At 50.7% G+C, this 269,902-nt stretch overlaps 13 protein-coding genes and 1 long non-coding RNA gene across 49 annotated transcripts; 7 read left to right on the forward strand and 7 right to left on the reverse strand.

Annotated features, from left to right (window-relative positions):
• Window positions 1-4,653: 4,653 nt before the first annotated feature.
• Window positions 4,654-13,067, reverse strand: LOC122381211 (ATP synthase subunit gamma, mitochondrial-like). The gene is made up of 6 exons (XM_043365128.1): window positions 12,951-13,067; window positions 12,094-12,274; window positions 10,280-10,479; window positions 9,127-9,270; window positions 6,120-6,340; window positions 4,654-4,876 (listed from the first exon to the last, which is right to left on the reverse strand). The coding sequence occupies exons 1-6, from the start codon at window positions 12,983-12,985 to the stop codon at window positions 4,773-4,775; spliced, it is 885 nt and encodes a 294-aa protein (XP_043221063.1). The 5' UTR covers window positions 12,986-13,067; the 3' UTR covers window positions 4,654-4,772.
• Window positions 13,068-13,821: 754 nt separating this feature from the next.
• On the forward strand, window positions 13,822-19,300 carry LOC122381209 (ubiquitin carboxyl-terminal hydrolase MINDY-2-like). 5 transcript variants are annotated; one of them, XM_043365118.1, is made up of 8 exons: window positions 13,822-13,989; window positions 15,163-16,043; window positions 16,709-16,899; window positions 17,163-17,305; window positions 17,688-17,854; window positions 18,138-18,251; window positions 18,492-18,693; window positions 18,965-19,300. In XM_043365118.1, exons 2-8 carry the CDS (start codon window positions 15,166-15,168, stop codon window positions 18,977-18,979), a joined length of 1,710 nt encoding a protein of 569 aa, XP_043221053.1. In that variant the 5' UTR covers window positions 13,822-13,989; window positions 15,163-15,165; the 3' UTR covers window positions 18,980-19,300. The 5 variants fall into 5 exon arrangements, with proteins under 5 accessions (XP_043221053.1, XP_043221054.1, XP_043221055.1 ...); XM_043365119.1 differs by having other exon boundaries at window positions 13,903-13,947; XM_043365120.1 differs by having other exon boundaries at window positions 13,906-14,140.
• A 112-nt stretch (window positions 19,301-19,412) lies between these two features.
• LOC122381210 (protein wntless-like) lies at window positions 19,413-24,391 on the reverse strand. 5 transcript variants are annotated; one of them, XM_043365122.1, is made up of 2 exons: window positions 24,218-24,391; window positions 19,413-22,233 (listed from the first exon to the last, which is right to left on the reverse strand). In XM_043365122.1, the coding sequence occupies exon 2, from the start codon at window positions 22,198-22,200 to the stop codon at window positions 20,545-20,547; it is 1,656 nt and encodes a 551-aa protein (XP_043221057.1). In that variant the 5' UTR covers window positions 22,201-22,233; window positions 24,218-24,391; the 3' UTR covers window positions 19,413-20,544. The 5 variants fall into 5 exon arrangements, with proteins under 5 accessions (XP_043221057.1, XP_043221058.1, XP_043221061.1 ...); XM_043365123.1 differs by lacking the exon at window positions 24,218-24,391 and adding an exon at window positions 23,964-23,982; XM_043365126.1 differs by lacking the exon at window positions 24,218-24,391 and adding an exon at window positions 23,765-23,963.
• A 449-nt stretch (window positions 24,392-24,840) lies between these two features.
• On the reverse strand, window positions 24,841-49,255 carry LOC122381212 (SET and MYND domain-containing protein 5-like). The gene is made up of 10 exons (XM_043365129.1): window positions 48,963-49,255; window positions 34,848-34,935; window positions 32,353-32,480; window positions 30,032-30,152; window positions 29,549-29,670; window positions 28,958-29,066; window positions 28,514-28,642; window positions 27,492-27,669; window positions 27,068-27,290; window positions 24,841-26,039 (listed from the first exon to the last, which is right to left on the reverse strand). The coding sequence occupies exons 2-10, from the start codon at window positions 34,932-34,934 to the stop codon at window positions 25,916-25,918; spliced, it is 1,221 nt and encodes a 406-aa protein (XP_043221064.1). The 5' UTR covers window position 34,935; window positions 48,963-49,255; the 3' UTR covers window positions 24,841-25,915.
• Window positions 49,256-50,139: 884 nt separating this feature from the next.
• On the forward strand, window positions 50,140-79,998 carry LOC122381213 (mucin-2-like). 2 transcript variants are annotated; one of them, XM_043365131.1, is made up of 9 exons: window positions 50,353-50,465; window positions 52,046-52,235; window positions 56,661-56,970; window positions 58,037-58,221; window positions 68,954-70,400; window positions 70,905-71,131; window positions 74,333-75,424; window positions 75,494-77,505; window positions 79,391-79,998. In XM_043365131.1, the coding sequence occupies exons 2-9, from the start codon at window positions 52,065-52,067 to the stop codon at window positions 79,410-79,412; spliced, it is 5,466 nt and encodes a 1,821-aa protein (XP_043221066.1). In that variant the 5' UTR covers window positions 50,353-50,465; window positions 52,046-52,064; the 3' UTR covers window positions 79,413-79,998. The 2 variants fall into 2 exon arrangements, with proteins under 2 accessions (XP_043221065.1, XP_043221066.1); XM_043365130.1 differs by having other exon boundaries at window positions 50,140-50,465; window positions 74,333-77,505.
• Window positions 79,999-80,155: 157 nt separating this feature from the next.
• Window positions 80,156-121,543, reverse strand: LOC122381214 (RING finger protein 44-like). Its single transcript, XM_043365132.1, has 10 exons — window positions 121,296-121,543; window positions 117,173-117,358; window positions 115,412-115,529; window positions 105,262-105,371; window positions 96,588-96,799; window positions 95,493-95,658; window positions 85,892-86,038; window positions 85,307-85,435; window positions 83,158-83,880; window positions 80,156-81,930 (listed from the first exon to the last, which is right to left on the reverse strand). The coding sequence occupies exons 2-10, from the start codon at window positions 117,329-117,331 to the stop codon at window positions 81,871-81,873; spliced, it is 1,824 nt and encodes a 607-aa protein (XP_043221067.1). The 5' UTR covers window positions 117,332-117,358; window positions 121,296-121,543; the 3' UTR covers window positions 80,156-81,870.
• LOC122381215 lies at window positions 118,764-125,398 on the forward strand. The gene is made up of 3 exons (XR_006256492.1): window positions 118,764-118,927; window positions 121,856-121,992; window positions 123,776-125,398. It is a non-coding gene; the product is annotated as an uncharacterized LOC122381215 (long non-coding RNA).
• An 18,176-nt stretch (window positions 125,399-143,574) lies between these two features.
• On the forward strand, window positions 143,575-156,230 carry LOC122381216 (squamous cell carcinoma antigen recognized by T-cells 3-like). Of its 4 annotated transcripts, none has more exons than XM_043365136.1 (16): window positions 143,575-143,628; window positions 144,660-144,779; window positions 144,982-145,108; window positions 146,763-147,052; window positions 147,314-147,529; window positions 147,808-148,111; window positions 148,617-148,793; window positions 149,128-149,293; window positions 149,685-149,831; window positions 150,089-150,290; window positions 153,097-153,316; window positions 153,852-154,048; window positions 154,348-154,492; window positions 154,856-154,989; window positions 155,373-155,557; window positions 156,021-156,230. In XM_043365136.1, the coding sequence occupies exons 2-16, from the start codon at window positions 144,672-144,674 to the stop codon at window positions 156,154-156,156; spliced, it is 2,754 nt and encodes a 917-aa protein (XP_043221071.1). In that variant the 5' UTR covers window positions 143,575-143,628; window positions 144,660-144,671; the 3' UTR covers window positions 156,157-156,230. The 4 variants fall into 4 exon arrangements, with proteins under 4 accessions (XP_043221071.1, XP_043221068.1, XP_043221070.1 ...); XM_043365133.1 differs by lacking the exon at window positions 143,575-143,628 and adding an exon at window positions 143,795-143,819; XM_043365135.1 differs by lacking the exon at window positions 143,575-143,628 and adding an exon at window positions 143,834-143,870.
• A 755-nt stretch (window positions 156,231-156,985) lies between these two features.
• On the forward strand, window positions 156,986-163,123 carry LOC122381218. The gene is made up of 5 exons (XM_043365137.1): window positions 156,986-157,013; window positions 157,628-157,877; window positions 158,250-158,402; window positions 158,683-158,797; window positions 159,227-163,123. The coding sequence occupies exon 5, from the start codon at window positions 161,309-161,311 to the stop codon at window positions 162,764-162,766; it is 1,458 nt and encodes a 485-aa protein (XP_043221072.1). The 5' UTR covers window positions 156,986-157,013; window positions 157,628-157,877; window positions 158,250-158,402; window positions 158,683-158,797; window positions 159,227-161,308; the 3' UTR covers window positions 162,767-163,123.
• Window positions 158,236-159,364, forward strand: LOC122381249 (28S ribosomal protein S26, mitochondrial-like). The gene is made up of 3 exons (XM_043365211.1): window positions 158,236-158,402; window positions 158,683-158,797; window positions 159,227-159,364. Exons 1-3 carry the CDS (start codon window positions 158,236-158,238, stop codon window positions 159,362-159,364), a joined length of 420 nt encoding a protein of 139 aa, XP_043221146.1.
• A 97-nt stretch (window positions 163,124-163,220) lies between the features above and the next one.
• Window positions 163,221-188,346, reverse strand: LOC122381220 (leptin receptor overlapping transcript-like 1). Of its 12 annotated transcripts, none has more exons than XM_043365144.1 (2): window positions 188,326-188,346; window positions 163,221-164,646 (listed from the first exon to the last, which is right to left on the reverse strand). In XM_043365144.1, the coding sequence occupies exon 2, from the start codon at window positions 164,581-164,583 to the stop codon at window positions 164,179-164,181; it is 405 nt and encodes a 134-aa protein (XP_043221079.1). In that variant the 5' UTR covers window positions 164,584-164,646; window positions 188,326-188,346; the 3' UTR covers window positions 163,221-164,178. The 12 variants fall into 12 exon arrangements, with proteins under 12 accessions (XP_043221079.1, XP_043221076.1, XP_043221085.1 ...); XM_043365141.1 differs by lacking the exon at window positions 188,326-188,346 and adding an exon at window positions 169,287-169,312; XM_043365150.1 differs by lacking the exon at window positions 188,326-188,346 and adding an exon at window positions 169,281-169,298.
• Window positions 172,300-178,139, reverse strand: LOC122381219 (protein RFT1 homolog). Its single transcript, XM_043365138.1, has 9 exons — window positions 178,114-178,139; window positions 177,303-177,388; window positions 176,863-176,979; window positions 176,192-176,381; window positions 175,669-175,896; window positions 175,075-175,314; window positions 174,044-174,294; window positions 173,662-173,790; window positions 172,300-173,280 (listed from the first exon to the last, which is right to left on the reverse strand). The coding sequence occupies exons 4-9, from the start codon at window positions 176,261-176,263 to the stop codon at window positions 173,007-173,009; spliced, it is 1,194 nt and encodes a 397-aa protein (XP_043221073.1). The 5' UTR covers window positions 176,264-176,381; window positions 176,863-176,979; window positions 177,303-177,388; window positions 178,114-178,139; the 3' UTR covers window positions 172,300-173,006.
• Window positions 188,347-197,240: 8,894 nt separating the features above from the next.
• LOC122381221 (abhydrolase domain-containing protein 2-like) lies at window positions 197,241-242,490 on the forward strand. Of its 13 annotated transcripts, none has more exons than XM_043365156.1 (8): window positions 197,241-197,264; window positions 199,470-199,718; window positions 200,207-200,382; window positions 204,629-204,796; window positions 218,772-218,958; window positions 226,532-226,726; window positions 232,858-233,012; window positions 241,576-242,490. In XM_043365156.1, the coding sequence occupies exons 2-8, from the start codon at window positions 199,561-199,563 to the stop codon at window positions 241,719-241,721; spliced, it is 1,185 nt and encodes a 394-aa protein (XP_043221091.1). In that variant the 5' UTR covers window positions 197,241-197,264; window positions 199,470-199,560; the 3' UTR covers window positions 241,722-242,490. The 13 variants fall into 13 exon arrangements, with proteins under 13 accessions (XP_043221091.1, XP_043221090.1, XP_043221099.1 ...); XM_043365155.1 differs by lacking the exon at window positions 197,241-197,264 and adding an exon at window positions 197,988-198,016; XM_043365164.1 differs by lacking the exon at window positions 197,241-197,264 and adding an exon at window positions 198,078-198,135.
• Window positions 242,491-248,876: 6,386 nt separating this feature from the next.
• Window positions 248,877-259,972, reverse strand: LOC122381223 (U-scoloptoxin(11)-Sm5a-like). The gene is made up of 4 exons (XM_043365166.1): window positions 259,782-259,972; window positions 252,627-252,797; window positions 250,624-250,839; window positions 248,877-249,793 (listed from the first exon to the last, which is right to left on the reverse strand). The coding sequence occupies exons 1-4, from the start codon at window positions 259,926-259,928 to the stop codon at window positions 249,602-249,604; spliced, it is 726 nt and encodes a 241-aa protein (XP_043221101.1). The 5' UTR covers window positions 259,929-259,972; the 3' UTR covers window positions 248,877-249,601.
• Between the last annotated feature and the right edge of the window lie 9,930 nt (window positions 259,973-269,902).

A 269,902-nucleotide genomic window follows, 5' to 3' on the forward strand; every position in this document is an offset into this window, starting at 1 on the left:
CGATCTCTTTTATTGACCTGTGCATGAATCGGCGGCGCGAAGCGCCGCAATTTTGTGTGTGGAAAAAACGTTTGTCAAAACACAGCTCTAAAACACAAACATTAGGTACAACCCTTATAGCATGCTAGTACAAGCCGGAGTTCCTTCACAGTACACATATGAATTCCGATTCAATTTGACAAGGTTGATGTTATTACAGTCACGATCTCTCTGATTGATTGGTGTATGAATCGGCGCAAAGCGCCGAGAAAATTTGCAAAAGCATTTGTCAAAACACGGCTCCAAAACACAAATATTACCACCCTTTGAGCATGGCAGTACAAGCCGGAGTTCCTTCACAGTTACACATATGAGTTCTAATTCAATTTGTCCCGGTTGGTTGGTGTAATTACAGTCACGATTTCGTATTGAACTGTACGTACATGAATCGGCGGCGCGAAGCGCCGCCAAAAATTTGCAAAAAGATTTGTCAAAACACAGAGGGGGCCTCCTCTCTACAGAGGACCACCTCTCTACTGCGGGCTCCTCTTTTCGCAAGGCCTCTTAACTACAGAAGGCCTCCTCTCTACAGAGGTCTCCCTCTCTACTGAGGGTCTCTCCCTTTCAGAGGGCCTCCTTTACAGAGGGCCTCCTCTCTTCAAAGAACCTCCTCTCTACAGAGGACCTCATCTCTGCAAAGGGCCTCCTCTCTTCAGAGGGCCTCCTCTCTACTGAGGCGCGAGTCCTCCTCTCTACAGAGGGCCTCCTCTCTACTGAGGAAGTCCTCCTCTTTACAGAGGGCCTCCTCTCTACAGCGGGTTTCCTCTCTACAGCGGGTCTCCTCTCTTCAGAGGGCCTTCTGCTTTCAGGCGGTCTCCTTTCCACAGAGGGCCTCCTCTCTATACAGGGTCTCCTCTCTACATAGAGCCTTCTCTATACAGAGGGCCTCCTCTCTACGGGGGCCTCATCTCTATAGAGGGCCTCCTACCTACAGAGGGCCTCCTCTCTACTGAGGAGTCAGAAGGGCCCTAGCGGTCAGACACAGTCACTAGCGGGCGGTTATTCAGGAAGTAAGAAGGAAGGAGAAGGAGGCCTCAGGAAGTAAGAAGGACCCTAGCTGTCAGGCTGGTCAGAGGGCCCTGAATGTCCTGACGTGATTTTTTGGATTTCCGTGAATTTCTTACGCCTCCGACGTGATTTTGGCCCCGTGGGCCTTCGGCGCCCCACGGGAGCCTCCTGAAACCCCAATGGGGGGCGCCCCGTCCCCCCTTGGGTACGTCCCTGGGGCCCACGCCGGTCTCCGAAGGTCCAAATTGCCTCTTGAGTCTCATACTGTCCAGTGACCCGATGGTCTTATGATGGCCTATGAGGACCCCGCGTTGGCCTCCGAGGGCGCAAAATGTAAGAAGGTAAGTATGCCGCGTAAGTAATGCATAAGTATTCCGGCATCTGAGGGACTCCGACTGCTTTTTGGGTGCCTACCGCCTCATAACGGTGAAATGAGGGTCCCTGACTCCCTACCTGTCTCTGAAGGTCCCACTCCCATCCATTTCGACATTCGAGATCATTATTTTGGGTTACAGCAGAGGCCCATGCATGAGTTCCCTTAAGGCCCAATGCCGACGGTCATACTTAGCCGCTTCTGATGGCCCCACGTCCTCTTTTGAAGGCACCTCAGGGGTCACCAGAGGCCTGCCAGGGGCACCACCGGCCTCGCAGGGGCACCTTGGGCTGTCAGGGGCACCACAGTCCTGTCAGGGCCCGGGGGCCCCAGCGACCTAGCAGGGGCACCACAGGCCCGCCAGGGTTACCACAGTCCGGCCAGGGGCACCACAGGCCTGCCAGGGCCCAGGGGCACTAAAAATAAAATAAACAATATAAAAAACAAAAATGGAAACACGGCATCACCAAAATTAAGTGGCCGAAATCCGTTGAGTTTTTAATTTTGGGTATAGGTAGGGGCACCACAAATTAAATTCATGACCATCCCCTTGGAGTTTTCCTGTACCATCCCCTGGTGCTCGCACGGTGGAGACAAAACGAGTAAGATTCTGGCCTTCAATACGCCTATTCACGCAACACGATCCAGACAAAAACAATGGTATTAGCTCAGATGTGTTTGACAGGTGATTTTGAGCATGCAAGACGGCGTCTATAACGCATTTAGGTCTTCGGCTTTTGGAGGGGGTCAACTGACCCTCTCAGACCATTTGGGGGTCATGACCCCGTGCCCCCCCCCAGGATCCGCCACTGCATTATTCATGCGTTGCTGTACATAGGAGGTATGTGAAAGGAAAGTATGCCTAGCAAACACCTTTCTGTCAAACTTTCAAGAGGTCCACTACTGGACCTGGACCACATAGACTCAATGAGGGCCCATGGCTCTCTGATGGTTCACGGTCATCACGGAACCATTAAGGGCCCACTAGCTTGTGGTGGACTACGACTCATTGAGATCTCACTGATATAGGGCTCCGATGCTTGGAATGTGATATTTAAAACACTAATACAGGCCAAAATGGCTGATTACTTTTTTAAACATAAGTCAGAAGGGCCCACTTTCGTTATATATTAGGTCCCCCCAGGTCCCCCCCAGGAAATGGAATTAATGGGGCCCGGGGGGGACGGTCCCCCCCGGTCCCCCCCGGTTTCTCCAGCCCTGTTTGCAACATGTTACGAAGACACCAAAACTACTTAATGAATATTCAAATGGTTGCTTAATTCGAATTCACCTCCAAAAACTAGCCTAGAAATATGTAATACTAAAAAAGTGAACCGAGGTCATCAAAAGTCAATGACCTGACCTGACCTTCAGGTGATCTTGACACCCATCCTAATGCATGGGACCAACATCAAATCACATATTTGAATGCTTGAAACCATGAAAAGACTGCAAACGCGCGGCAACTGCGAGCCGACATACGCCGAATCGCGATTCCGGCCAAACATGGTCTCGAAAAGTACGTCACAGGTCAACGGTCATTTGGGTCAGGGACTAAGGGCCATGAAATTCTTATGTTAGGTGTAAAATTGATTAACTCGAGGGTACTGAAAGTTGCGTCCCGATCGGCCGCTTTTTACGAGATTTATTTGCGAAAAACCGAGGGGGTGGGTCCGTTCGACCGCCCCCCCCCCCCTCTATACGGGCGAGAGTTAATATGGAAAGAGTAATAAATATCAAAACATACGTTTCAACGACTTTTTGGGTACTATTGCGTGACGTCAATTTCACAGCATCGTATTTCTTACAAGCAGGGATGCGGAGCCGGAGCCGGAGTCGGAGCCGGAGCCGCCGGAGCCGGCATATTTTGCCCGGAGCCGGAGCCGGAGCCGGAGCCGTGAAACAATATAACCCGGAGCCGGAGCCGGAGCCGGAGCCGCCAAAAAAGGGGGCGACTCCGGCTCCTTTTTATTTTTTGAAGAGGAAAAAATAATTGACCTAGTTCGGTTTGACAGTACAAGGCAGTAAAACATATGGTACTGTCATGGGCCATCAAGTGAATGAAAAAAGCCGAATATCCCCAGTATCCCACAATCAACTTCCTGTCTGCTCCTCCCCCCCCCCCCCACACGTCTACTGCATCCCCAGAACATGAGGACCGGTCATCAGGTGACGGCCATTGTTTTGAAGCCAGTGCAGTGGACTGCGACTCCCAGCACCGTCTCTTCCGACCCCACCTCACCCCCCCCCCCCCACCCCTCAATGCAGCCGAGACGGGTGTCAGCTTACGATGCAGGTTCAGTGAACTCCGATTCGCGGCGACTGCGTTTCCAATGCCATCGCTTCCTAGTCCTTTGTTCTACCAGTTCTCTCCGAGGTGCGTTTGCGCGGGGACGCGGTGAGCCGGTCATGGCCAAGAGTAACGCGTATAACCAATCCAATTTTTCTTCCACCCGCATTTAATTGATTGCATAGGGGATGTACTGAGTCGGAGCCGGAGCCGCCGGAGCCGGACCATTTTACTCGGAGCCGGAGCCGGAGCCGATTTTTTCTCCGGAGCCGGAGCCGTAGCCGGAGCCGTCTGAAATATCCACGGCTCCGCATCCCTGCTTACAAGTAATAGACGCGTAGAATGATAACACGGCGTTAAAAATCAATTTCTAAACGTAATATCTGGTCAAGGATATGACCTTAACGAGGCCATGTTGCCGATGAGTCGATCGTATTGCCGAAATGAACAGAATTCATATCGGTAACGGTGTTCATTGAACATACCTAAAGCACATTCATCGTTTTATCAGGCCATGAAAGTACCGTAGGTCAATCAAGTTACTGCCGAAAAACTGCTGACGTTTGCACTTGGCATGAACCCACATGAATTCAAAGGTATAATGCGGATTCAAGCGTGTAATTTCAGCAATCAATAGACCTAGTAAACGATGTCCATCGTTAAGAAAGAGCATGATGACGACTGTCAAAGCGGCAGGGCTTATATGTTCGCGAAAAGTCGACTGGGAGTTGGGACTTGGGAGAGATAATGAGAGCGCCCCTTCCCGGTACGGCGTCAAACAGCGGGCCAATGCCGACACTCAACCTTACCTCTGACAGACAACACTAACTGTACACACTACAGTCCGCACTCGTCCATTTGAGCGCGAGCATTCTGAGCAAAATTCGGGGCCCTGGAATTCGTAGACCGTATATCCGTTAGTGTATCCCCGAAAACAGACGTAGAGTCCCGTCCTGTCTATATTTCCAGCTCCAGTGTTCTGTGCGGCGCCGCGGCCGCGTTCCCGCTCGGTTTCTCCATATATTCTTACACGCACACTGTGATTAGGCGGCTTGGGTCAGCCTACTTGAGCGCGGCCGCTCCCGAGATGATTTCGATCAGCTCGCGGGTGATGACCGCCTGGCGCGTCCGGTTGAATGTCAGAGTCAGCTTGTCGATCATCTCGCCTGGGAAGGGTGGGGAAACGGCCGGTCAGAGCGTGGGGAAACGGCCGGTCAGAGCGTGGGGAAATGGCCGGTCAGAGCGTGGGGAAACGGCCGGTCAGAGAGTGGGGAAACGGCCGGTCAGAGCGTGGGGAAACGGCCGGTCAGAGCGTGGGGAAACGGCCGGTCAGAACGTGGGGAAACGGCCGGTCAGACAGGGGTAGGATACCGGCGAACCAGTCGGCCGACTGCGAGCGGTGAAACCACGGCGGACGGTAAGCACCAGCGACTGAGTGGGCGGCTCGACCGACCACGGCGCTAGGAGAAGGCAGCGGAGGAGCACGAAAAAAGCGTCCGCAAAATTACAGACACCTGCAGCCTGCACACAGAGAGAGCGCCTCACCCTAGGGAAACGATTTACCACAAATAGTAATAACATTGCGGGTCTGAGGCAAGGTAATTAGCTGAATGGACATCCGACCGACACCAAAGTTACATTGTTTTGGCAAGACATGCAGCAAACAGCATCCCTAACTAGCAGCTAATTGCCTCTGATAATAAACATAAAACTACAAACTTCATAACTTTACTAAAACAACGAGCGCTAATGCAGACGTCACAACAGTAATTTCGCATCCGCAATATAAAAGTAAACAATGAATAATCGCACAAAGTGCAAAGCTATCCACCTTTTAACCGGCGCGGCATACCAATTAAAGGGAAAGGACTAAAAAAGGTTTCGGTAATTGTTGATTAGAATAGTTTTCGTTTGGAATGTCTCCAGCGACTGCTTAGCCTCCAAAATATCTGCCTTCAACCTCATAACGGCATGTGACGTTGAAAATCCAGTCGATAATCATAAGAAATTACTAGTAATCAAGTAAGCACCAATTACTAACTCAACAGTTGAGATTGTTATATAACTCAATCAATGAGGTCGCCATGATGTATGAGATCAACAAAAAGTTACCAATTCGACATTGTCCATCACGCACCAATCATACGTGATGAAACGGATAAGAAGCTTGTGAATGGGATCGAAGCCAGAATCAATTCAAAAGCTGATACATTCATGGCAATCATGATATAAATGATGCACGCATGTAACACAACTGTATGTAACAGTAACATTGAGCCCCCCCCCCCCTCACCCCGCCAGTGAGGGTAACAGAAACAGTAACAGTGAGCCCCCCCTCACCCCGCCAGTGAGAGTAACAGAAACAGTAACAGTGAGTCAAGAGTGGCTGGGCCCGCTGGCAGCACTGACCGGCGTTCTTGCTGGCGTTGTCCATGGCAGTCATTCGGCTGCTCTGCTCACTGCAGGCGCCCTCCTTCATCGCGTAGTAGAGCATGGAGGCCAGCGAGAACTCGAGGTAGCTCTGCGTCACCTCGGCATCGAGCGAGTCATAGACGGCCAGGTTGGGCGACTTGGTGACCGCGTCCAGCGAGTAGAGCGGCAGCTCGGACGTGTCGTACGACACCACGGACCTGGCCGACAGAGGGGCGTGTTACACACCCAGTGTTACACACCCACGTCCAGCGAGTAGAGCGGCAGCTCGGACGTGTCGTACGACACCACGGACCTGGCCGACAGAGGGGCGTGTTACACACCCAGTGTTACACGACCACGTCCAGCGAGTAGAGCGGCAGCTCGGACGTGTCGTACGACACCACGGACCTGGCCGACAGAGGGGCGTGTTACACACCCAGTGTTACACACCCACGTCCAGCGAGTAGAGCGGCAGCTCGGACGTGTCGTACGACACCACAGACCTGACCGACAGAGGGGCGTGTTACACACCCAGTGTTACACACCCACGTCCAGCGAGTAGAGCGGCAGCTCGGACGTGTCGTGCGACACCACAGACCTGGCCGACAGAGGGGCGTGTTACACACCCAGTGTTACACACCCACGTCCAGCGAGTAGAGCGGCAGCTCGGACGTGTCGTACGACACCACAGACCTGGCCGACAGAGGGGCGTGTTACACACCCAGCACTGTCCGCCCGGCAGCTCGGACGTGTCGTACGACACCACAGACCTGGCCGACAGAGGGGCGTGTTACACACCCACCACTGGCCGCCCGGCAGCTCGGATGTGTCGTACGACACCACAGACCTGGCCGACAGAGGGGCGTGTTACACACCCAGTGTTACACACCCACGTCCAGCGAGTAGAGCGGCAGCTCGGACGTGTCGTACGACACCACAGACCTGGCCGACAGAGGGGCGTGTTACACACCCAGTGTTACACACCCACGTCCAGCGAGTAGAGCGGCAGCTCGGACGTGTCGTACGACACCACAGACCTGGCCGACAGAGGGGCGTGTTACACACCCAGTGTTACACACCCACGTCCAGCGAGTAGAGCGGCAGCTCGGACGTGTCGTACGACACCACAGACCTGGCCGACAGAGGGGCGTGTTACACACCCAGTGTTACACACCCACGTCCAGCGAGTAGAGCGGCAGCTCGGACGTGTCGTACGACACCACAGACCTGGCCGACAGAGGGGCGTGTTACACACCCAGTGTTACACACCCACGTCCAGCGAGTAGAGCGGCAGCTCGGACGTGTCGTACGACACCACGGACCTGGCCGACAGAGGGGCGTGTTACACACCCAGTGTTACACACCCACGTCCAGCGAGTAGAGCGGCAGCTCGGACGTGTCGTACGACACCACGGACCTGGCCGACAGAGGGGCGTGTTACACACCCACGTCCAGCGAGTACAGCGGCAGCTCGGACGTGTCGTACGACACCACAGACCTGGCCGACAGAGGGGCGTGTTACACACCCAGCACTGTCCGCCCGGCAGCTGCGCCAGGTGACGCCACACAGCACAAACGTAGGTTCGAACTACGATCTAGGCGGCGCCACATTATCTCAAATGATGGGTACACTGCGCACGAGCTGGAGTAAGATGTCTGAAAACGAAAAAAATGTAGGCATACGAGTGTATCTATACACCACAACACGCGATACAACGTACTAATGAATACCGTTAGTTAATTCGCAGGGTGATAAGTTATCAGCGTTCAACATGCACGGCGAAATCGCGCCGGTTGGCTCAAACACAAACTAGTTTTTGGTGCATCGAGGAACTCGCTTAACCCTCGCCGGCACAGGCCATTTTGAGTCCTTCGACAGCACAAGGGGGGTACGGCCCCCCTCGCGTTTGGCCCCTGATGGAGCTAGAGCTTCGCGGAAAAAACGAGCGTGTTGCCCGTCACGAGAGAAAGCCAATGATACCCAATTTTAAGGTCCTAGGTCACCGGTTGACCTTCCAGGTCAGGTCAATGACAAAAAATCGGGAATATCGGGACCTGTTAGAAAGTCGTAAAGTGTGACTGCTAAGGGGTTTTCCGGGGTGCTGATCACGAATATCGTGTTAGTTTTGATCACAGATGCTGTCGTTAAGCGTTTAGACCAGGTCGGGTGAGGTCAGGTCAGGTCAACCGGTAGGGGTCGTGACGGGTATTCGTAGTACCTGTCATCCGCCTCTGACAGCTTGGTAACATGTTACGAAGGCACCAAAACTACTTCGTAAATGTTCAAATGGTTGCTAAATTCGAATTCAGCTCCAAAAACTAGCCTAGAAACATGTAAAACTCGAAAAAGTGAACCGAGGTCACCAAAGGTCAATGACCTGACCTGATCTTCAGGTGACCTTGACACCCACCCTAATGCATGGGAGCAACATCAAATCACATGTTTGAACGTTTGAAACCACGAAAAGCTTGGAAACGCGCGGCTAATGCGAGCCGACATACGCCGAATCGCGATTTCGGCCAAACATGGTCACGGAAAAAAGGTCACAGGTCAAAGGTCATTGGGGTCAGGGTCATGAAATTTTTCGGGTAGGTGTAAAATTGACCAATGCGAGGGTACTGAAAGTTTCGTCGCGATCGGCCGCTTTTTACGCGAGTTATTCGCGAAAAACCTTAGAAGGTTGCATCAACCCCCTCCCCCTGTGCCGGCGAGGGTTAACGCTCTGCTCTTGTTAGTAACAAGAGCTTGAAAACAATGCAACAACTTCTCGTGTACTTTTCCCTTATGCACCTTTTTGGTACGTGTGATGGCATCAACATTAAATAAATGCAACACATTTTTAAAAGTGCTTGGAGAAAAAGCAATCCCTTATCAAAACGATGTTAGAAGCGACGGTCGATAACGCCAAGCGTAGCAAGAATGTCTATGATAAAACCTGAAACTAGTGCGCAGCATACCCCCTAACGATCAAAATATAACATTAAATTGATATTTTGAACTCACCTGAAGATGTTGAAGAAGATATTGCCCGTGTTGAACTCGTATCCAGAGGCGAGGATCTCCTGAGCGACGGCCGTGGCGTCCGAGAAGGACGGCGCCTTCTTGCCCACTTCACTGACGTGGAACAGAATGTTCTGGTTGTGGGTCCTGCCAATGGAAGCGGCACCCCGTCACACTGCTGACGAAACTGGACCCTAACACAGAGCGGAGCAACACCATACATCATGCAAATCCACGCTCTACTGAAAAAGACAAAGCCAATTCGTACTCAGAGGTTTTCAGTACTAGTGCCTAACCTTTTTGTAATGATGGACCTGATTACGGAGCGAGCGAAGCGAGCGTAGTCTTTCCTTAGATTAACGGAAATTTCTGAGTATGAGCGGCCGGCCGGCCGGCCGGCCGGCCGGCCGTGGTCACGCTTTTGCGAGGCTTATATCTCAGCAACCACTTGACCGATTTACACGCGGTAATTTTTGTAGGGTAGCTTCATTCCTTCTACCAAGTATTGGACTATTCCCGATGCATGTGGGTGACCCCTTATGCACGTGCCACGTGCAAAACGAAGAGGTGTCAGTTTTGTAATTGTTGCAATATCTCGGTAACTACTTGGCCGATTGCGCTGAAAGTTGGCATGCAGGTAGGCACCCACTAGGCACTGCATATACATGTGCCAGAGTTGGGGTGCTGCTGCACGTGCGCACGTGCAGGGGTCGTTTCCAGATCTCGGGAACGGCTGGACCGATTGCGCTCAAATTTGGTACACGGTTAGGGACCGGTTAGTAGGGTGCCGTGCACAAGTCAGTTGGGACCCATTTTGCACGTGCGCACGTGCAGGGTGCCGCTTCCAGATCTCGAGAACGGCTGGGCCGATTGTGCCCAAATTTGGCACATCGCTAGAGACCAGTTAGTAGGGTGCCGTGCACAAGTCAGTTGGAGGTACCCCCTCGCAATTTCGCACGTGCAAGGCCCACCCTCTCGCTCGCTCCGTTAGTCGCCCCAAAAGGCGTTATACTGGTTATACGGTAACGACGAGTTTTCTTTTTATGCTATCTGTACACACTCAAAGATACATCGCACGTTGTTACCGATCAATTTCTTCATTTTTTTCCCTGAATTAGTTGCTTTTTCCCAGCCGAGTTCCGCACCAGCCACGCACCGCTGCAGGATGGTGCGCGACTTGTCGCCGATGCAGACGATCTTGTAGTTCCCCTCGGGCGTGTAGTTGGCCCGGATGCGTTTGGCGATGCTCGAGTGGACGGCGCCGCAGAGTCCGCGGTCCGAGGTGACGGCCACCAGCAGCTGGCTGGCGTCCGGCGCCGGCTCCTCGGCGCCGATCTCGGCCGCCTCGTAGAACGTCTGCGTAAGGAGTGGAGTGATCAGGTCACTACTCAGGCGCCCAGGCCGTATCGACTGTCATGGTATTAGCGCCCAATACCTACAACGACCAATGTGGTGCGACCACGAGGGGCGACAGAAAGCATCCAATGACTCATCTTTTTTCAAGGGGAGAGAACAAAGCTTTACATGATGACCAACAGATAGTCTGAGTCTCCCACTCTACAAACAGACAGTCTGAATCTCTCTTTACTTCTAGTCCTCCTTGCACAGTACTCTAAAACAGACATATTTTACCTACCTATTTTATCCACAACTCGATACCATTTAGGGCCCAGGTCACCAGTTAGGTAAAGTTACATTAAAAGGACATCACCTGAATGAAAGTAAAGTTGGACATCACCTGAATGAAAGTAAATTTTCTCTTGACTAGATCTACTGAAGGATTTTTTTTTTTTGATTTAACAATACTAATCTTTCAGCAATTATCATGGCAGGATGTGTGAAACACTAACATAAAATTTTCAACATTGGTAACACTGGGTGAGGTCATTCTTGCAACCTTTGTTGCTATATAAGGATGATTATTTCATTAGGAGGTATAAAGGAAATTGAGCCTGAGCATCTTTGTTTGGGCCATCTTTAACACTTTTCCCCATAAACATACATCTAACTATCATTGAAATATTCAGGTATATTTTTTATTTTATTTTCCCCTCAAAACCTAACATTTTCTCTTAAGTCATGCTCAAAGGATACAACCACCGAATAGATTTGAATGCATTTGTAATAATTTGGTTTATTATTTACATCATCATCCAACCTGTCATGAATACTTACTCAACATATACAGCTTTACTAAAACACTGACTATTTATATTTATGGTCAAATAACTGATAAGGTATGGCCACTGACTACTAAGTTTACCTTTAGAGATTAAATTATCAGAAAATCCATCACTTTTATGATTTATCTAAAAAAGAAGAAAAACAACAATGCTGGTATAATTAAGTTCATTCAAGGTATGCACCAAAAGTACTTTTATATAGCAACCATTTTGACAAAATGTTGCTTAACTTTGCTCTTTCTAAGCAAACCTGCTTGAAAGAGGTCTAATCTGAGGGGATATGAGTGAAATAGCATTTAATGGACTAGTAAGTATCTGTTTCTGTGATGGTGTAGCTAAATTAGTCCACGGCACATGTTATCAGCTGATGTGTTAAAAAATGCTGATTGTGAAAAATATGAGTTAGAGAACATCTGATAATCTTTAATATAACATTTAGACTCACTTAAAAACACTGTATTACTTTCCCAATAATACACCTCATAAACCTTAGTCTAAAAATATCTCACTGATTTTTGCTACTTGGACTATGAGATAAGTTAGGCAGAGGGGCTGTAAAAATGCCCCTCAACATTGTCTTGATTCATAACAAGCAGATCTAAGACTTGGTGCAGGTTGACAAACAAAAAAGCATGCTTCAAAGTTCAAGCATTAGCTAGCACCTCTATTCAAAACTATAGACTACCTTTATTTTATCAGGTAATGTTAGTTGGGTTTCACCTGAGCTAATTTTATTGTTTATACAAAGAGGAAAAGCAGTTGCCTCAGAGAGAAGAGTTTAACTTACTTTTGCACCAATGCCATATGCCCTAGCTGGTTTCAGCTCGCGCTCAGCACGTGCATATTTGGCAGCTGACACCATCTTCATTGACTTGGTGATCTTTTGGATGTTCTTAACTGATCGCAACCTCATAGAGATTGCTTTCAGGGTAGACATTGCCCTCTGCTGCTGCTGCTGCTGTGGGCCGCTGTAAAATGAAAAGGATATTGTCAGTATCAGTGCCAAATTCTTGATAAGTACAATGGGATAAAATGACTATTCATTTGATGTACAATACCTTTGGATGATTTATTTCTTAAGGCACAGTGTACAAACCATTTACAGGTAATTAGGTACCTACCTACGCATAATTTGGGAAGATAATTATGCCATAGTTCGCATTAAGATCACTTGTGATCTTGACTGCTACATGCATACTGAAGCTGAAGAATAAGCAATATCAATATTTCACTAAGTAGACTTCAAAAAATAATATTGTTACACTTATACACTTCATGATCTTCTCATGCTTGAGCATCTATTGTAACAACAAGCCTGCTCAAGAGCTTGACCTCTTCAGTAAGTGGAAACATCTCCCTGAGAACCTTTTAAAGACAAAACCAAATATAAGAAATGTATTTAATGCATGTTAATAATTAAAAATTTATTTTCAGGCATCTATCCACCGAAAATTTATTATAATACCTATTCAATGGTGGCTAAAATGAAAATGTGGCTAAAATGACGCACCTGTGCCAAAATATGTGCAAGAAAACCCAGCAATTTATGAAGCTCCGGAGCTGTTTCATAGTTGAAAAACGCGTACAAATACAAGAAACTATTCGAAAATAGGACAAGCTCTTTGGTCATTCAAATTAACTTACCATAGCGGCAGCAGGAAGGTGGACCGGCTCAGCATCTTCACGGCCAGAGATATCCCACCGCGAGAGGTCTTTTGGGCTGCGAGTACTTCCAAATACTTCTGTAGCGAAAGGAGAGCCATCACTACGACGCAAAAATTGATATAAATAAATACGATTCGTCAGTCACATAGAAAAACTACTTTGTTTCAAATCTGAATTTCTGTAAAGCATACATTTAAGTTACATTTAGGAACAATAATTACAAGCATTCCCTTTTATTAGGCTTCAGTACTTGTGTACTTGATTGCGCTGCGAAAAACCTGCTCTTTTCAGTATCAGGAGAGGCAGACAACTTTTCTGAGAGAAAAGCATGCATTTACTATTTATATACACTGTGGCATTTACATAGACAGAATATATTCATTCGATGGTGAATGAAACAGCTTTACGCTTTTTAAACATGGGACTTATCAGCCATATTTTGATAATGATATAAGCGGTGATCGTAGCGGATCCATCGTCGTCGCAAGACGCTTTGAGACATCTTGGTAGCGGAGGAGAGGGGGCGGGAGTTAGGAATTATAGGGCCATTTATACTGCGGGAACGGGGACAGAGATAGGTATTCAAGTTGACGTTTACATGAAAGTGGTAAAAAATTGTGATTGCATTTGTCAACACTCAACTACCGTACGGAACAAAACATATGAACATTGAACAGGTAGATTTCCCACCCACTTTGAGGCATTAGGACCTTTCCGCATGGTTTATTTTGTTTTTACATTGGTTAGGAGTTAGGTATATAAACGTAGCAACAGCTGGTAAAATTGGCTATTTTCAATATACTATATTTAGCTCCATAGATTCATAGAGAACTGAGATTCTAACGTAATCACAAAGTTAGCGTTTAAATAGCATTATCCATTTCGACCATCCTTGGCGATGATAAAGTTTGTTTTGATACATTTATGACGTGGTGGTTGCAAAACAGTGGAGGCTGTTGTCTCGCGCGGGTCTGTGGTGCGTTTCTCTGAGTATCTAATTTTATTTAATCATTTAGAGGTAGGTCGATAAATTCGATAAATATTGTTCAGATATTTTAATTGCTGTAGACATTATACTTATCTTGCGCGCATACAGCAGAAAGGTATTGGTGTGAGTTGCACTTGCACGGCCCGACTTCTTAACAAGTCACGTAAAAATGAAAATTAAAGTGAGTTGGAGTGTGCTCAAATGGGTGCTGACATGCCATTAAGTGCAAAGAATACAAAAGTCACGGTGACTATAAATAACAAAAGTCATACCCATTATGTTCATACCCTTGGTTCATACCTGATACCTGTCTCACCATTATTGATCCTGCAATGGTAATTCAAAGTTTTTTGGGAACCCTTTTTTTACAGCACCCTGCCAGAGGCCACTAGCTTTATTGGCACTTTTGGTTTTATGGAATCATCAACAAACTGGGATGTTTGGTGGAAACATGTAAAATTCCAACTGTGTTTTTTTGCAGTTCTAACACCGTTTTATGATAATATATCACAAAGTAGCCATAGAAATCATCACAAATGCTAACATGTCAAAAACAAAGCAGCAAAAATTAACAAATGAAAGGAAATGATCCACTTTTAACATAGGGTTTTGAACTGGAATAGCAGTTTCGTAGCTTGAGCTGAGACAAGCACAAATCAGAACCTTTTACGGCTCAAAGATCAACCCAGGCAAAGATATTCCATTTCTCGTCCAGAAAAGTGTCTTGCTGAGGAGTGCTTGTTATGCTGAGGAATGCAGCCACGTCATCATCAGCCAAGCAGCATGCTGCTTTCAGCCGATGGGTTTGAAGTGACTGAACTACACACTATGATTTGTCAATGCTTAAAAAGCTTCTGCATCGAACAATATTTTCATAGAGTAGGTATAGTTCTTCCTATATAAAAATGTAGAAAAGGATGTTTTTTATAAAATGGTTTTAGTTTCTTTGCTGATCATTTTGAGCATAAAAATCTGAAATTTACTGCAAAAAAAACTAATTTTGGGAAAGTGAACTATCCTCTTTAAAATCATTCTCTGATGGTCATCATCTCATCGTGACTCCTGCTCTTCCTTCTCACTACTGGACTACTGGAGCCTTCTTTCTTTTTTTCTTTTTTCTTATACTGCTGAAGTGCTGAGAGCATTGGTTGTGTCAACTCAGGATCACAAATTGTTTCTAATATTGCATTGTTTATTTTTCAGAGCATGGCAAGCAGCAGTTCTAACAATGAAGGCAAAGGATTAAGTGGCAATGATAAAGGCGATGACATAAGAAATGAATTTATTGAACATCAAAATCCTGGGCAAGACTGTCAATCACACTCCACTTTACCAAATGTTGTGGAGGAGAGCACCACAATGGGCCATGGAGATCCATCTCCCAGCCACTCTGTAGCTGGATCGGAAGATGCTCTGATGATACGTGCTGCAGCATCCTCCCCACCGTCTTATGAGGCTTCTGGCCACGAACAGCCTCCTGGTAGGGACTCAAGTCCTTCCACATCGGTAGCGTCGCCAGACGTGACAAAGTCGACCGCGACCCTCCCTGAAGTGCCCGCCGATGCCGTGGAGCCGACCCTTGTCGCGCTGCCAGAGGAGCCAGCTGGCTCCGCGGAGCCGGCCCGTGTCGCTCTGTCGGAGGAAGAGCCAGTAGGCTCCGCGGAGCCCGCTCGCGTGGCGCTGCCGGAGGAGCCGGCCGCCTGTGCCGCGGGGGCGGAGCGCGTGGCGCTGCCAGAGGAGCCCGCCAGTGCCGCGGGGGCGGAGCGACACGTGTCGGATACGGCGCACCACATCAAGTGGGTGCAGTTCCACGGGGCCCGCTCGCCGATCATCACACAGAACGTGAACGGACCGTGTCCGCTGCTGGCGCTGATCAATGTGATGCTGCTGAAGGGCAAGGTGCAGCTGCCCTCTGCGCTGGAGGTGATCACCATCGGCCAGCTGATGGACTACATCGGGGACACCATGCTCGATTCGGCGCCGGCCGAGGCGCAGCAGCCAGATTTTCAGCAGAACATGCAGGACGCCGTGGCCATCCTGCCCAAACTGCAGACCGGCCTCGACGTCAACGTCAAGTTCTCCGGGTAAGTCGTGTTGCGCCTATCTATGTCGCCCTGGTTCATCGAAAATACACGGTCATATGACCAGCTGTGCCGCAGTAAAAGTCAAAATCAAAACACCAGATGCTAGGTCAGATACGATTCTAAAACCTTCCTTCGTAATTTGACGCCTAAAGGACCTACCAATGAAGTTCATGATTAAGGCTTCTGGCGACTAATTAAACAACGTGGGATCTGTTTTGGACGGTGAGCAGTCGTTTTTTTTTTTGTGTTGAGGAGTGGCCCTGCTACTGGTTGGTGGGTATTCTTTATCCGCGTATTTTTCCAGCTATTGAATTCAATATGAGTATTTTCGTTCACCACGACCAACATACGGATTATAGCTATCCACATACCAATTTTTAGCACTTTTAGCGCAGAACAGATTAAACATGTTAATTTGAAGTCAGCAGAGGTCCTAAATATTGCGCTGTTATCATTATCCGGTTTAAAAGGTTACTACACCCTGACGTCATCGATCAGTCGTTCAGCTTGATATGTTACGTTACGATGTCGTTGAAATCGATGCCATGAAGCAGCTGATATCCGAAATGCTACGTCCTAATGATATAATAATAACCCCGCTCAAAACGTTTTGACACGACCAGCCCTTGGTGATTAGCCTGTCACATTCTGTTACACTGCTGCAGTGTGCAGGAGTTCGAGTACACGCCCGAGTGCTGTATATTCGACCTGCTGCACGTGCGGCTGTACCACGGCTGGCTGGTGGATCCGCGTGAGCCGGACGTACACCGGGTGGTGGCCCAGTGCGGATACAACCAGCTGGCCGACAAAATCATCACCAACAAAGACTCGGACGACCCGGAACTTCTGCACGAGGGTGAGCTCAGTACCCAGGACTCGGTCCACAGGATGCTGTTTTCTCACGCCGCAGTTAATTTGAAATGTTAATGGACATTATGCAATGTACACTAGGCGCTCGGCAGATGCCGGTAACCCGCGGACATGTTTGCACAGCCCAACGGTCACGGTATGCTCGTGTGTCCCATTTCTGATGTCCGTGTCACGTGTGTGTCGGTGGATTCGGGGGCTGGTGACTGCGGCCCTGCTGACGGCGGACTGTCGCTCTCTTTCTGCGTATAGTGCTGCTGGCCGAGAACTTCCTGGACACGACGGCCTCGCAGCTGACCGCCCACGGCCTCAGTCAGCTGAGGGAGACCATGCGGGACGGCGAGCTGGCCGTCTTTTTCAGAAACAACCACTTCAGTACCATATACAGATACCAGGTCTGTGCTGTCTGCAGCTGCATACTTTCTTTGATTTTACGGTGTAACTGTACGAATTGTAGGCTCAATTTACGGCTTTGCTTGCTGCCTGTAATTCTATGGCAATTTTTACACATTATATTTGTTATGAATGGATCAACATTCAATGCTACGCTTTGATGCACTCTGGGTACGCTTTGGTGGCTTTTGGGCTGGGTACTTTTTGGTGCGATCTGATTTCAGATTAGTACCCTGTATTTTTTTATGCTGCATTATTGCCGGCATACGGCAGTAGCTGTGGATCGCCGCCCGTGGCTCGGAGTGGTCTGCCGTGGACCTCTCGTTTAACACACCTGCTGACTGCAGCTGAGCTGACATGACCATGATCCTCCGCACTCCCCAGGACCAGCTTTACCTGCTGGTGACCGACCAGGGCTTCCTGCGCGAGCCGCGGGTGGTCTGGGAGACGCTCAGCTCCACTGACGGCGCCGGACAGTTCGTCAACGGAAACTTTGAGCCGCTGAGCCCTGAGCGGCCGCCGGCCTCCGGCCCCGAGCAGGTGGACCACGAGTGAGTGGGTACCGGCCGGTGTTGGTACACTTGTGCAACACCCCATCCCCCGTCTGCCGCCTACGCTGGTACACAGTCCCTGGCTGCTGTGTACACTGGTATTCTTGTGCAGCTCTCTCGGCTGACTGGCGGTTTGGTATCACTGTCGTGCCAGTGTGCTCTCTGACTTTCTGGTACAAAATCGGACCAGTCACCCTGGAGTAATTGAACTCAACAGCCCACTCAGATGAGCGATGACCGACATCAGCCCGGCCGCTGACCGTCGCCGACCGTTCTTTTCCAGCTACATGGTGGCGCTGTCTCTACAAGAGGAGAGCTCTCGGCAGCAGGCGCAGGATATGCAGTGGCAGGAGTACAAGGAGGCAGAGTTCGGCACCAGTGCCGAGCTACTCTCGGAGTGAGTCCCAGGTCCATTTGCACACGGCTCTGGTCGGTAATTGCTGTGCTACGTTCGGCTATTGTAGGATGTTTCTTATGTATCGGTGGTGTCTGTACGAGGGTGCGCTGATGGAACAGAGTGCAGTGTAAGCGCCCACACAATATTGACGCCTGCGGAGGGTGTAGTCAGCTGTCAGTCGGGCTCGCTGGTCGGCGCACCACCGGCGCTGTTCTGACGCCAGTTGTCCGTGTTTGGCAGCGCGGAGCTGGCCCGGCGGTTACAGGAGGAGGAGGACAGGAGTGCGGCGTCCGAGCAGCAGCAACAACAGCAACAGCAGCCGCAGCAGCAGCGGCAACGGCGGCGGCACTCTCAGCCGCCGGCAGCACCGCCGCAGCAGCCGGCGACAGGGCACCAGCGGGTCAGCAGCACCGGAGGATCTGAGGGAAAATCAAAGGGGAAGGTGAGCCAGCCATCAGGACATTCTGCATTCGGTCGCACATTCTTGCTGAGCAACGCCGTGCGGTCGATTGCAAAACGATGTTCCCCGGTCATCACATGACGCTACGAACTATACAATTACTAAAATATTGATTTTCATGGAATGTACTTGAATACTTCTTTCATCATGCTCAGAGCAGAGCGAGGACTATTCGGCTCACTCACTCTGCTCGCCAAGAGGCCGCTGAACTTGACACCGCCAATGAACGCTGACGCTCGCCTCTCCGTTTCAGTGTGCCATTATGTAGCGGAGGGCCGCCGCGCCCGGCGCTGTGACCTTATCTGTACGGCGCGGCTGCGCCCCGGGTCGGCGGTCGGCGGCCGACCGGAGCGCCGCGCGCGTCCTCTCCCGGTGCCTTGCCACGGCAGCACAGCGGCTGGCGTGTGGCCGCGCGCTGTGACCGATTCCATGTGATATACGGGCCCTGTGGCCGCGGCACGCTGCCGCCGCACCGCGCGCCTGACCCTCTGCCCGCACCGCGCGCGGGACGGAGAGCGAGCCGAGCAGCCCACGACAGCTGTCAATGCCTGACTGACTGACACAATATATGTATACACTGGCGTCTGTATTACTTCTTTCTCTAAATGTGCCCGGTATTGAACCGGTCAGTCGCTGGCTGGGCTTGGGTGCTTGGCCCCGCCTTTCGTCACCCAATCGCTGTTCCTTAACGGATGGTAGAGTTAAACGATACAAAGTTTATTGAAAAACTGCCCATCGAGGTGGTACAAGAAGCAAAAGTACACCAAACATCACAATTATACATCGAAGATGCTTAGACGATACGAGCTAAAGCGCACAGCGACGCACAATTACTGAACAGCGATTCAGAGACTACCGACGCAAAACAGCGCGATACCAAAATGTAAGATACAGCTGTGCCGCTGGCGTTTCTGGCACGGGTCTGCCGTGGCCACGACCGCTACCCAGCATCAGATGGGAGATTCCACAAATACACAGCTTGTGTCCTGCTGGCAAGACGTACACACAGCTTTGAACAGATATTTGGCACTAGCTAACACGCGCTATGTGTAGCATTTCTAGCAAACTCCGAATCAACAGTAACACAGGACACGATGATCTTTCAATAACAGCTCTTAGAAAACATTAATAAAAATGTGACGGCAAGGAAAAGCATCTACAGACGAAGGCATGAGTGCCAACGCACATGCAACACAGACAATGAGGAGATCGATGAACGACGTTGGTAAAGGGGCTCCGTCGCGGATTTGACACCAGTTCAACACACAGTGGATGGGCAGAACACAGCTGGAAAAATGGTCTGGGACGTCATTGCTGCCTCCTTGTTCCTCCCGGCGAGCTAGTCATAAATGAAAGGCAAGCAAAGAGAAAACTGCAATTAACAATGCCCAATCTTGCAGACCATTGATGAACTGAGACACAGGATACAATTAATGTGAAAAATCACTATCTACACATAAATCGACGTCATAAACCGATAAGTAGCGATCCTTGCCTTGAAAAATGTACCATTTGCACTTCTTAGCTATTATTGTCTTAGCGAGATTCTGGTGAAATTATTGAGATAACAAAGTTGTTTAACGGCTGCCAGTTCTAATGTTATAATGTGAGATTGCATGCAATGGGCAACATCTGTGGCCGGACCTTTCGGAGTGTGATGGCAAGATCCATCATTATCATATACGGGGACATACAAATCAAGAACGTTGGAGCAAAGCTGCCTTCCTCGGCTAAAGCCATAGACAACGCACCGTGTCAGCCAGACAGCATGGCGGGACAGAGGTGCTCATGGCGCGCCAGCTCAGCGGCGTGCCACAGCCGGGCAGGGGGCCGCTAGTCGGTGGCCGCCTTGCGCACGAACTGGGTGAGCGAGGTGAGGTCGCTGGGCTCGTCGTTGGCCGGGGCCAGACGCGAGAACTCGATTTCCTCCGACTGGCTGTCGAGCTGCGCCACGCCGCCGGCAGCCGCCGCCGTCGGCCAGCGCTTGTGCGACGGCGCGTACAGGCAGATGACGGCCATCGTGTAGACGTTCCACATGCCGTACACCCCCGTCAGGATCGCAGACGTGTAGTTGAGCGAGATCTCGTCGTCCCACTTCCACTGGCCTTCGGCTACTTGGCCCAGGATAAATCCGATCACGGTCATGGCGGCGCAGGTCAGCGTGGCCAGCATCAGAAACTTGAACCGGTAGATGATGCCCTCGTAGTGCAGACGGCGGACCGACGACATGGCCGGCAGTGAGTGCCGCTTCACGTTGATGTTGCAGAAGACGCGCCAGATCATCCAGGAGAGGAAGCAGAAGTAAAGGCTGGCCGACACGCCCGCCATGATGATGAAGCTCAGAGCCAGGTTTGTGCCGACGCGCGTGCCCCAGATGGAGTAGAACGGGTTTGTCAGCTGCACGCCGCGCTCGCACATGTCGAAAATAAAGAGCGAGATACAGCCGCAGGCAACCGCAGACAGGTGCTTCCAGTAAGCGGCCAGCCGGTTGCGGTCACAATCCTCCGAAACCATGAGGTGTTCGCCGGCGAACACCAGCCAAAACGACAGCAGAACCGCGTAAAAGACGCCCTGGCGAATGTCCGTGATCAGCAGCATGTACGGCATGTCGAAGCGCAGAGTCAGGAACTCGAGCGGCAGGTTCAGCACGCTCAGGCAGATGCCGAGCGAGAACAGCATGCATTCGATGAGAGCCGGCTCGCGCTGGAGCGCCTGCACGCGCCGCCAGAACCAGACGAGCAGCACCACCACCAGCGGGAAGAAGATGGTCTTCAGCGACACCCACACCTTGGTGAAGCCGCCGTTCTGGAAGATGGCCACCAGGTTGATGTCGACGAGCTTGCCGATGCCGACATTGCGCTGGTTCTCCATGTTCGGCGGCAGACGCAAGTTAAGCAAATAATAGTCGTGGTGGAGCGAGCCCAGCTCGAACAGTGGAATCAGGTCGCAGTTATAGCGGTAGCTCTGCTCAGAGTCCAAGTCGCAGATGAGATGGCGCTCCTCAACTGAGGCGGCCAGCAGCGTCCAGTCCTCTGTCTTGTCTTCTTTGTTCTTGTAGCCGAGTCGCACGTCCAGCGCCAACGTGGCGTTGGGCACCATCTCATATTGCGAGTCATGGTCAATGTCCAGCTGAAGTACACCGATCAGATTTTGCTGCCAGCGGGTAAAGTCCAGCACGGCACCTCTGCGCAGAGGCATCTGGAAGGCGAACACCACCTGTTCAGATGAAATGCCAGTGTCCATCAGGTCGTCCACTTTGTCCGCCTTGTCGCACATCTTTTCACTGCCGATGACGCTCCACACCTGGAACCATCGGTCTGGCTCACGCTCGTGGTCCAGACATATGGTCCCAAGGATGTTTTGCGAACTGCTCGGCTCAGGGGCCACCAGACCGCCCAGCAGGAAGCAGACCAACAATGCCACCAGCAGTACCGAGCACAGACAGGCCAGCTTGCGGCCGCTCAGATTCTCTATCACAGCGCCGGCCATGGCCGCTGCCCAACAGATGTATCGGGTCAAATGCTGAAAGGAAGGGAAAACAAATGTGTTACTAGAATCAGCAAAATAGCAGCTGAAGGTCAAGCAATGTGTGCACTTACACGGTGCACAATGCACATTACATTATACCTATAACCAGGGATGCGGAGCCGTGGAAATTTCAGACGGCTCCGGCTCCGGCTCCGGCTCCGGAGAAAAAAATCGGCTCCGGCTCCGGCTCCGGCTCCGGGTGAAATGTTGTGGCGGCTCCGGCTCCGGCTCCGGCTCCGAGTAAAATGGTACGGCTCCGGCGGCTCCGGCTCCGGCGGCTCCGGCTCCGACTCAGTACATCCTCTATGCAATCAGTTAGATACGGGTGGAAGAAAAATGGGATTGGTTATACGCGTTACTCTTTGCCATGACCGGCTCACCGCAACCCCGCGCAAACGCACCTCGGAGAGAACTGGCAGAACAAAGGACTAGGAAGCGATGGCATTGGAAACGCAGTCGCCGCGAATTGGAGTTCACTGAACCATCGTAAGCTGACACCAGTCTCGGCTGCATTGGGGGGTGGGAGTGGGGGTGGGGGGTGGTGGGGGGGGGGGAGGGGAAGAGACGGTGCTGGGAGTCGCAGTCCACTGCACTGGCTTGAAAACAATGGCCGTCACCTGATGACCGGTCCTCATGTTCTGGGCATGCAGTAGACGTGGGGGGGGGGGGGAGGAGCAGACAAGAAGTTGATTGCGTAATGCGTACTGTGGGATACTGGGGATATTCGGCTTTTTTCATTCACTTGATGGCCCATGACGTAAGTAAAGTACCATATGTTTTACTGCCTTGTACTGTCAAACCGAACTAGGTCAATTATTTTTTTTCCTCTTCAAAAAATAAAAAGGAGCCGGAGTCGCCCCCTTTTTTGGCGGCTCCGGCTCCGGCTCCGGCTCCGGCTCCGGGCTATATTGTTTCACGGCTCCGGCTCCGGCTCCGGCTCCGGGCAAAATATGCCGGCTCCTGCGGCTCCGGCTCCGACTCCGGCTCCGGCTCCGCATCCCTGCCTATAACGACCTCACTTTACTACAATACAACAGGTCCAGATTTTACAGACTTTTGGGTCATTGACTTGACCTGGAAGGTCAATCAATGACCTTGGACCTTCAAATTGGGTGTCATCAGGTTGCTCTAATCACAGGCAGCACACTCTTTTTTTCTGCGAAGCTCTAGCTCCATCAGGAGCCGAACAACAAGAGGGGTCCAACAGACGCTCGACTACGAACATCCATTCTGGTTCCTACAGCAGGCAAAACACTGATACGGGCAATGGCTAGGTCAGGCAGAAAAATGAGAGATAAAGTGTTAAACAAGACAGCAATGCAAAAGGTCTGAATTGGAAATAGTAGGTAAGCAGTGCACAAAGGGAAGCTTTGAATGAGGACATCCACCCGAGCTTAGGAACGTCTGGAAGGAACACCCTTATTCATGGCAACATTAATATCTCAAAATAGTAGCCATGCATTATATCAACTGCTGAATACTTGGAAATAACATAATTATCAATCATAAGTAAATTACTACATACCAGCTACATCCACACGAAAATCTACTTTGTGATTACTGTCCATGCAAAATCCGAGGGCTGTTCACGGGCCCCTGTGTGCGGTCGGACCGCACACAGCCTCCAAGCTCCGCCCACTGCGTCCCTACGTCAGCCTTCCGTCACCGCACACAGCGATCGCTGTGGCCGGTCGGGACTGGCCACAGCGGACCGTCCACCGCACGCAGCCGTGACGTCAGAACCGCCTACCCATCCCCTACCCCCACGCCTGCTGGACGCACCGCACACAGCGCACGCAGCAGTGTGCGGTGCCCGTGAACACCCCTCCGCTCTGTGCCTTTTCGAAACTAACGCGCCATAAATGTATCAAAATAATCTAACAAAGGTACCTAAAATGCTGCAAACTGTTTATTTCAAAATGACGTCGTTCCTGGAACAAAAACCTATTTATATATTTATACACTGTGCAAAACCTACCTATTATGCTGTAACTTGTAACACTGTAAAGAGAATAGTCGATCGTTGAATATGAGAGCTAGCTGATTACGTGTAAGCACAGATAAAGCTGAACTCTTCGGCGTATCGTTTGAAGGGATCTGTGTGAATCCCGTCGCACCGACTGGCGACGATCGCCAAAGTTCGAGCGAGGTCAACTCTGAATGGGCTTCCGAGGAAGGACCAGGGCCAACAAAATGGCCCATGGTGGAAGGCAGGGTCTCATCCCATAAGCTTGTTAGAGGGAGCGCATTCGGCGAATACCAGCCTCGCATGCAGCTTTTCCTACCGCCAGGTAATTCAGTCACATGGTCAAATCGAATGCACTGCTAACTGTCTGTGCATTTGGAGGCAGTGGAAACTTTGAATTGCGCAAACACTCGGGTAAAATGGTTCATTAGAAATGAGTGAGACTTCGTGCGGACAGTCCGCCAATGTTTTTTCTTTTACAACATATTGACGAATGCATGAAAGATCGATCGGTGTCATGATGTTGGCGACCAGTGACCACCCACTTGAAGGGTCGTGGTTGGGCCTTGGAGGGTCGTACATACAACGCGTATTTCAAACGGAGCTGATAGTGAATTTCATGAATAAAGAAAATGTTACAGGCGGTACATACACGCAAACATATATTGCGAGCAGAAGTATCCCGGTGCCAGACGACCGACCCGGCGGTCAGGACAGCCACATTCGCCGTCTATCCGCGCTGTGTTTCGGCCCAAATCAGCCTGTTGGCGCCGCGCGGCACCGGTCGTCTTACATCCGTCCGCCTCTCACAGGTAACCACGGCAACATGGGACCGCAGCGGCTGCGCCAGCGTAACGCGAGCTCTCACATACACGACTATGCGAGAATGAGTTAGCTATCGGCGCTGGGTCGAAATGGTGCTTGCACATCCCATATGCCTACACATCATACAAATCTTCAAAACCACTCGTATTCGCATTCACATGCATTCACAAACATAACAATGCATATCGCCCTGGGAGACAAGCCCTTCCCACTTTATAAGACGGAGCGGCATTACAGGATCCGCAGTCTGGATTAAGCAAACTCCACTTTGTCGCTTTAGCAGTTCATACCCCTTCGCAACCCCCCCCCCCCAAACAGCACCATGAATCAACACGCGAGAACATGGGGAACAACACATCGTTGGGTTCCCCCAGTCGAGAAATACGCATTAGGCCGGTATCTCGCCTCACTGCACAGTACACCCCACACACGGCTGACGGCACAACCATCCTCCCTGCCGTGTGCTCGCAACACGCCGACTCTTCAGGCCTAGGCAGCCGTGAAGTTCATTGGGCAGCCCCGAGCCGTGCGGCTGCACAGCGGAGCGTCAACCGCCTATCGCCCCGCTCCGTCCCGCCTGCATGGTCAGTTCAGAACAGCTGGTGGTCGGGTAGTGACAGCAGTGTCGTGGCAGTCCGGTTGTGACATTCCTCAGTCCTCTCCTGACAATCCTGTCAGAAGTCGACTATGGAGGCAGTGACAGCCGGCCGCTGTAACACTGGCAGTACCCACACCCAGCCAGGCGGCTCGGCACTCAGGCTGCGGCTGCCGAGTCTCGGCTGCGGTGGCGTTGCCCGGTCAGGCTAGTGTGGTGCTATTCCCAGCGCCCGGTCAGGCGGCCCGGCCGTGGTGGCAGTGCCGTCGGCCACCGCCGCTCGCGTGTCGTCAGCACTCCTGACCGTCGTCCTCGTCCTCCTCCTCATCATCCATTTCCTCCTCGCTGGTGACGTCCGGCTGGTCGGCCTCGGACCGACACCGGGCGCACTGGCAGTTGAACAGGTAGTTGCCCCTGCGGAGAGGAGACGGGCGCCACCCGTCACCAGACGCGTTCACCGCAGGCGTGGTATAGGTAAGCTAGTGTGGGAGTGTGTCAGGGAGGTTCACGGCCAACACTCAGGACAGCCGAATCGCATGATCGGAGATGGGCCGGGAATTACCACAGCTGTGAATGAATAGGAGGAGACACTGCCTTAGACGGACTACAACTTACAAGAAAGGAAATATGTACAGCCCACCGCTAAAGTAATGTAGGGTTTTACCAATCTCAACGGTTGGCTTTTTTTTCCGTTCCGTTCCGTTTATTGATTATAATTTGGGATCACACATTGAACAATTCATAATTTATGGCACTGTCAAACGGGATTGGTCGGAAAGGATTCACATGTTAGTTTTGTTAGAATACGGACAGTTAGAGTTAAAGGTTATATTGGGGAGTTTGACAGTGCCTAACCAGACGGTAACACAAAGACGAGATCAAAAAGACGAGTCAGCGGTCATTCCAGAGAGCGGCGACCCAGCACCGCCGCCGAGCGCAGCGGCCATCCGGCACCCGGCGCCAAGCACCAGCCGGGCCTTGGTCGATGGGGATGGTGCCCGGAGAGGGTGCCCAGCTTTGACTGGCGATTGTTTAATGCGGAGTGATCGAAAAGAAGACGTCAATAGCTAAAGTTGCAGCTGCAAGGGTGACGATACATATAAGCTACATGCAAAGTTTCATTGTAGTCTGGCTAATCGTTCCTAAGCTTCAGAAGCAGAACATACCCATGACTGAAACCACACATTACTTCTGGTGTGGACTGTACACTTCGAAGCGGAACGCTTGATAATATGAGAACGTTATTTATGTATTATCAGAATACATTTTGAATCTAGATTAATGTCAAAGACAAATCCGAGAAAAGACGAGCCCGAAACACACTAAAACTGAATTTATCAATCGGGATAGGCACTGCCTATTTCTATAGATCCCTCCCCGATTCCAGCGAGCATTCACCGGCGGCGCGCGACTCAAGCGTTCACCGGCGGCGCGCGGCTCACCTGAGTATCTTGTTGCGGCTGTGCCGGCTGCGCTCCAGGGCGCACTCGTCCAGGTAGCTAACGCAAATCTGCTCGCCGGCAGCGATGTCTTGTGTGGCCGACATGACCAGGTCGAAGTTGTCGCACGGGAAGCCGGGCATGGCGTTGGGCGTACAGCTGTGGTTGCAGGAAGACTGCAGCGGGTACAGCGCCGAGCCCTCGTTGTTCAGAAAACAGCCCGCCTCTAGAGCAAACGACACCTGGTTAGAGGCGATAATGCAGCGGAGATCTCGCCAGGGGTCATCACAAATGGCAGGTATCACAGAGCCTTGAGTGCCTGACTCCGAATGAGTGAATAAGTTTGCACTTGAGACGATAACACGTTGGGCTACGATTTGAATGGTTATGCTGGTCAGCTCACAGGGACAGTGACCTCTCAGCTCACCCTTCTCAAGGTCGTCGTAGAGCTGGTTGATGACCTGGTCGAGCTTCTCGTGCTCCTCGGCCGGCAGGTCGAGGTTGGTGCAGTTGCGAACCCACACAGAGATGGCGCTGGTACCCACTCCCTGGCCGTTCGTCCCCACCAGCGCTATCAGACTCCGGAACCCCTCGGGCGTCAGCCACTGAGGTGCAGCACACGTCCAGCCGAAAACAGAGGCACATCACAGTTAGAGACGAAAACAGACACACGACGATGAAAATAAAAAATATCACATATGTTGTAATATATACACGTGAAGCAGCCCAACTATTTCAAACGATCAGTCATAGGGTTCCTTCGTCACCGAAAAATACAGGCAACAAGCATATAAACAATCAACACCTATCCGTGCTTCTATCCTCAGGATACTGAAATCCTTCTCCTCCACGCCACAACCCCCTTCCGGGCTGGACAGGCAACTTTATCTCATGCGGGCTGCTCCCTTGGAGCGGCACCGCTGCTCCCGAGGGAGCTGCACCCCGTAGCCGGGTGCAGAGAGTGCTTGGGGGGCTGGTCGGCCTGTCCTATGGACGGGCTCAGCCCCGGCGACTCTCTAGGGTGCCTGCCCAGACCAATGTCTCCCCCTAATTCCTATCATCCTTCCGGCTCTGCAATGGTCTTGTCGACCGAAAGGGCCTAACCCAACAAAAAAAAAAAAAAAAAAAAAAAATATAAACAATGTCTTCACATATCTGCATTAGATACCAGTAGCGGCGGAACACCTTCAATTAAGGGGGGGGGAGGCACTGTCGACTTTTGGTCCCATTCTTTCCATGCAACGCCCATGTATTCTTTCCATGTAGGGCTAATGTTAAAATGCCAAAATCAAAGGGGGCACTGTGCCCCGGTGCCCTCCCCGTTCCGCTGCCTATGTTAGATACCTGAAGCTCACTCAGCACACCAATACCAGAATCCTCAAATCAAAGGGTTCCAATGCCAGCCGCGACGTTGCACTCTCACTTCCTGTCCTCGAGTTGTCTACACACCTGGTGAACGTCGGGTGTATAGAGCGCGTCCGACATGAGCTTCCGCAGCACCTCCAGCTGCTCGTAGAACTGGACGCCCAGCATCTTGTGCGCTATCTCTTCTTCCTCGTTCACCGTCCGGTGGCAGAACTGAGGGGGAGATGGCGGAACTAGTGACTACGCAGTAACTGTGCCGTGGAAAACGAATGGAAAAACAGTGGCGAGGGACATCAATGGCGGACAATTATAGCCATACATCCAGTCCCAGCATTGGTACATCATTAAAAGAAGCCACCACAATTACTCGCACGAATAGACGAGACACTGATACGATATTCACCCCGGAAATCATCACGGTTACAAATAGCGGCGAGCTATACTCGCCTCCCTCTACCAATTTACTGGTAATGACTCAGTTGCTAAAGATGCCGTGCGGCGCCTAATAGCGTGCCGCGCGGTTCCTACCTGCATGAAGAGATTCATGGCGCCCTCCTTGTCCTCCGCCTGGCGTACGGTGGCCAGCATTCGAGCCACGAGCATGATACAGGCTGTCTCCGGCGGATAGTGCATCTTCCTGGGGCACGCACACACGCTCAGTCACCGTCAATGGCCGTAACTGACACCGCGCTGGGTGAAAAATTACCGGCGAGCGTAGCGGAGACGAGAATAATCGTCTCATTAAATGAGCTGGGAAAACCGGACGCTACTTTTGACCACCAATCTTTAACGACTGATAGTACCTAATGTGGCGAGCCCATTCATAGCTGTAATTTGACCTCTCGGACTGACTTAAGCGCTGGATCTCCCCCGGGCGCTAGAGACACCGCCGAGTTCCGACAGTGGGACATAACCGAAGAACCACCCACTCATTTTCGATGCCGGGTACTCTGCAGTCATTTCCGACCTCGCAGGCCCAACGCAGCGCTGAACTCTGTCCCAGGAAAAGCGAATGACGCTGAATTCCGACCACAGGCCACCGCAAACTCATTAACGTATTCTGATTGTGACGGGCCTCTGCTCTGTCTGGATAGGAGCACGGGCCGAAAAACCACTCACTTCCAGGTCTCCTGCAGGTTGACCAGCGGGTGCGACTCGTCCCTGGTGAAGGAGCGCGTGCACAGCGTCTTGTGGTACTGGCGCCAGGCGGCGTCTCTGCACGGCTCTCCGCAGTAACTCGCCTGCGGCCCGCCGCCCGACATACAGTCCGTTACTCACTTGGTGCGATATGAGAACACGGGGCGACGCGGCACACGCACCGAATCCTCCTATACAGTACACAAACGCACATAAAAAATGAGCGGAGTATCTGGCCTGTCCAGGACACTCCATTCCATAAAAGCGGTGTCAAAGGCGCCCAGCTACTCAGTATCCATTGTAAAGTGAGAAATGACGATTGACTGCATAAGTCCAAATCCACCTGTAAGCTCAGCAGTCAGTTATCTCAGTCACCTGTAAGCCCACTGCTCGTTCAGCCACCGGACGGCGCAGCCAAGGCACTCCGTCTCCTCAGTCCAACTCGTGTCAGTTGACAGCACTTACGTCACAGGTGGGGCACTCGACCACCTGGGCTTTCTTGGTCTCGCAGCACTCCGGGTGGGGCAGCGTCAGCGCGGCGTTCCCCGTCAGCCGGCGAGCGTTCTCCTCCGCCGTCTCCAGCGGCCTGCGGGCGGCGCCACGGCGCTCAGGGGCAGCCACACTCCGAACGGGGAGGCAACACTGGCGCACTTTGTCCTGTTTTGATGATGCTAGGAACATCTCTCAGCTATGTGAGCGGAAGGCGGTCGGACATTGCAGCATTCAGCTTAAGCAAGGACGGGCGGATTCAGGATTGGAAGGGGCAGGAGCATGTATTTACGAACTAAGGCATGACGTTCCTTGGCCGGAACGGAAAGAAGCAACAGTGCGACCCCGTAGACAGGATGGGGCAGTATTCGCTGATTTTTCGTGGAAAACTCACAACCTGGTTAAAACTGAACCACTATTCTAATTCATGCCAAGTAAAAACATTCCTTTCTGTTTGCAAAACACAAATTAGGTACGTACATTTATTATTCAATTTGCCAGTGAGTTCAACGGCACGATTAGTGCTTTCCCTAATCCCAGCAATACCAACGGCAGATTACGCCTTATATCTGTGATCCGACTTCTGACATCACCATAGCAAATACCGAGTCCATTTAGCCTGGTGATTCGCAAAACAACTCATCGGTTTCAAGTGAGAAACTCAAGCAGAGTGGGTCCTAACTGGGGATGGGAAGAAGATTGTATGTAGTATGAACCGTATAAATTGGAAAGGCTCAGTAGGGGATTCCACAGTTCCCCAGCTCAGACATCCACTCAGTGTTCCCCACGCCGCATTGTAGAGCGGATAGTGTTGTGAACGTTCTACAAACAACGTAAGCTACTAAAAAAAGGCCGCTGCATTATGCCTGAAGTCAATGGAAAAGCAATAAAGGAGAAGAGGAAAGTCAGGTTTCAAATTACCAAAAAATCGTGGCAGCCACTCGAATAGAAGTCAAATTTTCAAACGCAAGGACACCACGGATTCGGACGGTCTTCGTCTTAACCCTCGCCCGTATTGGTGTTTTTCCAGCCGCGAACGTATAAGGGGGGGGGGGGGGGGTCCGTTGGACCCCCCCCCTTGCCGTTTCGCCCCTGATCGAGCTAGAGCTTCGCGGAAAAAACGAGCGTGTTGCCCGTGACGAGAGGAAGCCGATGGTACCCAATTTTAAGGTCCTAGGTCATTGGTTGACCTTGCAGGTCAGGTCAATGACCCCAAAGGCGGGAAAATCGGGACCTGTTAGAACGTCGTAAAGTGTGGCTGCTATGGGGTTTTTCGGGGTGCTGATCACGAATATCATGTTAGTTTTGATCACAGATGATGTCTTCATGTATTTAGGCCAGGTCGGGTCAGGTCAGGTCAGGTCAACCAGTAAGGGTATTCGTAGTAGGTGGCAACCGCCTCTGACAGCTTCGTAACATGTTACGAAGGCACCAAAACTACTTCGTAAATGTTCATATGGTTGCTAAATTCGAATTCAGCTCCAAAAACTGGCCTAGAAACATGTAAAACTCGAAAAAGTGAACCGAGGTCATCAAAGGTCAATGACCTGACCTGACCTTCAGGTGACCTTGACACCCACCCTAATGCATGAGAGCAACATCATATCACATGTTTGAACGCTTGAAACCACGAAAAGACTGCAAACGCGCGGCTAAAGCGAGCCGACATACGCCGAATCGCGATTCCAGCCAAACATGGTCTCGAAAAGTCACAGGTCAAAGGTCATTTGGGTCAGGGTCATGAAATTTTCAGGGTAGGTGTGAAATTGATGAACGCGAGGGTACTGAAAGTTTCGTCGCGATCAGTCGCTTTTTACGCGAGTTATTCGCGAAAAACCATGGGGGGGGGGGGTCCGTTCGACCCCCCCCCCCTATACGGGCGAGGGTTAAATACAGCTCCTTCTTTTGAATATTGGCCCAAAGTAAGACTAGGATGTTAGTCTGGGAATCTCCAATCCCGCCTCTGATGCGATACACCCTGATACACCTGTCCAATGTGTAAGCTTACAATATCGCTCTTAAAAGTATAAGCTCTATGTTTTTGGCCCAGGTAAGACGGGTCTTTTCGGTGTTCGGCATGCGTACTGCACTGCAGAGCTGTGAGGAACAGCAAAGGTCGGGATTGTACCACTGTAGCTTGGCACTGATTACGGCTACCCAGAGGTTATCCACAAATGTTGCTGAAACAGCTTTGTCAGGTAATTCATTCGAGGGCCTGGGCTGGGCACACACCAATGTGGGCCTGTGGGTTACCCATGTTTCAATCCCGTATTACACTGTATGTTACTTGTGCTCACCTCATGCAAAAGTCGCACGCCAGATAGCCATAGGCCGCATTCCAGAGGAACTGGCAGCAAACCAATGGTCGCTCCTCGAAGATGACGTCACCCGCCTTGAAATCACGGGTGGCAAACAGGCCCTTCCCCTGGAGGCAGAAAAGCGGATGGAGACATACACGCAGCACAAACAAGATATAAATGAGAAAAAAATTGAACAAAGAAAGGCCGACGGAGAGAGAGAGAGAGAGTGAGAGAGAGTGAGAGAGAGTGAGAGAGACTGAGAGAGAGAGTGAGTGAGAGTGAGAGAGTGAGGGGGAGAGAGAGAGAGAGAGAGAGAGAGAGAGAGAGAGAGAGAGAGAGAGAGAGAGAGAGAGAGAGAGAGAGAGAGAGAGAGAGAGAGAGAGAGAAAGAGAGAGAGAGAGAGAGAGAGAGAGAGAGAGAGAGAGAGAGAGAGAGAGAGAGAGAGAGAGAGAGAGAGAGAGAGAGAGAGAGAGCCTAAAACGCCCCCGTACCCAGCACGGCGCGGGTTAATAACACTGGGGGACAGTAGTGATGCTTTTCTGGGTGGCGGATGCTTTTCCCGCAAAGCGTAACATCACCTGTTGAGTTTCTGCCCCACAGGACCCCCCCCCCCCCCCCTGGGGGATACAGAAGTCGCCGGCCACAATGAAGGACATCATGGGGGAATTTGCCGGCCAACTCTGTGGAAGCGACTGCTTTGAGAGAGCGCGGGAAAACGATGCGGAGCCGCCTTGTGCTGCCCGGGACGGAGCGGAGACTGCGATCATCTGCCGGTCATTTGTCCCAGTCCGCCGGTTCAGGGGCATGTCACTGTCTCCGCACACCGGTCGCTCATTTCAACCAGCTGTTCCCTCGTCTCAACACTCAGTCCCCTGTCCCAGCCTGCTGGTAAGTGGTACTGGTCACTCGTCCCAACAGCTTGCTATCAGTCTCAACCAGTTGGTCCCTCGTCCCCGCCCGACAGTCCATCGCCACAGCGCAATGGGCGCTGGGGCTTTACTTAGCAGCTCCCTGCAGTGCCACTGAACTCACCAAAACAGTCTGTCTTTGTGGGTTTGGTTGGCAGCACACCTTCTCAATGGAATTAGGGGGCAGCTGGCCGTCTCAGTGGGTTTCGTTGGTGTCTGGGCCATGACTGTCAGAGCAGGTCTAGTGGACTGCTGGGAAATTGCCTATTCCAGTCTAGTCAGAGACGTGTAAGATACACGCCACTTAACCCGCGCCCTGCTGGGGGGGGGGGGGGGTGTGTGTTTGAACACCCCCCCTTGTGGTTTTTCGCGAATATCTCAAAAACGGGATGTTGTGAAAATTTCAGACCAAGGTCATTCAAGGTCAGGTCACCAGGTCACTTGAAGTGACCTCACCTCATAAAAAGTTTCAATGTCTGTCATAGCTACACCGAGTGACCGATCGCTTTGAAACTTTCAGCGATTGCTAAGAGCAATAGCATGTACAAAATGTATATCTCAGAATTTTGATATCGATGACCTAAGGTCAGGTCAACTTTGCGACCTCCCCATTATAAGTCAATGGGAGAAAATTGAAATGCGCCTCTTTTGGATGAAAGACATAATAAACACTCCCAAACACCGAATTACAAGTGGTTTAGACACACTGAACATGAAAATGGTGTCCGTGACCCTTGTTTATGCCCTGAGGTCATCTTAGGTCACGAATGGCATCTAACAGTTTTTCGCAAATAACTTTTGATAGAGGCATGCTAGAGCGATGAAAACGCCTTAGATGTGTTCAGCTCGACGATACGGATCGACTGATATGCAACATGACCCTTTCCGGTCAGGTCATGACCTTGACCTGAGGTCAAATTTTCAAGTTGACCTTTCAAGGTCAAGTTATAGTTCATTCGATGCGTCTTGACGAGAGGAACACGATGCCGGTAAAAGTAAGCTCGTACAGGGCTTGGGTCAAAAGTTATTGAAGAAAAACTGTTTCCGAAAAAATCGGCTATTTTTGCAGTTTTTGCCCCCTGCAGGCAAAACCGTTGACGTTAGGTCAAATCTGAGAGAATTACTCAGAAAGGGCGTTAATAGGGCTATCGAATGCGCTTTTCCGCGGCGCTGTAGCTCTATTGGTTCCCGAGTTATGCGTTGGCTTCTTGGAAATTTTCGCCATTCGACCTGGAAATCGGCGAAATTTTGCCTTCAATGACCTCTGGTGACCTGACCTTTGACCTGACCAAAAAATTGACCGAAGTGATTTCGTCATTATTTTTGACGCTCTTTCGAACGCCGCCTTCCGCGTATCGCTACGTGGCCCAGGAGCCGAGTTACAAGGGGGGGGGGTGTTCAAACACCCCCCCCCCCTAGCAGGGCGTGGAAATCCAGGACCCCCAGCCGGGCGCGGGTTAAAATAGGATATTTTGTGGTAAGGTAGCAAGGAGCTTATAAACTACTGTAACATTTAATGTGCAGAAAAGCAGAAGAATGAAGCAACAAGGAACTATGCAAGGAACTATGTCCAACAACACTTACAATGCTGTCATCAATGTTGCGGACCTCCACACCGCTGATAGCAGATTCTTCATTTTGATTTCCTGCTATGTTCATAGATGATGCCATTCTGGAAAAAAAATGTTTGCATCACTAAGGTTCACTTGTTGACACATACATAAGTGCTAAAAAAAAGTTTGAAGCTATGAAGATATAGAAAAACGTTTGGGACATGAAAGGTGTAGAATTACCAGGGCTAAAAAACTGATATCTCGGAATTTTGATTTTTTTTTAAATTCTAACCCCCAAAATCATTTAAAAAAATATATTTGCCAAAAAATGCAAAAAAAGTCCCATGTTAAAAAAACCCGGAACATATGTGATAGCCCTTACCGACTTCTATTCACATACCAAATTTTAGATCAATAGGTACCTCTTTTTTTGGCCAAGTTATAACGAAAAAAAAACTTCAAAATTGATGACATCATCAGATTTTCAAAATCAATTTTTAGCAATAATAGACCACGTAGCGCAAAACAAAGACCACCATTAGACTTGCCGTGACGAGCTGCATCGAATTAATACCCATGTTATGCAAAAATATCAACTTTGAAATTTGACCTTTTTTGACCTGTCATTGACCTGACCTTCACCAGAAAGTGACCTAAACCGTTCCTGATGGTCTTATAACCAACACCATTGAGTTTGAAATGAAAAATTGGCCATAAAACATGCATCACACAGCCCTAGTAAAATTGGTTTCATGTGCTGACCCTTGGTGACCTGACCTGTGACGGCTGTGACCTGACCTGTGACCTGACCTGGCATTATCAGTGACCTCTAAGAGCAACATATGTACAAGGCAACTGAAGCCATATCGCTGATTTTCGATAACATGCGTTTTACTCGATGTTATAGCGCATTTCCTAGAAGACTCGTGACCGGCAAAACATTTTATCTTTGACCTGATCTGTGACGTCATCGGTGACCCCGAGGTCAATGAAAGTGATTTTTTCAACGAATTTAACCGGGTTTTCGAACGCCGTTCGAATTTTGCGGATCCGTGCAGTAGTGTCGGAGATACGAGGGGGGGGGGCAAAAAATAGTCCCCCCCCAACAGGTCGCGTTATGAACAGACCCCACTGCGCGGGTTAAAACTTAAAACATGGTCATTGGTCATCCCATTCCACCACTGGCGGTCGCAGCCGCTCGCAAAAGGGGGGGCCAAAGTCACACTCGCGGGACATAACATTGATCAGTCACCGGGGGGGGGGGGGGTGATCGGCTACTTTTTTACGTCCACAAGGCGCCGCGCAGTTGGCATTACTTATGCTTCATCCACCTCATTCTTGCGTGAAATCTTTAAGCTTAATTTAAGGCAAAAGCACCAGTTCCATTTCCCGTCCCACGGTGTTTCCACCGGTCGGGCCACTGCACCATGGCGACGGATCGGTGTAGCATATACTGGAAGGTCGGGCACGCGGATTCATGACCTTACCACAATAAAACAATTCGGAAAAGTACGGATACCTCTTGCTTTGAACAAGCATGTGAAACCCAGAGATCATTTTCAGACTATGACATTTACCCATATAGCTGTTTGGCGGCGGGAGAGAATAGGTACACCGACCTCTGGAGACCCCCGGCCCCACAGGTTCCTACTTCCTGGTTTCCAAAATTGGCATCTGAGGGCCGCGCACGACTCGCGCGGGGCCTCGCAACGGCTCTATTGGGGCTCACTCAACCTGCCTTATAGTCCTACTGCTAAAAAGAATGGCCCTGAGCGGAGCCCTAAGGACTTCATCAGTCTCTGCCAGCCCCACGACCCACACCGGCTCATGGGGTCCCGACGTCGAAATATGAGGGAATCTGCGTGGGACCATCAGGACGTAAAGTAATCTCGATCAGGACCAACGTACGGCTGTGCAGGAGTCTGCGTGAGCCCTGTGATCTTCAGAAGCCCACCCATGTATGTTTTTAGAGGCCAGTTTAGGGCCCTCGGAGACCAGTACAGGGCCTGCAAACTGCAAAGGCCAGTAGTTTGAGACCATCAGAGACCGAGTTGGGCTCTCGGAGGCTTATGTGGGTCCTACTCATTACAGGCCAACATGGGGCCCTCAGAGGTCAGCGTGGGGCCCTAAAAGACCGGAACGAGCCGTCGTTGGAACCCAGAGGCAGAGGCCAGCAGAGGGCCCTCAAAGGCCAAGATGAGCCCTCCTCAGAGGCCAATGCAGGCCCTTAGAGGCCAGCATCGGGTCTTCAGCAGCCAATGCGGGGCCCTCATTGGCACCTAAATGTTCGTCTTGGGACACCAGAGACAGCAATAAGGCCACTAGAGACCGGTGTGAGACCCTCAGACGCCGGTTGGGGCCCCTGAGGCCGGTAAGGGGTCCTCATAGGTCAGATGTGGGGCCTCAGAGGTCGATGTGGGCTCTTAGCGGTCAACGTGGGCGCTTGACCGCCACTGAAGTTCCCTCAGAGGTCAGTGTTGGACGCTCAAAGACCGGTGTGGGCGTGTTTTTTTTAGCCTCGTGACGATCGAATCAGGGCCAGGGTCCCATACACCTATGGGGGCCCATCGGTTGCTTGAGGGGGGGGGGGGGCAAATGATATGATGGCCCCCTTTATGTGCCTGGGGGGGGGCATGGCCCTGATGCCCCCGCGACCGCCACTGTGTACACATTACATACAGGCCTCTGGAATTACATACTAGCTAATGCAAACTCTATGCAGGCCCCGGAGATCCCACGCTAATCCTTAAGAAACCAAGCCGGCATACGGCGTCACCACCGGGCTTCTGAGGTGCACAGCACCAACCCATGAGGTCTTACTTTAGTGTCTTAGAGCCACGCTCCTTTGGCAGGGCCACCCGCCACTGCCGAAGAGGTCTCATGCCAGCCATTGCTGGGCCTACGAGAGCCTCAAGTAAACCCACGCTGATATTCCATGTAAGATGCGGCCATACTCGTGAACCGGTGCCAGCGACGCTGACTACCAAATTGACAGAATACGAAACTGAGCCCACTCATGAGTGAAATTTACGTCCTTTGATGGCACAAGAAAGAAAATGAAACATACAAAAAGTTTTTCTAGGACTTGTGTTCGATCTGAAAGGTGGGGCCAAAAGATAGTATGGCCCCACCTTTCAGCACCAAAGGGGGGGCCATGGCCCCCGTGGCCCCCCCCCCTGGGACCGCCAGTGCATTCCACAAGTGAGTTTTGAACCTGCAATCTAAAAAAATAATCCGAAAATCGGTAAAACACACGGCAATTTCTTGCCATTAGTGGGATTAAAACCTGCGATCAATGTCCCAGCACAGGGCACAAAAGTTGGTGTCACATACCACCATCCTGTTCTGTCAGGCTTATCTCTCTCATTGAACCGAAGTGCCAGCCTAGAAAACATCCAAACACTACGCCGGACGCCCGTGAGACCCTGATGCGCCGAAATTCAGCGTAAGCAATTTTTCGTTGAAATTTCTCTATAATTTGCGCCAAAGGTTGGGTGCATATTTGCGCCAAAATTAAGTTGTTTTTTACATTAATCACACGTGTAAATCTAACGAACAAGGCTATATCAACCTGACAGAGCGTTCCGGGGCCTTGACGCTCTCCCACGCAGGGTATACTAGATATATTGCTCCCACGTTTGAGCGTCCGAGTTAGATGATGTTTCCACGGAAACCCAACACCACAATATGCGTAGCGCACTGCAGCGTCGTGCCGTGAAACAAGGCCCGGGCCGGAAGTTTTGGAGTCTCAAAAATCGGCGGAGCGGAATGTTCGAGGCAGGCGAGCGCCAGTGAGGGCCGCGCAGCAGAGCATCACCTGCTCCGGCACATCAGCCTCTTCTTAGCACACGGCGCAGAGCGCCACGGAGCACCGTTTGTCTGGGCACTGCTGACACGCCGCGGAGGGGTAACGGCCGATTCGGTGCAGGTACTGAAGCGAGCGGCCCCAGTGGCCCGCCCTCATTGGTGCACCGACACGGCGCCCTCTCGGTCCTCAACGGGGATGGGGAGCGGCAGTGTGCTGCCGAAGCACTGCCGAAGAGTGGCTTGAATAGTGACTCGGACCAGTTGTACGTACACTCGGGGGCAGTTTGATGTTCCACCACTCCCTACCTATCGGGCTCCCATGGCTCATCACTGGCTGAGCGCCATTGGCAGCACTGGCAGCACTGGCACTGGCAGGCAGTGCTGAGGGCAGGGAACACTGGCAGCAGCCAGTGCTGAGCCATGGGATCGCCCGATGGGTAGGGAGTGGTGGAACATCAATCTGCCCCCGATTGTACCTATTGACGCAAGGCAGCACAATGAACCACCCGGGTCAGCGAGCAGGCGTCCGAGCCCCGAGGGCAGGGCGACTGCTTGTTTCGCCAGGTGGTTCGCGCTCTCATGCCCCCCGATCCCGCAATGGGCAGGAAATCACTGCAGGGATTACTTCGTGACGCCCGTCAATGTTCAACAAGCTCTCATACCAGGGATGCAGATTGCAGAGCCGGAGCCGGAGCCGCCAGAGCCGGCATATTTTGCCCGGAGCCGGAGCCGGAGCCGTGAAACAATATAGCCCGGAGCCGGAGCCGGAGCCGGAGCCGTCAAAAAAGGGGGCGACTCCGACTTCTTTTCTTAAGAGGAAACAATTATTTACCTAGTTCGGTTTGACAGTACAAGGCGTAAAACAATCTGGTATTCAAAAAAGCCTTGTTATACAAATACAGAAGCAACGTGTACCAATCCCATCGCCTTTTTTCTTCCACCCGTATTTAATTGATCGCATAGGGGATGTACTGAGTAGAAGCCGGAGCCGCCGGAGCCGGATTATTTTACTTGGAGCCGGAGCCGCCATGACATTTCACCCGGAGCCGGAGCCGGAGCCGGAGCCGATTTTTTTCTCAGGAGCCGGAGCCGGAGCCGTCAGAAATTTCCACGGCTCCGCATCCCTGTCCCATACCCATCTCCATGCCGAGGGTGAAGGCCTCGCTTGGGCGGCCGCTCCTCCGCCCAGTAGATTCACAGCGGCTCGTGAGTCCGAGCATGCGACGACAGGGGCAGGGGACGGCTCATCCTGTGCCTCTCCAGAGCCATCCGCAGGACGAATCTGCTGCTAGATTGGCCAGCGTGTCCATGCGCTGAATTCGGGACGTGCGAAGTTATGCCAGACAAGCAAAGTAATTTTCAGCGCAATCCTACCATTACGCCGGACATGTTCGGCATAACGTGCGTTTTTCTAGTCTGGCAAAAGCGCTGCAACGATAGCTTGTCTCCGAAATAGGCACCTACCTGATGTAGCATGATATATCATTGGTGCTCATCTCAAGCCAGACTGGAAAAACACATGTTATGCCGAATATGTCCGGCATAGTGGCGGGACTGCGCCCAAAATTTCAGCGCACGTCCGGCGTAACTTCGCATGCGCCGAATTCAGCGCATGTCGGTGGCGGAATTTTTCGGCACAGGGCGGCGCCGGCCACATTTTTTTTTTTTGGGCCAAGGACGGTCACCGAATTTTGTCAGCACACTTGTTAAAGGAAATAGTTCACTTTTTAACATGGGTTTTGAACTGGAATAGCAGTTCCGTAGCTTGGGCTGAGACGAGCATAGATCAGGAGCTTTTACAGCCCAACGATCACCCTAGGCAAAGATATTCTATTTCTCGTCCCGAAAAAGGTGTCTTGCGTTGAGGATGTGTGCCTTGCATATATTTCCATCCAGTATGAAAAGAGCATGGGTCCCGAAAATTCTTCAGAAACTAGAGAAATTATCTACGAGAACTGTAGATTTTTTGTTGTTTATTGGGGCTTTAGGGCGCGTCGACTGCAAAGGTCATTTTGCGCCCATAACGTCGCGCTAGTAAAACAAGTGTTTCAAAAGAAGAAACTTTCTAGATATCAAGACTAGAAAGTAGAAGACTTTATAAAAAAAGACAGGGTAAAATAAAACAACGCAAAAGCGTCGTAATAGACAACTGACTAGACAAGGAGACTAGAGAGGATTTGGGTCAGGTCGAGTAAATCGCTTGGAATTTGACTGCACGGATAAAGGAAAAGATGTTGCCAGATAAAACCCAGGGTGACTCGTCACCCAGCAGGTGGCGGACAGTGGTACCCGGAGCGATGCGGCCGAGGTAGCGCGTCCGGTCTGGTTCTAAAAGTGGACAAGATAAGAGCACGTGAGCGACGGTAAGAGGCGCGGAACAACCGTTGCAAATGGCCTGCTCGTCTCCGCGGAGGAGGTGGCCATGCGTGGCATATGTATGGCCGATTCGGAGCCTGCACAAGATCACCTCGTTGGACCGGTTGTCTTGCAAGCAAGACCTCCATGGCTCCAAAGTCGGCTTCACCTCACGGAGCTTTCCGCCTCCACGTAGGCTCCACTCTGCCTGCCACTCAGAGAGAATGAAAGATCGCACAGCCGAATAAAGGTCACGCGCCGGCAATGGCAGACGTCGAGTGCAGGAGGCTGCGGCCGCGCGCCTCGCGGCCGCATCTGCCAGCTCGTTGCCGTGTATGCCGACGTGGCTGGGAATCCAGCAGAACTGAACAAATTTTCCCGATTGTTCCACTGACTGAAGTCGAGCTAAAATGTCTTGAACGATCGGGTCAACTGGATTAAAACTCCGTAACGCCAAAAGGCTACTTAGGGAGTCCGATAAAATCAAGTAAGAAAGGCCGTCCGACACCTCGATAAAACACAGAGCCTTCTCGATGGCGACTAGCTCAGATGAAAACACCGAGGCAAAAGAAGGTAGAGAGAATGAGCGGGTATCGCGACCTGCGATAAAAGCACATCCCACTCCCTCAGGTGTTTTTGATCCGTCTGTAAAAACGGTGTTAAAACCATCGTACGAGACGATGTGTTGCAAGGCCCTGACTCGCGCCTCACAAGGCAGCAAGTCATCCTTCTTAACTTCGGAGAGTGAGAGATCTACTTGAGGTTTTGCGTGTTTCCAAGGCGGAGAGGACGTACCCCAGCTACGTCGTACGACACGTAAACCTATGTTGGCTGCGGAGAAGAGACCTCTCATGCGCGCTCCAAAGCAGAGCGATTGTCGCGCTCTGTCAAGTCGAGTATAGTAGGTGGAGAAGACGTACGGATACGTCGGATGCGTCGGGAACTGACGCAGTTTCAGCGCATAGCGCATGCCAAGCATCTGGCGGCGTAGGGATAGAGGCGGCTCGTGCGCCTCAGCAAGAAGGCTGCTGCTGGGCGAGGTGCGGAATGCTCCGGTGGCGACACGGATTGCAGCATGATGGACTGCGTCGAGGACCTTTTTGCTGGATTGGCTCGCTGAATCGTACACAAAAGAAGCGTAATCCAGCTTCGACCGAACTATCGATCGGTACAGGAGAAGAAGGGTCCTGCGGTCCGCCCCATAAGATGTGCGAGCAACACATTTTAAAACGTTCAGGGATTTAAAACACCGTTCCCGAAGCGTTCTAAAATGTTCCTTATACGTCAAGCGACTGTCAAAATAAATCCCAAGAAACTTCGCCACCGGCCGAGTGGGAATCACCTGTCCGTAGAGCTTGATTCCCAAAGCTAGGTCGTCACAACGTCGGCGGCAAAAGTGCATTGCCACGGTCTTCGCTGTGGAAAAACGAAGACCATTCTTACCGCTCCACCTCTCCAAACGTGTTACGGCGAGCTGCAGCTGTCTAGCCGCGTGTCGAGCGCTTGAAGCAGCAAACCAGATGGCAAAATCGTCGACAAAAAGCGATCTCCCGATGGAAACCGGGAGGTCGTCGACGATGTCATTGATTGCCACCGCGAACAACGCCACACTAAGCACCCCACCCTGGGGAACTCCGTTCTCCTGGGTAAAACTGCTCGAGAAATCACTGCCAACTCGGACTTTAAACCGACGACCCGATAAAAAATTATTGATAAAGAGGCCCATCCGGCCGCGTATGCCGTACTTATATACTTTGGAAAGTATGCTGTGTCGTAAGACTGTATCATAGGCCGCCTCAATATCAAAGAACAGTGCTCCAAGGTGCTTCTTTTCAGTAAAACAGGTGCGTATCTCGGTGTCAAGGGCTAAAATGTGGTCAACAGGGCTGCGGTGCTTTCTAAAACCGCACTGGGCGTTTGTAAAAACACCGTGATGTTCCAAAAACCAGCTAAGACGCACATTGACCATCTTCTCCATCAGCTTTGAAAGCGATGATGTGAGAGAGATGGGCCGATAGTGGAGAGGGTCATGTCCCGACTTGCCAGCCTTCAAGATAGGAATGATAGTGGCTTCCCGCCAGGTCTCAGGGAAAGTGCCAGTCTCCCAAAGCGAATTGAAAGTTGCTAGCAGCGCCTCGAGGGCAACTGCTGGGAGATGACGGAGCATGTCGTTGTGGACAGCATCCGGACCTTCTGAGACGCTGCGCAACGAGCTGATGGCAGACGTGAGCTCAGCCATAGAGAAAGGCTCATTGTACATCAAATTTTCAGCTGTGCTGAAGTCCACGGCGGCTGGTGCAGGTCGTGAGGACGGCTCTCCTCGGCAGCGCTGATAGAGTGCACGGCCTATCGTCTCTGCGACGTCTAAAGGGTGGGATATGTCCGTGTTGTTCACTCTTAAAACCGGAAGCGGAACAGAGCTGAACCGGCCTTCAATGCGCTTCATGCGTGCCCATATCTGGGTCGTAGGAGTAAAACGGTTTAAGGAACTCACGTACGTGCGCCATGAAACAGCCTTTGCCTCTTTTAAAACGCGACGGGCAAAAGCCCGCGCTTTCTTAAAAGCGATGAGGTTCTCAGTAGTACTACTCCGGTCAAACTTTCTAAAAGCGCGCTTCCTGGCACGAATCGCATCTCCGCATTCCTTGGTCCACCACGGGACCGGAGGACGACGAGGCTGACTCGACGTCTTGGGTATGCACCCGTTTGCGGAGTCAATGAGTAAACATGTAAAATCATCTGTAGACATCACAGAGGCGTCGGCTCTGGATAAAACCGTGGCCTCTACGGCGGCCTGGAATTCGCCCCAGTCGGCCTTCCGAACATTCCACCTAGGTGGACGGTTGCCTGACACTGGGGACTCCTGGTGCTCCAGCCACACTGGGAAGTGGTCGCTCCCGAGTGGGTCGTCATGGACGGACCAGGTAAAAAGCTGAGCTAGCCGCGGACTGACTAAGCTCAGGTCCAGAGCCGATGTTTGACCGGAGGGTGTTGTAAAATGGGTGCGCTGTCCTGTATTTAAAATACACAGCGCCTCATCGCGGATAAAAGATTCTAAAAGTCGACCACGAGTGCCAGTCGTGTCGCATCCCCACGCCAGGCTATGGGCATTAAAATCGCCGACTACCAGGACCGGAGGTGGAAGCTCATCGACAAGTCGATGCAGCTCAACCACCGGGAGCGCTATACCTGGTGGTAGGTATAAAGAGCACACTGTCAGTTCCCGGTGGTTGAAATCAACTCTGGCGGCCACCGCCTGCAGGGGAGTCTGCAGCGGCACCTGGCGAGCAGGTACGCTGTGGTGAACCGCCAGAAGCACACCTCCATGGGCAATGGTAGGGGTGTCCAGGTCTCTTCTAAAAACAGAGTAGCCCTTGATGGCAAAGGTAACGTTTGGCGCTAGCTTGGTCTCCTGGAGACCTAAAATAAGGGGTGTGCGCCAACGGATAAGAGACTGTAGGTCCTGGTAGTTGGCCCGGAGGCCTCTACAGTTCCACTGTAGAATAAAAGGCGTGGTTAAAAAGGCGCAAAAAGGGCGCGTATAACATGAGGCAAAGGCGCACACAGATACCTGACTGACCACAAAAAAAGGTAAAAAGCACCGAGAGAAATGCACCTGGTAAAAAAGCGCAATAGCGCGAAAAAGATAAAAGGATAAAAGAGGAAATGACTAGACTGAAAGACTAGACTAGGTCCTCTAACTCCGAGGAGGCGCTCCCCCCGTAACGGATACGGGGATGCCCCGAGCCCTCTCGGTGTAGCCTCCCTTCAGCAGAGGCAGATCGGGCGTGGCTCGAGCCCTGCTGGGGCTTTTTCGCCCGGGGGGCGTCACCCTCCGAGGGTGACCAGCTCGGGGGCGTCTGCCGCTTGGCGAGGCGCCCTGGAGCCGCGGAGGTCTGTTGCCGCCCCGACGGGGATGTCGAGGCGGCGGCCTGTGTCCTCGACACAGGCGTCTCTGGCAGCGGCGGTGGTGGCCGCCGCTGCGGAGGTGGAGGAGGCGGCGGGGGACCCATGATGGGCCGAGTCCCCGCCTCGGGTGTCTCCGGGGTGTCAGCGGCAACAGCCGCTTTGGCACTCCCGGAGGCGGAGTCGGCAGACGAGGCTTCCTTAGCCTCGAGGGCCTTCTGGACGAGGCGAGCCCTCCTCGCCTCGCGTGCCTTCCTCTCCTCCTCCCCCCGCCGCAGCGCCTCCTGCACCGCCGTGGGCGGTCGGGGGCGGGGCGGGGTGGGTGGCGCCTTACCCTGCGCCGGGGGGCGCCGACCACCCTGTCGGCGCTGGACGACGGCCCAGCCGTCTCCATCACCGTTCGCGGCTGGAGCGGGACTGGGTGGACCCCACACTGACTCTAGAGCAGCCTGCTCTGTGTTGCTCGGCGGCGCACGAGGCGCCGTGGTGTCCGCTGAGTCACCAGTGGCTACGACGGTGAGGCCGAATCGTTTGAGAAGCTGCACGAGCTGTGCTACACTCATCTGGGAGGCATCGGTAGAGTTTGTGACTCTCACCTTCTGGGCATACGAGGTCTTCGGGTGACTCTGGTTGTACACCTCCCGGGCCTCTTTGAAAGACAAATTTCTGGTAGCCTTGATGGTCATGATCTCTTTCTCCTTGACGTATGCAGGGCAAGACCTATCATACGCGGAGTGCGGCGTCTGCCCCTCTCCGCAGTTGACGCATCGGGGGGTCTCCGAGTCACAGGTTTCGTCAGTGTGGTCCTGCGAAGCACACTTGGAGCACGTGGGTCTTCCTCGGCAGTTGTCCTTTGTGTGGCCGAAACGTTGGCAGCGGAAGCAGCGCATGGGCGCTGGGACGAAAGGCCGCACGCGAACCTTCACGTAGCCCACACGAATCTCACTCGGCAAGTCAGTCGAGTCAAACGTCAGAATGATGTTGTTGGTCGAGACCGTGCCTCTCTTCGTCATGATGCGGCGAGCCGCTGTCACGCCGAAATCGGCGAGCCCGTCCGCAATGTCCTCGTCGCTCACTCCCCTCAGATCGAAACAGTTAATGACCCCTCGTGAGGAGTTCTTAGATCGGTGAGGTTCCACTGTAAGCGGGATGGAGACGAGCCTCCGGCCGGATGCCCGTCCCTCGGAGAACACGAAGCGAGTAGCGTCCAACGCTTTCGCCGCCTCCTCGCTTTTCCTGAACTCGACCTCCAGCGCGCCATCACGCATCCGGTCACAACGAGCGATTGAACCAAACCGGTCGCAGCCATCTTTCCGCTGGAAGGGCGACAGAGAGCTCAGCTCCCTGTCTGCGCTCCGGAAGATAAGGATCTTAGGAGATCGTGGACCTTTGTCGAGCACCGTTCGCCTGTCGGCCGAGGCCAACGGGCGAGGATCGGCCGAGGCCGAGGGATTGGACTGGGGGGAAGGGGGATCGGTCAAGTTATCCATGTGAAAGAGTTGGTCTCCGCCAGCTCGGCCGCCGACGCTCCGCAACGGCGCCGCTACAAGGCCTAGGACGGCCGAGCTGACTGTACGGGACTTGGCGGCACCTTCCGCGGGGGAGAGAGAGACTCACCACCCCCCACGGTCGGATACCGCCTCCTCCCTTGACGCCTAGCCGAGTCACCGCCAGGGGCAGCGACAGATCAGTCCCACCGACGGAGGACGAGCACAAGTGCCCGAACCCCGCCGGCGACACCTCTCCGACACCACCCCCGGCGGCGTCACGACTGGGAATGGCTCCTCAAGTGCGGCGCCCCACTGAGTGTCCCGCCCTTACAGAACTCAGGGCCAAAGAGGCGTGTTGCCCAGCCACCGCGACTGGCTCCGCACGGTGGGGGGCTCAACCTCCAGGATCCCGTTGTCCTGGGGTACGGGTCGGCTCGCCTAGCCTAGTAAAACCGGCTGGTACCCGAGGGGACGCCACTCCCCTTACACTAGCCCAACTCGGCTGTGTTCCTGCGGGTGCAAAAAAAAAACGAAAAAGGGGGAAGAAATCAGAAAGCTGTGATCGAACGAAACGCGGACATCCGGTGAGAAGCAAAGCAAAAGCAAACAAAAGGTGCTCAAGAGAAACAAAACCACGGAAACCAAGAAAAGTCGGACCGTACCATCTGTCCATCCAGCAATCAAAGCAAGTCGCAAGCAAGCATGGGTCAAGCTGGGGCCGAGGGGGCGCTACTCCCCTTGCTGGCCGAGGCCAGGGCCGCCGCGGGGCAAGGGCCCAAGGAACCCAGTCCAACAGCAACCCAGGCCGCTGCCAACCCCCTGCGGGGCCAATCCTGCAGACAATCCATCCAGTAAGCAAGGCAAGTCCAGGTCAAACGCGCGTCAAGCTGGGGCCGAGGGGGCGCTACTCCCCTTACTGGCCGAAGTCACAGCCGCCGCAAAGCCGGGGCCAGATGACCCCGGTTAAGCAGCAGCTCTGACCACGGTCAGCCCCCTGCGGGGACGAGAACTGTAGAGAAATTCTCGTACTGATCAATTAGGACATTCAGGGGAACATTATCAGATCGAGCAGATCGCCCAAATGCCGGTGGCTGCGATAATTTCTCTGTTTCTGAAGAATTTTCGGGACCCATGCTCTTATCATACTGGATCGCGTGTGCCTTACAGAAACTGAAAAGTTCTTCCTATATCAAAATATAGAAAAAAAATATTTTGTTATAAAAAGGTTTTATTTTCTTTGCTGATTATTTTGAACATAAAAAATAATAAATCGTTGCAAAAAAAAATAATTTCGTGAAAGTGAACTATTTCCTTTAAGTTGTCAATCTAGCAGCAGTTTCGCCCTGCGGCCGACTCTGGAGAGGTTTCGGGACGAGACGTCCCAGCCCCGGTCGTCGCGTGCTCGAACTGGCGAGCCGCCCTGAGTCTACCCAGCGGAGGAACAGCCGCCCAAGTGAGTCACTTGGTGTGGAGATAGGTATGGAAGACATTGCTGAACGTCGCCAAGCGTCGTTAAGTAATACTGCAGTGGGTTCCTGCGCACTGCGGTATCGAGGGGAATGAGAGCGCGGATGACCTGGCGAAACAAGCGGCCGCCCTGCCCTCAACCGCCCCCTCGCTGACCAGGGCGGTTCATTGTGTGGACTCGGATCAATGGCGCGACAATTGGTCCGAGTCACTATTCAAGCCAATCCTCGGGAGCACGCCACCGCTCCCTTTCCCCGGAGAGGACCAAGAGGACGCCGTTTCGCTGCACCAGATCCAGATGAGGGCTGGCCACTTGGGCCGCTCGCTCAGTACGTGCACCAAATCGGCTGTCTCCACTCCGCGGCGTGCCAGCAGTGCCCAGACAAGCGGTGCCCGAGCGCCCTCTGCGCCATGCGCCGAGAAGAGGCTGATGTGCCGGAGCATGTGCTGCTCTGCTGCCCGGCCCTCGCTTGCTCCCGCCAGTCTCGAACGCACTCCTCCACCGATTTATGTGGCTCAGGAACTTCCGGCTCCTGTTTTGTTTCACGGCACGATGCTACAGTGCGCTAAGCATATTGAGGCCCGGGTTTCCATGGAAGTAAAAAAACTTATTCAGATGCTCCAAAATGGGAAGGCGTCCAAAGCCCCGGAACGCTCTGTCTGGGCCTTGATCAGCAGCCGCTTCGGCAACGGGCTATTGACCAATGAGAAGCAAAGAAAGTGCAACATCACTGTGATTTTTCATATACCTGTGCCCCCCGTAGCACGCTTTTCATTGGTCAAGTCAATAGCCCGTTGCCGGGGCAACTTGCACGTACGTGTGGGCGGGCTAGCGAGCTAGCTGGCTGCCAAACAGCACCCTGGTTGATATAATAGCCTTGATCCGTAGGTGTGCACAGTGCACATGTGCTTTATGCAAGTTGAAGTGGCTAAATTATGGCACAAATAGTGAAGAGGCACACAATTTTTGGCACAAATCCTGCAGAAATTTCAGCGCAAAATTGCATGTGCCAAATTTCAGTGCAAGAGTGTCTCACGGACAACAGGCATCCAGCATAAATTTCTCAATGCCACAGTCCATTACACTATCTTCACCTTACATTGCTACCTACCCTACTTACCTCAATTTGAATTTGAGTTACCCTCAGCATACAAATCAAATCAAAATTGAAATAAGTGGGTAGTCGTGAAGAAGGCGTCACACTGTTGCGCCCTGTCTTGGTCTAGTTACGTTTAAAACAAATCAAATGCCATCAATACTTATATCTTCGCGGATATTAGTCAAAAACATAGCGCTCTATATAGGTGCCTGGCAACACCTAAATCCGTTAGCAATAATTATATTTCTCGATAGCCTAAATCTCCCAAAAGGCACAATTTTGCAATCATCCCCATGTGGATATTTTTGTTACGCGCAACAACTGTATTTGCTGCGTCATTTACTTGAAAAATGATAGTACTAATTATGGGCCTGTTCCAGCGCCTCCAGAAACCTCCAGAAACCTCCAGAAAGCTCTAGAATCCTCCAGAGAGCGTTCCAGCGCCTCCAGAAAGCTCCAGAAAGCTCTCGCCAAAGCTCCAGAAACCTCCAGTAGCCTCCAGAGAGTTGAGAGGTTCAAATTTCTCTGGAGGCTCTGGTCTACAATTATGGCGCACATGTGACAACCATGAATGTAAACAAAGGACTTTTGACTGATTGTTTTACAACTTGAATGTAAATAAAATTACATTGCTATAATTTTGTTAATCTTTCTTAATAAAATTAAAAAGAAATTTTGCGTTTCAAGAGTGAACAATCGTCATTCTTTTGGTATCTGCGATGCCAATCTCCAGAAATCTCCAGATTGCGTTCCAGCGCCTCCAGTGAAACCTCTGGTAGAGCCTCCAGTCAAGAATTTCTACTGGAGGCGCTGGAACAGGCCCTAAAAAATTGTAGACACACGTTAAGCCCGGCACATTTCAAGTGTTTTTGGGGCATGGTCATAGATACAAGAAGCGTAAAATAACCAGTCACATGCAAATTTCCTGAAAAATTCATAGTTGTGTGCACTGATGGTACCTATTCAAATTATTTTATTATCAATTTCGTGCTTAGTATTGGGGTGGTACTGGGAAAGAAGTACTGGGATGATAAAAGTACTCAAAACAAATTCGTTTGTGGCCTGCACGTAAAACACAAGAAATATATCAGTTTTTTAAGGTTGAAAAAATTCAAAACTGTTTTGACAAATCTCAGTACTTAATTCATTTTTTCCAGTGCCACCTCCTAAGTCAAATAAAAATACTTTTCACTTGTCCATCACTATACGCGGAAGAACTCGCTTAAACTTGCTTCAATATATTTAAAAGGAAAAATAAACAAAATTAGTGATCATGATAGCAAATTTAACAAAATAAATGATTTTTATCGAAGAAGTGCATAATTGATAGTTTGTCAAGACAAAAGACAAAAAACAAAATCAGTTAAACCTAAACTACTTTCATTACGCCTCGCCACCAAACATCTATAAAAACTTTTTGAAATTCAGTTTGAAAAGTGGCGCGCGCGTTGTTGGATGATTATGTGATATTTGTTTTATATTGTCTTTTTTAATTATCCTTCTCCTGTCCTCGTAAGTCGTAAGGTGAGTGATGACATTATTTTGCCCTTCACCTTACTTTGATGGATAAATATGCATGAAGATGAAGCTGTTCTGTAAACATCGAATTGACCTGTGTCGTCAGGATCAGGATTGCCAGCTTTTCAATTTTGATTAAGACTCTTCATTCAAACGTTCTCTCATCTCTGCTCGAAGGCTGAGTTAAATATATTTTAATGTGCCTACCTAATTTTAACTTTTTTATCAAGTTATCAGTCATTGGCAATCCATACTTTCCGCACTGGCGCACTGCTCGGCTAGTGTGTAGGCATGTGGCAATGTTGATAAAATCATGTCGCTGGGATATTCAGCTGATGTGTGGTGTGTTGTAGATTTGCTGTAGTGCAGTTGATTTTTTCTGGAGTGGTACAGATTCTAATTAGGCCATGTTCTAAATTACTGCACTGGTGGCTTCCACAGCACTTTCCATAATGATGCACTTGGTGGTTGGTCAATACCTATGTAGCCTTTAATTGAGGTCACCAGTATCAAATAATTCTCCTCACAGTGGTAAAATTTATTTTCATTGGTTGGTGTGGGCTAATGCTGATATTCAGCCTGGTTGGGGTGATTTCCTCTTTATGCACCCTTTAAAAACTGAGGAATTTCACAAAACAAGCATGAAAAAATAACACCCTTTCAATGTTGAAAAGTGGGATCATGGGATCATGATGCTAATGATACTATACACAGCACGTTTAAAAGGTACTGTTACATCCAGTCACACACTAAGTCAGGTAAGGTTATGTTATGTTATGTTAGTCAAGGTTAGGTCAGGTTAGATCTGGCTTAATTTCTGCTTGTAATGTACCCAATTTTGTTAGGATTAAATGATCATATAATGACCATATTCTTATTCAATTTGTCATATAACCCTCAGAGGTTGGACACGCCACAAAACCCAACCCCCTCTTATTCAATTTGAGCCGAGGGTGCAAAAAGGGCAATTTCACCTAGGTTGGCATGCTGGTGGGGACTTGTTACACCATGGCTGGTGTGATTTTCTAGCTCTCAGCCATGCCTTGCAGTCTGGTCATATAGCATGTCTGATATGTTAATGCAAGGAATAAGTAAAAGATAGGTAACATGCACCAGCCTGAGGATGCTGTGGTCCAGACTGCAAAGCATGGCAATGGGGTCATTGAGACACCAATTAGGGTAATTTATCTTCACCAGCTGAAACCAACCAGGCTGGAACTCCACACCATCTCTCACCATCACTTATAAATTGTCATTTCCTTTTACAAAGATGTGCTAGTGCAGCAGTTCAGCTCAGTAGCACATTGGGGCCTGCACTTCCTTTGGTAAAGTTGCACTGTGTCTGCGGCTGTATTACAGTTGAGTGCTCTTGTGCTATTCAGTCCCTGAAATGGCTATGCTTTGCAGTCTATTTCCATTATGCTGACTGCTCAGTACAATTCAGCATTGCCTTTCTAAATTTCTTACCTCTAGCACAAACTTCTTACAATCTTTATTCATAATTCCTTACTGTCAGTTTATGTGGAATGGTCATGAAATACTTTTGTTCGTTTTAACCATTTACTGCACAACTTGCCTGTTTGCAGGTGAACCGGGCTTTCTGAGATGGCGCACGGTTTCGTCGTGGTGGTACGGCGGACCGGTGCCGAGGGCTCGTCGTTCCCGCTAGTGACCGACTCGTGCATCATCGGCCGCCACTCGGACTGCGATGTGCGCGTCCAGCTGCCCACCGTATCCCGACACCACTGCCGCGTCGACGTCGGGCCAGACGGACAGGTCAGTCAGACGCAACGTCTGCTGTTGGCTGATTTATTGTGCGGTGTTTTGATACCTACTGTACGCCCTTGTCATGGGTTTAGTCATGTTGAAGTTCGATCTGGTAAAATTTGCCACCTACAGGGAGGGTGTCCCAGAATCACCCGAACATTTATTTTCAGGCTAAAATTACAACTGCGCTCGATGCTAGTGATATACAAGCGTCATACTTTTATAAGATATCCCTTGGCTATCGATGTTGGTGACTGTGTACTTTTGGTGACCAGTCACGAACCGAGTCAATTATTATCCAGTCAGGTAAGAGTAGTCCTCCGTTTTCAGCCTAACCCTCGCCAGGCGAGGGTCTTTTCCATAACACGGACGGCGAGGGGGGTGGGTTGGTACGACCCCCCCTCGCGATTGGCTCCTATAACACTTGGAAACGCCAAATTTACAGACTAGGTGGGTCCATAGTAGATCTCGCCCCTGTGAAAGTTTGGTGACTCTAAGTCAATATTTGGGGGGGGGGGGGGGGGTTTGGAGGGTATGAGTGCAAAATTTTTGCTAAAACATGTCAAACGTTTTTCGCTTATAACTTTTTACCTAGTAAAGATAGAGCAAAAATAAAAGCACCAGTGAACTCAGAACGTCCGTGCGCATCGAATGATATACTTTGTTACCAAGTTAAGTTAAGTAAACTCTGGAATTCAGTTGCCGCTAAGCTAGTCCAATTTTCCCCTGACCTTGTACCGGTTTTTGTGACCTGGTGATTTAAGTGACCTGACCTGAAAAGACTGGGACTTTAACTTTTCAGGAAAGGTGCGAAAAGGTTTCCCCCAGAGGGTATGTCAAATTTGGCGGCGCTACGCGCCGTTTTTACGTTATTTGCGTAAACCTTGGGGGGGGGGGGGGTGCCGCCCCCGCATAGTGTTTTTGCGCGATAGCTCCGAACACGCTGGCGATAGAGAGCTGAAACTTGGCATACCTGACCTTTGATCCAAGCCGGATCTTATGACACCAACCGCATTTTTGGGTCAGGTCAGGTCACTGACCTATGACGTCATAAGTGAACCTCTGCACGGTCTTCAGATGTCGCAACTTCGCAACGCCCTCACTGCCAGAGGAGATGTCACAGGGAAATGAAACTTGCAGGATCTAGTATCCATTATGAGTCTCACAACTTGTATATCTCGGATTTTTCCTATAGGTCATATGAGGTCAGGTCATTTTCGTGACCTCGCCATTATAAGTCAATGGGGAAAAATGAAAACTGCTATTCTGGCGCCGGGAACGATCTCCAACTATCTCAAGCACACAGAATCGTGATTTGATGCACTCTTTCCAAGGCTAGATGCGTCACTTTTGCAATGTTGACCTTGCGTGACGTCATTTATGACGTCATCAAGGTCATATTAGTTTTTCGTCAATAACTCTTGATCAAATTGAGCTAGCGAGTCGGGAAAGCCACCAATGGACTCAGAAAGACCTGCCGAATCGAAGGATATTGATATGCGACATGACCTCATTTGACCAACTTCGTGACCTGGGGGTGCTGACCTGACCTTGACCTGAGGTCAACACCCCAAGTTGACCTGACCCGAACGAAACGTATATCATTCGACGCGCCTGAGCGAGGCGAACACGATGCTGCCAAAATCGTGGCTCTGCGGCCGTTTTTTGCGAAGTTATTCACCAAAAACTGAACCGTACCTTGGGGCACTTGACCTGACCTCAGAGGTCACCGGTTGACCTAGGACCTTAAAATCGGGTACCAATCTCTGCGTCTCGTAACGGCGCACACGCTCGTTTTTTCCGCGACGCGCTAGCTCCACCAGGGGCGAAACGGCGAGGGGGGGGGTCGTACCCGCCCCCCCCCCCCCCTCGGCCGGCGCGTATGTAGAAAACCAATAGGTCCGGCGAGGGTTAAGCCACTAATAGGCAACCATGGTGAATCAATTCCCGTTCTCAACTTTGCAAACGGACTTTCGGCATGGTTCTTGCTGGAGAGCTTCAGCAGCTCATCTGCAAGCAGGTAGGATTGAGCAAAGCGCAATTATATCAGCTTACAAAGCCAGAGAGAGCAAGAGATAAATAACCTGATCGACAAGCTTGGTCTCGGCCAAAAAGGGTCATGGGACAGTTGTCAAGCGGGTTGTTGCCTTGTCATGGACAACAAACGTCACCGATCTACCTAAAAACTAGCTAAACGATAGATCAGGATTGTCTACAAAACATCAATCTATTTTGCAGTTTGCACCCCTATCTTTGACAAAATTTTGGAATTTGGGGTCCCTCGCCTGAAAAAATATGCCAAAACTACCGGAAAGGCAGCGCAAATAGCTACAATTCATCCCAAAAACTTAACATATACAACAAAAAAGTATATTGATTATTGAAGCACACTTTGTGGTCTAACGAACGAAGGTATGCTGTCATTTGAACCGCCCGAAAAAGGCGTGTGTGGACGTCAGATGGCTACAACACCCCAACAGTGGAGACGGCTAGGCAGGGGTACGGAGCCGGCATATTTTGCCCCGAGCCGGAGCCGGAGCCGTGAAACTATATAGCCCGGAGCTGGATCCGTCAAAAAAGGGGGCGGCTCCGGCTCTTTTTTGAAGAGGAAAAAAAATATTGAACTAGTTCGGTTTAACAGTACATACCAGGCAGTAAAACATGTGTTATTCAAAATAGCCTTGTTAAGCAAAAACAGAAGGAACGTGCACCAATCCAACTCCAATCGCCTTTTTTCTACCACCCGTATTTAACCCTCGCCAAAATGACGCAATTTTTGCGCTATTTTGGTCATTTTGCGCCGCAAAATGCGACTGGGGTAGTCATTTTGCGCCGCAAAATGACCATCGCAGTCGACGCGCCCGTAAACCCTAATGAACGAAGAAAACCAATAGGTCCAGCGAGGGTTAATTAATCGCATAGGGGATATACTGAGTAGGAGCGGGAGCCGGACCATTTTACTCGGAGCCGGAGCCGCCATGACAATTCATCCGGAGAGGGAGGCGATATTTTTCTCCGGAGCCGGAGCCGTCTGAAAGTTCCACGGCTCCGCATCCCTGCCAGGCATCCATCGAAAATCAAATTGCGAGACATTTTGAGCCACGGTGCACTCATTCAGCTTGATATGATGGCCTAAAGACAACTGTTAGCACAAAGTACTACTGCGGTATTGTTCTGGCATTACAAAAACTGCAAGATGTTTTACTTTACACCGCTATTACTAGAAAAGTTGTGAATTGATTTTCTTATTTCTTGCACGAGAAGATCTGCAATTCAATTCTGGACAGGTAGCCGAAGTTTCACATTAATCTGTTTTCGGTGCGAGTTACTGGCGAAAAACATGAGGGGTGGGCGAAATACCCCCCCCCCCGTCCCACTGCGCGTGTTAACGCTGCTAACGCTCTTCATTTTTGAAGGAATCAAGACGTAACAAAAAAGGTTATACGTGATTTTACTTTGTCTATCAAATGGCTATCTCGTTTTTTTTTTGAAAATTTTGGATTTTGGCCCACATTTTTTCAGAAAACTGACTTTTGGGAAAATAATTATTAGATCCAAAATTTTGAGTCGAAAAAAACCGGAATATATGTCAGAGAAGTGGTCTATATGCACCTACATACCAATTTTTAGAAGAATCGGTTCAAAAATGATGGGGGTTATTCAAAATTTTATGGCGTCACGACACAAAAATTTTGGAAAATGAATTTTTGGAGGGGTTTTAGACTCCGAACGGAAACAAAAATAGCATCATTCGATTCGCCGTGCAAAACTGCATCAGATAGACACCTTTTTTGGCATTAACAACCAACTTCAAAATTTGAGCTCACTTGACCTGACCTTGACCTGAACTCGACCTGAAATTCATCCAGATGTGGTCCATATCACTTATTGAGTGTGCCTATTGAATTTTATGAATAAAATGACCCATATAACAAGTGTCGCACGTGCCCTTTTCTATATTGGGTTTTTGGTGACCTGACCTGACCTTGACATTGACCTTTGCATGATACCTATTGTATGCAACGAATATTGTCTTGGTAGCCTAAGAACACGTTTTGGGCAATCGGTCTCAGTCCATTCTTCGGCAACTACGGTGCAAGGCCGATACTGTAGAAACTTGCATTTTGTACCCTTGACCTGACCTTGACCTGACCTCTGACCTACTTAAGCAAAAAAAAAAAATTGGGCTCTTTATATCCGCCTTGTTGAGAGCTTTCGATTGCCGTTTCCCCGTCTACGACCATCGGTTCGGAACTTAGACAGGGGGGCAGAATCTGCCCCCCCCCAGCAGGGCGCAATATGGCTGAATAGTCAAGCGGGGGGCGCGGTTTAATATATTGACAGTGGCTTGCTGGATACAGGCGGAGATGCTTTCGTACCGTCAGCAATGTCGCCTGTTAGTATGAACGTGTGTGTTTGTGTGTTCTGTTGCAGGCAAGGCTAGCAACGCTGTCGAGCACCAACCCGCCGCTGGTGAACGGCGAGGTGGTGGAGCTGGACCAGCCGCGGCCGCTGCGCCACGGCGACCTGTTCACCGTGGGCGAGCGGACGTTCCGCTGGACGTACCCGGAGGGCTCGCCGCTGGAGCTGCCGGCCGCCGGCGCCGGCGAGCAGCTGCCGACTCCGACCCGACGCCGCAGCAGCGGCGCCCGACCGCGGCCCGCCGCCGCCGGCGAGAAGGAAAACGACCCGGGCAGCGGCAACGGCGACACGGCCGGCCAGGCGGCGCCCGGCTCCGCTGAAGGTAACGGCCTGCTCTGGCTGGGCCTCGGGGTGGTGGCGGCGGCAGCGCTGCTCACTTTTTGTGCCCGCCGGCCAAACGGTCTCGTAATCCACCTGGACCGCGCCTGACTTAGCCCCTACAGGTGACGGGCACGAAATACCACGAGACGATCTGTGAATAACGTCTGACACTCGACTGCTCCCACCTTAAATGGAGCTACCAGTACGATCTGAGATACCCGCTATAAGTATGAGATACTCAGGCTTGTTACGACTTTGTCGCTGCGAAATCCTAGCCCTGCCGAGTGACGACTCTGCGACGGAGCTGTTGAGGGTCACTGTATGGAAACATGTGATACTGATTTAAATATGGTGCCTAAGCATGAGAACATCGAAGCCAAGTACAAATTGACTCTTGTCATTTTAGCATAATACATGCTTACAACAATTAAATTTGTTTCCATTCAATGATTCTCGACAGCTTTCGAACAAAATAAAAAAGTCAGTTCACATTGCGGGGAGATATTCCGTTATTTCGTCAATAAGTTACTCAAATGGCATTCCGGTATTCAGATCATTTCGACGTCTTTGTTTAAGCAGCACTATGACAAGTTAATTACTTTTAAGATGTTCTAGATGAACGACTTAGCGTATTTCTCATTTATCAGTTTTGACTAATCGATAGTTAGTGTGTCATTTTCTGTTGTTTCTGAAGCACGGATATTGGCGATATTGAAAATGAACGATTACTATTAACACTTTCCTAGCGGTCAGTGCAACAAATCGCGGAATAATTTGCATGACGTACTGACAGACGCGTTTCTGATCGACACAGTTTATGTAAACGGAATTTCCATTCGTTTTTGTCCCTCCTGACATTTTAAGAACGCAAGGTGACCATAGATATTAGGTGGCTGAAAATGTTTCGCAAACTGGTAGGTGCGTGATGGTATCTTTTATTCAAAACAACTCGATGGTAAGAGAAGGCATGTTTAGTGAGAAAACTGTACTTTAGCTTGACCCAGCGTGAAAAAAGCTAGAGTCGATAGACTCCACCGTTTCCTAATGGAACACCTCGTCTCCTGTAGGCGGGCGGCCTCTCAAACGAATTCACTCGGAGGAGGTGCTCTCAGTGCTGGGCGCCAGCGAGGCCAAACGGAAGCGGGTCTCGTTCGGTCCGATGCTGAGTCCGGAGCAGTTCAACCGGAAGCTGCCGCCGTCGACGCCGGTCAAGAAGGGCGGCCGCCTGTCGACTCACACTCCGCTGGTGCAGGTGGGTGGCCGACTGGAGCGGTGGCCGGCTCCCGGACCCGGCCAGCCGCGCCTGGCTGGCCTCAGGCCAGTTTTGCCAACAGAAATACCACCGACTCTGGTTATATTTAGCCGTTAATTTCGTCCACAAGTTTCACCAACCGCGCGGAAAAAACAACCGCTGATGTGAAAATATCATTTATGAAGGCTGGTATTTTTTTTTCACATCAGCGTTTCCACGTGTCAACGAAACACGTGGGCGGCTTTAGTCTAAAAATATAACTCTCAGCCGGCCAGATTTCTGTCGGCAAAACTGACCTATGATCCAGGAAGTACGATTTACAGGGTGTCCCATAAGTTCGTTCTCACCTAAATTTTACGTTTTTAGGCTCTCTTGCTTAAAGGCACGCTGAAATTGGTTCGTTACTGGGCTTACGTGGTTGCCATGGCTGGTAGAAATATGCTCTAAAGTAACTAATTTCTGTAGACAAAATAGTTTTTGCTAGAGAGCCCGTTTCCTATACAGACGGCTAACGCCGCAACATAGAGGTCTCCAATACGGGTACGTCTCGGTATTTAGTCAGCACGTGACCATTCGCGACGATTGAGGGTGATTGAGGCCTACCAATCTGTAGACAATGTCCATCGCTAACTGGACGCACAGTCAGCAAGTGACACCGATGATTGTCGGGAGTCAATCATTGCAAGTTTATCCTCTTTTTTGTCAGCTCTCAGGAGTGAGCCATGTGGCCAAAACTGTGTGGCGCCAAAGTGGCCATCAAAAAGGTCAAAGGGTTAGAAAGTTGGTAAGCAGACTTTTCAGGATGGATTACCAGCCCAGCTGTCGAGTGTTCTTTCGGGGTACATAACTCAAGGTGACTTAAGCTTTGCTTACCGGAGGGCTCAAAACAGTCAAAAACGTCAAAAAAAAAAATGGCCAAACATAAGTTTCGTTATGCCAGAGGCTAAAAAAACTAAAGGGCTGAGGACATCAACCAGGTCATCTGGACTAACTAGTCCACGTTCGAGATGAAAAACCCGTCCAAACCCGAAAACAACCCCATTAAGGGCGAAGGAGGAGTTTCGTCCCGTTATGTTCCTATGCGAAAGGCCAAGGTCACGGTATTGTGGGGTTATAGGCGTCCAGACGCTGACCAGGTTGCGATTGGTGTCCCAGAAACAGCTTTGGGAAGCATAATGCTTTTCCAAGAACATCTAGGAGGAGTTTCAACCCTCAAGCTGAACTCGAACCGCGAGTATGAACACATTTATAGAGGAGAAAATGGCATCCGAGAGGTCGTAGGCCCATCTTCAGGCAAGACAGTGCATCAGTGCACAGGTCAAGCAAAGCTTAAAAGCGGTGCAAGGAGACTGTGACAGGCGTTTCTGGCAAAACCATATGCCAGGCACCTCATCGGATCAAAATTTCATAAAAATTTGTTGGTTATGCTGAAAATTAGGCTCGTCGAAGCGTAGCGCTGTTCCAGCCTCGAGGAGCTCACGACGCATGTCAAGTCAGTCTGGATTAACTTTAAGCCTGCTATGCAGCCAAACATGCCGGTTGGCATGCCGCAGCATGTGTTCATGTGTTTGCCTATTAAATGGGGAGCACATTGAGGGGTCACAAATATATCAAGACGCAATGTACTCTGTTTCACATGCAAATATAATGTGAGAACGAACTTATGAGACACCCTATATTTGCACCTCGGACGGTCCGTATGCAATTTGTATTGTTATTGTGCTATGAAGGCATCGAAAATCGTATCGAAGGCAATATAGTTAGAGCTTGACCCGTGCCCCGACGCCCCGCTGGGGCTCCTGGATTTCCACGATTTGCTGGGTAAAATTTCGGCGACTTCCAGGTCAAACTTGGACAATATTCGACGAACGGGCGCATAGCTCAGGAACGGATGGATGCTGTGGCGCTGCGGAAAAGCGCATTCGAAAGTTCTTTTAACGTTATTTTTTTAATACTGTCCTCAGCTTTGACCTTAGGTCAACGGTTTAGCATGCAGGGTAGGGTGTGTCACTAATCGCAATGCAAGGTGCTCCATCGATTTTATTGTGCTCCACTCATGTGGAAAGGGCGTGGCATTGTTAATTTCCCGCAAATTTTAACCCCCAGGCGGCGCCGAGCGAGAGAAGTTTGCCCTATCTCACAACATAGGCGACCCTAGCGCCCCTGGCGGCTGTTTGCGAAACTAACAGGCCGTTGACTGTATGGGCTTATCCCTGCTCTCTGTAAGCGCGTCTAGGGACAAATAATAGTATGGGCAGATTGCAGAGAGTGCAAGCTAATGACGAATACCTATAATGAATACAATATATTGTCACAGGGGCCCAGGAACATTCTTCAAGTTGGGGTGCAAGCCCAAAATACCTGACATGACGCATATGAAATAGTAGCGTAGTCAGGGGGTCCCAGGAGGCACGTGCCATCTACTCCCCCCCCCCCCCATATCGCATTCAGAGGACCCCTCGGCAGGGTTGGCAGAGGGTGGCAAAAACTGGTTTTTGCCAGTGGTTTTAACCGGTTTAAACCGGCTGGCAGAAACCATGGTGGCAAAAACTGGCAGAAACTGGCAAAAACTCAAGTGGCCAAAACTGCATTGCTTGCCTAAAAAGCAATCGGTTGAAATATACAAAGTCATGTCTGTCATTGGGACCCAGTAAGCATTGTCTCGCTAGTTTACCGCTTCTTAAAATGTCTGTCGGTAGTCAATAGATGTCCACCAGGAAGTGCGCTTTCATGCATCGCTGTTGGTGTGCTTCTGCACATGAGCATATGCAGGAATCGTTTCCGACCAGACCTCGAGAATGGCTGGGTCGATTGCGCTCAAATTGGGACACCGTTAGGGACTGATTAGTAGGGTGTCGTGCATAGTCGGTCGGGGTCCATTTTGCACGTGCGCACGTGCGGGGTGACGCTTCCAGATTGGGAGAACGGCTACGTCGACTAAGCACAAATTTGGCACTGACACTGTTAGGAACCGGTTCGTAGGGTCCGGTGCACAAGTCAGTGGCAGATGCCCTTTCCCACTTCTTCAATACTCGCCAGTCGCCGCCCACCGGCGCACTTTCTCATTTGTCTCACCAAGATGGCGCCTTATTGGTTAATTATAGAGGACTCACGGAACTATTTAACACTTAAATGGTCAAGATACCACTTCTGTTTGAAAGCATATTGTATTGACTGAATCCTACTTAAAACGTGTCCTGCTCAAACGCATGTAGAGGCATAGCGTTTTGACTGTTTTAGTTTTTGCCAGTTTTTGCCACTTTATGCCGGTTAAAACCGGTTTAAACCGGCAAATGGCAAAAACTAGTTTTTGCCGGCAAAAATGCCAACCCTGCCCCTCGGGTCGGAGGGGCTCTGTGGCACCAGTTTACCGCTCAGGGTCTATGCTGGCCATATTTCGATTCAGAAAGAATAGGGCTCGTAACAGCACCTCGTGAGTCCAAAGAAGCCTCACTAAATTGTCCATGAGGGTTACACGCCGGCTTCTGAAGGCTACTGGCGGCCTCTGAGGGCCCTTTACCGGCCTCTTATGGCTGCTAGCGTGCCTCTGAGAGTCCTTGCCGGCCCAAGAGGGGCCATATCTAGGGCCTTACGCCAACCTGCAATCAGTAATGGCCTCACACCAATGTCTCTGACGGCCCCATTACGACGACTGTGAGACTGAGGGCCCTCACTGGTGCTTCTGAGAGCCCACCCGGCCATAAAGACCCCTGCAGTACCAACTGACCTCTGAGGGTCCACGCTGACTATATTTCAGCTGAGAAAGACCTCACAGGTCTCGTAAGAGCACCTCATGAGCCCCTAAGTAGCCACACTAAGATCTCCGTCAGGGTCTACGCCGGCTTCTGAGGATTCCATAACGGAGACCGTGAGGGCCCTCAGCAGGGCCTCTGAGGGTTCACAACCAGCACCTCTGAGAGACCCACACCAGTGGTTCTAAGGGCCCATAAGGACACCACTGAGGGTCCCCCAAGCCAGTGCCACACCATTTATGCAACCCTATATTGGTGGCTCTGAGGTACCCACACCTGCGCCTGTGAGGGTTCGGCAAAAGCATATCTGACGGCCACCTACCTGCAACTCTGAGGGCCCTACACCAGAGACTGAGGGCCACACTGGCGTCTCAGAGTACCTTGTCGGTATCTAAGGACCCCACAGGGCTTCTGAAAATGCCGCCGGCCTCTGTGGGCCCCTTGCCGGTCTGAGGTCCCCCTCCCCGGTCGTTGAAGGCTCCCTGCCGACTTTTAAAGGGTTCGCACCAGCAGCTCTAAGGGCCACACGGCACACACCCACATGTAACGGACCCACACCAGTGTCTCTGAGGGTCCACAACGGCGTCTGTATTCTGTGAGGACCCTCACCGGCGCTTATGAGGGATTCACACTAGCACCTCTGAGGGGCCACACGGGCGTCTGTGAGGACCCCATACCAGTGCCTCTAAAGGCCCTTAATTGGAGGCTCTGAAGGCCCTGCATCGGTGATACTGAGGGTCCTACCAAAGGCACAACACAAGCCATTAGTCTCCTTCTGAGTCCCACACGCCGCCCTCCCACCATAGGCGGCGGAACGGGGAGGGCACCGGGGCACCGTGCCCCCTCTGATTTGGGCATTTTAACATTAGCCCTATGGGCGTTGCATGGAAAGAATGGGACCAAAAGTCGGCAGTGTCCCCCCCCCCCCTCCACTTAATTGAAGGTGTTCCGCCGCTACTGCCTCCCACCGGAGCGAGTAAACCTGTATCAATCAACGACTTTACCACCGTTGTACGTCATAATGTTCTCATCACGACAAATCAAATACCATCCGGCACCAAAATGGTCCAGTATAAAATCTGACCTACCAAAATTATGATCAAGTTCAGATAAAATCAAAGTGGGATGACAATAGCAGGTGTTCTTAAATCGATGCCGAATCAGCAGAAACCATTCACATGCAAGAGAAATACCTTGTGCTGATGCTTATATAAAAACAGACATGTAGGTCCATAAAAGGGAGCAGAGATCCTTCATCGTTGCATCAATGTTGAGGGGGCGGCGCCCACTCGGCTCTCAAGTTGGAGGGGGGGGGGGTAAGCGCCCCCACTGCCCCCCCCCTGTTCCCCGGGGTCTATGCAGTGAACGACGCTACAAAAAAAAAAAAAACATGTGACACCTAATAGCAGGCACTATAAACATGCGCTCGTACGTATCCCGTCAGACCAAGACGGGGATCGGGGGTAGTACTATGCAATATACATTAACACAGAACTATTTCGTGCTTTAAGATGCATAACATCACATTTTCACCAACATTCTGAGTGCCAGACAAGCCAACAGCAAGGCGTCATTTCGGTAAAATGCATTTAATGATGATCGTAAGCTCACAAAGCATAGCGAGCGTGTTAGTTCAAAACATTGCCGCTAGGGGCGCTGAGGTCGCTAATGCCGAGAGATAGGCCAAAGTGTCGGCGGTCGGCGCCGCATGGGTTTTAATATTTGGGGGAAATAAAAAATGTCACACGGTTTCTACTTGTCTGGGGCACGATAAAATCAGTGGAGCACCATGTTTTGCGAAAAAAGTGCCCAAAATGACACACCCTAATGCAGGGGACAAAAAAAAAAACTGCCAAAATAGGCGTTTTTACTGAGTTTTTTTCTTGTAACAACTTTTGACTCAAAGCTTGCACGAGCTTACTTTCACCAACATCGTCTTCCTTCCGACGAGACGCATCGAATGAACTATAATTTGACCTTGAAAGTTCAACTTTGAAATTTGATCTCAAGTCAAGGTCATGACTCATGACCTGACCGGAAAAGGTCGTGCTGCATATCAGTCGATCGTATCGTCGAGCTGAACACAGCCAAAGCGGTTTCATCGCTCTAGCATGCCTTTATAAAAAGTGACGAGCGAAAACTGTTAGATACCATTCGTGACCTGAGATGACCTCAGGGACAAAAGGAGAAGTTGCAGGTGCAATTTTCCGGTTCAGTTTGTCATGATTGCTTGTAATTCGGCGTTTGAGACTTGAGTGTTTACAATGACGCTCGTTCAAAAGAGGCGCCTTTTAATTTTCTCGCATTTGCAATTCCGAACTGAGGAAGGGCCGTGTCCGAAATATATTCATTTTTAATTAATTTTGGAACCTTTCGCATGTTGCAATTATTGAGCATGAGGTTATCTTTAAAAACAAATATATGTCATAATGCTATGTGACAATGCTTTGTCACAATGCATAAATAGTTATATGTCAAGGTACTTCGCCGTTTAGGGGAGAGTGGGGAAAGATGCCCAGGGGTTTTCTATGTCATATATTATTCGAAAATGACGATCGGAAAGCAAAAACTTGGAGTTTCAACGGAAGCCGACATCATTTTTCTCCAAAAATATCACACTTTCGTGCCTGAAATATGATAACTTTTTTTGCTATTAAGCATTTTCCGGAATAAGTGAAAGGGGGCATCTTACCCCACAGGGTGGGAAAGACGCCCCCTGGCGTTGGAGAAGATGCCCCCTGCACTAGAAGTGACATAAATGGGCACGTGAATCGCCTGAACGAATCAGTAGTCCCTTCGAGCCTGCAGTAGACAACAAACGTCATCGTAAGGGCCCTCAAAAGTAGTCGTAAGGGGCTTCAGAGGTCATCGTTAGGGCCATCATAGTCCAGCGCGGCCAAACAAGCCTCCGTGGTGGCGTTCGGAGACCGCTGTGGGGCCCTTATAGGTGTTTAAGATGCTTCAGGGCCCTCGAGCCCATCGTGGGGACCTCAGATGCCAGCGCGGCCCGTGGAGCCAACGTGGCAGCCCTTAACCCGCGCGGGGCTGGGGTCTCCAGCCGAACGCGCGGGGCTGGGGGGGGGGGGTAAATTTTACCCCCCCCCCCTGTTATCTCCCGAACTAATGGTCCGATTTGGAAAATTCAAACGCCAATCGAAAGCTCTCATCACGAACTACTAAAAACATGTACTTAATTTAAAGTTTGAGGTCAAGGTCAAGGTCAGGTCAAGGGTACAAATTGCAAGTTTCTACAGTATCGGCCTTGCACCGTAGTTGCCGAAGAATGGAGTCATGGACTGAGACTGATCGCCCAAAACGTGTTCTTAGGCTACCAAGAAAATACTCGTTGCATACAATATCATTCAGAGGTCAAGGTCAAGGTCAGGTCAGGTCAGGTCACCAAAAAACAAAATATAGAAAAGGGCATGTGCGACACATGTTTTATGGGTCATTTTACTCATAGAATTCAATAGGCACACTCAATAAGTGATATGGACCACCTCTGGATGAATTTCAGGTCGAGGTCAGGTCAAGGTCAGGTCAAGTGAGGTCAAATTTTGAAGTTGGTTGTTAAGGCCTAAAAAGGTGTCTATCTGATGCAGTTTTTCACGGCGAATCGAATGGTGCTACTTTTGTTTCCGTACGAGTTCTAGAACTTCCAAAAAAGTCATTTTTCAAAAATTTTGTGTGTCGTGACGTCATAAAATTTTGAATAACTCCCACATTTTTGAACCGATTCTTCTAAAATTTGGTATGTAGGTGCACATAGACCACTTCTCTGACATATATTCCGGTTTTTTCGATAGACTCAAAATTTTGGATTTTATAATGATTTTCCCAAAAAAATCAGTTTTTTGAAAAAATTTAGGCCAAAATCCAAAATTTTCAAAAAACCGAGATAGCCATTTGATAGACAAAGTAAAATTACGTATAACCTTTTTTGTTACGTCTTGATTCCTTTAAAAATGAAGATGTTAGCGGCGTTTGAACTTTTGCCGTTTTTGAGGCGAAAATGGCGAACATGACGTCACTAAAACGTCAATTTCTCAAAAATTTTCCGACGGATTTCGCTCAAATTTTCAGGGAACGTGTCAAATTGATGTAAGAAAAGGTACTGAAAGTTTGGCGGCGCTGCGCGCCGCCGTTTTTGAGATATCGCAAAAATTCGCGAGGGGGGGGTAAAATTTACCCCCCCAGCCCCGCGCGGGTTAAAGGATGTCGTGAGGGGCCCTGGAGCCAATAATGGGGCCCACAGAGGCCGTCGTGAGGGCTCTCAGAGTTAGATGCCGCCCAAAAAGTCGCTGTGTAGGCCGAGAGACCGGCATGGGGAGCACCCGACCGTACCGGACTCTCAATAGTCCCAGATCAGCTTTTGTCTCTCATCACAAGTATGTAATAAATGATTTGACGGGCTGCTTGAAGGACAGCCTACGGATTTAGGGGGGCGTCTTTCCCCATCAGGACAGGGGGTATCTTACCCCAAGGTACCGAAGTAACATTAAATTAGTACAATTTGTTAGCCATAAAACCAGGGCTGCGGAGTCGGAGTCGGAGTCGTAGTCGGTCGGAGTCGACAGTTGTGACCGGAGTCGGAGTCGGAGTCGATTTTAGAAACCCGAGCCGGAGTCCGAGAGAGTCGGAGTCACCGAAAATCTGTCGACTCCGCAGCCCTGCTAGGTCTGCGGAGTCGGAGTCGGGAGTTGGAGTCGGTCGGAGTCGACAATGCTACCCGGAGTCGGAGTCGGAGCTGATTTTTGAAAGCCGGAGTCGGAGTCGAAGTCGGAGTCGCCGAAAATCTATCGACTCCGCAGCCCTGCATGATAAAACTACACCCTGAAACAAACTGTTTGGGACACAGTTCACGCATGTTAATGTATCACGACTATAGCAAGGGACGCAAAAGTTATCTACCTTCTTTGATATTTACAATGTTTTGACACCAAAATATTTTTTTTTAAAGCAGCAAGTAAAAAACATGCAAAATCACCAGCCAGGCGTTGCCCAACTGAGCTTCGCAAATTTTTGTGCAGTTAACAAGGCAGGCTTCCGCTTTACGCTAAGAACATTAATTTCCAGGTTCGATTCTTTGTTTCGCCGCTAGAGGGGATGGGGCGTCTTTCCCACCCTGGGCATGGCATCTTACCCCACTCTCCCCTACTTTCAAAAATTCAAATTGCAAGAGTCAAAGAAAGTATGTGAACGAAATAAGGAGATAATCCTTGGAAACGAATGGTGTTCTGGAACCTAATTATTGTGTACACGACTTTACAAGAATAATAACTAGACTATTTATCATCATAAAATATAAATGTCATACAGCACTGCAAGAATATCTGGGCTGTCCTTTGAAAGTTCGGGATATGTGCGCGAAAAGGCCACTAGTCGGTGTACCCTAAATTCCCAATAAGCAAACAAATAAAAAGGTCGGGCTAGTTTCTTTTTCCAGCAGGTCCTAGTTACATAAAACTGAGTGCGTACCCGGTTTTTCTTTTACCTTTGTTACGCAGTGACAATAATTCAAACGAACTACAAGAGAGGAGCAGAAAGTATTGTTTAACCCGCGCCCTGCTGGGGGGTGTTTGAACACCCTTGTGTTTTTTCGCGAATATCTCAAAAAACGGCTCCGCGCCGCCGTTTTTGGTATACCTTATCATACATCAATTCTACACATGTTGTGAAAATTTCAGACCAAGGTCATTCAAGGTCAGGTCACCAGGTCACTTGAAGTGACCTCACCTCATAAAAAGTTTCAATGTCTGTCATAGCTACACCGAGTGACCGATCGCTTTGAAACTTTCAGCGATTGCTAAGAGCAACAGCATGTACAAAATGTTTATCTCAGAATTTTGATATCGATGACCTAAGGTCAGGTCAATTTTGCGACCTCCCCATTATAAGTCAATGGGAGAAAATTGAAATGCGCCTCTTTTGGACGAAAGACATTATAAACACTACCAAACACCGAATTACGAGTGGTTTAGACACACTGAACGTGAAAATGGTGTCCGTGACCCTTGTTTATGCCCTGAGGTCATCTTAGGTCACGAATGGTATCTAGCAGTTTTTCGCAAAACTTTTGATAGAGACATGCTAGAGCGATGAAAACGCCTTAGATGTGTTCAGTTCGACGATACGGATCGACTGATATGCAACATGACCCTTTCCGGTCAGGTCATGACCTTGACCTGAGGTCAAATTTTCAAGTTGACCTTCTTTCAAGGTCAAGTTATAGTTCATTCGATGCGTCTTGACGAGAGGAACACGATGCCGGTAAAAGTAAGCTCGTACAAGGCTTGGGTCAAAAGTTATTGCAGAAAAACTGTTTCCGAAAAAATCGGTTATTTTTGCAGTTTTTGCCCCCTGCAGGCAAAACCGTTGACGTTAGGTCAAATCTGAGAGAATTACTCAGAAAGGGCGTTAATAGGGCTATCGAATGCGCTTTTCCGCGGCGCTGTAGCTCTATTGGTTCCCGAGTTATGCGTTGGCTTCTTGGGAAATTTTCGACATTTTACCTGGAAATCGGCGAAATTTTGCCTTCAATGACCTCTGGTGACCTGACCTTTGACCTGAACAAAAAATTGACCGAAGTGATTTCGTCATTATTTTTGACGCTCTTTCGAACGCCGCTTTCTGCGTATCGCTACGTGGCCCAGGAGCCGAGTTACAAGGGGGGGGGGGTGTTCAAACACCCCCCCCCCCTTGACTAGCAGTTTTTCGCAAATAACTTTTGATAGAGACATGCTAGAGCGTTCAAACTATGTTCTAAACTACGTTCAAACTATGTTCAAACACCCCCCCCCCCCCGCAGCAGGGCGTGGAAATCCAGGACCCCCAGCCGGGCGCGGGTTAAACCATTTGTATGTGTAGTAAAAATAAATAGTATTTTTTATGATGTATGAACTTCGCTACATAGTAACTTGCGCTCCACTTGCTTTCACCTTTGGTAATGTCTAATGCCAGTGGTGGGTTTTGTTCGGCAGACGGTCATCATGGAGGAGTCGGACACCGTGGTACACACCCCGGTCAGAGGCCTCCTCAAGCGCAAACTGAGACGCTCGCAGTCAAAGTCGCCGAAGCCGTCCACTCCGGCCAAACGCCCGTCTCCGAAACAAAGTCCGAAGTCGGGGACCGCCACGCTGGGCGCGACGGTGAATGCCACTCCCAAGAAGTCGTCACCGAAAACGTCCCCAAGGGAACCCGCTCAAAAGGGCACGTCCACTTTAACGTCGCCCCAGAGCACGCCCAAGTCCGGTAAAGGGGCATCTCTTGCGAAGCCATCTGCGTCGCCGCGCTCCAGCCCCAGGATGGCGAGTACGGCCGATGTCCTCTCGACCGCGTTGACGGTGGTCAACAATAAAGACGTGCTTGTCACACCGAGTCCAAGGGGAGCTTCCCTTACCAGGCCTACTCCCAACAAGTCTCCGGTCCAGGAAACACCAACTCCGAAGAAGTCTCTGGTCCTGGCTACACCAACTCCGAAGAAGGGTGCTCTGGAGAAGTTAACTACTCCCAAGAGGGGCACTACTCCGAGGAAGGGTATTACTCCGGGCAGGGGTAATACTCTGAAAAAGGGAACTACTCCGATAAAAGATGCTACTCCGAAGAAGGGCATTTCGCCTAAGACGGTCACTCCTAAAAAGACAGCGACTCCTAAGCTGTCCACTTCGAAGAAAGCTCTCACGCCTAAGACTGCCACTCCAAAGAAAGTAGTAGCCAGCCGTAAAACGCCCACTCCTAAGAAGGTGACAAGTGCAGCTAGTATGCTTACTCCTAAAAGGCTAGCTAGCCCCAAAGCAGTTACTCCCAAGAGCTTGTGCGCCTCAGAAACGTCGCCTGCTTCTGTGGAGCGGCGTTCGGTGTCTTTGTTGGCGTCGAAAGTGACACCGCGCAGTCCGAAGGGGACGCTTTCCACGCCGAAAGCTGTCAAGACACCGATGTCTGCAAAAGTACACACGCCTAAGAGCACGGTGTCTCCTGGGAAGACCCCCGCCAGTAAAACACAGACTCCTAAGAAGACTCCAGCTGCCTCAAGAAAGGCAGCGGAAAGTCCCAAGTCGGTTACCCCGAGAAAAGTTGCCAGTCCCAAAGCGGCTACTCGCAAGCGGGGCAGCACGCCAATGAAGTCAATGTCCAAGGAGACAGGCACTCCTAAGACACCAGGGTCGATGCAGCGGCGCTCAGTGGCTGTCACGTCCTCGAAGGTTACGCCGCGCTCTGCTAAGGCAACACCGATCACACCGAGAAGGAAGAGCGAATCGACTTTGGTCGTTAAAAGCGGAAAGAAAACTTCGCGGGCCTCGAGTGGCCAGGCCGCGACTGCTGCTCAGACTCCTACCATACGTATCTCCATGTCGAAAACGGCGCTATCCAAGTCCGCGAAGCGAGCATCCGCCACGCCTGCCGCCTCGACTGCGAAGAAACTTAAAGGTGAGTGCTTATCTGCGCATTGATACGGTACATATGAAGTCCTCTTTTTGTTTATAATATACAATGTAGCCTTTATTGTCTTATAAGGTTATAAGGTGAATGGAGAAAATATGTATTTTTGGACAGAATCCTTTGTTATGATGTCATTGGAGGTGCATTTCACCAGCCATTATCGTAAGTTTTTTTTTTAACTGTCCAAAATGACGTTTGCGGTCGGCGCGCCCAAAAACCCCAATAAACAAGCAAATCAAGATCCATCTCAGTTCGGAACGTTTTATTTTATAAAAGGATATTTGATTGATGTCGCTGCACACTTTCATTCAGTCTTGTTCCGTACAGATATTGAAAGATAAATAGTGCCATCGTTCGCTCACCTAACGAAATATCATATATGTAACATTTCAGTAGCTGGCTGTATGTAGGACAGAGTACTGGTGTGCGCTTGTAGTAGTTAGTGAAGCTGTGCTTCGTTGTTTTTCTGACTTTATCTCGGTTTTGTTTTAGATGTTACGAAGAAAACACCGGCAACACCTCGTCCGAACGCAAAGACACCAAAGACCGCGTCGAAAAGTACCCGTGGAAAGACGCCAAGCCGCAAGTTCAAGCTGACCTACGCGGATATGTTAAAGAAAAATCTAAAGAACAAATACATGAAGCTCGCTAAGTCTGCTAAGAAGGCTCCGGCGAAAACCAAGAAACCGAAAGCTCTCAAAACACCCACGTTGAGTACGGTAAGTTCACAAAAACAACAGTGAAAATATTGTGATCATTTTTTGACCTGGCTCATTTTTAGCATGTCCAGCATTCAGGGTTGTGCTTGACTCATGAATCGAGTCAGAAATTTGACTCAACTCTGACTCAAATGAGTCAGATTTGAGTCGAGTCGGATAAAATGTTGAGCTGTTGAGATGAGTCAGAGTTGAGTCGGACAAAAATACGAGTATTAACCCGCGCCCTGCTGGGGGGGGGGGGGGGGTGTTTGTACACTTGTGGTTTTTCGCGAATATCTCAAAAACGGCGGACCTTGTCATACATCGATTCTACACATGTTGTGAAAATTTCAGACCAAGGTCATTCAAGGTCAGGTCACCAGGTCACTTGAAGTGACCTCACCTCATAAAAAGTTTCAATGTCTGTCATAGCTACACCGAGTGACCGATCGCTTTGAAACTTTCAGCGATTGCTAAGAGCAATAGCATGTACAAAATGTATATCTCAGAATTTTGATATCGATGACCTAAGGTCAGGTCAATTTTGCGACCTCCCCATTATAAGTAAGTCAATGGGAGAAAATTTAAATGCGCCTCTTTTGGACGAAAGACATTATAAACACTCCCAAACACTGAATTACAAGTGGTTTAGACACACTGAACATGAAAATGGTGTCCGTGACCCCTGTTTATGCCCTGAGGTCATCTTAGGTCACAAATGGTATCTAACAGTTTTTCGCAAATAACTTTTGATAAAGGCATGCTAGAGCGATGAAAACGCCTTAGATGTGTTCAGCTCGACGATACGGATCGACTGATATGCAACATGACCCTTTCCGGTCAGGTCATGACCTTGACCTGAGGTCAAATTTTCAAGTTGACCTTTAAAGGTCAAGTTATAGTTCATTCGATGCGTCTTGACGAGAGGAACACGATGCCGGTAAAAGTAAGCTCGTACAAGGCTCGGGTCAAAAGTTATTACAGAAAAACTGTTTCCGAAAAAATTGGCTATTTTTGCAGTTTTTGCCCCCTGCAGGCAAAACCGTTGACGCTAGGTCAAATCTGAGAAAATTACTCAGAAAGAGCGTTAATAGGACTATCGAATGCGCTCTTCCGCGGCGCTGTAGCTCTATTGGTTCCCGAGTTATGCGTTGGCTTTTTGGAAATTGTCGACATTCGACCTGGAAATCGGCGAAATTTTGCCTTCAATGACCTCTGGTGACCTGACCTTTGACCTGACCAAAAAATTGACCTAAGTGATTTCCTCATTATTTTTGACGCTCTTTCGAACGCCGCCTTCCGCGTATCGCTACGTGGCCCAGGAGCCGAGTTAGAAGGGGGGGGTGTGTTCAAACACCCAGCAGGGCGTGGAAATCCAGGACCCCCAGCCGGGCGCGGGTTAAGGTGTTGAGTTGAGTCAGAGTTGAGTCAGTAAAATAACTTTTGACATTGAGCTGAGTCAAGCATTTAGGAACATGAGTCAGCTGACTAAACTCTCTAGAAACAATTTATAATATAAGCTTTTCACCCCCCCCCCCGCTTAACCCGCGCCGTGCTGGTGGCCTGAACTTTCCGCCGAGTGCTGGGGGGGGGGGCGTTTTCACGCCCCCCCGTCTAACTCGGCTCCTGGGCCACGTAGCGACACGCGGTAAGCGGCAATCGAAAGAGCGTCAAAAATAAGGACGAAAACACTTCGGTCATTTTTTGGGTCAGGTCAAAGGTCAGGTCACCAGAGGTCACCAAAGGTAAAATGTTGACTATTTCAACATTTTGGAAACTGCCAACGGCTATCTCGGGAACCGATAGAGCTACAGCGCCGCGGAAAAGCGCATTCGATAGCCCTTTTACAGACCTTTCTGAGTAATGTTCTCAGATTTGACCTCAGGTCAACGGTTTAGCCTCCAGAGGGCAAAAGCTCCAAAAATAGCCGTTTTTACGAAAAACGTTTTTTCGTCAATAACTTTTGACTCATAAGCGCCATGACATTACTTTTGCCAGCATCGTGTTCCTCTCGTCGAGACGCGTCGAATGAACTATTTTTTGACCTTGAAAGGTCATTTTGAAAATTTGACCTCAGGTCAAGGTCATGACCTGACCGAAAAGGGTCATGTTGCATATCAGTCGATCCGTATCGTCGAGCTGAACACATCTGACGTATTTTCACCGCTCTAGCACGTCTCTATCAAAAGTTATAGCCAAAAAACTGCTGGCGACCGTTCATGACCTGAGATGACCTCAGGGGCACACAGAGGGGTCACAGGTGCATTTTTCCTATTCAGTGTGTCATGTTTACCTATGAACCGATGTTTGAGAGCGTTTTGAACGATATTCGTCCAAAAGAGGCGCATTTCAATTTTCTCCCATTGACTTATAATGGAGAGGTCGCAAAATTGACCTGACCTTAGGTCACAGATATCAAAAATCCGAGATATACATTTTATACATACTGTTACTCATATCAATCGCTGAAAGTTTCAAAGTGATCGTTCAGTCGGTGTAGCTATAGCGAGCCTTTGAACTTTTTCTGAGGTAAGGTCACTTGACGTGACCTGGTGACCTGACCTTGAACGGCCTAGGTCTGAAATTTTCACAACATGTGCGGAAATGATGTAGGAACACGTGTACCAAAAACGGCGGCGCTGCGCGCCGCCGTTTTTGAGATATTCGCGAAAAACCTGAGGGGGGGGGGCGTAAAAACGCCCCCCCCCCAGCACGGCGCGGGTTAATAACTTAGCCCTTGCCCTGCTGCCTTATTTTTTTTTACTCCCCCCCGCTCAACAACTTTTTTATCTGAGTCAATTTTGAGTCAACTCACTTGACTTAACAAAAAATTTGAGTCAAGTTTCAGTCGACTCACATTTTCATTGAGCCGCTTGAGTCATGAGTCGAGTCAAGGGAAAAAATGAGCTCCTTGTTTGAGTCAGAGTTGAGTCAGGGCTTTCTGAAGTTGAATGATGAGTCGAGTCGGCAATTTTTTTTTAGTCGAGCACAACCCTGCCAGCATTGTTTCGGGTCAGATCACTAGGCCCATTCTTATAAATGCCGTAGTATTTGTGCAGAAAACGACTGATGGTGCATATACATGAACGAACTGAGTGTATGCAAACAGTTGCAGTGGGCTAAAAATTCAGTACGGCTACAAGAGTCATGAACTAGCTTTTTCTGACGATCCCGAAGCTCGATGATCACTATCGTATAGCCCAAGCTTTTCTTTCTTCACAGGAGGTTCCTGGCAGTTTCTCGTTTGGCTCTCCGACTACAGGCCACGCGCAGTCTCCGCCAACTTACGTACTGCACGGCAAGGCGGCACCCAAACGGGCGCTGTCCGCCAAGAAGCCGCGTACGCCCGCCGCACGGCCGGCCGCTAAGGCGACTAAGTCACCTGCTGCGCGGCGCTCGAAGGCAGATAAGAGTCTAACGGCCGTCCGGTCGCCGCCGTCCCGCCGGTCTTCTGCCAGCTCCCGCAAGTCAATGACGTCGACGACGATGGATAAAACCTTTGACATGGATTGCGTACAGACGCCCGACATTTCGCAGGACATGTTCGTGTCGCCGATGGGAACGCCCCGGCGCCCGCTACTCACGCCCGGCAGGATCGGAGCGATGCTGTTGGAGCACGCAACACCGGACGCGCCTGGCCCGGACGAAGTTGAGTCGGTGACGCCCAAGCGTTCGGGCAGGAAAGCGGATTATACCAATGTGTCTGGTGTCAAACAGATGATGAGAACACCGAAGTCTGCTGGAACAACGCCTAAGGCTGACTATACCCAGGTTGCTGGCGTAAAGAAGCTGTTGAGAACTCCGAACGTTGTCGCTTCTCCTCAGGCAGACTATACGGATGTTGCGGGAGTCAAGGGCTTGATGAAGACGCCGCGAGGGAAAGCTGCGACTCCAAGTGCCGACTACACAAGAGTTGAAGGCGTAAAGAAGTTGATGAAGACACCGAGAGCCAGTGCCCGCACGCCTAAAGCTGACTATTCACAGGTTGCTGGCGTGAAAAAGCTTTTGAAGACGCCAACATCTGTGGCGTCTCCGCAGGCCGACTATACGAATGTCGCAGGTGTCAAGAAACTTCTCAGAACGCCAAGGTCTGCTCCATCTCCGAAGGCCGACTACACGAATGTCGCAGGTGTCAAGAGGCTTCTCAAGACTCCGAGGGCTGCTCCATCTCCGAAGGCCGACTACACGAATGTCGCAGGTGTCAAGAGTCTTCTCAAGACTCCGAGGGCTGCTCCATCTCCGAAGGCCGATTACACGAATGTGGCAGGTGTCAAAAGGCTTCTCAAAACGCCGACGGCTGTCTCATCTCCGAAGGCCGACTACACGAATGTCGCAGGTGTCAAGAAACTTCTTAAAACGCCAACATCCGTTTTATCTCCGAAGGCCGACTACACGAATGTCGCAGGTGTCAAAAGGCTTCTTAGAACACCGACGACTGTTTCGTCGCCTAAGGCAGACTACACGAATGTCGCAGGCGTCAAGAGGCTTCTGAAAACGCCAAAGACTGTGTCCTCTCCGAAGGCCGACTACACGGATGTAGCAGGGGTGAAGAAATTGCTGAGGACACCACGCCGCGCTGGCCAACATCTTGACGATCTAACGAACGTTGAGGGCGTGCAGAGGCTGTTCAGTACGCCAGAGGTTGTGGGCGATTCCCCAGCTGTCACTGAAATGCCGTCACGAGGCAAAAAGCGGGCTGCTGGTGAGGCTTTGCCTGGTGATCGTGACTCTGAAAAGGCAAGGTCTGATACACAGGAGAATCATGAAGTCAGTGCAACAGAGACTCAAGCTTCAGCCCCTGCGAAACGTCTTCGTAAGTCATCAACTTCAGTAGTCTCAGAGCCAGAAGTAGTCGCTGTTGAGCCAGCCCCGAAACGTGGTGGCCGGTCGCGGAAGGCGGTAACGTCTGAGCCAGAAGCTGTTGTGGATGTGCCACCTCCGAAACGTGGTGGTCGATCGCGAAAAGCGGCAACTTCTGAGCCAGAAGTGATTGTTGAGGTGCCCACCCCGAAACGCGGTGGCCGCTCACAGACGGTTGTTGCGTCTGAGCCAGAAGTCACTGATGCGCCAGCTCCGAAACGCGGCCGCTCTCAAAAGGCGGTCACGTCTGAGCCGGAAGTCGTTGCTGAGGGGCCAGCTCCGAAACGAAGTGGTCGATCGCGAAAAACGGCTTTGTCTGAGCCAGAGGATGTCGCTGAGGTTTTGGCCCCGAAACGTGGTAGTTCGCGAAAGGCGGCAACGTCTGAGCCAAAGGTCGCTGAAGTGCAAGCCCCGAAACGCGGTCGTTCACGAAAGGCAGCTTCTGAGCCAGAAGTCGTTGCTGAGGTGCCCACCCCGAAACGCGGTGGCCGCTCACAGAAGGTTGCGACTGAGCAAGAAGTCGTTGAAGTGTCAGCTCCGAAACGCGGCCGTTCGCGAAAGGCGGTTGCGTCTGAGCCTGATGTCGCTGAAGTGCCAGCTCCGAGACGCGGTGGCCGCACACAAAAGGGGGTCGAGTCGGAGCCAGAGGTTGCTGAGTTGCCAGTCCCGAAGCGTGGTGGTCGATCACGAAAGGCGGCAACGTCTGAGCCTGAGGTCGCTGAAGTGCCAGCTCCGAAACGCGGTGGGCGTTCTCAAAAGGTGGATGCGTCGGAGCCAGAAGTGGCTGAGGCGCCAGCCCCGAAACGTGGTGGTCGATCGCGAAAGGTGGTCGAATCGGAGCCAGAGGTTGTCGCTGTGGTTCCGGCCCCGAAACGCGTTGGCCGCTCAAAGAAGGTGGTCGCATCGGAGCCAGAAGTCGCTGAGGCGCCAGCCCCGAAACGTGGTGGTCGATCGCGAAAGGTGGTCGAGTCGGAGCCAGAGGTTGTCGCTGTGGTTCCGGCCCCGAAACGTGGCGACCGCTCAAAGAAGGTGGTTGTGTCCGAGCCAGAAGAAGTTGTTGAAGTGCTAGCTCCGAAACGCGGCCGCTCGCGAAAGACCTCTGAGCCGGAAGTAGCTGCTGAGGTTCCGGCCCCGAAACGTGGCCGTTCGCGAAAGGCAGTTTCTGAATCAGAAGAAGTTGCTGAGGTACCAGCCCCTAAACGCGGTGGCCGTTCACAGAAGGTGGTTGCGTCGGAGCCAGAAGTGACCGAGGTGCCAGCTCCGAAACGTGGTGGCCGGTCTCGAAAGGCGGTCGCCTCTGAGGAGGCAGATGTCACTGATGAGGTGCCAGCCTCGGAACGTGGCGGCCGGTCGCGAAGAGTGGCCAGCACTGAACCCAGCGTACCTGCCGATGTGCCGACCACTAAACGTGGTGGTCGGGCGCAGAAAGCGACTCCGTCTGCTGCTGCCTCCGAGCAGCCTTCCACTGCGCCAAGAGGCAGCCGGAAGCGCGCTGCTGCCGAGCCACCGACTGCCGTCAGCCCGCCAAAACGACGGTAAGTGGCTGCATGGTGGCGGGAGGGGGCTTGTAAACAGTGATAATGAGGATGCGTATTTGGCGTTGTTCACCTTTTTTCAATCCGAATCGGCATCCGTTCATTCAAATACGGCAGCGGGCACCTTATCTCGACAGGCACTCCAACAACTCGACACTGGAGCACGCATTTCGACACGTTTCACGGATTTAGACTAGCATCTGTTGATATTCGACCAGGGTCATTGAACAACAGTAGGGGCATTTAATATCGACAAAGGGCATTCTGTTTTGTAATATTGCATTTTAAGTCGGCAGCTTGCAGCCAAGCTAGACAATGGTCAATTTATCTCATCAGTGAATTAAGCAACTCTTATCTTTTCGGAAAGGCATTTTAAGAATGTGTGTTAAAATGTTCCACGGTACTGTGAAGAGACACTCAATATGGGCGCCTGGTTGCTAAGTAACCACACCTTTTCAATCCGAATCGTTAACCGTTCATTGGAATACGGCAACGGGCACCTAATTTCGTCAGTCGCTCTGGAACCTTAACACCGGTTCGTCCCTAACATCACCCGCTTCCGGCACACAAGCTGACCTAATTCGAGGTCACCATCCTTGCGTCACTCTGTGACAATGTGGAAGCACTGGCGAATCCAAAGGGCGACGGGGGTCATTCGGGGCCACGCTCCTGGCGAATCCAAAGGTTGACGGGGGTCATTCGGGGCCTCGCTCCTCTCAACGCATCTAAAGTTGACAATGTTTTAGCCGTATTTCTTGCATTAAAAACAAAAATCTTGATTTTTTCATTTGTGTCGATCTGTCGACACATTGTGAGTGGCGCTGACCGCCAGCGCGGATGGTTCAGGTCTGCCGAGATGGGAATAGGCATGTCACCGGAGAGCGGCAACAATGTTTGCAGGACGGCGGTGTGGTCAGTCATGGTCAACTGTATTTCCGGACAAAAAAAAACTGCCCTCTGGAAAGGTGGAAACCCTGCGGGCTGACCCATCGATCGCTTTGGCTGCATGTCCGTAGCGGGACAATTTACCAGCGCCTTGTCAGCCGCCGCAGCTCACCGGTCACTGGTAGACTCACCCAAATGCTTCCTCCGCATGATCTTCTCATCTCACGACTCTGACATGGCTTGCTAGCCTACTCACCCTCCATTCACAGAAAAAAAAAACGTTTAGACCTTAAAACAACGGCCTTGGCGTACATTTTGTATTTTGTGTTCCATTACTCCAAGGGAAGTCTAAGAAAAGGAAAAGATGCTATAAACTCTAATGGTTAGCATTGAAAACGCATGGTTTGAAATTTGTTCGATGTAACTTGTTATACCGCCAACGAAACTGCATGACCATTGCCATTGTAAAATGAAATTTGCCTTTTTCCAATGCCCGATGTCACAGTCCTTTGCCGTGTGCCGAAATCCATTGGCCAGTGTCGAAATCACGCTCATTGTCGACATTAAATGCCCCATGTCACGCTGCTGCACTATGCCGAGTTTGAGGCGTGGTTTGTCGAAAGCGCACTCCAGCTGACGTTCCTAATGCAGATCTGACGAAACTAACTGACCAGATGCCTATTCGGATCGAAAAAAGGTGTTTTAGTTTTGTCTCGCTATCATGGAGAAGGAAACTATTAGCTCTTTTGCTTTTATTCTCCATTATGGTGACTGATATGTAGATACGGAAATAAAACTCGTCTTAGTACAATACAAAGTATCAATGTGATTTCAATTTAACGTATGGGTAATGCTTACCGCAAACTCCATGCTCCGCTTGAACCTTTGAAATATGCAGATAGTGATATTTCATCCCAACGTGATTGATTTGCGGCCGATGCTCGGGGATTGAGGTGACGTGGTGTTTGTCATCAGTCTTATTTTGTTATTTTTGTTCCAGGGCTACACGTTCTAAACGTTAGAATTCGTACTTCTATTCAACGGCAAAGACTTCAAGCAGACCAACCGCAACACCAAAATGAAGGACACAGACGCGGCCATCTTTAGTGTGTTAGTGTCTGCGTAATTCGTATGAGTTATTCCACATGGCTCGGCATTGTACATAGTTCATTGTTTCTACTGAAGTCTGAGACTTAGACTTATTAGTATGGGTAGTCCATGGTTTAAGCAAATTACTTGTTAGTTTACCTGAAACGACGATCGCGCTAGGCGACACGACATTTTACGAACGATTGTGGATTGTTTCCGGTGCACGATGAGCTGCCGTGTCAAGTACAACCAGCGCAGTCTGGGCGTCCAGCCCGGCTGCGCCAGTATGTGAGTGGGCGCCGCCTGGCGACCGCTGCTCGCACGTGTGCTGATGGGACCATGGGGTGTGTGGTGTCGCATTCGGCGGGCGAACGGTATGTGCGATGATGCCAGACATTCGATGTTCGTGTGTGTGTGTGTGTGTGCTAGAAATGCTCGTCTTACAGAAGTACGCTATCCTGTCAATCACCCTCCGGTACGGATGAATGCTTACTGGTTTAATACATGCCAAAAATGTCACATTTTCCATTGCACGATCAGACTAGAGGTATCGAAAGATACTCTCGTAAAATATACAGACAGCGTTAATCTGTTGTTATCTGCATCTCATGCACCACCCCCACAACAACCCAAGGCCCTGAAACTACCACTCGCCCCGAACTCGAAACGCCAGTGGTTTGTTTTCACACCATTTATTTTAACAAAGTTGAGGCACAATACACATGATGGGATTGCTTAATGGAAAAATTTGTGGATGAATTAAGCCATTCTACTTCCTTCGAACGTCCCAATGCCCAATTATCTGGCTAGCACTTGACACATGGCTGGTAAAGACACACGAGACACGAAGGTTAGGAGTGGGCGGCGCGGGAGTGGCGGGCGCGGCCGGCGCCTGGTCAGACGCCTATGGCACTACCCTAGTCAGCGGGTAGAAGAGCGACGCGTACCGGGCGAGGGCGCGCGCGCCGGCTAATAACTGTCACGTAACAGCATATGATAACTGGGTAAATTGAACTGTGTAACGAGCCCGCCGCGGAACGGCGGCGCACCGGACAGTCGACGGCGCCACTGCCCGGCGGCAAATCAGGACCGTCCGGTGGGCCTACAATAATCCGGGCGGGCGCCGAGACGGGCGCGGGGCGGTCAGCGCGCCGGCCGCGCCCCGGCGCCGCACCGGTCAACGCAACTACAGGCAAAATGCACGGCGGCACTCATACACGTAACAGTACTGGATTTAGAGAATATAATGGCACGCTTGACAACAAGAGATCATACCGAGTGGCAACGAATAACTGGTGGGTTGGCGGCTCGGCCCGGTCCGGCCCGGCCGGGGCCGCGCGGACAGACGGCCGCCTCTGGTTAGTCAGGCGAAGAAGCGACGATCACAGGCGGTGCTGCGCGGTCAGGCGGCCCGGGTGCAGCGGGTGCGGGCGGCCCGCCGCCGCCGCGCCGGCGCGGCCACTGTTGGTCCCACAGAACACGACGGAAGACGAGGAGAGACACGGCCCGGCCGCCGCACGGGGACGGGGGGGGGGGGGCACGACCGGGCCAGGAACGCAACCAACGGCGGACACGGGATCAGGTCACCAGGAAACGAACGGAATGGACAGCCGGCCTCCCCGCCAAGGGGCGGCGGGAGAGGGACGGCCGCCGGCCTGCGGACTTGTCTGAACTAATCGATACAGACGGGCCGAGCCAGCGGCAGCGGCCGGCGGCGGGATCGGTACGGCCGAGGGACGGGGGCAGAAATAACGGGAGCGGGGAGCGGGGAGACGGACGGGAGATGGGCGCCGGGAGGCGGAGCGCTGGCCGAGACCGGCCGGCGGCGGGGGCGGCGGACGTGCGCCGAACTACCCACCGGCTAGTAACAAGGAGCTAGCGGCGACCCTAACAAAACAGCACACCGACGGGCGGGCGCCGCGGCGCACAACACACATGCGCGCGCGCACACACACACGCACAAACACACAAAACCATTGGCGTCTACGACTTGAGCACAACGCGATACGACATGACAAAGCGCCTGAGTTACATGGATGTTACGTGGTACACTCACTCACACAAAGACGAGCGTGTGTGTGCGCACACAAGGACGCGCGAGTGCGCACGCTCAGCAGGCTGTTTGTACACTTAGCGCGGGAGACGTGATTAGCGCGTGGGTTTATTATGCGTGGGCGGCGGGCCGAACCTGCGGGCCGCGCCGCCGTGGTAGAGCGCTGGACGTCCTACGGTGCGCACAATGGGCGAGATTATTGCAATGTTCTTCGGTGGAATGCTGGGTAGGAAGGCAGGGCGCGCGGCGGCGTGGCGGCGTGGTCGGGCGCAGAGGACGGGAAACGGCGCGCCGCCCGGCGGCAGGCACACTGACGGGCGCGCGCCGCCCACAGCCGTCTAAGAGGCGGCGAAGTAGCTGGACGCGTCGCCGCGGCAAATCGGGCAGGTGCGGTTCGTCTGTGGGCACGGAGAGCTTGGTGTCATACAGCTGACCAGGGCAAACGAGCTTCAACACTTGAACACATTAACGTAGTACAACGTCGATGACATCCGATCTTTACAGGGGAACATGCTCACCTATCGATACCTGCAGCCGTCAATTCCAGGGTGTAGGTTCGCTCACAATCCCTGTCGGCCCTTACAAGACACAGCGTGCCATAGAAACTATGCAATGTTGAGCTAAGGCACCAGTTTTAAAGGTAGTGTGCCAGCTTTCTTGGACCGTATGGAGTTAATGGCCCAGATAAGGAGAACCGGATTTTTAGAACTTATCCATACCTTCAAAACTCATGGAAACGTCTTAAATTCTTCAAATTTTGAGTACCCCAGTGCGAAATTCGCCCCGACGGGTTGTCGGTCGTACCCCAACCACATTTCACACCACTATGAACAATAAATGCACACACTGAAATCGCTATTACCGATATGCTCATCCAATCAAGTTTCGATAAACCCGTTCATCATCATCTCCTGCGGTTTCGAACACGCCTGTTAGGTGGCTTCTGATGCTCGTCGAGGTCGGAATTTCCAAATACGCGTGGTGCGTCGGGCCGCGCGCTCTGACTTCGGCCAAGAAAAATGCGTCAGCTGATCATTGTCATGTCTGCCACTTGCGTGTGGTGAAATGGGGTCATAACTTATAAGACGGCTTTTTCATATCAATTATTTTACATAAAATCATATTTCAAACCATAAATAATGTTCGACAGCCAAATAAAAGAAACAATACCAATACGGGCTTACAGTTTAAGGCTCGACATTGTGTTGTCTACGATTAGACAGCTGATAACTCATTCCCGTACGTCGTATGGTCGTAACACTATAATGACCTTTGCTTATTGTCACAAGTGCGCCGCATTCGCGATTGTTGCCCGACGCCTGTTTGCAGGTGAGCCCACTACAGTTGTTATAGGTACATATCTAAAAACCGAAAAACTTTTAGGCGAAAAAGGCACTATTCCAGGCCCATTTTTGATTTTTTTTTTTGCGATATTATGTAAAAACAGAAGCTTCTTATCCTAGGAAAAATAAAATGGTAAATCTTTCAAAGGTGGCACACTACCTTTAACACCGTGCAAACCCGGGCACTGATTTGTAAAGTCTAAACGAAGTAAGCACAACTGACATGGTCCTCTTATGCTATCGCTCTACCTCCCGATAAGCTGAGAGCGCGCTGGAACTCACCTTGAGCCACTTGTCGACGCATTTGGTGTGGAACTCGTGGCTGCAGGGCAGGACGCGCAGCGTCTGCCTGCTCTCGAAGTCGCACATGCACACCACGCACGAGGTGAGGTCCGAGTTGTGCGTGTCGGCGTTGAACCGGTAGCTGGGCAGCTGGTCCACCTCGGCCTTGCTGAGGCCGCGCGGCTTGGCCTCGCCCAGCCGCTCGGCCAGTGTCAGCAGCGCCTCGTAGTTTTCCGTCTCGGCGTTGCCGGTCGGCAGCTCGGTGGGCCCGTAGGCCGACACGCCGCCGGGGCTGTTCAGCATGGCCAGGAACTGCAGCAGGAACGGCGTGTACGGCGTGGCGTGCGAGGCCGGCACCACCAGGCTGCGGCCCAGGTGGCGGCGCGGCAGCGGCGCGGCCGGCGGCGGCGGCGGAGGCGGGGGTGGCGGCGGCGGCGGCCGGCGGCTGGGCACGGCCGGCCGCCGCAGCCGGTGGCCGCCGGCGGCCAGGTGGGCGGCCAGCTCCAGCTGCGCGGCGCGCGAGTCGGCCGGCGGCAGCACGCTGCTGGGCGGCATCTGCAGCGGCCCGTGCGCCTGGTGCTGGTGCTGGTGCTGGTGGGGGTGCGGGTGGTGGTGGTGCGGCGGCGGCGGCGGCGGCGGCGACTGGTGCTGCTGCAGCGGCACCATCCGCGGCATCGTCACCAGATTAGCCGACCGGCCGGCCAGAAAGTCGCCCTCGGCCCGCTGCAACAGAGCAGGACGGCTCGTCAGCCGGCGGCCCCACAGGTCATACCCACGTCGGCTGACCCCGCTCATCTCCCTCTCTCCCTTATCGACGGCGCTCTGAGGTCGCCCTAGCAACGCCCGTCTCCCGGGCAACGGGCGGCACCTTTCCGGCGGCCAATACTTTTTACCCGGCTTCCGCAACCGGGCGGCGGGCCGGCGGCGGTCATTGCTCAGTGCCGAGCGCCGCCTGTTTTCGCCGCGTCAAGAGTGCGGCTATTTACGGGCGCCAAACAGCGCTGAGGCACGAGTTGGCATGCGGCCGCGCCGCCGCTGCAGCCGCAGCCGCAGCCGGGCCCGAGTCAGCCTACGCTGTTTGGCGCCGCCCTATCAGCCTTCCACAAAGCGTGCGGCAGATGTGTGCAAGTTGCTGACTGAAATTTTGGTTTTACTACATAAATGCGGCTTGGTTTTACAGATGTGTCTCGGGGCTACATTGCCTCTGAAAATATACAGGGCTACCAGCCTTTGTTTTTGGTCTCTTTGTTCCGTTTTCGACTGCGCCAACAAACTGCGCCCGACTCGACAGCCGAAATAGTTACACCCCCTTGGAAAAAAGTGCTAACGGGGACCATAGGTGGAGAATTGTGACCAGCTGGGGGTGCTCGGGCGCAGCAAATCCGCCGCCGCCTAGCGGTGACCTTGACCCGCGCCGCCTGGCCGCGGCTCCAAAGCCAAGCCGGCGTGGCCGGCGTGGAATTGGGAGAGCTCGAGCACCCCCAGTCCAGCACAATTCTCCACCCGTGACGGGGACAAAGGTACGGGACTGGTGGCGTCAGGCGATCAGCCAGGATTATCAATAGACGCCCAGAAACACTGCCAGCCCTAACAAAGGCGTCACAAAAACCGACCGTACAAGATACCGGCCGAAAACGGGCAAAAAGAACACAGAACGGCACACAAACGCACCGGCCCCTGGGCTGGGTCAGAAAATACACCGTCCCACGGCCACACGAAACTGGTACGCTGAGCAACTTAGCTCGGGTTAGCACTTAGCATTCCAATTTTGGGGAAAATTCACACCCTTGCAAGGTCTAATGAACAAATAATGTGACAATTACACCCAGCCCTGTTTGAGAAGTAAGCACCGTACGTTTGCACAGCTGTTTAAAGGTTCCCTTCCCATTATCGGTTTGCAGTAGGCAAAACATAATGATCAGCGCATATTGCGCTAGCGAAAAAGGTAATGACAACATAAATGAAACGTGGTTGATCCGCAAAATGCAAAAAAGAGCATTCCCTGCTAAATTAATGATGTAAAAGCGGCAATAATTGCAAGCGGCAAGTAACTTATTCTCCAGCCTCATCCTTGATATTCCAGAGCATAGCCCCCGGCATGCCCGGCATTCCCTGGCGTATCAGAGATATCTAAGTTCGGTTAGCTCACCTGTGCCATGTGTGTGCGCGGCGCAAAGTGCGTCTGGTTCATGGTGTTGGCGTTCATATGCGCCTGGGGCGGCATCTGGCTGTGGAAGGGCGCGTACGGGCCCGGCAGGCAGGCGCCCATCTGCGGTACCTGAGGCAGGCAGACGGCTCGGTCAGACGCCACGTGAAACGGTATAACCGGCTCCATTACGGCGATATAAAGAGCACAAAAAGAGCTGGGAAGGAGTTGAACGGTCATTGTCGCCAAGGGTAAAGTCCCATTAAAACTGGTATATGATTAGCAACGCGGTGTTCGGGATGAACCTTCATAGGACGATGATTGCCACGGGTGTCATGAATGCATAACAGCCGGAAGCAGTCAGTCATCAGTGTAACTAGATCGAAGCTCATACATATGCAGCAACGTGCTAAAACATTGTGGAGCTAACGAGTCTTCCGGCGACCGTATACATTTTCCCCCTCGTCGACGTGTTTTAGCGGCGTTACTGGCTTCCGTCGGCCGCAGTACCTCTTGTCTCTCAGACGCCAGAGAGCGACGGTCTTGCTATTTGTGACACCTTCGGCAGGCTCAGCGGCGGCAACTCACCTGGCAGGTACCGGCGAAGTGGGGCCCGCTGCCGAACAGCTGGCACGGCTGCATGTGCGCCGGCGCGCCGCACAGCGGCAGATGATGGTGGCCAGAGTAGAGCGGCACGTGCTGGGACGTGAAGCCCAGCTGCATCGGCACTGGCACCTGAGGACGGACGGAGAATCCGAGTGAGGAGCTGCGTGATACCGGCGGGCTGCACAGTCACAGCACAGAGCGATAGACATAAGCAGTCGGTTGCCGCCCTCCGCTACGGGCTCACAGCAACACGCGACAAACTGGTTGAAACAGAACACGCTAATAGATCACAGGTTGCCTTCCTTCCCCCACGCATGACGCAGATGAAATAAATGCTGTCAATACTTCGATAGTCCTTTCTCAGCAGGGTTCTCGGAGACCATTCGCAACTATTCCCTCATACACGCTAAAGAAAAGTGTGTTTGTGTGTGTGTGTGGGGGGGGGGGAGGGCGTCTCCGAACCTACTCAAGCTACTCACGGCGCATACAGATTACGAATAGCCATGCATCCATCTCCCTCTCCGCCCCGCGGTGGGAGGTGATGACGTCATCCGCCCACCGCCGTTGGCAAGGATGGGAGGGCAGAGGTCAGCTGACCGACCCCCCCCCCCCCGGCTATCTCCCGGGCGGGGGAGGGGAGGGTGCTTCCGCCGACATAGCGGGAGCGGAGACCGGAGCTACGGAGCCGAGCTCCGGGAAATACGCGCTCTGTGTTTGGCGTTGAAAAGTAGAAAAGATAAAGTTTGAAAAACGCGGAATATGTCAACTCCCTCTGAAATCATTTCGACATTGGCTCATAAGGATTTTACATTACATGTAGAAAGTCCCCTTCCCTTTCCTCTAAATCCTAACCCAAAAATTCCCCGCCTGAAATCCGCAGTGGCCAGTCAGTCGATGCCAGATAGTGTTACCCTGGGAATGGCCCATGCATTACGCCGAGTCACGCCGTCCCGCGCCGGAAGAGGCGCCCATCAGTTGGGTGGGCGTCCATCGTGGCCAGACGGCCGCCCGCGGTCAGCGAGCTGGGCACCATAGCGGCGAAAGGCCCGACAACTGATGGCGGCCGCGATTCAGACCGGTCGGCCGGCCGCCGGACGGGAAAAGCTCGCCCTTCCGCGAGTCCGGCACGCGCTCTGAATAAGTCATGACTAAGAGAGGGAGGTCGCCGGCGGGGCGGGGGCGGGGGCGGGCGGTATTGAGCCGGCAGCTGACCGGTCGCCGGACCGGCCAGCCGGTAGCGATACCACCTGGCGGGGCTGGAGCCGCGCCCGTCGCTGACTCACTGCATCACGGCGTTAGCGGCGCCGGCCGGCCGTGAGTCGACGGATACGTGGAGTCGGCGAGTCACGGAGTCACCGGTCTGACTCAGCGCGGCCGTCGGTGGCCGACGCACCGGTCGTGTGAGTGGCCGTCGCCGTCAACCCGTGCCCGTGCGGCCGCATCGATCGGTCTCGTGACGCACAGTACGCGTGCCCTCCGGCCGTCGACCGCCAGCTCAGGTAGCCCGTCCAAGTGCGCAGTTTCCGACCCGACCCCTCCCTTCCCCACTGCAGTCACCTGAGCAGGTCGCGTGGGCGCTTCCTTCACCGCATTGCACACACCTGACACGCGCAAAGCTGCGACGAGAGCTAGCCGGTTCAATCAAGGGCGTAATAATTGGTCTCATCTGCTTCAGCTGCAATCAATGCCCTCCAGTCGAGCAGGGCGTGGGCAGTTCCGCGTCAGTATTATACCCTTGGCGCCAATTACCCGGGTTAGTGCCATCCCCTGGGCTGCCAGTTATCGGCCTTATGGGGGCCCATCTCGGCACAGACTGCCGGAGTTCTCAGGTGTTATCCCGTGGCTTTGTCACTGCAGCTGCCAACACTGGGCAAATGATTTCCGAGGCTGAACAGATTTAAGGTGATGCGGAAGGAGGCACGATTATTGTCCACTAATGCAAAAATACATTTATAATGAGGTGCCTGAGGAAAATAATGAGGGCTTCGAGGATGTCTTCCAATAGTCAATACAGTGAAAAATGATATTAATAGGTTATAAAAATGTGTTATTTCGAACAATAGGGGAAGTTGGGGGAACGCCGAATACTTTTTTTCTGACGCCCGTAGCACGCAAGGTAGACAACATAAGCTGTTCTTGTTGGCGTCATTCGAGAGGCCAGTCTTTTGCCTTTCAAACATACCAGGCGCATTTGATGAATTCGCATACCGTTAAGCGCACAAACTAAAAATATCAACGAGGTGACTTTTTCGGCGTTGCCCCGGACTGCGGGGAAAGCCGAAAATGGGAGAAATGATCTACGGGGAATGCCGACATTGATGTTTTGCCACTTTATCTCAAACTTTATCCAGAATCTATCAAAGCTGACACGCGTTTTAAGAGCTTGAGGACGCTTGGTGCACACTGGAAGTTATAATTGTGTGATATAATAAGAAAATGCCAGGTAAATAATTCCTTATAGGTAACAGGCCGTTGTGTCGGTTGAAAGTGTAATTTGTGTGACTAAAAATTCGCGTTGCTATTCTACAGCAGTAAAGTCCACGTAGCGTGCTTTAACGTGCGTAATTGCACGTTTTCGGCATTACCCCAGCCAGCCATACTTTCATTTGCAAGCCCATAACTTTTCAACGTGCCGTATAAATTTCAAATAGGCAGCACACTTATGCAAAGACATGCTGAAGATTACTTGACCGAATTGGCCAGACAAACGGTAGCATAATGAGTAAGAAATGCAGCTTCAAAGGCGCATGTAGTACAAGGAACGCGTACCTTGAAAACGCTCTTGGCGCCCTCACAGCCAAAGTATTCCGAATGACGACTCGTAACAAACATGCGATAATTGTAGTCACTTAAGCTTCAGAGCATCACTGACAGGTGGCATCCATGTCTTACGGTTTTCGAAATATCTCGAATTTCGGCTTTGCCCCAACTCCGGCATTGCCCCAACTTCCCCTAACACGCGCTGGGATCAAGCCACGATAGAGACCCCCGCCTATGTAGCCGAGAGGACCCAGTCCTGACGTGACTGAGAGGTGGCCGCCGATGGAGTCCCACCGACAGCGGCACGCCACCGGTCCGTGCCGCTGCCCCGAGGCAGGCAGGCCGTCAGACAGGCCGTCGATGGCCGGTCGACAATCGATGACCGCCGTCCTCTGAGCTGGCCGAGACAGGCCGGCGCTGGGCACGAGCCACTGGGAACGCGCCACTCCAGCATCTCAGAGACGAGTGAGCAGGAGCGACTCATACTCTTGCGACTTCTCAGGACAGACTGGCCACGTAGTCTGTAAGGCTACATGCTTTTCCTGGGTAAATAAACTAGCTCCCCTGTGGGCTGTGACCGATACATGGTGCCCGCGCCAGGCGTGGGTCATTCCTCTGCTCATTATCAGCACGGGGACAGTTCCGGCTGCGCCACGGGTCGGCTGCACGTGCCGCCGGCCCGTGTCGGCGGCGACGGCGCGCGCCAAGTGACCGCGGCCCGATCGGCGTCCGAGTCGATGGCGTCGGCGGCTGCGCGGTAGGCGCGCCGCCGCTGCCGACGGCGCAGTGACGCGATCGGCCCGGCAGGAGCCGGCCAACACCAACAGGACGCCCGTGACTGGCGCTGGAGGCCGGCTCAGACTCAGATACACCCCTCCCCTCCCCGCGCGCCGTCACAGGCCAACAAAGACGGTCCAGCTTCACATACATAGCCGGGACAGCCTGCAGCAGTCGGCGGGAGAGAGAGAGAGAGAGAGAGAGAGAGAGAGAGAGAGAGAGAGAGAGAGAGAGAGAGAGAGAGAGAGAGAGAGAGAGAGAGAGAGAGAGAGAGAGAGAGAGAGAGAGCGCTGCGGCGCGCCGGCCGCTGACGCAAACAGCGCCTCTGCCGTCCGGTCGATCAGCCGTGCGGCGGCGACCGACCGGCTCCCAGTCGCTGCAGCCAACCACCCAACTTTGGTCGTCAACGCGCCGACACACACAAGGAAACACTATCGTAAACTGAGCGAGATTGTGTCATTGAGTGGAGTCTGGCACATCTCAGGGAGGCGCCGGGCCCACGAGGAGCGTGTCGCTATTGGTGCGGTAGCGCCATTCATCAACAAAGCCCGCGCGGGGCCCGGTGGGGGGGGGGGGGGGTGCTGTGCCGGCGCCCGGCCCTACCCAGTGTTTACGGTCGTGACTGGGACTGCGACGCACCGAGGCTGTGAGCTGGCCAGAGGTGCACACCGCCTCCGGTTCACCCCAACCTGACCAGTCAGCCCAACTTCCGGTCAGCCGACCGCCAGCACGGTCTACAAATTCCCTCACACCGCAGCGCGCCGGGCCGCTGTGCCGGCGCAGGGTCCAGCGCGGCGCGCTGTGCACCGTGAACCTGGCGCAGACGGCTCCGCGGCGCCTGCACCTCTCCGGCACGTCCGGCCGGCCCGCCGCTGCCACCACCACCGCCGCAGCCAGCCGAGCCGCAGCGGCGCACCAGCATACCGGCGCGACCTCGGACCAACACGAGCTGGCGGTCGCACACTGCTGCGGGGCCCTCATTACAGCGAGGGGCAGTGGGTCCGACTCACCAGCCGGTAGGGGCCACGCGCCACACTGAACAAGGGAGGCCATTCCACCACGGAAAAACGTCCAAGGGCAAAAAAGGGTCACAATAAGAAAGCGGGGCCTTCTAACGCCCGCTAAACAGGGAGCCACGTCGTTGAACTGGGCCGCCGCAACAACTAACAAGGACCACAAGGGACCGGGCCTTCTCACCAGCGCATTGGGACCACAACGGGGGAACGGCAGGATCCTACCAGCGGAAAGGGTCCACAACGATAGGCCGGGGACTTCTAGGCAACAAAAAGGGGACACAAGAAGAGACCAGGGTCTTTTCTCCAGCGAAAAGGGGCCACGACAATGGAGCGAGCCCGCCTCCCTACGAAAAAGGGGCCACACCGAGGAAGCGGGGCTGCAAAAGGGGTCACACCGAGGAAGTGGGGTCGTTTAACGGGCGACACCGAGGGAGCGGGGCCGTCTCACCGGCACGCAGACGAGCATGGTGTCGGCCGGCAGCCACAGGACGAGCCGGTCGGAGTCGGTCGGAGCACGGGCCAGCATGGCGGGTGGCGCGCGGCGCCGCCGGCCTGACTCACTCGGCCCTGCGGCGTGCTGCACTCACCGACACACAGACGATCATGGCGGCGCGCTGCGTCGGCTGGCGGCGGCCGACCGGCGTGCGGCGGCGCCGGCAGCTCGGCCCGTATTGAGCGGCGCCGGCCGCCGGCGGCGCGGCGGCGGCGGCGGCCGGAAACAGCCGGCCGGCCCGGCCCGGCCGACGCCGAGCGCGCCGGCCGGCCGGCCGCCGTACAAAGGCACAAAGGAGCGCCACTCGGCCGGCCGCAGCCAGGTCGATCGGCCGCCGCCGAGCCGAGGTCGGAGTCCGCCGGCGGCGCCGAGCCCACTCCCGCGGGGAGGGGAGCCGCACGCACAGCGGCCCAGACACAGACAGCCACGGGGAGGTCTGTAGGGGAGGGGCTGCACACAAAGACCGCGGCTTCTTTCTTTGACTATGGTTTTTGGTCTTCAGATGAGACACTGAATGCAGCAAAATGAGCCGCAGCCTGGCCTAAGCCTATTTCCCGACAGTGCGGCCACGGCCTCCATTTTACCCAGTCATGATCCATGTGGCATCTAACCAGACCAGTCCAGACCAGTTCTACCATGATGGTGTCATCCACCGTGATATCTGACTGGTACCCGACCTCAGCGCCTGCAAAAATCCCGTATTTCATCCGGGGACAGCCGTGGTAACGCGCTGAGAGACTGATAGGGGAGAGTGGGGTAAGATGCCCAGGGTGGGAAAGACGCCCCACCCCCTCTAGCGGCGAAACAAAGAATCGGACCTGGAAATTAATGTTGTTAGCGTAAAGCGGAAGCCTGCCTTGTTAACTGCACAAAAATTTGCGAAGCTCAGTTGGGCAACGGCTGGCTGATGATTGCATGTTTTTTATTTGCTGCTTTCAAAAAATATTTTGGTGTCAAAACATTGTAAATATCAAAGAAGGTTAATAATTTTTGCGTCCCTTGCTATAGTCGTGATACATTAGCATGTGTGTACTGTGTCCCAAACAGTTTGTTTCAGGGTGAAGTTTTATGGCTAACAAATTGTACTGATTTAATGTTACTTCGGTACCTTGGGGTAAGATGCCCCCTGTCCTGATGGGGAAAGACGCCCCCCTAAATCCGTAGTCTGTCCTTTAAACAGCCAGTCAAATCATTTGTCACATACTTGTGATGTAGACAAAAGCCGATCTGGGACTATTGAGAGTCCAGTACGGTCGGGTGCTCCCCATGCCGGTCTCTCGGCCAACATAGCGACTTTTTGGGCGGCATCTGACTCTGAGAGCCCTCACGACGGCCTCTGTGGGCCCCATTATTGGATCCAGGGCCCCTCACAACATCCTTTGAGGGCTCCCACGTTGGCCCCACGGGCCGCGCTGGCATCGGAGGTCCCCACGATGGGCTAGAGGGCCCTCAAGCATCATGAAGACCTATAAGAGCCCCACAGTGGTCTCCGAACGCCACCACGGAGGCTTGTTTGGCCGCGCTGGACTATGATGGCCCTAACGATGACCTCTGAAGCCCCTTACGACTACTTTTGAGGGCCCTTATGATGACGTTTGGTGTCTACTGCAGGCTCGAAGGGACTACTGATTCGTTCAGGCGATTCACGTGCCCATTTACGTCACTTATAGTGCAGGGGGCATCTTTCCCAACGTCAGGGGGCGTCTTTCCCACCCTGTGGGGTAAGATGCCCCCTTTCACTTCTTCAGGAAAATGCTTAATAGCAAAAAAAGTTATAATATTTCAAGCACGAAAGTGTGATATTTTTGAAAAAAAAATGATGTCGGCTTCCGTTGAAACTCCAAGTTTTTGCTTTCCCATCGTCATTTTCGAATAATATATGACATAGCAAAACCCTGGGCATCTTTCCCCACTCTCCCCTACTACCACAGCACCGTTACCTAAAACTCAGCTCAGTTGCTGGCTCTAAATGATCCTTCTAACTATTTTTGGCATGATTCCCCATGGTGCCCACTGCCCGCTGCAATTCATCACGATATTAACCCGCGCCCTGCTGGGGGGGGGGGGGTGTTTGAACACCCCCCCTTGTGGTTTTTCGCGAATATCTCAAAAACGGCGGCGCGGAGCGCCGCCGTTTTCGGTACACCTTATCATACATCAATTCTACACATGTTGTGAAAATTTCAGACCAAGGTCATCCAAGGTCAGGTCACCAGGTCACTTGAAGTGACCTCACCTCATAAAAAGTTTCAATGTCTGTCATAGCTACACCGAGTGACCGATCGCTTTGAAACTTTCAGCGATTGCTAAGAGCAATAGCATGTACAAAATGTATATCTCAGAATTTTGATATCGATGACCTAAGGTCAGGTCAATTTTGCGACCTCCCCATTATAAGTCAATGGGAGAAAATTGAAATGCGTCTCTTTTGGACGAAAGACATTATAAACACTCCCAAACACTGAATTACAAGTGGTTTAGACACTCTGAACATGAAAATGGTGTCCGTGACCCCTGTTTATGCCCTGAGGTCATCTTAGGTCATGAATGGTATCTAACAGTTTTTCGCAAATAACTTTTGATAGAGGCATGCTAGAGCGATGAAAACGCCTTAGATGTGTTCAGCTCGACGATACGAATCGACTGATATGCAACATGACCCTTTCCGGTCAGGTCATGACCTTGACCTGAGGTCAAATTTTCAAGTTGACCTTTCAAGGTCAAGTTATAGTTCATTCGATGCGTCTTGACGAGAGGAACACGATGCCGGTAAAAGTAAGCTCGTACAAGGCTTGGGTCAAAAGTTATTGCAGAAAAACTGTTTCCGAAAAAATCGGCTATTTTTGCAGTTTTTGCCCCCTGCAGGCAAAACCGTTGACGTTAGGTCAAATCTGAGAGAATTACTCAGAAAGGGCGTTAATAGGGCTATCGAATGCGCTTTTCCGCTGCGCTCTAGCTCTATTGGTTCCCGAGTTATGCGTTGGCTTCTTGGAAATTTTCGACATTCGACCTGGAAATCGGCGAAATTTTGCCTTCAATGACCTCTGGTGACCTGACCTTTGACCTGACCAAAAAATTGACCGAAGTGATTTCCTCATTATTTTTGACGCTCTTTCGAACGCCGCCTTCCGCGTATCGCTACGTGGCCCAGGAGCCGAATTAGAAGGGGGGGTGTTCAAACACCCCCCCCCCCCCAGCAGGGCGTGGAAATCCAGGACCCCCAGCAGGGCGCGGGTTAAATACCATTGTCATGTCCAGACAAAGTTCCAGGAGACTGAATAGTGGAAAAAACATGAACACAGCCCACCCTGTTTGCATGAGCGTGTGCATGCTCTTAGTGAAGGAACGTCCACATCATACTCAGTGACGACTGAGACACACAGAGTGGTGACCGTCGCCCGTTGGCGCGTCAGTAGCCTCTTTTCCGGCCTCACGACCTCACAGCCCTGGAGGCACGGCTACCCTGCTGCAATCACGCCTCCGCCGCCAGCGCCAGCCTCCATTGCATATGGCTGGCCTGCGCAACGGCCCCAGACCCGCATCGATTGCCGAGGCCCACGTCACGCCATCTGGACAAAGAAACGCCGACCACGAGTACCACCCACGTCCATAGGTGGCAGCACCAGTCGGCCGGGCGCCGATACGGGCAAGTGCCTCGCTCGTAATTACTTCCGCCATTATCCTGTGCGTATGCCGTTTTAAGCCGGCTTTCGCAACCGTACCGGTGTGGCGTGGGAGGTTGAGCGGGGCACGACGGCGGCGCTGGCGGGGTCACCACCGAGCTGTAGCCGACTGCTGGCGGCGGCGGCGTGACCGAGCCGCGCTCACGGCACGGCGGCCGGCCAAGGCCAGCGGGCGGCGGCCGCGGCTGACACGCGGCACACTGGGCCAGGCGCGGCCTCCGGCCACCGTGACGCGGCAGCCGCGTTTCCCAACGGCGACCGCCAGGCCTGAAAGGTCACGGTGAAAGGTGGCCGAGCAGCAAGGTCACGGGACGCCGCCCGCGGCTGGCGGCCGGGTCGAGACCGCCGGCGCGCGCGGCCCTCCACCGGCACCGGACGCAGCCGCTCTCGCCGGCGGCCGTTTCCGCCAGCAGCGCTCAGTGTCGCCGGGCCGCGGGGCGGGCTGTGTGCAGCGCTGCCGAGCGTGCCGGGCCGGGCCGCGACCGGCCTTGACTGTCGAGGGCTGAGCGCCGGCTCGGCAGGCAGCGGGCCGGACGGCGGCGGCCGCCAGCCCTCCGCGGCGCCTCAGTGCGGCGGCAGGCGCCACCAGAGCAGTCTGCTCGGATTCGAGGCCGTTTGGTCGGCAGTCCCGTCCCCACGGCTGCAGTGGCACGACCACGCTGCGCCCTACGTGGGCGTCTACGGTCATGTAGAAAAAAAATCTGAATGCTAGCCACATTACCTCTAAACATGGTTCACTGTCCCTGCCCGCGGTCAAGTCCGCACAGGGCGCGGGCGGCGGTGCTGGCAGACGATCTAGCTCGTCTCCTGCAGCAGGCGCCCGCTGTAAGGAGGAGAACGCGTCGCGCACGTACCTGCAGCGATCGGATGTGATGCGAGGCGGCGTCACTGGTGGCGTAGTGAGTCAGGTGCGGCGGCTGCGGCGGGTGGCCAGGGTGCGGCGGAGGCGGCGGCCCCGTGTCGGCCGCCACTCCGCGGCCCATCTCACCGCCGTACCGGGACGAGCGGCGCATCGGCGGGCTGTCGGAGGCAGAGAGCATTGTCAGACAGAGGCCAGAGAACACAGTCATTCAAACGCAGAGCGAGATAGATAGCACAGTTAGTCACCTCCGGCAGATAGCGCAGTCAGTTACAAAGCTAGTCAGTGAGAGACGAGTCAGCCATCGGCCGGGGAGAACAGTCAGAGGTCAGAGTCGGTCGTCACAGAAGAGTCAGTCACTCACAGAGCACAATCGGTCACAGAGCACTCAGCACACTCAGTCAGAGGTTAAAGTCGGCAGTCACAGAGCAGAGAGCAGCAGCCACAGTCACAGAAAACACAGAGCAATTAGTCGCAGAGCACAGAGCAGTCAAACAGAGAGCTTAGTCAGACATAGAACACGGTCAGTCAGAGAGCACACTTCAGTGACAGTGAAAAGTGACGGCAGTCAGAGTCAGCCAGTGACACAGAGCCGGTCAGTGACCGGCCTGTCTGACTGACTGACGGCGGCGTCACGACACAATCCGTCAGAGGTCACAGCAGTCACCGAGCACAGGGCCAGTCAGTGACGCTGACGGCGGCGCCAGGGCACCAGTCCGTCACCGCGCACGTCAGTGGATTCCCGGCGCGCTGCTGGCCTGGCCCCGGCCGCTGCGCAGCGCCTCCCAGTACAAACACAGCCGGGCGGGCCTGGCGCCGACGGGGCGCCGGTCACCGTCGCGGCCGGCCAGCCTATCGGCCGCGGCTGACGGAAGCACAGCTCTCGAAACGATAGACAGTTCGAGCGGCGCTACAGCTAGACAGTTGGAGCAGCGCTACAGCTCGCGGTCTCACAGAACATGCAAATACTAAAACAAGTGTCTTCGTAGAACACATGGACTTAAAATAAGTCGCTCCACAAATCCTATTATGGTCTAAAACTCCAAAGAGCTGACGGCAGGCAGGCGGGCGGGTCCGGGCGGCGACTGACCTGCGGTGGTGGCGGCCGCCGTCACCGGGGGGCCGGCGGCCCGACGACAGCCGGCGCCTGTGGGCCGGCGGCGGCGGCGGCGACGCGGCGCGGCCCGGCGGCGGCGCGGCGGCCGCCGCTCCGGCCGGCGGCTCCTCCGGCGGCGGCGTCAGCTCCAGGTGCTGGCCACTCAGAGAGATGCGCCGCCGTTTGCGACTGGGCGACTCACCGGCCTGCGGCAGAACACGATACGGTCAGACAGAGAGAAAACGGGACGGAGAGGCGCGCCGCTCGGCAGCCCCAGTTCGTTGGGGAAGACCACCGGCCCACCAGCCACAGTCGGCACGAGCAGACCTCACGGAAAGTCATCAGTCACGGCGGCGGCAGTCACGAACCGCCGCAGAGATCCCCCGAAAAGTCCGAAATCGGGACAACGCCACCAGGCGTCTCCAGTTTTCCCCACACCTCGACAGTCCCAGTTCTCTAAATATCCAGGGAAAAGCGGTCTGAGCTGAAGTCGCATCGTTTTCACTTGCCCTCGAGGTTGACGCTTGTCTGTTCACTCACGCGACAAAATCAATGACCATCAAATCCAGTCAATGAGACTGGCAATCAGCAAATCAGCGAGACCCTGCAAGATAAGGGCGAGCGGCATTCCAGGTCGGCAGGTCGAGGTGGCCGGCCGTTACGTCAGTGTCACGGGCCGTGACGCAGCCTCTGGCGTCCCACCTCGTCACGGTCGCCTGCTACTGACGGCTGTTACCGGGCGGCGCAGTTGGGCAACTGAGGCCCGCCACCGTCAATGGCTGCCGAGAGGCTCGGCGGGGAGCGACAAGGTCGAGGGGACGGAGCTCTACCAGCCCCTCTATAGGGGCTACATAGTACGTACGGTACCATCCTTTCCGTATCTGTTCAGATAAGACAACTTTTACACGGTCCGAAATGGGGCATTTCATTACAAAGCGATATCAGCGCAAGAAGGACATGACTCACAAAACATTTCTTCAGTATTACTCAAGCCTTGGCATATTTTTTGACTATTCATCAATGCAACAAAAATATATGGCATTGGAATACAAGTCAAATTCCTAAAAAGTAAAAAATAAAAATTCTTGTAAGAATTATAAGAATTCTTGTATGAGAAAATGTGTCCTTCACCAACATCATACGAGCTAGGGATTCCCGTTGACTGAGCTTGCTGGAGAGACGAGGCGTCATCTTCCCCTGAAATGTCACGGCAGTCTAGCTCGTCGGGTATCTCCCAGGGGGCTTTGTGCCGGGAGGAGCGCGCTATATGTATAAACGTCTAGGCCCGGAAAATAATGGTTGAAAACTCGTTTTTTGCCCATTTTCGTGGCGGGGCTGGCCGTTTTTCGGCGGGGTGCGGCGGGCGGCGTTTTTCTCCCTTCCGTCCCCATTTGGCTGGGTTTTTGTGGGCCAGAGCCGGGTCGGCGGGAAGCGTTCACCGACCGGCGCCGAGGCCAGCCGCCTTTTTCAGCCGGGCCGGCCGGCAGGCGCAGCGGCCTCACGGATTTGGTGCGCGCGCCGCCGCCTGGGCCGGTCCTGCCGCCGCCGCCGCCGCCGCCGCCGCAGCGCCCGCCGTCCAAGGACATGTGAACCTCCTGGTGACGGCCTCCAGCCCAACCACAGCGTCGACGGCGATGAGCAGCGGGGTCGGCCTCGGTCACCGCCGTCCCGGCCGGACCAGCGCGGCCCAGGGAACGCCATACAATGTCCGTGTTGGACTTAGGCGCTTATAGAAAAACTCGTGTTAGAATCAGTCGACCAAACGGCGGTCAGTCACGCAGGGGAGAGCTGTTGAGCGCTGTCGGCTGGGACATGAGTCGGAGCCGGCCTGTGCCGGGCAGGGGCGCCTGGAGGAGCGGGGCGGGGACGGCGGATGGGGCCGCCGGCACCGCTGCGCCGCCGTAGGACGATAGTGTGCGGATCTTGCCGGTCCGTGTGGCGCACTGGGCCTATCGGTGCGTCATCACTGCGCGCCTGATCCCCGGTCGAGAGGCGCCGTGGGCAGCGAGCGCCGAGCGGCGGCGCTGAGCCGTACCGCCACTGCGGCGGGGGCGGAGCGCCCTAATGACCGGCCCACGGCCGCTCGGCAAATGGCAGCGGCCGGCCGGCCTCGGCGGCTCGGCGGCGGCGGCCGCGCTGCCGTCTCAGTTGGTTCGGAGCCAGCCAGCCAGCCAGCCACACACTCAGCTGGTTTGGAGTCAGCCAGCCACACACTCGGCTGGTTTGGAGGTAGCCTCAAAATATGTTCGTTTGAAGCTAGCCTCACACCCTGCTGGTTTGGAGCTGGCCTCCTCACAGCTGGTTTGAAGCCAGTCTCACACATAGCTGGTTTGGAGCCACTGCTGGTTTAGAGGCAGCCACGTACTCGTCTGGTTTGTAGTCAGCCGGCCTCGCAGTTGATTTGGAGGCTGGAGCAGCTCGCAAATATGGCTGGTTTGGAGCCGGTCTCCCACTCGAATGGTTTGGAGCGCGACGTGTGGTCCACAGCCGGTCACTAATCGGTAAAATACATTTTGGAGGATATTGCAAGGCGCAAACGAATACGGAAAAAGTTCACCAAATTTCACTACAAAAGCAATATAAGTTTGCAAACCATAAGTGCGACACATGTTTTCAGCATCGATCAGTTACATCGCACACCATACTGACCATGCCAGTCGGTAGCCCAGCTGCATTCGTTACTACGTGGACCGAGTCGAACTGGTGGAAGGCCAGTCGCAGTACAAGGACAGAGTAGTAACATATTACGGCCTACACCTGGCCGACGTTCAGGAATGTAGACAGACAAAAAAGGACGGCGAAAGTGGACAAAAAAGGGATCGCTCTCGGTTCACGGATGAACTGGAGGCAGAGCAAACATAAGAGATGATAAGCAATGTATCTAAATTATTCAACCAAGGCGATCTAGGTAAATGTGTCTTTATATGTCAGGAGTCTTTCTAAAGAAATGAGGATCCAGTTACCGAAGAAAGCGATGGCCATATTGTTCGCTTCAAAGCAAACCCGTGTAGCAATCAGCTCATGCAAGCCAGTCGCTGACCAGACTCAGCACTTCTGCTACCACTCTGGTAGCAGCGCCGAGCCTGCCCCTCCCGCAGCGCTGCCTCCCCGACGGCGCCAGCCCTCAGCGCCTCCCCGCGCCCCCTGCCGGCCCGGCCGCCGAGAAGCCCCGTCCGTCCCTCGGCCGGGGAGGGAGCAACGCTCGGCGTTCCGGCGGCGGCGGCGGCAGTGAGCGCCACTCGCCGCCCCGCTAGGCCGGCGCCTTGTTTTCGTCGCGCCCGTGCACCGGCGCTGCGGGCACCGCTGCCGGGCGGGCGCTGATGGAACGCGCCGGTCGGGCCGGGCCGAGCCGCCGACCTCGCTGTGACCGTGCCGGCCCTCGCCATGTCCTCCAGCGCGGCGGCGGCGCCAATTTTCTGCTGGCTGCCGCCGGCGAACAAAGCGGCGGCGGCGGCGCCGAGGCCTCGCCGCTCGGCCGGCCACGACTGCGGCGCCGGGGTAGCGGGCAATTTTTCACGGCACCTGTGTGCTGTTGCTCCGACCGGGGAGGGCCGCGAGTCCACAGGGAATGCCTCAAAATATACAGGGAACTGATGAAAATGGAGGGGAGAAAATGATGGATGATCGTAATGAAAATAATGCAAGGAAAATTCGGAGGGCGCGAAGTTCATTCCAGATATGAGCAGTAACGAAAAAGAATATGATTCCAACATGTTTTCAAAATCAGAGGAGAAATTAATTTGAAAACAGCTAGCTTTGTTTGGTCGCACGGGTCAAGTGTGTCCTCGGCCGGCGGGCGGGCCACGTGCCCCGTCTGCCGGCCTTGTTGCCGGGCAAGGCGGGGGTGGGGAGCGGCGGCAGGTGCCGGCGGGGGAGTGTGCCTCTGACCCTGGCCGCCGGGCCCGGCCCAAGGTCGCTCGAGCCGCCCGAGCGCCGCCGCGGCCGCCCGGCCACCGAACTCTCCGCGGAGAGAAAACAGCGGGCCGAGTGACGTCATCAACGCCACGGCCCCCAAAAACGGGGCCGGGCTCGGCCGATTTGTGACTCAGGCCAGCGCGGACGACTGTCTCCGAAGAACACGCACCCTGCTTACGAAATGAAAGCGGAGTCAGCAATGAGTCTATCGGGGCACCAGCGTGGGGTGCCGGCCCCTTTTCTATACAGGGTAGCCAAACATGCAGTATACTCAGCCCGGCTGGAGCCCCCACTCCGCAGCTGCGGCAGTACCCTGGCTGGGCGCGCGGTGCACCGTGTGGTCGCCACATGCGCCGGCCGGCGCCCGGGAGCGCGGCGGCCGCGGCGTGTTTGGCACGGCGCGCCCGCTTCATTAGCGCCGGCCCGGCTGCACGGCCGCGGCGGCGCGCTGCCGGCCGAAAAACAGCCGCCGCTCGCCGCTCCAGTGGCGGCTCCGGTGCGTCGAGGGACGGCCGGCCGGCCGGGCAAAACACGACCCCGCTCCGGGCTCCGGCCGCCGGCCGACCAAACAAACCTGTACCGCCGGAGCGCGGCTGCAGCGCGCTGGGAGCCGGTCGCCCTAAGCCCACCGGCTCACATACGCTCCACAGGTCCCACACGGCCGAGCACGGAGGTAGGTTGCTGCCTGCTGGTGCCCGGAGGACAGCTCGCACGGCTCGCACGACGAATCCAGACAGTACAGAAACGCCAACAGCCGTCGGCAACGGCATAGCGCGGCAGAAAACGGCCACATCCGGCAGGTAGGTAAGCCCAGCTCAAAGTATCAGCTCCGGTGCGGCATCAAAGCTTAAAACAGCCAGAGAAAAGAGTAGCACGTGCAGTCAATCTTCATCAGATGGAAAACCAAGACCAATTCCAGTGCTGGAAGGCTGGTGGTGCTCCTTCAGGAATGCGCTCGCAACAGTTATTCACGCTCTGCTCCCATCGTCGGCCACAGACTTTTCCGGTTAGTCATACGTGCCCGACGCATTGCGGGCCTGGCGATCTCACCAGTTCCGTGATGATAAGCGATTACCCGTCGGATTACAGAGGAAATGTAACTGAACAAAAGGCGGGCTGGGCCGGCCCGGCTCGTGTAGCGGACACCGGCGGGTGCCGACCGGGAAAGGCGGCACGCCGCCAGCACGGCACCGCGGCCGTGCTCCGTGCCCGGCCCGGCGGCCGTTGACGTGCCGCAGTCCGTGGCCGGCCCGCTGCGCCGTCTATCCTTGTCGGCTGTCACCATGCGTGCATCGTCTATCCTGGTTCACACCGGCGGCCGGTTTCGGCGAGGCCGCCGGCGGCACAGTCACGCCGGCTCGGGCAGCGCCATTCCTGTCGGTTCCCAGGCCGACAGCGGGGCCTCCAGCGTGTCCGTCCGGCTGCCGTCAGGGCCGCCGTCCGTCCGCCGGGACGGGGGCGCGCCACCAAAAAAAAAAGGCCGCCGCCGCCGACACCCTCTTTCCTCCGCGGCTGTCTCCAGGCTGAAAGCCGAGCGGCGGCCGACATTTACCAGTATAAATCTCCACCACAATGACACATTTATTCCGTTACACGAGCTATTGAAGTGACGCTGGCGGCTGCCAGTGTACCCCTTGCTCGTCGGCTGCCGCTTTATTGAGGCGGTGCGCGGCTGTCTGGGCCGATTCGGCGAGTCGGTCTGGCGCCCAAAGGGTGCGCCCGCACCCCATCCGGCGGGGGCCGACCGAGACCGGCTGCCCTTCAGAAAATCCATGGAGCCATAGACCGTCCCAGCGCCGGCGGACGGACGGGCGACGGCAGGTGGCCACGGGAGAGTGGGAAAGGAAACGAGAGCGGGCAGAGGGGAGGCCGCAGAATACCTCAGGGAAACACTTGCCATCAAAAGTGATTAAACGATAAATCTATAAGAGTTGCCAGGTGCAATGTGTCCCATAAGTCCCAGAATAGCATCGTGAGCCGCAGAACGGAACAAACAATGTCACACGACGAAGCTAAAAATAAGGGTACATTGAACTCATTCAAAAGACGGACTTCAATAACAGAATGCATGCTGATAACGTAACACAGAAACAGTAAAAAAGCAATGCTAGATACAAGCGACAAGTGACGGCGAAGGAGCAAGTTCCAAGACATAGTTTTTTTTTTGTCACTCCACCAGTCGAGGTTGGGGAACAAACTCGTCACTGGACGGAGTTGAGGGGAGTGAGGAAGCCACCAGCTGGAGTTTGAGAGGAAAACGGAAAACATTCCGGAACGGGGGGGGGGGGAGGGAGACGAACAGAGACGGCCGTGTGACTGACCCCTACTCCGACCTAGCTCCTCCCCACAGGGAAGCGGTCCGAAGGCAAGGCTCGCAGCGGCCCAGCGGGCGCTGTCCGGTCCTCCAGACAGCCGGCTCCTTCACCGGACGGTCGTTCAACCCGTCAGACCTCAGCCCAGTCCCTAATCCGACACCTCACGAAACCTGCACCGCGCTCCTCCCCAGGGATGCGGAGCCGGAGCCGGAGTCGGAGCCGGAGCCGCCGGAGCCGGCATATTTTGCCCGGAGCCGGAGCCGGAGCCGGAGCCGTGAAACAATATAGCCCGGAGCCGGAGCCGGAGCCGGAGCCGCCAAAAAAGGGGGCGACTCCGGCTCCTTTTTATTTTTTGAAGAGGAAAAAAATAATTGACCTAGTTCGGTTTGACAGTACAAGGCAGTAAAACATATCGTACTATTGTCTCAATATAAGTGCCCAGGCGACCTGTACTTTTGATGCGGTGCATACCCTCACCCTCGCCACAATGCGAGTGGGGGTGACGCTGGCTGGGAGGAGGGGTGCACTCGGCCCGAGTTGTGGCGAGGGTAAGGGTATTCACCGCATCAAAACTACAGATCGCCTGGGCCCTTATCTTGAGACCAATAGTACGTCATGGGCCATCAAGTGAATGAAAAAGCCGAATATCCCCAGTATCCCACAGTACGCAATCAACTTCCTGTCTGCTCCTCCCCCCCCCCCCCACTCACGTCTACTGCATCCCCAGAACATGAGGACCGGTCATCAGGTGACCGCCATTGTTTTGAAGCCAGTGCAGTGGACTGCGACTCCCAGCACCGTCTCTTCCCACCCCCACCCCCACCCCCCAATGCCGCTGAGATGGGTGTCAGCTTACGATGGTTCAGTGAACTCCGATTCGCGGCGACTGCGTTTCCAATGCCATCGCTTCCTAGTCCTTTGTTCTGCCAGTTCTCTCCGAGGTGCGTTTGCGCGGGGACGCGGTGAGCCGGTCATGGCAAGAGTAGGTAACGCGTATAACCAAGCCAATTTTTCTTCCACCCGTATTTAATTGATTGCATAGGGGATGTACTGAGTCGGAGCCGGAGCCGCCGGAGCCGGAGCCGCCGGAGCCGAACCATTTTACTCGGAGCCGGAGCCGGAGCCGGAGCCGCCATAACATTTCACCCGGAGCCGGAGCCGGAGCCGGAGCCGATTTTTTTCTCCGGAGCCGGAGCCGGAGCCGGAGCCGTTTGAAATTTCCACGGCTCCGCATCCCTGCCCTCCCACAGTCCGTCGACTCCTTCAGCGCTAGCGCTACCAACTTGCAAACTGGAAAACGCAATTAATTTACGTAACTTTAGGTTCTTACATTTATCAACTACGATCATGTGTGCCCAAATTATAGCTGAAGGTATGGAATAAACAATGCCGAAGGGAGGCCTCTACTTATACCTATTCCTCTTTCGGCATAGATGGAAATATTTACACCAATACTTATTTCGTGCCGTAGAACCGCTACGGGAAAAACTTCAGTAGCTACAGTTACACCCAGCGATAATTACGGAGCCCACTCAGAGCCACAACGGCTCTCGCCGAGTCAAACATCGGCTGGCGAACTCGAGGAAAACACCCGACACTGGTGCCACTGACTTTGTAGTGCAGCGCACCTGACGGTGAGCCGATCGTCAACACCCTCCGTCGGCCTCCTACCACCCCTACCCCCACCTGAATACCCCGCGCAAACAGCGTTCACCGATCTCCCCTCGCCGTCCCAGGCAACGATCCTCCCCAGCCCGTCGGGCACCCGGCGCCTTTCTCTGAACCCCACGGACTGAATCCCGACTGTGAGCCTGACGGGGTGAATCACCCCACGTGCAGTCCTGGGACCGAACGGCGCCGGTATGAAGGGATGGAGGAGGGAGGTGGAGGGAGGGCGGAGGGAGGCGGAGGGAGGCGGAGGGACGACGGAGGGACGGCGGAGGGACGGCGGAGGGAGGGCGGAGGGAGGCGGAGGGAGGCGGAGGGTCGGCGGAGGGAGGCGGAGGGAGGTCGGAGGGAGGCGGAGGGACGGCGAGGGAATAGCGGAGGAAGGTAGAGGGACGGCAGAAGGGTGGTGAAGGGACGGCCGACGGACAGTGAAGCAGAAGGGATGGATGAAAACTAGCAAAGGGACAAGGAAAGGGAGGTATGGCGGAGGGACAGTGCGAAGTGCGACGGGGTTATGAAGAAAGGGCGAAAGCGCAGTAAAGATGACTGGGAAAAGACAGTAGACACCGAGGAAGGTGAAGGGGCAGCCAATGGACGGAAGCGATAGCGGGCTGTGAATCGATAACGGAGGGGCAGATCACAGGGGGCGCTGAAGGAGCAGCGGAAGGATGAAAGGCCTCACAGTGGACCCAGTGGGGGATTTGAGTGTTACTGCACTGCACTGTGCACTGCGCAGTCCGCGTGCACAGGCACGGCCGGCGGCCGCCTACCTTTCGGTCGTCGCTGCGGAAGGTGTTGAAGAGTGCCTGGTTGGAGAGAGGTCCTCCACTACCCAGCTGGGCAGCGGCTGCTGCAGCGGCCGCCTGCATGCTTTGCACCTCTGCAAAGGTAGAGACAGCGTGTCACACACGGCTGGGCGGCGTCACACACGTCGCCGCACGTCACGAAGGCTGCCCCGCCCCGGCGGCCTGGCCCGGCCCCAGGCACACGGTGACGGGCCACACGCTGGCGCACACCTGTAACAGGGCCGCGGCGGTGCGGCGCGCCCGGCCGCAGCCCGTTTTCCCCGGCGGCTGAGGAAAGTGCACGGCGCCCCACACCATGCGAACACGACATATAGGGCGCTGCGGCGCCGTCACACCGCGGCGCGGCGACACGGACACGGCGCAGGCTCGGCAGCCGCGCCGCCAGCATTCTCCACCAGTCATCAACTCTGCGCCGGGCAGGCCTCCGCCGAAGCCACCCAAATGTGATGCTGAAGCTGGAGGAATACGGGAGCACCAATGGCCGCTCCCCTCCCTCCAATAAAGCCCCCCCCCCCCACCATCACTGCCTTGATAGGCAAGATAGGCAGCTGGCGAGCCCAGTGCAGCCAATGCCGGGCCTCGCCCCAGAGCGACTCTAATTTCGGCGTCGGCAGCTCGCCGTCGTATTTTATGGAAATGAATGTTTTACGCGGAGGGAGACACGCATCGACCGTCGCGCATCCGGTGCGTCCCAGCGCGTAACGGGGACGCGTAACGGGCCGGCGCACGCGCACCGAGCACCGCCGGGGGACCGGCGCGGCGGCCGCTCGCCCCGCCCTGGTCGGTCGGCTTCCCACAGGGGTCGATTCATTCGGGGCGGCCCGTCCGCTGACGTGGTTCGACCGGCGCGCCCAGCTGAAGTGGCAGCCTGCCAGGCGGCCGTTCCGAGGCCCACACGGGCTGGGGCGCCGCGTCACTGGCGGACGTGGGGTGGGGCGCGCCGGCCAGCCGGCGCCGCAGCCCGGCCGGCCGACCAGCGAGCCGCGCCAGCTCGCTGTGCCCCGGCGGCGCGGCGCTCGGCTCGGGCGCGGGTGTCGCCGCCGCCAACTGCGTTGCCGGGCGGTCCGTCGTTCATTGATCCAGCCCGCGGAGCACCGCCGGCCGCCGCCCGATCGAAACCTATTTCATTCGGGCGCGCAATTCCCTTCGCGTAAGGGGACGGCAGCGGCGGCGGCGGCCGAGCGACGATGACGGCACCGGCGCCGGCTGAGCCGCGCACGCACTTACACTCGCATGCAGCACAACCGTGGCTCATAAAAGATGCACGCCACCGAGGTCCAAGAGGGCCCGCTCGGCGGCTGCCGTCTGCTGAACGGCAGTCTGCAGCCGGAGCGGGCCCGGCCGACTGGCGCCGCCCGCCTCTAATGAAACCGGCCGCCAGCCTAAACTCGAGAGGCGCGCCGAGGCCGTATTGATCCCGGCTGGCACGACGGAGGGCCAGGAGAGAGCCGAGAGAGGGAACAGAGGCGGGGAGAGACGAAAAAGGCGCCACAAAACCTGCCCCAGGAGATATACCGGCGGCGGAGGGAGACGCGCCGCCCTCCGCCCGCCGCCTCTCGCCGTTATCACTCGCCACGGGGAACAGCCCGAGGCGCGCCGCCACGCCGCGCCGCAATGGCGCCCGCGCGACATTTCCGGCGCACCTCGGCCGAGATTAATATTTCCGCCCAGCGGCGACCGGCGTGCCTGGTGGACGTGATCCGCCGGTGCGGCCGGACCGTCCGGTACAGCCGGACGACGACCGGACCGTCCGCGTCAGCGACCGGAACGTCCGCGACGGAGGCCGATCTGAGGCCACAGTCCGACCGGCACCGCGTCGCCGATCACGCGGCGCCAGGGCCGCGATAGGGAATCTCGGATGAGCGCCTCCCGCTGCGGCGGCAGAGTGGAGGTCGCGCCGGCCGAGCCGACTCAGCGGACGGCTCTCACAGCCCTGACCGGCAGACCATTCCGGGAATGGCCCGGCGCGCCCGATGGCAGCGGCCGCGGGGCCCACTGACTCCGGCTCACAGCCCCGCCTTGCAGGCCAGATTGCGGCGCGTCCGCCGTCCCCCGTCTCGGGAACAAAGCCGCGCCTCCCCGCCGCCCACCGGCCACCACCGCAAATTGTCGCCTCTGGCTCGGCGGGAGCGCCGTCGCACGCGCGTGAGAGCCGCAGCGCCGGCGGAGGGGCGCCGAGCCGCGCCGGCAGAGCTGGGCGGCTGCCAGCCAGCGCGGCCTCCCGCGCCGCGCCTCTGCCAGAGAGCGTACACACGCCACAGAGGCGGGACCTCCTCACAATTATTTACAAACACGGCGCGGGGTCGATAGACGGCCGGCGGACGGGGCCGGGGGCGGTCGGCGCCCGGAGAGCGCAGCGACGTGCCGTGCCTCTCGCGTCACTGGCACTGCTTGGTATGCAGGCTAATACGAGCGCCGTCAGCGGGGACCAGAGACCGCGCTATGCCTGGTCCGCGGAGGACACCGAGTGCAGTGGCGGCCGAGCCGAACGGTCCCGTCCCTCGCCCTCTCCGTGTGTGTGGTTGGGGGTCAGCGGCCGGTGAGCCCGACCCTCTCGGTGCCGCTGATCACGGCTGGCCGCAGGCGCCGGTAGCACGCGCTCGTCCCTGTCCGCCTGGCGAAGCAGCAGAGCGCTTCAGAAATGTGAGCGCATCACGCGTCCTCGGTTGGCGCCGGAGGCACCAGTCTTCCGAGGCTCAGCCAGGAACTCGGCCTTCGGAGACCGAGATGACATGACCCTGGTGCTGGTCTTCGGTGACCTCCGAGACAAATAATGCGAGCTCCAACAAGGCAGCTTCTTATCATAATGCCGATCAAATAGCATATGGATGTGAAGACAACGTCACAGCATAAAATATACATAAAAAAGAATACGCACAACGTTCTTGTATCAGTATACGCCGCCAGGACATACGCATTTGTAGAAAAAGAGCCTCTAGCAGAAATATTGTGTGGCTTATCAACTAAACAATTGGTAGCCCAGACTGGATAAAATAGTTATGCGAGCAGCTGACCAGTTGCTGGCCTACAACAAGCACTCATTCTAGTTGGACTCCACAAGATATCTGACTGGCTGAAAAAGTTAGCCACCTTTGCCGAAACAAAGCTACACGTTACAAAGCCAGAGATCTGCCCGGCGCTGCGGCCGGCGGCCCGCCGCAGTGACAGTCCTACCGTGTCAGCCAGATGTGTCAGCTCCCGGTCTGCGTCCCGCACCAGAGGACCTCGGTCCCTCAGCACCTGTTGTCGCGCCCACGGCCCGCACTGCAGTGGCAGCCGCGCACCGGCACCACATCAGCTGCGTCCCGCCGCGCCTGTGTGCCGGCCCGGAGCCCACACAGCCCCGCCAGGAGCGCTCCCAGGCCGGACAGAGGTGCGTTTTCAAACGGCCCGGGCCGCAGAGGGGGCCGCCGCCGCTGGGAGCCGTGCCAACGGCCGGCGGCGCGCACACAGCGCCCTGAGAGCGCGCCTTTATCCGCCAGGACGGCGCGCGTCGATTTATGGCGCGCCGGCCAGATTCGTACACAGAGGAGCGGCGCCGGCGCGGTGCGGCACCAGCTGGTCGCGGCGGCGCAGACGTCACGACCGATCACGGACCATTGCTCCGCGGCTCACAGACGAAATCAGCGCTCAAACAGAACTCATGAAAATGGAGGAAAGTACGTATCGCGCTGCCACCTTCACGCTCCTACCTCATCAATTGGGGCGCGAAAGTCGGCACCGTCGTGCACGACGAGCCTGGGCCCGGCTCACCGAGTATTGCTGCACCGCGCCCGAGGCGTGGCCACATTCGGCGCCACCAGCCGGCTGGTTGCGTCAAGAACGCACTGAAACGCAACGCCGCACAGCCGCGCCCGGCTTTGAGGCGCGTGAAACGAGCCCGGCCGGCAAGGCCCGTGCGAAAGCCGTGTTCACACGGCGAGGCAGCTGAGAATGCAGTGCTGTTCGTACGTAGAAAATGGGTCGGTCTGGCCTGCGTTTCAGTCGGTGCCGGAGGACTGCCAACTCAGCCTGAGCTGGCACTGCTGGGTCGTTTGAGGCGTTACGTAGGCACAAGACGATTTACAATAGAAAATTGCGATTACTCGGCCTAAAACCACGCAGGCATAAGGTATACCTTGTGCACTAAATATCTAATCGAGCGGGGACAAACTACCGCAATAGCGTGCGCATTTCAGCGTGTATCCGAGCGATGTGGCATGTTTCACCGGGCGCCGCCGGTCTCAGCTGCCGAGCCGGTCCGTGGCGGATGGCGGACCGGTCCGGGCGGCCCGACCGGCCGCTGAGCAGCGGCTGGGGACGTCCCCCGTTTACTCAGCCTTCTGCTGCTGCTGCTGCTGCTGCCGGCCCGGGTGCAGCCTGCCCCCACCGGCGCAAAAAGCGGTCGCCAGCCGGCGCTCGGCCAGCCTTGAACCTTGACTGGCGGCTGGCGGCAGTGCGGCGGCCGATGTCTCGCGCTGAGCACACTGCTCGCAGCCGGCCGGAGCAGAGGCGTGGCGAGCTGCCAGCTGACTGGCGGCCGCTGCACCGGCCTGACCGGTTGCCGTGCCGCTGACCTGACCGGTCGAATCATAACCCAGGATAGGATCCAGCCAACAAAAACCAACCAAACTGACAAAGAGCAGCGTATGAAGTGAAGCTTCGTCAGAATCGACCCCACGCGTGATGCGTGCCGGTTCGACGCACCGGGTGTCTCTCAGGGAGGCAGTACCGGGGCGGCGAGCACCAACTAGCTGGCCTGCGCCGCTGTCGCGCTGATGAGCCAGCCGGCGCTAATCCAAGCCGAGCTATCGACCCCAGTCCGCGGCCGGTCAACTCCATAGCCGGCCGCACCGCCGCAAAAACGGCCGCCACCACCGGCTCCAGTCAGCCGGCCCACCAGGAAGGCCGGTCACCAGTCGCTCGGCCGGACAGTGAACCAGCCGTGTGTCCGCTGGTGCCGCGCCGCTGGTGTTGGCTGGTGCGCCGCAGGTGCTGGTGCCGCTCCGGCAGCAGCTGACACCCCCGAGCAGCATTCCGGCGGGTGCCGGGGAACCGTGACCACACCTGCCGCCCACGGCCGGGTCCACGAACCGGGCGCACGTCACCGGCCGTCCCGGCGCCGCGGGGCCGCCGTCGGTGCGTCAGCAGCGCTGCACGGCCGACGGTGCGTCAGCAGGCAGCAGCAGCACCGCTGGGCTGTTGGCGCTACACGTCAGCGGCGCCATACGGTCGTCGGTGCGTCAGCAGGCAGCAGCAGCACCGCTGGGCTGTTGGCGCTATACGTCCGTCGGTGCGTCAGCGGCGCCACACGGCCAGTCCGTCGAAATAGACCTTCGCAGCCACCGCGGCGGAGCTTTCTTGACGCAACCACCGGCCGCCAGCTGCAACCAGCGGGTGGCGCAACCGGCCGCCTGTGGACCGCCGCGCACCGAACGGCCGCCGCCGCCGCTCGCGTTCGTTACGGCAAACCGAAGCGGAAATCATTAATGCCCGCTGGCGGAAGTGGGAGGTCGGCCAGCCACGGCCCAGCGGCTGTGGCACGGGCGCCGGCCGGAGCCGTATCGGGCCGTCGCTCGGCTGCAGCGGCCGGCGCGGCGGCGGCAGCGGGCCTGGCCGGGCAGCGGCGCCGCCAGGGCAGGCCTGGCCGGAGCAGTCGGACCACCAGTGGCGGAGGCACCCACCGACCATCGGGCGGCACGCCATACAAAATAAAATATCGCAGTAGTTGAGACAAGACGCGAGGAACTAATGAGCTCATTGGAGCCAAAAGACATTGCAATGTTGTAGCAACAAACATTTTTACATGCATTATTGCATACATTTCAGCAACGACGCGGCTCATTCTAACAGCCGAACCGGTTTTCCCTTTGTGGACTAATGGCCGCAGAGGAGGGCTGCCCTTGCCGTCTCCTACCAGATACCGTTTACCCTGCTACGACCCCCACCCGTGGCCCCAGAATATCCACCTCCCGGTCTCTCAGTGCTGCCGTCGCCCTGCAGCGCGGCACCCCAGCTGGCGCTCCCCAGGCCACGATCAGGTGACGCTCCCCTGCGCCGCGGGCGTCATCCTATCCGGCGGCGGCGGCGGCGGCGGCAGCGGCGGCGGCGGCGCGGCGCACCCCGCCCCGAGCGGCCCGGCATGTCCGACCGGCGGACCCAGCCACCCCGCGCCGCCGCCGGGCCCTTGTATAATTCACAAAATGTCTCTCCACCCCCTTCTTAGACCTCATCACAGATCCTACCTTACGGGGACGTTTTTACGAACAAACACCCTCCAGCACTTGTTAGGTGTTATTGCGCCACGAAGGGCCAAAGTCCCAGCCAGTACCGGCGGCGCAGCGACCATCTAGCGCGCCGATTGGAGCCGCCCGTCGATAAGGGTCAGAATGGCGTGGGTGATTGCGAAAATATCGTACTTATGCGTCCGGGCGAGGCGGTGGCGAGGCCTTCATCCATTTGGTTCAAAGGCCCCGTGGACGGTAGGGGGGATAAGAGGGCACCTGACTGGCGAACGCGGCCGTTCCGACCCGAGCCGATGGATTCCACGGCACCCCGACCGGTAACACAGTTTCATCCCCCGCGGCGCCGCCGGCGGACACACGCGATGACGCACACGGTGACGCACGCGCCGACTACGCGCCGCGCACCCACGGCGGATGGTACGGAAAAGGATTTCCACCGACCTGGCGAGTTGGCAACTATCGAGCAAAAACCGCCTCCAGCGTCGCGGAATGGCAGCCGCACTGCGGGCGGGGGCCGGGTAACGGAAGGCTGCGTGGGACTGGCGAGCTGCGCACAGTGCGACGTGCGCCCGACGCCTGCGCTCTTTGTCGGCGAGTGTGGCAACTCCACAAGCGACGAACGGCGCACGTCTTGAAACGACCCACACTTGATAAATGATATCATGCGTCAAAGCTCAGCGTCCATTGCGGCGAACCAGACAGCAAAGGCTAGTTCGATCTTATCATATCAAGCGATCGATCTTATGATAAGGTAGTGATAGCGAAGTGATAAGCTGTTATAACCCTCAGCAAAAAAGCGTAGAATATTACCGAAAAACGGCAGTGAAGGATAAATAGAACTTTGTTCATCAGACAAATTCAGGCTGCCTTTTCGGACCGATGAGCACGCTATCAAAGTCCCATAAGGCAGCGCCGGCCGCCGGCCTGGAATGCTTTCAGTCATCTGGCTGGATTGAACGGGCCGGTCGGAAAGGGACGGGCTGGGGACGGGCGGGGATGGGCTGGGGACGGGAATAGGGACGGGGAGCGAGCGCCTCCGACCGCCAGTCGAGCCGAGGGGAGGGGAGCCAGGCAGGTCTGGTATGCCGGCAATGTCCTCCCCTCGCCGGCGGCGCTGCCGGACGCGGTGGCGGCGCCGGCGCGCGGCGGCGCGTCTGGCTTCGACCCGGCTGCGGTGAACAGGTGTGCCGCCTCGCTCCGGCACCACCCGGCGCCGCGCCACCCCTCCTGCTTGTGCCGCAGCCGGCTGGACCGCAGCCGCGGCTCACCGACAGGGTTTCAGCCGCCGCACCAGGGTTTCAGCGAACGGTAAATAGCCGCCTGGTCCGCGCAGTGGAGGAGGGCGCTGGACGGTGAGACAGACTGGTTTTCGGCAGAGCTGCGGACGGCCAGCGGCAGCCGCACGGCGCGGCGCCCGTATCCGGGCCGGCAGGTGGGCCCGCGGCCGCCCAGTTCCCGACGGCGCAGCGCGGCCCGGGGGAACGGGGAGGGGCAGGTCGTCGCCCTCGCTCCCCCTCTCGGAACTCACACACCCCGATGATCCGAGCTAACGAACCGCATGCCGAAAAAGAGGGGGAGAGGGAGGCAGCGAGGGAGGGGTAGGGAGCCGGGCAGCTGTACCGATGTAGTCCACCTGTCGTGTTTGGCGGCGCATTCCCCCACAGGGGGTGCGCGCTGGGTGCAACTTGTCACCAAACTACTGGATAGCGGGCCCATCGATCCACGGGCACCTCAAACAATGGAGCCGCAACCACACCAGGTTTTAATGAAAAGTTGCAAAGACAAATTAAAAAGCGGCAATTTTTAGAGTCAGTGACCTCCAGAGGCCAAATGTGGACACGAAGCAAATCAGCCGACGCACATTGAAAGTATATTCATTATCAAGTTTTAGTTTCGCACAATATCTGCCCATTTTCGACCCAGAGTAGATGGTTCGGGGAGTTCCTCACTTTCCTCCATATTCGCCTCCTAGTTTCTACCTTACCCAAACTCCAGTACTCGGAAAGAAGCAGCCATGAGGCTTTGCTTTGTGCTTGGAAAACAATAATATGTTTCCGTTTAAAGACCATTTCTAACATTTACATTGAACTTTGTATTGTATTGTATTGTTACGAGCGAGCGAGCGCAGCGAGCGAAGTGAGTCTTTTCAATATAACGGAAAAATCTCAGTATGAGCGGCCCGGCCCGGCCCGGCCCGGCCCGGCCTGTAACGCTTTTGAGAGGCTTATATCTCAGCAACCGCTGGACCGATTGGCCTGCGGTCTTTTTTGTTGGGTAGCCCCATCCCTTCTACCCCGTAATTGACTACTTTTGATACATCTCAGTGACCGTCGTGGCACGTGCCACGTGAAAAGTCAAGGGTGTTCAAGCTGTTTTGCAAAAGTAGTGATTTTGAGAGGCTCATATCTCAGCAGCCGCTTGAGCGATTGACTTGCGGTAATTTTTGTAGGGTAGCAGCATCCCTTCTACCCAAAATAGGATACTCTCGATGCATGTGGGTCACCCCCAGTGCACGTGCAAAATACAACAATAAGAGGTGCCAAATTTGTTCCCATTTCCGTAACTCGGTAATTACTGGGGCGATTTCGCTGAAACTTGGCATACAGGTAGGCACCCACCAGGCAATGCATTCCCATGTGTTGCGGTTAGGGTGCTACTGCACGTGCGCACGTGCAGAGGGCGTTTCCAGATCTCGAGAATCTCGAGAGATTGCGCTCAAATTTAGTACACGGTTGGGGACCAGTTAGTAGGGTGCCGTGCAAAAGTCATTTTGGACCCCGTTTGCACGTGCGCACGTGCAGAATGCCGCTTCCAGATCTCAGGAACGGCTGGGCCGATTGCGTTCAAATTTGGCACACCGCTAGCGACCAGTTAGAAGGGTGCTTTGCGCAAGCCCGTTGGAAGCACCCTCTCGCCCTTCCGCACGTGCAGGGCTCACTATCTCGCTCGCTCGTTCTTCGCCCAAAAGGCGTTTTACTGGTATTGTATTTACATTTAAGAGCGATCCACATACAAAGTGCGTGGCGATTACCCGTTCAGATAAAGAATAAATGTTCCCTATAATTTGCACAGCTTTTTACAAAACATCGGTCCGTAATATCACATCCAGGACACCACCGCTAGCCGGTTCGGCTTTCAGTCCAGCAGCGGCCGTCGCCGGCCATGTTTCGGGCCAGCCCGGCCCCAGCGGCCACCTGTGCCGCCTTATCGCGCGCCGCCGCCGCCGCCGCCGGCTGGCCGAGGGTGCAGCCGTGCAGCCGGTCGGCGGCCGCCGCCGCTGGCGCGCTGCCAGCACGGCCGCTCACGCAGCCGGCCAGCCCACCGCCGTGGCCCGGCGCCGCCCCAGCCCAGCCGCCCTTATCTGGCATCGCCGCACCGCCGATCCGGCGAAAATGCTGAAAGCCCAGGCGGCGGCGGAGGGACGATACTTCACTGTTCAGACTTTGTCGAACTCTAAGCCCATCTCTGAGAGTCGATATTAGGTTGTCGCTTAGTTGGCTGCGCCATCTCAAAGTGCAGCGGAGTCCCGAGTCGACCACCCCGGAGCCGCGAGTGACCCAGCGGAGCTCCCACAGGCAGCGACAACCATCCGCGACGGAGGAGCACTTCATAGCACTGCATTGGGGTACCGGTACACGTTCAGGACAGGGCCGGCTGAAGAGCTGCAGCCAGCCGGCCGAGTCAGCACTCCACCCGCGGTATCGGGCGGCTCGGCTTGGCGGCTGGCGCAGCAGCACGGAAACCGTGCGTGCGGCGGCCGCACACGGCCGGCCTGGCGTCGCGCCCGCTGCCGACATCGACCGAGCCGGCGGCGGCGACCACAAGGCCAGCCAGCCAGCCAGCCAGCCAGCCGGCGGCGTGGGACCGCAGGCCGGCGCCGGTCCACTCACCGTCATTGATGACGTCATAGGTGGGCGACATGCGCTGGTGAGCGTCCATGGTGACCGGGTTCAGGCCGGGAGAGAGGTTCAGCACCGGTGGCGAGTGCGCGCCGAACAGAGGCGTCTCCTGCAAAACAGAACAGACACAACGTCAGCGGCAGTCAGCTGCTGGGCGACACAGCAGACGGTAACAGCCGGGCAGCAGCGGTAACAGTCGTCCCTGACGGTAACAGACTACTGAGGGTAACACATCAGACGGTAGCAGTCCGACAGTAATGGTAACAGTCCGTCCCTGACGGTAAAGGTCCACCTGAGGGCAACACAGCAGACGATAACGGGCCAAAAGTAGCGTCAACAGTCCACCACTGACGGAAACAGACCACTGGTGGCAACAAAGCAGACGGTTACAACCCGACAGAAGCGGTAACAGGCAACAGTCCGTCACTGACGGTAACAACTAACAGGCAACAGTCCACTGAGGGCGCCACAATAATCGGTAACAACCAGACAATAACGCAGGCAACAGGTAGCCTGCACGCAGGCACAGACAGCAACAAGCAGTAGCGCACAGTGAGGGCAACATATTGACGGTAACAGTCCAACAGTAACAACAGCAGGCAACAGTTCGTCACTGACGGTAACGGGCCGATGAGAGCGACACAACACACCGTGTCAAACAGCGTTAAACTTCCAACACCAGTCGCAAGCCAGTGCAAGCCAGTCGCTCACTGCTCTCACAGAACACCGTGGTACAATAGAACACACTGTTCTCACAGAACACTGCCCTCATAGCACGATGCGGTACACAGCACATCATGGCGCAGCTCTACACAGACGGCACAGTCACAAAAATTCGACACAAAACACTGTGTTACAGTCTCACATTGTTCTCACAGTACACCGTACAGCCAGCCTCGGCAGCGTGTGGCAGTGCCCAACACAGACAGCACAGTATAGCACACATATATAGTCGAAAGAGCACACTGATATAATAGAGTACACAAGGCATAACACCACACTGGCGGTACAACACGTTGTGGTGCAGTCTCACACAGACAGCAAAGCACAATGTGGTAAAACCTCACGCTGATGACACAGCACACTGGAACAGGTCTACGTATGAAACACAGCACAGTGCACACTGTGGTACACCCTCACACGCGACGACACAACACACTGAGATAGAGCACACTGTGACTTAGCGTCACACGGACGGCGCAGCACACTAGCGAAGTCCTTCACAGCCGACACAATACATTGTGATACAGCAGCACGCAGACGGCGCAGCATACTGGCACGGTTTCACGCATAGGACACAACACACTCATGTGACAATGTGTCACAACGCTCACATGGCACTAAGCACACTCTGTGGCACGGCTTAGCACCGCTTGCTAAAAACAGTGCAATGTGGCCAACCAGCCACACGCAGTCGACTTGGCGTACTGTCGCCAACTAACCGCACACATGTGACACAATACACTGTAACCAAACCAAACGCATGTGACACAGCTCACCGTGGCCAACGAGCCTCGCATGGGGACACATTACACACGGGAACGAAACGGACACGGGAACGAAACGGACACGGGAACGAAACTGACACGGGAACGAAACGGACACGGGAACGAAACGGCCGTGTTCCCAACAGTCTCACACCGGCGGCGCAGAGGATTGCCATACCTACATGCGTGTTTCGCCTGAGGCGGTCAGAGAGTTCGGTAATTTTTGGGTCAGAGGGCCCACCCCGGTCCCCGCCGAGCGACTGACCTGGTGAAGGACGTTGATGTTGAGCGGCGGGGAGGTCTGGGCGGCGGCGCCGGCCTGGCCGCACTCGGCTCCGAAGAGGACGGGCGCAGACGAGGAGGGCACAGACATCACCGGCTTGTCACCATGGTGGCGGCCCTGCTCGGACGTGGCCACTGGCATCGCAGGCGGGGCCGGCACACAGCGCTCCTGTCGGCACACACACGGCCGGCCGGCCACTATCAGCCGGCGCACGCGCACTGACGCACCCCCGACACCGACCGGCGCAGGGCGGCCCGCCGGGCACCGCCAGCTGCAGAGCAGGGCACGGACACAGCACCCAGCTCTCAGCTCCCACCGCCTTCGGCAGCAGAACCAATCCAAATAGTTTCCAAACTGTCGTTTTCAACATAAGCGCCTCAGTGATTCGCAATTAAACAGTTCCTTTCTAAGGAGCTCGCAAATACAAAGAGATATTTGTTCAGTTTTTGATTTATTCATGGCAGATCAAGGATTTTTAGAGTGAGAAAGACGGCATTTTCCCCACACATTGATGAGTTCGAACTTCCATAGCAGCTGGTGAAATGTAACTTAGGTACGCTGACAAGAAGCATGTTCCGTCGTATCTTCTGTAAAGTGTGGAGTGTATTTTGCACGCATTTGCCCAGTTACAAACCCATGAAAAGAAGCAAAAATCGTGTCAGCAGCGCCGTCGGAACTATTATTGACGAGAAGAATTCACTGGTGTTTGCAAAAATAAAGAGCGAGGTAACCTAATGACCTGAAGCATATTTGAATCTATTTCATTTTATCTCGCTAGAAATTAAAGTATACAGTAACCAGGGATCAACTCAGGTCAGTGGCCTGACCTTTAACTAATTGATTGGGATCCATCGGATTTACCCATTCATCAAAACATTACATTATAGTTCAAAGTTATGCCTTATCTCCAAAGGTTCATTGAAGGCTTGTCTGACGAAACCGGCGATGAACTCTTTATTCATTATCTAAGCTGGTCGTATAGCCTCTTGACCTAGCATCGGGTCATTCTTCATCAGAGAATCGCCAAGGAATGATCGCTTTTCGCAGGTAACTGGGAGCTTCCGCGGGCTCTAACAAATGGCGAGGCGTCCAGCAACGAAACCCATCACATAATGGAGTTACATCACCTACCCCCCCCCCCCCCCCGTACAGGTGAGGACTGAGGAACGATGGCACGGCTGTAGCGGTGCATTGACCTGACCCGGAGTCGGAGTCGAAACCGACCAGGAGTGCGCAGGTGGAGCAACGCCACGTGTCTTTGAAATCCTGCTAGGAGTGAGGATTATTGAATTGATTGTTAAACAAAATTGCATGTATTTCGAGCACTGAACTCTAATATATACTGGAAGGAGCATTGGTGACTTGTTTTTGTCTATCGATTTCCGCCATGTTGTGTATACCAGAAATATAAATTGCATGTACGGTAGCAGAGGTGCAGTTTAGTGAGAGGTACACTACTCAAAAGTGCTGCTGCTTCATGCTTGCAGTTTGATTGCAGTGATCAACTTTTCAAGACTTTGGTATACACAACATGGCGGAAATCGTTAGACATTCTGGCCCATATATGGCCAAGGCGAGTGCCTCCCCCTGATTTCGAGTCTTCCAAAACAATCTGCATGTATTTCGAGTCATCAAACCAATCTAGACTTAAAACTTTATTAGTGCAAGTTTCAAAGATAACACTTTCACAAAACGGATGGATGGAGAAATATTGTGGTGGCATAAATTTCAGCAAAGGTAAGCCTAAATCAGACTAATTCCATTTCATTGCATAAATTAATACAAAATACTTGTTCTTGGTGAATTTGTATTCACAGGGCAGGGTGAACCTGCTTTGAGCTTTTAACCTTCCAGGCGGTGGGGGGGGCAATTTTTTGCCCCCCCCCCCTTTACTTTTTTCGATATATCTCGAGAACCGCTGCGCCGATCGTCACCAAACTTTCAGTACCCTCCCGAGAACAGCTTGCGCACATGGTGACCAAAAATTTTTCCAAAGGCTATGATAGGTTGGCCGCTAATGACGTAAGAGTGACGTCATTTTTGCCATTTTCGACCCAAAAAAAGGTTTCGCGGGAAGAGCTGTCAGGCCTACAGCTTTAGAGATACAGAAAAATGTTTTAGACATAAGAGGTGTGGAATCAAAAGGGCTACAAAACTGCTATTTCGGTTTTTCAATTTTTTTGGATTTTGACCCCAAAAATCAAAAAATAGATTTTTTGAATATAATAGCCAAAAAATCCAAAAAGTTTTTTGAATTTCGAAAAAACGGAATATATGTGATAGTCCCTACCGCCTTCTATCTACATACCAAATTTGAGATCGATACCTCGTTTTTTGGCCAAGTTATAGCGAAAAAACTGTTCAAAATTGATGACGTCAAATTTTCAAACTCAATTTTTAGCAATTCTAGACCTCGTAGCGCAAAACAAAGACCACCATTAGACTCCCCGTGACGAGCTGCATCGAATCGATACCCATTTTGCGCAAAAATATCAACTTTGAAATTTGACCTTTTTTGACCTGACCTTGACCTGACCTCCACCAGAAAGTGACCTAAACCGTACCTGATGCTCTTATAAACAACACCATTGAGTTGGAAATGAAAAACTGGCCATAAAACTTGCATCACATAACCTTAGTAAAGTTGGGCTCATGTGGTGACCCTTGGTGACCTGACCTGTGACCTGACCTGGTATGACCAGTGACTTCTAATAGCAACATATGTACTAGACAACTGACGCCTTATCGCTGATTTTCGACAAAATGCGTTTTACTCGGTGTTATAGCGCTTTCCCTAGAAGCCCTGTGAACGGTGAAACATTTTATCTTTGACCTGACCTGTGACGTCATCGGTGACCCCGAGGTCAATGAAATTTGGTTTCCCTCGACAAATTTGACAGGGCTATCGAACGCCGTTTGAATTTTTCGGATCCGTCCAGTAGTTTCGGAGATACGGGGGGGGGCAAAAAAGTGCCCCCCCCCCCCACCGCGTGGAAGGTGGCTGGTAGGCCCACCGCCTGCCGGGTTAACACATACTTTCTGATGATTCATATCATTCATTTCATATCATCATTTAAGCATTACACATTTACATATGTACAATGTGTATTACACTATATAGTTGGCATTGTTAACTTGTAACTATTATACAGTTTATATGATAAATGATTATCATACTTTATTTTTTAAAGCAGGAATATGATTGATGCATTAAGTCTGTACCTTCCTACCTTGCATGTTAAAGAAAAATTGAATTAAGAATGGTAACAATGAGTTCCTTCCATCATCCAATTTGTTCCATCACTATTAAAATTTGGTTAAAACCACCTTATCAGAAATTTGATGTGTTCCAATCCTTATAAGGGCTTAGTACCTACCATCAACAATCAAAAGAACCTTTTCAATTTCCTTTTGCAGACATTAAATTTGCCAGCAATCAAACTTAAGTTTTAAACATTGACATGGACTTAACATGGCAATCTATGCAAATACAACACTGACCTATTACCAAAAAATAATTGGCACCTATACTATTCTAGGCCTATGCCAATGCCTACCTTATCACCCAAAGAAGTTGAAGTATGCCTGCGGCTGGAAAGTTCCTGTGCTGGTGGGGTGGTGGCAGTGCCACAGTGGTACCCATTCCAAAACACCTTTTTGCAGGCTAATGTGCAATTGTCTTGTTACCATCTTACACTCTACCCTCTTACTCTTTATCACCAATTTATTTTATTGCCAACATTGCAAGTGAAATACTGATATTCTGCTATACCTAAGGCCAATGCTCTTGCTTGTCCATTGCCATAAAACCCTTTCAGCTTTCAATCTTCATTCTACAATCCACTTCAAAACTAAAAGAATGGTTGTTAGCATCGTTAGCATGAAACAAGAGACATTCGTAAAAAGATAGCAAAAGACAGATCAAGATGGTTAAAATTAGATTTCAGACTTGTGCTATGAAACACAGCAATACAAACAGACCGAGACTGAGACTGACTGACCCCATTGCCAGTAGGAACGGAAAATCGGCCAGCAGCACGAACACCTGAAAAGTCATCTGACCGTGCATTATACACTGTGATCTGATCCAATCTGGCCTACCTACCTTTTGATGATTTTTCAAAATTGGAGTCGAACTGACTGGCCCGGGATCACAAAGGGCCGTCTTGTCCAATGTGAAGCTTCAGTATTCTTTGTTTCAAATGCCAGCGGGAATCGACGCCACCTTATCCCCAAAATATCAGCCACTGACCACCACACGGCTCGTCCCAGCGGCCAGCACTGGCCAGCACCAGCCAGCACCCAGCACCAGCACCACCAGCACCACACGTCCACGACGACGGACTGCGCCACTGCTCGGCACCCCTGATGGTTCAGCTGATTGTAAACAATACATCGAAGCCACATATTCTATTTTTTTCCACTAAAATCATCATTGACATTTTGAAAATATTTTTTAGCATTATTGGATAATGCGCATAGACAAGGATCTTAATATTTCTTAGTAAAATATTGCCTCGAAATGGAAAATTATGAAATAGTACACATACGAAAGAAAATAGTTCAGCTGTAAGACCACCATTGGTGGGAAATCTATGACGTCAGAATGACGCAGCGTAGCTGGTATTCTAGACCAATCACCGAGTACTGTGTGCCGCTTTTCAGAAACTACTTTCAAGTGACTATTGCGCCAGACGGAAAATGACGCTGGAGAGGAGGGGACGTGTTTGGAGTTAGCGTAAAGCCACGGCTTTGTGTGATCATTTGTGATATTTCAGAGTGTGTGGGCGAGTGAATTATTTGTAAGTATACTCTATCTGTCTTGTTTGAGATTTATGTATGATATCATTGCGTTGCAACGATTTATTCCCATGATTTGATGGCCGACATGTTTTCTTTGTTCTCCCAGCTGGATATCGGTTGATGCAGTTTTAATTAGTCATATCAATATGCGAGCATGTTTGCTGCTCTTATGGATGTAAGATTCATTCTTTAAGCATAGTTGTTTTTGAGGATCCCATAAATCATGCTTAAAGAAGATATGATTAGAAATATTAAAATACTGAGATTTTTTAGGGGAAGTATTCAAATAGGTTGGTGCAATAACCCAATTTCACTATGTATTTTGCATATTCATTATTTGTGTATCATGTAGACAACAGCGTAGGTAAATTAATTGATAAATACTTTCACAAAATAAGTTCTTTTACATTATTTGTATTCCGTATAATTCTACACAAGTTAAAAGATAGGTATGAACACATGCTGAGGATTATCAAATGACAGATGTGTTGGGTTTGATCACCTCAGAGTAACTTTGTACCTATTATGTGTGTCATGGAGCTACTTATTTATGAACCAAATTAAAGTATTAAAATTCTATATTGGTTTATTGGTTTTGATATGTATTGATATAATGCCTTTAACATTAAAAATCTCATTGAAATGTCTAAATATTCAATATTAGTATGATTTCCTGAATAAAAATGCTAGGGCCAAAGTAAAATATTCATTTATCAACTTAAATTTGAAAATAAGGTGTTAGAACAGTTAGTTCATGCTATTTTTCTATTCTGCTAAACATTTTTGTGCTTATTTGTAGTGTTAGCACTAAGATTGAATGGCATGTATGTCATGGCAGAACTGTTTCAGTGCACAAAGACTTTCAGAATAGGAATGTGATTCAACAGTTCAATATTCCTGAACTAGTGATGAGCTATTTATTGGTAACTTGATTTGATCAGGCTGGTATCATTTGTGTAAAGTTAAGTCACCCATGTCAGGACTCAGCTTAATTCTACATGCTAAAGCTAAGCATGCCTACCTTATGAAGAAAAAGAGTTACCCTTGGATTTCACAAGACATGGAAGTGGAACAATAAGACAACTAAGATCAATTTAACTTTGATGTTAAGTTATAAGTATACACACTACACAGTACATATCAAAACATCTCCAGACTCCAATGTTGTAAAATGTATTATTATGTCAAGACAGATTCTGATCAGGATTATTATGTCAATGTGTTGCTCAACCACAAGGCTTAAAAAAACATGCAAACAAACCAAATAGCATGCTCCCATTGCAACTGGTCATAGCTTTTTTCCAGGGTTTTAACTTTTTAAGTTGCATACATTTCTTTACCATTTCCAATGTTGATGTTCATTATAAATATTGAAACAAAAATATGTTTAGTCGTTGATGTAAAAGGATATAATTTCATTGTGCCTACATACCTATCTCATTGTGACACAAAATTTATGAATTCATGACTCATGCATTCATTTCATTATTTCATCAAACTCCACTAGGTTGCTCCTACTGAGCTAAGCATAAGCATGCATATTTCATGCACAAGACCATATTAGTTTCTTTCAAAGATGCAATTAGAACTTGAAACTCCTAGCTTTATTAGTGAGCCTGTCCACACCATCTTAGATAAAGAAGAGTATCATTGGAGATAAGTTTTGCATGTGCCACAGGATAGGTAACCTAATCAGATGTTTTATTGAAAGTTGAGTATGAGACACAATTTAAGGTAGGTATGTTGCCAAAATTTTCTTGAGATATGCTATTCACTTTTCAGGTCGACACGATTGAGCTGCTAAAGTACAAATAGAGCTTTATCATGGTTCAAACGTGGGGCAGAAGTTCGGTGGTTCGCAGTCAGCCTAGGGTTGTGCAGCCTTCACTGAAGAGGCACAGCCCGTCGCTGCAGGCGTTTGTGACGCCGCCGCGTCCAAAGACGCGCGCGCGACGCACACCACCCGGCACTGTGGCCCATCCGGAGGCGACGTTCAAGCCGATCGCGCCGGAGCGCGCGGCGTCCGCGCCGTCGAGTCCGGTGCGGTCCGAAGGTGGCTGGGAGTCGCCGTTCGCCGGTGCCAAGTTCAGCGAGCCTCCGGAGCCGCAGCATTTGCCGCGGCCGCCCACTCACTGGGCACCACAGATCTCAGCCGCTGTCGGTGACGGCCTGCACGATGCGTCTCGGCTGAAGGTGCTGCTGCAAGCTTGTGCCTGAGGCCGTGCCGCCGCTCGGCAAGTGGCCTCTTACGCTTTCATCAGAGACTCATGGAACGAAGAGTGCCGAAGCACACTCGGACACACGGCTCTTGGCTGTGCTGGGGGCAGTCTGGTGGTTTCCGTCTTGCTTCCACACGCCCGTGGAAGAGGTTATGATTGAATGCATGAAGAGGGATGGTTGGGAGGAATGGGTGGATGTGTGGGTGGGTGTGCGTGCGACTTGACAGGCGCGTTTGTCAAGGTTTCTGTGATGTGTTTTACGATGCTCAAAATAGTCGCTTCTTCCGGCATTTTGGTAATCGATTGTTTCCGGCCCATATCATTAGTCCTTTTACTGTTCAGAAATTGATTCGGTCGTTATCGTATTCTCTGTGTAGTCTTCATTCAGTTAGCGTAAAATGTGCTTCGTTCAGTGTGAGAGTTCAGTATAGGCCAACACTTAAGTTAAGACTATGCGCTTGTTTCAGCAATTAGTGATACCAGTGATAAATATTCATCGATCTTTATCACACTCGACAGCATCAGCAGCAGACCAAATTCGGTTAGTCATTGGTATCCTGTATTCGGTTTTGGCCGTGTGCCTGTTAGTGTTGCGTCGGTATATTTGATTGTGTGGCTGTCTAACGCCTGTCGGGGTCAGTGTCGATCCCCTGTTCCCCTATGGAGACGCCGCTGGCGTTTGGTTTTTACTGGGCCAGAGCGGGATTCGGCAGCGCACGCTGGTGATAGGCGCCAGCCGGCTGGTCCGGTTCGCCACAGCTGTTGGCGTTGGCCGGTCCTCGCGATGCCCGGTGACTGAGCGACGGGGATCTGCCAGCCAGCTCTCAGGCCACCCATCTCCCCCGTATCTCTGTTGTCGAGTGTGTCGATAGAATCCTCACGGTATTGGCTGATAGCGGCGGAGGCGTCCACGCCAGTGGCAAGTTTCTGGTTCTTGTGATGCGCAAGCTCTAGTCAAGGAACTTTGCCACACGTGCGCCTTTTTACCTTGTATATATCGCGTCTGTGAAGATTTATTTTTATTATTGTGGTAGGTTTTAACCGTTTCGGCGAGCTATCGTTGGGCGGACCGCGTCGCGAACCCCCAAGGTTGTCTGTTTGGCGGCTTTGTGCGGTAGGGAAGAGTGCGCGTTCAGATGCGAGGTGCCTTTGTCCGGTAGTACCTGGCCGTGTTGTCGCCACTTCATGTTGTTACGTCCAGTATGGGAAGGCCCGCAGCTCATGCGACAAGCGGGAATAGCGATGGCCTCCCTCGACCAAATTTCGGCAAACGATTGGTGGGTGAGTCCCGCAGTCTTTCTTGTGCCAAGTACAAAGACGTCACTGGCCAGGTACTACGCCCCCCACCATGCGAATACTAGATGCGGAGTGTTGCTTCAGTACCGTGTTGGACTTGTTGACCGGCGACGGGGACCGGCGATGTGCAAGAAGGCGCCGCCATCCGTCCTCGCCCGGTGCGGGATGATGATGATGGAATAAGCGGAAGGCTAGTATTGTTGGGGGTCAACGATTCTTCAAAGCTGTGCAGTACAAAGTCACCACATTCCAATCAGCTTGAATCTGGACACATGGTGCACTCGGTCTTGTCCCGCCTCTGACCCGAAGACGCGGGGGTCATGGCTGTGAACCGATGGGCTTCCCTCGCTCTGTGACCGCCGCCCTTCGACAGCTCGCCGAAAGCGTTGCTAAAACGATGAACAGCATTGTTAATGTGAACATTGGGTGCGCGTTATCAGCAACCGCTGACCAGTCTGCTCCAAGCCAGAGAGCAATCGCTAAATCTTGTTCCTGTGTCTAATCCTGATGTTGCACTTTGTCTGGTCCTGTCTCGAAGTTGAGTTTTGTACTGTTTAATGTATCGGCTGGTTCGAAATTGACTTCATGTGTTAGGAAATTGCGTGATCCCCATAGCGATGATTCTCTTCGGCGCTTCGTGTATCTGCTATTGTAATCGTGATGTCGCGATCGTCAACCGCGGGCAGTCGACCAAGCCCGGACGTCCGACGCTGCCATTGTACAACCATGTCATCTTTTGTCAAGCCCCACCACCAACCGGCCTCCCTTGGCTGCAGACTTCCTGATTGAAATGACCTTCACTTCTTCCTTTTGGCTTATCTGTTCTATCCTCTTTTATCCTTTCCTGTCTATTTTCTTCTTTTTCCTCCTTCGGGCCCCCTCGCGGGGCCCACAATCGATCATTAGATTTTAACACAGATTTAACCGGCGCTGGATGTGCCCTGTATGGGCTTCCAGTGACGGTTTGCACGTGCCTTGAACACGTGCGTTGGCGAAGCCTTTTCTAAGGGCTGCCAACTGGTGCTTGGCCAAGCGTCAGCACCTCAGTATGCTGAGTAACACCGAACACGTCTCACCGCAGCACCTAGCGCTATACAAACATCACACTCCTATCACCTATGCATCACCACGCACCTTGAAAATTACCGGGACACACTTAGTACGCGCCAGTTTTCATCAGATTTCACAACGCCAGTTTTCACAACACATCGTCGCCCAAGTCCCAATGTGGACTCAAGCCTGCGTCGTTCGCGATGTATGCGCCGATTTATGAAAACAAAACATCGATATCGGGAACAACTGAATGTGACTGTACGCATTCATCTCAGTTTTCGAGGGTATGGCCAAATACGTCCGTCTTTCAGGGAAACTACATATAGTGTGCATTGACATTTGGACAGCATTGGACTCTTTTCGTGGAAAGTAGCAAGCTCGTTTTTGAAGGCCTTCAGATTTTTCTATTTGGACTAAGGATCAGCGCTAGCATACATGGACGCATCAGTGTTTCATGCAAATTAAAGGAAATAGTTCACTTTTTAACATGGGTTTTGAACTGGAATAGCAGTTCCGTAGCTTGGGCTGAGACGAGCATAAATCAGGAGCTTTTACAGCCCAACGATCACCCTAGGCAAAGATATTCTATTTCTCGTCCCGAAAAAGGTGTATTGCGTTGAGGATGTGTGCCTTGCATATATTCGCATCCAGTACGAAAAGAGCATGGGTCCCGAAAATTCTTCAGAAACTAGTGAAATTATCTACGAGAACTCAAGAGAAATTCTCGTACTGATCAATAAGGACATTCAGCAGCAGCAGATCGCCCAAATGCCGGTGGCCGCGATAATTTCTCTAGTTTCTGAAGAATTTTCGGAACCCATGCTCTTTTCATACTGGATCGCCTGTGCCTTACAGAAACTGAAAAGTTCTTCTTATATCAAAATATAGAAAATAATCTTTTGTTATAAATAGGTTTTATTTTCTTTGCTGATCATTTTGAACATAAAAAATCATAAATCCATTGCAAAGAAAAATAATTTCGTGAAAGTGAACTATTTCCTTTAAGCACATCATGAGGTACATTTTTTGCTCTTTTGCGTTGACCTGACCTGATATCGACCTGACCCATTTAACACGTTCGGAACTTCGAAGTCGTACCATTTCTGAAATATTCATGCAAAATACATGAAATTTTGGTAGTATCGACGTTTGACATATTTTGATATCATTGCAAAGTTTGGTTGTAATATTTTGGTTGTGACTGAATTAATTTGAACCCCGCGCCGTGCTGGCGGGGGAGGAGGGGGGCGTTTTCACGCCCCCCCCCCCCCCCCCACTCCCTCAGGATTTTCGAGAATATCTCAAAAATGGCGACGCTTTGGTACACCGGTTCGTACATTTTTCCGCACATGTTTTCAAATTTCAGACCCTGCTCGTTCAAGGTCAGGTCAACAGGTCACGTCAAGTGACCTTACCTCGGAAAAAGTTCAAAGGCTCGCTATAGCTATTAGCTAGGTACACCGACTGAGCGATCGCTTTGAAACTTCCAGCAATTGATAACAGTAACATTATGTATAACATGTTTTTTTTCGCAATTTCGATGTCTGTGACCTAAGGTCAGATCAATTTTGCGGAAAATTGAAATGCACCACTTTTGGACTAATGCCGTTCTTAACACCCTCAAACATTGGTTTATAGGTAAACATGACACACAATCGGAAAATTGTACCCGTGTGCCCCTGAGGTCATCTCAGGTCATGAGGTCACCAGCAGTTTTTACTATAACTTTTGATAGAGACGTACTAGAGATGTGAAAACGCGTCAGGCGTATTCAGCTCGACGATACCTACCGTTCGACTGAAATGCAGCATTACCCTTTTCGGTCAGGTCATGACCTTGACCTGAGGTCAAATTTTCAAAATGACCTTTCAAGGTCAACTTATAGCTTAATTGACGCGCCTCGACGAGAGGAAGACGATGCTGGCAAAAGTAATGTCGTGGCTCTTGAGTCAAAAATAATTACCGAAAAAACATGTTTTCGTAAAATCGTCTATTGTTTAGAGTTTTTGCTTTCTGGAGGCTAAACCGTTGACCTGAGGTCAAATCTGACAATAGTCGGAAAGGCCTGTGAAGGAGGCAGGAGCTATCGAATGCGTTTTTCTGCGGCGCTCTAGCTCTTTTAGTTGAGAGTTATGCATCGGGTGTTTCGGAAGTTGTTGAAATAGACATAATTTAACCTTTGACGACCTCAGGGGACTTGGCCTTTGACCTGACTTAAAACATGACCTCAGTTTTCCCGTCATTATTTGCCGCAACGCGTCGCTACGTGGCCCAGGAGCCGAGTTAAATGGGCGGGGGGCATGAAAACGCCCCCCCCCCCCAGCACGACACGGAAATATCAGACCACCACCACGGCGCGGGTTAAAGGTAGTGTGCCACCTTTGAAAGATTTCCCATTTCAGGGCCTATTTTAACATGTTAACTGGGGGGGGCAAATGCCCCCGCACTCAACAGAATTGCCCCCCTAGTCGTCGAGATTTGCCCACTATAAAAATATGCATAAAGGAACAGGGTGACAAACATACTACGTAACTACTGTGACTTGTTTTGCAATGGATGTCAAATGAGTCAGTCTGTAAGTAATGACCAGTGGTGTATCTAAGGGTGGGTCATATGAGTCATGACCCCCCACCCTCTTGGGGCCCGGGGACACCACAGGCCTGCCAGGGGCACCACCGGCCTGTCAGGGGCACCACAGGCCTGTTGGGAGCACCATCAACCTAGCAAGAGCACCATAGGTCTGCCAGGGGCACCACAGACCTGCCAGGGGCCCCACCGGCCTCGCAGGGGCACCACCTTGGGCCTGTCAGGGGTACCACCACAGGCCCGCCAGGGGCACCATAGGCCTGCCAGAGGCACCATAGGCCTAGCAAGGGCGCCACGGACCTGTCAGGGGCACTAGAGGCCTAGTATGGACACCACATGCCTGGCAGGGACACCACCGGCCTCGCAGGGACTGGGACACCTTGGGCCTGTTAGTGGCACCACGTGCCTGTCGGGGACACTCCAGGCTTGTCAGGAGCACCACAGTCCTGTCAGGGCCCAGGGGCACCACCGGCCTCACGTGGACACCACCGGCCTCGCAAAGGCATCATGGGCCTGTCAGGGGCACCACGGGCCTGTCGTTGGAACTTCAGGCTTGTCAGGGGCACCACAGTTCTTTCAGATGCACCGACGGCCTAGCACCATGGCACCATGTTTGGCCGAGGTCGCGATTCGGCATATGTCGCCTCGCATTAGCCGCGCGTTTGCAGTCTTTTCGTGGTTTCAAACGTTCAAACATGGGATATGATGTAGCTCCCATGCATTAGGGTGGGTGTCAAGATCACCGGAAGGTCAGGTCAGATCATTTACCTTTGATGACCTCGGTTCACATTTTCGAGTTTTATGTGTTTCTACTTTCTAGGCTAGTTTTTGGAGCTGAATTCGAATTAAGCAACCATTTGACCATTTACGAAGTAGTTTTGGTGCCTTCGTAACATGTTACGAAGCTGTCAGAGGCGGTTGCCACCTACTACGAATACCCGGCAAAACCCTTACTGGTTGACCTGACCTGACCTGACCTGGCCTAAATGCATGAAGACATCATCTATGATCATAACTAACATGATATTCGTGATCAGCACCCCGAAAAACCATAGCAGCCACTCTTTACGACGCTCTAACAGGTCCCGATTTTCCCGACTTTTGGGTCAATGACCTGACCTGGAAGGTCAACCGATGACCTAGGACCTTAAAATTGGGTATAATCGGCTTCCTTTTATCACGGGCAACGGACCCCCCCCCCCCTATACGCTCGCTACTGGAAACACCAATACGGGCGAGGGTTAATGGATTATTAAAGACTGAATTTTCCAGGTTGCCCCCCCAGTCAAATTCCCTTAAAATAGGCTCTGTCCCATTTTATTTTTCCTAGGATAAGAAGCTTCTGTTTTTACCTAATATCGCAAAAAAAAAATCAAAAATGGGCCTGGAATAGTGCCTTTTTCGCCTAAAAGTGTATCGGTTTTTCGATATGTATAACAACTGTAGTGGGCTGACCTGCAAACAGGCGTCGGCAACAATCGCGAATGCGGCGCACATGTGACAATAAGCAAAGGTCATTATAGAGTTACGACGTACGGGAATGAGTTATCAGCTGTCTAATCGTAGACAACACAATATCGAGCCTTACTGTAAGCCTGTATTGGTATTGTTTCTTTTATTTGGCTGTCGAACATTATTCATGGTTTGAAATATGATTTTATATAAAATAATTGATATGAAAAAGCCGTCTCTTAAAGGGACCCTCCCACCTTAACATTAGTTTTGAGTTGAGATAGCCAAATTGGTGGCCATGGCCTGAAAATACCGGTTTGGGCATTCACAACATCGAAAAATGATTTAATTCGGAGATATGGAATTTCAAACTTGCAGTTTTCGGATTCTAAGGGGCTAATGCATTGGTATGCCCCCTTAGAATTTGTGACGTCAGCGGAGATCTAACGATTTTTAAATCTTTTACTAAAACGTTTGGCAGCACGCGGTGGTATACGCTGCTTTGCGCGCAACAAATGCCGCACTTTCAAATAAAGTCGCTAGGAACAGCGGAGATCCCAAAAAGTAAACAAAAGTAAAAGTCTAAAATAGCTTGAAAACCGGTGAATATTTTTCGATGAAATTTGGTAGATATTCATTTTTGCTCTTTCTGAACCGAGTGACATCACTTTCATGCCAATTCATTAACTTTTTTGAAGGTGGGAGGGTCCCTTTAAGTTATGACCCCATTTCACCACACGCAAGGGGCAGAAATGACAATGATCAGCTGACGCATTTTTCTTGGCCGAAGTCAGAGCGCGCGGCCCGACGCACCACCAGCGCACCACAAAGTATGAGCAGAAGCCGCGCCCAAAGCCAGGGCCCCGGCTATATATGGCCTTGGGCCCCGGTAACGTGAGGTAGCCGAGTCGGGGCAGCGTGCGCTGACCCAAGCCGGGGCCGCTTTGGGCGCGGTCTACCGCATCCCCGCGGGCAGCCCCGGGCTATCACATGACACCGGGAGGACGCGCGGCCCCGGCTTGGGTCAGCGCACGCTGCCCCGACTCGGCTACCTCACGTTACCGGGGCCCTGGCTTTGGGCGCGGTCTACCGCACCACCTAACAGGCGTGTTCGAAACCGCAGGAGATGATGATGAACGGGTTTATCGAAACTTGATTGGATGAGCATATCGGTAATAGCGATTTCAGTGTGTGCGTTTATTGTTCATAGTGGTGTGAAATGTGGTTGGGGTACGACCGACAACCCGTCGGGGCGAATTTCAGGAAAGCTGGCACACTACCTTTAAACTAACCACCTTGCCCATTACCATCAGATAGGTACTAGCTTGATTCCTATCCATAACGACAGAAGAGATTGTCGTATCTTAAAGGGACCCTCCCACCTTCAAAAAAAGTTAATGAATTGGCATGAAAGTGATGTCGCTCGGTTCAGAAAGAGCAAAAATGAATATCTACCAAATTTCATCGAAAAATATTCACCGGTTTTCAAGATATTAGGCTTTTACTTTTGTTTACTTTTTGGGATCTCCGCTGTTCCTAGCGACTTTATTTGAAAGTGCGGCATTTGTTGCGCGCAAAGCAGCATATACCACCGCGTGCTGCCAAACGTTTTAGTAAAAGATTTAAAAATCGTTAGATCTCCGCTGACGTCACAAATTCTAAGGGGGCATACCAATGCATTAGCCCCTTAGAATCCGAAAACTGCAAGTTTGAAATTCCATATCTCCGAATTAAAGCATTTTTCGATGTTGTGAATGCCCAAACCGGTATTTTCAGGCCATGGCCACCAATTTGGCTATCTCAACTCAAAACTAATGTTAAGGTGGGAGGGTCCCTTTAACCCGCGCCCTGATGGGTCTGCCAAGCAACGCGGTCTGATGGGGGGGGGGGCATTTTGCCCCCCCCCCCAAGTGGCAAGATCTCGAGAACCATGCGCAACATAGCGACAAGCGGCAAACGGGGGAACTACCTTGTGACCTAATTTCATTGACCTCGGTCTAACCGATGACGTCACAGGTCAGGTCAAAGGTCGAATTTTCACCGTTTACAGGCATTTCAAGAAATGCGTTGTAAAATCGAGTAAAATGCATTTCATTGAAAATCATCGATGGGGAAATGTTCGTCAAACCCATATTTTGCTATTTGAGGTCACTGATACCAGGTCATGTCACAGAGGTCAGGTCACTGAGGGTCACAATATAAAAATATCATGTGATGCATGTTTTATGGTCCTTTTTGAATGCCAAATGCGATTATGTGGGAAAGGCAACCCTTGGGGTCAGTTGAGATTATGTTTTGGTGAAGGTCAGGTCAAGGTCAGGTCAAATTTCTAAGTTGATATTTTTGCATAAAATGGGTATCGATTCGATGCAGCTCGTTACGGGGAGTTCCATGGTGGTCTTTGTTTTGCGCTACGTGGTCTAGAATTGCTAAAAATTGAGTTCAAAAATTTGACATCAATTTTGAACAGTTTTTTTTCGCTATAAGTTGGCCAAAAAAAGGAGGTATCGGTCTAAAATTAGGTATGTATATCGAAGAGTGCAGGGATTATCACATATATTCTGTTTTTTCGAAATTCGATTTTTTTTTTTGTAATTTTCTGAGTGAAAAAAAATCGTTTTTTTTATTTTTGGGGGTCAAAAACCCAACATTTTGAAAATCCAGGATAGCAGTTTTGTAGCGCCGTCTTTTCTCTACACAACCACATAAAGAACTTTAAAATTGCTTGTAAATTGTAGATTTGGTAAGCGTTTCAAGATGTCATGCTTTTTGCTCATTTTACTCGAACATGACCTCAGTTTGACCTCAATAACTCCTGGCCCAAGGCGACCTGTGACTTGAAATTTTGTGTGAAGGTGTCAAATTGATGCTTGGGAAGGTACACTCGGGGGCAGATTGATGTTCCACAACTCTTTATCCACCGGGTTCCTATGGCTCAGCATTGGCAGCAGCCGCCTGGTACCGGTAGACTGTGCCGCTTCACTTACTTGTCAAGCGGCACAGCCTACCCACCTGTATGACACCGGTCTGGGTCGGTGGCTGGAAGGCGATGTGGGCCGCCTGTGACGTCAGCGCAGCGGTGAGGGCCGAGCCCGGAGGCATGGCTCGGGTCGGCGCGGCGCGGCGGCTGGCGAGGACTGGGGAGTGAGGTGGGGTGGGAGCACGGACATCGCGTGGCTGAGCGAGTGTAGTTAACTTTCGCATCTCAAGGAGCCAATTATTCTACCTAACAATTGTGCTAAAGCAGTTGTTAAAATGTCCTATCCCCAAGACAGCGCCTATCATCATACTTGCAATGCACATTACGACACACTTAACACGCGCAGTGGAAGGGGGGCGGATTTCGCCCACCCCTCCTGTTTTTCGTCAATAACTCGCGCCGCAAGCATAATATCAATTTTAAATTTCGGCTACCTGTCAATAATTGAATTGCGGATCTTCTCGTGCAAAAAGTAAGAAAATCGGTTCACAACGTTTCTAGTAATAGCGGTGTAAAGTCAAACATCCTGCCGCCGCGGCGGCGCGGCGGCGCGGCGGCCGGCGCTACGCGCCGCCTGAATTGTAGACTGTGCCGGGGCGGGACGGTTCCGTCTTTACATCGCGCTCTTTACCGCTGATTATATTAGATTCGCGTCAGATTCGGTGAGAAGACTGAGAAATGTACAGGCAATCATATGGTCAAAGAATTTTGAAAATCGGCCGGTAACAACTTGAGTTATGAGTGTGTAAACACAAAATTGTGATTGCCGCGTTTCCCGCGTCGGCCGATGCCGCTTCAGCCGGCGACATCTTACCCTTCGCAGGCTTCTAACTGCCATATTTATTGTTGGATTATCTAGAAATTCACCATACATACTCACAAATGTTTGCTCTCTTGTATAGTGAAAGATTAAAAAAAAATCGGCCGGTAACTTTTTGAGTTATCGGCGTGTAAACGCAAAAAAGTCGCTAATATGGCAGATTTGACCACATTTGACCTCATTTGACCTTGAAGATATTGACCAAGAGTCATAAAATTCACACACAACAGAGTTCCCCATGGCCCCCACCTACCCTCCAAATTTCGTCTTTCTAGCTCCAGTGGGAGCTGAGATCTTAGGGGGGGGGGCGACATCCGCCCCCCCCCCCTTCCACTGGGCGTAGTACTCGCAACCCTTCCACTGCGCGTGTTAACCCGCGCACCGACGGGGGGGCGGATATCCGCCCCCCCCCCTGAGGTTTTTCGCGAGTAGCGGGAAAACCGCGGCGCGTAGCGCCGCGAAATTTGGTATGACTATTCACTCATCAATTTTACACATGGTGTGCAAGTTTGAACCTCCTACCTTTTAAAGGTCAGGTCACCAGGTCACTTTGAATGACCCAACCTCAAGTCACTTTTTTGCAACTTTGTCACCGTGCCAGAGCTACAGTAGATGTCGGAGGCCTTTGAAAGTCGCAGGATGTTATTAGGTCATTAGTAGCTACAATTTGTATATCTCGGAATTTTGATATCGGTGACCTAAGGTCAGGTCAATTTCGCGACCTCCCCATTATAAGTCAATGGGGGAAAAATCAACTCCCTGTTTTTACCACTAAAACGGGTCGGAATGGCCACATATACCATACATGACTTCATATACGATCAACCGACACTACCTTGAGGTCTGTTTTGCTGTTGGACAGCTGTGAGGTCATGTGACGTCATCAAAGGTCACCAAAGGTTTTTGGCCAATAACTCCGTACAGGAACAAGATACAGCCGTGTGGATGGTCTCATTGTGTTCAGCTCGTCAAGACGCATCGAATGATATACATGATGACCTCGAGGTCACGTGACCTGAGGTCAACCTTTGACCTTGACCTTTCGAGGTCAACATATACATATATCATTCGATGCGTATTGACGAGAGGATCACGATGATGCCCTTAGTTTGTTCCTATCTTGACTAATCGAAAGTTATTCGAGAAAAACTCTCCATATCTGGCGCCGCCATTTTGACTTTTTCGACCCCTGTGACGTCATCTTTGACCTGACCTGAAAATGACCTTAGTAAAAATTGTAGATCTTGACCGTGCGTATCCGATGCCGTTTACTGCTTGTCGCTATCTTGCTTCGTTCTCGAGATCTCAGGGGGCGGTCATCCGCCCCCCCCCCCCGTCGGTGCGAAGTTGGCGCAGGCCCCCGTCGGTGCGCGGGTTAAGCGTGGCAATGGGATAGCCGATAGAACTTATGTCACTCGTGCATCGAGGTGCGGAGCTATATTTTGTATAACATATTAGTATCAAGGCCTTGATCGAGCAGATTGGTGTCTATTGTTTCGCACGGCAATCGTCCAGAGACGTGGGAACTGGGGGTTATGAGTAGTGCCGCAGCCAACGCTCCAATTTAAAGCAATTATTACTGTTGCTCTAATATGTGGTCGCAGCCTCCAATAGCAAACCGTTCCAACTAGGAGCCAAAAAGCCAGCCACTCAGGGGGGTTCGAACCGGGCTTCTCCCACCGGCCAACTCACGACACGAGCGTTCATCCACTGAGCTACCGAGAATGGTCCTCGTCCGCACAAAACAAAATGACATTCACCCGCTGACCGCCAATGACAGTATTGTGACATTTGATCGCGTTTGACCGCGGCGGGTGGTCGCTGGTTTCGACAGCTCAGTGGATACACGCTAGCGTCGTGGGGTGACCGGTTGGAGAAACCCGGTTCGAACCGTCCCAGGTGCGCGACTTATTTGTTCCTAGATGGAACGGTTTGCTATTGGTGGCTGCGACCACACATTAGAGGAACATAAGAGTTGCTTTGGGACGCCGCGCTATCCAAAAATCCCAGTTCCCACGTCTCTGGACGATTGCTGTGCGAAATAATAGACACCAATGAGCTCAATCAAGGCCTTAATACATATCTGTTAAAAACAATGTAGCTCCGCAACTCGATGCACGTGTGATATAAATTCTATCGGCTGTCCCAATGTCACGTTTAAGTGTGTCGTAATGTGCATGGCAAGTATGATGATAGGCGCTGTCTTGGGGATAGGACATTTTAACAACTGCTTTAGCACAATTGTTAGGTAGAATAATTGGCGCCTTGAGACGCGAAAGTTAACTACACTCGCTCAGCCGCGCGATGGTCCGTGCTCCCACCCCACCTCACTCCCCAGCCCTCGCCAGCCGCCGCGCCGCGCCGACCCGAGCCATGCCTCCGGGCTCGGCCCTCACCGCTGCGCTGACGTCACAGGCGGCCCACATCGCCTTACAGCCACCGACCCAGACCGGTGGCATACGGTGTGGGTAGGCTGTGCCGCTTGACAAGTAAGTGAAGCGGCACAGTCTACCGGTACCAGGCGGCTGCTGCCAATGCTGAGCCATAGGAACCCATAGGATAAGGAGTTGTGGAACATCAATCTGCCCCCGAGTGTACCAAAAATTTGGCGGCGCTGCGCGCCGCCGTTTTCTCACTATTTAAGAAAAACCACAGGGGGCCAAACTGCCCCCCCCCATCAGGGCGCGGGTTAAAAGAAATACATAACACTTTTAACATGGGGTCTTGAGCTGGAGTAGCAGTTTTGTAGCTTTAGTTGAGACTAGCACAAATCAGGAGCTTTTACATATCGATGATTACCCTAGGTAATCATCGATTACCTAGTCAAAGATATTTTATTTCTCGCTCCAAAATGAGTGACTTGCGCAGGAATGTAGTGATGTCCATCAAGACAACCCATGTATTCAGCCCACAGACTCGGGTAAAGCTGAAACTTGCACACAGTAGAGGCCGAGAGTCGAGACACACACAGTCCACAGCCCGACCCATTCGGTGGCATTTGCAGCCGTTTAACCTGCAGAGGTCAGCAAAGGTCACATGACCCAAATTCGCACAGCAATAATTTGTAGCCCACTCAGCAGAGTTAGAGCGCTAAAAACGAAACGAAACTACTCGACAGCATCTTATCATAGGTTGATCTCAAGTGTCTCGAATCTCGGCTGAATCCAGGCTGCGACGTAGGGGGTGTCGCTGAATTGTACACTTTGTCCTGCCGAGGTCAAATTGGGTCACATAGGTATCGAGAAGCGGTTTCGTTGAAAATTTACTACGGCCTACGTGACCCGATGATATGCTTTGATTTGGAATTTAGCCGATCCTTATACTCTAGAGGCGCTGTGCATGTGTATTTTCGACATAACCCCCAATTGACCTTAGGTCGACGCATGACCTTGAGAGGTCAAATTGCTAGTGTGAAAGTAAGATTAGTTAGATGCTGGCGAGTACAGTAGCCAGTAGGTAGGTAATAGTTTTTAAATACTTTAATGAAAAAATATACTTATGATAGCTTATCATAAGGTTATATTTTTCAACCATGCGTCCATCTTTCAATACCCCTACCTACCCTTATCAATTATCATACGGAACTTTTAATGTAAGGAAGTTAGCCAACATTTAGGCTCGGGAATCCTCGCTCCAGCGCAACATCGTGAATCTAATGTAGCTTAGAAAGTAGGTCGAATGGAATTGTAATTTCACTTCCGGGATTAAAAGTTTGAAGTGCCGTACATTTTCAGCACACATCATTTTGAGGTCATCTGAAACGTAGGTATTTCTAAAAGCGGTGTTTCAGCCATGTCTATATAACCCAAGAGAATATCTTCGGTTGTGCTAGCTGCCCTGTCGCCGTCCGTGGTTTCGCTTCACGGCTCGCAGGCCTCGGCTGGCCGCCGCGCCGGGCCCCCGGTCCCAGGCACGGCCGGTCGACCTCCCGCGCCGAGCCCCACGGCCCTGAGCCACGGCCCCGCGCTATCGGCAGGCACGGCCGTGACGTGTCGCCGGTGACGTCACGGACCGGGCGGCCCGGCTCTCCCGCTGACGTCACGTCACGTGCAGCGGATGCACGGGAACTGGATCGCCTGCCTCGGCCTTCCGGATGCCCGCGAGGGGCCGGCCGACCTCACCGGCAGGCTTGGTGGGAGGCTTCGTGTACCCAATGTCTACGATACACACTATACAATATACATTCGCTAAACATAACGATAACACAGGCATACCTTGAAAAAACTTAGTTCCCTGAGCTCGTCCCCTTTTTCCAGAAAAAAAAACCGCACCCGAATCCTCTATTCCAGCAGACCGCTCTGCACACACCAACGTCCTACAATCTACATATGGACGACGCGCGCCGGTCGCCTACGGCTGGCGCGCCGGCTCGGAGTCGGCGGGCGCCCGCCGCGGTGGACCCGGCCGGCCGGCCGGTCCTCGCCGAGCTACTTTCACGTCGGCCGGTCGGGCCGGCGGTACCGTTCGGTCGATAGGACTGCCTCCGCCCGGCGCGGTCGGCGGACACCGCCGCCGCTCCCCGCCGCGCTGGGGCGCCCCAGGTGGACCCCATTATAAGGGTACACACAGCACTGAGCTGTTTTTGTGGGCGGCAGCTCGCTCGGCCGTATTTTCGTTTGCCCAAGGTCACCTTGGTATGTCGGCCGGCCGCTGGCGCTGGCGGGCTGACCACGGAGTGCCGGTCGGCCTCCCTGTTGTGAAACGTGGCCCTGAGCTGGCGGCGCTCGGCAGGCAGCTCGCTCGATGTGTCCGTGCACGGGCTGCTGCAGGCTGGGATTGGGCTTCGTGCGAGAACAGTGAGAAGGGAGCAGGTCAACGTCTATGTAGCTTTGGATGCATCATGCACACATCGTGCATGCATGGTCTGCTGACTAACTCGTGCCTCGCATGGAGTGGGCTCCTCGGGGCTCCTGGACCTCCACGCCATGCTGACGAGGGTAGGGGACTTGAACCTTTTATTATTCGGCTCTTGGGTGGGTCACGTAGCCAGCGACCCGCGGTAGCAGGCGCGCTCGAAAGAGCGAAGAGGAAGGTGGGGCAATATGGGCAGTGTGCACTAACCCGCGCCCCGTAGGGCTACCGGCGGACCCTACCACCCCTAGGGGAGGGGCCGTTTTGGCCCCCCCTAAGATCTCGGAAATTTACCGGCCGATTTTCAAAATTCAAACGGTGTTCGATAGCCCCACCGGGGAACTACCTTGTGACCAAATTTCATTGACCTAGGTCAAACCGATGACGTCACAGGTCAGGTCAAAAGTCGGATTTTCACCGTTCACAGGCATTTCAAGAAATGTGTTGTGAAATCGAGTAAATTTGTAATTTATTGAAAACCATCGATGGTACATTGTTCGTCAAACACATACTTTGCTATCTGAGGTCACTGATACCAGGTCAGGTCACAGCGAGGTCAGGTCACTGGGGGTCAATATGAAAGTGTGGTGTGATACATGTTTTATGGTCCATTTTACATGACAAATGCGATTATGTGGGTTAGGCAGCCTTTGGGGCCAGCCTGGGTCACATTTTGGTGAAGGTCAGGTCAAGGTCAGGTCAAATTAGGTCAAATTTCAAAGTTGATATTTTTGCATAAAATGGGTATCGATTCGATGCAGCTCGTCGCGGGGAGTCTAATGGTGGTCTTTGTTCTGCTCTACGAGGTCTAGAATTGCCAAAAATTGAGTTTGAAAATTTGACGTCATCATTTTCCCAGCCAGCAATTTTGCTCCGGGCCCAAGCAGGCTCAAGTGCGGATTGCCCGAGATTTTTAGTCGGGCTAAAGTCGGCTAGGGCTTGGGCTAAAGTCGGCGTATGACACAGAAACGCCGACTAAAGCCCATGCTCTGCCGGAGGTATGCCCGCTCTGCGAGCTCCGGGCAGCCGTAGTTTAGCCCTAGTTGAGCGACGATTGGCGTTAGCCCGATTTAAGCCCGAGCAGTGAATCCATTTATATAATGGAGATTACTCTGGGCCCGAGCGGGCTGAACTCCGGCAAGCCCACTCTGTGTGCCCTGTCTATCCCGACTTAAGCCATAGAAGTGAATGGGGTTTATACATTGCAAACTGCTGTGGCTTTGCTCGGGTTCGGCTCGAGTGACGGCTCCTGTTTTCTCAAGTCTCGACTTGACTTCATCTTGCTTTTGCTTCACACTGGATCAAGTAGCAAGGAGCAGCCAATGCACTTTCAGCAGGTTGTGTGGTTTTAATGCATATTTAAAATTGCCACAGTCACTCATATGCTCTGTTAACCGGTCATCGAGCATTGCGAAAGGAAAGTAGTGGTTGACTTTGATTTAATGTTTATTTCAAACGACTACAGACACGTCAAATGAAACACAAATACATGAAACAGTGGACTGCAAACTGCAGCAATAATATGGCATGAGTCATGAAAACGCGCCATCAAAACTATAAATCAATCACAAGACCCGCTAGCCTTCCTCCCCGTTCGGCGTTCATAATACTTGGTTGAACACTTAACCGAAAGCATAAAGTAAGGACAGCAAGTAATCGCTCATAAGACATAAAGCAATTAGCAAACAATCGTTTATAAAGAACTTCACTCTGGTGAATGGGAGCTTTGGAGGCGTCTGGCTCCTCCACACACACACATCTGCAGTAGGTGGTCGGCCAGCTTTCGGCGCAGTTTCCGTATATGTAGGTATACCTACTTAATTATAAGCAGGCAGTTTCCGCTAAACCACTTGGCGAGGGCGACAGCGGCGTCCACCCGGTCCTGGTTTGTATAACTATTCCATTTTTTGGAACCATTTGCTCTAATGGTACGTACCTGAAAAAGAGATCAATTGGTTTAATTTACATTGCATGTTTGCTCAAAAATAATTATTGTTGCATTAATACTGTAACAGCACTTCTCATTGATCCGTATAAAATGTTCATTCGAATTTTTCAACGCGGACAGAGAATGAGCGTGCTCGGTGAAAGCAGATAAATATTTGTGTTTTGTATTTCGTTTTCCTGGTTCAGAAGTGCTGGTATTTCACAAAGATATACATAAAGGCACGGAATGCGGCTTTTCTGAGCGAGGGTATAAGTCGCCAGGCTGAACAGCTATTCAGCTTCATGTTTGATGGCGTGAAACTCAGTCAAAATAATGACGTTTACATACGATCAAGCGCACCATTCAATACAATTGCCTACCGTAAAACTCCATGCCAGTCCACTTGATAAGAGCAATGAGCACTATCCCTTCTTCGCGCTGTCACACGCGCCCAAACATTAACCACCAAATGCCCCAACACCGGTGTGTCGTTTCGTCGCACAGCGCGCAGACTGTCACAAACGCTGCACATGATTGGCGCAGAACTGCGCATGCGCGAACAGCCGAACAAGTATGGCTAAACTCCGGCTTTACTCCAGTTAGCCGAAGGACACAGCCAGCTTGATCAGCCCGCGCTCCGCCCAAGTTAAGCCTGTTTTGGATGCGCGGGCAGATGTCGGGCTGAGCTACTGCTATCCGCACGTGGGCATAGCTGCGGCATGCCCAAGCTCAGCCCTAGTAAAAAATACATTGGTTTTGATCAAAGTGGGCAAACCCAAGCTAAGCCTAAGCTGCCCGACGTTTGCCACAGTTCAGCCCAAGTGAATTGCTGGCTGGGTTTGAGCAGTTTTCTGTTTTTTTGCTATAACTTGGCCAAAAACGAGGTATCGATATGAAATTTGGTATGTAGATAGAAGACGGTAGGTGCTATCACATATACTCCGGTTTTTCGAAACTCATAAAACTTTTTTGATTTTTCGGCTAACATAAAAAATGCTTTTTTGATTTTTGGGGGTCAAAAGTCAAAAATCTCAAAAATCCGAAATTGCAATTTTGTAGCCCTGTGAATTCTACACCTTTTTTTTGTCTTGATCATTTTTCTGTATCTTCAAAGCTGTAGGCGTGACAGGTCTTCTCGCGAGGTCTTTTTTCGGTCGAAAATGACAGAACATGACGTCATTCTGACGTCATTTGTGGCCGACCTATCATAGCCTCTGGAAAAATTTTTGGTCACAATGTGTAAAATTGATGCCCGGAGGGGTTCTGAAAGTTTGGTGGCGATATCTCCAGCCGTTTAGGAGATATCGACGGAAAAGGACAGGGAGGGGCCGTTTCGCCCCCCCCCCCCCTACGGGGCGCGGGTGATGAAGAAACATTATGACAACGTTTGAAACGTTATTGACAACGTTTGAAACGTTATTCAAGCACTCCTCTTTGGAAAGAGCACATTTGAACATGCATTTATGAAACATGAGTGGGCCGATAAAGGCACCTAGTTTTAACTGTAACGACAAAAAGCACTTATGGGCACTGAGCCGATCGAGATCGAGAGAGTTGACCCCACGAGGTCACCGAGGTCACCATATTCGAAACGGCTGATGAGATCGGATACGGCAAATTGGTGATGTTTTCGTCTCGATCGGCCCAGTAGTTGCTGAATTATAGAATGGCTACAAAAGGCGAAAGTGTTAAGCTGACCCCTCGAGGTCACCGAGGTCACCTGGGGTCACCATATTCGAAACGGATGCCCGCGGGCGAGTGGAGCGGACCAGCAACGGTCGCTGCTGAGCACGTTTCCTCCACCCACCCCCTCCAACCATCTGCGCTGGTTTTTATTTACCTGCATTTCCTTACCTCGTCGACGGTCTCCTCTCGAAGGTGAATGGGATATAAGGGAGAGAGAAAGAGAGACGGGCGGCCGATAAACAGCCATGAGCCAACACATGAGCGTGGAGCATACGATACCGAAGCGTTACGAGATTAACGCAACTAACGATTAACGATTAACGATTAACGCCAGTGATCAGGATATGAAATCGCATACGGCGCAAGGCCTTGCGCCGTATGCGATTTCATTTAGTATACTCGTACGGCGAATCGAATGATGGTGTTTTCGTCTCGATCGGCAAGTGGTTCTTGACACAGTGCATATAAATAGTTATAAAATGAGTTATAAATGGTTCCTGAGTTATAAAATAGCTGCAGTAGGCAAAAATGTCAAGTTGACCTTTCGAGGTCACTGAGGTCACCCAACATCACCATATTCAGAACGACCAATAAAATCGTATCTCTTGATCTGAATCGTGTTCAGTCCGTTCCCATTAGCTTAGTGGTTCCTGAGTTAGAGAATGGCTGCAAGTGTGGCAGTCAAATGGTGCAATGTGGAGGTCGAGCTTTGTTGACATTACTCTATGACCTCAAGAATGACTGGCCAACAAACGCTATCATTTGGCGAGCTGTCATTGGATAATTTCTGCTGTTTTGTCAAAAGACGCACGCGAGTCAGTTTTCTTAAGAGTTTTCGAACACTAATTGCCGACAGCGCTCTAAAATTGTCTACGGTGCATATAAGCGCTTGTTTTGGTGGTTTTGGTATGAGGAGGGCTCACACATTTTCTCCACAAACGTTTTGTTAGAAAGCGGTAAATGAAGATCCGCAATTACTGATTTATAATACACCTTGCCAGTAGAGAGTAATGATGTTCTGTCACTTGTGATGTTGTGTCTCATCTTGTGTCACCTACAGGCTACGTATGGCCTTGGCCTTGCACTTGTTGTGTCTTATTAGCATGGAATAAACTTCGCATGACAAATTGAAATGGTGTTGGTACATGCCCTTCTTATCTCTGATCTAGTAAGGCTCATGCCATTCGATATATTTTACGAAATTGTAGTTAAATGGATAATTCCTGCTATTCCAAAGAAATCTGTTCTTTTTACATTTGAAAAGCGATAGGTTATCCCAAGCTCATCTAGAAAACCCTCTTTTTCTTTTTTCAAGTAGCAGAATGCATATTTTATGTACGTACAGCATGCTATTTTTTATAAATTAAGTCGGAACCTTTTGAATGGAAGGGTTCACAACAAAAGAGTCCCCACTAAGCAAAGCTTGTTTCGTTGACCCTGCCCTCTACCCTCCGATCGCGCAATTCTGGTTCTATGGCAGAATTTGGAGTCCAAAGTTTAACGTGCGCACATAGCCACGCACGGCCGGTCCCCTCACTGAATTCGCCTGGCTACGGCCTGCCACCAACCACAACCATACCTGTCAGGAGGCCCATAAACGTCAAGTGCCGGTCACGCCTCGAACCCGGACTGTTATAACCGGGAATTTGTGCTCTCACCATGCCGAGTCCAACACTACTAACTGAGGGACAGGCAAATTTCTTCCTGCTCTTGTTAGTTTTTTTTTGCTGTGCACCTGAAGCCTGAAGGTGCCTGCTCTTTGAGTACAGCTGTTGATGGCCTGTTTCTGTTTTAAGTTGGTACCAGTGATGGATAATCACAAAGAAGACCAAGACATGGCTGACAACAGCAGCGACAGTGACTCTTCAATGGAGGATGACACGCAACAGGAGGAAATCACCACCCTTATGAAAGAGGTATCATGACTTAGCTTTTTTTGCTTATATTTCTTAGTGTGCCCAGCCCATGCTTTTGCAGGGTTATGCATGGATAATTTGAAAAATGGAGCTCATTGAGTTATTGAGTTAGTGTGTTTGTGTGTGTTGATTCGTATTGTATTTACACGTTTTAGCGCAGCGGTTTGTGACGCTTTGATGACTCGCTGGCCGTCGTTACCAGGTGCAGGAGTCGCCGTACAAGTACGACTCTCACGTGCGGCTGATCGAGCTTCTGCGGTCGTCCGACAGCCGGCAGATGCTCACTGAGAGTCGCGAGACGATGAACAAGTACTTCCCCCTGTCACCAAGTGAGCCAACCTTTTTGGAATGATAAGTGGGTCGTGTTTTCTCATTTTTTTTTTAATTGTACCTTTGTGGTTACGGATGGATGGGGTAACGGGGTCACTGTTCTTACTGAGATAATTGATTACCTTTCAGTATGACCGGGCTCCTTCAGCTTTTAGTGTGAGATATTGGAATCTTCAATTGCCATGGAGCTAACCTTAAACCTTCTGCGCATGTTGGAGGAAGGCAAGGGCCCGCTCCTTCCGTGATAATGGGTGTTGCGTTAGAGAATCCCCTCTTTTGCGAAATCGGTACCTAACTGTCCAGCAACCATATCATGGGTGGAAAGAAATTATGCGAACATGTACGTCATTTTCCTACAACATCGCCACTCAAGTAGCAGGGCTGCGGAGTCGATGGATTTTAGGGTGACTCCGACTCGGACTCTGACTCCGGATTGAAAAATCGACTCCGACTCCAACTCCGACTCCGGACGGTTCTATTAATCCAGAATTGGAGGATCAAAAGCATGCGATAGCATGCTTTTGCATCCGGAAATTCCCATTGGTGGGTCCAAGGTGGGTCGCTGAAAAAAAGTTCGGCTGAACCTGTTTGTCAGTGAGTATGTGAGTATGTGAGTGAGTTTGTCCAAGCTTTTTTGGACCTGGAGTCAAAATGGGTGGACCGATCGGGACGAAAGTGGGACCGTTTGATTCGTCTCCGGCGAGGTAAACTTTTGGCGCTGGCCTCGGTTCGCTCGGTGCTTCGTGGCACATGCTATTCCGCTTCAAAGTTTCGGTGACACGAAATTTTTTGTCAGACAAGGCTACAGGTCAACCCGAGGTCACGGGCAAAGCCATACTGACGGGACACATCGGTAACGCCTTGAACCAGTTTCCAGGGGGGTCACCGTCTGCGAGGGGTGCAGGCTGCACGTGCTGGGGTCGGAAAACCGTTTTGACGTGAGGTCCTCTGGCTCAAAGAAATTTTAAGCTATCAACCTCAAAATCGGTTCAATGGTAGTCCCAGGCAAGGCCTCCAAAATAATGCACATTTCATTGGGCTATAGATCCTCCAATTCTGGCCCAAGGCAACGCACGAGCGCTGCCGGCATCTAGTATCTATATCATGATATTGAAGTTCATAATGGAGATGTTTTTATCTTGCCTGAAACGATCACTTGTGCGTTCCAAGGCTTTGTGTTGCAAATATGCATTTAAAAAAAACATGCAGAATTAAGAAGCAGCTTCGGGGGAATTCACAGTCTTCTGCTTCATTCGCTGAAAACGTTCGTCCAAAACAGCAAAATGGTCTTTTTTCGACAAAATCTAATTTCGAGCGCAGTATCGTCAATCAAACAGGTGTAGTGCATGACTTTTAGCCATGCAGCGCTAACTCTTGACTCCGGAGTCGGAATCGGTAAGATTTTGGCGACTCCGACTCCTGTCGACTTCGACCGACTCCAACTCCGACTCCGGGCAGAACTGTCGACTCCGACCGACTCCAACTCAGACTCCGACTCCGCAGCCCTGGTCAGTAGCGACTTGATATTAACAAAGTTGTCAAACGGCATCAATGATAGCGTTTAGCTGAGCGATGTTCTCTTCTGTATGCCTCCCAGCTGTGTGAACACACCCGCCCCTGGCTCTGACCGCGTCCCGTCCGGCCGGGCCACAGCGCTGTGGCTGAGCTGGATCCGCGACGAGCAGCAGTGGGCCGAGACGGACGAGGAGCGACAGCGCGTGCTGGCGCTCTGTGACCGCGCCGTGGCCGAGTACGTCAGCGTCGACCTGTGGCTCGAGTACTGCCAGCTGGCCATCGGCGGACTGGCGGCCGCCGACGGGCCGGCTCGCGTGCGCGCCGTCTTCGAGCGCGCGCTCACCGCCGTCGGCCTGCACGTCACCAAGGGAGCGCTCATCTGGGAGGCGTACCGCGAGTTCGAGAACGCCCTCTACAGCACACTGCAGGTCAGTGGCCGCATGCTCCAACCGAGGCTGTATTGATGTATGTGCAATATATGTACACGCTAGTCTCCCGCAGCTGCCGTGTCGGCGTCCGCATCTCTTGCTGCTACTCTGTCCGCCCTCTCATTCATTCATTCATTCATTCGCTCGCTGTGTCCATATTCGACAGCCGTAATCTGTTGCATTAGGTGCTGTTTCAGTGTCCAGTGTCCAGCCGGCCTGCGTGTGTCGCGATCTGACCTGTTTCTCCGCCTGTGTTCCCAGGAGGCAGGCGGTGAGGCGGCGGCAGAGGCCCGGGGTCGTGTCACGGCCCTGTTCCGGCGGCAGCTGCGCCAGCCGCTGGTCGGCCTCGAGCTGTGCTGGGCAGAGTTCGAGGCCTGGCTGGCGGCCGACGGCGCCGCGCCTGACGCAAACGACAAACGAAACTACGAGAAGGCGCTGGAGCGACTGGAGACGCTGCAGCCACTCGAGGAGGCGCTGGTGAGTAGCGACATGGAACTGCGCCGGCCGCCGATGACCCACGGATAGGCGCTTAGAATCATCGTCGAGTACACAGATTACCATCGAATTACTTTTCTTCTCTCATCGTACTTTTTTTTGTTTCTCGTGGTTTCCTTCAATGCTAGATCTGTTCCAGTGATCCAGATATTTTGTGTGCCTGGCGTTATTGGCCTGGTTGGCGCGTCTGCAATGACGTATGGTAGTCTGTCTGTCGCTGATCTCTATGTGACCGCTGCTGTGTACTCTCCCCCGTCCAGACGGAGGAGGCGGAGGGTGGCGGGACGGTGGCCGCCTACCAGCAGTACGTGCGGCACGAGCTGACGGACGGCACGCCGGCGCGCGTGCAGCTCGTCTTCGAGCGCGCCGTGCTCGACAACTGCCTATCACTGGAGCTGTGGCAGGCGTACACACGCTACCTGGACTTCGAGCTGCGGCCGGCCGGTGATGTGACGCTGGCGGTGCACGAGCGTGCCGTCCGCAATCTGCCCTGGTCGGCCGAGCTCTGGGAGAGCTACATCCGCGCCGCCGAGCGCGCCCAGCTGCCGCTAGAACGGCTGGAAGGTGGGTGGACGAGGGGCTGTCAAACGGATGCGTTTGGTTAATCGGTTTGCTTGTGTGATACGCGCTAATGTATCCATCGTTCTGAACTGGTGTCTGATAGTCTGAGCCGTTAAACGGTAACCAGAGAATTCAGGGCTGCGGAGTCGATGGATTTTCGGCGACTCCGACTCCGACTCCGACTCCGGCTTTCAAAAACCAGCTCCGACTCCGACTCCGACTCCGGGCAGAATTGTCGACTCCGACCGACTCCAACTCCCGACTCCGACTCCGCAGACCTAGCAGGGCTGCGGAGTCGACAGATTTTCGGTGACTCCGACTCCGACTACGGCTCGGGTTTCTAAAATCGACTCCGACTCCGACTCCGACTCCGGTCACAACTGTCGACTCCGACCGACTCCGACTCCGACTCCGACTTCGACTCCGCAGCCCTGCCAGAGATGTCGGGGCTGGGAACGCTGGTGTTGCCACACGGCTCTGTGTCTGAAGTGACCTCTCCGTCCGACAGACCTGGTCAGCCGGGCGCTGGTGAGCGGTCTGCAGACCCCGGCTGACGTGCTGCTCGTCTGGCTGGCCTGGATCGACCTCTACCGGCGGCGACTGTCCAGTGACGGCCGTAAGGGCGCCGAGCTCATGGTCAGCATGAGGGAGCAGTTCAACAAGGCCTGCGAGCACCTGGCGCAAGGTAAACAGGCAGCCCGTGGCGACCGCCGCTAACGTGATGATCCGGCCAAAAGCCGTCCTCCAATGAGGAATGTTTCGTGTCTTTTGGGGTATTCAAATATTGTATCTCATATTTTAGCCGGGCGTGCACACGCACTCTTAGTTTTACGGGACGACGGGGATGGTGTCAAGTCCATAGCTTGTCATATCACTTCGAATCAGGTTATCCAATATAATTTGGTATCGTGCCGCTCGATGTCGCCCCCTTCATTGCCTTGCACAGTCGCGTGTCGTGCTCTGCGCTATCCATGTTCACGGAGTTGACGGGTGCCGTGGCGGCGGGGTCGGGCGGGCAGCATTCGGCATGGACGGCGACCCGGAGTGTGTGCTGCTCCAGTACTGGGCCAGTCTGGAGGCGGCCAACGGCTGTCTGGGCGAGGCCACCGCTCTCTGGGAGGACATCCTCAGCCAGGGACACGACAAGTCGGCGCGCATGTGGCTCCAGTTCCTCCGGCTCGTACAGTAAGTGGTGGGAAGCTGGGCCTTGCGGCGATTGAAAAGGTTTTATCACTCGGTTCAGCCTAACTGACAATATGAAGTCCTGCGGTTGGGTGAACGACTTAATAAGAGCAACTTACCCTTAATGGTACCGACGGAGCTTCGCGATCGACACGGTAGCGCCTCTGCAGATGAATAAAGGAAACCATCCAATTGATTAGGTATCGAACATAATGCCATATTCATTACCTAATTTGCCTTGAATTTGACGTCTCGTATCCTAGTCGGTGTGATCAAACGGCGTCTTGTCAACCAGACGTGCTTTGGCCGTTTAATGCCCCCCCCCACCCCCTCCCCGCGCCGGTCTGCCTGGTAGTAGTGCTGGTCCTGACGGTGACATTGTCGTGCCTGTTAGGCGGTTCGGCACGGCTGAGCAGCTGCGCAAGCTGTGTGCACGCGCCATGGAGCGCACTGTCGACTGGCCGGAGAGCGTGTATGAACTGTGGGCGGCCTTCGAGCGCGAGCGAGGCACTTTAGACACCTGGGACCAGATGGCTTACAAGTGAGTTCGGCGCACCGTTGCGAGTGAAAATTAACACACCTGCCTTCTGGGATTATGCACTTTGATTTTCAATCATAACGACGTCAGCTGACCTTGTTTTCGATGTTCATTAGAATATGTCTTTCTACTTCGTGTTTCTATTTATTTTTCTGAAATACAGATAAGTACTTGCACCAGTTGATCGATATGTGGGTGTTAGGATGACATGATCGTTTCGTTCATCGGTAACTAAGTGCTACCTTTTCATTCCCTGATAGGTACCGTGTCCGCATGAAACGTGTGGAAGCATTACGTGCCAAGGAGGCAGAAAAGCAAGCAGAAGAGCAACAACGGGTACAGGAGAAGCTCGAGAAAAGGAAGCAGAGAGATGTTGAAAGGAGGAAAACAAAGCGTCAGGAGTTGAGGGCAGAGAAGCAGCAGTTTGCGAGGCCCGATTCCGCTGCCGGACAGAAGAGAAAGGTAATTTTGTGTGAGGGTGCGTGACCGTGGTGCAACATCATTTCGTGAAGCTGTTATTTTTCTTCCATCATGGTTTTATCAGTCGTTGGTAGTGGCAGGTACTAAACATTGTCAGCGTTTTGTTTGCGTTATGTATCCGTTGAATGTGCATCGGTCACCCAGCCGAATAACGGGTGTGCACTTAGTTTCTGGAAAAAGATTGATCATCCGTATCTTTAAAACTATTAAAGCTATCAATACAAACTTTCGTATAGTGAATAATCATTCATTTGGGAATGAGCATGCCAAAATTCAGACCAAACCGACTATTTGTTCATACAGAAAGGAGCTTACAACTAAGTCATGAACGCGGAAAAGAGTGGCGGAATTTTCACAAAAATAACAAAAATTCCAGAGAAACAACTTCTCTTCCCACTGGCGCTTTCTAGGTATTGCTAGAAAGAAAGCTTGTGCCATTAGAGGAACGGCACAAGCACGGGGAAGTGCGTGGCACATACAGGGTGTTGCAGATAAATTGGGACTAAGTTCATGACCTTACAAAAAAATTGTTATGCGAAGGAACATCATGGAAATTTGACACAATATAATTTCAACAATTGTTTTTCATTTGATATTGAAATTTTAATCCTAACATATCGCGCAGTCATGGAGCAGCGTCGGAGGGAAACGATTGGTGAGTTAGTTCGCGCCGGACAGAGCGCGAAGGTCATGCTAAGTTTAACTGGGTACCCAAAGTCTACCGTGTACCGAACTATCGCGACTGTAGGAGCTGGAGGGGATGTCGCTCGACGTTCTCACACACCTCGCAGTGACCGAAAACGGACACCAACATTCCTGAGCGGCTTGAAACGCTCGATACAGGCCAAACCGAGGACCTCGATGAACAAGCTTGCGCGTGCCCGTCACGTGAGCAAGAGCACCATCAGCAGAGCCGTGAGAGAGGACCTCGGGATGAAGTCGTTTACCAGAAAACGACGAAGCCTCCTGACCGAACCAGCAAGGGCGATACGAAGGGAGAGGGCACCGAAGGTCATCAATCTCCTCAAGCACCTCGGGAGTGACGTCAGAGTATTTGTCGATGAGAAAAAGTTCATCGTAGAAGAGGTCGCCAACCGCCGGAACTTGCGGGCTATCGCCTACAGCCCTGATGAAGTGGCTCCCGTGATGAAAGGCAAAAATCCGGCATCAGTGATGGTGTTCGGGGCCGTTGCAAGTGATGGCCGCATAATGCCGCCCCATTTCACACCTGCTGGTGTGATGATCGACACTGACGCGTATTTGACCATCCTGAAGGAGTCTCTCATCCCCTGGATGATGAAATACTATGACCTGAGCAAAGTCATGCTGGTGCAAGACTCCGCCCCAGCACATGCTTCCCAGAGGGTGCAAGATTTCCTGAGCCAGAGGATCCCCCTATATGTACCCAAGGACATATGGCCCTCCAACTCGCCTGACTTGAATCCATGCGACTTATGGATGTGGGGCGTGGTAGAACAAAAGTCCAACTCGACCACTCCTGCCAACGTTTCTGACCTGAAGAAGGCCATCAGGAAGGCAGTCAGCACCATTGACCAGGACGAGGCCCGGCGCGCGTGCTCCGCTTTCCGGCGCCGTCTCGAGAGGGTGCGGGACGCCGACGGCGGTCACATCGAGTGACAAGGCTGTGCGTACACGACACAATACACGTGCGAAGTTTCAACTTTCTGTGTTTTCATTCACCGTATTAATAGCATGTTGAAATTAGGTCTGAAAATTCCCAATTTACCTGCAACACCCTGTACACAGTGTGCAGGTGTGTTGATTCGTGGCGAAAGTGCCCCAGCAGAAGAGGCTCGTTCTGGTAAAGGGTATTCACCATCTTGTGAGCGTTCCCGATACTCTTCCCGTCCTCCCGTTTTCCATGTTTGTAAGAAAAATTAATTGTGATATTGTATACCTAAAAGGGTAGAGATACTATGATCCAGCCCTCGGCAGCCGATAAAAGCAGCAGAGGAGCAATGAGACATGGATCTGTAAGCTATCATGTAAATGCTGAGTGCACAGACGATTCAAGCAATCACCTGTGGATGCTGGAATAAGATCACCTAAAACGGAAATTTTATGTAATGAAGATGGGGTAAAACACCACCTCGAGAAGCAAACGTTCACAAATTGTGGAACCTTAGCCTGTTGACCACTTTTGACGCGATCTCCTGGTCAGTGGACCGCCATATCCCCACGTGCGGTATCCAATCATTATGTTAGCCCTACGTAGCCAATGCCGACGTCGATATCTTTGGACAGCAGTGATTAAATAAAGAAATTTTGTCACATTGGGAACATCACTGCCCGAGGAAAGTATAGGTGTCATGATCACACAACAATGCAGTCACTGTGCGCGCGGAGCGCTGGATCTACGGGACGGCGCACATGTACCGTTTGTGAGCCGCGAAGGGAATCTTCTTGGCATATCTCAACGGCGACCGAATGGGGACTTTTGAAGACGATATAGTACTAAGGAAGATGTTAAGTGCATACTAGCGTCTATTTGAAGTCCATAACCCGCTAGCCATCGCCACACCTGAACCCGGAGGTGCCGCGCAATTTCAACAGGGAGCGTCTGTATAGCACGTGGGCTGTAGACCGCCTGGGAGGAGAGAGCGCCTAATTCTTTTGACAACTCTTAACTATTGCTGCAATTTATATATGTGCCAAATATCATCTTAATCCAAGCTCAAACACTAAAGTTATGTCAATACAAACTTTTTCCAGAAACTAAGTGCACACCCGTTAATTATTGCTCAGGCTCGTGCGGTCTGTCCGACAGCGCGGCTCGGAGGACGGTGAGGAGGACGAGGAGGAGCCGCGACCGGCCCCGGCCCAGAGGACGGCGGCCGATCCAGCCATGCCGCCGCCACCGCCCGGCTTCAAGAAGCCCGCACCGCCCGCCGCCGACGGCAAACCAGCCCCGCCCCCGGGCTTCAAACCGCCTCCTCCCCCTCCCGGCTACAAACCGAAGGAGCCGGCGAGAGAAGCGCCGCCCAAAGGTAGAAATCGGCGGAAGAACGCATATTTTATCGTGTGTTGTGACTGTGAGACATTGGTCACAGTGACAGATATTTATGCTCATTTGGCGCTTTACCCGCACAGCTGTGCCAACTGCCAGCATTCCATCAAAAAACATTGTTTTACTAATTTGTCACCATTTCTGACGTGGCACTGTCGACTTGCTGATACGCTAGGTACACTCCAATCACAGTCTTCAACAGCCACAATTTAAGGACCAGCTACTTGGCAGCGTTAGACGGGTTTTTACATCACTTTATTTTCTGTAACGCCTATCTTTTTGTGTATTCTTAAATGGTTTGGTAGATAAAGTGACGAGCTTCTTTTCGTCGACTGAAAATGATTAAGAAAGTAAACACTGACAGCCTAACAGTGCTCGTCTCTTCACTTTTCTTGACATTACTGTTTTGTCTGTCTTGCAGGTATATGTCTCACCTATGGTATTCATCAAGTATGACGTTGACACTTTACTGACTTTGTAATGAATGAGGCCCACGTTCTTTCACACTGTTACAGCGGGCGAGGAGGGCGGCAGCACGGGCGACGTGGAGCGCGATTCCCGGACCGTGTTCCTCAGCAATCTCGACTTCAACATAAGCGCCGACCGTCTGCGGCAGCACTGGCAGTCCACGGGCGAGATCGCCGACCTGCGCGTCGTCAAGGACTACAAGGGACGCTCTAAGGGCTTCGCCTACCTCGAGTTCACCAACATTGTGAGTAGAGTTATGTGGGGATGGCTGACGGATGGTAGGGTTGGATAGGTGTGGTGCGCGCCACTGATGGCCAGTCAGTGTTACAGGTGAATCGGTAGGTCGATGGCCGATTGTTGGCCGATTATTGAAAAAGGAGCCGGATTTAGACATCGCCGTTGATGCATGATGACGTCACGCCTGGTAACCGTGTCCCATATACCGGTGACCCTCATCCATTGCACCCAGGTGGTCATGGACCACTCTGTACGCCGGTGACCGCCTGCGACCCAGCTTCTGTTGACCGTGGCCTTTCGTTTCAGGCGGCGGCCGAGGCGGCGCTGAAGCAGGACCATAGTCCGATCGACGGTCGGCCGTGCTTCGTCTCCCGGCTCTGGAGCGGCGGGGAGCGGCCCAAAGCCTTCAAATACAACACCGGCATGGAGAGAAACAAACTCTTCATCAAAGGTTCGTGGCTGATGTGCAAAGTGCGAATAGAAGCTGATTGAGACCCCAAAGGGAAATCATAAAATTAAATAAAACAACGGTAAAGCAATTTTTACTTACGACCTTCTGGCTTCTGATTTTATGGAAGTTATTTTTGCTTCCATTTAAAATCGCAACCAAGAAAAGTTTTTTTTTCTTCAATTTATCAGAATATCGTACACTTGCTAGTTGTTTTCCGATATTTCAAACGATGGCCATTGATTTGATTCGAAGCTTCCTTACTGGGCGTGCGATCATAACGTAATGCGATCATTTCACTCGTCTGCTACTCTCTCTCCCTCCCTGCCATCTCTCGCGCTGATTGCCGCCATCTGTCCGTTACAGGTCTGTCGCTGAAGACCACCGCTGACACACTCCGCACCAAGTTCTCCGAGTTCGGGCCGCTTAAGGACGTCCGGCTAGTTACTCTGCGTAACGGCTACCCCAAGGGCATAGCATACGTCGAGTTTGAGGACGAGGTGAGACCGCAGTGACGCGACACGGCGGCGGAAAGCGTCGGAGCCTGAACCTTGTGGAGCCTGGCTTCTGTGGAATTGCTTCATTCGTGGCGTCATCCTTATTCGTGTGTGGATCGATTTTGAGCGTTGTTGAGTGTCAGCACCTCATCATTGGCAGCTGTCATCATCAGCTGTCAGCTGTCATCATTGGCTTTCTCCCGAGGACCACTTATAAATGCGTCGCCACTGCTCCCGTCTCTCATCCCCCCATTCTATCCTCGAGGTAATTGCGATTGGTGGAGTGTTTCAGCAGCATTAGGCAGCAGCTGGAGTGGCGGGCACACTGAACAGTCCTACTGTGCTGTTCTGACGGGTCACCCACTGCCACCACCACTATGTGACAGGCGGCGGCCCAGCGGGCGGTGGAGCAGACCGACCAGACCCAGCTGGAGGGAAGCACCATCCTGGTGGCCATCAGTGACCCGTCCAAGGCCCGGGGTGGGGCCGGCGCACCGACCGGCGCCGGTGGAGCGGGCGGTGCCGGCCGACCCCCGCCCCGACCGGCCGCGGGCCGAGGAGCTCCGGCCAGGTGAGCAGAACGGACGGACGCGCCGTGCGCTGTCCAGTGACTTATAAATACAATGTCCATGGCATCCTGACGAGAGTACCTGCGTTATATACCTTTAGCTTTTTGGTGATGGACGTATTTGATGTAAAATGCTGCGAAGAAAATCGACGAAGTAAAAGCGTCAAGAAAGGTCCCGGTGGTGGCTTTGGTAAGCGAGGATGGAACACAGGCTCAGGTACAAACCTGAATGGTCTTTTTCTAGGGGTAAGCATTTCCTTTTTACGCAAAAACTATTTTTCATAAAATCATTAAACTTCCTGAATTGATCCTATGTCGCAAGTCCCGTTCTCTTTCCGGACCACATATTTGTAAAACAAGTTATTGCCGTCACGTCAGTGGGGGAAGTTGTTCGATGTCTGCTGATTGAGTCTCGGTCACTGCAGTGTCATCACCTCCCCGCGTGACACCCTGTTCCGCCTTCCAGGGGTCGCCGGCAGCAGACGGCGTTTGTCCCTCGCGCCCTGCAGAAGAGGCCCGACCAGGCGGCGTCTGGCGAGCCCGCCGCGCCGCCCAAGAGCAACGCGGAGTTCCGAAACCTGCTGCTCGCGAAGAAAGACTGAGCGCCGCAGCTCGGAGCTGGGAGTGTCGTGACCCTCATCCACATCAAAGAGCGCTGTTAATTTTCACTGTCAAATACAGTTTTTTTTTTTTTACTAGTGGATTTGAGTTTCAGTGAATTGACGAAAACATAGACCAATCGTCGAACGTCTTATAGGCAAAGTTAGGTAAGGGAAGGTCACTCATTTATGCCGGTTCAAGTGAAGCAATCAGAATGCGCTCCTTTCATGATGATCGGTTGCAGCATGATTTGTACAAAACTGGCCTGCTAAGTGCTAAAGACGACACGGTCAGTACGGTTTGATTGCGGTCTCAACAGAAAATGCTTGTGAAAAAGGCGATAGCCGAGATCGAGACGATAATGAAATCGACTGCAGCAGATCGATGACTATAGCGAGGGCGGCCTAGAGACAACCATGAATTTAAGGAAACAACTTGAAAACGTGTGCCTCGCGTGTTCTCTATTCACACGAAGAAGCGACCACAGCTATCTATAGCCGGACCTATCTTGATCTGTAAGAATATTGGCCGGACCTCTATCACAAGTGACATGGTGCTTGTGTTATGTTGCCAAGGAACTGACCGGCTTTGCTGCTAGCGGGTCAATGACTTCATGGCAACCCAATTGACATCCTCCTAAAAGAGACACATTCGGTGTCGATGTCGGTGGTCAGAAATCGATTGGGGATTGGATAGCTCGACGAGTTTTTCTTTGCGTGCCACGCTTCTTCATAATTTGGTAGCAATATGGCAGTAATTACTGGCTACATTCGTGACGCTCACAAGACATCAACAAACCCGTGGGAAAACGCGCATATTTATTTTTTTATTGTATGGGTACCGTGATAATTTATTCATCGTTGTCTTTTAATGACATTCAGTTATATGGACTGTTGTAAATGGAATCCTAGACAAGTCAAAGTAACTCTCTGCAAACGAAAGTTTAAGAGGGAGGCTTAGACAATGCCCAATGATCAAAATGCTTTCCTTCAGAAATTTTCAAAATTAGACATTCCTAATTAAAGTTCTGAGATTGATTAAAAGAAATACGCCACTTTGGCGACATTTTAGACGAACCGCCTTCAAATGACTTCTTGATGCCTGGATTCAAATTCTCCTTGTCAATTCCCCAAATTACCTAGTTTTTGCTATGGTTAAATGATTTTTATGCTTGTCCCACACACTGTTGAGCGATTGTAAAAAATGATAAATATTCACCAAAGGAATTGACTATTGTCATATAGGAAGAATGTCATCTTTTATCTATGACAGAGGCTAAATACATGTTGCGCAGAAGCTAATTATGCATTGACTGATCATATTGCACTGCTTAGTTAAAGTTATAAAACAACTACATGCTACTTGGCTGAGGTTATAGCCTCTGAGACAGGTAGCTGCTTTTGCTAAATAATCCATGTTAAAAGTGGTGGTGAAGGTTAAGTGCATCAATTTTTCATCGTTACTTTGCCGCAGGTATCTGGTCAGCCAGCAAGATGGCGCTGAGCCGAGGCTGCCTGTCAGGCCTGGCGCGGAGGGACTGGTGGCTGGATGCCGGCTCAAGATGTCTGACAGTTTCAGCGGTCTCACTGCATAAAACACGATGGATGCCGACGGCACCATCCAAGGTGTATCGCGTGCCCAAGCGGCCGGAGATCCCACAGGAAGACCGGGTGGAACTAAAAAACCTCTACAACAGTTACCGAACGGCAATGAAGTCATTGAAGTAAGCACAGTGATGTTTTGGTTCTCTGTGTGAATTTGTTAAATGTACGTATCGACTCAATGTTTGTTCGATGATGTTATTTGAATGAGCCACGCCTCACAATTGAGAAGAAATGTCGCAAATTTACGTAAAATAGGCCGGATTCGATGTCACCCAGATGACAAAGGCTCTACGTCGTCCGGCCAATCCCCTGCGATAGCCGCAGCCCAGCCCCCGCTTACTTCGAACAGTATTGGCTTGAGTCCGGGCGACGTAGAATCTTTGTCGCCCGAGAGACATCGAATCTGTGGATAGTCTCCATGCCGTGACCTTTCTTTAACCCCACTGAGTGGCGGCTGGGCTCTGACCGTGTCTGGTGATGTTTGTACTCAGTGGGTACCTGCGCGCCGACTGGCAGCGGCGTCAGAGCAGCCGCGCCCAGCCCGGTCACGTGCTGTCGCCAGAGGAGGAGGAGGCGGAGCACCGCCAGCTGATGGAGTTCAACCGGGCCGAGAACGCGCGCATGGCCGCCGAGCGTCAGGCTAGGTAACTGGGCACCTCTGCACAGTGTGAAACACCCGACTGCGGAAAAATTGTCATCTCGTAGCCAATGCCATAGGTATGGTGAACTAGCGAGACTCTATTTTCTTAGCGATCTAGCGAAGGTCTATTCCCAACTTGACACGATGTTAGGTCAGGTTGCAAGGTGATGACGTCAGACGTGTGTACTATGTATATGCCTTTTTATTTTGTAGCCCAGTGACGTAAGTTATGCGGTATACCGCCCGCGGGCTGCGTGATCAGTGATGTGTCACACCCATTGCAGGCTGAGTGCTCAGGCGGAGGCGATCCGGAGGAAGGTGGAGCGTCTGCAGCAGGATGCCGTGGAGCAGCAGCAGCGTGACCACGAGTCGGCCGTCAGCCTGATCCGCACACAGGAGGTGAGTCGGAGTCACCGGGCCCCGTCAGCCTGATCCGCACGCAGGTGAGTCGGAGTCACCAGGTCCAGTCGGTCTGCACACAGAAGGTGAGTCGGAGTCACTGTGCCAGATCAAGAAAAGATGTTCAAGAAAATGGATTACCGTCCGTTTGTAAATATGGTTGATGGCATAATATTTCATGGTTTGTGCTGTCGAGTGTCGACTATCTTCGTGACCCCCGTGGTTAGTGGACTTGACTGGTTAGGAGAATTGTGACTGGTGGTAGGGAAATGAACTAGATAGGAAATGTAGTTGCTTGACTTTGATGTAGAGAAATGTTAAGTAAGAATTGTTGAGACGTAGCGATGAAATCGTGCACCGTTCGTTTATTGGAAACGCAGTGGTTAGATTTCTCGTCTCTCTCTGAATGCTGTATTTGCCACTTTGCAGGAGATATCACGTTTATACATCCCTCGGGAGAAGCTGGAAGAGGCCATAGAGAACGCCATAAACAACGAGACTGACTACAACTACGCCATCGACCGGGAGGGCCGGCGGTGCGAGGGCCGTCTCACCAGGCCGTCGTAGCGTCTCAGAGCCGCGGGAGCCGGCCGGCTGGGGACGCCGCTGATGTGGCTGCCGCTGTGAGCCGAGACTGCTCAGCGCTCGCCGGACACCGTGCGTTACACTCAAACTGGGCGCGGCGAGTGGCTACCGTGACTACTTGTGTCTCCCAAGGCATTGCGAGGCGGTTTCGATGTTTTTTTTTTTAGTGTGGAATGCTTGTGATTGTCGAGTCTGATGAAGTATCGAAGAGATGGCACTATTGTGTTTTAGTGTATCGCTATTCGTTTTTGTGAAACATGGAGGTCCTGATATTGGCCTTTTTATAATTGATATTGAAAAGGAATTTCGAGAAATAAGATGCACGAATCCGTAAAGTAACTTTCGTAAACGGAACTGGTTTTCCTCGAGTTGTCTGCTTTAACCCGCGCCCCGTTGGGCTCTGCCGAGCAACGCGCCCCGTTGGGGGGGGGGGGGCATTTTGGCCCCCCCTAAGATCTCGAGAACCACGCAACCTAGCGACAAGCGGCAAACGGTGTTGGATAGCCCTATCAGGGAACTACCTTGTGACCCAATTTTATTGACCTAGGTCAAACCGATGACGTCACAGGTCAGGTCAAAGGTCCAATTTTCACCGTTTACAGGCATTTCAAGAAATGCGTTGTAAAATCGAGTAAAATGCATTTCATTGAAAAACATCGATGGGGAAATGTTCTTCAAACACATATTTTGCTATTTGAGGTCACTGATACCAGGTCCGGTCACAGAGGTCAGGTCACTGGGGGGTCACAATATGAAAGTGTCGTGTGATACATGTTTTATGGTCCATTTTACATGAAAAATGCGATTATGTGGGTCAGACAGCCTTTGGGGCCAGCTTAGGTCACGTTTTGGTCAAGGTCAGGTCAAATTAGGTCAAATTTCAAAGCTGATATTTTTGCATAAAATGGGTATCGAATCGATGCAGCTCGTCACGGGGAGTTCAATGGTGGTCTTTGTTTTGCCGTACGTGGTCTAGAATCGCTAAAAATTGAGTTAAAAATTTGACGTCATCATTTTAGTTTTTTCGCTATAACTTGGCCAAAAAACGAGATATCGATCTAAAATTTGGTATGCATATAGAAGAGCGCAGGGACTATCACATATATTCCGTTTTTTCGAAATTCGGAATTTTTTTGATTTTTTTTAGTTTTTCTAAAAACATCAATTTTTGAATTTTTTAGGGTCAAAAATCCAAAATTTTGAAAATCCGAGATAGCAGTTTTGTAGCGCTGCTTTTTGTCTACCAGACCATTTAAAGAACTTTGAAATTGCTTGATAACTGTAGATTTGGTGAGCGTTTCAAGATCGCATGTTTTTTGCTCATTTTTGCTCAAACATGACCTCAGTTTGACCTCAATAACTCCTGACCTAAGGTGACCTAAGACTTGAAATTTGGTGTGAAGGTGTCAAATTGATGCCCGGGAAGGTACTGAAAATTTGGTGGCGCTGCGCGCCGCCGTTTTCTTGCTATTCAGGAAAAACCACAGGGGGGCCAAAATGCCCCCCCCCCCCCAACGGGGCGAGGGCAGTTCAAGTGGCTCTCGATAACACACCTAGGCGGATGAAACTTTGGCTGGCGAAACGTGATTATGAAATGTCTAAAAAAAAGTCTTCTTCAGTTTATAGAGTAGGGATCATGTCATGATCATGATCAAAGGATCATGTCGACTATGAAGTTCCAGAGTTTAGAATTGCTGAAGCTACTTAAGTCTCCTCCAAATCGAAAGAGGTCGACTGCACGGGGCAATGTTTATATGGATTTTTATACGTTGCCAGGCGGGTGATACAAACATTACCGACACATTGGTCAGACAAACAGATTTCTCCACACCACCACACCATGGTCGCCGATTCCGTGACACACCTCAGTGATCGCGATAGCCCCAGCCGACCTCTGTACCCCCCCCCCCCCCCCACACACACGGTATGCCGCCGCGATCCCACAGAGGTCACGTGACGCGGATGGCCCCGGCGGTAATCTGCCGACGGCGCGCGGACTTCGGTCCGGCCGGTGGCTATCTGGCGCCGTCAGCGGTCGGCCGGCGGCCATTAGACGCCACCAGTGGCCGGCAGCCGGCGGAAGGGTGCAGTGACTGTGACTCGGCTAGCCTTTCCCCTGCCGCCACCATGCTGTTCTCTCTGGCGATGGCCGCTGTGGTGACGCTGGCCCTGTACCGACTGTACGCCGGCGACGTGCCGCCGCGCGTCATGTTCGACGTCTACACGCGCCCGGGCATCTTCTACTACCCCAAGGTGGCCACCTTCTGGCTCTTCCTCACCTTCAGGAAGTGGAAGGCGGCGCGGGACCAGCGGCGCGGAGCCCAGCCGGGCACCGCCGCCGGCTACGGTGTCAAGTCGCGCGCCTCGCCGGCTGAGATGGACTGCGTGCAGCCGCTGGCCGAGCACCCGCGCGCACTGGACGCCGTGCTGTTCCAGGGCGCGGCCGGCGACGGCTCGTGGCTGGTGCTGGCGCTGGCGCGGCGGCCGCGCGGCGTCTCCAACACCATCTGTCTGGTGACGCTGCCGGGCGTGGGCACGCTGCAGATGGAGCGCCACCCTGACACCACCGTGTTCGGCGACGAGCACTCGCACGCCGGCGGCGGGTTCCGGCTCACGCCGCTGGAACCTATGCGCTGCTGGAGACTCCAATTCTCCGGAAAAATGCGGCTCGACGAGAAACTGGTGGACGTGACGTTCGACCTGACGTACCGCTCCGACTTGCCCTACTTCGACTTCGACACGGACATGGCGCCGCTGGCGGTGGCGCGCGCCATGGCGCTCGAGCCGTGGACGCGGGAGTTCTTCGAGCGACTGCGGGACGCGCACCAGACGCACTACGAGCAGATCGGCACCACGAGCGGCACGGTGACGGTATCGGGCCGCGAGCACCGGCTCCAGGTGACCGGTATGCGCGACCACAGCTACGCGCGCTACCGCGACTGGACGCTGCTGCACCGCTACGGCCTGCACACGCTCATCATGGAGGACGGCACGCGCGCCCAGGTCGGCGTCGTCTCGCAGCCCTACTCATTCTCGCGGATCGAGCTCGGCTATCTGTACACCCCGGAGGGCCGACTGCACGCGCTCGACTGGTGCGATCTGGAGCTGGGCTACCACGGCGAGCAGGGCACTCCGCCGGCCGACTACGGCTTCAGCTTCGGCGCCGGCGGCCGCACCTACCACGCGCTGGTCAAGGTGGAGGACGTCCAGGAGGTGTACATCGGCTGGGAGTGGGAGGCGCGCATCCTGGAGCGCCGCTGCTCGTACCGCGTCAACGGCCTGTCGGCGCACGGCGTGTCCGAGTGGTACTACCGGCACCACGGCGGCCGGCCGGAGCGCTACGTGAGCGCCGACCCCGCCTGGAGCCGCGACATCGAGAAATGAGACCCACCGCCGGGAGCCGCGACATCGGGAAATGAGATCGTGCCCTGACGAACATGGTCTGGGTGGGAAAGTGGCCATGAATGCGAAAAGTGAAAGACATACAAAGAGGCGTTGAATTGTCATTACATTTACAATTATGCTGTGTTGTGATTATATGCATTTTTATAAGTCCGCAATCCGCATATGCATAGAAAACGATACCTATGTAGTACACTACAGACAACGGAACAATGCGGACTAGGAATAAAGCACGAGCAAAGGGCATCCTTTTGTCTGATCGCCCCTCCCCCCCCCCCCCACACACACTTGTCCCAAGAGGTCCAGTATGAGTGTAAATTGAACGCTGTAATGACCAAAGTGTATGTTTCTGGGATGTTACTAAGAAGTAAGAAGTAAATGCTAGATATTAACTAATGTCAATGATCCATTCCATTTTCCGTTGACAACTCGGAGATCGATAGAGCCAGGTACGGTTTATATTGTTCACCATTGGTTATGAAGTGGCGGACAATCCACCACCGAGTGATGCCTACAGTCACACCGTCGCACCGTGCCCACCACAGGGAGCGCCGACCGCCACCGGCTGCGAGCGCGAGATCGTTGTAGCGGCGAGCGCCCGAAGAGTATGTTCTCACACGGGCAGTGCAGGGATGCTTCTTATACACAGATACATGACGAGTTACACAACCGGATATTAGTTATTAACGCACTTTATCTAATGTAATACCTATTCGCCACATCTAATGTCACCAAATCACAATATCGAGCCTCGTATTACCCGGCGAATATTACGTGCATTTCGTGCACAGGGCAGCCAAAGCCTCCAGGTCTGAAGACAAGCGATGATTGGCCTGTTTTTGGCACGGGTGTGATAAGGTACGGCAAGTACTGTCCGCGGCGGACACCAGGCTGTTCCGGAATCACGGTCCTCGCTCGTTGAACACCTTATCAGTGGCGGAATCGCGGCCACATACAGAATACACACTAAACATGTGATATCTCACTCACATCCACGACCGCTCGAACTCAATGGGGCCCATTAGTTTATCACAAGGGACACGCTGTCCCCCCCGAGTCTATATCTAATATTTACAGGGTAACGACACAACGGATGGCTAAGTTACCAGGCCAATCAATGGTAAAATAGGCCAACAGAACAGTGAAACGAGGATGAGATTAAAACAAGTGGATTCACCAATCGCTGGTTGACGTGCACGATAAACGCTTCAAGTTATAAGGTGCCAACTTCCAGTCACACCCGAGCCAAAAACAATTGACAGGGGAGGATCAATTATACGGTAGGTATATAGTTAGGCTTGCACTGCCCAGAACACAACAACGCTCGCCGTAGCAGCTCCAACCGAGTAACTTTAAAGTACCGTTGCCGATCCACAACCAAATCTTCCGACGATTTAGAAGTAGTTCCACGAGTCCCCCTCACTGTCGAATGCCACGAAAAAGCCCAGGATTGTCAGAAACATGATGATGTTTCCTGTGAAGACGAGGGCACAGGCGCCCCACTCGATGACCGGACCGTCGACGGGCGCGTGCGCAAGTACGATGGGCAGGCCGAACGCTGAGATGACGATACCGGCAGTGAGGAAAACGGCCAGCTCCGTGCACGCGTTGCCGGCGCCCGAGTCCTCGGCGTACCGGCGCGCGATGGTGTACGGCAGCGGCGCCAGCATGTAGAACACGATGACAAAGAACGGCCACCAGTTGTTGTACTGTGGCAGTGCGCAGGCCAGCACCATGAACATGATCCCAAGAGCACCAGAAAATGCTAAGAGAATCAGAGCCTTCACGCTGTTTGCCATGACTGCTCAGTAATCAGTGACAGGTGCCAAATAGAGCATGTAAATGTGGGAAATTGTAGCTACCTGAAAAAGACAGGTAACTATCATCAGATGCCATAAACAGATCACAATGACATGCATGATGTAGCCTTTCAAGTATGTACCTACTTGACCAATAGCTCAGCTATTGCCACCTGTCAGATAGGGTATGACAATCTATACTTCATTTTTCTTAAGTTTGACCCTCACCTTAAATATCTTTTTGAACACAGCACGGGAATTGCTAGCTGAATCACTGAGAAAACTGGTTAGCGCACTTTGTATTGGAGATATGAATGAATATTTTTCCAAAAAGTTTTGAACACCGATGATGTATGGTTAAGTTACACACCGTACCTAGGATTTAGTTATTAGTTGAGTTATAATTCCTGACAAGTCGTCTATACCTGTAGAATTGTAAATATAGACAAATACGAGTTGAGAGTCTGGGAACTAGGATCCAGGTAAAAATATTTTTGATAAAAGTTGATCGTCTGTGATATCAATGTGCGTTAACCAGTTTTCTCAGTAATTCAGCTACCGATTCTCGTGCTGTGTTCAAAGAGACATTTACAGTGAAGGTCAAACTTGAAATAAACGAACACAGGCCATTTTGCGTCGTTCGACGGCACAAGGGGGGGGGGGGGGTACGATCCCCCTCGCGTTTGGCCCCTGATCGAGCTAGAGCTTCGCGGAAAAAACGAGCGTGCTGTCCGTGACGAGAGGAAGCCGATGATACCCAATTTGAAGATCCTAGGTCATCAGTTGACCTTCTAGGTCAGCTCAATGACCCAAAAGTCGGAAAAATCGAGACCTGTTAGAACATCGTAGTGTGCTGTTTTTTTCTCGGGGTGCTGACCACGAACATCATGTGAGTTTTGATCACAGATGATGCCTTTATGCATTTAGGCCAGGTCGGGTCAGTTCAGGTCAGGTCAACCAGTAGGGGTCCTGCCGGGTATTCGTAGTACGTGTCAACCGATTCTGACAGCTTCGTAACATGTTACGAAGGCATCAAAACTACTTCTTAAATGTTCAAAATTCAAATGGTTGCTAAATTCGACCTAGGTCAAACCGATGACGTCACAGGTCAGGTCAAAGGTCGAATTTTCACCGTTTACAGGCATTTCAAGAAATGCGTTGTAAAATCCAGCAAACTGCATTTCATTGAAAATCATCGATGGGGAAATGTTCTTCAAACACATATTTTGCTATTTGAGGTCACTGATACCAAGTCAGGTCACAGAGGTCAGGTCACAGAGGTCAGGTCACTGGGGGGGGGGGGGGGGGGTCACAATATGAAAGTGTCGTGTGATACATGTTTTATGGTCCATTTTACATGACAAATGCGATTATGTGGGTCAGGCAGCCTTTGGGGCCAGCTTAGGTCACGTTTTGGTCAAGGTGAGGTCAAATTAGGTCAAATTTCAAAGTTGATATTTTTGCATAAAATGGGTATCGAATCGATGCAGCTCGTCACGGTGTGTTCAATGGTGGTCTTTGTTTTGCCCTACGTGGTCTAGAATCGCTAAAAATTGAGTTCAAAAATTTGACGTCATCATTTTTGAAGTTTGTTTCGCTATAACTTGGCCAAAAAACGAGATATCGATCTGAAATTTGGTACGTATATAGAAGAGCGCAGGGACTATCACATTTATTCCAGTTTTTTCGAATTTCGGATTTTTTTGGATTTTTTTAGTTCTTATAAAAAAATCAATCTTTTGAATTTTTGGGGGTCAAAAACCCAAAATTTTGAAAATCCGAGATAGCAGTTTTGTATCGCCGCTTTGTCTACTACACCATTTAAGGAACTTTGAAATTGCTTGATAACTGTAGATTTGGTGAGCGTTTCAAGATTGCATGTTTTTTGCTCATTTTTGCTCGAACATGACCTCAGTTTGACCTCAATAAATCCTGACCTAAGGTGACCTGAGAATTGAAATTTGGTGTGAAGGTGTCAAGTTGATGCCCGGGAAGGCACTGAAAATTTGGCGGCGCTGCGCGCCGCCGTTTTCTTGCTATTCAGGAAAAACCACAGGGGGGGGGGGGCAAATTGGCCCCCCAACGGGGCGAGGGTTAAAAGTGGTTTCTTTCCTTTACAGTGCTGTAGCTTAGCCCTCGCCCGTTTAGGGGGGTCGAACGAACCTCCCTCGGTTTTTCGCGAATAGCTTGCTAAAAAGGGGCCGATCGAGACGAACCTTTCAGTAACCTCGCGTTAATCAATTTCACATCTACCCTGAACATTTTATATAAAACATTTTATAGAATTTTATGACCCTGACCCAAATGACTTTTGACCTGTGACTTACTTTTCGAGATCATGTTTGGCCGGAATGGCGATTCGGCGTATGTCGGCTCGCATTAGCCGCGCGTTTGCGGTTTTTCGTGGTTTCAAGCGTTCAAACATCTGATATGATGTTGGTCCCATGCTTTAGGGTCAACAGGGTGGGTGTGAAGGTCACCTGAAGGTCAGATCAGGTCATTGATCTTTGATGAGCTCAGTTATTTTTTCAAGTTATGCATGTTTGTAAGCTAATTTTTGGAGCTGAATTCGAATTCAGCAACCATTTGAACATTTACAAAGTAGTTTTGGTGCCTTTGTAACATGTTGCGAAGCTGTCAGAGGCAGTGGACACCTACCTACTTTAAATACTTGGCAGGACCCCTACTGGTTGACCTGACCTGACCCGACCTGGCCTACATGTATGATGACATCATCTGTGATCAATACTAACATGATTTTCATGAGCAGCACCCCGAAAAAACATGGTACCGTAAAGTGGGGCTATTTGAGACAGTGGGGCTATTTGAGACAGTATTTAAAATCGGTATAAAATGAAGATCGTTCAATTTTTATGTGATATTTTTGCTCAGGAAGGTGTGGAATCGAGCAGTAAATCGCCTCAGCAAAAATTAAGCATAAATTTCAAACAGTTTTTATTTTATAACAATTTTAAATACTGTCTCAAATAGCCCCACTGTCTCAAATAGCCCCACCTTACGGTAGCCACACATTACGACATTCTAACAGCCCAGGTTCTGATATTCCAAACTTTTGGGTCATTGACTCAACCTGTGAGGTCAACCAATGACCAATGACCTTAAAATTGAGTATTATCGGCCTCCTCAGTTCTCTCGTCACGGGAAACACGCTCGTTTTTACCACAAAAATCTAGCTCGATCAGGGGCCAAACGGCAAGTGGGGATCCAATGGACCCCCCTTGGAAATATTAACTTACCCCCTCCCCAATACGTTCACGGCTGGCAAAACACCAAATCGGGTGAGGGTTAATCTTACTTTTGTAGCTTGCATTTTTAGTAGTAAAGAGCAGGCATCACACTTGCTTTTTGCAACCAAGGAGAGGCACTGCAGGTTAGGTTGTAGGTTGTAGGTAAGGTTAGGACTAGGTCAGATTTTGCTAGGTTTGGTTTGGTTTGCTTAGAAAGCATCACTATAGGTAGGTACCTATATCGCTTCTTCTTGGTTGCAAAAAACAAGTGTGACGCCTGCTTTACAACAACTGTTAGCATATAATTTTCCTGTAATTCAATCGCAGGACAGTAAATCAAATTTTATTGATAAATGTCATTAATGCTCTTAATGACACCTTCGGTTTAAGCCAAAATCATTTAACTTCTTCACTGGAATGGATTATAATTTGACACTGACTGTGCAATGCATTAGTCTCACACTAAATCTAAGTTGCATAAAAGCATTATAGTCTAGTCTACTTTACAAATTTGTATTAGCATAGTATTTAACCAATTTGACGACCTAGAAAATTGAATTCCTGCTCGTAATCTCACACGCAGCCCCCACACGTTCTCAAACAATTGGACAGCCACCAGTGATGCCATCCACATTTTTGCTCCATCCCAAGATCTCGACCAGAATTTCCCAAGATTCTCGTCTCAAATCCCAAGACTACCCATCGAATATCCTTAGGAGTACCCCAAGTAAATCCATAGCTTATTTTGGACATATTAGTGTGTTTAGTATTCAACTTTCTCTTCTTCGGGTCCACCCTTGTCCTTATTGGCGTATTTACAGCAGCTAATGTACCTAGAGGCCGGGGGAGGGGAGGGGGAGGGGGTCGATCGGACTCCTACAGCTGATCGGTTCCTGACCGAGTATAAGAGCTTCACGAAAAATGAAGATGCTGGCCTAGACAACATGAAGCCGGTGGTATCTGATATTATGGTCAGGTCATTCGTCGACCGTCAATGGTGGGTCAAGGACTTAAAACACATAGTCCGAATCTGTTAGAACTTCTTGGAAACGAAGTCTGTGGCATTTTGGATTTATTTCAAAATTTGTCTCGTGACACATTTGGAGAAGCTAGGGTCAGGTGAGGTCAGGCTGATTTTAAGTGTTTTCCACCACTGAGTTTTGAAATATGGGCTCCAAAACAAGCTCTTAAAAGCTTATGTGAATCCTGAAATCGAAAAGCCTATGCTGTGAATCTGCGCGTAAGCCAGTGCCCGCTGGGGCCCATGAATTTTCAAGCCGGCGATGGCGAGGGGGTCTAAACGAGGACCTAACTCGTCCCCTGGACTATATAGTTACAAGACGTCAGCAGTGTTGTGAAGGTCGCAATGTTACGCTTTGATTATTTTTGGTCCAGCAGAGCCCAGAGGTCAGGTGACCAGACACTTTTCCGAGGTCAAAGACAAATTGCCCTTATTTTGGTTCGCGGTCAACGGATAAGCCTCCATAGAGCAAAACCGTAAAATGAAACTCTATAGATGGCCTTGAATGAAACGCTTTGTGCGGGATGTGCGTGAAGTTGGCGTCGGATTCGGATTCGTATTCAGCGTCGAGTACCGAATCACTTGAAAACGTCATATCTGGTCAATTCGGGGACGGGGAGCACGAATATGACATTAATTTTGCCCTAGCAGGTATCCCTTATCCCTTAATCGTCCCTTAAACGACGGGGCGCGCCAAAAGTGCCTCAGGGGTTCTTCCGATCGCGAAAAGAATGGTCCCAGGCGATTCCCCGGGTCGATATCTAGCCGCACCACCACTAACTTCACACGTGCCTCATATCCCTTATCCCTTAATCGTCCCTTAAATGACGGGGCGCGCCAAAAGTGCCTCAAGGGTTCTTCCGATCGCGAAAAGAATGGTCCCAGGCGATTCCCCGGGTCGATATCTAGCCGCACCACCACTAACTTCACACGTGCCTCATATCCCTTATCCCTTAATCGTCCCTTAAATGACGGGGCGCGCCAAAAGTGCCTCAGGGGTTCTTCCGATCGCGAAAAGAATGGTCCCAGGCGATTCCCCGGGTCGATATCTAGCCGCACCACCACTAACTTCACACGTGCCTCATATCCCTTATCCCTTAATCGTCCCTTAAATGACGGGGCGCGCCAAAAGTGCCTCAGGGGTTCTTCTGATCGCGAAAATAATGGTCCCAGGCGATTCCCCGGGTCGATATCTAGCCGCACCACCACTAACTTCACACGTGCCTCATATCCCTTATCCCTTAATCGTCCCTTAAATGACGGGGCGCGCCAAAAGTGCCTCAGGGGTTCTTCCGATCGCGAAAAGAATGGTCCCAGGCGATTCCCCGGGTCGATATCTAGCCGCACCACCACTAACTTCACACGTGCCTCATATCCCTTATCCCTTAATCGTCCCTTAAATGACGGGGCGCGCCAAAAGTGCCTCAAGGGTTCTTCCGATCGCGAAAAGAATGGTCCCAGGCGATTCCCCGGGTCGATATCTAGCCGCACCACCACTAACTTCACACGTGCCTCATATCCCTTATCCCTTAATCGTCCCTTAAGGGACGATTAAGGGCAATCGGGGCGCGCCAAAAGTGCCTCAGGGGTTCTTCCGATCGCGAAAAGAATGGTCCCAGGCGATTCCCCGGGTCGATATCTAGCCGCACCACCACTAACTTCACACGTGCCTCATATCCCTTATCCCTTAATCGTCCCTTAAATGACGGGGCGCGCCAAAAGTGCCTCAAGGGTTCTTCCGATCGCGAAAAGAATGGTCCCAGGCGATTCCCCGGGTCGATATCTAGCCGCACCACCACTAACTTCACACGTGCCTCATATCCCTTATCCCTTAATCGTCCCTTAAGGGACGATTAAGGGCAATCGGGGCGCGCCAAAAGTGCCTCAGGGGTTCTTCCGATCGCGAAAAGAATGGTCCCAGGCGATTCCCCGGGTCGATATCTAGCCGCACCACCACTAACTTCACACGTGCCTCATATCCCTTATCCCTTAATCGTCCCTTAAATGACGGGGCGCGCCAAAAGTGCCTCAGGGGTTCTTCCGATCGCGAAAATAATGGTCCCAGGCGATTCCCCGGGTCGATATCTAGCCGCACCACCACTAACTTCACACGTGCCTCATATCCCTTATCCCTTAATCGTCCCTTAAATGACGGGGCGCGCCAAAAGTGCCTCAGGGGCTCTTCCGATCGCGAAAAGAATGGTCCCAGGCGATTCCCCGGGTCGATATCTAGCCGCACCACCACTAACTTCACACGTGCCTCATATCCCTTATCCCTTAATCGTCCCTTAAATGACGGGGCGCGCCAAAAGTGCCTCAAGGGTTCTTCCGATCGCGAAAAGAATGGTCCCAAGCGATTCCCCGGGTCGATATCTAGCCGCACCACCACTAACTTCACACGTGCCTCATATCCCTTATCCCTTAATCGTCCCTTAAAGGGACCCTCCCACCTTAACATTAGTTTTGAGTTGAGATAGCCAAGTTTGCGGCCAGGCTCAGAAACCACCATTTATCCTGGTCGCAACCCCCGCAGCTTTATGGTGTTCAAGAAATTTCTTCCCTTTACTTGCAGGGTGGGACCAGCGTGGTCCCTATCTCTTAACCATTACGGGAATCTGATGACGTCATCAGGCTTTCGAACGTCCGTTAAATGTTTGACTAAAACGTTTTGTAGCGCGTATATATCTTTCCCGAGCGAAAAAAGCAAACATTCCAATTTTTTGGCGCTTTTGTTTCAATTTTGGTGGCTCTGTTCGAAGGCCCATACAGATGGTGTTTGCGCAAAATTTCTAACGGAAAATCACCGACTATTTAGTGTCGACAGCTGCATATTAACTTTTTGAACACGCCTCCATCACTGCTTGTTTATTGGCTCTCTGGCATTGGGCTGTGTTGCTGTATATACCGTGTGTTGCTGGGTGATTGTGATAATATTTTGATGATTAACCTTTTTATTCAGCGGTAGAGAATTCTGAAAATCCCTGGGGGTGCTACAAACCCCTAATTATCCACCCCTGTTTTTTATTTTAAGTTCCATCCAGTACCAGTATGAGTGTTTTTGGCGATGGAAGGTAGGTGAAACATTTCATTATTGTAATTTTAATCTTTTGAGACCTGAATTTCAACATTCTCTTGAGAGCCTGAGAGCATTCATGCCAAGGTTTCTGAGTCTGTTTCATGATAAAGAGACAATATTTATGATGGAGTCAACTTGTGGGTCAAGTCGGCAGAACTTGATGAGTATGACATCACCTCTACACCTGTCGCCTCCTGTATTGTAGTGATGGCAGGTTCAATGCTGAGTCTCAGAATAATAGCCAGCGAGCGTATACTGTTGTTTTGTATTTCTATGCCCGATCGGCCCTAATATGTAATGTCTTGCATTTCTAAATATTGAACTGTAATGAATGAGACGCTGTAATGAGGTACTGTAATGAAAAGACTGCCTCAGACTGCAAGGTTCTATTTAACCAAATATGACTGCATGTCTGCTACAGAATGAAACACTGACAAACACTGACACTGACATCAGGCACTGACAAAGTGAATGCACAAGAACGATAAGGACTTCTGGACTTCAGAGCAGGAGATGCACCCTACGCTCAGGAACGCCGCTGTCACCACATATAGCATACAGCACCCGGTCGTGCCCATCATTATTCTACAAGCCCTACCAGACGCTAACCGGCCACGATTTTACCGCCCTCTACGAAAAGCAGTCATCTCACTTTGCAAGCGACCTCCACAACGATAGAGGAATCGACAACTGGCAATCCGGCCTGATCGCGTCTCTCCGGTCTTACCACTTTGGCTGTGCAGTGGTGGTAAACGGTAATAGGATTCCGCGATTACCATAAGCTCCAGGGAGGTGCCATCCCCACACCTCCTCTGCCGTCCCCTGCATCGCCATCGTCCATCACAAATGGCTATAATTAGGATCTGAATGCCAAAATTCATCGGTAGGAAGTTGCTTTCAAGCACTGTCCAGCTCTCAAATGGGCGATAGCCACAACGCCCCCTGCAGTCGCACCAGTCTTAAAATTGATAGATCCACTCTACTGACAGGCACGGTGTATATTCAACCCAAAATGCACATAAATATCACAACAAAACAACCCCTATTCCCTGCGTGACCATGTGAGTAGCACTCCCCCCTAGCTGCGCTTCAGTTTATCCCCGACCCGCTCCCTGACCGCCTGGAGGAGGCGGGGCTCGCTGTACACCGCCGCGGCCACCACGGCGGCCCCACAGAGCGCGCCCACAGCCACATGGGCGGCGGCGGAGCTGGGGTACAGCCAGCTCTCGGAGCCGGCTGCCAGCAGGCCGGCGGTCACCAGCGCGGCAGCCACGGCGGGCGGCGGGCGGAGACCGAGCAGCGGCGGCACGGACACCGCCGGCTCCAGCGGCAGACCGGCCACGAACCGGTAACTGGCGACACAAGGGGCGGGGACAGGGTGAGAGAGGTACGGGACACTGCATCAAGCGCCAGCAACACACTGGACGGGGCGAGCGGGCAGCAGCAGCAGAAAATGGGACGAAGACATGATGGTTGAGAGTGGCACGGGACACTGTATCGGGAACCAGCAGCATACGGGGAGGGGACGGGATGAGAATTGAGAGGGGTACAGGACACTATTGGGGACAGCAGACATTCGTATCAGTCGATGGACGGGTGAAGTAACGAGATCCAAGTATATCGAGATCGGCGAATAAAGCGTGATATTGACTATCCATGACAGATTGGATAATGATGTAAATAATTAGACCAATTAGGACAAATCAAATCTATTCAAAAACACAAAAACTCACCAAACGTATATCCTGGTCAGCATATTGACGCAGTTGGCGAGGATAAATCCAACCCCGCCGAATAGCCTAGTAAAGATCCCTGTCGAGATGACGAATATCACAGATAGCAGCACCATCTTCCGGTTATACCTGAAACACCGGAAAACGCCACAACACCTGTCAAAGCGCCCGATAGTAACGTTCCTAGCTTCACTTTATCGACACGACTGGCCAGCCTTTCCACTTCGCCTTTAGCCGCAAAAGGCAGTCTAACAACAACAAAAACCAACATGAGAACGTCATTTCCTAATCCGCTCAGCCTCTACCGACTAATTTACCTCACTGCTTACTAAGCCACCGACCATTTCCCGACTGCTTTCCATAAACCCTCCACGGCACTTACCCATTGATCTGTTCCTGGCGCATCACCGCGAACGTGTAGCACTCCAGCACTCCGTTCACCGCCAGTAGGAGCACGTAGGCGCACTGGGCGCGCAGCAGACTGACGGCCGGACCGGCGGTCAGCAGGGCGCCTCCGTACAGCCGCAGCAGCAGGTGGGAGTAGCTCCAGCCGAACGTGACGGCAACCAGACCGAGCAGGCTCATGGCGCGCAGCAGGTCGTGCAGAACCCGGCCCGCCGCGGCAGGCACCGGCTGCAGGGAGAGGGGGTAGGGTCTAGTGGTGCCAATTTCATGAAATTTCCATTCCAATTCCGATCCAATTCCAAGAAATTGCCAAGTAAATTTCCAATTTTGTCCAAAGCGGGGGCTATTCCAATTTTTAACGATTTTTGCATTTTTTGCGTAAATTTTAAAAGTGTTTAAAAGCGTTTTAAAGGCCTCCGTTTTAAAATTTTAAATTTTAAAGGCCTTGTGTTCCGATTAATTTCCAAAAAATGTTAAGAATTCCGTCCAAATTCCAAATTGGAATTGGACAAAAATTGGAATTCCAAGAAAAGAAATTCCGATTGGCACCAATAGTAGGGTCAGACTCATAGCGCGGAGTAGGTCGTGTAGCACCCGGCCCGCCACCGCAGACACCGGCTGGAGGGGGAGGGAGCTGTCAGGCACCGGCTGGAAGAGAGGTGCCAAACTGTCCCCTTCCAGTGACTGGCGAGAAGGGGAGAGATGGCCAGAAGGATAGAAGCTGGGCAACAAAACAAACTGAATGACAAAAAAGACACCAAGATGAAGATCACAACGACTGGCAGTAAGGACTTATAGCGGAGATGAAGAGTAGCTACGAGTATAATTGGCTAATATCAGAGGAGTGTGTGCTTACAGCTTTTTCGGCGCCTCACCGGGCATCGACACACTGTGGTCAACGTTACTGATATTTTCACCAAATGCCACTACTCCTCAGTAAAAAAACAAACAAACAAAAAACTAACATCAAACACCTCCTACCACACAATCAGCCACGTTGCCACCTACCTTTCCCCGTTCCACTGTGCGCGAGAAGTAGACGTAGGCGTTCTCCTCGACTGGCTGAAAGAGGAAGCGGGCCGCCAGGCTGCCCAGGTTGGCCACCACGTCGTACAGGCCCTGCTCGGAGAAGTCGAGCAGGTGGAAGGCGGTCATCAGGTAGCGCTCGCCCTCCGTCAGCAACTGCTTCAGAAGGCCTTGTTTGAAGAAGCTCCAGGTGAGGGCCAGCTGGTCACGGTCCAGCGCCGGCTGACGGGGAGGGGAGGAGAGGTATTACTGATCAGTGAAGAGAGATGGCAGCAAGGGTCACATCGCCACCGTCGCGACAGGAAATGTTAGAGGCAGACGCGGTTGCTGGGAAAACGTGGCAGCACAACTTTGGCTCTATTTCTGAGGATACTCGATCCAGCGCTGCCGAGAGCTGTCTGTAACACAGGTAGGTCTTAATACCGTTTGACTGCAATCTAAGAGGCCTTAGACCTAAAGTTCTAGCTAAATGAAACGAAGAATGCGACGACTTGGCCAAAAGAAACCACTATGACCGCGAAAACGCTTGACTTCATTTGAAACCCCGCCCCTTTACAAATAGTTCACTGGCCTCACCTGTCCCGGCACCAGTCTGGGTCCCAGCTCGCTCGCCGACTTCACCGGTAGACAGTTATCCGGTGAGCGGACGTGCCAGAGCAGGGTGCCGTAATAGATGACCACGAGGAGAGCGGAGCTGACCGCGTGGCCCACACAGTAGGCCCAGATGGCGTGGGACGGGTACAGGGCGATCAGCCAGGCTTTGAGCGCCACCCGACTGCACAGACTGACCATGTCGGCTACCACCTTGGGAGAGAGGGAGAGCGGGTGGGTGAGAGAGTGGTGAGAGGAGATGGGGAGGGGCGAGAAGACGATAAGAGAGTCAGAGATAATCCACATATGCCAGCAAGGTAGGGAGAATACAGTACTTCAACGCGGTGTGAACGATCGACGATCCGCAAACGACTGTCACAGCAGGCGATTTGAGCTTCGGATATAATTTCACTGATATAGCAGAGTCATCGGGGAACCGACGCGCCTCAAATATTTTCCCCTGACACCCTGTTCCTCTCCTCTGCGTCACCCCACCGCCGTCATTCACCTTCAATTTGACAAAGAGCATGGCCTGCGCCAGGATGACCAGCGGCTGGGCGGCCGTCTCCAGTACGACCATGGCCGCGGTGACCCACACGCCCAGACGGTACTCTGAGGTCACCTCGGGCGCCGGCTGGCTGAGCGCGTGCAGCCAGAGGCCGGCCAGCGCCGCCGACACCGCCGCTGACACGGGCACGCTAACAGGGGAGCGGGGCGTCAGTCAGAGGCAATTACAACACTGCTCTTTTGTAATACACTCAATTCACTGGCAATAAAACATTACATACTTATGTGCCTATGACGATCCCACATCTGAAGAAATAAACGTCATTTATCGAGGCAATGACCTTTTAAACCCACTACTACTCAACAGAACTGTGCCGATTAGCTGCTACCCATTGACTGCCTCCACAGTCCACATTCCACAACAACACCTGTTTTTGAAGTAGGTACCTATATCGACAGTTCCCAGCAAGCACATCCTAAGTGTCAAATTTTTGAAATTGAGATTTCTATACCATTCGACTCAGCTCGTCGAGCTGAGTCGAATGGTATGAAAATCACAGTTTCGAAAATTTGACACTTGGGATGTTCTTGCTGGGAACTGCCGATATGCAGCTTCTCCCAACAGCTGTGACCATTTCGAGTTAAACTGATGTCCGGACCGGAGCGATGTACCTGAGCCACACCAAGTTGATGGCCTGGCGCCACTTGCTGCTCTCTGTCACGCCCAGCGCCGCCCGACGGAAAGCCTCCACACTGACAAAGGTGGCAGTCGAGTAGAGTAGAGCCGGCCTGGGAAGCAGACTAGGGCTTCAGAACTTTGAACAGAATTGATTTACCTACTTTAAAACTACACTTAAAAGAACTGAATGTCAGTCAAAAGGAACAGGTAATTCGGTTCATGCTTATGAAGATAACCGTATATTACTTCATTTTATACAATAACTAGAAAATAAGAACAAACTCTGTTCAACTAGAAACATATGAAAAATTAGCATTTTTCTTATGGAGTACACACTACAGTTCTGGTGAGAAAATAGCATATGTTCTACTTAGGAACTCAGACATTGGATGCATCACTGATGCATGAAAGGAAAAAAGTAAAGGGTGCATACCTGACATTGATGATGCCCAGGACATCAGATGTAACATACCGGAGAATGACTGCATTTATGATGAATGTGAACACTCGGTAGGTTATCTGAAAGACATTTGATAGGTATAGCTTCAGCATCAATATGTGCAACACAGACCATGCTATTCTCGGCCCTGTTTCACCGGTGATAGCAGCACGCTGCTATCACACGTGTCAAATTGGGCTTCCATGGAAACATCAGCAAACCATGACGCCGTCAATCTGTGTGATGTCATCAAATATTGCTGCCAACAGCTTCACGGCCGCGCGATCAAACACATAGCATTCAACGAAACAGCAACTCTGTTCCAAACACAGCTCACGGATTACACGAAACGACATTAGTGTGACCTCATCACATTACGTCAGCTCGCGCAATTTGATAGTAGCATGCTGCTATCAACTGTGAAACAGGGCCCTGGTCTCTGCAGCATATAGGTACTTCATTGGTGGAAAATCCCAGGGGGTGCTACAAACCCCTAATTATCCACCCCTGTTTTTTATTTTAAGTTCCATCCAGTACCAGTATGAGTGTTTATGGCTTGGAAGGTAGGTGAAACATTTCATTATTGTAATTTTAATCTTTTGAGACCTGAATTTCAACATTCTCTTGAGAGCCTGAGAGCATTCATGCCAAGGTTTCTGAGTCTGTTTCATGATAAAGAGACAATATTTATAATGGAGTCAACGTGTGGGTCTCTACCGCTGAATAAAAAGGTTAATCATCAAAATATTATCACAATCACCCACCAACACACGGTATATACTGATACAGCAACACAGCCCAATACCACAGACACAGCCAATAAACAAGCAGTGATGGAGGCGTGTTCAAAAAGTTAATATGCAGCTGTCGACACTAAATAGTCGGTGATTTTCCGTTGGAAATTTTGCGCAAACACCATCTGTATGAGCCTTCGAACAGAACCACCACAATTGAAACAAAAGCGCCAAAAAACTGGAATGTTTGTTTTTTTCGCTCGGGAAAGATATATACGCTTTTGTAGCACGCGGTGGTATATGCTGCTTTCCGCGCAACAAATGCCGCACTTTCAAATAAAGTCGCTAGGAACAGCGGAGATCCCAAAAAGTAAACAAAAGTAAAAGTCTAATATCTTGAAAACCGGTGAATATTTTTCGATGAAGTTTGGTAGATATTCGTTTTTGCTCTTTTTGAACCGAGCGACATCACTTTCATACCAATTCATTAACTTTTTTGAAGGTGGGAGGGTCCCTTTAAATGACGGGGCGCGCCAAAAGTGCCTCAGGGGTTCTTCCGATCGCGAAAATAATGGTCCCAGGCGATTCCCCGGGTCGATATCTAGCCGCACCACCACTAACTTCACACGTGCCTCATATCCCTTATCCCTTAATCGTCCCTTAAATGACGGGGCGCGCCAAAAGTGCCTCAGGGGCTCTTCCGATCGCGAAAATAATGGTCCCAGGCGATTCCCCGGGTCGATATCTTGCCGCACCACCACTAACTTCACACGTGCCTCATATCCCTTATCCCTTAATCGTCCCTTAAATGACGGGGCGCGCCAAAAGTGCCTCAGGGGTTCTTCCGATCGCGAAAAGAATGGTCCCAGGCGATTCCCCGGGTCGATATCTAGCCGCACCACCACTAACTTCACACGTGCCTCATATCCCTTATCCCTTAATCGTCCCTTAAATGACGGGGCGCGCCAAAAGTGCCTCAGGGGCTCTTCCGATCGCGAAAAGAATGGTCCCAGGCGATTCCCCGGGTCGATATCTAGCCGCACCACCACTAACTTCACACGTGCCTCATATCCCTTATCCCATAATCGTCCCTTAAATGACGGGGCGCGCCAAAAGTGCCTCAGGGGTTCTTCTGATCGCGAAAATAATGGTCCCAGGCGATTCCCCGGGTCGATATCTAGCCGCACCACCACTAACTTCACACGTGCCTCATATCCCTCATCCCTTAATCGTCCCTTAAATGACGGGGCGCGCAAAAAGTGCCTCAGGGGTTCTTCTGATCGCGAAAATAATGGTCCCAGGCGATTCCCCGGGTCGATATCTAGCCGCACCACCACTAACTTCACACGTGCCTCATATCCCTCATCCCTTAATCGTCCCTTAAATGACGGGGCGCGCAAAAAGTGCCTCAGGGGTTCTTCTGATCGCGAAAATAATGGTCCCAGGCGATTCCCCGGGTCGATATCTAGCCGCACCACCACTAACTTCACACGTGCCTCATATCCCTTATCCCTTAATCGTCCCTTAAACGACGGGGCGCGCCAAAAGTGCCTCAGGGGCTCTTCCGATCACGAAAATAATGGTCCCAGGCGATTCCCCGGGTCGATATCTAGCCGCACCACCACTAACTAAGATATCGACCCGGGGAATCGCCTGGGACCATTCTTTTCGCGATCGGAAGAACCCCTGAGGCACTTTTGGCGCGCCCCGTCGTTTAAGGGACGATTAAGGGATGAGGGATGTGAGGCACGTGTGAAGTTAGTGGTGGTGCGGCAAGATATCGACCCGGGGAATCGCCTGGGACCATTATTTTCGCGATCGGAAGAGCCCCTGAGGCACTTTTGGCGCGCCCCGTCATTTAAGGGACGATTAAGGGATAAGGGATATGAGGCACGTGTGAAGTTAGTGGTGGTGCGGCTAGATATCGACCCGGGGAATCGCCTGGGACCATTATTTTCGCGATCGGAAGAGCCCCTGAGGCACTTTTGGCGCGCCCCGTCATTTAAGGGACGATTAAGGGATAAGGGATATGAGGCACGTGTGAAGTTAGTGGTGGTGCGGCTAGATATCGACCCGGGGAATCGCCTGGGACCATTCTTTTCGCGATCGGAAGAACCCCTGAGGCACTTTTGGCGCGCCCCGTCATTTAAGGGACGATTAAGGGATAAGGGATATGAGGCACGTGTGAAGTTAGTGGTGGTGCGGCTAGATATCGACCCGGGGAATCGCCTGGGACCATTATTTTCGCGATCGGAAGAACCCCTGAGGCACTTTTGGCGCGCCCCGTCATTTAAGGGACGATTAAGGGATAAGGGATATGAGGCACGTGTGAAGTTAGTGGTGGTGCGGCTAGATATCGACCCGGGGAATCGCCTGGGACCATTATTTTCGCGATCGGAAGAACCCCTGAGGCACTTTTGGCGCGCCCCGTCATTTAAGGGACGATTAAGGGATAAGGGATATGAGGCACGTGTGAAGTTAGTGGTGGTGCGGCAAGATATCGACCCGGGGAATCGCCTGGGACCATTATTTTCGCGATCGGAAGAGCCCCTGAGGCACTTTTGGCGCGCCCCGTCATTTAAGGGACGATTAAGGGATAAGGGATATGAGGCACGTGTGAAGTTAGTGGTGGTGCGGCTAGATATCGACCCGGGGAATCGCCTGGGACCATTATTTTCGCGATCGGAAGAGCCCCTGAGGCACTTTTGGCGCGCCCCGTCATTTAAGGGACGATTAAGGGATAAGGGATATGAGGCACGTGTGAAGTTAGTGGTGGTGCGGCTAGATATCGACCCGGGGAATCGCCTGGGACCATTCTTTTCGCGATCGGAAGAACCCCTGAGGCACTTTTGGCGCGCCCCGATTGCCCTTAATCGTCCCTTAAGGGACGATTAAGGGATAAGGGATATGAGGCACGTGTGAAGTTAGTGGTGGTGCGGCTAGATATCGACCCGGGGAATCGCCTGGGACCATTCTTTTCGCGATCGGAAGAACCCTTGAGGCACTTTTGGCGCGCCCCGTCATTTAAGGGACGATTAGGGATAAGGGATATGAGGCACGTGTGAAGTTAGTGGTGGTGCGGCTAGATATCGACCCGGGGAATCGCCTGGGACCATTCTTTTCGCGATCGGAAGAACCCCTGAGGCACTTTTGGCGCGCCCCGATTGCCCTTAATCGTCCCTTAAGGGACGATTAAGGGATAAGGGATATGAGGCACGTGTGAAGTTAGTGGTGGTGCGGCTAGATATCGACCCGGGGAATCGCCTGGGACCATTCTTTTCGCGATCGGAAGAACCCTTGAGGCACTTTTGGCGCGCCCCGTCATTTAAGGGACGATTAAGGGATAAGGGATATGAGGCACGTGTGAAGTTAGTGGTGGTGCGGCTAGATATCGACCCGGGGAATCGCCTGGGACCATTCTTTTCGCGATCGGAAGAACCCCTGAGGCACTTTTGGCGCGCCCCGTCATTTAAGGGACGATTAAGGGATAAGGGATATGAGGCACGTGTGAAGTTAGTGGTGGTGCGGCTAGATATCGACCCGGGGAATCGCCTGGGACCATTATTTTCGCGATCAGAAGAACCCCTGAGGCACTTTTGGCGCGCCCCGTCATTTAAGGGACGATTAAGGGATAAGGGATATGAGGCACGTGTGAAGTTAGTGGTGGTGCGGCTAGATATCGACCCGGGGAATCGCCTGGGACCATTCTTTTCGCGATCGGAAGAACCCCTGAGGCACTTTTGGCGCGCCCCGTCATTTAAGGGACGATTAAGGGATAAGGGATATGAGGCACGTGTGAAGTTAGTGGTGGTGCGGCTAGATATCGACCCGGGGAATCGCCTGGGACCATTCTTTTCGCGATCGGAAGAACCCTTGAGGCACTTTTGGCGCGCCCCGTCATTTAAGGGACGATTAAGGGATAAGGGATATGAGGCACGTGTGAAGTTAGTGGTGGTGCGGCTGCGTATTTACAAATTGCAACCGAGCTCCGCCGTGGGGTAAGGTGGGCAGGGGTTTTTGCACTACGGCTGCGGTTGAACTACCGTCTGTGGTAGAAACTTCAGGATGATGGCGCGTTTCATACGAAATCTGGCGCAATGTTTGTTTGCTTCTGAACTTTTGTATTGTTATTGCTGTGAGCTCTTGAAGTGGGAGTGTTTCAATAACAATTTGTGGATTATTTGAGTTTCTTGATATAAAAATCGAATAATATTATGAATCATTGTGTGGAAACTGCAAATACTGATATAATCAATTGCTTAGTTTGGGAATTGATGACACATTTTGTAGAGGTTTGTCTGGCAAATCAGTAGGCGGAACTATGGTCATGAGTACCCAAATATAGGAACGTTCCCATTTTTGGGAACGGAGTTCCCAAATATGGGAACGGGCGTTCCCATTTATGAGAACGGAAGGCAATTTTTCGGCCGTTCTCCCACTAAAACTCAAAAGTGCATCACGTCTCAAAAAAGTGCACGCTGATTTAAGTATCTACTAAATCTCCATAAAGTTATCTTTAATCTGACCGTGGAACAAGGAAATTGACCGTGGAATGATATTTTTAATGATTTTTTGAAAATGACAGAATGGTGGAAATATGGGTTATACGACATTTAACATGCAATTTTAAGGAAAATGAAGCATTTTTTAGTTTGAGGTAAAGTATAATAATTTTCGCCTGGTTATGAACTTTCATACTATCGACACCAGATGCTGACAAATGCAAGCGAAGACGCGGACGGTCCCGAGGTAATATTGTTGACTTTTGTGTCGGGGCGGACGACCGCGTGGAACGTGAGTGAATTTACCGAGCTACTGTTGTAAACTCAGTTTAAGCGGTTGAAAATTATCCAGCTGTATTTTATCATCCCGGAAAGACATATTTTATTTGGATGCTAGCTGTTTAGAGTTGTTTTATAAGGAGCGTCATGAACGTGGTTTTTGTCTTCCGTGTTTCTAAGCGTGATCGTTTTGGGGGAATTTCTCTTATATAGCTCGCTCTGTGTGGCTTATTTATAATTTTTATGCTGATTTCGATAATTCCTCGTGCCCATCCTACCAGGCCTTTTGCCACTTACACTCATCAAGAAAGGAAAAAACTAGATTTTCATTGGGACTAGGTGTTTTGAGGGTGTAACATATTCAGCGTTCCCATTTTTGGATACTTCCTTGTACTCGTCAACTATCGGTGATAAACAGACAGGTGTGAGGTGCTTGACATGTCTCCACCCTCAGCGCCGACGGTGGATATAGGTATGGAAGACCTTGTTGAACATCGCTGAGCGTTGTGAATTACGTAATCCTGCAGAGGGGGGCGTGCCCGCTGCGAGATCGACGGGAATAAAAGCGCAGAAGACCGGGCGAAACATGCGACGGTCTTGCATCTGATGATTGTTGCGTTAACAATAATTTGAGGCGTTGGACGTGATGCTTGTTAATGAAAAGAGCCCCTGAAAGGCGTCGGTGAAATCGTTCCCAATTTTGGGTACGCCGTTCCCATAATAAGGAACGCTTGCAGCGCCAGTGTACGAGAGCGTTCCCAAATTTGGGCTCGCGGCCCGGATGATGGACTGCTTTAGAAATAGGGGAACGATTTGAAACTACGATGGGCCTTACAATATCAAACTCTTTCCCAACAATATTGAGACAAATATCAGGCGGTTCACGATCGTTTTATATTTTTTGGACGTCATCTAACGGTTCTTTTTCTTGTTTTAAATAATGCCTACATGGCGTTCCCATATTTGGGTTTATCGTTCCCAAACATGGGAACGAAAATGCGTTCCCGAAAATGGGTACGCTTGACCATAGTTCCGCCTACTGAAATGGTGTAACAAACTGAAACTTCAAGCCTATCATGATCTGAAGCTGTTGTAACAAATCAAAATTGCTTTGATGTTCCATAGTACCTTGTTGGAAAGACTGGAGCATGGTTCAAGATGATGTGTAAAAATTCAAGATTTGTGCAAAAGCTTATGACTGAAGAGTGAAAACAGTTCTATATGATGGCTCAATCAAACGTGGAAATGGACAACAAAAGTAGAGTTTCAACATTCCAGCATGTGAGAATAACTTCAGAACTTCATAGTTCTTGTAGTATTGCATTCTTCTTATGTACAGTTCTAGGTTTTGTTAGGGTACTCAATTTCAATGTGTCAGTTGAGATATAGGTGGATTGCGGATAAAATTCAGAATCATTGCATGGTAGATAGGTACTTGTTCGGTAAAAAGGTATGCGACGAATGCCACAAGAAGGTTCTTTTATGATTTAATATATGGTCATTGTTGTACCTACAAAAATACAAGCTTACTAGCACCTAATTATTGAATCAAATCGAAAGTATTTGCAATGAATGTAAATATGTACCTGCAAAATATGTCAATATATTTGTGTGATGTTGACCAGAGAGTTGTATCATCTGGGCATTTATGTTGCTTCTTACAATAGGTGTTAAGCATAGTAATTATGGATGAACTTTGTGCCAATATCTTCAATGCACAGTGTATGTAGCATGTCTGCAAGTTACAACCCTCACTGAACCTGCTATAGCTATAGGCATTTGGCACCAGCAAGGTCAAGGGCATGAACTTCACAGTTGCACAACCCTTTGTCATCAGTGACTAAATCAGTCAAATCAGAGATCAGTGACATCAGTGACAGTGAAAAAGTGACTAAACCCAGTCACTTTTTTCCCTTAAGGTGCACATGGCAGTGTATACAATACCTAATGCGCAGAGGGCCTACACAAAAACAACATGATAAGTGTGCACTATGATGCACAGCATTGTACCCTGATTATGTGAATATTCTGATCACTCAACAGTCAGGAGACCATGCCTGATTATGTGAATATTCTGATCACTCAACAGTCAGGAGACCATTTTTGAATGTCACATTTATTATACACACTTGTCAAACAAGAGCATGATGACACACATTTTGACAAGCAATCATGGTAATATTCCAATAAGTTGGACACCTTGCTGGGCGTCATTTTCCAGGAAGGTACCTCTGCAGGTGTTGTGGTAGCTTAGGTTGAATTGGGTTAAGTTAGGTGAAGTAAGGCGGTTAGGACCAGGTCAGACCGTAAGGCTGGTCAGGTTGATTTTAATCTCTCATTCTAATTTGACATAGATACCTATTACCTATGTTTTGCTCCAGACTGAACTTCATTAGGTAATGAGTTCATTTTGTTTTGTTTTTTATCTGTCTTGTTTTGTGTTTTTGTCCCTTATGTTTTGCCCCATATGCAAGGGTGGAGCTTTTCCAGGGAAGGTGGTGGGGCAAAAAGCCGTCAAACCTGCAATGCTCGGTTGTTTAGTTAGATTATGTGCAACACATCAATGCTTTTAATTACAGAACTAACATTTTGAATTACACAGACATTTCAAAGCTCCTCAATGCGAACAACATAGTGGTTTGCTAAGCAACGAAGTTCTACAAATCAGCAAAAGTTGGAGGGGCAGAACGCTATTTTTTCTCTGACAGCTACGTAACATGTTACGAAGGCACCAAGACTACTTCAGTACAGGGTGTAACAAAATTATCCGGGCATCTATTTTTTCGCCATATCTAGTTGCACAGTTTCCTAATCCTTTCTGATGTTAGAAGTGGGAATATTAGATGAATACGTGATTCTGCTATTGGTTTTTCAACTCAGCAGTGACCTGACCTTGTCATGTGACTGTTGCTCTGAGTAGGAGTCGATTCATAGACGGGTTCACATGGTAGTTTTCGTCCAAGGCAGTTGCGAGAAAGGGATACAATCTCTCCTTTCGTGGTAAAATTGCATGGCGGCATCCACGGCGTCATGAGCCAGAAGCTGGTGTGCCAGCAGCCGGACATCAGCAGCAGCCAATTGCACATCTGCCTGAGGCGTAATAAGCTGGGACTTCGGTGGCAGACTCAGCCCGGTTGCGACCACAAAAGCCGCCCTTTGTCAAGTGGTGAGGAGAGTCATCAAGATAGCGGCAAGAAAACGGCTCCTATCAATCCGCAAATTGACTCGAATTCTTACCAAGTCAGATAATAAGAGATCCCTTATCATGGTTTACCGCTACCCGCCCTTTAACTTGGTTCTAGTGCCCTTCAAACTGAAAAAGACAACGAAACTGACGGGAAAATAACCAGTTCACCACCTTTCGCCTCACGCCAGATCGCGTCCACTGGTTGAAGAAAGATAAGGGTGAGGTGGTCTGGTTGGATGGGTAACCGTTCGAGCTGTATCATCCTTTGAACCGTCAAATCGGCCATGTATGGGCGGCCAGCCGCTCGAACTTGCTGACCTTCGCCGCCGTCAAACATTTTTTATTATTATAAATTTAGTCCGAACCTTTTGATGGGAAGGATTCACAAGGACAGAGCCACCGCTAAGCGAAGCTTGTTGCGGTGACCCTGCCCTCTACCCTCCGATCGCGCAATTCCGGTACTATGGCAGAATTTAGAGTCCAAAGTTTAACGTGCGCACATAGCCGCGCACGGCCGGTCCCCTCACTGACTTCGCCTGGCTGCGGCCTGCCACCAACCGCAACCATACCTGTCAGGAGGCCCATAAATGTCAAGCGCCCGTCGCGCTTCGAACCCGGACTGTTATAACCGGGAACGCGTGCTCTCACCACGCGGAGTCCAACGCTCTACCAACTGAGCTACGGGACCGGCAAAACATCCGAACAATATCCAGAACTGGAGCATGTTCAGCTGCCAAGCGATGCTCCAATAGGACATAGTGCAAAAATACCGCGATCAGCGTCAAGTATTACCGGAGCAACATACTGGCCAATGAATGGTTGGAGGCGGTCAACCAGACGGTATAGGAGGGCTCGGTTTCTGAACGCGCACTGGTGCCTGATTCAAGCCACGCTGTCTTCATGCGGGACGGCGCGCTACTTAAAAGTCCCTAAAAGAACGGGAAGTGATGCCGATAGAACCTTCAATCATTCTGGGCTAACGCTTTTGACTTGGAAAAAGTCGCGATCCCAATTCAATCGAAAACCTGTGGGCTCTTGTTCAGCAGGTGACTGAAGAGACGCCCGCCACAAGCACCGCCCAACCGCAGGCACAGGTTTAGAGGGCGTTGGTCCGCATCAAAGCCAGTGTGCTGGAGAATCCACTATCCAGTGGCTGAAATGCTCCAGAACATTCGCCACTTTTCGTTACACCCCCTGTAATGTTCAAATGGTTGCTAAATTCGAAATCAGCTCCAAAAACTAGCCTAGAAACATGTAAAACTCGAAAAAGTGAACCGAGGTCATCAAAGGTCATTGAGCTGACCTGACCTTCAGGTGACCTTGACACCCACCCTAATGCATGGGACCAGCATCATATCACATGTTTCAACGCTTCAAACCACGTAAAGACTGCAAACGTGCGGCTAATGCGAGCCGACATACGCCGAATCGCGATTCGGGCCAAACATGGTCTCGAGAAATAGGTCACAGGTCAAAGGTCATTTGGGTCAGGGTCATGAAATTTTCAGGGTAGGTGTAAAATTGATAAAATCGGGGGTATTGAAAGTTTCGTCGCGATCGGACGGTTTTTACGCGAGTTACCCACGAAAAACTGATGGGGTCCGTTCAACGCCTCCCCTATACGAGCGAGGGAAAAACGCAACCAAAAGGCAAAAATATACACATGCGATAACCTATACTGCGAAAAAAGGTGCATCATTTTTTAACGTCGCGGACAAATTGTAATTACCCCTAACCCCAAGCTCAGGCAGATGTATGGTGGAAAATACCCCAAGTGAAATACACTACGGCGGAAATAAAATACCCTACGGCGGAGCTCGGTTGCAATTTGTAAATACGCGGTGCGGCTAGATATCGACCCGGGGAATCGCCTGGGACCATTCTTTTTGCGATCGGAAGAACCCCTGAGGCACTTTTGGCGCGCCCCGTCGTTTAAGGGACGATTAAGGGATAAGGGATACCTGCTAGGGCAAAATTAATGTCATATTCGTGCTCCCCGTCCCCGAATTGACCAGATATGACGTTTTCAAGTGATTCGGTACTCGACGCTGAATACGAATCCGAATCCGACGCCAACTTCACGCACATTTGTGCGGGAGCCGCTTTCTGAAATGTTTTTAGGCATAATGTTTGTAAAAGCTTTTCATAGCCACCCAACATCATGGACGCCGGTGAAACAGGGCGCCGGAGGGCATATTAGTCACGTGACATTTGTAGCTTCTCCCCCTTCGTGTGCCTTCTACAATCTACATGCTAAACGTCACGTGTAAATTTCACGAACCTTGATCAAATCGCCCCAGGCGCCCTGTTTTCACCGTCGTCCATCATGCCGCCAAACCACCCATCCCCGTTGATCGGTAGTTGGAAATTAAACAAAGGGCTCTGGTATTAACTGGATAATTCGCCAGCTGACGCCGTATGGTGGCGCTAGTGGAGCAGCACCATATGACGTCAGCAGAAAACACCGTGAGCAGCTATGAAATGGGAACGAGCACCACGGAAATATCGAAAGGTGATGGACATGTACTGACTTTGGTCATTCAAGTACCACCAACACCATACAAAAACCATATAATATTATCAAGACTGATTCTGGAATCGATTTGTTCGGGTATTTAAAACACACAAAAAATGTTTGTTACCGAATTCTGAAACAGTATAAGGATATTCTTGTTCCTTACTTTTGCCTTGTGGAGTACTTTTACTTGCTTTCTAGTGCGCCCATCACTATCTTGAAATCTGGATTGCAACGCTGTAGGAAAACTTTATTTCATTTGTCATTTCTTCCACTTTTGAGCAGTGATAATTTATTTGGGTTTATACATTCAATAATGAAGACGGCTCCTAACTTTTTAGGGATCTGCAGTGGCTCTGAGAGTAAAATCAGATATTTTCTAGAAACTTGAGGCCACTATTTTCTTATATGCTAGATAATATACAAATATTGACATGTAAAGAATGATACGGGTGTATAATTCTGCATAAATATCAATTCAAAGTATTTAAATTTTTCAAGAACCTTTTTAATTCTTCCATAATGACTTCTTTCAATACAAGCTGGAAGCAATTTCAATCAATAAAGCAGCACAAGGCAGTACATTGAGCTACAATGATCCATAACCAATCGGCACCTGCAATTTGATTGATCTTCGAGATGTACCCTGCCTGTTTCCTGACTTTCCCTTTTCGTTGTACTGGGTGAAGTGAATATTCTGTGAATATTCTTCTGACAGTCAGTTTTTAATCCTACATTATGTTGTCAATCAGATTTAATTGGTTCAAAAACCGTCGTAGTCCGTCTCATTCGCAGTCTACATCTCCACATGCGCACCCATACATGCTCAAAATTTTCACTACGTATGTACTATGTACCCTGCAGCGTATCCTGATGAAAAATGTTTTGTTGAAATCAGAGACACTTCCCAAGGTAGGCCATAGTACATGGCCATATATTTAAGTCAAAACAGATAAACAGATAAACACAATTCCAATCATCAAGTCAACCAGCATCGACAATCTGCACATAAGTTCTAAACCTATTGTAAGACTACTTTGTATTCAAACTTTGTATTGCAGAAGGGTGGAAGCTGCATGGAATTATGCGACAATTTCAGCGTGCATCCACGCTCGAAAGAGCAGGGTTAATTGTAACAATGTCAATACCATAATAACGTAATTGTAGGTGTTGTGATTCGGTTGTCTCTTGTCTGTGCTGGCCATTGCGCGGGCGGTCCAGCGGCGGAACTCGGCTTCGCCGCCGTGGCGCGCTGGCAGTTGCTTCTTCTTCTTCTTCTGCATCCCATTGCCAACCCGCTCAGGGGGGCGGCGGCGCAGGCGGGTCGAGCGGCGGCTCGGTCCGCCCAACATCCTCGATGAAGGTGACGACCTTCGTCGCCGGGCCGCCGAGGACGTCGACCAGGCGAGGGTCGACACCCCAGCGGCGGCGGCGGGCCGCCTCATAGGCCGGACAATCGGTCAGTAGGTGCGCCGCGCGGTCGGGCTCCCCGCACGCGGGGCATTCGTCGTCGGCTTCCGGGCCAATCTTGTGGAGCGTGTCACGGGTCAGCGGTGATGTGCCGGTCCTCAGCTGGGACAGCGTCACCGACCCCAGCGCGCCAGGGAGTCGTGGCCAGGCGTGGGGTCCGGGTGCGGGTGGGCAGCGGTTGCCCTCTGTCGCGACAGCTCCCGGACATGGCGCGTGACGGCGGCCCGCGCACTCGACAGGTCGATCGGTGCGCTGTCTTGGTCGCCCGCCGTGGCCTCGCCAGCCAGGAGGTCGGCGGTTTCGTTGCCGTCCAGCCCGGCATGGCCTGGCACCCACTGGAGCACCGTCTCGGTGCCGTTCTCGGTGAGGGTGCTCAGCACTCAGCAGCCTCCACACCTCGGCGGCCAGGGCCATGGTCTGGTTAGCTGGGCCGCGGCCAAGTAGTTGGAGCCCAGACCTTGAGTCGGTGAGGAGGCGGACCGACTTGGTCGATGCCAACTCCCCGTCCTCCAGGCCGGCCACAGCCGCGAACGCCTCGCGCATGGCGGTCAGTTCTGCTCTTAGGCTGGAGCAGACCGCCCCTGCAGGAGCGCGCACGGTCTCTTCTCTGTTGAGGTGGTGGAACTGGATCAGCGCCTGCGCCGCCCTGTTCCGTCCGCCGCGAGCCGAGCCGTCCGACCAGATAGTGACGTCCGGGTGCGGGAGCTCTGCAATGGCTCGCAGGGCAGCTTCCCTGCGGACTGCAGGCGGGTCCGACCGGCGGGTGGCCACGGGCAGGTCCACCCTGAAGGTGATGCCGCTGCGGTGGCCCAGCCATGGCGGGTCGCAGCTGTAGAACGCCGAACCTGTAACACAATAGAATTGCAATTGTAACAAAGACCTGCATGGTCAGCACACATCTGTCATCTGCAGTGACTGTCATCCCAAGTTGGTATGAATTGGCACAAAGTTGGGTCATGGTAGCACTAGCAGACGTAGCACAAGCTGTTGTGATATGCCATACCGTAGGACTAGGTCGTAGGTTGTAAATTTTAGGTTTAAGGCTGTAGGTTGTAGGTCAGGTTAGGTAAGGTTTGGTTAGAAAGACCCATTCTCGTGCATCGGGCAGCTTGTGCTACATCTACCTTACCAATACCCAATTTGGATTCCCAAAATTGATGGCAAACAGGCTTTTTGTATAACAAGTGTGGTTAATTGTTCTAATCCCCGCTGCAATGTGAGGGTAACTGCTTTTCTACAATCACAAAATTTGAATTCATATAGGTAGGTGTTTACATGTTCAGAAAATGATACAAAATATGACACGATTATAGCTGCAACTGGATAATGGATACCAACCTCAACTAAAAGTTTCTGCAGCCTTATAACCTAACAAATGACTAAATTGCCAAAATAAATCCCTTAGTACAATAGCTTGACTCTAAAAAATAACAGAAATTTTGCATGCAGACCCTCTGAAATGGAGGGTTTATGAAAAGTAACAAAAATAAACATTCACCAATATCAATATGTTGTTATAAATTTCATATGTAGCATAAGCGCCAATACTGCCTTCATTTACAATGTTGCTACTGTTTTCCACTCACAAACGCTGCCCTCCGTGGACAGCAGCAGCAGCAGTGAAACGTCACCCGTGGTGTGACATCATCACCCATGACGTAATGGAAATCCAGTTGTTACCAAGGCCCTTAAACAAATGAGCGCCAGTTGCGAACAGCGACTGAAAGCTGCTACTATACCCATAACAAGTAGCATATTTACGTCTGGACAACGAGTTGCGGGGAAAAGTGCTGATTTTGTTGCAGTTTTAGGAGCCGGTGATTAGGCTGGATTTTTGGGTTACTTTTTCGTTCCGATTCATGTATTTCATAGTGTTTGGCTTTTGAATATTTTAGTTCTTTCAGATAAATATTACTTGCCTTACAACGTTTGTAAAAACGTTTCATTTTTTTATAAGCCGACGTTCAGAGTCCTAAAAATACATCAGCACTACAATCATTGTAAACAAACAAATGGAGCACCACTTGGCTCTGTTCCAAGGCCATTTTTAGTTTATCTGGTGGTTTTCTTACTCTTGTACGTCGTTTTGTTGGATGTTTTGAATCCCTTAAGATTGACTTATATCATATATAAGAAGCATGTTGACTGAAAACAATCTGAAGTATCCAGGAGGCTGACAGAGGTCCTGACTCCTGAGGCGCACCTCCTGAGCAATATCAATATTGATATCAAGTCAAAGTTGAACAGGTTATGAAATTTTGGTTGATAAACGAAAGTTGATCGGGCTCATATATCAGCAAGAAAAAGTTAAATTAAAAGAGCTTATTGGCCAAAAACAAGCTATAATATTGCAGACCTTGGAGCAATACTGAAGAGCACGCTGAGCAGGATCATGCCAGAAAATGTTGACTGATGAGCGCATATTCATGTATTGGTATGAATATTGAATGATAACTTACAACAGCAAGATAAATTAGTGCTAACTATCAAGTTAGAAATCTAGAATGAATGGACTTGGGCAGTTTTACTATGCAGTATGCTTAGATGCTATGCAGATTGTATAATGTGCATCAGGTACTCTGGCTGGCAAATGAAACATGCGATCATTCCATTGCTACTGGAGGAGAAAGCTTGGATCACTAAATCCACTTTATGTTGATTTTGATGTTAATCATCACTGTATTTCTTGAAAAAGGATTGTAGTAAAATTGTCAATGTGACAATCCATGCAACGATGTGATCATATAATGTGTTCATACTTCATAGTCATTCGTGATAGTGATTATTGGTCCAATATACAATGGCAAAGCTCTCAGCCTCAGCGTTTCTTCCTGTGGATGGCAAGTACTGACTCAGAGCTTAGAAGTATTAGTTTTCATCAGGGTTGGGATAAAAAGTACTGATGGTAATCTTCCACCAAGGAACTCTACTTTGACATGGTATGAGATGTAGGCACAAGTAGGTAGGTGCTTAGTTCCTATAGTCAGTAGTTGTGTATGTTTAGTCAGGTTAGCTTAGATTAGATTGTTAGTTTTTTTTTTTAATTTGCCAAGTGTCCATAAAAATGTGACCTGAGCAATGAGCATACCTGACTAACCTGACAGCTGACCTAACCTCAATCATCACGTACATATTTGCAGCCTACCCAAGACCTGCATAGCAGTAGCACCCAGTTATAGATAGGTACTCAGTACTCACCCTAACTCAATCTTACCTGCTAACCTTCAACTTGCCAAAAGTTAGCTCACATTGCCAAGCTGCATCCAGGGAAACAGTCAACTGAGGAATTGGCTCATTGGGTGGCTAGTGTGAGTCTGTGCATTTAAAGTGTTTCTTCTCTGAAGCTGCTCAGCACTGCTGTATGTCATGTTAGATGCTCAGAAAATGTGGAAATGATTACTAAGCTACTTAAGTGCTTTGTTAATGCTCGAGACATGAACAAGTACAGATCCTGCAGGGTACAGCTATGAGTTAGGTGCTAGGTGAGTATGTTATGTGAATGTGCTGTTCCCTGTTTGACGATAGTAAGTATACAAACAAGCACAGTGTCAGTTATATTCAATCTCCACATAAACATACAACAAAAATGGCCATATAGCCTAACTCCAAAGTCCGAACACACCACAGATAACTTAAGCCTTTGCAGGCACAAAAATGTTTTGATTAACAGGACAGGTATACAATATATCCTCTGCCCTTGGGGATCTTGCTGCTAAGTTGAGGTACGATGACTGAACTTCAGGATTGATCAACCTTTTCTTAGCCACTGCTTATATACAAGAAAGACCAAATGCTTGTTTGTTTTGATTTACAGGACATGTATACAATATATTATATCCTCTGTCCTTGGGGATCTTGCTGCTAAGTTGAGGTACGATGACTGAACTTCAGGATTGATCAACCTTTTCTTAGCCACTGCTTATGTACGAGAAAGACCAAATGCTTGTTTGTAAACTGCGTTGAAAATTTAATGATCCACCTTCAATACTGACATGAAGGCACAAATGAAATAGTGAACAATATTGATATTGATATACACTGACGCTTTTCGCTTCATATTTTGTAACAAACGCGCTAAAACTGCAATATGACAGCACTATATGCTTCTTGACAAAATAAGAAAGTAGTAAAAAATTAGCCCTGATGGCATTCATTCTTGGTGGAAACGTAATTACAAAATGTTTTGTAGTAATTATTAAATTCCGGCCGAAAACAGTGCACGGTTTAAAAAAGAATCATTCCAATGACGGTCCATTCTTGCGGTCCTGAAATCGCCACTATTTCCGGCCTCTCCAACGCAACTCGTTGTCCAGACGTAAATATGCTAACAAGTAATGGTACAAAAATAATCCTGCGATCTCGGGAAGATAATGCCGGCTAGAAACATCGCAAGCTTCGTCCGTTACTTCAATATGTTTGATTAACCGTCCGTAGTGCAAATCCATCCTAAATCTATTATCGACCAAGGAAAAAGCATTCGACAGCATGAGAAGACAAAGTGAAATCAGCTTCTGCCAGATCCCAAGATATGCAGTGCAAATCACAAGATCCCAATGTTAATGTTCAAATCCCAAGATCTTGGGACAAATCCCAAGGAATGGCATCGCTGACGCATATTTACGTCTGGACAACGAGTTGCGTTGGAGAGGCCGGAAATAGTGGCGATTTCAGGACCGCAAGAAATGACCGTCATTGGAATGATTCTTTTTTAAACCGTGCACTGTTTTCGGCCGGAATTCAATAGTTACTACAAAATATTTTGTAATTACGTTTCCACCAAGAATGAATGCCATCAGGGCTAAATTTTTAATACTTTTGCATTTTGTCAAGAAGCATATAGTGCTGTTATATTGCAGTTTTAGCGCGTTTGTTACAAAACATGAAGCGAATAAGCGTCAGTGTAATTCATCAACAGTGCCAGAAGTTAACTTAGGGAAAGCTATGCTAATTGCTCTTGTCCATCCACTAAAATTTATTAAATATTTTGCTTTGTGTATTCCAAAAGGAGAGGGAACTATTTCATTTGTGCCTTCATTTCAGAATTGAAGGATCATTAAATTTTCAACGCAGTTTACAAACAAGCATTTGGTCTTTCTCGTTTATAAGCAGTGGCTAAGAAAAGGTTGATCAATCCTGAAGTTCAGTCATCGTACCTCAACTTGGCAGCAAGATCCCCCAAGGACAGAGGATATATTGTATACATGTCCTGTAAATCAAAACAAACAAGCATTTGGTCTTTCTCGTTTATAAGCAGCATGGCTAAGAAAAGGTTGATCAATCCTGAAGTTCAGTCATCATACCTCAACTTGGCAGCAAGATCCCCCAAGGACAGAGGATATATTGTAAACCTGTCCTGTTAATCAAAACATTTTTGTGCCTTCAAAGGCTTAAGTTATCTGTGGTGTGTTCGGAGTTATGCTATATGGCCGTTTTTGTTGTATGTTTATGTGGATATTGAATATAACTGTGACCCTGTGCTTGTTTGTATACTTACAGTCAAACAGGGAACAGCACATTCACATAACATACTCACCTAGCACCTAACTCATAGCTGTACCCTGCAGGATCTGTACTTGTTCATGTCTCGAGCATTAACAAAGCACTAAAGTAGCTTAGTAATCATTTCCCACATTTTCTGAGCATCTAACATGACATACAGCAGTGCAGAGCAGCTTCAGAGAAGAAACACTTTAACTGCACAGACTCACACCAGCCACCCAATGAGCCAGTTCCTCAGTTGCCTGTTTCCCTGGACACAGCTTGGCAATGTGAGCTAACTTTTGGCAAGTTGAAGGTTAGCAGGTAAGATTGAGTTAGGGTGAGTACCTACCTATAACTGGGTGCTACTGCCATTGCAGGTCTTGGGTAGGCTGCAAATATGTGTGATGATTGAGGTTAGGTTAGCTGTCAGGTTAGTCAGGTTCAGGTATGCTCATTGCTCAGGTCACATTTTTATGGACATTTGGCAAATTAAAAAACTAACAATCTGATCTAAGCTAACCCGACTAAACATACACAACTACTGACTATAGGAACTGAGCACCTACCTACTTGTGCCTACATCTCATACCATGTCAAAGTAGGTAGAGTTCCTTGGTGGAAGATTACCCTCAGTACTTTTTATCCCAGCCCTGTGAAGAAAACTAATACTTCTAAGCTCTGAGTCACTGCTGGCCATCCACAGGAAGAAACGCTGAGACTGAGAGCTTTGCCATTGTATATTGGACCAATAATGACTATCACGAATGACTATGAACACATATGATTATATCGTTGCATGGATTGTCACATTGACAATTTTACTACAATCCTTTTTTCAAGAAATACAGTGATGATGATTAACATCAAAATCAACATAAAGTGGATTTAGTGATCCAAGCTTTCTCCTCCAGTAGCAATGTAATGATCGCATGTTTCATTTGCCAGACACGAGTACCTGATGCACATTACAATCTGCATAGCATCTAACAAACTGCCAAAGTCCATTCATTCTAGATTTTAACTTGATAGTTAGCACTAATTTATCTTGCTGTTGTAAGTTATCATTCAATATTCATACCAATACATCAATATGCGCTCATCAGTCAACATTTTCTGGCATGATCCTGCTCAGCGTGCTCTTCAGTATTGCTCCAAGGTCTGCAATATTATAGCTTGTTTTTGGACAATAAGCTCTTTTAATTTTACTTTTTCTTGCTGATATATGAGCCCGATCAACTTGCGTTTATCAACCAAAATTTCATAACTTGTTCAACTTGATATTGATATAGCTCAGTAGTCAGGACCTCTGTCAGCCTCCTGGATACTTCAGAGTTCAGATTGTTTTCAGTCAACATGCTTCTTAAATATGATATAAGTCATTCTTAAGGGATTAAAAATATCCAACAAAACGACGTACAAGAGCAAGAAAACCACCAGATAAACTAAAAAATGGCCTTGGAACAGAGCCAAGTGGTGCTCCATTTGTTTGTTTACAATGATTGTAGTGCTGATGCATTTTTAGGACTCTGAACGCTTATAAAAAAAATGAAACGTTTTTACCAAAGTTGTAAGGCAAGTAATATTTATCTGAAAGAACTAAAATATTCAAAAGCCAAACACTATGAAATACATGAATCGGAACGAAAAAGTAGCCCAAAAATCCAGCCTAATCACCGGCTCCTAAAACTGCAACACAATCAGCACTTTTCCCCGCAACTCGTTGTCCAGACGTAAATATGCATCGCTGACAGCCACAATTGCCGCAATGGCCGCAAAAAATCCTAGCAGGTAAGGTAATCAAGGGTAGGTACTTTCATCACTTTAGGGCAATGCATATGCTATGACGTCATAAAATTTGCATGAAAACTCTTCAAAAAGGACGTTCATTGAAAAATGATGTTTTCATGAAAAATCCAATATAGGTACTTAGGCTGTAATACCTTTGCGATCATCAAAGGATATTACAAAGCTTCAAGACAAAGCAGTTGTAAACCATTGTAAGCAAACTGATCTTTCTGTTTCTACGTGCTGCCATCTACACATAAAGAGGTCGCCCTTGTAGTCAGTTACCTTCTACCTCTACGAAATTCCACGATCAGAAATACAAGACAATGCAAAAAAATGTATCGTCTATTAAATTTTGCCATTGCATAGTATTGTACCAATCTGGCTTATCTATGAATCTGACAACCTAGGACCTCGATTTTCAAATCATGATCATTGATCTAACTTGCAGTTTGCTCTTGGTTTTGGGAAATAACTCGCAATCATGTAGCGAGTAAAATCGTCCGTGTTCTATGCTGAATAACTTTTGATATATCCGGCATCAGTTTCATCTCATACGAACAAACTTTTCTACTTGTTGATAATTATAAATCAACTGTATAAAAGGAGTTTTACCCTAAATCGAGAAGATAGCAATTAGCAGCCTCTTCCTAGTCATATTTGGTCACATAAATGACGCTCTAGAAACGAGCAGATGACTCCTCATTTTTGCAATCAAATTACGTAATATGGATTATTTTTTGATTTATTACAATGTACTGATATTATACACTTTATTGTTACATAGTTTCTCGTTCAATTATTGCAGGAATTGTAGCGTTGCATACTTTTATTATCAAAAGCACCAAATCAAAAGCAGTGACGCTTGCAGTATGTAAGGCAGCTTACCAACCCAACAGCACCGCCTAGTACCTACCTTGGTACCCTTGGTTCATTACCGAATTTCTCGGGCATTGTGTGGAAAAATTGCCGTGTGCGCCGTGTGTAGTGAGAGATACCAATCACAATACCGGGCGCGTGTGTGTGTGTGACGCAGTGTGGGCGTAGTAGGTTGGAACTTGGAAGTGGTTTGAAGTTACAGTAAGGTGTAATATTTTCGTTTCAGTTTAGTAGGTAGTCCAGGGTTGTGCTCGACTCAAAAAAATTTGCCGACTCAACTCATCATTCAACTTCAGAATGCCCTGACTCAACTCTGACTCAAACAAGGAGCTGATTTTTTCCCTTGACTCGACTCATGACTCAAGCGGCTCAATGAAAATATGAGTTGACTCAAACTTGACTCAATTTTTTGTTGAGTTAAATGTGTTGACTCAAAATTGACTCAGATAAAAAAGTCGTTGAGCGGGGGGGGGGGGGGGTGAAAAAATCCAGCAGCAGGGCCAGGCCTAAGTTGTTAAGCGGGGGGAGAATGAAAAACTTATACTATATATTGTTTCTAGAAAGTTGAGTCAGCTGACTCATGTTCCTAAATGTTTTTGACTCAACTCAATGTCAAAAGTTGTTTTACTGACTCAACTCTGACTCAACTCAACACCTTAATATTTTTGTCCGACTCAACTCTGACTCAACTCAACAGCTCAGCATTTTATCCGACTCGACTCAAATCTGACTCATTTGAGTCAGAGTTGAGTCAAATTTCTGACTCGACTCATGAGTCAAGCACAACCCTGGTAGGTACCTACTCTATAGTTGAAGACGAAGTAAGTGTATGTTACAGTTATTAGTCGTGAAGGCTTGAGGCTGGATCCAAGCTAACTCAAACTGAGAACCGTTGTATACTGCTCCAAAATCCAGTAATGCAGTGCGATTGATTTTTGGTATTTGTCCCTCCCACAAATGGACAAAATTTGTTTTTCTCATAAGGTACCTATAAGGGAACTGTATGTACCTACTAAAAAAAAGAGGTTTGCGCCTACATCATCCAAAGTGAAGTAAAACTTAAAATCATATTTTTACCTACCTTCTGCAACAAGTGACCCTATCACTATAGATGGCAAAGCTGGCAAAGTGTGCTTAGCTCTGTATGCCACCAATTGCATCAATTGGCTAATTTTGTGCCAAGTATGAGATGAGGTCTCCTTTCAAAGCTAATGAAAATTGGGATAGTTCTGCCCTGAAACAGTAAGCTTAAAGTGTGAACAATTGGTAGAATGTTACATGTCTATATGTCTCTTTGTGTTTGTTTTTTAACAATGGCCTTCATTTCAGGAAACCTCTCGGTTTATGATAAATTAAGTATTTCATTCTTGGTTCAGGCTTGTTTGGACATAACCAGTCACTTCATCAACAGGGAACTGTCATGTCTTCCATGGCAATTCTTGCAATTGTTGCTTTATGCTTATGGTTGGTGGTAAAGTTTCTGAACTTGCAAAGCTCTCCATCCATACCTTCCATAACATGCAAGGACCAGAAATTCTGTGAGAACATTATCAAACACTGCCCAGATCTGCTGAAACCGTAAGTATTGCTCCGGCTTGTTAGCTTTCAGTGTCAGAGCCTAAGAACAGCTGCACATTGCACAAGTTGTCAGCAGCTCATTGCATTCATTTCATGTTTTCACTGTACAATGTATGCCTTATCTAAAAATAAATGAATGATTTTATACTAATATGTAATATTTACCCACACAATGCACTTAATGCCATTATGGTGTATGACCAGACCTTGTGGTTACCTGGAAAAAATAGAATGCTACCTGTCACCAGAAGGAGCTTATACATGAAGAGCATCATATATCAAAAGCTAACTTTATGCACCTGAGTAACAAACGTGCTTGTCTATCATTGTCAGTGTTACCCTGAAGGTCTGCATTTTTAGAACACTGTCATGACTGAGCTTTTGCACCATGCACTTCTGCAGTCTACCAGGTGGGGGTCCATCACACTTCCGGCCTGCAGGCGGGGTTCTGACGTCTGACCGTTCTGACCGCACCCTGTGCTGACCAGGTACGTGCCCACGCCGCTGTGGGGCCTCTCGGGCCACCTGCAGACCATCGTGCACGCCGTGGTGGGCCGCGTGCGCACCCGACAGCGCGAGAGTGTGCGCCGCTTCTCCCGTCTGGCGGACGGCGCCACGCTCACCTGGGACGAATGGACGCCGCTGGACGAGCACCCGGCCGCAGGTGGGTCCGCACGCAGTCCGCCCGATCCGTCCCAAATCACCCAGCAACACCTATCTGTGGTTGAGCGAGCCCGTGAAGAGTTTTCCAATTACCCAACATCATCTGTCTTGGTTTTGATCTCCGAGGCACATGTTAAGCATACCATAATCACGCTGGTTGAAACGCGCTGCTTTGCTACCTACCTTGCGTGTTTGCAAGGATGCCATCCAGGGCTCCCGTGGTCCTACGATGCTCGTCTATTGCGCTGTGTTGTTTGCGGTTGTCTGGTTGTCATAGTTTTGTGTCTGTCCCGTGTTATACTTTCCCGATAATTTTCTGATGACACCGTATCTTAAATCTTTCGTGATGGATCATTATGCCTTATGTAAGGTAATGTTTCCTTCGGAGCTCTGGTTGTTAAAAAAAACGATTTTATCGGAAATTATACCTATAGAATCTTTTTTTACCGGTGTAACAGTGATGTTTGTCGGCATACCGCATATTTGTAAGCAGACGTCACCGCTCGATATGGAAGTGTGTTCCATTTTAGCCGTTTTATAGCTCGCCTCGCCCACTGACTTGGTCTGCTATAGACCTGTTGAATGCTGTCGTGGCTCAGCTTTGGAGCTATCGTCTTCAACTTATGGTTATGTGCTGTCTCAGTATACGAGCGTTGCCGCGCCGCTACTCGCGTTTCACAACGTGAACACGACTCCGTATGGGCACACGGCGGCTCTCTTTATGCTCTGGTGTCATCGGATCCTAATGGCTAGGTGGTTTCACTCGAGGTGGATTTATAGTGGTACTTAAAACTTATTTGTTTAAAGACATGGTTTAGATGCTTGTGTCCATAAAATCACACATTTGCTACTCTCTCCATAGTTTGCGTACGATTTTTTTTTACATAAAACTTGAGACTAAAACAAACGGGAAAAGTGTAGCTGCCATAACATCCGCTGCATAACATTTATATGCAGCGGAACATCCGGATCCGCTTTATCATGAACATCCGCTTAGTAATGGTGTGGCTTCCACTCGATATCTCTCCGCTCCGTCATGACACCCTGTTGACGAACTAGCGAGCATTAGAGATTGGATAATATTGGTGGGATAATGTGGTAGGTACCGATGGTGAAGTGACAATTGTTTTGAGTGTTTTTTTTATGGTTCTGATTGTTGGAGTCGTATCAGTCCCACCCCAGAACCACGCAGTCATGCGGAATATGCAGTGTTCAATGTACAATGAATGTAACCTACCTCGAGGGCGGCGCGGATAAACGCCAGAGCCGCCGGACGCGGCCAACTGTTGTGCAATGTGCATGATCGGACTGTGATGGAAAGTTTGGGCGCTAGTGATGCCAATTTCATGACCGTGGTGCATTGTCAAGACCATGGCCTGGCGGGAACCGCGGTGAGGTGGAGCGCAGCCTTATCGGTCTAAGGTCTTACTCATAGTTATACCGGGATTTAGTCAAGCCGACCCTATGTTGATGTTAAACCTGCCGAGCGCGGTGGCCTGCCAAGCCGATATGGGGCAGGTGCGCTGCTTCGAAATATCAGCTGCGTAGATTGCGGTACCGGATACCGTGCTGTGGCGCCATTTCGGGGACTCTATTGGGTGGAGGGACTGGGAACGAATGCTCGAGCAGGCGTCGGCTTTTTCATTTGCAGCTCTGTGGGTTCGTTCCCGAATAGCTGTGTGCTTTTAATCCACGCACTTGGCTTGCCGTAGATATATGACACTAATTCGCATGAAGCGTGGGCCTTGGAGGGTTGCCCGTGCAAACAGACCCCGTTGCGCAAATGCACCCGTGGCCAGGTCCAATGTCCTCCCACGCCGTTGCGTAATGCCACCGGCAGCCGACCGGCAGCGGGGTACTTCGGGTCTGCCTGGGGCGCGCCGTCTTCTGGTATCGTTCAGTGGGGCATGTATGTCGACTGTGGCTGGGTCCGTAGATAAACCGACCACTTCACTGGGGCAGGGATCTAGGGTCACTATTGGGTCATTGTGGCTAGGGTATGGTGAATGTTCCTTATGGGCCAAATTTGAGCTAATTTGCACCGGTAGTGCTAAAAGGAATTGATAGGACGACCCTTTAAGTGTCCTGGAGAGGACTAGGGTTGTGTTGATCGGAGCCAAACAGCTGGTGTTATATATTTTGGAATTTAAATTTTCTCAGGCGAGAGAGAACTCGAACGGTCGGATGGATAATCGTTTTTCTTTGGCAAATTATGATCTTGCAGGCACTGTTCATAATGTCTCATTTGTTTTCAAACGGTTGTCCGTTTGTCGGAAACAAAAACAATTTGGTCCCGGAAACCACCTCCATTTTCTGGTACATTTAGAAATCAGTGCATTCAGCTACCGGTTCAATGACTTATTTTAAAAATGAACTTTGAAATATAAGCAGTCTTTGCCGTCTACTGACTCAATACAATTGTTGTTTGACATATTTCTGCAAAACCGATTGTTGAACCATGCTGCTAGCATTTTTGTATTGTAGCTAACCTCATTTGGTTTTATCATCGGAGAAAATAACAAAAATACCGCCTATTACGAATTATTAAACCACGCCTGTGTCCTGTAGCGTACATACTACATACCTTATGTAGTGATATATCAGCGGGCCATCGTGCCTGTTATAGCAGCGGACTTTATTCGTGCTCCGTGTCGCATGGTGGCGGCACGGTACGCCGTAACCGGCTGACAGATTGAACAGATGGCCGAGTTGTGGGGCCCAGCGGGGGCCGCCGCTCGCCGTCGACCGACAGCCTTTCTTACACCCTGCGACACCGCTTATCAACACGAGCTGGCCAGGGCAGTACGGCTACCGGCGGTGTGCCGGGCAGGGCTGCGGATGGTGGCGACTATGCGGCGCTGGATTGCCGAGCAGACTGAAGATAGCAGGCTGAAAGTTGGTAGTTTCACGTCTACTGGCGCATGGCTCTGCTCAGCGGCCGGTGGGCAGGCCGAGATGTCTGTCTAGCGGCGAATAGGAATAAGAGGACTTTGAATAAGAGCACTACAAAGCTGGACCGTCGCCATGCTATTGTCTTTGCCTCGGTTCCAGTGGTTTCGGTTTTTACTAACCGTTGTTTGAAGAGGCACAGTACAGCTGTTGACTTCCCTTCCTTCAGGTCATCCAGCATGTAGGGTTCTTCAGTCTCTTTTTTCTTTCTTTCCCCCTCTTTCTCTCCTCCCTCTCCCCTCCCACCCCGCCAGCGTGCCTGTCCTGTGCAACACCCCGGCCGGCCTGCGCCGTTCATCAGTGCCAATGGCAGCTGATAGCGGCCGGGGCTCCTCCGTACTCTGGTCATCACATCACAGGGTCTGGCCCGCCGACGGGCCTGGCCGCGGGCCCAGAAAGAAAAAGAATCGTACGTGTAACACGACACACAACATTTATTCGTTTTGCGCCGTTCGCTAATTAACCGCTTGGGCTTGTGTGCAGAGACCATTTAAATCACATAAGCCATTAGCAAGCTACTTTTGTATCAATTAGCATTTATGTTCGGGATGCTTCAGAAACGTTGAGCACAATCAGCAGATTGGACCTGGTCGGTACCTGCTTCCTGTAGTGTGTATGTAACTATATTTTGTATTGTAATATGCTCCCTGCCATTGTTGTAATGCATAAATATTGCTAAGAAATAATTCGAGCGAATTCCTAACCCAGATGACCGCTGATCTTTTCGGCGATTTGTTCAAAATCGCCTAACAAAGGGCTGCGATGCCGATCGGGCCGCGCCGGCCGGCTTCTGATCAGCTCGACGCTCGTTATTGAGGCAGTTTATAATGCTCTCCGTTTGGGCTGTTTGGTTCCCTTCGACTGCAGTGCTCGGGGACGGCTTTGATGTAATACCGCCACTCATTGTGACTTCGTCGTAGGAATCGGACCGGCTGCCGAATCCGCCTTTGGAGACTAGTCCACTAAATGGGATCATTACGGATATCCGACAGTGAAATCAACAGGCAGAATAGGATGTACCAGCGCTGCTGCTCTTATCAACTCCCGTAAGTTGTGGCGCACCTGCAAACTAACGTCTCCGCCTTCCCGCAGATGACTACATGAATTCATCTTTTTACCTTTCCCATACGCAATACATTTTGGTAACAGACAGACGATATAAAAGTCATCACCTCCTGACATCTCCCATGTTCCTCAGGCGACAAGTCGGTCACCTTCTGACATCTTCCCTCTCCTCATCACCTCCCTTTTCCGCTGGTGACACTTGTCTTTTTCTAACTTCTTCCCCTTTTCTTCAGGCGACTACACGATCGCCGTGTGTCCGGGTATCGGCAACTCGAGTGAGACGGTGTACATCTGGTCGTTTGTGCACTACGCGTGCATGCACGGCTACCGGTGTGTGGTGCTCAACCACCTGGGCGCGCTGCGCTCGGTCAAGGTCACCTCGCCGCGCATCTTCTGCTACGGTCAGTCGGGGCGCTCGGTGGACGGGTGTGGGGGCTCATACTTATGCATAAACCTTCATGTGTGTTATGTGTATTGTTTTAACATTGCCTGTAAATTCGTTAACCCTCGCCCGTGTTGGTGTTTTTCCAGCCGCGAACGTATAAGGGGGGGGGGGGGGGAGGTCCGTTGGACTCCCCCTTGCCGTTTCGCCCCTGATCGAGCTAGAGCGTCGCGGAAAAAAAACGAGCGTGTTGCCCGTGACGAAAGGAAGCCGATGATATCCAATTTTAAGGTCCTAGGTCATTGGGTGACCTTCCAGGTCAGGTCAATGACCCAAGAGTCGGGAAAATAAGGACCTGTTAGAACGTCGTAAAGTGTGACTGCTATGGGTTTTTTTCGGGGTGCTGATCATGAATATTATGTTAGTTTTGATCAGATGTCTTCATGCATTTAGGTCGGGTCAGGTCAGGTCAACCAGTAGTGGTCCTGCCGGGTATTCGTAGTAGGTGTCAACCGCCTCTGACAGCTTCGTAACATGTTACAAAGGCACCAAAACTACTTCGTAAATGTTCATATGGTTTCTAAATTCGAATTCAGCTAAAACAACTGGTCTAGAAACATGTAAAACCCGAAAAAAGTGAACCGAGGTCATCAAAGGTCAATGTCCTGACCTGACCTTCAGGTGACCTTGACACCCACCCTAATGCATGGGACCAACATCATTTCACATGTTTGAACGCTTAAAACCACGAAAAGACTGCAAACGCGCGGCTAATGCGAGCCGACATACGCCGAATCGCAATTCCGGACAAATGTTGTCTCGAAAAGTAGGTCACAGGTCAAAGGTCATTTGGGTCAGGGTCATGATATTTTCAGGGTACGTGTAAAATTGATCAACTCGAGGGTACTGAAAGTTTCGTCGCGATCGGCCGCTTTTTACGCGAGCTATTCGCGAAAAACCGAGTGGGGAGGGGGGGGGGGTGGCGGTCGGTTCGACCCCCCCCCCCCCTATACGGGCGAGGGTTAAACATATTACACATGTTTTTAAACATATGAAAAAAGTACGTGTATTTTCACATTTGGTGGTGTGACTGTGTGTTTGAGGCAATGTTTGTGTTTTTATAGGTGTATGGGTGAGCTTGTGTTGGTATTTGTTTGTGTCTGTGTCTGTTCATCTTTTTGTAGTGTGTCTGTCTGTTCGTTTCTCTGTCTGCAGTATGCCTGTCTGCCTGTCTGTCCGTCTGTCCTATCTGTACGTGATGGGACGTACAATTATATGTGCATGACCGTGTGCCTGTCACGTCATTTGGATATCATCTTGTAATGATAGTTGCCGGTCGCCGAGGCCGAAGGTGGGTTGGTGCCGCCTCTGCTCCGCTCTGTGCAGGATCGCCCTGAAACTTGTGAATCCCGGAGGGAAGCCCAATGCATTGCTGCAAGAATCCATTAGCTTATTGGGGCCATAAGGTGCCTATTGAGAGTTCATGTGTCACTTTGCCATAGAAGCAATAATAATGCAAGACGGAGTTTGGCCTCGTTGTTGATTATTTATTGGTTATCACGTTTACCGTAGTCAGCATTTTTCTTTACAGTTCTTTACACTCAAAAGCTTGTTAGCTGGCGAAACTTTTAAGTGCTGGTATCGATGCATTGAGCGAAGCACTAATGTGCCTGCATTCACCCTCGAATTCGACAAAGGGGTCTCGGTCGCCTTTTCACGCCGGTGCAGCGGCGTGGGACGCAGTGGGGCGGCTTTGACTGGTACAAATGGCAGTGAATGTGCTCCTTGGTTACCCCACTCGGCTAGTTCCCACCGCTGTCTGTACCCCCCGCCGACACCGCCGCTGCTGCCTGGGGCGTTCTGTGCCCGACACTGTCACCGCCGCGCCACTAACCATTAGGACCGGCGGTAGCGGGTGTCCCCCTGACAGCCGCGGCCACCGGCGGCACTGGCCTCTGCATCCGGCATCCTGTGCTCTCAGGGGGCCGCCGATGCAGAGGGGATATCGATGGTTCATCGATACTTGGGGATGGTGTGTTAGGGCTGGTGATGCTTAGATGTATTTAGTGCCTAAAGACAGGTCGATTTCTTCCTATTATTATTGAGTTCGCCCATGGTGTCGGTGCCATCATCTGGCTCTCAGCTCCCTGACAGTATTCTTAGCGGATATGGTAGTGGGCAGTGGCCGGTGGTCGTCTGCCAAGTGGGTCGCCTCTGATGGTCCGGCCCGGATGGACCGTCCCCTTCCACCCCTCCCTCTGTATGGCTGATGCAGCAGCTGTTCCCAGCCGTGCTGCGTCGGTTCCCCAGCACCATGACTCTGTCCCTCATGTGACGTATGTCAGCCGATGTAGCCGGTACTGCCGCCGGTGCCGTAACCGCCAGAGTCAATGACAAGCAATGACAGACCGAGTCAACGAATGACCAAGCCGACGACAGGCTGCAGTCTCGCCAGCGTTGCACTCGAGGATCTGTACTCTACTGAATGTAGTCAATGATATGCTTCCCGTCGCCAGTTGTGCCCTCGGGGATCTGTAGGCTGTACAGTGTTCACTGACCAATGACAGGCCTCAGTGTCGCCAGTTGTGCCCTAGTGGCACTACACACGGATGAAACCACTATTTATGGGATCCCCATACTGCACCACACAGCAAATACCTAGTCAGTGTACCTATGCCTTTCGTTATTGCAGTACGCAGCGGCACCGGGAGAGAGTGCCAATGCGTGTTTTCGGCACTGAAGTGGACGAGAAATTACTGATGTAGATTTCCCCTGACGGCCAGCAGGCTAGAAAGACCGCACTGCCAAATTATTATCACCTTTTATGTTCGATTCGCAATATGCTGTTTTCCACAGGGGAAGCTGACAGACCAGACAGTCCAAGTCAGCAAGTATAGGCATACAAACTGGCAATCTTACTAACGTTCCAGTGAGTCTTAGCTCCCTGTTCTTTGCCGCGCACCAGCGTCTGGCCGTTATCTGCGTAAGCGGCCGGCCCGATCAGTTGGTCGAGCGGGCGACCTTTGACTCTTCTGTGCCGCTGGGCGATGCCCCACGCGACCCGGACGCGACCCCGACCTCTCCCCGACGTAATCGGGTTCGGCCACAGTCGCCAATGTCATGAGTGGCCACTGGAGAGCGGGCCAATTAATTCCGAGAGAGCGCAGCGTCGGTGCGGTGTGGAGGCTCGGTAGGCAGTTGCCTGGTCGGCCGGCACTTTACACGGGAGTCAATCAGCCCGTCTGCAGCCGGCAGGATGCGGCGTGGCATGGCTGACGTGAATATGAGCGCGTGGGAGGTTGGTATGAGGTGGAGGAGTAAGGATAAGAAGAAGAACGGGATGCGAAGTAATGGTGAATGTGTGGTAGGTATTTACCCGCCTCGACGACTTGGAAAGTTTGGCGGTAGAAATGGGAAGTTTGGCTTTTTATTTAACTGAGGTTCGAAAATGAAACGACAAATGAGAAGTTAAAATATTTAGTGCAGTTCATTGCTTCATTTGTGGAGCTGAATGCATGCTGTTTGTTGTAGTGGACGGATGTTTGAACAGAAATGCATTTAGTCGTACGAGCCCAGCTATAGCCTATAAGTTCAGTATTTGGAAAGCATTCATATTGCGAGTTTAAAAGTTTGTTTTGATACTCTTGGGCAATGTGCGTCAAGTATCTCAAAATACCAATTGTCGCCGACCTTGTCGTGCCTCTGGTGGAGGCCGGGACATTTATTGTAGTGGAGGAAAAACGTAGATGAATTTTGAAGAATATATTGAAGAATTCCGGACGATAGATGATGATGAACGGTAGACGAGGGTGAAATTGAAGAACGCAGAGTAGACAGGTAGACCAGAAAACACAGTAGCACTGTCGATGGTCACTGTTGTCCGCCGAGGCGGACACACCGGCGCCGCCGCGGACGGGGGCGCCGTCAGATTCACTCGCAATACGCCGGCGCGCGTCGGGGCGCCGGCGAAATCGCGCACTGCCACTGAGCTACGCGCTCAGTGGCGTTCACTTTGGCAGCCCACTGGGGGTGCCCGTTCACTTTAGCAACCCGCTGGGGGTGCCTGTTTCACTGCGGCAATCCGCTAGGGATGCCGTTCACTCTGGCAGCCCGCTGGGGGTGCCGTCGGAATCGTGCGCGGTGCACGATTCCGTCACTTCACTGACACCGGCGCACATCGGGGCGCCGGCGCACATCGGGGCGCCGGCGCACATCGGGGCGCCGGTGGAGCCGCGCACCGCCACCGAGGACTGTACTCGGTGGCGTTCAAGTGGAGACTGCCCGCAGCGACTCGAGGAGCCGCCGCGGGCACAAAGAGAACAATTAGGTTGTCCATCTAAAAACACTCAGAAAGCGACACTGGAAACTGGTGAGAAAAGTCCGAAAAGGCTCACGCGGCACGTTCGGTAAAAGGATACGGTGCGCGGCGAGCACGAACAGCCGACAAGTGTGAAGCGATATCGCGAGTGACAAATTGTAGGCAATTAGAACATGAGACGAGAAACTAACAGAAGAGCTGGTCCAGGCTCACGGGGCACGACCAGTACTGCGATAGATCACGCGTGGCTGTCAAATGTAAAACGAAAGAGAAGAACAACAGGGCAGTTCATTTCGTCGGTGACACACTCCTCCCCTGTGATCGACTTAAGACGGGAGATCACACAATCACTGAACTCCGACGGAACATTCTGTACATTCACGAGATTCACGACTTCGCTACGCAGGTTCTCGCGAGTTCTTCCTAAAACTACACAAGGACCTATACAGATTCTTGGTACACTACACTACCTATATCACTTAGTACTAAATCATAGCGAAGGCAAACACTTTCGGCACCTTCACAATCGTTCATTGTGCTAGACCTCGTCCCTGGTCATCTGCACATTAGTCCACTGGTCGCGTCACTTCGTCACTTCTGACGCCAGTCTCCGGTGCGCAGTGTTCGGCTACACCAGAAACGCAACGCGATTGTTCACACGGCTGTTGCCGGTTTCGGTTGTTGTTCACCAGAGCAGCTGATGTGTTGTCCTTCCAGCAGTCAGCTGATCGGTCGCTGCTCTCAGTAGGTCAGCAGGGTCCTTCGCCGCCTCAGTTTCCCTCGGTACTCAAGGTCAGTGTCAACCGGCAGCGCGGCACGCGCCACTCGACTGAGCTCCCCCACCTCCAGATGTCACGCGCGCCTAATGGCCGGCTGCGCGGACGGGGGAGGGGAAAGTGGTCCATGTGGCGAGCCGGGCTAGAGGGGGACACGGGAAAAGACATAAATCTCGGCGAGTTTGGTGTCTGCTCCACGGGACGGAGGGTGAGATGAAGTTTCAGAAATGGTCTAAAGGCCAGGCTCAGTGGGTCAGTAGGAGTACGGTCGAAATACAGCTGACAGGATGTGGGAATGATGTGGCGACAAACCCGTTCACTACAGCTGAACTGCTTCTTCTAGGACAGCGACCACAGTGACCGGCCGTGTGTGGGTCGCTCCATTCGCTGTGACGAGTCGTACAGCGCGCACTCGTCCGTCCGGTCCTGGCAGGGGCTCTGTTCTCGAACCAGGGACCAGAGTCCTTTCGATGTGCCAGGTTTTTGGATTTTTTTCTTTCTTCCATCGGCTCCGGATGTGTCGTAGCATCCAGAGTTTCTCCTTGAGGATCTGCACCGTGATCCGATACGGAGCGGCGATCCTCACGGGGTCGAAGATAACCGCAGTTCTCCTGAGCGCTCCTCGTCTGGTCGTCTGCTTCTTACTGTCTCGGAACTGGGCACTCGGCGAGTCTCGCTCTTCGTCCCAGACAGCACCCAGAGCTCCTTCGGCAGGGAGATAGGTGTCATCGTAGTCCGCATCGGGGTGTGCTTGTCTCACATGTGGTGTGCTGCTTTGCACTTCACTCGTGTTGTTCATCTGGTTTTCGTGCCGGAAGTCTTCCTTTGTGAGCAGATCGGGACAATCTCTTCTTACTGCTCTGGCGGCTTCCGACACGGTTCGTTCTGGTTGATGGACGTCGTCCATACAGACACTGCTGTGTCGCGCTTCCGTGGTCTCTGTCTTCAGTTTGACTTCTGCATCTACATCATGATCGGTGACTGTTTTCTGCGGCACAAGGTCAACGGACGCCAGCCACGATTCGGTTTTGAAGACGGGTTCTTCCTTCTCGTTCTGGTCTGATTCTTCTCCGGCGTTCAGGTCCGGCAGGAGGCAGTTTTGAGCCGTTCTTTCTTGTCGGATGAACTGTTTCTGATCACCCGTCTCCTGGATATCCGCTACGGAGGCCACAGCCCTTTCACGGAATCGTTGCGGGACGTCAGTTTGACCTTTCCGCATGTCTGACTCAGCGGGTGGTCGATTGCTGCACAAGGCGCCAAGCACCTGGGCACCAGCGTCGGAGATCACCTGGATTTCCGGGTCTTCGCTCGGTTTTCTGGCTGAGGGATGCTGCAGGGAATTTGCTGCCTCAGCTGTTTCACCTGGGCTCAGTTTTCGGAGGCGTCCTTCTTTCGAGCAGGATTCTTGAGTCACCTCTTTCAGGTTCTTGTTGCTAGCGAGTTCTTTTTCCGAGTTCAGCAGGTCTGGCCCAGCGGGTAGCTGGTTGTCGAATGAGATGCCAAGTACCTGGGCAGTAGCGATGGAGATCCATCTGGTTGTCACTTTCTGGCTGTCCGTAACTTTCAGCTTCTGGACACTTTCTGATGCCGGTATATTATCTTTGGGTAGCTCGTCGATCCAAGATGGTCTGCTTATCTGAGGGCTAGCTGGGACGGGGCCAGCAGGGAGCTGTCCCTCCCGTTCATTTTTCATGAAGTCGTCCCTTCTGCCGGCGTTTCGTCGATTATTCATCTGCTGTCGCCATTGTGCCTCCAGCGCAGCTTGTTCCGCTTCATCTTTGGCGATTTGCAGCTCACGTCGTCTTCTCATCGCCTCTTGCTGCCGCTTCAGCTCCGCTTGCTGCCGCTTCAGCTCCGCTTCTTGTCGCTCCATCTCCAGTCGTTTTTCCAACTGTTTCACATGCAGAGCCTTTTTTCGCGCCGTGATCTGAGCCTCAGCAGCTGCGCCGGAGGCTGACGAACTGGAGCTCACCCGAGACGACGCGCGGCGGGCTGGGCCGTGACCCAGCTGTGAGTCAGGGCGCGGCTGCTGCAGCGTCGAAGTCTCCATGGTTTCTTCCCTTTCTTTCGTCACAGGAACTCCGCCGACAGCGCCTTCACTTTGCGGTTTCCCTTCTTTTTCCATTTTCGATGAAGTTTCCTCCGCTTCTGTTTTCTTCTGGCCTGATCCGGCCCGGAGGACCATTAAATGTCGCCGACCTTGTCGTGCCTCTGGTGGAGGCCGGGACATTTATTGTAGCGGAGGAAAAACGTAGATGAATTTTGAAGAATATATTGAAGAATTCCGGACGATAGATGATGATGAACGGTAGACGAGGGTGAAATTGAAGAACGCAGAGTAGACAGGTAGACCAGAAAACACAGTAGCACTGTCGATGGTCACTGTTGTCCGCCGAGGCGGACACACCGGCGCCGCCGCGGACGGGGGCGCCGTCAGATTCACTCGCAATACGCCGGCGCGCGTCGGGGCGCCGGCGAAATCGCGCACTGCCACTGAGCTACGCGCTCAGTGGCGTTCACTTTGGCAGCCCACTGGGGGTGCCCGTTCACTTTAGCAACCCGCTGGGGGTGCCTGTTTCACTGCGGCAATCCGCTAGGGATGCCGTTCACTCTGGCAGCCCGCTGGGGGTGCCGTCGGAATCGTGCGCGGTGCACGATTCCGTCACTTCACTGACACCGGCGCACATCGGGGCGCCGGTGGAGCCGCGCACCGCCACCGAGGACTGTACTCGGTGGCGTTCAAGTGGAGACTGCCCGCAGCGACTCGAGGAGCCGCCGCGGGCACAAAGAGAACAATTAGGTTGTCCATCTAAAAACACTCAGAAAGCGACACTGGAAACTGGTGAGAAAAGTCCGAAAAGGCTCACGCAGCACGTTCGGTAAAAGGATACGGTGCGCGGCGAGCACGAACAGCCGACAAGTGTGAAGCGATATCGCGAGTGACAAATTGTAGGCAATTAGAACATGAGACGAGAAACTAACAGAAGAGCTGGTCCAGGCTCACGGGGCACGACCAGTACTGCGATAGATCACGCGTGGCTGTCAAATGTAAAACGAAAGAGAAGAACAACAGGGCAGTTCATTTCGTCGGTGACACCAATCGTGAATTGCGAAATGTTCGAGGAAAATTATAATGTTAGTGTGCATACTGTGCAACCTACGGTTTGTATTGGTCTCGTAAAGCCATATATCCATCAGCAAAAGGTGAAGCCTTTTATGGTCACGCCTTTTCGTTGCTGTAAATGTCGACGCTACAGGCCTTCATTTCAGGAGACCCTACGTTCTCTTGACCGATCAATTCTGTTTTGTCTCCTAAGGATAGGCTCACTATGGGTTGCCCTGATTTTTATCACGACACTTCATGAACTTCACCAACAGCGCCGTATTATCATTGACGCATCGTTTCCAAGATGGGCTGACGACGGAAAGCTGATCGCTGTTCAAACTCGTCCAACTCGTGGAGCGGTGCTGATCATACAGGAGCCGTTTGGGTGACATATGTAGATAGATCGGCCCATCTACCGGCTCGAACAGGCTGCGATCATGACGAAGCCGTCCATCACTGAGCTATGGGGTCGGAAATGACGCGAGTCATGATCAGTGTGTTCGTCCCCAACACTGGCGGCGGTGGGTCGCACTCAGGCGGACACACCTTTTCGAACCGGGCAACTGCAGGTCTGTGGTATGGACGTGACTCATTGTTGGCTATAGGCTTGGGCTCGTAAACTCGCGATAGTAATTCGGCGATATTTGCTGTTGATCATCTGTGGTAGCGGCCTCCATGCGAACGGGTGCCCATATCCAAGTTGTACTCGTAAAGCTGGTGATGCTCTTTATTTTAATTCGCCGATTCTTCCAACTTTCAAGCATTTGTTTTCTTTTCTGAGCTGCTGCAATGATATCGAGTCCTTGCATAGAGGGGTACAGCGTTTTTATTTCGCTCTTTCCTTCCTAGTGTGAGCCAATGACACTCGATTTGTATTTTTGTCTGTAATGAAACGGTAATTATTCGGTGTGAAGGCGTTCCGCGTTTGTCGACAGTTCCGCGCTCCTTGAATGCCCTGAATTGCTGTGCTCAATCATCACATGGCGCCTGGCTTTTCATCGACCTTCCCCGTGACATCGCTGAGCTCATTCACCGGGCTGCCAACGTGCACCGTTGTACTCACTCTTCAGCTGGCTTTCAAAGTGAAACATGGTGATACCTCGGCCGCCATGGCCCAATGACCCCTTTGAGACGGCACGGTACGAAGTTCTTTCGCTGTTCACCAGCGCGATATAATGTTTTCACGCGTTAATGCCTGTTTACCGATCGAGTTAGACGCCTCAATGGGAGTTCCGCGTACTCCTTTTCACACCCACACGGCTGGTACAACATGAGGAGGTCTATTGACCTGTGGATTAGTCCGATGTACTCGACCGAGCTGATGGGAGTAGGTCGCTGGCGGTAGTAGCCGCTATGGCGCTCTATGGCCTCCGTGTTTGTACGTAGCAGCTGAAAGCATTTGTTTGTACTCTGTTACGAATTGCGTTTGATAGAGAGCTATGAGTGATGTTATGTCACATACCATTCAGATAGCGCCTATCGGTTGTTGGGCATTGAATACCACTCGTTACGTCTGTCGCTACCTTGAGGTCGATCTTTCCACGCCATTCCGTGTCCAGCCGAGCCCTGCCCAGCCTCTCCTGTCCTCTTGACACCATCACGGTGCCCGAGACCTTGTCACACCACGCCACCGGCGCGCCAGCCGGGGTCAGAGGTCAACAGATCCCCGACATTACGTCACCGTCTGCCCCGCCCCCATAGCCGCTCCGTCTGGCTGTCAGCGCCAATCATAGGTCAGCCTTCTGCCTACGTCATCTCAGGTGCCATTTCGCTCATGATGCAGTGTCACTTGCACACTTGATGCTATTCATCGTTTAGATGGAACTCGAGAATGGCGAAAGAGCTCGAAATTGCAAGCCAAGCCATTTGGAAGTAACAGGAACGATTGAAATTTAGAGAGGGAAAGGGAGAGAGGCGTAGAGGGAAGGAGGGGAGAGAGATGTAAGTGCCAGATAAAACAGCATTTTCTTCATTCGTGTAATTTCCTGTAACATGTGACCTGAATGAAAGTGACATTACGAAGGAAAAGAAGACTAGGGAAATGCCACCACTTTGTTCTTTTCTCTGTTCCATTTTCATCATCATTGACATTTTCATTTGCTGAATTCTCCCCTCACGCCCCCATAGTCGGCGGCCATTATCTGTCTGCTCGGCGTCCTTGGTCCAAGTATCTGTGCCTCTCCTGCTACCATGGAGCGCCTTCTGGTCTGCCCTGGGCCCGGCCGGCTCCGGGCGCAGGCACCACTCGGCGCTCAATGCTGGCCGCGGACGGACCGGGCGGCCTGAATCAGCGTCCGGGCGCCATCCGTCAGCGGCACTGAGTGGGTGGCGACTACGAGGCGAGAGTGGGTGCCTTCGCGGCCCTCCCCGACCCCTCCCCGGCCCTCCCAGGCCCCTCCCCGGTCCTCTCAAGCCACGCCCGACCCCTCCCTGCCCTCGCCCAGCCCCTCCCCGATATCTAACTAAATATCTGATTCTGAAACCGCAGCAAATAACAACTAATGACTACTGGGTGGATTTAAGTATGAAATAAACAAAACAATTTTTTTTTTGAATCGTGATAAATACCTACATGGCGGCATGAATTCGTGGCGACAGCTAACGTTATGACTAGCGCGACTGGGATCAAATATAGATATATTTTCCTCATGAAACTGATATATAAAATATGAACTTCGCGCTGAAAACCCTGTGAGGCTGCTGACATGAGTTACTTCTGTCCTTCCATCGCTGTCATATTTTATCACCATGCACTTGGGAGTCGAACACGACCTGGCTGTCGGCCTGAAGAGGCGAGCATGCCCTCGTTATATCCGTCCTGTCGGGAACATTTCAGCCGGCGGCGGAATGGAACCGGACTTGTCTGACGGTCTCACACGGCGGGCTCAGGTGGCCGGCTGCGCTCCAGCCGCATATAAGACGGCTCTGATACGATTCCTGATACCAGACAGCGCCATGCGAAACCCGATACCCACCGGCAATCACGGTGTTTGCCGCTGCCGACGTGCGCAGCGTCCGATGTCCCCCCCCCCCCCCCCGCCCGGCCCGGGTGACCCCGCCCCATTGCCCTGGGCCAGGGAGGCGGACGTTCGCGGCGCTGCAGCTAGGTTGCGCTATCAGTGCAGTGGTTTGCCGGCGCCGGCCGCTAACATGCCGTGGTGTGCCCCCGGGACAGACCAGCCCAGCCTACCCGACCACCCCTACTGCTTGCAGTTCCCCCGTCCCCCCTTCTGGGTGGTGGCCGCCCGCCGCCGCACCACCCCCACCCCGGTGCGACTGTCCCCGCCCGTTCCCACCATCCTGCTGACTGAAAAATGTGACCATTATGCTTAAATAGTGAAACTTATAGCTTGTCGCTGGTCAAAAGCCTCAGTACATCACCCGATATCAAATATGTATTTATGGGCACTTTTGACTTCATTCATGGCACATAGTTCCATGTAAGCGGAGGAACAAATAGAACCACTGGAATTGAGTCGCTTATTTATTTGATCACGGATCCCTCTGCTAGTTAGTTACCTTCAACGCTACCGCGTTGTGGCTTAATGAACCATTATTCACTGCCCTTACTACCTATCTCATATTTTTCTTTTATACACCGGGCTTGTGCTATATTTGAGTGATTTCAATATCATGCCATCAAGACCGGGACTGCTAGCCGTATGGATGGATGTCCTCCCCCGACAAGACTTGTTCCTGTGTGTTGCTTTCTACGCATCACTGATTTTTAGACCGGCCCACAATTGGATCCCGTTTCATAATTCCCTACGTCATTTCACCAAACATCCACTCCGAAGCTAGAGTTGACTGACCTTCTTGGCCCCCTTTCCCCACACGGCAATGGCACACGTTATCTGTTACTCTACTAAATTTTCATATCTATAGGTACTTCATCCAGAGAGATAAGTAGATACTACCGAAGATTTCTGCTAAGCGTTACGAACACAGCATGAGTTACACAATTCACAAGTAGTCCGGCACTGATTCAACAAACCGGATGTCGACGATGCTCGACACTATATCTTCATTAGTAGATGACTTTTCTGTGTCTGGCGTAAACTGAACCACTAATTCTCATTTTGATCCTGGTAATACCTGAGCTCAAAACATGCTACCGCCCCCCCCCCTTTAGAGAATCTTATTGGGTGCTTCACCAGCTGTCACCACCAATGCCACCAACACCTGTTGTCAGCCGTCATATCCTTGATTGCTTTGCTATTTGCATCACCTTATAGATGTCCCTGGGCCATGCCAGTCAGTTTCTCCTGATCCGACCGGCTGGCTGGCTGCCTGTGTGTTGACCTCCGCCCCGACTGCGTCGCGGCAGTGCCGAGTCACCCTGCAGGCGCACCGGTGGAGGTGTGCCACCCGGTGAAGTCACACACAGGTGTGCTGCCGGCACCCAGCTGCGGTGGCCTGCAGCTGGGCTGTGGACTGTGACTCACACCCGGTGACCTGCCAGCTCCCCTGTGGGTAGCGGGGGGGGGGGGAGGGTGCGTACGGCGCACTTCTAGTGAGCTTTGTTTTACAGGGGCTTAGCGATGGAAATAATCGGAAGCAAACACATGTCATGGACTCGCGGTGTAGGCCATTGCAATGGCCAATCAATGCATTGATGGAAATTATGTCCTGGCTTTTCATTTTCAGATATGAGCTAAAGGTGAACATTCACATTTATTATACGACTAAAAATACCGTAAATATTACACCGGGAAGCAACGACTGGAAACACCACCTCCATAAGCGCGTTAGATCTCGTCTGTTGGCGTCAGTGCGGCGCCGACACCGGTGTATGTGTCGGGTGCTGGTACCGCGGTAAAGCTACTCTCAAAGAGACCTGAGTGCGCCTCCGGCCCAACCGCGGATAACCTCGTTAGAACATCTATGGTCGTCACAGCGCCGGCTGACACTGCGGGAATCACTCTGATGGGAGCTCTTTGCAGCTGTCTGAACAGGCGCTGCGGTGCGACGAAGGTGTCGGGTGCTCTCGCATACAAAGGTGGCTGCATTTGTCATTTATTCTCGGCCACAGTAGTGCTGTGAACGGGCTTTCGCAGATTTTGATAAAGCACACGGTCTTTCAAAGATCATGGGTGCATATTAACCCCGCTGTCAACGCGCCCCAAGGCTATCAAGCAAACAAGCAAACAAACAAACAAACAAACAAACAAACAAACAAACAAACAAAGTCCTCCAAATCATGCAGTTTATTGTGGCTCCGCTATTTGGAGGCGGCACGTTCCTGACTTGATTAGTACTCATATCCTTTAGCGTAACTAGTTTGGTGTCCTGAGGATTTCTCGTCAAATAATTCGGGCAACATTTCAGCTGACAGTCATGTGCATGAGAATGGCTGAACGTGTCGCTCGTCTCAGCTTATCCTATAAGTCAGCACCATCACTCGGCTCTTAATATCTTAAAAGGAGGAAAAGAGTAGACATGTTTAAATCAGATTAATTAGATGCAACCGAACTTGAACCTGGCACAATCATAAATCGAAACATCAACAATAATAACCATCAGTAAATTTCATTTAAAAAATCAGACTGCCATCCTCACCTCTGAGCACCACCTCTGTCCGTGCTTGCTATTGTTTTCCTCGCCGGCAGGTCCATTCTCCCTCTGATGACAGCTTTGTTCGTGATCAATGTTGTTTTCTACCAGCAGGTCGGATCTCCCTCTGTGTACCGTGGTTGTTCCCGCTCACCCTCACTGCTGTCTCGGCCGGCGATTGGGACCTCCCTCTGCGTACCTGCTCCGTTCCCCTCTAACCCCCACTGCTCCCTGCCGACAGGTCGTACTGAGGAGCTGGACGTGATGCTCAAGTCGCACGTGACGCGCTACCCGACCACCCAGATGGTGCTGGTCGGCTTCTCCATGGGCGGCAACATCGTCACCAAGTACATGGGCCAGCCGGGCGTTCGGCGCGCGCCCAACATACTCGGCGCCGTGTCCATCTGCCAGGGATATGACGCCCAGAGGTGAGTGCGAGAGGATGTCTAACGAGTAACGAGACTAGCTTCCAGTCACATGGAATGCCGTACCTAGACCTACTTTCATGTGCAATCCACTGATCAGTGTCTTACTTTTATCTACCTCCGTGTCGAGCACAGTGGGTGATATCCATCGTTATATCAGGGCCCTCAGCTGATCATTAACGCCAGTTACCTGATACCTGGCAACGCTAGGGCTGGTTGAATAGAACTCTTTGAAGTAAAAAATCCCAGGGGTTAAGGGCTCATTTCGTCCTTATGATCTGAGCATCAGGCAGTGCTGTCAGATCCTGTTCGCACCATTGTTAACATGGGCCGCGGGACAGGGACTATCCCAGCACGGGTGGGTGTGGGACGCACGGCCCGGGTGGGTGCCAGGTGGGTCGGGTGCGGGACAGGTAGGCGGCGGAGGAGGCGCTGATTGATGGAACAGAATAGACGACAGACAGGAATGGAGATGAGACAAAGGATGAGACGCACAGCGGCGATAGCTGCCGTGTAATCCGGACGGCGCTCGTCGCCCGTGATATATGGAATCAGCGCTAAACGGATCGTTTTGTCATTGGGTAGTGACTTTTATAGGTTTCTGAAGACAGACAGTTTCTGCAGATAGATGCAGTGTTATTCGATGCTTGTGTTTCCCGCATAAAGGCTGATATAGCCGGTGAAACTCGTTTTAGTATTTGACTAGAGGTACAGGTTTACGCGATAACTGTATGTTTTGATTTATGTTAAGTTACGGGTGCATTAGTTTGGGTGATTGACTTGTATTTTTAGATGTATTATTTGGATAGATTTGGGTAGCTGTTTTTAATTAAACTGTAAGGGTTGGTGAATATGGTGATAGGTGCGGGGTGTTCAAGTGTTTTGTATGTTAGGCCCTTTTTGAACTTAACCCTACCCCTACCCTAGCCTACCCCTACCCTACCCTACCCTACCCTACCCTACCCCTACACTACCCTACCCTACCCTACCCTACCATACCCTACCCTACCCTACCCTACCCCTACACTACCCTACCCTACCCTACCCTACCCTACCCTACCCTAACCTACCCTACACTACCCTACCCTACCCCTACCCCTACACTACCCTACCCTACCCTACCCTAACCTACCCTAACCTACCCTACCCTACCCTACCCTACCCTACCCTACCCTACCCTACCCTACACTACCCTACCCTACCCCTACACTACCCTACCCTACCCCTACCCTACCCTACCCTACTCTACCCTACCCTACTCTACCCTACCCTACGCTACCCTCAATCCCCTACCCTACCCTATCCTACCCTACCCTACCCTACCTACAATCCCCTACCTCACCCTACCCTACCCTACCCTACCCTAACCTACCCTACCCTAACCTTACACTACCCTACCCTACCCTACCCTACCCCTACCCCTACACTACCCTACCCTACCCTACTCTACCCTACCCTACCCTACCCTACCCTACCCTACAATCCCCTACCCTACCCTACCCTACCCTACAATCCCCTACCCTACCCTATACCCTACCCTATACCCTATACTCTACCCTACCCTACCCCCCCTACCCTACCCTATACCCTACCCTATACCCTACCCTACCCTACTCTACCCTACTATACCCTACTCCTACCCTACCCTACCCTACCCTACCCTACCCTACCCCTACCCCTACCCTACCCTACCCTACCCTACCCTACCCTACCCTACCCTACCCTACCCTACCCTACCCTACCCTACCCTACACTACCACCGACAGTCCAAGTTTCAGCTAAATCGGCCCAGAAACGGCTGAGATATTGCAAAATCAAATTAATTTGTATTTACTGGCGAATCTCCTTGGCGAGCGGTGCCTTGTGTCGGCCTTCGTTGTCAAAGGTCAATGACCTGCCGGCTCTGATTATTTCCACTCAGTTTGGCAAGCGAACAACTGAGCCTAAAACACGTGCCTTCTGCTCGGCACCGGTCGCGGCCGCACCACGTGCACACCGCTGAACCCACACCCTCGAAAATTTAATACGACAATTGAGTGCACGCGTCCGACTTACAGCGAAAATTTCACCCCCGTAGCCCTTACCGTTATCGAGCAATAGCCTGTTGCCGATTCTAGTGTAAACCCTATGGCACACCACGTGAGCACGCGCCACGGGCGCACCCCTGGCCGCATCGTGCCCAAAATTTAATACGACCTGTTGAATGACGTGACCCACGAGCCGTGAAAATTTCACCCTCGTGCGTCAATCGACGGCGCCGCAATAAGCCTTTTTGGGCGTAACCCCGACGGCGGACTTTTTAGGATTTATAATAGTAGACTAGTTTTGAAGCTTGACACCGATAATGGGTACTGACTGAGCTCTGTTTCTGCGATCAATGATACCGATTTAAGGGATCGTATGAGCCCATGTGGCGTTGCTCAGAAAGTATTCTCGAAATGTGCTGTCTGTTTTGAATATGGTAGGTACATTAGCCCGAAAACTGGTCTCTGAGACCGAAAATGGGGACACTGTTTTCTCAGTGTACCCTACCCTACCCTACCCTACCCTACACCACACTACCACCGACAGTCCAAGTTTCAGCTAAATCGGCCCAGAAACGGCTGAGATATTGCAAAAACAAATTAATTGTATTTACTGGCGAATCCCCTTGGCGAGCGGTGCCTTGTGTCGGCCTTCGTTGGCTCTGATGCTTTTCACTCAGTTTTCTAAGCGAACAACTGAGCCTAAAGCACGTGCCCTCTGCTCGGCGCCGGTCGCGGCCCCATCACGTGCACACCGCTGAACCCACACCCTCGAAAATTTAATACGACAAATGAGTGCACGCGCTCGACTTGGTGTGAAAATTTCACCCCTGTAGCCCTTACCGTTCCCGAGCAATGGCCTGTTTTTGTCGATTCTAATGCTAACCCTATGGCGCACATGAGCACGCGCCACGGGCGCACCCCCGGCCACATCGTGCCCAAAATTTAATACGACCTGTTGAATGACGTGACCCACGAGTCGTGAAAATTTCACCCTCCTGCGTCAATCGACGGCGCCGTAATAAGCCTTTTAGGGAGTAACCCCGACGGCGGCGGCGGACTTTTTAAGATTTATAATAGTAGACTAGAGGTACAGGTTTACACGATAACTGCTGTTTTGATTTATGTTATGTTACGGGTGCATTAGTTTGGGTGATTGACTTGTATTTTTAGCTGTATTATTTGGGTAGATTTGGGTAGTTGTTTTTAATTGAACTGTAAAGTATGATGGTGATGCATGCGAGTTGTTCGAGCCCTTTGTAAGTTAGGATGTTCCTCAATTCAACCCTACCCTACCCTACCCTACCCTACCCTACCCTACCCTACCCTACCCCTTCCCCTACCCCTTCCCCTACACTACCCTAACCTACCCTACACAACCCTACCCTACCCTACACTACCCTACCCTACCCCTACACTACCCTACCCTACCCTACCCCTACACTACCCTACCCTACTCTACCCTACCCTACCCTACAATACCCTACCCTACCCTACCCTACAATCCCTACCCTGCCCTACCCTACCCTTACACTATACCCTACCCTACCCTACCCTACCCTACCCTACCCTACCCTACCCTACCCTACCCTACCCTACCCTTACACTACCCTACCCTACCCTACCCCTACCCTACCCCTACCCTACCCCTACCCTACCCTACCCTACCCTACCCTACCCTACCCTACACAACCCTACCCTACCCTACCCTACCCCTAACCTACCCTACCCCTACCCTACCCTACCCTACCCTACCCCTAACCTACCCTACCCCTACCCTACCCTACCCTACCCTACCCCTACACTACCCTACCCTACCCTACCCTACCCTACCCTACTCTACCCTACCCTACCCTACAATCCCCTACCCTACCCTACCCTACCCTACAATCCCCTACCCTACCCTACCCTGCCCTACCCTACCCTACCCTACCCTACCCTATCCTATACAGTATACACTGCCACCGACAATCCAAGTTTCAGCTAAATCGGCCCAGAAACGGCTGACATATTGCAAAAACAAATTTATCGTATTTACTGGCGAATCCCCTTGGCGAGGGGTGCCCGGCGCCGGTATTCGTTGTCAAAGGTCAATGACCTTCCGGCTCTGATTATTTCCAGTCAGTTTTTAAGCGAACAACTGAGCCTAAAGCACGTGCCCTCTGCTCGGCGCCGGTCGCGGCCCCACCACATGCACACCGCCGAACCCACACCCTCAAGAATTTAATACGACAAATGAGTGCACGCGATCGACTTGGCGTGAAAATTTCACCCCCGTAGCCCTTACCGTTCCCGAGCAATAGCCTGTTTTTGCCGATTCTAATGCTAACCCTATGGCGCACATGAGCACGCGCCACGGGCGCACCCCCGGCCGCATCGTGCCCAAAATTTAATACGACCTGTTCATTTACGTGACCCACGAGTCGTCAAAATTTCACCGTCCTGCGTCAATCGACGGCGCCGTAATAAGCGTTTTTGGGAGTAACCCCGACGGCGGCGTGGGCGTGGGCGGCGTGGGCGGACTTTTTAAGATTTATAATAGTAGACTAGAGGTACAGGTTTACGTGATAACTGTATGTTTTGATTTATGTTTTGTTACGGGTGCATTAGTTTGGGTGATTGACTTGTATTTTTAGATGTATTATTTGGATAGATTTGGGTAGCTGTTTTTAATTAAACTGTAAGGGTTGGTGATAGGTGCGGGGTGTCCAAGTGTTTTGTATGTTAGGCCCTTTTTGAACTTAACCCTACCCCTACCCTACCCTACCCTACCCTACCCTACCCCTACCCTACCCTACCCTACTCTACCATACCCTACCCTACCATACCCTACCCTACCCTACCCCTACACTACCCTACCCTACCCTAACCTACCCACACTACCCTACCCTACCCTACCCCTACACTACCCTACCATACCCTACCCTACCCCTACACTACCCTACCCTACCCTAACCTACCCTACCCTAACCCTACCCTACCCTTACCCTACCCTACCCTACTCCTACACTACCCTACCGTACCCTTCCCTACCCTACCCTACCTTTACACTACCCTACCCTACCTTTACACTACCCTACCCTACCCTACCCTACCCTACCCTTACCCTTACACTACCCTACCCTACCCTACCCTACCCTACCCTTACACTACCCTACCCTACCCTACCCTACCCTACCCCTACCCTACAATCCCCTACCCTACCCTACAATCCCCTACCCAACCCTACCCCACCCTACCCTACCCTACCCATACCCTACCCTACCCTACCCTACTTTACCCTACCCTACCCTACCCTACTTTACCCTACCCTACCCTACCCTACACTGCCACCGACAATCCAAGTTTCAGCTAAATCGGCCCAGAAACGGCTGAGATATTGCAAAAACAAATTTATTGTATTTACTGGCGAATCCCCTTGGCGAGCGGTGCCTTGTGTCGGCCTTCGTTGTCAAAGGTCAACGACCTCCCGGCTCTGATGCTTTTCACTCAGTTTTTAAGCGAACAACTGAGCCTAAAGCACGTGCCCTCTGCTCGGCGCCGGTCGCGGCCCCACCACGTGCACACCGCTGAACCCACACCCTCGAAAATTTAATACGACAAATGATTGCACGCGATCGACTTACAGCGAAAATTTCACCCCCGTAGCACTTACCGTTTCCGAGCAATAGCCTGTTTTTGCCGATTCTAATGCTAACCCTATGGCGCACATGAGCACGCGCCACGGGCGCACCCCCGGCCGCATCGTGCCCAAAATTTAATACGACCTGTTCATTTACGTGACCCACGAGTTGTGAAAATTTCATCCTCCTGCGTCAATCGACGGCGCCGCAATAAGCGTTTTTGGGAGTAACCCCGACGGCGGCGTGGGCGTGGGCGGCGTGGGCGGACTTTTTAAGATTTATAATAGTAGACTAGAGGTACAGGTTTACGCGATAACTGTATGTTTTGATATGTATGATTAACGGATGCATTAGTTTGGGTGTAGAAACTTGCATTTTTATTGGTATGATTTTTGTAGAACTGGGTAACTGCTTTTAATTGAACTGTAAAGTATGATGGTGATTCATGCGAGTTGTTCGAGCCCTTTGTAAGTTAGGATGTTACTGAACGCAACCCTACCCTACCCTACCCTACCCTACCCTACCCTACCCTACCCTACCCTACCCCACCCCTACACTACCCTACCCTACCCTACCATACCATACCCTACCCTACCCTACCATACCCTACCCTACCCCTACACTACACTACCCTACCCTACCCTACCCTACCTTACCACTACCCTACCCTACCTACCCTACCCTACCCTACCTACCCTACCCTACCCTACTCCTACCCTACCCTACCCTACCCTACCCTACCCCACCCTACCCTACCCTTACCCTACCCTACCCTTACACTACCCTACCCTACCCTACCCTTACACTACCCTACCCTACCCTACCTTACCCTACCCTACCCTACCCTACCCTACCGTACCCTACTCTACCCTTACACTACCCTACCCTACCCTACCCTACCCTACCCTACCCTACCATACCATACCCTACCCTACCCTACCCTACCCTACCCTACCCTACCCTACCTAACTCTACCCTACCTAACTCTACCCTACCCTACCCTACACTACCCTACCCTACCCTACCCTACCCTACCCTACCCTACAATCCCCTACCCAACCCTACCCTACAATCCCCTACCCTACCCTACCCTACCCTACAATCCCCTACCCAACCCTACCCTACAATCCCCTACCCTACCCTACCCTACCCTACCCTACACTACACTACCACCGACAGTCCAAGTTTCAGCTGAATCGGCCCAGAAACGGCTGAGATATTGCAAAAACAAATTAATTGTATTTACTGGCGAATCCCCTTGGCGAGCGGTGCCTTGTGTCGGCCTTCGTTGGCTCTGATGCTTTTCACTCAGTTTTCTAAGCGAACAACTGAGCCTAAAGCACGTGCCCTCTGCTCGGCGCCGGTCGCGGCCCCATCACATGCACACCGCAAACCCACACCCTCGAAAATTTAATACGACAAATGAGTGCACGCGCTCGACTTGGCGTGAAAATTTCACCCCCGTAGCCCTTACCGTTCCCGAGCAATAGCCTGTTTTTGCCGATTCTAATGCTAACCCTATGGCGCACATGAGCACGCGCCACGGGCGCACCCCCGGCCGCATCGTGCCCAAAATTTAATACGACCTGTTCATTTACGTGACCCACGAGTCGTCAAAATTTCACCGTCCTGCGTCAATCGACGGCGCCGTAATAAGCGTTTTTGGGAGTAACCCCGACGGCGGCGTGGGCGTGGGCGGCGTGGGCGGACTTTTTAAGATTTATAATAGTAGATTAGCTAGCTAACGGTCTTCTGCCCTCTCCTGTATCTCTCTCTCTCTCTCTCTCTCTCTCTCTCTCTCTCTCTCTCTCTCTCTCTCTCTCTCTCTCTCTCTCTCTCTCTCTCTCTCTCTTCTCATGGTCTGTCTCTGTCCGGCCAACTCTCCCAGTCTTCACGGTCTAACGCCCCCTCCATCTCTGTCCCTGCCAGGTGCGTGAGCTCGCTGCTCTGGTGGCGCGAGTTCCGCCGCTTCTACCTGCACATGATGACCGAGAACATGAAGAGCATCATCATGCGCCACCGCGGCGTGCTCTTCACGGAGGACGCCAAGGCGCGGCACCAGCTGGACGAGCGCAAGGTGTTCATGGCGGCCACACTCAGCGAGTTTGACGAGGCATACTCAAGGTGAGTAGAGCACGCGCTGTGAGTGGGAGGGAGAGGAAGAGAGACAGAGAGAGAGGGATGAAGAGAAGGGGAAGGATTGAGAGAGGGACGGAGGGAGAGACCCGGAAGGACTTATGATTCTAGATGCGTCATCGATGAACGCGGAACAGGATTCTCTGATCGGCTTCTTGGTCTTAGCCATTGATATTATACATTGGTATTGTGATTCAGCTTCGGGAAAGGCTATCACTTGTACAATCAGGATGAGGACGCGTCTTTGAGTACAATTGTGCTCAAATGTAGACAGTGCTGCCTCAGGGAAGCATTAAGTACATCTGCGGAACTGGTTCTAGGTACATTATATCCAAGGACACCAACCCACTCTAAAAATCAGGGCGAGTATTGGATAAGTAATGGAAATGATTGACTTTTGAGCAAAGTTTATGGTTATAACAATATCATTTTTCAGACCTTTGACCTGTAATCCGACCTGTAATTTTCACTTATTCACGTCATATGTAGAGCAGAAAGGGAAGCTGGAGCAGGCGCCCTCTGCAGTACGTCGGCGATCGCAGCCTCTGTAAATTGTAATTCTACTGTTCGTTTTTGTCCGGAAATTTCAAAATCTCGAATTTTTCTGTAAAAAATACATGCAATAGCTAGAAGGAAAACTTTGTCACCATCGGATTCCTCACACCATTGCGCGTCGAATGAGACGTAAATCGAGTGAGTAACGACTGGGGAAAGACAAGATTTAACCCTCGCCGGACCTATTGGTTTTCTACATACGCGCCGGCCGAGGGGGGGGGGGGGCGGGTACGACCCCCCCCCTCGCCGTTTCGCCCCTGGTGGAGCTAGCGCGTCGCGGAAAAAACGAGCGTGTGCGCCGTTACGAGACGCAGAGATTGGTACCCGATTTTAAGGTCCTAGGTCAACCGGTGACCTCTGAGGTCAGGTCAAGTGCCCCAAGGTACGGTTCAGTTTTTGGTGAATAACATCGCAAAAAACGGCCGCAGAGCGCCGATTTTGGCAGCATCGTGTTCGTCTCGCTCAGGCGCGTCGAATGATATACTTTTTGTCCGGGTCAGGTCAACTTGGGGTGTTGACCTCAGGTCAAGGTCAGGTCAGCACCCCCAGGTCACGAAGTTGGTCGAAAGAGGTCATGTCGCATATCATTCGATTCGGCAGGTCTTCCTGAGTCCATTGGTGGCTTTCCCGACTCGCTAGCTCAATTTGATCAAGAGTTATTGACGAAAAACTAATATGACCTTGATGACGTCATAAATGACGTCACGCAAGGTCAACATTGCAAAAGTGACGCATCTAACCTTGCAAGGAGTGCATCAAATCACGATTCTGTGTGCTTGAGATAGTTGGAGATCGTTCCCGGCGCCAGAATAGCAGTTTGAATTTTTCCCCATTGACTTATAATGGTGAGGTCACGAAAATGACCTGACCTCATATGACCTTTAGGAAAAATCCGAGATATACAAATTGTGGGACTCATAATGGATACTAGATCCTGCAAGTTTCATTTCCCTGTGACATCTCCTCTGGCAGTGAGGGCGTTGCGAAGTTGCGACATCTGAAGACCGTGCAGAGGTTCACTTATGACGTCATAGGTCAGTGACCTGACCTGACCCAAAAATGCGGTTGGTGTCAAAAGATCCGGCTTGGATCAAAGGTCAGGTATGCCAAGTTTCAGCTTTCTATCGCCAGCGTGTTCGGAGCTATCGCGAAAAAACCCTATGGGGGGGCGGCACCCGCCCCCCCCCCTCGGCCGGCGAGGGTTAACACAAAAGTTGATTTTGCCCCCCCCCCCCTCCCAACCGAAAATCTCTGGCGACGCCTATGATAGCGCTCCTGTAACACTCAATGTAGGTATGTGACTGCTATTACACCACTGCTGTGGGAAATTGCAGATCATTAAACTATACCAATTCACCTGACGAGGTCGGCCAGCTGCGGCGGCAATCACGGGGCGAGCCGGGCGCGCTTGTACTATATGCCGGAGCCCTATCGTTCGCCAGTGTGAGGTGAAAGGGCTGCTGTGGAATGTTTTGTGGACCACTTAAATATAATGCTTGTTTGTCCATAAAAGGCGTACTTAGCCTGGAACCTTCTTATTCCTAGATCTGGGTATTACATACATCGGGGTAAGATGGCAGCCTGTTGTACTTGCATCCGTGACTAATTCCTGTCAGGTCCGTAGGTTTTTTTGTAAGATCTGTAGCTGGTGTTAGTCTTTCAACACTTTTTCTTTCTGACATCGTGCTGCCAATCACTGTACTCGTACTGTCACATCATGACAGCCTGTCTGCAGCCGCTGCACCGTCCTGAAGGTGCGTGAACGTATGCCACGCGCGCGACTCCTCGACACCCTCACAGACCATTTGTCATGTTCGGTCACTGAAGTTAGGCGCCCAACGGCTGGTCGCCCCCGGGAGACAGGGGTAGTCCGCAGCACTGGGGTAGTCGCGCCAGTCACCTCGCAGGCCGGTGCTGTTCCTCACAGCCGCGAACGGTCGAATGCTGCGAATATGTGCCCACTTTTTTCATTTCACAGCGCCCCATATCTTCTCAAAATGTCTAAAACTGGAGTCGAAGTTTGCTTATTCGTACTCCTGATGACGCTCATATCCTACCGAAGTTGGCGTCATTTGGAGATCTCCCGTCGCGAGCGACTCATCAGAGCGGCCAAACTATGCTGACTGGTTATGATGCCGTCTTGCGTAGCGGTTTCCGACGCGGCGGGGTGCGCTGGGAGGGGCTCTGTCTGAGAGACACACACGTGGTGGTACGGCAGCCGCAGTGCGGTAATTGCAATACAGCCCAGAATGTCCCAACGTGTGCGCTGTGCTCCCCATGGATGGACGAAGTGTATGGGTGTGCGCCTTATGGTAGGAAAATGTGGCGTCCATTGTTTGGGTCCATTGGTCCATTAAGTCCATTTAGTGGTCCAATGTTTGGGAACGACATACAAGTGGATGAACATTGCACCGTTAGTGCTATGAGAAGTAAATGGGAAGGGATCATCGCGTTTTCTCAGGTATCGGTGGAACTAGCTTGCAGATCAAAAGGATTTCAGGCATCATCGATTTTCGCGAAATGATGCTCCTTAGTCCTTAGTGTGGTGAAATGAACACTGAACTAACACTGGCTTATCTATCCTCCGAACATTGATCAAGAAGTGCACATATGACATAACTGCATGTGCATTGTGCATAGGTGTCTGTCTCTTTTCCGGATGTTGTGTCAGAATACCTCCATTGTTGAATACCTAAGCTGAGCAACGTAGCCACTTTCTCGCCGTTTACTATTCACTGCGAGTATGGTAATCGTTATCATGCCCCAGCGTAATCTTGGGATCAGTTGTAGGGTAATAAACGATTTCGCTACGAGGACGACGCCTGAGCCTAGCGTTGTATTTTTATTTTCCTCTCCCATTTTTTTTTTTTAAGTTTGACCGCTGGGCTCTACCATCCCCCCATTAAACTTGTTCGCTACACCAAACGACAGACGGTGCCTTCTTCTCAGAGCCGGGCGTCGTTTTGGACATGTCGTTTTTGATATTCACGTGAACCATCTTGAACGGATTCGTCACCAGGTTCTGGCCATTGACGGAATTGAAATTCATGTTATAATTCGTAGCCATAAGCTAGTACCGTTTTGGATGCACCGAGCCACGGTAAAAGCGGGGCAATTTCCGTTGCGTCTGCCGGTGGCCTGCGGCGGAGACCCTATTTGGCGGCTCTGTAGGCGCTGAATGGTCACCGGTCCGGGAGCAGTCCTGCTGACGCCGCCGATTGCTCCTGACAGGGGACTTCGGTAAGCTGCTGGATGTGCAGTCGTGGCATTGCGCGTACTCCGAACGAAAATGGAAAACGGCAATGGTGCATTGAGTGCGTTAATGACTTCAACATGTTTTTAGCATTTGGTCTTTAAATATGTTTTTGATTACATACCATTGACGTTTATTCTAAATCATATGGCTCGTTCTGTTTCCTGTCAAATATGCCTATATTTATTCAAGTAGGTACATATGTATATTGAAGTATACCGAGGCGCGCTAGGCAGTAGGGATATTCAATCATCCATTTTTGGCAGTGGGCTTACAGTAGGTATCTATCTGGCTGCATTACACAGGGATACTTTTACCGTCTTTTTGTTGCTGCTTTTCCTCAAATGAGATTTTACTGATAGTTACGGCACTTACAAACCTACGTGGTGCCTTGAGGCTTGAACATTGATTTATTGATCAAGAATCAGAATCTGTCGTTTTTATTTCACGTGTCTTCCAAAATCAAATTTGTTCGATATTCCAGTGAGTTTGCATTGTTTAGTATAGCACACAGGAATATGTTTCATGTGCATTAATAAACAAGGTCGCCTTGCCCCGTTTTCCAATTTGAATTGTCCCCGTCAATAGCGGATTCGACAGTTCCAAAGAATGCGTCTGAATTCCTTCATCCGTTTTTCATTCGCTTGCTTCAAGAGCCCTTTCAGTCGGCAAAAGCAGCACATGCTATATTCCCATTATTATGTTTGGTTTTGGTCGCTTGCTTTGCGAAACATTCACATTGTTATTGCACAGTTAACCTTATTCCCTCTGGATCATAGAAGAATATAAATGGGTGCTTAGAATTTTAACCCTCGCCCATGTAGGGGGGGGGTTGGTGCACCACCCCCCCCCCCCTGAGGTTTTTCTTAGCTACACGCCGAACCGTTTCAGATAGCCTGCTCAAATTTTCAGTACCCTTTGGGGCATCCTTTGCGCAACTTTTGGTAAAAAAAATTGTCAAGGTCATGCCAGGTCACGGAGTTATGACGTCATAAAGGGAACAACCTCCGGCCAGATTTACGCTAAATTGGAGATTGCTTCACATTGGTATAAATGCCGACTGACCTGACACACTGATGGATTGTTTTAGAATCACAACTGGCTGATTTGACATTGGCACAATGTCCGTTGACATTTTGAAGGTTACTAAAGGTCAAGGTAAGGTCAGTGACCTCGGTTGACCTGTAATGACTTCTTGCACTTGTATGCCTTTTCGGGGTATTTTGATGCCCTGAATTCGAATTTGCTATCCATTTCAGGCATCGTCGGTTGTTTCTTGTAGTTCATTTTGGGTCAGGGTCAGGTCAGTGACGTCACACGCCTGACGTGACCCAATGCACAAATGACCTTGCAGACTTCCGATGCTCCCAACGCATCATTTTTAGAGTTATGATATCGAAATATACACCAAACGATAGAGAATTGATCAAAGATCACGATAGTGAAGGTTTCAAGTCGATATCTCTTACCGTTTTGCCGCAATCGGCGCGGAAATCTGAAAAAGTTAGATTTTTCCGAAAATTTGACCTTTGACCGGTCATAAGTAGGTCAAATGTTGACCTAGGACCAAAAAATATACCACCAATCGCGAGATCTCGTTAAGAGCAATCCGTTGGTCTTTTCCGCTAAGCTCTACGACGCTCCGTTTTCAAACGCCAGGGGGTCGCACCAACATGCATGGGCGAAGGTGGCAAAACACCGTTTACGGGCGAGGGTTAAACCGGGACTGATGTCATTAGCAGCGAGTATTATACTATTGCATAATGCATTCACACCGCCGACCATTCCATGCAGCTAATTAGATTCTTTCCCGACTATCTGGCTCTGTGGGAGCTGACCGTCATTGGGCGATCGGTTGATCTTTATCGTGGACTGGGGATGGGATGGAGAACTTTGAGGCGACACGTCCTACCGAACGCCGATCAACGTCGCGATGTTTCGTTGGATGATGAATGAGTGCATTGTATTTCGAAATTCGACATCTTTACTTATTAACCATCAGCCTCATCCGTTTTTAACGTGCATCTGCTGGAATAATGAGTTCGCACAATATGGTTTAGAAATCTGACTTTGTTTTTATCAAACTTTTACTCTTTGCTTTGCAGAGCACTCTCAAAAAGTTTGCCAATGTTATACTGATGTTATTTTTATGAGAGGTGCCGGTTATTTTGCGATTCGTGGCACGCAGCCGTCCGTTGTCTTTATGTAGTGAGTGCCTTTCCTGATATCGGCTGCTGATCGCTGTTTGTCGCCGGCCCGATCCTCCGATCTCGGCAGACGGTAAACACAATCCGCCCCCGGCTGTCCTCAGACGTGTGAACGGCTACAAGACGCTGGAGGAGTTTTACCGTGACAACAGCTCTCTGACCTTCCTCGACGGCATCGACGCGCCGATGGTGTTCATCAACTCGCGCGACGACCCCATCGTGCCCAGCGTTATACTGGAGGACGTGCGCCGGCACTGCAGTGAGTATTACTTGGACCGGGGGCGACTATAGGGCGCTGCGGTATCGGGTACTGTCCCGCGCCTAAGTATCGGCGCTAACCGTACAGTCTATGGGGGTGTGGAGAGTGGTTTCACTTCGCCGGATGTCCTGCACTCCGTCAGAGTCCATTACCATGGGCGTTGTGTTTTGCCTCAAGTGCTTCTTCGGTCGTCGTCGCGCTCATGACTGGTGAAGTGTTTTACGCCGGCCATGAGTACCGTCAGCGGGCTGGCTATCAACTAAGGTACCATCAGCGGCACATCACCCCGAAAACAGATACGCCTCCACGCCTATTAGCGCCCGAATTTCAGCTTTAGGGTCCATTACGGTTCAATGGATAATGTTTGTACTGTGATGGCGGGGCTATTCATCCAGTGACTGGCGGTTTCGGCCACCAATATTCACCTGCTTGGTTGATGAGCTCGGAACCGTAGCGGCCTAATGCAACGTCCCTCAAACGAGACTTATGAGGCACCGAGCACAAAACAGGTTTGTGGTGATCATTGCTCTGAGGATGGGGTTAGGATGGACCCTGGTGTGATAATTGTGGCTATGAAGTCTGGGTATGGCGAGGTAGCTAATAGCCTTAGCCTGTTTGTTTGCATTAGTTTGTAATTCATAATTTGTCTGATTCATTGCTTAGATAAATTATTGGTGAATTGATCAAGGAGTTGTCTGTGAAAAGATATACATCAACTGACCGACTCATCCATTATATTTTATTACGTAAGACTCGAGAGTCCCCTCGAGGGAATCGCCCCTCGAGAGTATTATATGGGTCCAATATTTCCACGACACATGTCATGGGCCATCAATGATATTTGCACATCAAAATTACAATAAAAACTTCAGTTAGAAATGCTAAGCCATTTCTCTGAGATCGGCAGTTCTAACTGGTGTCGGCTGTCGAATTTTACCATTCGTTTACCTAAAATAGCTCGCCACTTCTGCTAGGCGCTACTGAGGTCTGGATGCATAACTGACAACTTTTTCTTTTCGTCGAGAAGCAACAAAATATCGGGATCAAGATTATTGGAGGTTAAATAATTGAAGCGTTGATTGTTTGCTCCGTGATATGTGATAATGAGGATGCGTAATTTATTTTATTACGCAACTTATGCGAATGCGCGTGTTCCCTCGAGTAGTACGTCCCATGCTAACATCTGACCTTTACCTAATGCTCCTCCTCCTCTCTCATCCCTATCATTACACGTCGGTCATCAGCTCCGGTGCTTATCTGACCATCCAGGTAGCTTACATGCATCAGTCGCCAATCCCCTCACTAATCCCGGACCCGGGGTGCCGACGTCTGATCGGCAGCGCGGCCGTCGCGGACCACCGCCCCGTCACCTCTGCGACGCTTTACGTCCGTCAGTGCGGCCCCCGTGGACGGCCGCTGCGTCTGTCGGCGCCCCCGGAGCGCGGCAATTGGAGGTGACGTTTTGACGGCGCCGTCTGGCGCCCGTGGGTGGCTCATCAGACACCATGAGAGCCGAGCGACGCGTCTTACTGGGCATGAAGTGATGCGTTGGCGTACGCGCGCGGACACGGTGAAATGTGTCCCACGCGGGTGTTCGGCGGGATCGAGCGACGCTGGAAAGAGTATACTGAAAGACGGAGTCGATCGTTTGTGGTAGTGGAACGCGGGTAAAAGTATGCAGTAGGTGTCCCCGGGTGACAGTGAAGGTGGCGAGATGGAGAGACGGAAAAAATTTCATGCCATGAAAAGCATGGCAATAAATGCAGTTCAGAATATTCAGAGTTAGATTGTTCCTTTGACGCGCCTGAGGAAGAAATTGAAACATCAACCAATAACACTACATAGATTGGCTAATTTCTTATCTTTTGAAGCTTTTCCTTAAGAATCATTATCTTATGGCCCCTCGATGAAATTTATCAGGCCGATAAGGACTTTCTCAGTGAGTTTTCCCAAGTTTGGAAAATTAGTTTCTTGCTGTGTACGCTATTCCATTGCAAGTAAATTGGGAAAACATTTAGTTGTTTAATTTCTGTATAGTAGGCAGTGAAATTGTATGTACATTCTCAACTGACTTTTTTGACTTGGACGTTTCCCATTCGTAATCGTATGTTCATTGACACACGCACACATCCTGGTTCGCGTGACTTTAACACTCGAGCTATCTGCGCTCGTTCGGCTCGCTGGCCGTACAAATATTGAAAGAGAACGAGGACGCGTTTCATTTAGCCCTGGCTTTCGAACAATTGATTCAGACTGTATGCAAAGTGCTTATGTCATTCTTACACCACCGTTTCACGCGGTAGTGGCCAATGTGTTTGAACTACGACGCTTCTGCTGCACTGAAAACTTTTTTACCATTTCCTGAAGGGTAAAACCGCCATAGCATGGTAGCTTGACACACAGACGTTTTTTACCACCTTCCAGATGGTAAATTTTACTCTTTCATGAAGAGTAAACTCGCCAGGGAGGGGTAACATGACACACAGACGTTTTTTACCATCTTCTGAATGGTAAACTCTTTTGATTTACTCTTGTCTAGAGTGTAACATTTTTTGGGCTACACTCTTTGAAAGGGTAAATCTTTAACGGAACCCTTTTTTAGGGAGTAACGCATCATCTACTCTGTGCTTTACCCTCCTACAGAGAGTATATTCTTATGGCCTACCCTTTGTCACATGGTAATGTTTACTCTTTCCTTTAGTGTAAACCCCCCAGAGGATGGTAACAGACCCACAGACGCTTGCTTCAGAAGCTTCACGAAGCTTCTGTTAACCGGAGCTCACCAACAAAAAAAAAATGCTTCAAGAGCAATAATGTAGGTATATTTGGCTTCCGTACAAACAATACGAGGGGCACACCAACCATGAACATTGTGAGACTCTTCACTTATTCATACAAATTTATACAAAGCGTTCAGCAATGCACAAGCGGTAAATAAACACCACGATACAACTTGAATGCAATTTGAATATGAATACAAGACATTCAGCGCCCTCATATTGGATTAGGCAGAGCGCACAATATTTGAAGCGAGCGACGGCGTTCCTGGGTGGTCGCCCGTCTGCGTGAGATAATGCGACTGGATCACTACAGTGCAAGGCTTTTTCAAAGTCACCAACAAAATGCATAAACTTGTAGCATCACAACAAAATTAATGTACGTACTCACAACACTAGGCCACGTGGCCGTGCACGGGGTCCTGTTAACCAGGTCAAATTAGCACCACTCAACGGCACGCAATGCTCTAGCACATCGGTACTTACAATAAAATGTCCACAGAGGCTCTATAGGCGATGAACAACACACAAGCACAATCACCAACGGCCACGCCGCGCGGCACCGACACTGCTCACATCCGCTCTCGGAGACCAACGGCCGAAAACTGACAGATGCGCGCGGCCTTCAAACCGCAAACGGCCGATCTCGTTTCTGATTGGCTGATTGTTTCCATTTCAAATATCATCTTCACGAGGGTAAACAAGATCCACGCATGAAACGACTATCTGTACCCGAGTCACGATACCCAGGAGGAAAGAGTTTTCGTGATGTTCTGGATCGCGAGAGTAATATTGATATTTACATGGTAATAATACTCTTCGCTGGCGAATAAGTTCATATTAACCACGTACCGTTACTATGCACATAATGGTAGCAGCGAGTTACCCTTTCAATATACTATTATCTTGCGGGTTTGATGAAAATGAACTCTCCAGGAGGTAGTAAAAAAGTTTTGAGTGTGCGTTCGTCGTTACGGCTGAGTAAGCGCTTGTAGTAACGCGACTACGAACTTCCGAAATGCCCTGTGGGTACTTGGACAAGTTATTGCCAACCATAGGGATGGTTGGCTGGAGCTCTGGATGTGAATGGTGCATTAGCTCCTAGATTAACTCATCTCCGTGTGGCGCGGCTGGTTCAAATTTTATTGGATCATCGCCTTCGTTATCGAACGAAGTCGAGGTTTCCGCTCTGGCTAGGGGGCGCTAAGCCATGCGATCACAAACGGCAGCAGTCGCTACTTCAGAGGATGAGCGCATCACATGCAATCATGCCTCTTCATGTTTAATTAAGTTAATTGCTAGGTGCTGATTTGTGCTCACGTAGTCATTTGCATTGTTTAAAGGCTGTAAATTTTTAAAGCAATGATACCGAACTTCGAAAGCTGCTGGTACAGTCGCACAGTAAGCAATATGGCAACTCAGCAATGCTAACGGCTCAGGAAGGCCTGGTGGCCTGATCCACTGAGTAATCACACTTTACCTGTCGCTCGGTGGCCATTAAACAGTGATGGGTCACCGCGTGGATCCCAACTAGTGTTGGAGCGGTCATTTACTGGCCACCTGTCAATGGCTCGGACGAGTGTGAGAGCTCTCCGTGCGGCGGTCAGTGGTGTGTGGCTGCCCAAGTTGGCTACTCCAAGTGTCGGTGACATTTGGAGTTTGCCGGGGGCGTCCCCGGCGGCGCGAACTTGCCGTGTGTCGCCGCTGTAGGTCTCTATCCCGGCGGCTACGGCTGGCCCATGACGGCCCAGGAGTCCTCTCGGGCATCGCTCGGTGGCCAGAGGACTGGACCCTATGTCGGCGTTAGTCGTTCTCGTGCCGGTCACAGGGAAGGGGTAGGTGGTGTAACGAGGAGTAACGCGAGTGTGGAGTGTGGAGTGGTTGGAGTAGTGGTGGTCGGCCTTAGTACTTAACGGGATTCCAGTCGGAGGAAACTTTAAGAGAAATTGTGTGCGGGACTGCGAATGTCGAGGATGTAAATTTTAATGGAAGATGGAGGATGAAATGCGTTCATTGCTGGTCTTGTTTTTTACATTTGTCTTACAAGGGAGTTTACTTTCCGATGTAGTTGTTTATCATACACCGGATAACAATGTCGTCAATTCGCTAAATAGTTGCATGTCGTCTTGTTTGCGAATGGTATCCCAAAATTCCTAGATCTTCACTGTCGACCATTTTATTTGAAAGACCCTTCACGTCCTGGACATTTTTGGTTTCGTTACGATTTTCAATTTAGCGGTTGTCACGCGGAACTCGCATGCACCAGTGCACCACTAATATGCTCGGCTGGTGCTGGCAGGTTGAGTGTCAGGTCATGAAAATCTGATCGTATCTGTGTTCCCGGCACGGTGTGCTGTTCCAGATCTTTCCCCATATTGGTGCTGTGCTGAATTAACTACATGGTAGCTGAAAATCTTCTGAAAAAGCTGAAACTCTGCTTGAAGCTCATGATGAATAATAATAATATAAGAATAACCAGTAACCTCATAATATAAATCAGAAATAGGAGCCAAAAAGTTATATTTAAGATTATCGAATGTTTCGCTTTCTCGCTTTCTATCGAATATTTCGAATATGTTTTTCTGTAATTATCGCTGACGAAGCTCCAGGAGCGAAATATTCGAAAATTTTAAATATAACTTTTTGGCTCCTATTTCTGATTTATATTATAAGGCTACTGGTTATTCTTATATTATTATTGTAGCTGAAAATCGTCGGAATAGCATATTGCTTTTGAATCAGCTTGTAATATGTTATTACAAATCACCAGTTCTGTACCATGGTCATCTTGAGCTAAGTGTCGCGTTGTTGTAGAAATGGAAACTACCTTAATTGCGTGCAAATATCGATTTCAAAACCATCCCTTTTTACAGAACTCTCAACTATCCCTAGGCAGTCATTGCCCAAGAAACAAAAGGTAGGCGTGGCAGCATTCGGCATCGCTCCCTTTTCTGTTCAGCGGACAGCACAACTAATTGATGTTCTGCATACTACGTGCGTTTGTTTTTGTCCTAAAACATCATTTGCCTTTCATTCTTTTATCCTCCACATGAGGTCCCATCCGGTCGGGTCCTTTGTGTGGAAGCGCAGATTCGAGTTATGCCATTTTCCTGTCAAATTTATGTCGCCCACTCGGCACACTCGCAGCGCTCCGTGTGTCTGTCTGTCCGGCCTCCTCCGCCGGTAGTCGTGGCCGCCGAGGGTTCCGGTATAACGGCGTGCTCCGGTTACGCACCGGCCGTGCCCGGAGGCACGTCCCGCGATACGGCACGCGCCACGCCGGCGACGGGTCCGCAGCGCCGCGCCGCCTGAGAACCGCCTGGCCCACAGACGCCCACCTCCGACCGACTAGCACCTCGGTGGGGCTACTCGAATGGTGCGACTTCAGCGGTCTTTCATTAGCGCGTATACAGACGCACAGATACAGTGATTGTGGAGCGCACGCAGAATCCCAATCAGGCGGCCTTTCAGTCCTGTCAGTAGGCGTCCTTTGAAGTAGCCGGAGCGCTAATGGTCTAATTGCATTATCCGATCCGGCATTGCCTGTTGCACGGTTGTTTGCTGTTGGGTCTTCATTTGGTTGCATGGTTGATTCTGCAATTACGTTTGCTATCATTCCTAATTACTATTGGCATTATCGCCGTGTAGTTTTAGAGGTTCACCACGCGGAAATGTCATCTCATTTTACGTGTGCAATAGAATTGTTTGATCTCCTATTTCTTCTTTTGTTCAATGAAATCACCTTTAGCAACGATTCACTATTCCGTTTTTTTTCCTGTTTGTCACGGTGAGAATGAATAAACGAGCCATTTCGTTCCGAGCATTGAAGACCGATACATTGTAACCATGCCCGTTGGCTTGACGCTAACAAGTAGCCAACTGTTTCGAAAAAGACCAATGAATGGGGGAGCACGCTTTTCATTGTGTAGGTACATTTGCGCCTTTGACTGGTTGTTGGGCGACTGATACGCGTCCATGTATTGGTCTAATGGGTTTCAGCTGTTTGGGATCATTCGGACGTTTTTCTTGGTCACCGTTGGTCATTACATTCATACACGGTTATTTGCGAACATAATTAGATACTTTGAGTCATATTTTGATGAAATGACGATGTATCTGCGAGGTGTGGTTACTAAATCTGATAATATAGTTATTATGACCGTTACTACAACCAGAAATATAATGGGCCGGGAGGCGGGAATCCCTTCAGCAGTAGGGTTGTTAAAAAAAAAAACGAATTTTGGAAAAGTATATGGGCTCATGGCTCATGTGGTGCGGTATTCTTTTCTGAGTCCAATGATGCCCTTTTTTCCGGCTCTTTTCCGGGCTCTTCCACGGCCCACCGCGCCCGCGTCGTCAATGCCCTGCCCCGGCTGGGCGGCGCGTTTGTGCGGCGCGGACACGTTTTGCTACTTAGCTCGTTTGGTGGACAGATACGTCGTGTTCCGACAGCGACACCTAACACCAGTGTCATTTGATCTCGGCTCGACGACTGAAGAGAACATCAATCGCTCGGGGAGGTGCCGTAAAATGGCCGCCGATAATGTCGCCGTACCCAGGGGCGTGTGTTCGCAACCGCCGTCATTGGATTAATGATTGGATGACGTGTGTGTCAATGCGTGTAAATGAACTTAGAATTACAGCCGCTTATTCTGGGATAAACTTGCTAATATCACTCGTTCTAACTATGTACTTTTGCAGGCGTCATTTGCTACTATGTCGCCTATCTCCGTTGTTGACTATGTATTTCGCTATACACATACAGATTACATCGTAATTGCATCCACTATGGATTATATTACAACGATCCTATACTGGTGTTATTCGGATAATTGACTACCTTTCTGTAAGCTTTTTGGACATGGCTTTGCATGGTGTACGTAATACGGTACGTTCTACTGTTGCACCGCCTCAATTGTCTTCCCTAGGTACAGGCACTTCACAGATCCATCGGCACGATGCCTTTTTGTTGTGGCTGAATCTAACTTTTCCATCTCCCTCTGGTGTGATACCAACTGGAGGTGTAGTCGGCTGGACCCCCGGCGCTGCTTGTGCCGACACATGACCGACTTTTGATGCACCTGAGATGATTGGGATAGTTGGAGACCGCACGGGCGGAGTATGACGACGTAGGCAGGCCGATATTGTCATGGGTGGGTGGCCGTCCCGCGGCTGCCCGACACATTTTTCCTAGCGTGTTTTTGTCGTGTTTTGTTTGCCCTTTCGCTTCTTCTGTGACCCATGGGCCATGACTCATGTCCAGATTGTGCTTGTGATCGCTGGATATTGTTCTTGTGAGTTAGAAAGCAAAAGTTAACCTGTCGATGGAGTGTTATTACGGATCTTTATTGTGATATTTAGACGATCGAACAGGCTCACTGATCCGTCTGTTTGAAGAGGATTACTAGCTCGCTTACTTTTCTGGCTATCCGTGTGTGGTTGAAAAGAGCCACGGCCGGACCAAGGCGCCTGCCGGATGCCCGTCCGTGTGTTTTTCATTGTACCCTCTTACTCTGCGCAGGCCTAGCTAATTTCTCATCTCGTATGTGTTCAACCTCTGGCCGTACCTTATATGTCCTTGTATATCATTGTGCGAGCCGTGCTGCACATTCTGTGTATTATTTACAGCCGAACTAACCTGTCTGTGTGCTCTCAGAGAGCCATAACCATGCTAACCCTCAGTCTGTGTGTTTTCAGAGAGCTATGGCCGGACTGTGTGTGCCCTGTCTGTGTGTGTGTCCTCAGAAAGCCAAGATCGGACTAACCATCTTTCTGTTTATTTGCAGAGAGCCACGACCGGACTCTGCTGGTGGAGACGGAGCACGGCGGCCACCTGGGCTTCTACGAGGGCGGCTTCCTGGTGCCCCACTCGGTGACCTGGATGGACCGGCTGGTGGTACAGATGGCTCACAGCCTCGTCAGCGGTGCCTGAGCCGCCGGCGGGCCGCGTGGGCCGACCTGACCTGACCCGACCTGACCGGGAGGGCCCCGACGGCCGGGCGGGTGCGGGCCGACCTCCCGCAGCCAGGCAGCGAACCTCGCGGCGCTCGGGCCGCCACAGCCAAATTCCGCGCACTTCCAGATAGGTAGCGTGAAGCGCGTCTCATCTACTAGTCCTTGTAATGGCAGGATCCGCTGGAGATGTGTGTACATTGAAAAACCGCAGGCTGGTTAATCTCTGAGCTTCAGTCTCAGTGGTATAGGGTGCATTGGTTTCACATGTTACTCCAGAACGCACAAGAAACGCATTATTTATGAATGCTTTGTTTGGGTTGCACTGAGTCTGTTTCGCCTATGGCTGCCATGACATGAAAAGCGTGCTTTTAGTGCGACTTCGCCATCCTGATGTGATATTGATTGTGTTAATCAGATAAATTGGCTTATAGTGCAATGTTTCATCTGGTTTCTCTTCTTGCTCGTAAGATCTGCTGCATTTCGGGAACAATGCACAAAGTTCACGCTCATAGGGCATTTGAATGTGGCACCTTTCGTTTTGCTCTCGCCTGGTTCTTCTTTGATTGCACCAGTTTCAAGCTTGCTAATGTGCAGCGCACAATCAGTCAATGCTTCTTTCTAATCGGACGCTTGTTCCTTTTATTGTCATCAGTATGTGCACATTACCAACGGTGTTAGGCTGCGTGTTTAAGCGACAGCAATTACGTGTTTTCATTTATGTTGAATACATATTTATCCATGCTTTCTTCTCTCGTTGTCAATCGCTTATGACCAGCTGGGTACCTTTGGCGAGACGGGTCGCTATGATGGGGCTGTTGATGGGGTTGGGGCTGCTGAACAGTCGAGACCTGCTGACCGTTCATCGCACCACTCCCCGCCGACCGAGCGCCGTCCATTCTGTCCTTCGAAGAACCCGGGACCCGTGCCGTGACCTTCCCGTCTGAAATGGGGTTCATCGTGCCGATGTGCATTGGCGGGGCCTGACCGAACTACTGATAGGGAGAAAAGACTGGCCAGTCGCGAGGAGGAACAGACGGGTGATCGATGCCGCTTTGTGATAGGAAGGTGTTTCGACAGAGTTCCGGGCTGTGTCGTGACCTCAATGCATACCTTATCCGTGGCCCATAGGAGCCGATGACCGATGAGCAGTGAGCAGTCTAGGGCTGTGAGTGAGTGGGGAACTTCGTCCCCAGTTAGATACTCGTTGCCTATTGAGAAAATGCAGGGGTGCGGCCGTGTGCAGGCGGGGTAATATGGTACGCACTTACCTTGCATTAAATTAGTAAAGTCTGTTGAAATGCTTCATATGATATGTCGTGGGCTTTTTGTCAATAGTGTGTTTTTATTGTTAAATTAGAATCAGCTTCACCTTTTGACCATGAGGGTATTAGTAGAAAGACTTTCGGATTTCGTGTTTAAAGAACGTCTGCAATCATATCCCACATGACGACCGCTGACGAGGCCCTCCCTGTCATTTTCTCAAGGATGTTGTTTTTCCTCGAGGCTATGTAAAACAGCAATATGCAATTTGTCCTATTTTTGGTCGCAATTAAAGTTGCTGGAATGTAAACTATAAATTTGTTTATAGTTTACAATGGCTGCATTTGTTTGCGATGCATGCCCATCAACTTTCTTTGATTCAGAATGTTAAAGCAAAACAGGACTCCCTATCCTGTAAGAGACCCGAGTGTTTCCCGACCTTCCCACTGCTGCGTCGGACGGCCTACCGGTTGGTCTGTTATCTTGCTCGGCGGGCCGCGCGGATGTCAGCGTCAGAGTCGCTCACCCTATACCCGTGACGTCACCCGTCATTTGTCGTGACGTCACCATGCACTTATCGTGACGTCTCCCGTTTCCGGCACCGTCACCGGAAGCCCATGGCGCGGGGGCCGGGCAGCGCCGCGCCTCCGCTCCACAGGGCCGGATGTGAGCGGCCGTCGTGTGTAACCACCGGCCGGTCCTCCTCCGTCGCCTGATTAGGAGGTCATTAGTTCGTTGTGGAGGAGGGGCGCCGTAACCCGACCGGTCGGGCCGGCGACTGCGCGGTGACGCCAGCCTCCCCGGCTGGCCGGTCGTCCCTCCGCCGGCCGACCCGCTCTCCCTGCCAGGAGATGGAGCTGCTCCCCCGGGAGGGGACGGTGACCGGAATTAGATTGTCGTCGTGTTGTCTCCGCCGGCCCCGGGGACAACCGGCTGCTGGTCACCATCGGCGTGCAGACGTCCATGGCGACGTGGACGTCGTCACTGGCCGTCCAATTCCGAGATCCGGCATGTCTGATCTCAACAGGCCGGCCGAAACGGAGCTGTATGGATTTTTGGAACCCTGGACTGTCCTGGAGGCTTATCTCGACATCCAATATGAACAGACTCATCGTGAAACCGTATCAAGTGCATTTATAGATGGAAGTGTGATTTCAAAGTTTCGTCAACGGAATTATTTTTATCTGCATACCTACTGCGTTATATATGTTTCAATTAGAATCATGTCTCGCATTGCCCGTCTTCCTGTTCTCAGTTTTGTCATTTACCCTATTCCGGGCGAGGGGGGGCCTTTAAGGCCCCCTTCAGGTTTTCTTGTGTCATTGACAAACGCCGCAAGACTGAAAGCTCATACTCGGCGACTTTTCCTAGACATTCATTGCGCACATTTTGACAAAAAAAAAGTTGCCGGTTCAGGTTAGGTCAGGTCACCAGAGGCGGTTTGGTGACCTCACCTCAGAAAAGTTTGCAATCACGCCAGAGCTAGAGTTTTTGACGGATCAATTTCTTTATTTTATTTATTTATTTATTTATTTATTTATTTATTTATTTATTTATTTATTTATTTATTTATTTATTTACCAGAATCACCAACAGGGACAAGCCTCACTGACAGGCGCGGTCAACATAAAAACAGTTAAAGGGACACTCCCACCTTAACATTAGTTTTGAGTTGAGATAGCCAAATTGGTGGCCATGGCCTGCAAATACCGGTTTGGGCACTCACAACATCGAAAAATGCTTTAATTCGAAGATATGGAATTTCAAACTTGCAGTTTTCGGATTCTAAGGGGCTAGTGCATTGGTATGCCCCCTTAGAATTTGTGACGTCAGCGGAGATCTAACGATTTTTAAATCTTTTACTAAAACGTTTGGTAGCACGCGGTGGTATATGCTGCTTTGCGCGCAACAAATGCCGCACTTTCAAATAAAGTCGCTAGGAACAGCGGAGATCCCAAAAAGTAAACAAAAGTAAAAGTCTAATATCTTGAAAACCGGTGAATATTTTTCGATGAAATTTGGTAGATATTCGTTTTCGCTCTTTCTGAACCGAGCGACATCACTTTCGTGCCAATTCATTAACTTTTTTGAAGATGGGAGGGTCCCTTTAAACAGTTAAGACACATTGTAAACATCATACCTGTCGCATCACAGCCCGCAGTTCCCAACTATTTTATAAAATGAAAATTAAGATAAAGGTGTGCTAAAATACATGATGCATAAAAAGAATCATCAAAAGATGCATATAAAAGTGCGAATGAAGCACGAGGGGGTAATAATAAACATCAGCAGAATGATGAGAAATTAAGAATACACATAAAAAATAAACACAATAAAAGTAAAGTAAAACAAAACAAAAGTGAGATCGGTGAGCAAAAAACTACACGGTTAAAACGTATGCGGTGACACGAGTTTTCTTCTCTTCAGGTTTTAGTTAGGGTACCAGTACGTGCAATTTGTATATCTCAGAATTTGTATACCTGTGACCTGAGGTCAGGCCAGACTCGTGACCTTTACATTGCAAGCCTATGGGAAAATATTGAAACGCCTCCTGCTTCGTGTAAACGAGTCAAAACCACTCAATTCTTTCAGTATAATGGAAGATTATCTCATCGTTGATGAAACTGGTGCCGCTAATTGACAGGGGCCCCGGCAAAGGTCATCTGAGGTCATGTGACGTCATAAATCGTTTTTCTGTCAATAAATCACGACACGATGGTGCTTAAGACTTTTTAGTGGTACCAAACTGCTCGCCTGGTCAAGGCGCGTCGTTAAGCATGCAGCATGACCATACCCCACAATCTCATTGATGAATGACCTGACCTTGACCTCGCGTGAAATTTCAAATTGACCTGTGAAGGTCATCGCATACTTATTTCGCATTGCCTCGACGAGAGCAACAAAAAATGTACTAATTTTATGTCTCTATGTTTCTTAGTTCAAAAGTTATATAGGTAACTAATTCCAAAACATTTTATCGTTGATGACCTCTGGTGACCTCAATATTGACCTGACCTGAAAATGTTTTATGTAAAAGTTGTAGATCCTTAAGCGACCTATCAAACGCCGTTTGCCGTTTGTCGCTGCGATGTGTAATTTTTTTATATCTGAAGGGGGGCCGAAAAGGCCCCCCGCCCAGAATCGAACCTTTCAGAGCCCGCCCGGAATAGGGTTAAGGGAAAAGTGAGTCCTGTTTCTTGTGTCTTACGGTATCGAATCGTGTTGCTGCATCTTTGCGCAGCTTCTATTTAACTACCATATAAGTACGCGTCGTCATTTACATTTTACCCGCTACCCACTTCCTTGTTCCGTTCGTTGGCTGCATGGACTTGGCTCTTTTCTTGTCCACCAAGGGAATATCTTTTGTGAGAACTCTGAGTAGCTGAAATAACGATCATCGATGAGCTTTTTGGGTCCAAAATTTGGACTTCTGTCGGCGCTGGCGGGACGCGGGTTTCCCTGTGTCCAGGTGACTGATGACATCTCGTGCGCGGGGGAGCGGAGAGTCGCGTCAGACCATTACCGTCTCAGCAGTGTCTCTCAGCCGATACGATACGGTACCGCGGCGTTATTCATGGCTCAGCGTGCCTTCTATTGTTACAGATAGGTACAAATGAGCTGGTGTCACGTAAATTGTGACTGACAACTACCTACTTTGAGGCGTTCATTCTGGAAAAGTTTAGAGTACCTAGATACCTATTTGACTCGATCAGCTAAATGCACACGGGCGTAGGTCGATTTGGTTCCGTCTGGAATGCGAAAGAATTAGTTGGAAGGGCTTATGAGGGATGGCGTGGACATTTTTGTGCAGCAGTTGCAGTTGCAGTTGCATTCTCTTATATCTTCTATGCAACCCAAAGGTAGGTATACCTATTCAGAGTATATAGGTCACCGGTATATTCAGCCTTCTACTTGATGATAAAGACATCTTCAGCCCGAGAGCACATTACCCAAGGCTTTAAAAGATGGCTATTATGGAATGCCGCAATTCCTCCTTTAGCGTTTATTTGAGGAGCTTGTACCTACTTAAGTTTGTGCAAAGAATATTTTTTATCTTTTTTTGTTTTGTTTTTTTTTTGTTTTCAAAAGGCAATCGTTCAATTGGCAGATTGGGCGCTCCAACGCCATATGCTTTCTCACCGTTATCGTGTCGCTCTGAAGCTCCTTGTGTTTCAAAATCTTCCTGTTATCCATTCCGTTATAAGTTGTCTCTTGTGCGTGGGTTACAGCCTACAAGTTTACCGAACTATTCCTTCAACACGTTCAACGAAATATCGCGATAGTTTTTGAGTGCACGTGTCTCAAGGGGAATTTCCAAAGGGCAAAACCCCATTGGACATGTGCCATTTCGTTCTTTCCAATAAGACCCATGCAGATTATGGACTAGATATCGCTTGTTTCAAGCATATTACTTGACTAACACTGTAGAAAGAACGGTGCTATAAGTTACCTTGATTAGGAGTAAACTACCAGCTCTGCGTTTCTATTTAGTGTTCACGGTCGCGGGTTATGACCGACTCGAGCCAATTTTTTTTTAAACTACAGAACGCTGGACGAGGGTTGTTTTTGTTGTTGCATGCTGTTTTTCCAGAAGTCCTATGCTGCACATCTTTGAAAAAGTTGTATGCCCATGTGGCAACTGGTAACGAATAAGAATGGTCTGGATTTTTGTTGTGACCGACTCGAGACCAAAACATCTTTGTCTTGACGTTGAAATGCTTTTCGCACTGTCTTCAGACTGCATTACGGCGCATGAATAATTCATGCTGTTATGAATCCATTGAACTTTGACGCTCGTGATTTGTTGGCTATACTGGCGTGCGCCACATACCCGATAATACCAGGCGGACCCCAGCGGGTAGGTATCAGTCGCTGTTGTCGGCATTGCTGGCGCTCCTTTGAAGTTCTGAGACAATCCACGATAGGTGCATAAAAACGATTGTTTATGCGCTTACTTATGTGCCGGGTCGAGCACCTTAGCCGCGCCTATGTGAAGAGTAGCAATTCGCCCAATAGGCAAGATGCATTTCGCCTGTTCGATGCTGTGCCGCACCACGCCAGAGTTTTGCTCCATCGCCCATAGATGTCTCTGCCAACTGAGCGCCTGATGCATGCTGCGCCGCCGAGCGCGTAGCCTGGCGGCGCAGCATGCATCAGGCGCTCAGTTGGCAGAGACATCTATGGGCGGTGGGGAAAACTGTCTCGCGTAGTGCGGCACAGCATCGAACAGGCGGTATGACATGAACGCCATCAAGGGCGATGCCACACATCAGAGTGCGCCGCCCTGCGTTGATAGCTCAACCGCCTACATCAGCCATATGACGCTGCACGCTGCATCACGCACCACCAACTGAAATGTTTTTCAAGGGTAGGCTTTTATTCGTTCAGCCTATTGACGAGGATCCACCCAGGGTATATTGAGTTACAGATCCACCCGCACAGTGCATGTTCGACCCTCCCAATGGGACAGGACCGTTCCAATTATAGTCCCACTATAATGCAGGAAGTTAGGACTGTTCCGATTTTAGTCGCACCGTAGCAGAGGTAGTCACTAGTCAGGGCCGTTATAATTACAGTCCCACTGTAATACGGGTAGTCAGGGCCGTTCCAATTATAGTTGCCCATAACACGGGTAGACACTAGTCAGGGCCGTTCCAGTTATAGTCCCACCGTAAAACGGGTAGTCAGGGCCGTTCCAAATATAGTCGCACCGTAGCACAGGTACTATAACATGGACCTGTCCAAGTGTTGATCTTAAAATGTGGTGCGGCTGCTTGAAGGTTACTGAATCGATCTAAAAAAGCGCTGTTTTTTTAAGATCGAAGCACGATGTTTCTCACAATAACTGCTGGTCCAAAATCTCATATATTGCTTTCATCGACCAAACATTTATTTAAAATACGTTGTAACTTGCAAATATTCATGAAACATTCCTTTTTTAAATAATGCAGCTCAAAAGCAAATGCCGCATTGAAAAATCATCAGTGGTTTGCTTCGCTTATTTATCGAAAGTATTGACACATAACACTTTCTCTAGGAACGATGAATATCATATTTATATAGTAAAAGCGCGACATAAATACACAATCGCATGAGCTACATGGGTGCCTCGTGCCAGTATAGCTCTCAAAACCTATTTATATTAGGCCTCTCACCATACAGTTCTCATCATGATGGTACAGGCGACCTCTTGATCTATTAGAGTCCTAGTCATTAAGCATTGATAGTTCTTGAGTATTTTAGTTCAAGTATGATGACAGCTAAGTGCGTCATTTTTTTCGAACCAATTAACGATAATACAGCTGGAATAAAAGATGAGAAGAACACTCTCATGACCAAACTTTCTTTTGAAACGCTTACGTCTCGAATTCTATTTTTATACAAAGTCGTGAGCGTCGTGAGATCACTCGACACGGGAGCATGAGGTTTCGCCCGTGTTATTTACGGTCTTCGCAAGGCGGACCAGACTGTGCCACTGGCCTCAGGAGCCGAGTTGCGATCACAGGTCACGTGTCAGCTGCTCGGCCGGCTGACGTCACCAGGTCAGCCGGGGGTCATCCCGTCGGCGGCCGGCCGTCGAGCTGAGGGCCCGCCGGCCTACCGGCACAGGATCGAGTGCAGACTGCCGTGTCCGAACGCCTGCGTCTCGATCTTGTGCTCGGTCCGCGTCGGACAGGTCTGGCTGGGCGCGCATGCGCAGTTGACCTGCACCAGGGTGGTCACCTCGCTGGCCTTATCACTGCTCTGAGTGACGAACTTGCAGTGCTGGCCGGGACTGCACTGCGGCATCTGCGAACAACCAACGATCCACCTCCAGTGCCGTCTGTGCTTGGGACAACTCGGGGGGCGAGAGAACAACTACTGTCGGAGCCCGCTGTCGGTCGGTAAAACAAACCCTTGCTTCACAGCACTAAGAATAAATGCCCGCAATACCTGGCGCACAAATAAATCGTGACCGGTAGGTATTAGCCGTTTTCACGACGGCCATCTGGTACACATTTGGTGCACATCTGATACAGATTAGGTGCAGATCTGGTCAAATCAGGTTCAGTGTGTCTCTTAGCAGCCATCAGCTAGGGTTGCACTAATTGCTTATATGTCTGCTTTGTCATATTATCAGAGAGCATCATCGATTAAAACACTGAAATGAATTCATAAAATGAAGATATTTGCTGTAAAAGAAAGTAGGTGCAGATTTGGTCAAATCAGGTGCATTCGCCGGATAGCCCGTCGTGAATACGGTTATTATTCTTTATTTTGCATAAGAGAACATTCAACTTGCCAGCATTAGTACAACATTGCTCTTTAGCTGAAGAGATTTACAATACATAGGTATAGTTGAAACGAGAGCCCCTCACCGTCATCTATTTTCACGCACCTTATTGTCATTCTACAGCAGGTCACAGGTGTGTCGCATATCATAAATTGTGATGCCTCATGATAAGCCTGTTATAATTAGAAATTACGACGCTTCCCATAATGAATGATCACAGAACATGCTGTTTATCAAGCATCTCATTAGAGAATAAATTTAGCAATTAAAGCACGACCTCATGTGTAAGCATTGGATCGGTGTGCCGATCTTGGTGCAGGCATTGTTGGTGACCTGTCGCGCCTACCTTGGTGCAGGCCTTGGTGGTGACCATGACGTCACTGTCGTCGGTCTCGCTCCACTGCGTGTCGATCTGTTTGAGCTGGTGGCCGGCCGGACAGCGGCAGTGGATGAACTCGTGGTGCGCCATCGAGAGCCGCTCGTCCCGATAGCTGACCAGCTCATCGGTCATCGCCTGCTGTCCCGGCGAGCAGACAGACAGGGCCGGCGCCTGTCTGCAGTACTGGCGACCGGGGGGCGGGGCAGGGGTCACAACCCTGACAGAGAGGAGGTCAGAGGTCACAACACTGTCAGAGAGGAAGTCACAGGATCATGGGCGTAGGAACGGCTGGAACATTGTGGGTGCATGGGTGCAGAAATCCAGCCATGGCCGGTGAAGCGGGGGGGGGGGGGGGTAGGGAGCGACACCCGAGCGAAGGCTCGTTACGAGCTTTGAGGGTGTGCCATGTCAAAAGGTACCGACCGATAAGTGCATTTGGAAGCATTGACCCTCGCATGTGTAGGGGCGTCGGATGAACCCCCCCCCCCATGGTTGTTCGCAAATCACTCGCGCAAAAAGCGGCCAATCGCGACGAAACTTTTAGTACCCTCGAGTTGATCAGTTTTACATCCACTCTGAAAATTTCATGACCCTGACCCAAAAGACCTTTGACCTGTGACCTGATTCTCGAGACCATGTTCCGCCGGGATCGCGATTTGGCGTATGTCAGCTCACATTATCCGCGCGTTTCCAGTCTTTTTGTGATTGTAGACGTCCACATGTGAAATTATGTTCTTCCCATGCATCACGGTGGGTGTGAAGGTAACCTGAAGGTCAGGTCAGGTCATTGACCTTTGATGACCTTGGTTCACTTTTTCGAGTTTTACATGTTTCTAGGGTAGTTTATAGGGCTGATTTCGAATTTAGCATCCATTTGAACGTTTACGCGGCGAAGTAGTTTTAGTGCTTTCGTGACATGCTACGACGCCGTCAGTGGTAGATGACACCTACTAATTACTATGGATAGCCGGTAGGACGCCTAATGGTTGACCTGACCTGACCTGACCCGATCTGGCCTAAATGCATGAAGAAATCATCTGTGATCAAAACTAACATCAGATATTCGTGATCAGCACCCCGAAAACCCCGATAACAGCTTCACTTTACGCAATTCTAGCAGGTCCAGATTTTCCCGACTTTTGGAATATTGACCTGACCTGGAAGGTCAACCAGTGAAGTAGGACCTTAAAATTGGGTATCATCCGCTTCCTCTCGTCAGGGGCAACACCCTCGTTTTTTCCGCGAAGCTCTTCATTATAGCTCGATCAGGAGCCGAACGGCAGGGGGGTCCGACCGACCCCCCTCCCCCCTCCCCCTACACATTAGAAGCTGGAAAACGCTGCGCACACGCGAGGGCTAATAGGTATTGTCAATATTGACTACCGCAAAAAGTAAAAGCGGCCAACTTAGCCATTTTCGAAGATATCGGGCTAAAATTTTTGACAATGGGTCATCGGTTCGGTATGTGTTCAATCACATGCTCCATTTCCCTTTTTAGCACAAATGTAAGTTTTGAAGACCATCGCATTAGCAAATGCTTCGAAAGATGGATAGTAGGCAACATATCCTGAATTTGCCGTGCTGCATGGGAAGTAGTGTTGATGAAAAAAGGGGTTTTTGGTTCAGATTATTGTGGGTGCAGAATACATTGTCTGCACCCACTGGATAAATATTGTGGGTGCAGCTGCACCCTTGCACCCATGGTTCCTACGCTTATGCACAGGATACACTCTTGTCAGGAAGGAGGTCACAGATCATACACCTGTCAGGAACGGGGAAATAAGTCACAACCCTGTCAGACAGAACACAGATCAGACCCCTGTTAGAAACGGGGATGGAGCTCACGTCAGGGACAGCGAAAGGCACTCTGTGTAATCCTGAAAGAGGTGGTTTATCGGTATTGCCAGCAAAACTTTACACTCTCGAAAATGATTGCGTTGACCGCGAACCCCGTGTGGCATCTGACTGACCTTGTACTGATTGGAGCCGTGTGTCACCGAGCGGCCATCCTCTGGGTCCCAGAGCAGTGGGCACGACTGACGGCCGGGACAGTCGCAAAACTTTTCGGCGTTGATGCCCCACGCGTTGGCCTGCACCAGGCCGCACACAGCCGACCTTCTGCACGTCATCAGACCGCGCTTCTGCGAACGGAAACGGAGCCACTAGCTGCGGTGATGTGGACGCTGACAGAAGGTCGGTAATACAAACGGATGAGGTTTTGAAAATTGGCGCGAAGATGGCACTAAGATTAATCTGGATTTAAGCCAGGATTGCAGCTATATAAATTGATTAGGACAATGTTACATTGTTTATAATTTCATAAGCGCATAGTTGTTTCCTACATTCAAATAGGTAGCATCTCTGTAGAATATTTCGGAAATAAATATTCACAGGGACGAAAATTAACCCGCGCCGGGCCGGTGCTCTGAGATTCCGCGCCGGGCCGGGGGGGGGGGGTGTCTGAACACCCCCTTCTAACTCGGCTCCTGGGCCACGTAGCGACACGCGTAAAGCGGCAATCGAAAGAACGTCCAAAATAAGGACGAAAACACTTCGGTCATTTTTTGGGTCAGGTCAAAGGTCAGGTTACCAGAGGTCCCCAAAGGTCAAATGTTCACTATTTCAACATTTTGGAAACTGCCAACGGCTATCTCGGGAACCGATAGAGCTACAGCGCCGCGGAAACGCGCATTCGATAGCCCTTTTACAGACCTTTCTGAGTAATGTTCTCAGATTTGACCTCAGGTCAACGGTTTAGCCTCCAGGGGGCAAAAACTCCAAAAATAGCCGTTTTTACGAAAAACGTTTTTTCGGTAATAACTTTTGACTCAAAAGAGTCATGACATTACTTTTGCCACCATCGTGTTCCTCTCGTCGAGACGCGTCGAATGAACTATAATTTGACCTTGAAAGGTCAACTTGAAAATTTGACCTCAGGTCAAGGTCATGACCTGACCGGAAAAGGTCATGTTGCATATCAGTCGATCCGCAACGTCGAGCCGAACACATCTAAGGCGTTTTCAGCGCTCTAGCACGTCTCTATCAGAAGTTATTAGCGAAAAACTGTTAGATTCTGTTCGTGACCTGAGATGACCTCGGGGACATAACGAGGGGTCACAGTTGTCATTTTCCGGTTCAGTGTGTCCATTTTACCTACATCTCGATGTTTGAGAGTGTCTAGAATAACGTTCGTGCAAAACAGACGCTTTTCAATTTTCTCCCATTGACTTATAATGAAGAGGTCGCAAAATTGACCTGACCTTAGGTCACCGATATCAAAATTCCGAGATATTCATTTTATAGATATTGTTGCTCTAACCCTCGCCCGTAAACGGTGTTTTGCCACCTTCGCCCATGCAGGGGGGGGGGGTGCGACCCCCCCTTGGCGTTTGAAAACGAAGCGTCGTAGAGCTTAGCGGAAAAGACCAACGGATTGCTCTCAACGAGATCTCGCGATTGGTGGTATATTTTTAGTTCCTAGGTCAACATTTGACCTACTTATGACCGGTCAAAGGTCAAATTTTCGGAAAAATCTAACTTTTTCAGATTTCCGCGCCGATTGCGGCAAAACGGTAAGAGATATCGACTTGAAACCTTCACTATCGTGATCCATGATCAATTCTCTATCGTTTGGTGTGTATTTCGATGTCATAACTCTAAAAATGATGCGTTGGGAGCATCGGAGGTCTGCAAGGTCATTTGTGCATTGGGTCACGTCAGGCGTGTGACGTCACTGACCTGACCCTGACCCAAAATGAACTACAAGAAACAACTGACGATGCCTGAAATGGATAGCAAATTCGAATTCAGGGCATCAAAATACCCCGAAAAGGCATAAAAGTGCAAAAAGTCATTACAGGACAACCGAGGTCACTGACCTTACCTTGACCTTAAGTAACCTTCAAAATGTCAACGGACATTGTGCCAATGTCAAATCAGCCTGTTATGATTCTAAAACAATCCATCAGTGTGTCAGGTCAGTCGGCATTTATACCAATGTGAAGCAATCTCCAATTTAGCGTAAATCTGGCCGGAGGTTGTTCCCTTTATGACGTCATAACACCGTGACCTGACATGACCTTGACAAAAAAAATACCAAAAGTTGCGCAAAGGATGCCCCATAGGGTACTGAAAATTTGAGCAGGCTATCTGAAACGGTTCGGCGTGTAGCTAAGAAAAACCTCAGGGGGGGGGGGTTGCACCAACCCCGTCCCCCCTACATGGGCGAGGGTTAATCAATCGCTGAAAGTTTCAAGGCAATCGATCAATCGGTGTAGCTATGACGAGCATTCTTATTTTTTCTGAGGTGAGGTCACTTGACGTGACCTGGTGACCTGACCTAAGGTGACCTGGGTCTGAAATTTTCACAACATGTGCGGAAAAGATGCACGAACAGGTGTGCCAAAAACGGCGGCGCGGAGCGCCGCCGTTTTTGAGATATCTGCGAAAAACCGCAGGGGGGTGTTCAAACACCCCCCCCCCCGGCCCGGCGCGGGTTAATTCGATGTGGCAATAATCTCCCGGCCTCGCTTGATCACTCAAAACATACGATGTCAACTACGCAAGCTACCAAAGCTATTATTACGAGCGAGCGAGCGCAGCGAGCGAAGTGAGTCTTTTCAATATAACGGAAAAATCTCAGTATGAGCGGCCCGGCCCGGCCCGGCCCGGCCCGGCCTGTAACGCTTTTGAGAGGCTTATATCTCAGCAACCGCTGGACCGATTGGCCTGCGGTCTTTTTTGTTGGGTAGCCCCATCCCTTCTACCCCGTAATTGACTACTTTTGATACATCTCAGTGACCGTCGTGGCACGTGCCACGTGAAAAGTCAAGGGTGTTCAAGCTGTTTTGCAAAAGTAGTGATTTTGAGAGGCTCATATCTCAGCAGCCGCTTGGGCGATTGACTTGCGGTAATTTTTGTAGGGTAGCAGCATCCCTTCTACCCAAAATAGGATACTCTCGATGCATGTGGGTCACCCCCAGTGCACGTGCAAAATACAACAATAAGAGGTGCCAAATTTGTTCCCATTTCAGTAACTCGGTAAATACTGGGGAGATTTCGCTGAAACTTGGCATACAGGTAGGCACCCACCAGGCAATGCATTCCCATGTGTTGCGGTTAGGGTGCTACTGCACGTGCGCACGTGCAGGGGGCGTTTCCAGATCTCGAGAACGGCTGGGCCGATTGCGCTCAAATTTGGTACACGGTTGGGGACCGGTTAGTAGGGTGCCGTGCAAAAGTCATTTTGGACCCCGTTTGCACGTGCGCACGTGCAGAATGCCGTTTCCAGATCTCAGGAACGGCTGGGCCGATTGCGTTCAAATTTGGCACACCGCTAGCGACCGGTTAGAAGGGTGCTTTGCACAAGCCCGTTGGAAGTACCCTCTCGCCCTTCCGCACGTGCAGGGCTCACTATCTCGCTCGCTCGTTCTTCGCCCAAAAGGCGTTTTACTGGTTTCAGCAATTCATTCATAATAGAATTGATGCTTAAAATTGAATGATTACGAGCGAGTGAGCGAAGCGAAGTCTTTTTAATATAACGGAAAAATCTCAGTATGAGCGGCCCGGCCCGGCCCGGCCTGTAACGCTTTTGAGAGGCTTATATCTCAGCAACCGCTGGACCGATTGGCCTGCGGTCTTTTTTTGCTGGGTAGCCCCATTCCTTCTACCCCGTAATTGACTACTTTTGATACATCTCAGTGACCGTCGTGGCACGTGCCACGTGAAAAGTCAAGGGTGTTCAGGCTGTTCTGCAAAAATAGTGATTTTGAGAGGCTCATATCTCAGCAGCCGCTTGGGCGATTGTCTGGCGGTAATTTTTGTAGGGTAGCTGCATCCCTTCTACCAGAGGTAAGATACTCTTGATCTATGTTAGGCACCCCCACTGCACGTGCAAAATACAAAAAGAGGAGGTGCCAAATTTGTTCCCATTTCAATAACTTACTTCAGGAACGCTCCATTTCATTTTCAAACAGTTAAGAGCATGATAAGCAAATAATGTAAATTGGGGCGTATTTGGCTCATTTTTGTCTTGATAGGTGCACTTCAAAATGACCGCCTAAAACCGCGATTTTGCGCATGCCAGAATAATTCATGAAACACAATCAACAGTTTTTTCCGTAGATGAACGTGCACATTATGCTTCAGTGCAAAACAGAAAAAGGATGCATCAGTAGTGATTTGTAGCAGTGCCTCACTGTTCTTCAGTACTGATAATAAGGCGCAAGCCAAGAACACACGGAGTAGACCACGTACCTCACACGGCTAATCAATTATATCGGTCTTATGACAGCCATCTCACTGACGTATTACGTTACAGCATATGTAAGAAGGTTACGGCTCCAATTATACATCCTAGCATAGGTGTCGTTTCATATATGACTGCTACTGGCAGGGTCCGATCCCTAAAATAGCCTCCGTACTTCTACATAACTGCTATGGCTTTGAATTCTAAGAATGACATTGATAGTCTCAAATTAGTCCTTGGATACCCACCACATTTTTGAAAAGTGACGCCCTTTAGTTTCACTGCCATGAATGTACACAGGAGTATTAACTTGCTTCACATGCTGTATAAACTAAAGCTTTTTATAGCTTGAGAGAACTACCTCAGACCTCTTACTTTTAACAACTGGTTTCTACTATGATCATATGTAGCGGTACGTTCTCGAGACATGGGAGCGGACTCTGCAGTTGCACACGTGCATAGTGGCACCCTAACCGTGAGAAATGGAATTGCGCTGCCCGGTGGGTGCCCGTTGATATGCAAAGATTTGGAGCAATCGGCCCAGATAAATGGGCCCTGAGTTATTGCAACGGAAATAAGCTTGACATCTATTCACTTTGCACGTGACACGTGCGCCGTGCAGTGGTGTTCACCCACATGTTGTCGAGAACGCACAGACGCGTTTTGCACTCGTACATTTTTGTGTGCAAGCGGTGGCTTTAATCTGTACTGTCTTATAGAAGAATATTCAAACTGAAAATATGTTGCATCTATACCCCCTAAAATGCATTTGTTTGTCTTCGTTCACTTTATGTGTATATTATACTGTTTGCGGTTGAGACTTCTGGTGTCCTGGGTCCGGCGGCCACAGGTCTCATGAAGGAGCTTGGCCGTCGGCTGACGTGCCGCACCGGGGACAAACGAGAAACAGTCTGGCTGGCACAAAGGGTTTCAATCGCTGTGGCAAGGGGCAACGCTGCCTCCGTGCTGGCCACAGCTAAACCAGCAGCGGCCAACAGAACGGGACCGTCACCGACGCCATCGTCCAGGCTGACCCCGAGCATGAGCACTCCGTCAATCGAGGCACCGGATGACGAGTCTGCTGCGGGGCCGCCGCTGGACTCAGTGGCTGACCCACCGGACCACCCACCACCACTGACCCCTGCGGACGGCTGTCGAGAGGAGCTGCGCATGACACGCTCGCGGTCCTCTTCCCTGTGCTGTCCCGGAGCGTGCGCGTGTCCGACTCTCAACAGCAGGTCCAGGATTTGAGCGGACCGTGGCCTGCTCAATGCTCATGTAAAGTGTGAATTTTGTATGCGTTCTGCTCTACACGTAGGCAGTTGATCGCTTTAAGCCGGGGATGTGTGAATCCCATATGTAGGGGAAGGAGGGTGAATTGCGCCACCTTAAGGAAAAACGCTAATTGTAAGAAAACCGCTGGAGATATAAGCATGCACTAGTAACCATTTCAAAGAGGAACTCATTAGCTACGATTTAAGAGCCTCCCGATCAATTAAGAATGTTTCGTTTGCTTCCGACAGCTGCTTTTCAGAAACATGCAAAAGGGCGCATTTACCGACAACTGCTGTAAATTGCGCCAGGGGGATGGCGCAATTAGAATCCAATTGCGCCCTATACTTAAACATGGCTAAGCGAATGAGACGGAATGCATACACCCAGGCAGTGTAATGTCATTGCGGCTTACTTAAACATTTATAATGTTAATCAGGCTGGATAAATAATAAATGTAGATATAAATCGCGATGTTTTTTGCCCAGGTAAATAACTTTACATGTGTCCGTATGTTTGTAAAAGTGCAACGAAAACGTTTTATGTAACCGACTAGATATATGTGAAAGTATGGTCAAATTTTCAATCGTTTCTCTCAAAATTATTAATTTTTATCGTTTCGACAACTTGTTGACATCAGTTTTTACTTTTTGATCATAGCTGTCACCTCTCACGCCCGAGTCCATGTTGAAAATGCCGTATTTTGTCGATTACACCACAAGTTGGCAGCCTAAATGGCAGCTGCATTATAAGTTTGACGAGAGAAATAATTTGCGGACTGGCGACAGCGGGCTGCTCCCCTGCCTGGCACTAAACTCCTTTTTTATTGCAATCAGTTAATGGTGCATTGATATTGTCGTGATACAATAGCTACACCATTATTCTATTTGCGCCCCCATGGCGCAATTGCCATGGGCGCAATTAGAATTGAGGTACTTTTTAATAAAAGCGTAGAAGTTATCATAAATATGCTGAAGGAAGTTTACTGTTTAAGTGAAATATAATGAAAAAATGGGCTTTCTTTCTAAATATCACTCTGAAAATCACACACGTATCACAGATTTTTATAGCCAACGGTTCAAAATACTGCAAAAAAGCTAAGAAAACGCCGTAATATCTTTGATGGCGTAACTGAGCCCTGCTGATTGGCTTCGTCGGAGAGCCTGGGCCATAAAATGAACTATCAGGTGGTGAAAATATTGTTTTCGAACACAAAATTATAAACATGCCATTGAATTCGTGGGAATGTTGGTGGGCGCAATTGGTTTGGAGGGCGCAATACACCCACTTTCCCCTAATGAATAATAATATATTGTCGAGCCCAAGGGCCCATCACAGAAAAAAAAGAAAATTATACTGTTTCTGTTGCAGTTTCTAATGTTTTCTGTCTTGCAGGATTTTGATTTCTAATGTTTGATGTGAAAATGCCTATTGTTACTGGAAGGTCTACATATTTCGTTCAAACTTTTCTCATTAGGTTGAAGTGTTTTAAGGTTATCGAGGATGGCGTTTGTATTCACTCATCACTTCGATAACCCTCGAGCGATCGCTCGCTCGCCTACCAAAAGACCACAGGCACTCGATCTCCAGGCACTCGATCGCTTACCTCCGGTGCCTCTGGATACTCTCTGAGTTCGTTAGACAGCTGGGCGACTATCTCGTTCGAGATGTCCGGTCGAAAGGAGGCGGCCCGCGTCCCGGCCACCATCACTAGGGCCAGCAGCGACAGGGAGCTGCTCCGACACGACGGCATCCCGTCCCGGTGTGTGACCTGCCCGCGCCGCCGCCGACGTTCCCACGACTGGCTCGCCCACCGGCACCGACGCACTCTTATAGCCGTGCGACACGGCGCCGGCGGTCGCGCTGGCATGGGTGAGGAGAGAGAGAGAGAGAGAGAGAGAGAGAGAGAGAGAGAGAGAGAGAGAGAGGGGGGGGGGGAGGAAGGGAGGGATAAGAGCAGCGTAAACAAAGTTCTGCGGGCATATATTGATATTGCTCTGTTCATGACCGAGTGAAGGAGTGTTTGTAGACATAGATCACCGTGTCGTTTTGTAATTATATAGCATACTTGATTGCCAAAAGTTTTAGTGCTCAGCTCATTGGCTATGCCAGATATGCATGTTGCATGTGCATTGAATACTTGGAATGTGACAAACCGGCACCAGTGGCCAAAGTTAAAAAATGACAAGCTTTCGTTTTAACTTCTTTATAGTCATAATTATGTTTGCTTTTAGTTTGATGCTGTAATATTCATACAACTAATTGATATTTTAAGATAATGTGGTCTTGCAGTGCATCAAAGCGCAATAAATGATCATCCCACCCTTTAATCCCCAGACACAAACTGTTCTCTTGAAACGATGTCAAACACCTAAATGTTTCACTCTAAGCTACTTGCATGTATTATTATTCGAGGAAGACTTCACCGAAAGGCTCAAATGCCACGGCGAGTTACTATAATTTATGATGAGCAGCGGAGCCAGAGTTCGCGGGACGGGCGTGACTGCGTAACAATTTGTATAATTTATGTATTTTCACAACATTTGTGAAAATGTATAAAAACATTTGTTTTCAGCTTACAAAATGTCACACAATTATAATGGGGTGAATAAATACCGCGACGGCTAATAAACTGGAGGCTTTCTAATGTTTCTGGACCAATTTTTAATTATATCGGTGGCTTAACATTTTTTGCAACACATAAAGAAAAAATGTAGGTACATAGTGTTATATGGTGACCGATATAAGATGGCCGTTTACATTGAAGTAGTTACTTTGGGTATTTTATATAAATGTGTCGAAATCATTACTCATAGCATCGTCTCATAAAGCCAAAGGACATGTCATCTGAAATTTTATCATGCTTTTCACATCGTGCCTGATTTTGTCACTCATAAAAACAGATATGCGCAGTTTTGCGACCTATCAAGGGACATCGAATAACCAGCCCGCCCTGCATGCCCCCGGGGCAGGCATATCCCGCAAGGTCAAACCGTCAAACCACACTGGCCTCTCGTGTTACACACCACGCTAAGCAATAGCGTGCAGAGAAATTGTCCTGAAGTCCCAGTCCCTGTTGGCACCCCTGCGATCGCGCCGATGAATCATCTAGCCCACGCCTGCACACGGCGCTCACACTTACCGGGAACGGTGGGGACGCGGTGCGCCAGAGGCCACATTTGAGACACTCATGTGATGTCGGTGTCAATGACGGGCGCTCCAGGCGCGGAGGTCGAGTACTGAGAATCGTGCTGGTGAAAAGAAGGATGCTTCTTGCTTGCTTGATGCTTGAAGGTGAAGGAAGGAAGGATGGTGAAGAAGGAAGCTCATGCTTGATTCACCATTGATGGTCGGAAGCTGTCTTTACTCATTTGCTCACTATTAGCCGTTTTCACGATGTTATATCCGGCGAGTGCACCTAATTTGACCAAATCTGCACCTAATCTCTTTTACAGAAAATATTTTCATTTTATTTTTATGAGTTTATTTCAGTGTTTTAATCGATGGTATTGTCTGCTAATATGACAGAGCAGGTATATAAGCAATTAGTACAACCCTAGCTGATAGCTACTAAGAGACACACTGAACCTAATTTGACCAAATCTGCACCTAATCTGCACCAAATGTGCACCAAATGTGTACCAGATGGCCGCCGTGAAAACGGCTATAATGATTTTTTGTGTGAAGGTAAAGCATAAGGTTAGACCGGTGACTGTCAATGCTTACGAGTTTCTTACACGTGTCTACCATGAGCAAGCATTGGAGGTATGATCGGTACATATTTTCCTAAAGAAAACATCTGCTCTGGCATCTAACGCCAGGTTCTTACCTCATGGGTAAGAAAAAACTGTGGCGCATAAAATGGCGAAACTTTGCGTGGCTAATCATGCATAAATTTTCCAACGTGCGTATAATTTTTGACCATCTCACTCAGATCTGATGTATGGCCTCAATATCATAAGGGAATTTAGGACAAGTCAAATTGTTTTAAGTGTCTTGAACAAACGCGTCAAAGGCGCTGGAAATTTTCAGAATCCATGACGTCATTGTCATCTCTACTGATAGGAAATGCAGGATGCCGCTGACAGCCAGCGGTTATTAAAGTCCGATTTTGCTGTTGACCCGACCTTTGAGGTCACCGAATGATCGGGTGCTTAAAACCTCGGGCGGTCGCTTCCTCTTGTGGAGAGCATATCACCTCCTTTGTCCGCATAGATCCACAAAATCATTTGCATAGGTCGATAAGAGTCAAGCTCGAGAGGTCCCTGGCGCCGTCAAAGGACGTAAAGAACGTCCATGCCATCAAAAGGTACTAATCAGTTTACAAGGCATGTATGGATCTGTTTACAGGAGAAGTGTTCACAGTGGACTTTCATTGCATTCAGTGTCATTAACCGTTGATTTTAAAACATTGGTCAGCTAAACGGATGGCTATTGGCTATCGCTCCATCGATTAGGTATCGATTGACAATTGGTCCACCGATGCCCATATTTCAGCTTCAGTCTTCCTGTTCTTTCTAGCAATCATGCATGCCAAATAACTTTAGAGAATAATTGCTGAATGTCTATTGTCTATCGCTGAACTCGTTTCCTGGTATCAATAATTTGATTGATAAAAACACTAACCTTTCGTGGGAAAACAAGTTGGTTTCTACGAGTATGTACTAAAAACGTTTGCACAACCCTTACGGGTTTGTAACATGGAAAACACCAAGGAAAGGGATCTGAGAAGAATTCTTCAAGTGTCGTCTCGTCTTATAATTACGTTCCTATTTTCTTGCAAACAAATCCTTCAGCCATGTGACACTCATTCACATTTCGGATTACCCTTATTTCTATACGTATATATGTTACGGCCCGTTTGAAAACCCGGCCCGTATTAATGCTGCCCGGCCCGCATTAATACTGACCGGAGACCTGGCCCGTATTAATACGGGCCGGTCAGCATTAATGCGGGCCGCCTTGCCGGTCGGTATTAATGCGGCCGATTTAGGTGGGCAGTATTAATGCTGCCCACCTTTTATTTCAAAACTTATCCGTCTGCTGCAAAATCAATTACATTAGCATGTTTTTATAGACGGCGGCTTACTGATAAAAGTTGAATGCCATGTGTAAATATTCGCCAACCCCGCCTCGAACCCACAACCATTCGATTACAAGACCGGAACATATACCCCGAGACTAGCGAACAGATCGAAAGGCAGTGAATTGGGCAAGCAGTTCAAACCAGTGCTCGGCAATGATATGGAACAAAACGTGCTCGAGAAAATAGATGCTATTATACGTGATTAACCCGCGCCCCGCTGGGGGGGGCAGAATCTGCCCCCCTCCCGTTTTTCGCCAATAACTTCTAAACGCGTTACGCCAGCGACGTCAAACTTTCGGTACCTTATCATACATCAATTTGACACGTTCCCTGAAAATTTGAGCGAAATCCGTCGGAAAATGTTTGAGAAATTGACGTTTTAGTGACGTCATGTTCGCCATTTTCGCCTCAAAAACGGCAAAATTTCAAACGCCGCTCACATCTTCATTTTTAAAGAAATCAAGACGTTACAAAAAAAGGTTATGCGTGATTCCACTTTGTCTATCAAATGGCTATCTCGGTTTTTGAAAATTTTGGATTTTGGCCCAAATTTTTTCTCTAAAAAAACTGACTTTTTTGGGAAAATAATTATACAATCCAAAATTTTGAGTGTATAAAAAAACGAAATATATGTCAGAGAAGTGGTCAATGTGCACCTACATAGCAATTTTTTAGAAGAATCGGTTCAAAAATGTGGGAGATATTCAAAATTTTATGACGTCACGACACACAAAAATTTTGAAAAATATTTTTTTTGGAAGTTCTAGACCTCGTACGGAAACCAAAATAGCACCATTCGATTCGCCGTGAAAAACTGCATCAGATAGACACCTTTTTAGGCCTTAAAAACCAATTTCAAAATTTGACCTCACTTGACCTGACCTTGAACTGACCTCAACCTGAAATTTATCCAGAGCTGGTCCATATCACTTATTGAGTGTGCCTATTGAATTCTATGAGTAAAGTGACCCATAAAACATTTGTCGCACATGCCCTTTTCAGTATTTTGTTTTTGGTGACTTGACCTGGCCTGACATGACCTTGACCTTGACCTTTGAATGACATTGTATGCAACGAATATTGCCTTGGTAGTCTAAGAACACGTTTTGGGCAATCAGTCTCAGTCCATTCTTCGGCAACTACGGTGCAAGGCCGATACTGTAGAAACTTGCATTTTGTACCCTTGACCTGACCGTGACCTGACCTCTGACCTACTTAAGCAAAAAAATTGGGCTCTTAAGATCCGCCTTGTTGAGAGCTTTCGATTGCCGTTTTCCCCGTCTTTCTACGACCATCGGTTCGGAAGTTAGACAAGGGGGGCAGAATCTGCCCCCCCAGCAGGGCGCGTATGGCTGAATAGCCCAGCGGGGCGCGGGTTAAAATAGTTCAAAACACCATTTAGAGAAAACAAACGAGGGTTTATCATAATTTTGTAGAGACAACCAGCAATATTCATCTAGACGTTGCCCAGGGTAATAAAAGCAGGTCTAACACATCGCCCAAGGTCACCTCAGGGAGTGCCGACACTGCCGCGCGCCCATTTCTTCCATTACCGCTGGAGGACCGACAGTGAGTATCAGCGTATCACGCATCTGTTTCATTTTCTGATCTTAATAACTAGTGATCATAAAGTGTATGGCAACTTCATTTTGAAAATGTCATAATTCGAGGACTTTAGCACTGATTTCCACTTAACCCTCGCACTTATAGGGGGGGGGGGTCGAACGGACCCCCCCCCCTCGTTTTTTCTTTGCGAATAACTCGCGTAAAAAACGGCCGATCGCGACGAAACTTTCAGTACCCTCGAGTTATTCAATTTTACATCTGCTCTAAAATTTCATAACCCTGACCCAAATGACCTTTGACCTGTGACCTGATCCTCGAGACCATGTTTGGCCGGAATCGCAATTCATCGTATGTTGGCTCATAATATCTGCGTGTTTCTAGTCTTGTTGTGGTTTTAAACACTGGAACATGTAATTGTAAAATGATGTTGTACCAATGCATTATGGTGGGTGTCAAGGTCATGTATGGTGTAAGGTCAAGGTATGGTTGGTCTATACGCTGAAGATACCACGAAACAAACATTTACTAGCCAACAGTCAGAAAGTATAAAATACATTTAAAACCACTGCAGGCCTACGCAGCATTTGCTAAGACATGGAATAGAGACTAGTTGGCTAGTTTTGATATGGCCCGAGTTTTCATATGGCCGTGAGGAAAAAAGTGGGCTGTATTAATACTGCCCGGCCCGTATTAATGTTGACCGCCAGGCGGCCCGCATTAATGCTGACCGGGGGCCGTATTAATACGGGCCAGGTCTCCGGTCAGTATTAATGCGGGCCGGGCAGCATTAATACGGACCGGGTTTTCAAACGGGCCGTAACATATATACAAATACATTTTTAATTTTACCTGCGGAACATAATATTTCTGGTCACGAATAAAGTCACTACAGTAAGAAAGTTACAATTATTTCCGTCCTGTCGTTGTTCGTCCTATGCATATTTGCAATTTCGAAATATACTACCTGACCGCTATCACTTCTCATTTCGACAGAACTAGCCACCAACCACGCCATGCTCGATGGCATGCCGACGTTTTCCAATATGCTTACCTCCCACTCTTCTCACCCGTTGACGTCATTTGTATCGCACGCTCCTACGCTCGTCTCTGGTGCGTCGTGATAAGCGACTGATCGTCTGTCGGCTGAATTTCCAGAGATGGCTGGCAGAGCGGCCCACAGCAAAGTACGCTCACCCACCCTCGTCCCACAGATAATTGAGTACGACTGAAGTCGCCAACGCAGGCGGTCATGGCAAAGAGCGACGAGCTCGATGACCCGTGGGGTGAGCAAACATTATTGACTATTTTTGTGGGTGTTTTGTTGTTCTTAAATCATGCAGAGACCATTTAGTCACACCGTTCACGTTCTTCTCCTTCTCATTCCCTTTCTCGAAAAAGGAGGAGCTCCTCCTCTTCCTCATTTTCCTCGTATTCTAGCCTACTTATAATATTATCTTTTGAAGCACCATTATCATCTCGCATCGATATAACAGAAAGCATAGTATCTACGTTACGTGTGGCTAGAGACTGATGTTGTGCCCCCAATGCAACATCTCGCAACATGTGCAATACAACATGCTAGAAACCCAAGGGACAGTTTGAGAATACGGGACGAATTAAAAGACAAATTTTAGACTGATTCTCCGTGCCAATAACAGTCGTGCCCTGATGCCACACCTGTTCGCTGTTCGTGTTCCTAATAAAAAACTAGTTCCACCCAAGTTCCACCTTACGGCAGACGTATGTGAAATATGAATCGTTTATTATCGGTACGTTGTCGAACATGCATCAGGAAATATATGAACAATTTTCTTCACCGGGGTGTTACGTTAGATTTTGAAAAAGTTCCAATATGTTGTGCACCGAGGTGTCGGCTATCACGTGGTATGGGTCAGATATGGGGCGATTGAAAAGCACGTGCCACGTGCAAACGTGTTTGATGGGGTAACCTCCGGGAAAATCCGACATTGGCCTACTCGGGGTTCTATGGCACGGAAACGACTTCATCTAGCAACACCAAATCAGCGCAGCCGGTGAGCAGATGAGTCCAGCTGGTCGCACCAGTGGTCACGTGGCGCACGTGCTATAGCACGTGCCGTGGCACGGGGTTAATTTTTTTCCTTAAATATACTAGCATTGTGAAATGCAAGGAATGGGGGAAATAGCCTTCAGGCCGTCAGTTTTTTTATGATAGGGTCGATCTGAAAACGGGTTTAGGCACAGAATGAAGGGGGCTAAAAAACTGCTATCTTGGATTTTTTGTAAAATGAAAAATTTAAAATTCTGGGGAAATTATATATTCGAAAGGTGAAATTTCCCTAAATTTTCCCGTTTTTCGAGTTTAGCCGTCCACTGTTCAGAGACGGTGACACCGGCCGGGATCATCTTTTACATGCTGATGGCTACGTCGATGGGTCATGACGTGGCGTGAACGGTGAAGCTATCAGAGGTCCGGCACGTGCCACGTGGCCACGTGTTTGAGTCGCGTACCTCCCAGATTATCGTGTGTTTGCCGATTTGTGGCCTTATAGCACGAAAACAGCACAAGCCAGGAACACTGAAATGGTGCAATCAGTGAGGGGACAAGTCCTGCTTAAACCGCCGGCGGTCACGTGGCACACGTGCAAGTTTGGGCACCTCCGTTGCGGAGATATTTTATAGTGAAATATTCAAATGTACAATGTACATAACTTTGTCAGTTTAAGTCCGATTGGACCAGAATTTGGTGGGTTGATGAATTGTTAAGCGACATGAACGAATGCGGCACGTTTGTTGCAGTGCGCCACGTTTGTCTCAAAGCGCCATTTTTGCCACAAATTGCAGAATGTGCGTAACTTTGTCGAACATTGGAGTTTGGACGATTAGGATGCGCTGTAATTAAGGGATGGCTGCTTAAACGGCAGATATGAATGCACCACATTTGCCGCAGGGCGCCATATTTGTCTTAATGCGTCAGTGTTTGCGTTTTGCCTACGGCGGGCGTTTTTGCGGCGGTGTTTGCGTTTTTTTCGGTGTTTGCGTTTGGCGGCGGGCGGCTATTTTTGCGTTTTTTGCGGTGTTTGCGTTTGGCGGCAGGCGGCCGTTTTTTTTGCGGCGTTTTGCGGTTGGCGGCGGGCGGGCGTGCGTTGCAGGCGTTTTTGCGGCGGTGTTTGCGTTTTTTGCGGTTTTTGAGTTTGGCGGCGGGCGGGCGGGCGATGCGGGTGTTTTTGCGTTTGGCGGCGGGCGGCCGTTTTAGCGGCGGTTTGCGGCGGGCGGCCGTTTTTTTGCGGCGTTTTGTGGTTTTCGGCGGGTGGCCGTTTTTTGCGGCGTTTTGCGGTTTGCGGCGGCCGGCCGTTTTTTGCGGCGTTTTGCGGTTGCCGGCGGCCGGCCGTTTTTTGCGGCGTTGCGCGGTTGGCGGCGGGCGATGCGGTTTTTTTTTGCGGCGGCTGTGTTTGCGTTTTGCGGCGGACGGGCGTTTTTTGCGGCGTTTTTTTCTGCGGTTTTCGGCGGGCGGGCGATTGTTTTTTTTGCGAAGTTTGCGTTTGCGTTTTGCGGTGTTTGCGTTTGGCGGCGGGCGGGCGGTTTTTCACAATTAAGGTCCCAACCTTCGGATCCGCAGTGCTGTTCGACAAGCGCTGCCCGGGCCTATATGAACAATTTTCTTCACCGGGGTGTTACTCTAAGTTCGTAATAGGCTTCCCAGTTCCCGGCTCCGTGCACTATAAAACGGCGTTGACTCCCACAAAGACATAGGTAAAATGCGTCATGGAACATTTTTCTTACGTCTACATAGAAATTAAAACGTATTTTCTCCACAAAGTTCGTTAGTTCCTCACGGCTTTCGGTGCGTATTTGCACATCTTCGTAAGCAATCATATCGTAAAATCTATTCGGTAAGTACCTAATTGCTCAAAGATTTGGAGATCTCAGCGGAGAGCAAATCGTCAACGATTTTTTTTTTCTTAAGGGGTACCTGAGGGCAGGCTAGGGCAGGCTAGTTACGTGACCTCACCATGAAAACTATTGGTTTAACCCTCGCCGGCGGAGGAGGGGGGGGGGGGCGGAGAGGGGGTCGAGTGCCACCCTCAGTACAACATGCTACTCGACCGCCACCCTTGTAGCCTATAGTATAACTACTGGGCCGATCGGGACAAACGAAGTACCATTCGAATCAGGCGATACAATTTTATCAGCCGTTTCGAAAATGGCAACTTCAGGTGACATCAGTGACCTCGAAAGGTCAAATTGACGTTTATGCCTATTGCAATCTGATTGCAATCATTCCATAACTCAGCAACTACTGAATTGATCGAGACGAAAACACCACCAGTCGATTGTGCCGTATGCGATTTCGCCAGCGGTTTCGAATATGGTGACCTCCACTTTCACAGGAAGATTAACCTTACAGGACGTAGTATCCTGTAAGGTTACTATGGAATGGAATGTGTCCTCAGCTTTGACCTCAGGTCAGCGGTTTAGCCTCCAGTGGACAGCTATAAATATCCGTTTTTACGAAAATTCATTTTACTGTAACAACTTTTGACTCAACAGAGTTACGACATTATTTTTGCCAGCATCGTGCTCCTCTCGTCGAGACGCGTCGAATGAACTATAATTTGTCCTTGAAAGGTCATTTTGGAAATTTTACCTCAGATCAAGGTCATAACGGATAACCTGAACGGATAAGGTCGTGGTGCATGTATGTAAATCGATCCGTATCGTCAGGCTAAATACATCTGAGGTGCCTTCCACTGCTCTAGAATATCTCAATTGAAAGTTATTGTCATAAAACTGCTGGGGACTTCATTGACCTGAGATGACCTCAGGGTCATAAAGAGGGGTCACGGGTGCATTTTTCCGACTAAGTGTGTCATTTTTAGTTATAAACCGACGCGATGTTTGAGAGTGTTTAGAACGACCTTCGTCCAAAAGAGGCGCATTTCAATTTTCTCCTAATGACACATAATGGGAAGGTCGCAAAATTGACCTGAACATAGGTCACAGATATCAAAATTCCCAGCTATAAATTTCATGCATACCTAATACCTACTGTTACTCTTTATCAATCGCCAAAACTTTCAAAGCGCTTGTTCAGT

Source organism: Amphibalanus amphitrite, unplaced genomic scaffold (genome assembly GCF_019059575.1).
Source record: "Amphibalanus amphitrite isolate SeventyFive unplaced genomic scaffold, NRLGWU_Aamphi_draft 000116F_arrow, whole genome shotgun sequence".
In the NCBI taxonomy this organism is placed as follows: Eukaryota; Metazoa; Arthropoda; class Thecostraca; order Balanomorpha; family Balanidae; genus Amphibalanus; species Amphibalanus amphitrite.

What these genes read in the sequence shown, in the direction of transcription:
- LOC122381223 (XM_043365166.1), bottom strand. Translation starts at nt 259,928, where the DNA reads ATGCCGTCGTGTCGGAGCAGCTCCCTGTCGCTGCTGGCCCTAGTGATG. An exon ending in ACGGCTCCAATCAGTACAAG is followed by an intron (nt 250,840 to 252,626) that starts GTCAGTCAGATG and finishes CCCGGTCGCCAG; the next exon opens with TACTGCAGACAGGCGCCGGC. An exon ending in CCACCAAGGCCTGCACCAAG is followed by an intron (nt 249,794 to 250,623) that starts GTAGGCGCGACA and finishes GGTTGTTCGCAG; the next exon opens with ATGCCGCAGTGCAGTCCCGG.
- LOC122381249 (XM_043365211.1), top strand. Translation starts at nt 158,236, where the DNA reads ATGTTTGTACTCAGTGGGTACCTGCGCGCCGACTGGCAGCGGCGTCAG. An exon ending in GCCGCCGAGCGTCAGGCTAG is followed by an intron (nt 158,403 to 158,682) that starts GTAACTGGGCAC and finishes CACCCATTGCAG; the next exon opens with GCTGAGTGCTCAGGCGGAGG. An exon ending in GCCTGATCCGCACACAGGAG is followed by an intron (nt 158,798 to 159,226) that starts GTGAGTCGGAGT and finishes GCCACTTTGCAG; the next exon opens with GAGATATCACGTTTATACAT.
- LOC122381210 (XM_043365122.1), bottom strand. Translation starts at nt 22,200, where the DNA reads ATGGCCGGCGCTGTGATAGAGAATCTGAGCGGCCGCAAGCTGGCCTGT.
- LOC122381209 (XM_043365120.1), top strand. An exon ending in GTCAACGTCAAGTTCTCCGG is followed by an intron (nt 16,044 to 16,708) that starts GTAAGTCGTGTT and finishes ACACTGCTGCAG; the next exon opens with TGTGCAGGAGTTCGAGTACA. An exon ending in CCCGAGCAGGTGGACCACGA is followed by an intron (nt 17,855 to 18,137) that starts GTGAGTGGGTAC and finishes GTTCTTTTCCAG; the next exon opens with CTACATGGTGGCGCTGTCTC.
- LOC122381211 (XM_043365128.1), bottom strand. Translation starts at nt 12,985, where the DNA reads ATGCTGAGCCGGTCCACCTTCCTGCTGCCGCTATG. An exon ending in ACCTTCCTGCTGCCGCTATG is followed by an intron (nt 12,275 to 12,950) that starts GTAAGTTAATTT and finishes TTCATTTTACAG; the next exon opens with CGGCCCACAGCAGCAGCAGC. An exon ending in CAACGCCAGCAAGAACGCCG is followed by an intron (nt 4,877 to 6,119) that starts GTCAGTGCTGCC and finishes CACCCTTCCCAG; the next exon opens with GCGAGATGATCGACAAGCTG.
- LOC122381221 (XM_043365156.1), top strand. Translation starts at nt 199,561, where the DNA reads ATGTCTTCCATGGCAATTCTTGCAATTGTTGCTTTATGCTTATGGTTG. An exon ending in CAGGGATATGACGCCCAGAG is followed by an intron (nt 218,959 to 226,531) that starts GTGAGTGCGAGA and finishes TGTCCCTGCCAG; the next exon opens with GTGCGTGAGCTCGCTGCTCT. An exon ending in GGACGTGCGCCGGCACTGCA is followed by an intron (nt 233,013 to 241,575) that starts GTGAGTATTACT and finishes GTTTATTTGCAG; the next exon opens with AGAGCCACGACCGGACTCTG.
- LOC122381220 (XM_043365144.1), bottom strand. Translation starts at nt 164,583, where the DNA reads ATGGCAAACAGCGTGAAGGCTCTGATTCTCTTAGCATTTTCTGGTGCT.
- LOC122381219 (XM_043365138.1), bottom strand. Translation starts at nt 176,263, where the DNA reads ATGGTCGTACTGGAGACGGCCGCCCAGCCGCTGGTCATCCTGGCGCAG. An exon ending in GCACAGTGGAACGGGGAAAG is followed by an intron (nt 174,295 to 175,074) that starts GTAGGTGGCAAC and finishes CTCTCCCTGCAG; the next exon opens with CCGGTGCCTGCCGCGGCGGG. An exon ending in CTGACCAGGATATACGTTTG is followed by an intron (nt 173,281 to 173,661) that starts GTGAGTTTTTGT and finishes TTGTGTCGCCAG; the next exon opens with TTACCGGTTCGTGGCCGGTC.
- LOC122381214 (XM_043365132.1), bottom strand. Translation starts at nt 117,331, where the DNA reads ATGCCAGTGGCCACGTCCGAGCAGGGCCGCCACCATGGTGACAAGCCG. An exon ending in ACATCAACGTCCTTCACCAG is followed by an intron (nt 115,530 to 117,172) that starts GTCAGTCGCTCG and finishes TCTGTTTTGCAG; the next exon opens with GAGACGCCTCTGTTCGGCGC. An exon ending in GGCGGCCGCCACCACCGCAG is followed by an intron (nt 95,659 to 96,587) that starts GTCAGTCGCCGC and finishes TGCCTCCGACAG; the next exon opens with CCCGCCGATGCGCCGCTCGT.
- LOC122381216 (XM_043365136.1), top strand. Translation starts at nt 144,672, where the DNA reads ATGGATAATCACAAAGAAGACCAAGACATGGCTGACAACAGCAGCGAC. An exon ending in GTACTTCCCCCTGTCACCAA is followed by an intron (nt 145,109 to 146,762) that starts GTGAGCCAACCT and finishes GCCGGGCCACAG; the next exon opens with CGCTGTGGCTGAGCTGGATC. An exon ending in ACGTCGAGTTTGAGGACGAG is followed by an intron (nt 154,990 to 155,372) that starts GTGAGACCGCAG and finishes ACTATGTGACAG; the next exon opens with GCGGCGGCCCAGCGGGCGGT.
- LOC122381212 (XM_043365129.1), bottom strand. Translation starts at nt 34,934, where the DNA reads ATGGCATCATCTATGAACATAGCAGGAAATCAAAATGAAGAATCTGCT. An exon ending in GCGTGCGACTTTTGCATGAG is followed by an intron (nt 30,153 to 32,352) that starts GTGAGCACAAGT and finishes CGCCGCCCGCAG; the next exon opens with GCCGCTGGAGACGGCGGAGG. An exon ending in AACCTGCAGGAGACCTGGAA is followed by an intron (nt 29,067 to 29,548) that starts GTGAGTGGTTTT and finishes TGCGTGCCCCAG; the next exon opens with GAAGATGCACTATCCGCCGG.
- LOC122381213 (XM_043365130.1), top strand. Translation starts at nt 52,065, where the DNA reads ATGGCGCACGGTTTCGTCGTGGTGGTACGGCGGACCGGTGCCGAGGGC. An exon ending in GACTGCGAAGAAACTTAAAG is followed by an intron (nt 70,401 to 70,904) that starts GTGAGTGCTTAT and finishes GTTTTGTTTTAG; the next exon opens with ATGTTACGAAGAAAACACCG. An exon ending in AAACACCCACGTTGAGTACG is followed by an intron (nt 71,132 to 74,332) that starts GTAAGTTCACAA and finishes CTTTCTTCACAG; the next exon opens with GAGGTTCCTGGCAGTTTCTC.
- LOC122381218 (XM_043365137.1), top strand. Translation starts at nt 161,309, where the DNA reads ATGCCGCCGCGATCCCACAGAGGTCACGTGACGCGGATGGCCCCGGCG.